Source organism: Lepisosteus platostomus, chromosome 4 (assembly GCF_059453375.1).
Source record: "Lepisosteus platostomus isolate fLepPlt1 chromosome 4, fLepPlt1.hap1, whole genome shotgun sequence".
In the NCBI taxonomy this organism is placed as follows: Eukaryota; Metazoa; Chordata; class Actinopteri; order Semionotiformes; family Lepisosteidae; genus Lepisosteus; species Lepisosteus platostomus.
This window is the reverse complement of record NC_142614.1, coordinates 60,507,541-60,743,557: the sequence shown is the minus strand read 5'-3', so window position 1 is coordinate 60,743,557 and position 236,017 is coordinate 60,507,541. Positions and strand designations below refer to the sequence as shown.

The 236,017-nt window shown below is 35.0% G+C and overlaps 10 protein-coding genes across 17 annotated transcripts; 8 read left to right on the top strand and 2 right to left on the bottom strand.

Moving 5' to 3' along the window:
* Positions 1-45,472: 45,472 nt before the first annotated feature.
* Positions 45,473-59,758, bottom strand: ostf1 (osteoclast stimulating factor 1). Its single transcript, XM_088630132.1, has 10 exons — positions 59,574-59,758; positions 53,910-53,956; positions 50,630-50,680; positions 50,465-50,528; positions 50,254-50,307; positions 49,782-49,889; positions 48,790-48,839; positions 48,623-48,701; positions 48,067-48,165; positions 45,473-46,059 (listed from the first exon to the last, which is right to left on the bottom strand). Exons 1-10 carry the CDS (start codon positions 59,605-59,607, stop codon positions 46,001-46,003), a joined length of 645 nt encoding a protein of 214 aa, XP_088486258.1. The 5' UTR covers positions 59,608-59,758; the 3' UTR covers positions 45,473-46,000.
* Positions 59,638-72,089, top strand: nmrk1 (nicotinamide riboside kinase 1). Of its 5 annotated transcripts, none has more exons than XM_088630134.1 (10): positions 59,646-59,772; positions 60,029-60,238; positions 61,453-61,503; positions 61,768-61,858; positions 62,519-62,567; positions 63,951-64,128; positions 66,353-66,424; positions 69,045-69,151; positions 70,210-70,293; positions 70,639-72,089. In XM_088630134.1, the coding sequence occupies exons 3-10, from the start codon at positions 61,475-61,477 to the stop codon at positions 70,659-70,661; spliced, it is 633 nt and encodes a 210-aa protein (XP_088486260.1). In that variant the 5' UTR covers positions 59,646-59,772; positions 60,029-60,238; positions 61,453-61,474; the 3' UTR covers positions 70,662-72,089. The 5 variants fall into 5 exon arrangements, with proteins under 5 accessions (XP_088486262.1, XP_088486260.1, XP_088486264.1 ...); XM_088630135.1 differs by lacking the exon at positions 59,646-59,772 and adding an exon at positions 59,791-59,887; XM_088630136.1 differs by lacking the exon at positions 60,029-60,238 and having other exon boundaries at positions 59,638-59,772; positions 61,455-61,503.
* Positions 72,090-78,427: 6,338 nt separating this feature from the next.
* LOC148673544 (alpha-1-antitrypsin-like) lies at positions 78,428-83,729 on the top strand. Its single transcript, XM_088630129.1, has 5 exons — positions 78,428-78,577; positions 79,267-80,000; positions 80,437-80,704; positions 81,396-81,540; positions 83,276-83,729. The coding sequence occupies exons 2-5, from the start codon at positions 79,298-79,300 to the stop codon at positions 83,465-83,467; spliced, it is 1,308 nt and encodes a 435-aa protein (XP_088486255.1). The 5' UTR covers positions 78,428-78,577; positions 79,267-79,297; the 3' UTR covers positions 83,468-83,729.
* Positions 83,730-86,083: 2,354 nt separating this feature from the next.
* LOC148673543 (alpha-1-antitrypsin-like) lies at positions 86,084-89,339 on the top strand. The gene is made up of 3 exons (XM_088630815.1): positions 86,084-86,810; positions 88,615-88,907; positions 89,280-89,339. The coding sequence occupies exons 1-3, from the start codon at positions 86,207-86,209 to the stop codon at positions 89,337-89,339; spliced, it is 957 nt and encodes a 318-aa protein (XP_088486941.1). The 5' UTR covers positions 86,084-86,206.
* A 3,249-nt stretch (positions 89,340-92,588) lies between these two features.
* Positions 92,589-102,040, top strand: LOC148673542 (alpha-1-antitrypsin-like). Of its 2 annotated transcripts, none has more exons than XM_088630130.1 (5): positions 92,589-92,741; positions 95,942-96,639; positions 96,901-97,168; positions 99,937-100,081; positions 101,463-102,040. In XM_088630130.1, exons 2-5 carry the CDS (start codon positions 95,982-95,984, stop codon positions 101,652-101,654), a joined length of 1,263 nt encoding a protein of 420 aa, XP_088486256.1. In that variant the 5' UTR covers positions 92,589-92,741; positions 95,942-95,981; the 3' UTR covers positions 101,655-102,040. The 2 variants fall into 2 exon arrangements, with proteins under 2 accessions (XP_088486256.1, XP_088486257.1); XM_088630131.1 differs by lacking the exon at positions 92,589-92,741 and adding an exon at positions 94,633-94,712.
* A 1,389-nt stretch (positions 102,041-103,429) lies between these two features.
* Positions 103,430-110,395, top strand: LOC148673541 (alpha-1-antitrypsin-like protein CM55-MS). Its single transcript, XM_088630126.1, has 5 exons — positions 103,430-103,584; positions 105,387-106,226; positions 106,873-107,140; positions 107,907-108,051; positions 109,948-110,395. The coding sequence occupies exons 2-5, from the start codon at positions 105,413-105,415 to the stop codon at positions 110,149-110,151; spliced, it is 1,431 nt and encodes a 476-aa protein (XP_088486252.1). The 5' UTR covers positions 103,430-103,584; positions 105,387-105,412; the 3' UTR covers positions 110,152-110,395.
* A 139-nt stretch (positions 110,396-110,534) lies between these two features.
* On the top strand, positions 110,535-122,774 carry carnmt1 (carnosine N-methyltransferase 1). Its single transcript, XM_088630127.1, has 8 exons — positions 110,535-111,263; positions 113,433-113,628; positions 114,451-114,617; positions 118,232-118,372; positions 120,357-120,535; positions 121,226-121,339; positions 121,644-121,747; positions 122,173-122,774. Exons 1-8 carry the CDS (start codon positions 111,115-111,117, stop codon positions 122,359-122,361), a joined length of 1,239 nt encoding a protein of 412 aa, XP_088486253.1. The 5' UTR covers positions 110,535-111,114; the 3' UTR covers positions 122,362-122,774.
* Positions 122,775-123,295: 521 nt separating this feature from the next.
* LOC148673539 (uncharacterized) lies at positions 123,296-124,970 on the top strand. Its single transcript, XM_088630128.1, has 2 exons — positions 123,296-123,862; positions 124,539-124,970. The coding sequence occupies exons 1-2, from the start codon at positions 123,446-123,448 to the stop codon at positions 124,686-124,688; spliced, it is 567 nt and encodes a 188-aa protein (XP_088486254.1). The 5' UTR covers positions 123,296-123,445; the 3' UTR covers positions 124,689-124,970.
* A 131-nt stretch (positions 124,971-125,101) lies between these two features.
* Positions 125,102-167,762, top strand: trpm6 (transient receptor potential cation channel, subfamily M, member 6). 2 transcript variants are annotated; one of them, XM_088630124.1, is made up of 41 exons: positions 125,102-126,267; positions 127,595-127,648; positions 128,136-128,281; positions 129,054-129,133; positions 130,157-130,195; positions 132,265-132,445; positions 136,164-136,377; positions 137,213-137,337; positions 138,119-138,290; positions 139,430-139,604; positions 140,389-140,512; positions 143,475-143,547; positions 143,996-144,096; positions 144,506-144,640; positions 145,400-145,453; positions 146,352-146,492; positions 147,274-147,399; positions 147,673-147,953; positions 148,682-148,910; positions 149,804-149,956; positions 150,601-150,741; positions 150,917-151,045; positions 151,931-152,182; positions 153,492-153,666; positions 153,978-154,092; positions 154,668-154,861; positions 155,296-155,428; positions 155,642-156,684; positions 157,145-157,257; positions 159,890-160,022; positions 160,854-160,951; positions 161,145-161,203; positions 162,273-162,298; positions 162,738-162,788; positions 163,486-163,551; positions 164,172-164,458; positions 164,906-164,988; positions 165,200-165,405; positions 165,817-165,868; positions 166,430-166,536; positions 167,553-167,762. In XM_088630124.1, the coding sequence occupies exons 3-41, from the start codon at positions 128,276-128,278 to the stop codon at positions 167,633-167,635; spliced, it is 5,955 nt and encodes a 1,984-aa protein (XP_088486250.1). In that variant the 5' UTR covers positions 125,102-126,267; positions 127,595-127,648; positions 128,136-128,275; the 3' UTR covers positions 167,636-167,762. The 2 variants fall into 2 exon arrangements, with proteins under 2 accessions (XP_088486250.1, XP_088486249.1); XM_088630123.1 differs by having other exon boundaries at positions 125,102-126,726.
* A 3,063-nt stretch (positions 167,763-170,825) lies between these two features.
* On the bottom strand, positions 170,826-222,632 carry rorb (RAR-related orphan receptor B). Of its 2 annotated transcripts, none has more exons than XM_088630122.1 (10): positions 222,371-222,632; positions 186,417-186,502; positions 184,893-185,034; positions 183,719-184,129; positions 182,267-182,388; positions 181,379-181,511; positions 180,260-180,367; positions 179,595-179,705; positions 178,773-178,885; positions 170,826-177,810 (listed from the first exon to the last, which is right to left on the bottom strand). In XM_088630122.1, the coding sequence occupies exons 1-10, from the start codon at positions 222,375-222,377 to the stop codon at positions 177,655-177,657; spliced, it is 1,389 nt and encodes a 462-aa protein (XP_088486248.1). In that variant the 5' UTR covers positions 222,378-222,632; the 3' UTR covers positions 170,826-177,654. The 2 variants fall into 2 exon arrangements, with proteins under 2 accessions (XP_088486248.1, XP_088486247.1); XM_088630121.1 differs by lacking the exon at positions 222,371-222,632 and adding an exon at positions 188,723-188,807.
* Between the last annotated feature and the right edge of the window lie 13,385 nt (positions 222,633-236,017).

Below are 236,017 nucleotides of genomic sequence, written 5' to 3'. Positions count from 1 at the left end.
GTATTAAGTAGAGAAATGTAATGTTACTGGCGCGAAGTTCATTTTAACGACGTTTTTTTTATTTTAAGTATCTTTCATTAAACTCCTCCAACTTCTCCTTTCAATATACTGTTCTAAAATGAATGTTTATGCATATTTATATTCACTTAATTTAGAAACATGTTCGCCTTCTTCCCTACCTATTTTAATTACAAAATTAGCGCTTAGTTTTAAATTGTACTTTACTTTGTAAAACCAACATAGAACTACTGAAATTCATGTATACAAATAACACCTAGCCATATATTTATTTCAAAGAGCTTACCAATATTTTATAGTGTTTGTTTGCTTTGTAAAAGGAATACTGCTCTTTAAGTTCCTTACAGTCAAAATGTTTAAATCCAAGGTTTCTCGAAATAAACTTTGAGCCTTTGTGAGTTTTTTCACATTTCAGGGAAAGAACCAAAACAATGAACGAAAAAGGACTTCAATCTTGTCTCTGTCCACGATATGAATGAAAATTTTATCTATGCTTTGTTTTTAAATGTCAATAATTATAAGTATTGGCAATAATTATGATATGAATACGAACAGATTTTGCTGTCTTGTTTTTTATGAGTCTGTAACGCATGTGGGGAAAACAGAATCAGCTGTGAAGTGATAGAGTGGAAAGCTTTCATCTTCCCATACTATTAATGTGTTTCTGATAAGCTACTGCAGAAGTGTGAACTTCCTCACTTCCACCTTTTCAAAACAGAAGAGAAATACGTCATTTTTGCATTGCTTATCTTGTAACAAAAATCTGCAAATGCAGATTACGATAAGGACTTCAGAATCTGTATCACTATTCTGTATTCGGAGAATTGTGTGTGTATATACAATTTGGGTAAGCTGTAAAAAGAACTAAATGTAAAACCAAACGAATATCCCAGTTTTTTTTTAGTGAGACGTAAGTAATTAACAACCTGTGCTAGTAAGACCTAAACATATGGTAAAAACAGCCAAAAGGGCACATGTCCTAAAAGGATTAAAAAAGGTATTTGATTGTAAATTGATTAAAGTGTCGTTTATCCCTTCACAAACACCACAGAACCCACACCTCCACCTCCATTCTTTCTGGTGACAATATCCTTAATAAAGTGCCAGTTAGCATTGAACAGCTTTTGGTGTCTAGATTTTCAAACTTTTTTTTTTTTGCCAGATTGCCTTCGGACTCTTTCTGTACATATCCACTATGTGCTGTGAAACTTTAAAAGTATAATAATAATACTAATAATTTCACTCCAGTTTACGTAGATCATGTCAGTTTAGGTAACCTTCAGACCAGGCTTGAGAGAGCACACAGCAACACCCTGTTGAATCAGAAAAGAAGTGTGATCTGCATAATTGCTTTAATTGCAGCCAATTCCACAATGAATAGTCCTGCTGTCAAATTTAACAACAAGTTAGGGACAAAAATATCTCACGGTCCTTTAAAATAACATGAAAGGGAAGAGAACACCCCGTGACCATTCCTATTCATTCCAAGAACAGGCTTGTAATTTAAAGCATTGTAGAAACAGACGATGATTTCAGAATTAAATCAACTACCCAGATCACGAAGCAGGCAAGCTTCATTCACTCGGCCACTCACTGCTGGGGGGAGAAATCTTTCATGACAGTTTCCATTTGTCAAAGAATTGAATGAGCTTCTTCCTGAGACGTCTCAGTCAAAAGCTTTCCTAAAACAGTTTTCTATCACAACATGCGCTTGTTTTTCAATATAATACCAAATGTTACGTGTTACGTGGTAGCGTGTATCTGTTATTACATCCACTTTGAAACAAACACAGTAGCATGAATATCAGTATGAGTAAGTGTTTAAGATGCACGGGGTGGAATATATGTTTTGCTTTATATAAAGATCATGTTGTTCTAGAAAACTTTATTAACCTAGAAACAATAGCTAGTGTTAAATTTGGTGTGGTAGCTCTGTTTTCATTTAGAAATCTATTAGACCGATTTTAAGTTTAATTCTAAATTACAATTCAAAACGTGAATTTTGTAAAATCTAAAAAGGGGAATGCTTTAGGATAGAAAATAGGAATATTGTAAAAACCACCTATGTACTTTTGTGCCATGTTTACTGTGGAAAAGCAACACATACATTTTAAAACTGTACACATACCTGTTAGAGTAACTATACGTATACTTAATTAGAAGACAAATTAAGTCAAATTTGTCAAATTTGTGTGATCAAATCAAATTTATGTGGTGATTTAATGGAGATAATTGTGTTTTCTTTTTGGAAAATTGTTTTAGATGCATTAATTTGTTTATGTACAGTATTAAGTAATTGATTGTACTTGTCTTCAACAACAAATATTACTTTGGGGGAAAAAAGATGTTGTTTCATTTGACTATCTCAAATCTCTACAGAAATATTTTCATCCCAACACAAAGGAAAACGATATACAGTCACTGCTTCATCCATCCATTTTCAACATCAGCTTAGTCCAAGACAGGGTGGTTTTGAGTGAGAGCCAGCACACACTGGATGCAATGCAGGATACACCCTAGACAGGATGCTAGTTTTAGGCCACACCCTGGAGTACCTAGCCAGAACACACATGGACATAAAGAGAGCACACAAACTCCACTCAGAAGGTTCCTGAGGAAGGACTCCAACCCAGCACCCAAGCACTAAGAGTCTGCAGCAGTAGCCACCCTGATCACCATGTTGTCCTATATTCATGTAGTCATGCCACCATATACCACATTGCTTTTAATTCAATTAAACAATTAATTAAACATGAATAAGTATGAAGACAATGGAGTAAGTAGGACTCGATAACAAATATTAATAACTAAGTGATAATAAATATTTATAATGAAGCCACATTTGTGGCATGGAATTTCACTACCAACTACTGTACTTCACTGAACGCTCATGAACATTGTACTATGAAATGACAATGAATGTATTCCATAAAGTATCTCATCAGATGTTACCAGATTTGAAGTACATTTGTTTATGTATTCCCTCAAATCAAATTAATGAAAATTAATCTTGGAAAAATGTGTGTTCTTAGATGAAATGATAGAACAATCTCTGGAAAGCTGATGAAAAGCAGTTTGGAAGTTTTCCCTTACAATATACTGTAAGTGTGCAGAAATTATTTCAAGCTGTGTACTGTATTTCTTAAGTCCTCTTGGAATGTGTTTTGAAATAGTAAAGTAGTTGTAGTGTCCAGAAAAACACTATATAAGGTATTCTTCTTCTTATTATTATTATTACATTTGTCATGGGCAGGGCTGCCTTATGCATTACCATTATGTGTTTTACCTTTAGAACCCAATGATAGTGGGTAGTACAGCATCAAACTGAGCACCTGCCTTAGCTTAATTCCAATCCTAACCCTATCTTCAAACCAAATCTTTACTGTAACCCAAGCACACTTACAATATGGTACAATGGTTTTCCAAAAATGGCTGCTTGACCTCCAATATGGCATTTGACCAGCGTTTGTGCCATTTTATTCTGAACTTTCAAATTGATCCCTATCTAACCCTGATGTCCTGGCTAAATTCTGCTCTGTCTTGCATAAAAATGGCCTACCTTACGCTGCTTCGTAATAGGTGAAGTAGTTTCCCAAATCAAGTGAAACAATTTCTCACTTCTCAACCTGATCCTCTCTTTAGTGGAATTGTAGGTGCATAAGTGTTAAACTTGCTGTACTTGGAGAATGAAACTGGCCTCTTTCTTAGTGTAAAGCATTTTACAATCATTTCAGCTGAAAAGTAAAGTGCTATGATTTGCATGATATATATTTATTTTGTTAATTTAATATATATTATTTTGTGAATTGCTCGTGATTGATTATACTGTAAGTTATCAAGTTTGGCATTGACAGGTTTAATCAACTCAGTTGTTGACACTGTGACGATAGCCATATTTTTCCAAATATTTTAATGAACAGTAAATTGACATGTTTCCTCTCTTTTCAGCCTATGTTGCTATAAACTGTATATATAGACATCAATATATCAGGATTGAAATATAGGAATGCAGCCACCAATTTAAACAGTACTGTTAAAAACCTGTTTAAATCTTGCTATCTATCATTGTGAGTAAATATAATTAAAATTAATTAATAAAGAATGACGACCTCATTGCCTGTCTCAGTGAAAACATGGTTTATGTGGGAATTGCGTTGAAAGTGGTTCAAATGTAGCATAAACATCAAACTGCTGATGCTAAGAAAATTGTTCATCAAACTCCAAACCTGGTAAATTAACAATTCTGTAACAATGCTAATTAAATGTTGAAAAGTTGTTTCTACATTTTTAAACTTAACTGATTACAACGCTCACACAGATAGGTTAATATAATATATTGATCACTACAATTGTTTCTGTGAATCTTTTCTGCCCTCTGGTGATTATTGACATGGGTAACCAATTTACACATAACAAAACAATTTTCTTTTAAGTGCATCGACAAGCTGAATCTTATTTTTTATTCAATCTTGCTGCTTTTAGGGTAGATAAAGTAGTACTATTATAATTATACATCAGTTAAATGCTGCAGCTTATTTTTGGGAGGGCTCAGTAAGTGTCATTGGCTATAAGCAAAGACATTTCTCTTTAAAAATCTCAAATAAATTTAGCAAATTTTCAAGCTAAAGTTAATTTGATTAGAAATAAAAATAAATCAGACGTTACTTACATGTTGCTGAACACATTAATTCTATAAGAACTCAGCCACCATGTTGCTTTACTACACTATTTCATAAGAGGAGAATTTATTATTGTGCTATAATTTGTAAATTAGCAGAGACACAAATAATTATTTTACATTTTACTAATACCAATTCCAAGATAATACTAGAGCTATAGTCTCTTGCTGTATTATTTCTTGACTATGAAACATGTTTGGAAGCCAACAACAGTTAATACATTTATGGATATTTTTTATACTTTGTTCTGTATGAAAATCAATTCTCTAATAATCACAGCAATAATGTCATCTGCTAGATGAAATCCTTCCCAGGATTTTTTAATTTCGTTGGATTTGACCATGCTTTTTCCAACTTGCTGTTGCAAGTCTGTTGATTTCAACTAGTCACAGGAGATCTTGTTAGTCATTTTTAATCTTATAAGATCTAGTTCAATATTTCCTCGGTCAGAAGTGAATCTGTTCTCCTTGTTACATGTTGTGCTTGATGTTGTTTTAGTATTTTTTGCTTATATTCCCATTTCCATTTATTTTTCTGCCTCTTGCTATTCCAAGTATACAATTTGTTAGGCTTCTTCGGGTTCTTCAGTTTCCTTTTTGCATTTGGGGCCCTGATTTTCATTCATATGTTATAACAGGTGAACAGACCTTTCTTTAAAGGCATGAATTTCTCTTTGTAAAAAAATGTACGTAACCTTTCAAAAACAGAAAAGCTTATTTTTACTTTTCTTATTTTTTACATATGGTTTTCCGTGGACAATATTAACTGACCCAGACAGACATAATGGTTAAACTCATCGAATGTGTTGACATTTACTTCAATTTCCTTGAAAAGGGTTTTTTCTGTATGTTAAACATCAGTTTTCTATAAATTGATTTTCAGTCTTGCTTTGATGCTTTCTGCACGTTGTTTGACTTGTACTTGTAGTTTATCCGTAGTTTGTCATTAAGTTTGTGAATTGCAGCTGATTTATTTTTTTCCCAGTGCAGCATCTTGAAATATTTTTCCAATGTAGCTATAAAGAGCTTTGGAGACATAGCACCCCCTCAGTGGATATCTTTGTTGATTCAGATTTTCTTGCAATTTTTTTACAACCCTTCTGAAGACAATGCTTTGCAAATGATGCTGATGGTTGATGCAGGTCTTTTGAACACTCGTGTTATGATTTATAGAGTACAATGCTCTCACATAATCTATTAATCCTATTTATAATTCCATCTTTTATTCTTTAAACATTTAAATTACTTGCTATATCACTACCATATGGTCCATGGTGTTGAATCTAAATTTAAAACCTTATTGTTCATTTGGATAGACTGAATCCACCTCTGTAGCCCATTTGTAGGCTGTTTATGTACATGTAGAATTCATACTTATTCATACATACATATTCAAAATTTTAGTTATACTCTATGCGATTTTGAATATGTCGTGACAGACAGTATCTTATATCATTTACTCATTGTTTACCCAAGTGCCTCCAAACTAATAAACCAGTTTTTTTTTTCAGGTGATTGCCTCAATGGGCTTTTAGACATCTATCCACTTCCCCAGGCAATACATCAAAACACTGCACATGTATTATTCCAAATCAGTTTCAATAGTTTGTGGCAAAGATGGAAAAACACCTGAGTATAAAATGAGTGACCTTCACATTAAACCCCAGAAACCCCTAGAAACTGGAAATCCCCATGCCTGGGATCACAGCCATGTAGAAGCAGCTGCTATCATTAATAGCTCCTTGTTATGTCTGAATTCTTTGTCTTTCTCTGTGGGTTGCATGAAGCTTCTAAGTAGATTATGACGAAAGTTTCTTTATTGCAGTTTTACACTTGTAAGGCAATTTTCTATAACAGTATCAGAAAGAGATGTTCAGCAGATACCATATAAATTGAGCTGAAACTACTTTTCAATACAGCAGGCATCTTAGTGATATCTTATTTCTTCTGATGATACTGAGAGACTTATTGAAATTGCAATACCAATAGAATGGAAGCTTTGGGGTGCTTCAAATTTCTTTATAACATCTCAATAGTTTTAGCTGAGAGTCCAGCATTGTGAAACCTCAAATTCCCTTTGATTTATCATTCAGTTAAGCATTAAAAATGTTAATTTCTGATTCAATTGTTTTTTTTAAAACTATTTTTAGTTTGCTAGATTTTTTTTGGAAAGTATGAAGATTTTGCTTAAGTTGGTGAGAAAAATGATTTCCCAACAAACATAATTTTAAATAAAAATAATGTAAATTGTGTGTAGGAGCAAAATGCTTTGAAAGTTGTCTGGTACATACATGCTAGTATGAGTACAATAGCCAATCCATTTGGCACAATTCACTACAAAGTAGGTCTTTAATGATTGAAAATGCTACATATGTATATCCTTTTTTCCTAAAGTAGTTTAGAAGTTATTTATTTGAATGTTTTTAAGGTAAATGAAAACACTTTCTTCAATGTGTTGTGTCTTTATAATGTTATTCTGCATGATACAAATCATGTATAATACTGTACTATAGTAATTTTGATATAAAATATTATAACAATATTTTCCAAACAATCTTTATCTCCTTTTATTCTTGTTTTTGGCAACATTACTGATAAGTTATTATTTCAACACATTTAGTCTGGATCTACAATATTACAATAGGCTCAGCTTTATAGGACGTAGAGCATCAGAGTTTTATGGACCTCGAATGAATTTTGATTACCTAGTCTGTAGTTTTGGCCTATTATATGGAAGTTATTAACTGAAGATCTGGAGGGATAACAATGACAAGTCAATCTCACACAGCTGTTCCTAATCACCATCTTTACGGAAATTAGCTACAGTATATATATCGAACACAAACACCTCTCTTTGCATTCATCTCAAACATCCTCAATCCCATCTCCACCTTGCAGCTGCACCTTGGTCCACTCCTCTCTGAATGGGGTTTGAACCTCCTCGACGTTCGGCCAAGAGGCATTAACCCAAGTGACTTGAGCCAAACCTCAGATCACACCAAATATTTTTAAAAAGCATCTAATTCTTGGATGGTGCTGTCCCTGGTGAAATAATATCTTACCATACACTCTCAACAAATAAAAACACATATTGTCTCGTGATAACATTCCATTTTATTGGCAGAAATTGACAAATTCAAAGCCTAACTTTTACATACAGTTTATATGCATTAAAATGCCTTTAATTAAAGGAAGCACTGCTTTTGTATTATGCCCAAATACATATACCGATCTTGTTACACCAAACAAGATTTGTGCTCTAGATGAACAACGGTTCCATCTGAAATCTAGATCAATCTATTCAAAATGCTAAGAAAAGCAAAAGAGGATAAAAAAATATTGTTATGAACAACACTGGGACAAAAAGAATAGGTTACACTACATTTACTGTTTTTGTATGAGTGCATCAATTCAAAATCATAAGTATTAAAATAATCATTTTATTTGCCCATGCATAAATACTGCATATACAGCATGTTTAGTTACTTAATTGTCTGTATGTTATCTTAATGGAAGGATTTTTCTAATTAGCAGTTTCATGCCAATGCAATAAAAGCATCAGTTTATTGCTATGTGTGGTTCATTTTCATGTTATATCACTTTTAATAACAACATAAACATATGTACCTGTAAGAGTGAAAAATATTTTAACACTTGGCCCTGATATTTTAGCATAAATTTCGATGCAAGAAAATTATTTCATTAGCATAATACCATATTAGTTTTCTTAAATGCCAGTGGGTCTGATTCATCGTTATCAGTTGCATTAAATTGCTTACCTAAAGCTTCCTGAAGTAATAAATGAAAATAATAAGTGTTTTATAATTGCAAACAGAAGGAGACAAGATAGCTCACAGAATGTGTTCAGAACAGAGTGAGAGTTCTGATTATACAGAAAAAAGGGCAACTGTATTAGCATTTTTCTCGTGTAATAAAATGTTAACTGTCAAAGCATTTGGCATGTTAATGACTTCAGCAGAATAAAATTATTATATTATTATTATATAGAATAAAAGTACTTTCTTGAAATTTCCAATCAAATGTACTAGGTTGAAAATGTTTGCTCTCTCAGATAAAGTATTTAATCAAAGCATAATTTTCCTATAGTCCTAGCACGTCCTAGCCATATTATTTATGGCATGAGAATTAAAAAAAGAAAATTAGGGTTTTACAATTCCTTTTATCTTTTAAAGAGAAATGCACTAAACGAATATTTTTTAAATCAGTCTCAAGAAAGCTTATTTCCTCTCATAAAGTGTATTTTTCTTTATTGTCCAATATGACAGAGTTCTAAAAAGTTGTGTGTCTCACAGCAATATGTTTTCAGGATGTCTAATCCTCTTAATATTGATTACGAAAGGTCTGGAGTCAGATTTAAGAAGAATGAGTCAGTGAAGATAAAAGTCTTTCTATTGCTCACAGACTTCAGAAGGCTTTTTATCTTTCTTATGCACTTGTTTTTTTATTATCAACATCTGGAGACAAAAATTAACCTTCTTTATTGAGAAAAGGTTATGCTTATGCCACATTAGATCAAAATGGATAAAGAATTTGACCATTTTGAAGCATGAAGGTGTTTTGTTTTTCATCTTTTCTTTATTTGTAATTACAGGCATATTCCTATTGTTTCTGAAGTCTTTATACAGCATATAACACATATTAAACTGATCTATGGTCTACGTTTTTAAAAAATATGTACTGAAGATTCAAAATTATTTCTGGCAGAATCACAGAGTTTAATGTGAAGAGTAGAATAAAAGTGACCCATTCCTTGCCATAAGCCATGTTGTTTATGGCATGAAAATTAAAAACTGTATCTTTGAGATTTTAAAATTATATAAGTTTTAACTCAAAGTATATAGAAACCTATTAATGCAGCAGACTTGGTAATTGGTTGACATTTTGCAATTACAGTACGGCCATCCATAAAATTGCAAAGTCCACTGTGGGGAACATTACACAGAATTTGAGGCCCATTAAACATACAGTAGTAGTTTAAAAACCAGACCAAGTGTGGCAAACACTGAAACAACTGGTAAACAGGCTTGTCACCAGTGAGTCTTTTTCAAGGATTGAATTAGGGCCATTGAATTAGGTGAAGACAAATAATAATCAATTGTGCATATGGTGTTATATTATGATGAGCAACAGCATTTGTGGATTTCTATTGTGAGGGCCAAAAAGAGCCTGCACCATGTTCTACACCTGTGAATCTAATACAGTGATTGGGTGAGAACAGCACTGAAAACATTTCATGGCCTGCACAGCGTACGATAACTAACTAACCCCACAGAGCCCTCATGGTATGAGCTGGACTGTAGGAGCAGTCATAAGGTCACGTGTGGGCCAACATCCTATGAAACACATTGTGAAAAGTTAATTATTAACAAAGTTGTTAACAGGAACATGTTGATAATGAGCAGCTGTTAATATAAAGTATATAACTCTATTAAACAGCTGGATATATGTTAATTAAGAATAATAAATTCTAAACAACTGCTGTTAACTCTGTCAGGCTGAATTACACTGACAAATCAAATAATTATATTAACAGAAAAAGCCTGCCATTGAAATTATCCATCTGTCTAAAGCCATTTAGTCTTCTTAAATAATAACGTATGGTTGTATAGGCTTTTACAAATTAATAATGGCACTAAAAATGGTACCGGATTTTGTAAGGGGTCCTTTCATGGAATAGGTTATAACCTGATACTTAATGCATGAAAGTATTGCCTGCGTCTGTGTACACTAGTGTGGCACACAGTTACAGTCTTAATGTATCAGAGACACCTGCAGAATAATTTTATGCACATATAACTTGCAGGTTGTGGAAATGTATGTGTATTCTACATGTAATTCTTGCATATTCTCCCATACTTTACAATTCAGTTATCAAGTCCTGAAAATAAAAACAAATCAGGCAAAACCAGACCTATTGAGGGTTCAAAGTAATAATAATATTAGATGCATTATAAAAAACTAAATGGATTGTAGAGTAACTGTTCTGTCTTAGGCTATTGAGATTTTAAACCACTCAAATAGACACCTTCATTATTCATAATGCTACAGAACCCTTCCATGGAATTATGTTTTTATATCTCACAGGACCACATGTGTTATATTGTGGCTTACAGTGTCATTAAGTGGTGAGGACAACAAACAATGTAATGGATATTGCTCTTATTTGGGAACAGACACCTGCACAAACCAACTGTCTCAGCTTCAGTAAGCAACTAGATAGAGATAGAGCTTTCAATTCTGATACAAAAGAGCACTAGTAATTCTATCTAAATCTATTTAAAAATTCTACTAAATCTATACATTTTCTCTTTGTAAATAAAACTCATAATGTTTCATTTTAAGCTGTAAACTCTGAAAAATATATTCATATTAAGTGACCCATAGCACAAATTACAGATGTTAAAGCCCACTGGCCTTACCAATCACTTTACAGGAAATCATTCTGTTGCACAAGATTGTATTATAAGTAAATATACAGTATATAATTGCTTTTTAAGTTTAAGTGTTGTTTTGTATTTCTGAGGTGTGTTTGCATTTCATTTTAAGTGGAATTTTCCAGGAAATATTGTATGGTTTTTGTTATAAGAAAGTGAATGCAGCATTGTTGAGTTTCTGTTGAGAAATAAAATAAAACATAAAACACCCACAGATTATTTTTATTGAAGCTGTTGTAGTATTATCAGATTGCAACCCTTCACCAGTTTGTCTCTCGAGGATTCCTCCAGCTTTTGTTCATTTTACTGTTCTTTGTACTGCTTTATTGACCATTCTTTATGAATACATTTACCAGCCTTTGAGTCATCCATACATCAGTATAAGCATAATGGAAATTTCTTGTTCATATTTAAAAACTGATGTTTGCTTCACACACAGTGCTTATATTGTATATCACTGTTTGTCATATATTTGCACTTTGGTTAGAGAAGTATAAGTTAGACCAGCTGTAAAAATAGACATTACATTTCTAGCAACCTAATACTGCTTTTCTGTTTTTTTTCTGTTGTAGAGGACTTGAGTCACTAAATGTTTCAGCAGACAGACTCCTGTCTTACTTTAACTAAGCATGTACATGCCGTATGTACATACTCTTTCTATACCAATATTTTTTATCACCTGCTATTTATAACTATATGGCTAGCCACTAAACACTATAACCACTGCTGTTCTTCCATAAATCTGTTTCAGGAATGCAGGTTTTATCTGTAAAAGAAACAGTCATAAGGACAGTACGTCAGAACAGACTGTTATCTTAAAACGTAAAAAAAAAATTAGCTGAAACGTGACTCCAAATGACGGCTCATCTATGACATTTACTGTATACTATGGATATTGCACTTTATTCAACCGATTTCCAAATTTAAAGATATACTATAGCTGTGTATTGTTGTTAGATTATTTTAAATTATCAGCATATTTACCGTTAACAGTGGCTGTTAATTTCAGCATTCATTATTGTATTTATGAATTTCATTTTAGTTGAATGCTCTGAGAACACTGAGATACATATATGTGCATAAGAAATGCACTTCTTAAATCACATAGTAGTGCAATTATTATATTGTAATAAGATTACATTAAAATAAAAAAAGTTCTGGACATTTGTCATTAGCTTGCAAACAATACTTCATTAGAAGGCCTGCTCAATATTATTAAATCTGTCATCAAGTATTATGAAATTCGGCGATCTTTAATACCAGGAATAACTGTCACCATGTTATGCATTTATTGGTAATTATTCTATACACAAAAATGAAAACCGTGAGTATCTGCAGACTAAAGTAGGGCAGAGGTACCTTAGTAGGCTCTTGTATGATATTTGATATATGTATGTGGACAGAGGCTGGAGCAGTGTTTCCTGTACCATACCTGAGGGAACAATAATTTTTACTATAAATAAAATATCTGGCCAATACATCACACTTTGTTACACCTCAAATATGATCCTGTTCTGTTTTTCTTTCACTACAGATTTAATTTTTAAATGTAGAAAAAAACTGTATGTTCTATGTATTGTGCATTAATGTGTTGTGATGTGTTACAAAAATGTATCATATGAAAGTAAATCTAGTCTTATTAAAATTAGTTGCCTCATTTTAGAGATCGTAATTTAAACAAAACTGTAAGCATAATATAGACCAGACACAAACATGTAGTTCATAGATTGGCATTATTAATTAGTCAGGGCTTCACATAAATATTTGAGAGGAAGAAATACAATGGCAACTGCAAAAACTGCGACATTCTACTATTGCTAATTCCACTATTACTATACTAAGGTAAAAGGTAGCTATTTTGAAATGCAGTAAAAAAGAAAATGTGTAAAATGGGCTGTCTAATTAAAAAAATGTTTAAATTCTTCTTTCATTCACTACACCTTTTTTATTGGTTATATATATATATTTCATATTGTAATGTTTCTTGTGCTTCCTTAAGATTAAGATTGCTACAGAACATGGACTGGTACATTCACCTTGCAGTCTTTGCAATATATTTCTTCATGTGCTAGCGCTACAGAAAAGATTCTAGCTATTAAAGAAGTGAGAATGCCAAGTGTGTCATGTATTGATGGAGAGTACCTCACTGTTGATGCCTTGTGAACCTACCAATATACAATTGCTGCCAAAATCTTATCTTTTTCAGTGTGTAAGACAGGGTACCAACCAGTGGAAACTTTCTCGCCCATTTTATGATGCTTTATACAACTTTTAAGTTTAGGAATACAATTGGCTCACCCTTTTGTTGTCAAGTAACTTTCAGCATGTGCATTTCTTGTGATGTGCATCATTCACGCAATTCTACACTACCACAACAGTGGTGAAGGAAACTGGGATTTTGAAAACAGCAACATAAATACCGCTAAAGAGTGGACTGAATCTGTGAGATAATAAAAACAACACCTAAAAAAGTGACCACTTGATGTTTTTCACTGTTTAATTAAATTTTCTACTTCACATAACATTTTCGGCAATGGATCGTCATTCCATCCACCTGATGTAGTAGTGTGTTATTTCTTCTGCTTAATGTCTTGTAAAACAGAATAACTCTGGCTGGTGTGGCTCAGATATTTGAAATTTCATACTTAAAATGAAATTGATCTTTTACCCTTGTTGATGTATTATTAATACGTCAGTATTTTTAAGACCATTTGAGTACAAGCTTGATTTCTGTGGGGTGCTTTTACTTAATAAAATATAGAAAGGTATAATTGAGATGTGTTTAATATATGTATTTTTTATCAACAAAAACTTGCTAATGTCATGAAATGTGACAATTTATCCTCTTTCTAAGCATAATCGAATCCAAAGACACAAAACATTCTCCAGATTACATCACAAAATATTAAGAGCCTTTCTGGAAAAATATTACTAATGTCTTAAATTGTGGCCAGACGTTATTCATTTTAGGCTTCATTCCCTTTCATGTGTTTAAGGAGACGTAGCATTCATTCAAGATGTTCCAGATATCTACCATGAACATCACCACATTCCAGACACTGCACGTTTTTTAAAACTAACTCTAAATTCTTTTGAGAGTATAACAGAGCTCCAGGATTTTCCTTGAATATTATTACCACATTTTCTTGTTTTAAAATCAATTAGAAAAATGCTGTGCAATGCATCAACTGACAAAAAAACATTGATGGTTGTGTAGCTGTATTTTATGTAAAGTTTTCAATTTGTTTGTTTTTTAAACATTTTTTAGGAACAAAGCTAATATGATTATTTTTTTTATGCTTAAGCCATGCAGGGTGATATGCCTAGGTATATTCTTGATCTGTGTAAATTTAATTGAATTGTTACTGAGGTAACATAGAAAAAACATTCAAAACCATATAAATTAAACTTTAATTTGTTTTATTTCTGATAATTTGGCATTTTTAACTCTTCTTACTGCTGTGCTGCAGAGCATTGAAAAACATGGTATCAGATCTAGAAGGCAACATGATGGTAGGAAAGAAAAGGCTGTAGCATAATTGTATGGATTGTGTTCCAGTCTTTATGAGCAAAAAATAAGATTTTACACGTACTAACCTGCTGTTTCAGCTGTTAAAAGAGTGAGAATCAGAAAGTGTAGATTATAATCAAAACTGGAGCACCAGAACATTGATAGATATATCTATATCTTCATAAAATACAGTTTGTTTTATTCTTTTAAATTTGTATTTATACTGAGCATTCCACCCAAAATAAAATACCAAACAAATTATGTGCCTCGTTTGCCTGAAGTACAGCTCAAATTGCTCCAAGCTCCATTTAATTAAACCTCTCAAAATGTATTCCTGGCTGTTCTAATCTATACATCATGAAAAAGTGTTCTTTTGTTATTGAATGTTGTATTGTCACAAGCACTTGCTTTGAAATGTTTTTTTTTTATCTTGTTATTCAATTGGAATCCAAAATTAATTTGTGGCCACATGAAAGGCCTGTCAACTTACAAAAAGATTTAGAAATTAAATAGTAATTTTGTGAAGTCTATTATTAAATAATATCGACATATTCAACATTGGATATGTCTTTTATGTATGATATCTGTTTGCATACAACACAATTGTTGCTTATCAAAATGGGAATGACAGAGGAGACCACATGGGTGATGCAGGTGGAACGCAAAAAGCTTTCTTGCCAGAACAAGCATGTGGCAAAACAAGAGATCTCTCAGTGCTCAAAAAGAAACAATGCTTTCATCTCTGTTCTCAGAAAGGTTTTCCTCCTAGCACTGCTCTGTTCCAGCAAGAATCTCTATTATCAAAAGAAATGTTTCCACAATGTGAGGTAGACACAACAAAATAAAGGAAACAGCACAGTTGCACAGTAAATTTAAAAACAGCCCAGCAGCTCCAGGACACCACCAGCAAAACCTCCAATGATCTCAAGCCACACCTTATGTAGTTGTGGACCCAACTGGCTTGCTAGTTTTTCCAATATGTAACCCTGGGACCATTAAGCACTAAATCCCTCCACCCCATTCTACTGAACAACCCAGTGAATCGCTAACAAAGTAAAGTTGTCAATAAATCGCTATCGCAAAAAAAATCACAAGTAGAAAAGGTAAGACATTACTGTAAATGGCAGCAAAAAACTAAAGAGAAAAAAAGAAATATGTTGATTGCATAAGTATTCAGACACACAAACCCAGTTTTTGATTAAAGCACCTTTGGTAGCAGTTGCTGCCACAAATCTTTTTGGATGTCTCTACACACCAACTTTGCACACCAGCTTGTTGCAATTTATGAGACTTTTTCTTGACATGTTTGCTCAAGCTCTCTGAAATTGTTTGGGTATCGCTTATGAACAGCAGTCTTCAAGTCTATCTACAGAATCACGATAGTATTCAAATCAAAATTTTGACTGGGTTACTTAAGGACATTCGCTTTCTTCCATTTATGCCACTACAGTGTAGCTTTGGCCTTATGCTTTCGGACATTGTGCTGCAGAAAGGTGAATTTTTGTCCCAGTTTTATCTTACTGATAGGAACTTCTGTCTCTCACATATAATTGAACCACAGCAACTGTAAACAAGGGACTGTCAGACTTTCAGATTCAACAAGTCTTTAATGCAGGGCCAGTGTTTCCTGAGGTTTTGTAAATCTCTTCAATGCAATAGGACTTTAAGAGTTGGGAGATATTGTTAAATTGATCCAATTAAGCCACAAAGGGGCAAATGTAGATTATTACAAGATGATTTTAGTCCTGCAGACCCACTAACCCTTTAGGACCAGGATTGAAAAGCCATAGTCTAAATCTTGTTAATTTCAGGAGTATAAGACATGAAATGCAAACAACACATGTGTGATAGTTTTTGGTTGGCATTGCCTATATTCCTAAAATAAATGCATGGGAGCTTTGATCAATGCAAGTACTAAAGAGTTTTTCAAGTAGGTAGCTGTATCAGCATGTGTAGGCTGCAAAGGAACAAAGAAAGGTTTATTCCACGCTGAAGAAAAGAAACACAACGTTTCGGCTGTGGAGCCTTCTTCAATTTGATGAACAAGTTCAATTAGATGAACCCTTAGAAAAAGATGAGATGGCTGTTAATGTAGTTTCTTTTATGTCCTAATCACAAAAATGCGGGGACAATAACAATAATTTCTGGGCTCAAGGGATTTATCATATATGGACAAGTTAAGGGATCTAAATCTCATTGATCTAGAACAAAGGAGATCAAGAGGAGATTTGATTCAAGTGTAGAAGATCCTATGGGGTAAGAAAGGATCAACCCAGGGGATTTCAGTCTCAGTCTTGAAACAAGAACATGTTCACAATTGGAAGCTGAAATGGAATTCAGGACTACTAATAGAGAATTCTTCTATACACAAAGAGATGTATGTATTTGGAATTGACTTTTGAGCTAAAAGGTGAAGGTCCAATCTCTGGGCACTTTCAAGAAACAGCTGAACAGAATTTAGTTTCACTCTGCTCCTTATCTACCAAATGAGCAAGATCGGACAAAGGTTTTCAACTTGATTGCATCCTTATGTTTTTATATAGGGCCTGAGAAACCTGTAAGACACAGGATTTATAAAAGACACAGACATTAATCTTACATTTTCAAACAATTTGCAAATAAAGAATTCTCCCTTGATAGCTTTAAAGACAGTTTGCAGAGATATAATCTTACAAGAGAAATCATATACAGAGCTGACAGAAGAGGTGCATTTAGAAGACACATATTTACCTTTCTGATTGAAATAATGCTTTTAGATATGATCACAGTATTTTGTTCATTTTTATTTTATTCCCTTCTAACGGCTGTTCTAAATCATGTCAGTACTGAGTGTTATGATTCCTCTTGGCCTTGTCATCTCATTTTATGATCTAGCAGTGGAACAAAAGAGCAGTTGCAAAATTATTTTCCCTGAGGCAGAGAGGCTGTCATATCAACTACCAATGGGCTAAAAACATCCCAGTTCAAGGTTTTCAGAGATTGAAAGGTGAACATTTCCTTCTTGGCTTCAACAGAGGTTATGTCTAATGGATGCTTTGTGTTTTGTCTCTGACTCTGCTGGAGGAATCTACTCAGGCAATATTTGCTTAAATTTATGTGTGTTTTCAAATTTAAATCTAAATCTTAGACAAAATTATAGTATTTATTAAAGCAGCCTTTAATAAATTTAATGGGTTTAATGGGTTTCTCTTTAATGGTATGTTTTTCTCTTGGTGTGGGTGAAATACACATGGTATACATGTATTTGTGAAGGTAGAATATGGTCACACGTATTCTGGTTAAGGACATAAGAGAAGGTTATAAACAACAGAAGACCATTTGGCCTATCTGGTCCATTTGGTAAACACAGTAAAGTGAGCATTTTTGGTTTTCAGGGGGCTATGAAAATAAAATTTAATCCAACGTTCTTTAGAAATTCTTTCACTAAGAGGTGTTAAACTATGCTCTGTGATAAAGTGACTGATGTAAGTGTAAATCCTGTATTGAGGTACTGGATATAACCTAATCAGGGATGATTGAGGATTCACCTTAATTGGATGAATTGCACTTAAATTGCACTTTTTAAAAAAAAAGTGTCTCCTTCTCATGTTAGCCCAAAACATATGACTCCTCATCGGCAGAATAAGTCATCGATTTTGACGGGTTTGCCAAAATTTTGAATGAAATCAAATCTGCTCCTGTTCCACATGAAACCTGTCCAATGACATAATCCTAGTAAGACTGAATTCTTCTGCCCAGGGGGAACCATCTTTTGGAGGAGCAGAATTCTCTTCTAATTTTGATCCACTGGTGTGACTCTAAAGTCTATGTGAGTAGTGATGAAATCCCAGTGGTACAGACAGGACTCTTTTGGTGTGTGTTGAATTGAATCTCCTACAATCATGGATAATTCTAAATTCTCCTGCAGACCCAGTCTTTTGGCAGAATGGATTTGATGTCAGGGGATTGGTGGGGTGGCTGGTGTGGGATACCCCTGTGTCTGTTGGTGTTTATTTGAGAATGGGCCCTTAATCACTGATGTACTCATTCCTTGGCTAAAAAAATTTCATAGCTAAGTGTATTATTTCCAGCTCCTCAGCACTCAGACCTTCATGCAGTCTTTCGTAAGCATGATTGAAAACATTGAAGGAGTTCAGCTGGGTAGCTGCGTCAGCATGCGTAGACTGCAAAGGAACAAGTAATAGGTTTATTCCATACTGAAAAGAGAAGAAAGAAAACACAACGTTTCGGCTGTGGAGCCTTCTTCGGGTGTAAGAAAAATAGGGCAGTCAGCAAAGATAATATAGCACAGGAAAACAAAAGCCAGGAGAGAGGAGGAGGCAGGAGCAGGGCAGAGGCAGAGTGGCCAATCAAGTGGTGCGAGGTCGAGAGAGGTGAGGAGAGGTTTAAAACCAAATCTACAAATGAATAGAGAGAATTAGAAGAAAACAAGTCTGCCATTGAGAGAAGGAGTGAACCAAGTTTCAGGATAATTTTAATTTCTGATGTCTTTCTGAGTTAAGAAATTCTACTTTGAGAATGCAGATGGAGAGATCAGTGTACTCGTGACCGTCAGAGGTGAAATGAGAAACTATGGGCTTGGAGAAATATTTAATCTTCACAGCCTTAACATGTTCTCTGAAGCGGTCTCTGACTCTCCTTCCTGTTTCCCCAATATAGATGGCAGGGCATTTACTGCAAGAGATACAGTAAATAAGGTTGCTGGAGGTACAAGATGTCATCTGAGTGATCCGGAATTGTCCTGAGCCTTGAATGAGTGTGGTGTTAGATATGTACTTGCAGATGATACAGCGAGCTCTTGCAAGGGAAAGTGCCTGGTGTGGATGATTGCTGAGGGCGGCCAAGGGAGCTGTGAACAAGAAGGTTACGCAGATTAGGTGGTCAGCGCTTTCAGATGATAGAGCGGTCAGAAAAGAGGGCCTCAGTGGAGGGATCATCCTGTAAAATAGGAAAGTTGTCGTTAATGGTCCTGGGGATAGAGAGTGTGTTGGGGTGGTAGGGAAGGACCAAAAGAATGCAGTTGTTAGGCCAGGAGTTCCAGATCGAGCTGATTCTCCAGGGGCTGTTTTTAACTAGGATGAGGGCCCTGTCAGTAACACTGGTGGGGTATCCTCTGTTGATTAATTAAGAATGTATTTTGAATGCTCGGTTCCGGAAATCAATGTAATCACTGCAGCGTTCTCATAGCCGAAGGAACTGGGAAAAAGGTAGAGAGTACAGCTATCTTCTGTACAGCTCTTTTCATCCCAAACACACTAAAAACTCTCTCCCTTTTTCACAGTTCCTTCGGCTATGACGACTATTAGAGTTAAAAACCTAATTAAGCAATAATGAATTGAGCCACTTGGACCTTTTAAAGCCAGGATTGTACTTAATGGCTTATATTTCCTGAAAACAAATCTTGATTTTGATAAAAAAAAAGTGTGTTTGAATTCCTCTTTTTTAAATTCATTTTCTTTTTTAATAGTGATAGCAATAATAAAGCCAAGGTGATGTTCAGAGCGGCATGGTGGCAGAGTGGTTAGTACTGTTGAGGTCCTTGATTGAGTTCTTGGAGTGCTATCTGTATGTTCTCCCCATGTTTGAACGGGTTTCCTCTCACAGTTCAAAGACATACCGGTAGGTTAATTGACTTCTGGTAAATCTGGCCCTGGTGTGCATGTTTGTGTCTTGCACCTGTTACTTGCCAAGACTGTTGCCCCGTTATTGGATAAAGTGGTTAGAAATTGGGTGGAAGGTCATATTTCACTCTATTAGTATATATTTATTGCGCTGTCAGTAAAATAATATAAACTTAAGTTTTAATTGAAAATTGAAAAGCCCTTAACTTTTCTCACAAAATGAAAGAAATTTGACCCTACGGTTACAAATAATATTAGTTCACTTTTGTTTCCAGCAGAACAATACAATATTACTGAAAAGAGCCTCTGCTTCTGTTATCATCAGGGTGTATCACCACATTAGTGTAGTCCATTGATAGTATTTGTGATGTTTTTTAATTGTGTATGCCATAAACAGAATGTAATAGCTATATTTTTATATGTACCTAAGGGAAGGGAGAAATGGGGTGTAGCTATAAATATCCCTTTAACTCACATTTTTCAATTCATGTGAAGTTGGCCAGTTGTGCTGTCACACCAATGATATTGCCAAATGTGCATTCCAATAACTCTTCTTTTCCACAAACTTCTCTATTAGACTAACCTATCAAGTAGCAAATTCCAACTTTCTTCACCTTTATTTCTGACATATTGATTTTTATTTCACAAGCCATTACTTCAGCACAGTTTACCACACAGTCTCTTATTTTTGAATGACTATTTCATTTGTTACTCGCCTGTTAGACACAACCTTCACATTATTTATCCTGCTGTGTGTTTTTATAAATGAAGTCTCAGCGTTTTAACCTTGGCAATATGGACATACCATCTATTTTATTAACAGCCTCAAATTTCCCAAAAAACATAAGCACCCTGGTGGGTTAACACACACACAAACCTAACCAGATCACACAGCACAAATCTGAAAATAAAAACTTACATGAACCCAGGAGCACTTTACAGTGCAGGAAGCAGAATAATAATGTAAAGCAGAACCAGACAGCAAAAATATACCTCCCTCTCTCAGATCCTCATGTTACTCAATTGAAATCTATTAAGCTTGTCTTAGGGAATGAAAATACAACTAACATAAATGTCTGCTTCCAGGCCTGCAAAGGCTCTACAAGAAAATCTCTGTCTCTTTTCTCTGTGGCTGCTCCTTCTGTTTAGGAGCTCTAGACTCCTTATTTTATTAGTTCAAAGCTGTTGTCACAAGTGCAGCTGTAGTGCTCATGAATTCCCCCCAAATCAGGGATGATGTGTCAGTGTGAACCTGGAAACTCAATTAGGACAACACAGTAATCTTTGTACTTTTTTTAGGCACCCATCAGTTAACACAGTTAGGGTTTGACAATTCTGCGGTGTGGACCAGGCCTAGGAACGAGAGACAGGATGAAAACAAAGACAACACACCCTATACTTGCCAATCAACAATACTAGCCCTCTAAGTCATTATGTAATCCTCAGACAGCTGTAGACATAGGCCGTTTTGGAAATGAAAGATAAACAATAGAGGAAAATAAACAAAACAACTTCATACTTTCCAATTATCATATGATATTGCCCCTCAGCTGTAACCTACAAAGGCTTATTAAGTCAACAGGGCTTTGGATTTATTAGACGTTTAAAATTTATTGAGATCTACTAAGATGTCTTGAGAAAATTGTCTCATTCCATTGTGGGACTGTTGGTATTATTTCACCTTGATTTTTGCTTTAACCGAAATTATTTTCATTTTCAAACTAGAAAGGAAATGTTCATGCCTAAAAATCCCAGATGTAAACGTTCATTATCACACTGATTATGCCTGGCAATTCTGTAAGTCAGACGTAAGATAAATGTTACTCAGGTGAAACCCTAAGAAAAAGACAAGCTTCTCCATTACATGGACCTTTGAATCATTCAGTAAGTAATTAAGAACAAACTATCTTTTATCATTTATCAAAACAGCTGAAAACAAAAACGTATTTACAGTGATGAGCAACAGAGTAAGATTTTATACAGCAGGGCATTTTACTGGAGCAATCTGAGTAATTCAGGTGGGTAGCTGCGTCAGCATGCGTAGGCTGCAAAGGAACAAGTAAATAGGTTTATTCCATGCTGAAAAGAGAAGAAAGAAAACACAATGTTTCGTTTAAATACAGTTTGAATAACATTAGTTTGTGAATGGAGGCCTGTTTATTGTATTGCAAGCCTATATTTTCCACTACTGTGGCAGTGTGTTTTCCTTTTCATAAGTCCTTATCTGATGTATTTCCTACTAACAAAACTGAATATTCCAATTTGCCCTACAAAATCATTTAAAGAAGTGCCTTTGAGAACAAAAAGGAATTGCACTGGAAAATAATAGGATTTCCCTTCACCAAATTTAGATAAGGTTAGTCTATTACAGTAATGGCAGACCAAAAAGGTGAGATTCTTTGTTTAATAAAAGTGACTTCTTGACAACAGTGTCAAGCAGGAGATAAACATACTCTCATCTATCTTTTAAAAGCCAAGGCTTGTGAATCAATGAGGACAATTTTTAGGTAGTTTACTGTTTAAACAACTGGCTACAGGCAACAGCTCAGGTAATAAATCCTGTTTCATCTTCCAAGACATCTGTCACCAGGAGGTCTTTAGAGGTGATATGGAACATGCATCAGTGTTTCAGAAGAAAGCGAGCTGGTTCATCACTGAAGACAAAAGAGAATTGGTCCTGTACCAAATAAAATACTGTATATATATAAAAAGCACAAGGGCTTAAACCCAGAAAATCAAAGGCAAAACGAAAAACACAATATTAACTGAATCTCTAGTGATACTTGTTTTTTTTTTACACAGTGTTAATTCAGTTTTGGTGGTCAGTGTTCTTCCTGTCAGATGTTAGCACAGCAGGAGACTAATGAGGGTAGATAGACAGGCTTTTAATATGCTGGTGACTTCATGTTAACACATTCCTGCCAGCCACATTCCCAGTGTTCACTTATCTGTAGCCGTGGCCCATTATGCACGCTTGCAGTCTTGGCGCCCTTCATATGCGAGTTCTCACTCAAGTCTGCAAGGGATTAGGGTGTCCCAGTTCTAAATTTGTGTGTCACAAGGGTGCTCACGAGTGCCCCCAATGTGTCCTTTATGACTCTGAATTCTCTGAATGATGTCCGCTCCAATATGGACATCTCTGAACGAAATTACCTCCAATGCTTTGCGGAATGGTGACATTTCACGTTGTAGCCTATCAAAGCAGAGAGAAGTTGCCATGGAGAATACAATATTTACATAATAGTCAAATTGAATTTTTTACAGTTTTAAAATTCATAATATGTTATGTAAAAACTAAATTTCATTAGGCTACTTTAGATTCATACTGTATAAACTCTAGGGATGATGTTTTGACATAAGTATCATGGGTGTCGAAGAGGACGAAAAAGTGGAATGGCAGGAGAGTGAAAATAGACCCTATACGTAGTGGCGAGACAGGGGTTAGCCCGGGCTCAGCTGTTCAGGAAATGCAGTATAGAAACTTATGCCCTCAGGCCATGGACAGGAGCGACCTGGTGCAAGGTGGGTCTCAGGACATCCGAACCTCAATGCTGAGCGAGGGGCAGAGCAGAAGCAGGAAGTAAATAGCTTACACAACAAGACACACCAGAAAGACATGAATAATTACAGGGAACTAGGAACAGGAGAGAAGTAGAGCGCCCTCTAGGTGTACTGGGCATGACAATAAGCTTTTATTTCATCACCCCATTTCGGCTGATGAATATTCATTTACCTGCAGTGTATTTTGGAATATTTAATAGTATGCATTTTTAATAGTACAAAGCTTTGAGGTATTGTCAAGTTGACCTTATTTAGTTTATTTGGAATGAAAGTGAATGAACGTGTTAGGTTTCTCGTACTGACAACCGAAGAAGGCTCCACAGCCTACCTGTTGTGTTTCTTTTCTTCTCTTTTCAGCATGAAATAAACCTTTACTTGTTCCTTGTCATTTTTGTACTGAGGCAGACGATATGCAATGCTTTCAGTAATACCATGCAAAGATAATGCATTTAGTAAAACAAAGACCGCAAGTGTGCATATTGGGAGACAACCAATGATTTACCTTCTGACACTTCCTCAGGATAATGTGGAGTGTACAAAGGATATGAGAGCTCTAACAGTTTGTACTTGTAGTAAAACCTCTCATAAATCCATACTCAAGTCATTTTGATTAGTTGGATAATAAATTAGAATAAAAATATGTATTGGATGTCTTTAGCATTTTAGTATGTTTTCTGTTTAGGATTTACACTTATTTATACAAATGTAAGCTAAACATAAATTATACATTTAGACATTTTAACAAGTTTCAAAACCAACTGAACCTTGACATATGGTGACTACAGATATTTACTAAAATAACTTTTGGACAATAACATGTTGTAGCATCTTTTCAAAAGCTGGGGAAAAAGAAATCCCAGATTCTGGCACAATTGGAATACAGCAATAAGTGGAATTAAAATATTTCTGTGCCTCAAAACTTAAAAATAGGAGGTGAAATGTAACTCCTCACAAACAAAAAATGAAAAAAAAATTAAAAAAGGAAGGGGATAAGAGGAGAAAATACAATCTGCCAGCAAGTTGTAAATTGACTAACCATTTTAAAATCATTTCAGTAAAGGAGAGTAAAACAGAAGGCAGACAAAAAATAGATGATTGATCCTTGGCTTAAAGTTATTTGAATGTCTGTTCATTAGACTACTGCATCTACAAGACATAAAGCTGACTTTCCACTCCAGATGTTCCAACTTTTTGACCATCTGTTTTCCACAGAGTTGTATTCAAGCCAAGCAGCCAATGTTCATGGCCTTAAAATTGATGTAGGCCATGCAAACTCTCCCTAACCTCAGTTCTGATTGGACAAACTACTGCTACTCCCCACCCTGCTTTCAATGAAATCTAATGTTTCATTACATTTTAAACATAAGATTAACATGTTCTTTTTGGCTGTTGTCCTAAACCTTTAATTAAGCAATAATTTAAGGGAGAATGTTAAAGTCAACATAGGTTCACGGGACTTTCAGATACAATTTTAGAATCAATTATTTTTAAATTACTTTTGGGATTTGTGAAATGGTTTGCATATTTTAAGTTTGTAACCAATACAATTGTTCCTCTAATATTGGAAATGTAGCAAGATTTTTTTAGCTGAAGTTTTTACGGTAGTATTATACTTCCCAAATACATTATTATATGCATGATTTAAAATATACATTAAAAATGTATGTCTGCACTGTCTACAGCACATGAGAGAGATTCTAAAGAGAAACTTGAAATGTTTTATCCTAGGCGTCATCATTTATATAGTGAAACACTTTTATCTGTGGCACAGGGATCACAGACATTATTTATTTATATTTTTTACATTGCAGCTGCATTGTTATGGTGAATGCAAATAAAATCTCAATTTCAATGAGGTTAGTGCTTGAATGCAATAAATATTTTAAAAAGCACTCATGTGGGACAGGTTGGACTTCTAGAGTTCAGTACTCAAACATTAAATTAATATATGTAACTGAATGTATGCCTCTATTTCCTAACTACTTTATACAATATGGGGTCACTTGGAAGCCAGAACCTATCTTGGCCAGCAGTGGGAGCAAGACAGAATATACCCTGGATGAGATGCCAGTCTATCACCAGTCTGTTGAATTATTAGTTGACCTACAGCTGGATTTGTTTTTTTCCTCTACAGTATTGGGGCTTTACTGCACTTGGGAGATTCAGTCTCTTTTGATTGTGGCATGACAAGCTTCTACTAAACTTTATGGTGAAGACCAAATTCACAATATTTCTGACCATAATACAGGATAGGGTTGCCCAAACTCTGTTCTCATTTATGTTATTTAATCACTAAATTCTAATTACACCTTAAAAGTGTTAAGTAAACTAGGGGGTTTACTTATAATTTAATTTAAGATTATTATTTTTCCACTTCATATACAATTGCATCAAAGCAGAAGATTGAATTAGTAAGTACAAACTTTTTAGTTATTTAAGAAAAGATAGGTCTCAAACAACAGTATCAGGGTAAGAACCAATAGTTCATTGTCATAGTTAAGTCAGTCAGTAGTTTCTTTGTTCCTTCCATGTATGTTACTTGGTAACAAATATGATCAAATGCACGTTTTCAACAAATTGGAGGATTTATTTCAAGATGAAATTTTCATATTTCTGGGTAGGAAAGAATCAGCATTGATAAGCACATTTCAAACTGCAATAACAGTAAAATGTACACAATAATTTGTAACATCTCCAATTTACATCACAAAATAGATTAAATTTGCTGATATGCGCAGTGCCATGTTCTGCGATTCAGAATGGGGCAACAAAACCTCCCTGTGACATTGTAAACAAGCAGGCTTGTGAATACATCTCTTTTAATCCAATAGAAATATTGCTTTAGATTTTGAGACAGTTTTGCTGTCAAGTACTTCTTACTTGTTAACCCATGCAGATCACGTTGGAACATTTCTGCAGTGAAATATTTGCTGCACAATCTGTATTTATACGCTCATACATCCCGTTACTTTATTTATTATGGAGACTAGGGAGCAGGAAGGGCCAAATCACAAGGCAATTCATAGGAATTTGATTGTGAGTTGCATTAACATGACAACTTACAATACTTTCACAAAGTTCACAGTTTTATGCCTAATTCAGAATGTATCATTTTTATCTATAATGTCAAGTAATTTATTTTGTTACCAAGATTTAATTACTGGTCTGAAAAATTGGGACTGCAGTTCCCCTTTAATTTTAGTTCTTCTTTAGTTAGACAAAAGTAAATGAAACTGTTTACTACCGTCTTTAATTATTTGTGATTTCAAATGTGTGCCAATGTGTGTGCCAGTTCCAGACAGGAGATATAATGCATAAGACGATTCAAGCAAAAATAAAACTCCTTTCTTTCTATATATGAATATACATTTGCTTGAAATGTGGTGAGTGGCAACATGATCAATATCCAACTTCCAGCTTTGCTGCTTTTTATACTTCATGTAGGATTTTCACTTTGGGCCACAAAACATTCTGAATCAATACACAGTTTAAAATGTTTAAAATGATGCATTAACTTCTTTTAATATTTTTTCATGGCATGCTTTTTAGCTTAAAGAGGACAAACATGAATTGTGGTGTCGGGTTATTTCAGATTACAAAGCAAATATATTTCTCGTCCAACCTCAAATTGAACACCACAGCTCAAAAGGTGCTGTCATATATTTCTGCAAGACTCATTCTACCATTTCTGTCAGGCTGGCATGATTAGTAAGCTCATTTTAGGGCATATGTGAGAGCCTTCTCATCTTTTTTTGTGGCCCTGTCAGAATTTCCCTGTTAGGCACTTATTCATTGGTAACAGAATTCCTGACACAGGTTAGATTCTGCAAGATGGTTGTCTCCTGAGGCTTTCCCTTTAGTTTAAATAAACAGGTCTTATAGAAGGTCTCCTCAGTGCTGACAGTTCAAGTTCCGGCCTTAGAAATATATTGTTTTTCTTTCATCTTCACAATCATATCACAGCCTCTAGCAGCATACTAGAACACAAGGGAGATCATAAAAAACTTTTTCTTGACTGTTGTATATATTCCCCATTTTGGCTTTTGATTACAAGGAATTGTTAAGCATTTTATCTTGTTCATTCACTAGAAATTACAACCATGACTAGAGAAGCCTTGTGAGTTATATCTGTGATAGTGAGCATCTATTTTATTCTTAATTTGCTTTAGGCGATATAATAAAATAGCTAATTAAAACTCAGGGGAATGTCTTATTGAGATAAAATATTTTTTTCAGTCTTGACAGAAAATTGTTTAACTATTGATTGATTCAGAATAAACAAACTGATGTTTTTTTCTGACATGTTATCTATTTTCTAGATTAATTAATGTAGAGTGTACTTATTTTAAACCAACCCCTTAAAGCCTTTCATTGTGCAAGTTCACAGATGACTATTTTGAATCCATCATTTCCTGTACATCTAGATCATTAACATGGGGAGTGTAGAGATGGAATAAGTCACAGCGCAGTTCAGTAGCTCCCACAGTGCCCTCTCTTCAAGTAGTTTTATTGTATGAATACAGCTATGGCTACCCTAATGAGTGTTTATGAGTATTTGTATCTTCCCCCGCCATTTATTTCTGAAATGCCACATACAACGGGTGTCTGTTTTAAATGCACTCAAGCCAGGTCAGAGGAATGACACAAGGAAAGGGTCAGATTTCTACAGGAGCCCAACAGAAACAGTGTCTTTGCTTTTCACACATTTTATCGAGTAATTTACAGACTCACAGGATCTATGTAAACTACAGAAATTCCTTGTATTTACTGTAAGGGTTCATTTTAGAACCAATATTAATTAATGTGACAATCCTCATTTTGCTGGTTCTACACCCTGACATACGGTACAGTAGCTGCACTGAGGTGTATCTGATCTGGTTTGAATAAAAAATCATAAATACAAGTCTAGACTTGATTTTTCTTGACCGCAAAACGTACTGTATTTACCAGATGAAAAAGATGGCAAGTCATAAAGGTGTGTGCTTAATGATTTTATCAGTTATGCCCCTTTCTTTCATTGCATCTCTAATTGACAGCTATAATAAGCAGCACCGGGGCAAAAGAACATGTTACTGTTCTTAAATGTCTCCTTTGGCTGCCAGGCTTTTCCATCTTGATTGTAAGCTCATACAAGACTTAACAACTCTTCTTGTAAATCAATAGGAACTAAAGGTTGTGTTTGGAACTTAAAACACATCCCAATCTCATTTGGATTCACATTTGTATTTTTCTCATATAGGACATTTGCAGTCTTAAAAGAATGAATGCTTTATATTATTTTGAGTTGAATCTCCTCTGACAGCAGCTATTCATATAAATAAATAAAATATTGTGGTGGAGGTGACAACAATATCCAGTCTAATTGAATCTATGTGTTTAAGTCCTCACACAAGCAGCTGTTGCAGTTAGCAATATAGCCAGCACACACCTCACAGATTCAATACTGCTGAGACAAGGTGTTTGCCGTCTTGTCTAGCATCAGGCCATCCAGGGGAAGTTTACTTGAGAAGTTCTTAGTTACAGCATGCTAGTATGTACCATTATAAAATAAAAATGTATAATTACAGAAGTTACAAAGGTCATAAATTGTACCCGTGAACGCAGCACAGTAGTCTCTTCGGTCCTGAACCTTGGGTCTTTAGTGATTGTACATGGACATAATAGATGTAAACAGAGGTAATGCAAAAGCCTTCAAGTAGAACCTGACACCAATTATTTCTGTAGGGAATGATTGGAATAAGAACTTATTGGTTCAAGGTTTCTTGGTTTGCCAGACTTCCCTTTGATTTTTAAAATGATCTGGAAAAAAAATCTTTGAAATTTATATGAACACTTCATGATCACAGTCCTTGTGTCAACATTGAGCCTACAGTAACTTGAAATGAAAGTGCCCTGCTGCTGTGAGGGAAACAGCACACAATGTTTTCAATTGTTTGATCTTTCTATGATGTACAGTCATAGGGACATTGAATCTGACTGTGCCATTCACCTGTGTAATTCTTAGTTATTGTGCACCTCTAAATTCGTGACCTAAATAGGTAGTAAACTGACAGCATAACTTAAAACAGTATTTCTGCCTGTTTTAGATTTAAGACACCATGTAGTTGGTTTGAAAAAAAAACATTCACATGGTTAGGATGTCCCCACATGATCTATTTTTCAAGATTACTATTTTTGTGGAAAGCAATACACACAAATATACTCCAGCAATACACACAAAGACACATGAGGCACTTGTTTCTCTAAAGCAGGTTTCTTAGTTCCTGGAGGTCTTTGTGTCATCTGTTTTTATTTTAACCTGATTAGTCCAGTAAACAATTATCTTAATTATTTTATAAATTAGACATATAAAGGATTTTTCTAAAGGTCTTTTACTGTTGATTATATAATACATTAATTTAATTAAAGATTGAGTTACCTGATAGATTCCCTTAGTGTCCACTTAGAAGTGTTGCAGTTATGCAGCTCATTAACTAATTAGACCAACTGAATGTGGTTGGAACAAACACCAAAAGATACTGTAAAAATACTGGCCCCTCCATCAACTGAGTTTGAGACCCCTGGTTTAAAAGGGAAGAAATAAGAAACTGTTTTAAGAATATATTTTTGCACAGCATGAATACATTTTATTTCTTTTGCTAGACACAGGTGACAAACCTACAGTTCACAGAAATTGGATGTTGACTTGTGGACCTGATGTGGGATCTCTACATGAAACGATTGATATAATCATGTGAATATATCATATGATTATAAATGAAACATTATTCACTCCAATATGTTTATTGAAGAGTTTCTTTTAGTGTAGGTCTTTGGGATGAAATATATTGTAGGTTTGTAGATAATTTTGATTATAAATGTATACCACCATTTGACAAAAAAAAACCTTGATATTTTTCTTTGTTCTTTAACTCTTTTTGTTTTTAATGGGCAATCAAAGGTGCCAGATTTGTGGGGGTTCCTGAGATAAAGTCCCACTATTTTGCATAATCAAACAGTTTCTAGTTTTCATTGATCAATAAGATTTTAGTGTATATTTTACATAATGTGTATAAGATTCAAATGTATATTCATTAGCAACATTTAAATATCATGAATCTAATGCAAACCATAAGAAGATGAAAAGCAAATGTTCCACGTGAAAGACAGTAGTTTTTGTCTCAGATATTTTCTGGAAAACAGGGATAAACAAAGAACTTTAAGCACTTTGAAAGTTGTTTAGGTAAGATTCCCAAGTCCCACTTCACTACTACCTTTAAGAGTTCAAAAACACTTTCTTTGCTTACTCAAAGAGAAACAAAATATTTGGAAAACTAGAGGCTTGCCTCATGACAGGATATTGCAGCCTGCCATTACTTTGTAAATCATTTGTGCTCGTGTTGCCAGTTTCTTGAGGTGGTCTGAAAGTCATTCAAACATTCTGCCTATTTTGTCTGCTTTTTGGGGACAATGTATTTCATTGTTCTCACCATGGCATCACTTTTTTCTTGTTTCTTCTGAGATATTGAGCCAATTGTACAGAATAAACCCAAAGACTAAAGATTAAAACACAAAACACACAAATCTTTGGTGTATTGTAACACAAGCCGGACCAAGTTATTTCAGGACGGTAAATTTTGAAATACCTTCTGCATGCTGAAAATTGTAAATGTGTAAAAAACACATGCTACTGTAGGCATTAAACATCTGATGAAAGTGGACTTTGGGTGGCCCCTGGTTAAGATGCTTAAGACATTTACACCCAGTACGTGTTCCCTTTTTGTAGTTAAATAAAATTTCATTTTAGGGCAGTTTTTACAGCTGTACCCCATTATGTAAAGACCCAAGAAAGGTTGACCTGGAGGATAGAGCTGTCCATCTAGCTTACATATTGTTGGCCTGCTAGAGGGCACCTAGAATTTATGAAGTTTCCTGTTAATGGATGGACAGACCTCATCTTTTTTAAGTGTTTCACTATACTGACTGATAGTTCATTATTGGCATGATAGAGATTTCACTCCAATTCGTCCTGAATTATTCTGCCAGTACCATACAGTACAGAAACTCTTTGACCCAAATGCAGAACGCCTTGCAAAAAAGTAATAAAAATGACTTTACCTGCTCAAGTTGAGTATTTGTATAGCATATTTTTTTCTCTGTACTTTCATTTGAGGATGTTCCTGTTATAACAAAGATATCGTCTTATTTGTTTGCGAATTAGATGATTTGATTTAATGATAATACATGTCTTGTTCTGGTATTTGATTTGGGGTGATTAGTTATTACTTTTTATTGCTGTTTTTTAATAGCTGAGCTACATACAGTATAAGCAGTGCAACCAGTGAAGTACAATGCATTGTGATTCAAAATGTGTGTGCTTTAGATACAGCTATTATCATAATATATTTACCAGGTTTCAGTATTAGTGGTATACATGTGAATGGCTCAGTCAGGGGAATTTCAAACTATTTTCATCATTTTAACTTTATTTATTTTTTGCTTAATTAAAGTTAGAAGGATTACATGATAAACCATACAGATTTTTCTGGAAAATATATTGGTTTTATATGCTAATTACAAAATAAAATGTTAACGGGAAAAAAAGAACAAAAACAGAAATCAGTTTTCAAAATTAGCCATGGATCATCACTCCCTAGAGTCATACATGCTCTCAAAAGAAAGATCAAAAAAGAGCAGTTTGAGACAGAAGCCAAACTGACTCAAACAGAGGAACAAGTAAAAGGTTCATTCCATGCTAAAAAGAGAAGAAAGGAAACACGACATTTCAGCTGTGGACTCTTCTTCGGGTGTCATGGAATAAACCTTTTGCTTGTTCCTTTGCAGCCTATGCATGCTGATGCAGGTACCTACTTGAACTACTTCTGACTAAAATAGAGAAGGTTTTCTTCAGGCTGTATCGAACAGAGATACAGATACAGTAGTGTCAGATAGGGTTCCCTTTCCTGCGAATTAACAATGCCAGAAAAATGGACATCACAGATTTTCTAGATGACATTGCAGAGAGTAAGGAAGAGGAATTTCAAGGGTTACTTCATTTTATTACTGCTAGTCTGTGATGAGGAGAGGAAAGGGAGGCCAAAATATTTGCACGGTGGCCCACAATAGTCAGGTTCATCCACTGCTATTATTTAATTCAATAGTAGAACACCACTGCTGTGGAATTGCCCATCTAATGTTTTACAATTTTTATCAAAACCACAACAGCCTTTTGGTTTGACAGTGAGGTTATGACAGAAATGAGACCGCCTCAGCTAGGGTGTACAGTTCGGTGTTTCTTCCTATTTCTTAGGTTATGTTTCTACTCAGTGTTTCTTAATGGGGAAGCAATTAGGAAGGCAAATAAAATGTTGAGACGTATAGTTAAAAGGATAGAAGTTACATTATGGGATGTTATGTTAAAATTGCACCGTATAATGCATTAGTAAAGTTACATACTGTGTACAATTTTGGTCACCACGTGATAAAAAAATTATTGCTCCTCTGTAATCAACTGTTAAAACTCCAAGATCTGGTCGCTGAAAAGAGAGGAGACAGAATGAAGTTGATAATTACATGATTTCCCCTTCTTTCTTAAGCAGAATATTCTGGATATTTTTAATCTCCTGAAGAATATTTAATTTTTTATGTCAAGCAGAATTACTCAAATGGTACTGTGTTTCATTTAATGCAAAAGAGATGAAAATGGGGTTCTAAAACTCACTTAAAATTTAAGACAGATAACCTCAATGCCAGATTTACCCTTTGTCATATCCTGAACTATCTCATTTCCTTAAGCTGTGGATATTGGTAACACTTTTATTGACTGGGTAAAGAGACCTAAATGAAGACCTGGACCAAAATGTAGAGATTAGAGAAACAATTTTCCAGATCACTTCAATACTCAAACTAAACATTAGAATATAATGTGGTGTTTATAGACATAGGAACATGACCATATTCCTCCTGGGTTAATGTAATGACAGGAAACCGCAAGCTGTTCGTTGTTGTCTCAAAGCTAGTAAATGGCTGAGTGGACTGCCATTAATTATTTTGGCTTGATCTACAGTACATACTGTATAAAAAACGTAACATAGTATCTAAGCAGCTGATTTTTTTTCTCACAATATTGATTTCCATTGCAGCAGCCTCAGAAAAATTAAGCTGTTGAATGCAACAGTTGCACAGGGCAGAAACCATGCCGGTAAAAGGGCAATGCAGAACGTGGAGAGTGTTTTACTGGGACTGGTCCTCTTTTCCGGAGGTTCTTGATCATTCCAGCAGGGCATTCCACTGTCCCATTTGATTTAGGGTAAGGTGAACTTGTTTCAATTTTGAACTTTTAAATGTTTGTGGTGAAAATGATGTTCCATCCATTCATTTTCTAACCTCTTCATCCGATGCATGGGTCACAGGGGAGCTGGAGCCTATCATGGCAAGCATCGGATGCAAGGCAGAATGCATCCTGGTTGGGATGCAAGTCAAGTTATAAACCATATCTCAAAATTATCACCTCTAGAACCCTTTCTCTTGCAAGGCCTTGTCTGATTGTTTCAATGATGATTGCCGATGTTTTACTCAAAAGGCCGATTACTTTGATGTAGTGGGGGAAGTAATCTTTAAGCAGCAGAAAATTGCTTCCAGGGGAACAAGTAAGTGCCCTCTACTTAGGACGACCTGGTATAGATATTCATGTATGGCTCACATGCGCTTCATGTGGTGAACTTTCTTATAGACATTGCTTTTTAACCTGAAGGGCATCCATCTTATTCTTGACTGAGCATAACACATAGCCTCTTTTTCTTGCTTAGCTGTGAAGGGCTTCTCGAGCTTCCACAATTCATTAAACACCAAAAGTCACTGTACACTGTAATTGATAATCTGGCACAAGAGAAGTGTGTAAAAAAAACATTTGCTAGACATTTAAGTCAGAAACCGACAATAACAATTTCCTGCCTTCGACTTTGTTGGTGAAGTGGTGTGGAAACACGATTGGGATATTAGCTATTATTGAGGGAAAAAAAGGCATAAGATGTCACAATTACAGCAGTCACACAACTATTATGAGCGCTGCTTTAATTTATAAAAAAACACTGAAGGAGAAGACATTCGTAATTGAGCATCCTGGTGTGAGTGTACAATAGCACGAAATACAGATTTTCAGTAGACTGGAACTAAGACAACAGAACCCATTTCATACTTGAACTGTTCCTAGATTTTGATTTTTAATAAACAAAGCTCAGCAGAAAACAAATTCGAGTACTGAATTTTCCAGCAGACTTGACTTTCCATTTTGCTGGTTTTAGTAATCTTCTTTGCCATGAGATCTTTGAAGTCAGATATACTGTATGAATGTTAGTGCCCTCCATCTCCTAAATTTATATTGCAATACTTTCTCTAGTTTCTTTGGCAATAATTTCTCTAGTTTTTTCACTCTTGCTTTAGCAGGAGGGTTGACAGTTCTAGTTAACTATATAAGTTAATTGCAGGGTAGTATGAATACTTATTTCTAGAATTTAGAATAAGTAAGCACAATATGCATCTGTAAAGAAATGAGTTACAAATAAGAATGTGCAAAGATAATGACTACATAAAGCATTACTTTATCTGTTAAATAAAGTATCGGCCACAGCTGTTCCAGACCTTCACAGTGGGAAGGAAAGTGTCATTGCTCTCAGGTCATCGTGCTACCACTACCATTTAATGCATTTTTCAGAAATCAGAACAGCAAAATAATGCAAAGTAAATATGGTGTATAATTCAAAAAGAAAAATGTCAGAAGAGATTAGTAAGAAGCATACAGTTATGTTGCTGTCTACCCATCTTTGTAAAGCTGACAAATTCAATGAATAAATGAACTGCAACACTTTTGCCACCCATGCACTGTACAGTATGTCTCATCTATTTCCCACTCATCAAGTGCCCCAGATAGAGGCTCTGTTTTAACCCATACTTTACCCTAAGAGAAATAATGGAAGAAAAAAGTATTTGGGACATGAGACCATATTCCAATGCACCAGTGTAGGTGCACGCCCTGTAAACATCTTATTTTTATCATGTATTGTGTGATAGGAAGGCAGGTTCAGAGATGATGGCAGCTCCTGTTTGAACTACATTTATTGCATAAAGCCAAAGGAGAATGACATTCCACCCTTGGAACAACACAATTCTTCAGGAGGCTTCTGGAATTCCACAACTGTGGTGTAGTACATGGCAACCATGAAAGTAGCTTAAAGGATGACATATTAATGGATGCTGTGGTCATCCAATTGTTTGAGAAGATGTTCTGGAGAGAAATATTTGAATTGCAAGTACCTTTAGAAGAGTTTCAGGGATTTCAGTTTGAGGGCTTTTAAAAGTCTCATAGAAAATGTTTTGAAAACCGGTAAGCCACTTATCATTCAAGATTGACATAATGAATCTGGGATCTGAAGAAGGCATCAACCTGAAGAAGGCTTCACAGCCGAAACGTTGTGTTTTCTCTCTTTTCAGCACGGAATAAACCTATTACTTTTTTCTTTAAAATCTAGAGATGGCTCCTTAATGCCTTAATCACCTACCATTCCATCACTGTTACCAACAGCACTCTATGAATTGCTTAAAATGAAGATTAAACAGTTTTGTTGGGTAGAATTTAATGATAAAAAATAATAATTTGGAATATAAATACTGTATGTGTTCTATTTCTGAGTCTTTCATTATTCATGGGTGTCCCTCTAGTGGTAGACAGGTAGAGTTTTAGTGATTTAGTGAGTTTTAGTTTTAGTGACAAAAATATGTATGACTACTTAAGATGGTTTGGTTTACTGAATTAGTGTAATTAAAGAACTTGTTCAAAATTCCTGCCAAGAGCTGCAAGACCCTTAAAAAAAACGTTAAAAAAACCTTAAGAGCACTGGCTCTCACAAAGCCACATGTCACACAGTCACAAAGTGGTAGTCATAACTGAACATACAATACATTATATATACTGATGCATTTAAATATCCAGCATGCACGAAAAAGCAATAATTATGCTCATTAACTTCTAGTCTCACTGCATGTGGCTCACCTCAGAGATCATGCAGGATGGGCAGATGGTAATAACCACAGGAGAGGCATAAACAAAGGAAATGGACCATATTCTGTTCTTTTTTTGCGTCAAGTTTTAACATAGGCACTGTTTTAGTTACAAATTAAATAATGTCAATGCAATTCTGCATGTCGGATGTCTGTAGGTCTCACATCTGAATCCCAGGTGTTTATGCTGGAAGGCTGCAGTATTGGCTCTCAAATTTCTGTGATGTCTCTCAGATTTCCTGGATGTGGGATGTCAAAATCCACATCATTCAATGTGTGCCAACACATGTACTAATAACCACCCTGACACTTTCTTATTCAGCATCACGATACAGTTAAATTAACACGCGATTGGAGAACTGAGTCAGTTAGCAGGCTTTCAGGAACTAAGAGAGGTTAACTCCACACTGAAAAGTATAAAGAATATAAGATATTTTTGCTATTGTAGAGCCTTCAAGCTGGAAGACTTAAAAGCCCAATAACTCAACAACAAAATTATGTACATTTTGTTTTTCAGCATGGAATTAACCTCTGTTTGTTCCTATATTATTTATTTTCCTCAAAAGTACAGGTAGAGTTTTAGAAATATTGAAAGTTTAACTTAAAAATATTCAGTAGGTTTTCATATTACACTCCTTGTTAAGACATTGCAAAATGTGTGATTAAATGTGTTACTAAATTGTTTTTATGGCAGAAAATGTTCATGTTAAAGTATTTCAGAAGTTTCCTGTCCATTGAGTATGTTTGACTTTTCTAACGCATCAATCTAAAATTAGTAAAACATGCACTGTGACTAGCGATTGCTGACTGTAAGCATTTTTGTCTAATGGCCCTTGGATGATGAGTTCAATTCTGATCTGGAACATCAGTATGGAGCTTATGTTTACACCAGATGAATGTGGATTTCTTCTTCAGCTGATTCATTTTCTTTCCACCAACCACAGTTGGTGTTTCTAAATTGTTCCTGTGTGAGTGTCCTGTGACGAACAAATAACCCATCCAACAGGAATTCAGTACGTACTTTTCTAATGATGAGTAAAGCAATCAGTACTGTTAATTTCATACAGAAAATGTAGGATAAAGTACTTACAAACAGTGCCTGGGACCCCCATGTAGAGTAAGGAGTGACCAAAGGGCAACAGCACAGGTAGAAATGGTGAGGAGGAGGAATGCAGATGAACAGTATGAGAGGGAGAGAAGGAATTATGTATAGTATTTATATCTTTTTTTGTGTGGAAATTATATCAGGAGTGATTACAAATTACTGACAGCTCTTTTAATTGCTCAGAAAGCCTGCCCAATTGAATTGCAGTATTTTGTGTCTGAATAATTACAGCTTTCCATTATGAAACTTTTAACATCCTTAGACAATTCTACCTAATTGAATCAGACAAAGTTTTGTTGCACTTACTACCCTGTTTTGAGTAAGGCTTTTGATTAATGACTGACAGGTTATAGGTTCAAGCCCCTTTGCCATTGTACCCTAAAGTGAGGCACTTCACCACAGTCCACTTGTGTATTGTGATCAACATTGCTGGGGAGTGGGAATCTTTGTGTTACCAGAGTCCCATTTAGAGAGAGGGGAGTCACTTGTACTCTAGGTCACGTATCGCTACAGAAACCAGAATAAACTCTGGTATGGACTTGGACTTTAACTATTCAAAGTCCAATCTAGTCACAGATCCCAATGTTATCTCTTTCATTTTACATGGCGTAATGGTAATATGTAACGGACTAATTCAGTATGTCCTGCCTTTGCCGCAGTTATTTGCTACTAAAAACATATTTATTTGATCTCTAACAGAAGTGTCAGTACCCTCCTTATAATGTATTATAGAGATCTCCCTTTATTCCTTTATAGTGTGTCAGCGAATGGAGAAGTAAGCAGCCAGCACAACAGGTTGCAAGCTTACAGGGGTTTATTGTCTTTAATCTTTAACAGGTGTGTGCTAGTCACTGACAGAAAGCATAACATTCGCCAACACTTCATGTAGAAAAGTAAAATACCTACCCCTTTTTATAGGGGAAGGACGGAATTAAGTGAGCACGCATGGGGTAGAGGGGAACAGGTCAAGGAGATAGTCCTGGTGCTACAGGATTGTAATTCTTGAAAATCTACACATTATATGTATCCCCTTTTCTTGGACAGCCACAATCCTCTCATTCCAGTAATTTTTTTAGCTTTCTTAGCATGTTTCTTAAGCCAATACTATGTTATAATAATCCTAATTTTTAAACATATAAAATGTTTATTGGCTTTATTCGGCTTGTTAACATATTTGAGTGTCATTGTACCTATGTTTAAAAAAATCTAATCTAATCTACCTACTTTATGCGGCTTTGATTTAAATACAGCAAACCAGATTCTCCTTCTTAAGGATTCTCCTTAAGATGTCAATTGGCAGATGTCCCGCTTTCTCCAAAAGGAAGATGTCTGTTCTTTAGACTTAGAATCCTCTACACCTTTAAAATGATATATTTTGTCTTCACTCCGTGTGTTTACTGGTCCATAATGCTGGTAGTGCTTTAGAGAACACTGAAACAAAAATAATGTTGATCAATAATTTTACTCATTAACATTCATAAACTCCTAAAATGCCATGAATTATACATCGAATAATTTTGGAAACTTATGTTTTATAATAATTGATTTTACACTATAATTTAACTTCTCGTTTTAATAGTGTTGTAACATCTGGGCCTTACATTTTTTTTTCTTGCAGAATTTAAAATCTAATATGATAAATGACAGCAAGGCAGATGCTTGTTTTCATGGGTGGCATGGTTGACTACTAAGCCCTTTTGTCCTTTGTCCCCACAACAGGTTCTTTATATCTTCCAGAACCACTAGGGCACCCACAGATCAGACGACACGATAATCTCACATAACTGTAGTTTTTATTCCACTAACAGCCACAATCCGTCATCTCTATTTACTATCCTTGGAACGAGTTAAAAAAGAGGTATGCCTAAGAACAGCCATATCACCCGGCAACTCACAACTGGCTAACTATTGAAGCTAAGTGGGTGTGAGTCTGGTCAGTACCTGGATGGAAGACCTTGTGGGAAAAAACTAAGGTTGCGACTGAAAGAGGTGTTACTGGGGCCAGCAGGGGGTGCTCACCCTTTGGTCTATGTGAGTTCTAATGCCCCAGTATAGTCACAGGGACACTATACTGTAAAAAGGTGCTGTCCTTCGGATGAGACGTTAAACCGAGGTCCTGACTCTCTGTGGTCATTAAAAATCCCAGGGTGTTTCTCGAGAAGAATAGGGGTGTTACCCCGGGCACCCTGGCCAGAGACACTTGCAGAAGCACATGAACACTCCATGGACCCCAGATATGCAAAACCAAATGTTCCAAAAGAAAGGCCCTGCATCACTAAAGTCCTTTGGTTCCACCAAAGCTTTCTCTCTAGCCACAGCTGTCCTGAACAATATGGTCCCTTATGTCCCTCCCAATCCTGGTTTCTCTGAGGACAATAGTGGATGGTGGGGGAGGAAGATGATACTTGACCCTTCCTCTGCTGCTCCGCTCTGTAGTGTTCTCCTCTGGTGTCTTAGTCCTCACTGGTATCCAGTGGTGCAGTCCGTATTCCCCTAAATTCTTGATTGAGGCTTATAAAGTCCCCTCCTGGCCAAAGCTCTAGGACTGAAAAGAAGTGTGGGGTGTCATGGTGACTTCTTTGGTATAATTAGAGATAATGACTCAGGGTTAATTAATTAACTGGCTGTATGCAGATTGATAGTCATAACAATAGATTGTCTATTCTTCCCTTGCTCTAGAGCCCCTTCCTAGTCTCAGCCATAGTTAAACCCACCCTACAGTCCAACAGGTCACTTACGAATTTTATTAATTGTCAGGCGCCTTCACAAATGGTGTGTTGGTGAATTTTGTTAATTGGCATCTGCCGCCGTGCTTGTGCTAGGAAGACCTTTAATTGAGGGGAAGCTTAAATAACGAAGAAGCAAAATAACATGCTGTATCAACCCTGACAGCACCACTGGCCATTATATGCAAACGTAAAGTCAATATAGTCTCCAAGCTGCTGGTTTGCCTCCAATATTTGTCATTCTGTGACAATAAGCCACTAATATTAACCACAAATATAACCTCCATTTTATTTGGAGAAGTATACATTCAATCTCAAAGTACAGCCTGCATCCAATTAAAATCCTGTAAGGCCTGGAAATAGATAGATACGTCAATTTCAATGATGAGATTGCCCTTTTCTGCAGCCTTGGTCAACTGGGACTCAGCCTCTCTCTGTGACTGTAATGTTTGAGATCTCCTTTCTCTTTGTTCTTGAAGTGTATGCCACTTCACTGAAGGGCTGTTCAGCCAGCTCTTTTAATTCTTCCAATTCACTCATACTGCAAAGGCCAACAAGCTGTTTCTCCAAGTGCTTTGATCCAGCTGCTTTGATCTCGAGGTACTTAGCTAGCACTGCTCACAGATGAAGTTCCCCTAGATGGTGTAATTCGGAAAATGTTCTTTAAGTTGTGCATGGGATTGGTCTTATTTCTTCATATAAATGAGCTTTCTATTTGTTGTCATCATTTATTATAAAAAATGATATTGACTTAATCTCTGAAATCTTTTTTCTCCTTTGCCATTGCAAGTGTTTTTTAAGCACCAAAAGGTGGAATGAGTGCACATGTTTTGAAAGATTTCTATGATATGTTTTCAAAACAGTCTTCAAGAAAAAAGGTGGTAATTATTTGTGTAAAAATTAAACAATTATGATACAAGTAGGGAAACATAGAGGTGCAGGGGTTAGGTGATACCTTCAATGCTGAGGCCTGGGGTTCAATTCCTAAAGTGCTATTTGTGTAGAGTCTGAACTGTATGTTCCCTTTGTGTTTGTGTGGTTTTCCTCCTGGTGCTATGGTTTCCTCTCAAAGAACAAAGACATGCTGGTGGGTGCTGTATATTGGCTTCTGGGAACATTGGCCTTGGTGTAAATGTGTGCGAGTATGTGCTTATTTGTGTCTCTGTGTGCCCAGAGATGGACTGACGTCTGGGGTCTATCCTGCCTTGTGCTTGTTTCTGGATAGGCTCTGGCTTCCTCGTGACCCTCTATTGGATAAAGTGGTAAGAAAATGAATACAAGGAGCAAAAGAAAGAAAATGTTTGGCAATTTGTAAAACAATCATTTATTCTGAAAAGTGGACAAAGCAAACTTTTCTCAGGAAAAAAAAGTGAAGACTTTGAACAAGCTTAGGATGTCAGCTCAGGTACGTAATGTATTCTAATGCTGTAGTTTCATCTAAAAAATAATAGAATATTGAAAATATATTAATAAATGTCATTGCTTTCATGTGTGTGTTAGACATGTAAGATCCAGTCCCCACATCACGATACAGACTATCACAATTTTTTTCCTCTCTTCCAAAGGGCAGTCATGGTTCGGATAAAGTACATAAACAACCAAACATTAATTAGAATCCGAAGCTGAAAGATTAACCTTCAAGAAACCCCACTGTTTCTCCCTCAGCGTTTCCGGCTTCTTTATTGCTGAACCATATGGTGTTTGGAATTACAAAGTGTTCATTGTGAGGGCATGCACATTGATTTACATGATGCTAGCAGGGGCAGAAAATATTACTGAACTACCTGAAAACTTTGTAACACAGAAACCCCATGTCTTTCCAGACAGCACTTAAACTGTGCTGTGAATTTTGATAGAGTAGCTGCATGTATTTTTTCTTATGCATACTGTGCAGCAAAAAAATTAAATTGCAACCAACAAAGCAAAATGCAGTACAATTCAAATTTATTACAACACCAAAGTAAAAAACTCTTATTTAGCTATATAACTAAGCAAGCTGTAATCACGAGACGTGATCACAAGAATAATGTGAATGAAAATATTTCAGTTTTGGATAATTTCCATGTGTTTGAACAGAAACAGAATAATTAGAACAATACGTTCTTTGTGTGTAAGTAAATGTCAGAGTGTAAGGTACAGTAGCATGTGGTTGCGTATCTCTTCAAGACTTAGTCAGTCTATCATTTTTCACTTTGTTATCTCCCAATGAAATTCTTGGTTGCATTATCTGTATGGTTTGGTCGCAGAAGCATTTTCTATTACAGAAGCAGACAAAATGCTTCTGTATAATTCAGAATTGATTCTGCAGCTGCCATCATTACTTACATCATCAGTAAAGCCAAATAGCTGGGCAAGCATGGTCAAGCCATGACATTACCTCCACCATCTGCAGTTCCTTTCATTCTCCACACTTTTAACTTTTCATTACTTTTGTAAAAGTTCACCTGCTTCTCATCTCTCATTTATGGAACTTTGTTCTAAAACCCCTGGTTCACCTTTATACTACTCAAGCAGATTCGATTCTAGCTTTTCTGTTCTTGGTGCTGATGTTATGCTTTGTAATTCTGGTATCTCAATGTTCTGATCAATGTGGTTTGTGATACTTTAACCTCTGCACTCTGGATATTATTGGTGATTTCATAGATAGTTGTTTTAGAGTTTCCCTTTACAGCTCTTAGAATTTTTCTTTCATCAAGTGCAAATGTTTTTTTTTTTGACCGACCCAATCTTGGGTGATTGGTAGTTATATGTGCTGATTGGGCTGCTAGTGCATGATGACTGCTATGCTTTGTTACCCAGGCAGGTGCTGCACATCAGCAGTGGATGAAGTGAGTCTCCTGCTTTATGCAAACTAACTCGGAACCCTTCAGGATGAATAGTATTGCACAAACATAATTATAATGAACTTCTAAAACATCTTTCACTTCTACACTGTTAAGATAATGGTGAGGATTATCTTGCACATTTTTCTTGCTACATGTCACAAGAATGCAGTAAGAAAGGTAATGGAATAGGAAGGGCATTTTTTGTGCAATGTGTGGACAAGATAGAAATGGTACTGTATAGTGACGCTCGCTGGCTTGTGTCTGAAATAGCTGGGGAGTATTGAGCACACATTAATGTCAGATAAATATTATGGATACAACATTTGAACTTCTCAAGTTAATTGGGTGTTGGCGAATTTGGATATTGGAAGTACTGTAGGAGTGTGGCAAGCCTTATATTGTATGGGAATACTGCTAAAGATACTACATTTAGGGGTAGATTTAATGAATTAAACAGATGTAAGATCTGAGTTTATGATTGAGGACATGGTCACCAATGTTTTCATTTTTACTTTGGTTATAAAAAAAACTTCAGAACTTTCCCTTCTGGATGAGCTATTTTCTTTCATGTACAGTTCACTACGAAACAAAGAAGCATTTTAATCTAATGTATGAATTTTGAAAAATTTCTGATTCTGAAATATTGCCCATACAGTACATATGTTGTTTCAAATATTTTTTTAAATTTTTTATTTTTGTAAGCAATACTTAGAAAACGACTAAATAAAATGCAACACTATGAATGGAAGTTATTTAAAGTAAAATGTCATCAAGCACATTGATTGGCTGGCATAAGAAGCCATAAAAATAAGTAACTTTTTATTCATGTGGTGACTTTTAGGTACAGTGTCCTGGCAGAATACCAAGACCAATGAAAGTATAAAAGTTTCATTAAATAAAAGTAAATCCACATTTAATGCACAATCAATACATCCGTACTATTATTTAGTTGCATTACCAAGGGCATTGAATAATTTTCTTTTTCCCTCAGCAGCAAGTCTAGATTGTGCCATGTGTTCTCTGGGTGTTTATAGTAGGGCTCTGTCAAACTCTGTGCCTTTTGCTCTCTTCTACACTTTTCTTTTGGCTGGATGGCACTGTATCCTGAAATGCTTCGATATGAAACACATAACAAGGCTCATTTTCCCAGCACACCAAATGGTAAATCACACTGTGACACAGACACCATCATCTTTGACAATCGTGTGCAAAAACCACCACTTACCACTCTCCACATCCTGTACACATCTGTTGGAACTGAACTGCTGAGATCAGGATTTTTTCAAAACTTTCCATGGGATTTTAGTAGCCCAGGGAAACTGGCATTTTATGTGCTGTAGTCAGCAAAGGCTTCATTTTAGATACACACTTTTGGTAGCCATGTCTGTGCATCTTTGCTCCTGCAAAATCTGAGGAGTATATTTTCTAATGTGCTATATCAGTGCCTTTTTCTTGTATGGTGCCATTTCTGACAGGCAGCTGAGGTGGATCTTAGCAGCTTCAATGCCTCCAGCATTAAATTTGGTGAAACATACATTCATGCGACAGGCCGCAAGTGTGTTACAAGCCTCATGGGTCATATTCAAAGTAACCTTACTTATTTTGATCTATGGAAAAAGGCAAACATATCACAGGTACCAGTTATTCATGACATTCTGATTACAGCTCTGATACATGTACAACACAGTCTTCATGTACTGTATATCCTTGCACACGCTGCAGTATGGGTTAAGTTACAGTGTGATTATTTTTAGGGTAATCTATTCTGCAAGGGTAATACAAAATGTAAAACAAAAAGATGCTTCTGGTATTTTGAAATAAATGTAAAGGGCTGTGAAGTTAACTCATTAAGGCATTCAAACATTACAAACGGATGTTGTAAACTAATAACTGGTCATTATTTGTATTTGTAAGCAAAACAAAACTTACAAAGCAGATACATGAAGTTAAATATTTATTTTTAGTAGCCCAAGATTTAAATACAATTTCAAACCATTCAGAAAGTTTTAATGCAGTACGGAATTTCTAAAACTTAAACAGCAAAATGTATTTTTAAGGATATATACAAACATGATAAATGGATAAATTTCTTACTAATGTCACATTAACAACACATTGAATTGTGTGGTCAAACTGAGGTCAAGAGGAAGGTGAATGCACAAATTTGACTTCACTAATATGATCAATAATCAAGAAATTTAAGGGATCCAGGTTATTAAAACAGTTTCAAAAGAACGGCAAACTCAATAACCTTTATTTGTTTGAACCATGATGCAAACAAGATTTAAAATTTAAATCTTGCTGATCAAAAAGTTCATTAATTAATTTAAGTAAATTAATTTTACAATAAGCTTTTAAGCATGTGTAATCTTCCTAGAAGCAAAGAAAGTGTGAAATATCCAAATGTGTATCCAAATTTAGTTTCTTCCTTTTCATACAAGAGAGCTTAAGAAGAAGGCTGGAACTCAATCAGAGTCTTCATCATCAAGGTATTCCTCTGCATTGCTGAGAGTCCGGATTACATCTATTTTTAAAAAGGAATAAAAAACAAAATTACACACAGAAAATTAACTTTTGAACAACATAATTAAAAAAAAAACATTTGGTATTATGGATAATGGTATTACTCATGCCATTCTTTTAGAAATATAAAGAGTATTCTATGGTATGACCTCTGACAAATATTTGAAAAGATTTGTCTGCACTTGAGGAAATATGTACTTCTCAGACATACATATTAGCAATTTCTAGCAAGCTAGGATCACACATTCTCCCTTCCCTTAACGACAGACTACTGTTCTTTTAAATTTTCTCCATTCATTGGAAGTTTCATTTCACACCTCTCTGCACCCATTCTGACTTCACACCTCTTGATTGGCCTCCCTTTCTGTCCCCTGCTCCCGCCTCTCACTCCTCCTCCCTCCCAGCCTTTGTTCTCCCGCTACTTTACCTTTGCCTACTGCCCTGTCTCTCTCACACCTGAAGAAGGCTCCACGGCCGAAACGTTGTGTTCTCTTTCTTCTTTTTTTCAGCATGGAATAAACCTATTACTTGTTCCTTTGCAGCCTACGCATGCTGACGCAGCTACCCACCTGATATATTAGCAATTTGACGTGAAACAAGGGTGTTCTACATATAAGAATTATTTTTGATTTGCAAAATTCTACAAAGAACAATAAGAAAAAAACATTTTTATTTTTTAGAATTTATTTCAAATAATTTTTTTCTTTTCACAGAAAAGTCTTGGCATTTTAAATGAACATTAAAGAACTGAAACAGTGCACAAGACCACCATCTGGTGGTGAGTCACTGAAGCAAAGAACTGTATTATATTCTTTAACATAACTTTATTAACCCTTTACAATTTCTTGCCTTAGGAATTCATCTTTTCGCATACCCCAGCTTGCTCTCCATGAGACACACAGACAAACGGACAGGGAGAGAGCCTGGGGTCAGAGTGTGGGGTCAGCCATTGTACGGCGCCCCTGGAGCAGTTGGGGTTAAGGGCCTTGCTCAGGAGCCCAATGGAGTAGGATTTCTCTGCCGGCTGCGGGATCTGCAGCCACAGGCACAGATCCATAGCCACAGAGCCACCGCTCCGCTCCATTGAAATGGTTACCTCACCATTTTATGACATTTCAATTATTTTTAAGTGGAATAAGAAAGGCATTAATAAAACACTGTTTACAAACATTTACTTTAAAGTTAATAAGCCACTTGACTTCAGATTGTTTTAAATCTGTATCATATTTCTAAACACAACAGAGTTGCACGTTCTAGAATTCTGTTAAGTATAAGTACAGTATGTGAGGCTGTACTTCTAAATGTAAACCTGCCTTCATGTCTCTAAAATGATGCATTACATACCAAGTTAGTTTAATGACACTAAGCAAGAACATTCAATTGCACAAAAGCATTCTGGGATTTGAGCCAGCAGCCATATCACCCTGCAGCTCTCAGCTGGCTACCCACTGAAGCTAAGCAGGGTTGAGCCTGGTCAGTACCTGGATGTGAGACCTCCTGGGAAGCTATGGTTGCTGCTGGAAGTGGTGTTAGTGGGACCAGTGGGGGATTCGCATCCTGGGGTCTGTGTGGTTCCTAATGCCCTGGTATAGTGGTGGGGACACTATACTGTAGTGGGCTTCGTCTTTTGCATAAGACGTTAAACCGAGGTCTTGACTCTCTGTGGTCATTAAAGATCTCTGGGCATTTCTCAATAAGAGTAGGGAGTTATCCTGGCCAAATTTCACCCCTCGGCCTTTACCGTGGCCTCCAAATTGTCCCCATGTATGACTGGCTTGCTCTTGAAGTTGTACCCTGCCTTGTGCTCGTTGCTTGACGGGTAGGCTCTGGCTTCCCGCAACACCGTATGATATAAAGCAGTTTGGCAAATGACATGACATTCTGGGATCCATCAAAGGCAGAGATACTGCTCTTAATAAAAGGACATTTCAGTGTAAAATAAAGAAGTTCAAAATCCATATCTTACATGAAACAAATGTCAGTTAGCTGTTTAAAACACTGCACTTACTGGTTACTTGTTTCTTTTTCAGCAGTGATGCACACTGTGCATTTGTTGCCATATCCAAGGCCAGTTTCTTCTCATTGTTTAAAATATCCGTTCTTGCATCTAAAAACAATAAAGGACATACCGGTAACATTTTCAATGCAGACAGTAACTCATAATGCATCAATAAGAGTTTTTATATTTCAGATTGATGTTGGCTGTAATCTACAATATTAGTATTTTCAAATTGAACTATGTATATTTAGCACGTACATTTAAGGACTGTTACATTTCACTGTGGATAGATACTATAGCAGTTGTCTTTCCATTTGCATTTGATCTGTCCTTCCACATAAAAAACTCTATAAAGCAGGGAATGGTGAAATAAATCTATTTTTGCAGTAAAGTCTGAAGAAACACAATAATTGTTCATATGAAGGTTATCATAGAAACACGAGAAACATTTTTAATGAACATTACAGAAATTTGAAAAATTACGTTGTACTCTTTCTGCAACTACAAATCATTGTAGGACACAATGTGGACTTTATATATTTCTATATTTTACAGCAATTATTACTTCTGTTCAGCAGCATCTCCACAATGTCTGAGTATCCCTTCCAAGCTGCGGCGTGCAGAGAGGTGTCTCCAAGTTTATTCTGTTAGAAAGAAAAATTGATCATGTATTTAAGAAAAAAAATACAAAACATGCTTTTGACTTAAAAACGGTTAGCTTTAATTTTTTACCTGCTGGTTAAGTTCCACATTAGGCTGTGCAAGCAAGAGCTCCACAACATCTGTTAAAGCAAAGGTACAAAGCTTTAAATTTATATTACAACATATAAGAATAAAATAATGACATTTGGAAGTAATATGACTGCACTAGATCATATTCTGATGTGTTGTTTTAGTTGTGCAACAAGCTGTTGTTTTCGAACACATCATTTTGGTGAATTTTAACACACAACCTTTAACAGTCTACTTCTGCTTTAGAAGAGAGGTCAATCAGGCAAAGTCAGTAACAGCTGACCACTGTTATAAATAATGTGCAGAAGACAACAGTGAGCTGGTGTACAGCAGTTATTTCTACCCCAGGCATATTTTTTAGTTTTAAAAAGAATTCCCCTTCATATACAAAATAATGAGACTCACTATAAAGAAAAGCAATACTAACCCTGAAAATAAACTTTCTGAATCTTTACAGAAGACTCAAAAACAGGAGAAGTCTTTCCAGTATAGCACAAACTCAGACAAATGCAGACACTGTGCTAAGATTATTAAACATCTTTTGCACAGGTGAAAATTATGAATGTAACTGAACTTTGTAAATGAGCATTAAAACAGTCTTTGTAGCAAACAGTTTGAACCAAAACCCATCTACATGTTAGAACAGCTAGACATGTAATGCTACACAAAATGTACAAAACAATGGATGTGTCCACATGCAACAAAAGTAACAATGGACAAAGTACATGCACTGTAAGAAGGCAAACCTTTTTTTTTCCAGTAATGAAACAGAAAGCTTAGAAATAGACTGCAAACAGAAAAAAAGTTCATACAGATTAGGTTTTAAAATTAGATCCAGGGCTCTTGGTAAAAACTGGATAGCAAAGAAACAACACAAACTACAAACTGCTTTAAGAAACACCCTTTAATTAGGTTTTTAAGAAGATAAGCAGATTTTATTACATTAAATTGCATTGTTTACAGCAACTGAACAGTAATTATTCCCAAAATACCTTTGTGTCCTCCATGACATCCCCAGTAGAGGGCAGTATTGCCTGCTTTGTCAAGACCATTTATACCAACTTTGTTATCCAGACATTCTCGTAGCCAGCTCAAGTTGCCTGCAATACAAGTACATTTAATAAACATGTCTTTTCATACATGACAATGTCAGCTTCATCGTGTGTGCTTATAATGATTTATGTTTCAGTTCAGACAGCTCATATGAAACAACCAGCACAACAACAGTCTAAAAACCTACATAACAAAGAACTACACACCTGACAATCTTGTCTAAAATAAAATTGCATTAAAAGCAAAAAATCACAGTAGCAAAACATATTTAACAATTTGTCAAATCTCTCTGCTTCTTACAGGGTACCAAACTATGTTCTGCACAGTAACACAAAACTACATTCTGTGATTAAAGATTCACTAGATAGTCTGAATTTTTTTTTAAAAAAGGCAATTTGTTATCTCCCCCACCTCTTTTAGCAGCCTCGTGCATTGGATTGTCTATAGATTCTGCCTGCTCAGCAACTACAAAGGAAATTGTAGATATTATTTATCATGGAAGATACAGGCAAAACAATCAGGATTAGCTAGCATAGAATTGCGTAAAATATGTCTTTCTTGTGACAGATCTGGAGCGGTTCATGTCCTTTGTACCCCAGACTCTAATGCCCACAGTACTTACCATAGTTGCTGGGAATCAGCCCCGTCCTGCCCCTGCAGGTCCCCTTCCACCAGTTAGTATCACTCTGAGGATGAAAAAAAAACTTAGTAAGTACAGTATTTATATTGCATGGTAGCTCAGACAATGTTTCATTATCACACTGAACAGAGGAGGAACAGAGCTCACCGTGTCTGAAATGTACAAAATATCTCCTTCTTCAAAATACAGCTCATCTGGCTGGAAATGAAAACACAAAAGATTAAATTATTTTCATATAATCCCATACACCCAAGACATTCACACTGTCCCTGACAGTCACTAATTCTAATCTTTGACGGATAACTAAAACGGAACTATTTCCATCACGCAACAGAGCTCAATAGTGCGTTTTAATTTCTCAGAATTTACAGTTTAAAAGGAAGATGCTTTTGGAACACTGATGCAGTAGAAAGAGTTAGCTTGATTTAGCAGATATTCTCTGAATCTCCTCATTTTAATCATGTCATCCTAGGTTTATTCAGTTTTCAGGGTTTCCAACAGGCCAACCCCCCCCCAACAGTTAGCTGTAATATAGCTAATAGCTAATCTTATAATTGGAAATAAACAATATTATCCTGAACAGATTTTATTTGACCCCAAGAACTGTTTATACAGGATTCAATAATCAATTATATTTGATTACATAGGACTGGTCAAAAATGTTGGCTACCCCGTTGGCTTCAGCTTTGCGCTTGAAATACACAGCCATTTGCTGTTTTCTGTATGCATCAAACCATCATTGTGTTCCCTTTGCTAGAGACACTGTTTATTATTTCATGCTCATTGAGGCAATAATTTCTATTTCATTTTGAAAATTAAGTGGCATTATTTAGTTCTTCATTATTCTTTAGAAATGATGTTTTTGACTAACGTTCGCAAGCAATTAAGGGACACAGTACTGGTCCGTGACCTGTTGATTCAGTTGCAAGGAAACCCTGCATTTTTTTCTACGTTATTGATTATTTTCTTCAATTACGTTAATTTCTATGTTATCGATTACTAACATAGCTATCAAAGGACCAAATCCTAATGTATGAGTTCTTATGCTGAAAATTGCGATTGCATACTCTTTGTATTGACGGTTTATTTTATTCACCTGCAAAATAACACATTGGTAAATTAATGGAATTGAAGTCTTTTCAGCAACTTCAAAATTCTGCATTCATTACTTCAGTTTTTAATCAACCTAGACTTGATAGAAATGTGAGAGATTTTCAGACCAGGGTGTGAGACTGTGAGATTTGCTCCCGATGGGTGAGAGCTGTATGGTTATATACCATCGCTGTTGCTGGCTGGCAAATGATCTTGCAGTGTATTAGTATGAAACAGTATTTCAATATGGACTCTTTTGTACATTTTGTCCATATTCAGTATTTAGTCTAGACAAGTGGCTGATTATTGGCTAGATGGCCCATCTGCCTCATATACAATAGTGGGAAACAATAGATTTGGATATGTGAATACTATTATTTGTTTCCTGAAATTAGCAGACAGAAGCAGTTTTTTTGCAGACATGGAAATTAGTCTTTACAAATGTTATTTCCTGAGAAATACAAAAGAACTAATTGTTAAAAATAAACCATACATATAGCTGTGTATATGTAATATGCAGGTAAAAACTGAAGGGCAAAATCTGTCCTATATTTTTTTAAGTTTCATAATATAACAGTGAAATTACTAAATTTATTTCAATAAATCCAGTAAATGTACTTTTGTGATAACCCTGTTCCACTTATTTTTTGTTAACTTACGACTTATCCATTATCAGCACATGAAAGTTATTATGAAAGGATGGTAGTGCATTTGAAACTGAGAACAGGAGGCACACTGTTATACAGAGTTATACACCGTTATATGCCCCTTTTTCCTTGACTATATTAAGACAGATTTAAGACAGATTTAGAATTAAATCTGAGGTAGCACAGATTTTGTTAAATATGAGGTATTTCCTTAGTTGACTGATGTCTGTATACTAATATAAATTAGGATTGTAAGATACTACCTCTTATTTTTCCTTTTGAGGAAAAATACCTTATAATAAGCATGTGCTACATTAGAGTATAGCCAAAGTGCGTGTATTTTCCATTTTTAAGTTCCTATCCACTTTAGAGAACTTGGTGTTTGACTGGAGATTATAATGGTTTTGTCCAAGCAGTACATATCGGACAAATGTCAAGCTTTGTGATATTTTGTGATACTTTTCTCAGCTTACTGTTAACGTCCATCTGACATCCACTTTATTAAGTCTTAAGTTGAAGAGTGACAGTGGAGCACCCCTCCCACTGCACTCTCTACTCCGCAGCGCATGGGAATGTGCAGCTTCCACACCGGAGGCTAATCGGGCCCGCTATTTAAGATCCCCACACGTCCGCAGACTGGGTTCCCCCTTAGAATTAGGATTATTCTTCTCGTTCGTATTAGATTTTCTCATATACCAGAGAACAGACGCCTTCCCAGACGGCTACACACCGGCACACCGCTCCAGGATAAGAAGCGCTTATCGCCGTTGAGGTCTGTGTATCATACATCTAAAGTGTTTCACTCTACCTGCCAGTGTCAATTGCTTTAATTTTGTAAAAAGAGGAAAACAATCAGACTTATTTCCTAAAATGGTTGAGGTGAAATAGCCTGCAGAGTACAGTGTTTGGCAACAAACACTGCTTTGGATCCTCAAACAGTAAACATCATACTGCTTTTAAATCAAACCTCACCCAGTGTACTTTAGTAAACAGGTGCACACACAGAGAGAGGAGAGGGAGGGAGCTCTACCATAAATGCCTGTAACTAAGAAGGAAACCAGACTTGCTTAAGTGAAGATCCCATCACCTACTATTCAGTATCTATTCAGGGATTGTAAACTCTCCATCAGAAGACTTTACTCCTCCTGAGCAAACTACTGACAGGCAATGTAATAAGTAATATGTAATTAGTAAATAAGAAACTAGTAATAGATATTATATTACTCCTCTACCTAAACAGGGAATTCTGTTGTCTCATTAATTAGATTAAGGGCAACAAAAGTCATTAGTCTGCAACATCTGCATGGTTACTGAAGGTTTTATAAATTAAGACACAGGGCACAGGGCACTACCTTAAGAACACATTTTTTCTAATAAGTTATCAAAATATAATTGTTTTTTTTTTTCTTTGTTGTTCTGTGATTTAGGCCCAGATTAGATTGAAACACTCACCCATATACTAAATGAGAACAGTAATATCTTTTCCACTGTGCTGAAACGTACTGAGGGAAACAAGTCCAGTTCTGTATTGGTTGTAAATCTGCAACTGACAGGCCAAATTGACTTAATTAAATTCATGCCCTAATAACAAGATAATAATGCTCTTTCATCATTAAAATACTTCAGACATTTTTCATTTAATCCAGTTTGAACTTTTTAAAACACAAAAAGGTGTGCCATATACTTACAGTTCTTGGATCAAATGTGAACAGAGCTCTGAAGACTTTCACCTGTCCTGAAAAGTAGGAATAAACATTATCTTCCATCCATTCCTTTTACAAAAATACATAGTCCAATACATGATCGTGCTGAGCCAGAGCCTTACCTGGCAGACACTGGGGTCATGACATAATAAACCCTGGAACAGAATTCCAGCCCATACTAGGGCAGACGCACACAAGTGAGACAATTTACAGATGTCAAGTCACTTACACAGCATGTCTTTGGACTGTGGGAAGGAAACTGGACTAGCTGGCACAGACCCACACTGCCACAGGAACAACATGCAACCTCCACACAGAAGGTGCCCTTGTCCAGAATCAAACCCAGTATTCAAGAGCTGTGAGGGAGCAGTGTTAAAAGCCATGACACTGTGCCTCTGCATTTTATATCTCACGCTTGAACATTGTACAAAATGAAAGCTTTAATTATGGTCAGAAAAAGGATGAAATATATGGGTTCCAGGAGTCCAAAGAGAGCTCTTTGTCTGTTAGTGAAAACATATTTGTCTGTTACTATTTGTATTGGTCCATAAGTAGAAATCATACTTACATTTCGTAAGAGTTTTTATATAGGTATGCTGTTCATTTTAGAAGTACCATAATTTCAAAGACTCATAGAGTGGTTTCTTTTATAGCACATTAATATCACATAATACAAAAAAAAGACACCCACAGCAAGCAAATATGATGATTAACCCTGCCAATAAAATTAAGAGTTTAAAAAAAGACTCAGTCGCGCACTGTGTGCTTACCTTAAATATACCCTCTGCTATCCATACATATTTCCAGAATTCTCTTATACCTCACATCAAATATAAATTGTAATCCAAATGACATTTTGCGTTTACATATTACTCTTCCATATTTCAGATACCATGAGGGAAAGAATCTTGCAGTAGTAAGAAGTTTTATTTTAAACCATCGTTGCCTCAGTGATGAGCTCTTGTGGAAATAACCCTTTTCATCTCTACTCTGCAAACCACAACTTACAACTGAACATCAACCTCATTTTCATTCTCTGCCACTTTAAACAAAACTTTCTATATACAGTTGTGAAGAGGTTCTCTAAGGTCTCCACAACAATGGAGTTTACACAAAGCGCAAACTGCAGCATGAATGAACTTCTGATGGATTTGTTTTACTGTAAATATTATTCAGAATAGAAAGACCCAGTATTTGGGGAGATACAGTTCATACAAGTGTTTTCTCAAAATAAATACTGAGCTCCATCATAGAAAACAGACATTGTCAAATTTCTATTTCAAAACGTCTTAAAATTCATTCTTTTCTACTGCTATTGACACTTTTCATGTGTTAAAAGTCCAGCCCTTTTCTGTTATAGGGATCTATAAACCTACATCGAAGAGGGAGAGAGTTACAAAATACTATTTTTTCCACTTCCCTTGAAAAATACCGGTCTGTTTAATATTTTTGTACAACCAGAAATCCTAACCTTAAAATGCCCAAAAAAAGTAATAATGAAACTGAGGAACCTTTGTTTCGAACATGTTCTTCTTACACTGTTAGAAATATTTTCCATTAAAGGAATAAAGAGAAAGTACACCTAATCATTTACTATGTAGTAGAAAAGTGATGTATCAAGCACAATTAAACTCCTACATTTTATAAATATAGTGGCGTACATGTTACTCTAACCAACCAAGCTGACTGTATGACATCTGACTTGTCTTTAACCAAATGAGAGAAAATGTTGATGGCAGTCCAGCCCAAAAAACGAACAAATTAAACTGCAGTTAAGACTTAAAGACTGAAAGCAAATTTAAGAACTAATTAAAACCGATTTATTTCCAAACAAATACATGGTTCAATTAAGTACTATACACACAGTAACATAAAACAATTTCATTGTTTAAGCACTACGGGTTCACTTTAGACATTGTAATGTTTTACTTTAATAACTGCTTTGAATATTTTAAACATTCCTACACAACATCTTTCTATATGAAGTTTATTCCATGTTGAAAAGAGAAGAAAAGAAACTCAACATTTTGACAGCCGAAACTGTTCTATTCTGTATAGAATAAACCTTTACTTGTTCCTTTGCAGCCTATGCATGCTGAAGCAGCTCCCTACTTGAAGGAACTTTTCTGTATGGTTCAAACTAGCTTGTAGTATTCTGGAAATGTTTTCCATTCAATTAGTCTTGAAACAGATTAAAATGTTGTATTGTATTTTTCATTTAGGACTGCAACTATGCTTTGAAAACATTTGTCCTGCACTGTAAATAGTGAAAGTGTTGATTATTGAAATGCCCACATATTGTGATTCATTTTAAAAGCATAGGTGTAAGCTGATGCTTTTAAAAAAACATCAAAGGTGACCATATGGCGTTTGACTTAAACCAAACCAGGCAAAATGTTGATTTGCAGCTTCTTAATAGTTACTTATTTTCTAGTTGTTTTCATCAATAACAATAACAAGAAAAATATTTTTAGAGAATGTAATGATAACTGATCCTCCTTAGTGCACAATAAAGCATTCATCTGCTGATTTTGATGGATTTGTAAATAATATTGTCTGAATCCTGGAGATTCTGACAAATCTTGGAAATAAAGAGAGGTATTTACCTCCTTTTACAGTAATACCTTTTACAGTATCAGTTTTGTCAAATGCAGAAGTTGATGACATCTCTTACACAAACATGTTTGAAACACTTAAGTCATTCATTTTTTAATCAAGTGAAACAAAACACAATGAACTCAATCTGTTACAAAAGAGCACACTGTGCAGGCCTAAAATGTATTTAGCATATAATACTGAGTAATTAAATAGAACCTTAGTTAAATGTTTAAGTTCAATGACATTTAATTCCAACAAACCAACCTTTTAAAGTCAGGTTAAAACTTGATGCAAGGTAGCTCACAATATAATTTGTGTGCTTATGAGAATTCAAAAATACAATTATACAAATTATATTTAGCATGCATTATTTTTTATTTTGTGCTGAGAAAATGTATAGCCTAAATCTAAATTGAAAAAATAAAACAAAATTGTACTGCCTCCACATGTCTTTGCTTGTAGTTATTTGGCAGGCATTAGTGTCTTAACGTTTTATTTCAAATACTATAACACTCTATGATTCTTAACTGCATCTTTTTAAAAATTAAGTACTGCAGAAATCTCTTCATCTATACATGTTTTGTATCATTTGATACTATATCTAACATGATGCACCGATATTTTTATACATTATTTTAAGCAGGAAAATTTTTTCTGGGCACAAAGCATCCTTGCTAGTGTCAAATGTGAATTGATAACTCTCCACATATTATAACTAAATCGTTCACGTTCCTGCAGGCATAAATTGGTATAAATCACTATTTTAATCATGAGTTGGTGACAATGAACAACATTTTAAAGCTCTACATGCAGTGATATGCTCTTTTTTACATTTCATAACATTATTTGATTAATTCTACCAGCTTTAATCAAAACTTACATACACATGGATAAAATCTGATATTTCATCCCACTAAACACATTATGCATTAAGAACTTTACAAAAAATATTAATATTAATAATAATAATAATAATTATTATTATTATTATTATTACATCACTTTATTAACCCTTTACAATTTCTTGCATTAGGAATTTGTCTTTTTGCATACCCCAGCTTGCTCTCCATAATTTAAGGATGGTCATATAATCATATTTTAGGATGATTATAAAGCAGCAGTCCATTTTCTTTATACAGATTTCTGTTTATCTGCAGATATGCTGAATTAGGAAATCGGGGAAGGTTCTGAAATTTTCACTTCCCATTTCCAACAAAAGAGCTACACAGAGTAGAGTCAGCAAAGCAGACACAAAAGGGTTACTCTTTACATGTCTTGCAGTGATTTTGGTGCATTATGCAACAGTTTGATCATGATCAGATAGAAAAACACTCACAAGGCAGTTAAAACAGAGATTCCTGTCATTGATAATGCAATGAAATCCAATCATAAAACCTTGCTTACAGATTTAATATAGCCCATTAAAGAAGAGCGCTAGCAAAGCCATGGAGAGCAATAGCAAGCACATATATAGATCACGTACCCAGAAACAATATATATTTAATATTTACTGTGTTGGAAAGGTATTTCAAGATATTTACAGGAAGCTCCTTCCTGTGTTAAAGTTTCCATCACATAGAATAGCCTGTGCATCACAACAGGGGCATGGGAGAAGTAAAACTGGTTTCTTTGTGTAGTCATAAACCTGAAGAAGAATTTTAAGGTTGGACTCAATCACTGAATGATTCTGAGCCTAGGTAATCCAGCAAGCACTGACTTGTATTGTGCTGCATCCCTGAAGGTATGCATGCTTAGATTAAGTATTTCTTCTCACATCACACCACTAAGAAGAAAAAAAGGAAGTATGGAAACGTGGATATCCTGAGCAAACAGTATGCCTTTTGAGACATTACTGTGGCATTTTAAAAATAACTGTGCATTACGGTACAACTACTGGCACACTGCTTAAGAGCAGGGCAGTCCAGTCCCAGTCCTAGAGGGTTGGTTTTTCTGCAAGTTTTCTAAAGCAGCAGCACCTTAAGAGCTGGGGGAAGTTGAAATAATGGTGCAAAAAAGAAACTAACAAGCAGATATAATTGCTAAGCGATGAGGGAGACTGAAAACTTCTATGTATAACTTACACACATATATTTTATGACCTGTAGAGACACATCTTGAAATCTTAAATACTGTTTTAGAAAGCGGTGACAGATTAGAAGGAACCCAGAGCAGTCTTCACACACTGCAAACTAAACCGGCACATTTGTTACCAGTATATTAATGTATATGGACAAATGATGAAGTATTCAAAATTAGATTAATCTGACCATCACGACCATAAAAACAGAAATAATACAATACGAAATGTTGTTCATTCAGTGGTTTTTATTTACGCCTTTGCCAGACGCCTTCCTGCTTTTAACCTCAGTCAGAGAAGAAAAAAGACACGACGCAGTTTATCAGATACACTACATGTGAGAAAACGTTGCTAGAACCATCTTTGTCAAATCTCATTATTTAAATACCTTATGAAATAAATGAATTCCGATTCAATATTGAATATTGACTAGGGCGAAGAAAACAGAAACACGAACAGCAAGGAAATGCATTTGTACACTTTTATTCGCGGCCAATATTTGAATGTACGCAAATGTCAAACGGCGCGACGGCACGTCAAATCACTGGTTTTTAGTACTTCGCAGCTTTGGATCCTTCAGTTTTCTCAAACTAGATTAACGATATTATTTATAAATCCTGGCTACGGCTCGTTCACTGTACCCCACCCACCCAAACACAGAACATGATTGTGCAGCTCACAGCAGTACGGCCAGAAAGTCATGAGGAAACGGGGAAGCCTAAACACTTAAAGTAAACAATTACATAAATACATTCGATCTGAGCAGGTTTTTAATGGCAAAATTAGCGTGATAAATCTCATTTAGATGTTTGCAGCAGCAAACGTCGTTTCAAAGTAGCCCCTCTCGTGTACAGCACGGGTAACGAGCAACAGGAACTTTCAGACCTGGTGGCAGCTACGTGAAACACTACTGTTTCTGTATTGGACAGCTGAGAGGAAAGACCACAACAATATCATACTTATTTAACACTTACCTGGCTTCGCAGGTTTAGGTGGAGGCTTTGACATTTCGAGTCTTAAAATAAAATCGTCAAAAGAGAGAGAAACGAGTAGATATTTTTTTTCTATTTGAGAAATTCAATGGGATAAACTAACTAGAGAAACCAATGAGGAAGTAGGACTCCCAACGGCGAAGCGCACCCTTGATGCGGAAGAGATGAGCTGCGCATGATGGTAGGAAACTGCTCACATCCGCGAAACTGTTCCCTTGAACTAGCCATTAAGGCTCAAATAATTCTTAGTACTGCATGCTGAGAAGAAAACAGAAACAGCAGCTGGAAATGCAAACGTGTGTCCAGGATCTATGTAATACATTTTAGACAAATTACTAGTGGGTATTAGTGACTACATGGGTCATGTACAATACTGGCACATTGTTAAAGACAGACACTCTTGTGCACTCTCTCTCAACTTTTCTGTATTTCTACAGAAATGTTGCACCAAAATGGAGCCTGTTTAACGGGCGACTGATTATATTGAGAAGAGAGTGCTGAGCAATTTCACGAAAGGTTACTACGTGTAGAAGGAACACTAGTTACAGTATTTCAATTTGTGGTACTTTTGTCTACAACTTACCTGCTGAAGACCTTTGAGGATTCTGTATGGCATACTGAATTAACGCATTGAAAGGGACGGAAAAGGTAGCTGCCTTTGTATTCTTCACCTTTTCATTTTAAAACGTTGTTTAATATTAAAATTAGGCGAGAAAAATGCATTCAGAATTTCTTCAAAATCAGTAGGGTTTGACCTACTGTAGTAAACATTGGTGGTTTGGTAATGCATTTTAAAGTATGGACGCTTTTAGAAAAATTCAACTTCAAAACTATGGCAATAGCAAAGAAAAAAATATGCTTACGCAGTAAATCCTTAGATTAAAGTTAATTGTTCGGTGCTTTAAACGTAGATATGAGAACCTTAAAGGTCACTCAAATTCAAAGGGAGCCAAAGCAATTTAGAGAGAACAAAAACTTTGTGCTGTCATAGAGTTCTTTTAGTTAATACAGGAGCTCCTAATAATCCCCATCTATGAAATGGCTTCATTACTCTGCTCTCCTCCCCACTGATAGCTGATGTGTGGTGAGTGTTCTGGCGCACTATGGCTGCCGTCACATCATCCAGGTGGGGCTGCACATTGGTGGTGGTGGAGGGGAGTCCCCATTATCTGTAGAGTGTCCAAAAAAGCGCTATATAAGTATAAGCAATTATTATTAATTATTATTATCACACCATATGAGTATCAAATAAAGGTCCCAGCATAGGACCTTGTGGGACTCCTTGAAAACAGGACAATATCAGATTAACAAAGTGACCTCATTACCAAACTGGAGCCAAACCAGTAAAGCAATACACAGTACCTGTGATCTTTTCCATGCAAACCAGTAAGTTGTTGTAATTGACAGTATCTGGCAATTCGACCCTTTATTCCAGAAGCACCAGAATATGAACTTACTCAGACTCAGAAAAACATGAGCAAATCTTTACCTTACTCAGAACAGTTTTGTTATTGTGTCAGTCTGAACCCTGGCTGAAGAAGATCAAAGAGCTGATAGAGAGATGGTATTGTAACTGAGAAACACTGTCTGTTAGGGGGTTTTGTGAGAAAGGGCCAGTTCATTTTAGCTTGGGTGTGTAAACAACAGGTTTAAGTCTGAGGGAACACAAACACATTTCTGGGACTTATTTAGTGAAGCAGAGGGATAAAGTCCAGGAGGGACTTCACAAGTGGCTCTCTCGATAAAGGCACTGACCAGAACCGGTTACAGAGACTCAGTAATGAAGTTGGTTAGTCCCGATGCAGAAACAACTGTCTGTTTTAAGTTACAAAAGTTTTTAAAATGGTCAAATTTCATTTGCAGGATATTTTCAACCAAAAATCATGAGACAAATAATTATTGGAATTGGGGGGTAAGTATAAGCAGATATTATTTCCTTTGTTTATCATCACATAATTTATTGTCAATTTATATTTTCAAATAACCAACACAGTATGTGCAGTCTGCTTCTTTGCACTAGAGCCCTGCAGATGGGCTCCAGTACCACAGTACCACAGTACTATATATTTTGACAGTTTGTAATGTATGTATTTCTGGACACAGCCTTCCATATGTTCTTACTGTACTTTTCTTACTGATTGGAAGGTTTACAGATTCTCTTCTTTCTGTATCACAGAGTCACAAATGGTGGAAAAACAACATTGGCAAACAAAGTTCATGAACATATTCCCAACACTTTCATCATATCGCAGGATAAATATTTCAAGGTAAGATTCAAATTGATTCAGTTCTTTTCATTGTAGTTAATATTTTATTAATAGTGATGTGTATGAACTGTCTAGAAAAGAATGTGCATGGAAAGATATGCATTATGAAGGAAACAAATGGGTCTTCTTTGCTGAAAACCAGGTGTTAAGCTCTTAACATTTTTGTTTGCATCCCAAAGCACAATCAACATGTAACTTGCCCTCCAATGGTTTTAGGAGAGTGACCCAAAACTTACTTTTGCTTTACAGTCAAGCACAGTGTTATTTTAATTTTGGGTTATTCTGTGTATACATTTGGTCATATTAAAAGAAGAACAGATTTTGTGTTTAATCCAGTGTCATCGGCAATATTTAGAGACATTCACTTTAAATATAAAAGTAAATGTGTGGTTACATACTGTATATCTTTGAAGTAAAGACTACATGAAATCTGTGGCCCCTTGAGCTCACCTAACTTTTTTGTGTAATTTTTGTGTAATTGTAATTGAGATTCTTTTAAAAACAAAAGTCACATTTGACTTTGAAAAGCTTTGCAGTTGAGAAGTGAATAAAGCCTTGGATTAACAAAGGGTGTGGCTTTCTCTTGCTGCTTCTTAGACACATACACATATGTCTGTTGTGTAGCTTGCATAATTATTTATTCACTTATTTATTTTACAGGATGATTCTCTGGTAGCAGTGGACAGCAGGGGTTTCAAACAGTATGATGGTAAAACAAATACTCTGGAAATAGTATTAAAATCTCATGGTGTTCCATTTAATGGGGGAATTGTTTTACATCTAAGGGTAAAAACTATTTTAAAATAATTGATTTATTTATAGGCATACCTTTGGTGACATTTGGTGATACTAACAGATTACAATATCATAGAATCATACATATACCCAAAGGCAGGAAGCCACAACATAACCTTTGAATAGGCAGGTCTCGGTAAAAGAGCTATCTTCATTTATGGTGCGAGGAAATAAACTCAAAATACAAAACCCTAGCTCTGTTAAACGTCTACCAAACTTTCAAAGTTCCCTACATAAAAATAAAGTTGGGCAGCTAAACTACCAAAAAACCCTCGTTAAAAAAAAAAACAAGGTTTCTCTCCAGGACTTGCACTTCATACAGTGGGTCTTTCGATTGGCTGCTTCCTTGCTCATTTCTCCCTCAGAAACAACAGCAGCCAGGTTCCATGCCTCCAAATACTTGTTCAATCTGTCACATAACTAATTGTTTCCATCATTTGGTCAGGTGACTGAAGATGGTATGTCACTTCCCAGTGCTTTCTGAGGAATATAGGAATCGAGAAATCGCCATCTTGTCTTCACCTGACACTTTCTTAAGATTCTGTGTACGTTCTGTAAAATTGAATTGACTGATAATGGTGTGGCATTATTAATGTGCTGGCCCAGTGTTTTTAGCAGGGAAGTAACATTTGATTCTTCAGGGTAACACTTTTACAGCTGTACCTGAGGAGTCCAGTGACACTTTTTTAAAAAAAATGCTGTCCAGTGACATGCATGCCCAAAATAAAGTGTGACTATTCCTCCTTTGGAGAAGGTGATTAAAGTTGTGTGTAAAAAAAGCCTAAACATTGTTATCTTGTAAAATGGAACTGGATAATTTGAATATTTTAATAATTTTCCCTTGGTATTGACATGTGCAACTACAACACAACACTGAAAAATGCAGAGGTCTACACCCTTATAGTTTATTTGGCTACACTGCTGACCACTTACCTTACATATATCAGTGAAACCTATGGGTTTGCATATTAGTTTTGCCAAATTAACTTTTTACTCTGTCTGAAAATAATTGCAGCAAAAATATCACACAGTGCTTGCTTTACACTGCAAAATACATTGTTAAACTTTCATTTAGATGATGGAAGTTCAGTTTCTTATGCTACAGGGTGTACAATAAAGTTACAAATACTGTAAGTGGCTTTTGAAAAAAAACTGTTGTAACACAGGGAATGTTGGGGCTTTTAGTGAATTTACACAAAGGTTTCATCATAATAATTAATTTGAGAGTATAGACTCAAGCTTGTTATGCATCTATATGGCATAAAAAACTCACTTATGTCTTGGTTTGTGATTTTAGTTATTGATGCCCTTGACATGGATAGTATGATGCTTGACATTGAATCCTGGAGAAAGGACCCAAGGTCATTTTTAAAAATTCATGAATTAAAAAATCCTCCAAACTTTGAAGATTCAACTGAAGTGCGAGATGATGTGTACATACTCATAATAGAGGGCTTCCTACTCTATAACTACAAGTAAGTACCTAACAGGAGTAAAATTCTTTTTTAGCCTCACGTGTTGTACTAAACAGTTTTTATGTCCGTTATAGATTTTCAGAGATTAAAAAATACTCAAAATATTAAAATGAAAATCCACTGCGTGTACAAAGTAATGCACAATTTATGGGGCCCCCAGATCTCTGCAAATCTCTGTGACATCTTCTAATTTGGCAATAATAAGCATGATAAATACTCCATACTGTTTTATAATCAGTAACTGCAGGTATGTGGATTGCTCTTAAAGACCATTTTCTTAAACTATAAATGTCTATAATGTCTGTCCATACACAACAATAAGGCAGTTTCTATACATTCTTCAACTGTGTACTACTGTAGATGTCGATATTGTAAAAGATAAATGCTTACTTAATTCTTACCATCAAAAATTACATAAAGTGTCAGTTACTGTAAACATCCTAGTTAGAATTTGTTGGTGCTGCAGCATCGGATGGCGACTTTTTTTCTCATTAACCAGGGTTCAACTAAGTGGTGCTTAATTGATTTATAGCTTTCCAAATAGACGTCAGTGCTGCCACTGATAGAAAACAGTGCTTTGATTTTAATATAATTCTAGATCCTGCTAGGACATATAGTCCCCCCCTTCCACATAATACTTAACAATAATTGCTTACACTTATGTAGTGCTGTTCTGGACACTTCGCTCAAAGCGCTTTCTCCTCCACCACCACCAATGTGCAGCTCCACCTGAATGATGCGACAGGAGCCATATTGCTAACAGTGGGAAGGAGAACAGAGTGATGAAACCAATTCATAGATGGGGATTATAAGGAGGCCATGTTTTATAAAGGCCAATGGGAAATTTGGCCAGGACACCAGGATGACACCCCTACTCTTTTCAAGAAACGCCCCGGGATTTGTAATGCCCACGTTAGAAGAATTATATGTCATTACTTTCTAACAAAGCATTGTATGAAAAGTATACAAAAAATAAAATTCCATATTAATAATATTATGCAATGTAAAAATGATAAATAGCATAATTCAATGAGGTTATTATTCTATTAAGGCAGCATAGTGGTGCAGTGGTTAGCATGGCTGCCTCGCAGCGCTGGGGCCCTGGATTCAATTCTGGACCTAGGTTGCTATCTGTGAGGTGTTAGTTCCCCTTGCGTTTGTGTGGATATCCCCTGGGCACTCTGGTTTCCTCCCAGAGTCCAAAAGCATACTGCTAGATTAACTATCCTCTGGGAAAATTGGTCCTGGGGTGAGTGTGCATGTCTGTGCTTGTGTCTGTTTGCCCTGTGGTGGACTGTCACTTTCAGGGTGTACCCTGTCTTGCTCCTGTTGCTTGCTTACTTTATATAGAACTTGTAAAGCCACTTACCCCCTTGGTTTGTCACTGGTGTCAAGTACTTGCTGTTGGCCGATTGCACCCTTGCAGTCGCATGCCTTGCATGTGCCCAATGCCAGAACTGCACGCAGCACAGTTCCAAGTAATAGTAAGGAAATGAAAATAAAAAAAAAATGTCCAAAGATTTCGGTAAAGATCAGGAATTTCATCAATTACGTACGAACCAAAACATCCACACAGTACTGATTCTAGAAGCTCCTGATATTTGTCGGCTGTAAGAAAGCAATTTTGTCGAGGTTGTCCGCAGAAGCCAAAACAATAGTGACAGCATGAATCGGGAATACTTTTCTTGTTCATAGCTCTTATTCAAAACACTAGTGTGGTGTTTCTTGACCTTCTCAATGCCACCTGTATCACAACAGTCTTGTGTTGTGCATGACCTACTGTAACTGACGCCCTCAGACAATCCAGAATCCTTGGTTTGGTTCTGTTGGCACTGGCCTTCCTAAGCATTTATTGGGCAGATTTGTTTAAGCTTCTTTCCTTAAATGTTCTTACATTCAGTCCTTATTTTTTAAACCTTTAAGTGAAGGTTTTGTTCTTTCAAAATGGAAAGGCATTGGTCAGGAGGTTACATTTTAACCTATGTTCTAAAAGTTATGGGGCTCACAGATTCTGGAAGTGCAAGTAGCCTCAGGGAGACTAATAGATATCATCATTACTTTTATATATAGGGAAATATAGTCCAGTGACATAAATGAGCACATCAGTTCTGAAAATAAAAAGACAAATATTTTTACTATATATTTTATTATCAGAGCACAGTGATATTTGTTTTGTAAATGTTGTCTGCCAATTTTAAAATTGAAAACAAAATTATTTTTTCAGACCCTTGAATGATTTATTTGATAGAAGATATTACTTACAAGTTCCATATGAAGTATGCAAAAAACGAAGATGGTAAGTTTTGTAGTTGTTGATTTGGTCTTCCCCATTATTTCTCAATGATATGCATAGATACTGTATATGGAAAAATCATGCGAGCTTGAAGCAATCCAAATTCACACTCTTAAAAGGAAAAATGTTCCAGACAGGCACATTTGTTACTTTTGTTTGGTTTTTAAAAGAACAGGATATGCAGTTTTTAGATTTTGTTTGAAACCTTTAATTGTCTTATTAACTGTTTTCACAAGTCATTTTGTCTAATAACATGCTGGAGCTCTAAAGCATCAATTTCTAATATTGCAAGTTAGAATTTGCCTAAAATTAAAAAAATTGTGGCTACAAGTACTTATTGTAATATAAAGAGTAAATGCAGCTTTATTCAGCCTTGGAATCTTAAATATATCCAACGGTTTTATCAGTTTATATGATGCAGTTAATTTCCTGTAAGTTAACTTTCTTCTTTAAATGACTGTGCATATGGTGGCTTAGACATTTATAAAAAAGTTGTGATAATTTATGTACACAGGGAAAACAGCATTACCCTCTCTTATAAAAGGGCAGGGTACTGCACAAAATAATCAAGAGGTTGGTATAGTTAGAAGCACATTAGATCTTTGTTCTCTTGCACGACTGTAATGAAAAGAGCAATAATTCAGGCACACTGGGTTAAACAAATATTAAGTGACAATACACACACTAATGTACATACAACACATGTCACCTTATGTCGTAACCAACCAGAAAACGCCAGACTGTTACCGAGTATTTGGCTCTTAAATAAAGCCTACAAAGGCCAAAAGAAGAGAAAGCTGCCTTCTAAACTAAATTGAATAAAACCTGTGGTTAAATCTCTCTCTCTGTAAACCCAAATGCCAGCAAATTATTGGGAACCTATCTTCATATTCTAAATATGCACCCACAATCCAGGAGAGGCTGTTTTTAGTGGAGGGATTCTTTAAACAGGAAATCAAAGTTGAAAACTGCAGAATAGTGGGCAATCTTAACAAAGTTCAAACACTTACTGTAGTTCCAATCTGGCCTTTTTGGGTGATCTGGAACAAAGTGAAGCTCTCGCCCTCCCTCTCTTGTCTCTTGTCTGTTCTTTATTTGTACATTATCCCCTTCACCATCCTCTTATATGCTGTTTTTCTGGACTGTTCATTGACACTTAATCATTTACCCAGAACTTAATTAAGGTTAATTAAACCAAGGTAAAATTTACTGTACAATTGCTTTGAACCTTAACCATCTCTGTCAAACATCCCTTTGCTTTGAAGCTGGAATTATTGACACAAGCCAGGTGTTGCCCATTATATCTAGATTCTTCTGTAGTCACCCACTGTATAGCTGTAAAAATATCAAAGAATTAAATAATTTTTAAAATTTTAATTTTATTAAACGTTTTATACACTTTTATACACAAGCTATACCTGTGTTCTTGTTTTTCTTTATATTGTCCTGAATGCAACATGAGAATCCAAAGAAATACATTTACTGTAGATGTTAGATTTTTACTGCATTCATGGTTTTTAACGTTTTTAATGTTGTAAAGTGTAATGCTTTTCAAGTAATAAAACATGATTTTTGAGAAGAACAGAGCCCTCTTCACATATAGTTATTTTTTTAAGTTTCCAAACTCATTTGACTTGGAATTAAAAATAGAAAGGAAAATAAAAATAGGTAATAGGTTCCTTTTGTATTCATATTTAAAACTTAAACCCTCTTCACTTTTGTTAAAATGTGTGTAACTACAAACTTCTTTTGGACTTCCAAAATAGCATAATGTTGATAGCATAATGGCTTCAGGGACTATTCTGGCATTTTGATTTCCAAACTTAATACAGTTGCTGATGCTTTGCAAATGGGCTTGCGGTAAATTCTGTTTAGTCATTTCCCCAGAAGAGAATTTTGAAATTGACATTAGTAACGTAGATCAGTTCTCCATTTAGATTAATGCATGAATACAAATTGTTCAGGTTGATATTTTGTTTTTCCAGGAATGTTCCTTACCACTTTTATAGTTAATTGTGAAAATGATTTTGTGCCACATGGAGTTTAAGGTTTGTTACAGGCAAGAAAACAAGAATTATATTCACTATACTGTACAGTAGGTTTCTAGCCTGTGATTTGTAAACATTATAATAAACCTTTCACAGAAGAATGGTTTGTGAATTTTGCTTTTTATCTTATTCTTCTTTTGCTGATCTTGGTTGTCTTTGCTGATCACATGAACCAGCATTAAGTGACAGTTTAAAAGATAGTTAAAAATATTATGGATTACTTTAACTCTAGAAACCAGTCTGTACTTTTATTCCATGTGCATTTGCACTTGAGTGGCTGAGTGTCCCGATTTGACACCCACGAATATGATTTGATTGTCTTGGTTCCTTCCCTAGTCTGAAACTACTTTTTCTTTTTCAGTAAATTTTCAAACATTTGTATTTTATTTTAAAAGTTTAAAATGTTACTAAAATGGCTCCTGGGTGGTCCTTGTTCAAACAGAACATCAGTATTGTTTTTATAACATTTGTATACACATATTGTATCATGTTTCATTCTTCTGTGTGTGTTCTTAGCCATACAATTTCCCCAAATACAATTGCCTGATTTAGGTGTATGGCTGTTTGATTTGCAGTACTAGAGTATATGTACCCCCTGATCCCCCTGGATACTTTGATGGACACGTCTGGCCCATGTATGTGAAAAACAGAAAGGAAATGGAAGCAACTGTTTCTGCACTGAGTATGTTTCACTTTTTTAAATGAAAAAAGAGCTGATGCTTAGTCCTGTGATAAGAGATTGTTACTCGTGGTTTTAGAATGTTTTCGTTATGTTAATGGTAAAATGTGGCTTTTTCAGAAACAATTCACCAGTGATGGAGCTCTTCTGTTTTCTTTATGCTGAGGACAGTAAAATGTTTATTAATGAGAGTAGAAGAATAGTTATATTCAGCCTTTCGAAGCCTGCTTTGAAGGATCTGATCCAATTATTTCTTGGTGGAAGCTAGCATACTGTGGGAGTTTAAACAACATGGCTGAGCAGCTTGCTTCATACACAGCCCTTTGAGTAAAGAACTACCTCCTGTTAACACATTTGTTCTCATTTTCCCCGTTAATCTTGTGTGATTAAAGCACTTTCATCATTGGTGTACATCTAGTTTGTTGCCAGAATGTTGTTGCCTCATCATCTATGTTGGATTTATTACCCCCTGAGAAACAGTGGTCAGTCACATATTGCCAGGGACAAGTGGCTTTAGGGACTCATGTTATAAAGACCCAGACTGATTGAGGAAAGGAAATTAACGGTCAAATAATCAAATTTTAAAGAAAAATTAACCTAATTGATTTCTTCTGCCATAGCATTTTTTATACCGGAAGAATAAAGCTGTCATGTGGGTCTCAAGAAAAGAAAGGCAATGTTTACAGTCTTCAAATAATACAGTCTTCCTTGATGAACACCTGATACATCAAAAGCCAAAATACTTGAAAAAGAAAAAAAATCTACCAATTGGCAAAAATTCTGCTTACCATCACTTAATAATGAGAATGCAAAGGAGAGAACATTTTCAGTATCCAGTTACTCTTCCTTTTGTACTACACTTAATCATTCAGTAACAGGTACTGCTGAAACCTCATGCACTAATGCATTAAAAAAGCGAAAAGCATGATAGACATTTTCCTGTCTACTGCAGTGTTATCTGAAAATCTATTTAATTGTTGCATTTTGAATGCCACGTTGTGGACTTAATTATAAAAGCCTTGAAAGTCCTTGAAATTTCTTTCTTTTCTTTTTTTTTTCAGTTTATTTGGATGGGACCAAGATGAGAGATGAATTGTTTTCCATTGTACATGAAGAAATAATGATAGAAATACAAAATCTAGCAGGTAAATCTCTGTGCGTGGTACATAAATAAACATAGGAACCGTTTTATGGCTTTTTCCATATATTTTTCAATATAGAAGCAGAAATTAAAATACTTTAGATTCTTGGAATTCTAATAAACACAATTTTTTTTCATTGCTTCTTTACAGTAGTTGTAACTGTAGAATAGTTTACATAGTGAAGAGATCAGTGTTAAATGGAATTTCCTGAACAGTACTGAGTAATATTTATTTAAAATAAATATGTCAAAAGTAGTTTGATTTTGAAATCATACTTTATTTTAATAAACTTGATTAATGTATCTCATAACTTCTTTTTTCTTCTTATAACTTTATTTTTGTACATAGGGAAAACCCTTGAAAATGATTGAATATTCATATAATAGTGAAGACATCAGTATGCCGTATGTGGAAACATAGTGCCAAGATGTGGGCTGTGAAGATTTGGGATTTCTGAATGAAGTTTTCAGACTTTGATTTTAGTTGCCATAATTTACCTCTGTGCCTTATTAGTAGTGTTTTGTATTAAACTAACGGTTTAAGCTAAAGTAATTCATATAACTTACAATACGTGTTCTTCTGAATCCATGGGAAGATGCCTAAACATTGCAATACAAACAGGGGAGAGGTTAGGAGACTGGAAAGGAACTTTTATATGTATTGTTGAGATTGCACAAAGCAGGTATTCTATGTAAAATAATTAAACATCTGTGCATAAACAGTTTACTACCAGAACTAAATAGTGCTAAGAATGAAGCAATGATTGTTATGTGTTATGGATGGAGGAATGGATAATTAATTAGCAAAATACGTAGACTATTTTAATATGTTTACAGTAATCAGTACCTAATACAAAATTACAAAATAAGGGCAGAGACACTCGAAAAGAGTTTTTGTTTGTCTTCAGTACAGTGCTCTGTTCCTTAACCATAGATACGGTTGAGCCGTTGTCAGTCACTGTCTTTTGTAATATGTGAGACAGACCCAGAGAGCAGAGATGTACAGTAGGTCCTGCGTAGGCCTTACCATGTAAGATAAGCTAGATCTGATGTCAGCCGAAACGTTTCGGCCCTGTAGCCTTCTTCAGGTCCACATAGTGTTTATGCTATATATAGCATAAATACTATGTGGATTTTTTAAAGTAGTAATTTAGCATTTTTTCTCTAAACTCATACATGGATAAAATAAAATTTAAACATTAAAAGCATTTAAGTTCCCCCTCTATGATAATACAGCAGTAGTAATACTCTGTCAAAGATAATGCATTTCTTTGTGCTATCATGAAACATAAAAAGGCTGTAGAAGATGTTCTTCTTTAGGACAATGCATTGGTATCCAGTGTGATGTTTTGTTTTTCACATTCAGATGCTCTACAAACTATGTGAGATTTTCTAATCAGCATTTTTAAGTTTTTGAAGAACTAGTAAGACATAAATATCCCAAATGAATCAATAATTCCAAGTTGTTTAATGTTATTAGCTAAATCTACAAGCTTGTGAAATAAAAATAACACTAGAGATATCTTGCATAAAATGACAAGAATCGAGTGTATTTTTGGATGTAAATTCAAACCAACAAAAATGGATTTTAAAAATACTTCGGGGCAGTGGTCCTGTGAAGTCTTAAGAACTACCAAAACGCACCAGGAGTATCTCTTTAAAATTTGTTTTGGAAATTGAGTTGTAATTGATGTGACTTACAGTATATGATGTTGCTGTTGAGATATTTACTATTAAATTGTGTTGTTTTTTGTTTTTGTTTTGGAAAATAAAGAAATGTTCAATAATGTACAAACCTGACTTGTTGCCAGATCTTAATTTGAGAACATTCATAACTTTGACCTTGTTGAATATTTTTATTTTTCAAAATGTTATCAGTTGGGTGCTGGAAAACCAAATGAGCTAGGTGGACCAAATGGCTTCTCCTCACTTGTAACTGTTTTGTATGTTCTTAGATGTTTATTCCTTTTAAACTGATATCAAATTATATTTTTGTTGTCCTTTAATGATTTTATTTGGACGCTTGATATTAATTGCAATGCTGACTTTGCCAAATTGACAGTTTTAAATGCTCATTTTTTGCTTTCTTTTGCATTCTTCACCACTTCAGATAGTTACATTTTGACCAAAACATCTGCACTTTGTGCTGTTTTAAGCACTATAGTTTATATTTAACTTTTGGAGTAAGCAAAATGTATTTCCTTTTATCTGTCTATTTGCCAGTTCTTGTGTTTTTACTGTGATCATTATATTTTGTTACTATGTTAAACCATTTAATTTTTCATTTTCTGAGATTGTTAGCTTTCCTCCAAATGTCCAGTATTGGCTTAGGACTGTGTACAGCTTTTATAGCCTAGGCTTAATTTTGTCTCCTGCTTTACCTGTTCTTAGTTGGGTTTACAAGTCCTTTTTCAGTTCCATAACCTCTTAATGATAGGTCATCTTGATTAAATTCACTCATCACTAGAATCCCTGCACCAGAACAGGAGAAATGAGAAATAAGCACTCTCATTCTCTTATCCGATCATTTCTTATGCTAAAAGTTATGCAGTGCCTTACAGGAGAGTTAACTGGAGGAATAGCTTGTCTCTCATGACAACAGTTCCACCTCACTGGTACCTATTGTGTTACTTTTGCACAAACCAAGAACAATATGGTCCACTAAAGACCATCCAAACCCAGTGGTTCTCTGGCAATTGTACTCCATCACTCGGACAGTCCCTTTTACATTCACCTAATCGCCTAGCCCTGACCTGACACTGATAATGTGGGGATTTCCAGGCTCATCAAATTGGTTGAGTCTTTCAGGATCGCCCAGTCTCCAATTTTTACCTCCATACAGTCAAATTATTTCTTTAAGGGAAAAAAAACTTTCTAAAGTTGATTTACAGAGACCTCTCTGTGGTCCCTAGATCTTTTCCATATAATGCAGAGGTATTTGGTGTTGGCACACTCTTAACCCCACCCTCTTCTGTTCCCAACACATTTCTTCCGAAATTCTTTCTCCCTGTCACGTTTTCATGAGCCAAATCACAAACTCCAGACTCTTTAAACCACAGTATAATTTGCTGTTAAAACATAGCAGTGAATGAATAGATATTGCTATTTGTATTTAACATTGTTACATTTCAGCTTATTTCCTGGAACTTGGTTACAGTATGGTAAGGGTTTAAAGGCGTCAGCAAATCAAGTTTTGAACAAATGTTCTTTGACATTTTCTGAGCAACAACACAAAAACATTATTTGAGATTTGGTAACATAAAACTTGAGAACATAAACCTCAATCTTACAGGAGCAGTAACATTGTAAGTATTAGATGTACTAGAATTTCATGGATCTGCTGTGAGAGTGGGATTGATTAGACATCTTTTTCTAATTTCAAAGAAAATGGTTGTTCACTTCTCAGAGACTTAAACTACAAATCATTTGATAGAGAAAGCATTTTATTCTTTACTCTTAAACAGCATAAATCCGAATGTAATATTGAAATGATGTTTTTATTTAAAACATAATTTCATGGCACATGTTCAACATATTGGTAAAACATGATCAATTACTCTGTTTATGAAAGTAATGGTTCTTCCTATAATCACTTTCATCTATCATCTTTGTGAACATTTAAGATCTTCCTGTAAACACTGTACCTATCTTTTATTATCTTTTTGTCTTGAGAACTTGAAATTCTAAGCCACTTGGTTACACTATTATTTTTCTATGGAATTCCTCTTAATTACATATGGTATGAAAGCACTTTGTTGTATGTTTAATTGCAAGAGATCCAGTGTGCTTCACATGTAACTCATGCAGTAAAATACACAGAACATCCTGCGTAGTTGAGAAAATATTTTTCTCAGAAAAGATTCATTTATCAGGTTCAGATTTTGTACAGTGTTGCAGAAGCAATATGTACTGCTAGTGAAAGGTCAACATTAGTCTTCATTAAACCTAAAGTTTGCTTTACTGGCAGTTCAAGTTCAAGTTCAAGTTTGCGTTTATTTGTCATTCCAGCCATATACAAGTATGCAGTGGAACAAAATATCGTTCCTCCTCATCCACGGTGCAAATACAGGCAGGACAGACAGGACACTGACACAGATATTGTAGACAGGATACACATAGTAAAAAAGTGCAGATAGTGCAAATTTCAAGGCAAATACATAACACAATAAACACAACACACTGGGGAGGATTTAAACCCTGTTTCTGGAATTGGGGTGGGTGCAAGTAGATTCCAGGGTGTTGAGGAGCCTGAGAGCCTGCAGGAAGAAGCTGTTCCAGAGTCTGGTGGAGCTGGCCCTTACACTGTGGAGGGTGAAGAGTTTTTGGGAGGGATGGGAGGAGTCATCTACTATACTGGAGGCCCTGTGTAAGCAGGGTTTGTCATAGGTGACAGAAATGGAAAGGAGGGAGGCTCCAATGATCTTTTCAGCTATTTCCACAATTCGTATTTGCATAAATAGTAACATTACCGGGCTAAATGTTATCTGTTAGTAAAGGGTTTAGAGGTTGATGACTGGTTAAAGTAAACAAGGTGTTGTTTCATAACTCCTGAGAAATGTATAAATTCCGATAAAGTCCTGAGATAAAAATAGGACCACAAAGCAGATGAAAACGGTAAGTGCTGAATTCTACTGCATAAGCTCTTTCTGTGTGCAAGTCCAATCTAAATCAACATACTGTAAAGATATTATTGAACTGGTGTATGGTTTGCCCATTAACAAGGAACTCTTAAATGAAAAGGTTATATTTTAAAGAACTGGAGTCCCTTCAGTACCTAAAATCTATATAGATTTCATATAATGTCTTTGAAAACTGAAAGTTCTTGGATTTGTAAGTTGTAACATCTAGGACTTGGAAGTATTTGACAATTGTTTGTAAAAGGTTTTTGACTGAGATGTGCCATGTTTTTTTAAACATTCTGTGAACCCTTGATTCTTTCCTTTCACTAAATGTTCCTTGTTAGTATACTGTACACTGAACTGAATGAATGTTATGGCTTGCCAGCAGCAGTCACAATCCCATTGCTACTGTATAAAATTTAATTAAAAAAACAATAATGAGATTAAAGTTATTTTTCTCATCGGAGGCCATCAAAGAGTGATACCAAAAAAGTTTCAGAGCATAGTTTTGAAATATGTCGAAAAGACTGGACATCTTTTTTTTCCAACTGGAGCATTGATGAGATGCATTTTAGGGATTTATGCAGAAAAGTGGTTTATTCTTTATTGAAAAAGAAGAAGAAACACTTAGAAATTGGTGTTGTTCCTGACAGAGAGGAATTTAAGTGGGATAACAGCTAGAGCCTAAATGACTGGCAGAGGTGAGAGCAATTGCTATATACTGTATATATAGTATCATATACTGTACTGGATTAAATTATTATGAAAAATAAGTTTTAAAATGATTTTAGTTAGGCCAGATTTCTGGCTGGTACCCTGGTTTCAATTCCTAGTGTGCTGTCAGCAAGGAGTTTGTACAGTATTCTCACCCTGTGTTCATGTGGGTCTCCTCCCAGAGTCCAAAGACATACTGGTTAATTGTGGGTGCTCTACGATGGACTGGCATCCCATCCATGGTGTATACTGCCTTGTGCCTGTTGGTTGCCAGGATAGCCTCTGTCTATCCTGAAAACCTGAACTAGATAAAGTGGTCTAAAAAATGGATAGATGAATAATGCTAATATCCTTTCATGTCACATGATTCCTTTCTATTGGCCAGGATTTCACCTGTCAGGTCAAGATCATGGAAAAACCTGTGGCTTTCAATGTGGCTACACTGAAAGCAGAGTTGCATCGGGCTAAAAAAAGGTGTTGGTCACGGTTTTCAAATAGTTGACAACATTTCAAGATTAGCCGAGGAACCTGGAGGACAGAGAATGCTGCTGCAATATTCACCCGTTCAACTTAACCGAAGGACGAAAAGGTGACAATCCTCCCTTTTATGTGTAGCAAACACGTCTTTGCTGGATCCTTGGGTTCTGTTTTTCCTCAGTGGCTTCAATTGAAAGTGACAGATGTCACCACATTAAGTCTAGTTCTCTGGCTGTATATAATCAATCCCACACACTGATGCCTTCTATATGCATCAATGGGCACATTACAAGGTGCTCAGAGATCCGAATGATTGAAGCTGGTGGTGACCACATACGTTGCCTTGTCATTTACCAGCAGCGACTATTCCCACCTTATCCTTATCCTCCACTTATCCCCACCTAGCCAATTGTGTGCCTCTGCCTGGGGAATCCTGGTCACTGCTGGCTAATGACATGACCCAGATTCGAAATGGAGTTCTAATGAAGGTTTGGAATAATTGTTTTAATTTAAGATGCATTCATGAGCTGATCATTTGATGAAACCTAAACAATCTCTGTGCTATATATACAGCAAAACACTGACTGAAACTGAGATGTATCATTACCATTAAGAAGTAGTAATAATATGTGAAGTATTATATGTAATATTTAAAAAGAATGGCATATGCTTGTAATTAAATTATTAATACTAAAGGGGTGTTAAAAAGTGAAGCAAATCTTAGTTTAAGAAATAATTTAGGATCACTTTAAAATACACAACTTTAGCCAACAAAAATAATGTTCTACGTTGCTGTTGTGACATCATTTGTAACCATTTTTATGTTATGTAAATTCCTTTTTGTGGAAGTTTTTCAGTATTGCCTGTATTCTCCCTATTTTTTCCAAGCGATGTTTATTTCTGTCCATTCTTTCTAAAGGTTCTTACTTTTCCATTCAAGCTATCTAAAATTAACATAATTGCATTTTTGTTGAAAACACATGGGCTTGAAGACAAACAATTATTTTAGGCCTAGAAACTGAATACAGATTGAAATGCAAATGAAAAACACCTACTGCTGTTTTAAATGTATTTAACACATTTTGTAATGAGAACACATTTTTGTAATATAAAGAGTAAGTTAATTAATAATCACATGAACAAAGGACACGTATGTTAAAAAGTAGAGCATTACAGGTTTTCTGCAGCCTGGGTCCCCAGTCTTTGAGGGCCAGTGTCTGCAGGTTTTCACTCTCTTGAGAACAGCAGCATCTGAAGAACTGAGAGGAGCTGTTAAAATGGTCCAACTAAGTCAATAATAAGCAGATTTATGTCTTGTTCATGTTTAATTAATATTGGTGGACAAACAACATGAAGCCCTCCAAGCCCTCTAGGACCAGGGATACAGTATCTAGCACTATAAACTTTTATCCTACCTAGTTCAACAGTGCTTTTGTTATATCACCTACTGTATATACATTTACAGTATGTAAGGTAAGCAACATTGCTTTTAAGCAAGGTCACTGTAATATTCACCTTTTCTCTTAAATGCTCAGGGGCTACAGCACTACATCAAAGTACTACATTAGAACAATGAGAACACTGCCATTTAAATCTCAGCGAAATGAAAAAAAATAATCCTTTAATTGTAGGCTTTATTGCATAGTATCTCTGTTTGTACTTATTTGTTAATTCCTAAAAGGCATATGTTCAATTTGTCCCTTCAATGTAAATGGGAGAAATGAACTTTTGATCTCTCACATCAGGATCATAGAAAGCTTAAGTGCAAATAAGAAATGAGTTTCAATCTCATAAGTGATTGCTTGACCAGTTAAAAAGGTGAAATCACGAATAGACTTTACCACTGCAGAAAGATGTGGTGACAGTTTGTCAATGTAATAATGTAACCTGTACCGTTTTTAAATAGCAGAGTTATTGAAAATAAAGGACAAAATGTAAAATTTGGAAAAATACTAGAAATGCTTGAATTTCAAATTAAAGTGCACTGAATCCTTTGTATTCTAATTTATAGAAACCTTAAAGCTGCAGTACTTTATAACATCCTATAAATTATATATGAAAGAGCTTTTTTATCTCAAAAGATTGATTATTTCTTTAATAGTATTTACAATATGGAACTTGTTGGGTTTTTTTTTCCGATTTGATAGAACCTTTGAAAAAAGCACATATGATTCTATTTTTCTTCTAGGGAAAAGAATCAATTTCAGCTTTTATAAAAAATGTGAAAAGTCAATACATACTACTGTTTTAAAAAGTCAGCATTTTTGCAAGCACTATACCTTATGTTTGCTCTCTGTCAATAGTAAAACAGGTTGCTTAAGTACTTATCAAACTGGACTATTGGTTGTCTGACAGTAAAATATTTAGAGGTTGTTGACTGGTAAACGTAAACGAGGGGTTGTTTCATAACTCCTGAGAGAAGTATATATTCTGATGAAATCCAGAGAACAAAACAGCAACACAAGGCAGAGAAAAAACGTAAGTGCTGAATTCTTCTGAATTTCCTTTCCATTTAAATCTGGGTTGAGATCTGTGATATATGTAACCGTCACATGTGAATTTGTTATTTTTTAAATAATTTCAGGGCTTTTAAAACTCCTGGCCAGTGATAGAGAAATACATTGATTTTAATAATTATAAATGATTATTATCATTATTATTATTATTTCAGATTATATTATTAATTACATGACCTGATGCAAACTTGATCAGCACTGAAACATGAAATATAATGAAATTGCATGAATCCTTAGAGTTGAAAATCCTTGAATGAATGAAAATGCAAAGTATTTTCAGAATTTCAAAGTGTTCATGTTCAGTAAAACAAAATTAAAAAAGGAGTACTGAAGTAGAGCCTAAGGACTAGTTTGGTATCACCAAATACACCTTTTTAAATATTAATATTAATATTTTTAAAACATTTAATTTATAAATCAGAAAAATACCTTGTTGCAATTCTGTTACAGTTGCTGTTTAAAGTACAGTAGATTTGCATGATTTCATTCATGAAAGAGATCCTTTCCTAGTTAGATTATAAAACATTAAAGCTTATTAGCAGACCAAATAAGTTTTTTTAATTAAATGAGGATTTCTTAATATTTGTTATTCTCTCACTGTATATACTGTGTGTATTTTTATTGATTTGTGTTTGTTGTTTTTATTAACAGTGCCTACTGTTGTAAAAAAATACCTATCAGGATGGGGAAGGGAATTTATTTCTTCATCACAGCAGCTCTAGTTTGCTCTGCTGTCCAGGGTAACCACCATCATCACAGTGATGATGATCATGCTCACGGTAAAGGGCATCACCATGATCACGGGCATCACCACGATCATGGGCATCACAAAGGTCACGGGCATCACCATGGCCACAAGCATCATCACAATTACAGTTTAGAGGTACAATCTGCAAATGCTAAGTTTGCCTTCAGCTTGTATAAACACATTGCTGCACAGCCAGATGCACAAACTAAAAACATCATCTTCTCTCCCCTGAGCATCTCCACTGCCCTTGCCATGCTGTCATTGGGTGCAATGGGCAAGACGCATGATGAGCTGTTCCAAGGTCTCGGTTTCAATAAAACTGACACCACTGAAGCAGAAGTGAATGAAGCCTTTGAACAAATCCTCCAAAGTCTGAATCAGAAGAAAGAACTGGACCTGTCTGTTGGAAATGCAATGTTCATCCGTGAGAGTTTCAAACCTCTTTCAAAATTTCTGGAGGACATTAAACACTATTTCCACTCAGAAGGTTTCACTGTTGACTTCACCAACACCACTGCAGCGCTGCATTTGATTAACAAGTATGTTGAGGACAAAACTCATGGCAAAGTCCCACATTTCTTAGATGACCTGAATGCGGATACTCTAATGTTCCTTGTCAGCTACATATATTTCAGAGGTAAGATGTCTAGTATAAGTATATAGTTCATTTCACAGCTTAATTTATTTTATCCTCAAGATAATCTTCAATACTTAATAATGCAAGTATGAAACTGACAACAAATAGAAAATATAAAAAATATAATATAGATATTGTGACACATTTGACCTTAATATGTTATAGTCTAATGAAACTTGAATTTTCCATTGCTTACTTTTCTTTTCTACACTGTCGAAGATGAGATTGTGTCTGAGATGTCCAATAAAAAGTATCCAATAACTACTGTTCAAAACAACATTCATTGATGACTTATTTTGAACAAAATTCACATCTGTTTTATGTTGTTGAGAAAATGTTCTATATTTCTTTTTATATGTCTTGATTTGATATCAGGCATTTTTCCTATAATATTTATTTTACTATAATAACTATTAACCTTAATCTATCTTTATAGGTAAATGGGAAATTCCCTTTGATCCAAGGGACACACGTGAAGATGTCTTCCATGTAGATGAAAAGACAACTGTTCCAGTCCAGATGATGCATAATGATGACTCATTTGATGTTTATTATGACAAAGAGGCTTCCACTCATGTTCTGAGGCTTGGCTACAAAGGAGGAGCCTCAATGATGCTCCTTCTGCCTGAAAAAGGAATTAAGGATTTGGAGGAGACTTGGTGCAGAGAGCATCTGGGGAAATGGCACAGATCAGTGAAAAAACGGTAGGTGATATTTCCATGAAAATGGGGTCATTTTTCTGGTGAATAAATAGAAAAAAGAGAGTTTTGACCAGTTATGAACATGCTAAATCATTCAGTGTCAGCAGGATGATGACAGGTTAGCAGGGTTGTCATTCAGCATGAAAATGGCCTGAAGACGTAACCAGAATAATTCTAAATCAGGAACAAGTAGTAGGTTTATTCCATGCTGAAAAGAGAAAACACAACGTTTCATCTGTAATTCTAAATAACGTTTCCTAACGAAGTAAAACAATAACTAAAAAGTACAACTACTACTAGATTGATATAATAAGTACTATATACATGGTGTTGATAATATGAATGTTATCTTCTTAGTGCACGTTCAGGAGATTTGTCATTTATGTTCAATTGCGTACAACACAAAAGCTTTCTTTTTTTATTTCCAGTCTTGGTAAGTACATTTCATATTTCATTCACAGTGCTATGGAAAAGTATTCACTCCCTTCCAAAGATACCCTAATATATTGAATTGCAATTTTTTATATAAAAATGTTTAAATGTCAACAAACACATGTGGACATTGAATAACTGAAGTATTAGTTTGTTGTTTTATTATATAGTGTAGGAGAATCTTAAGCATTAAATATTGTGGGTTTTGAACATGGTGTACTGTATAGTAAATATTAACATGAACTCTTCTTTACTTTTGTAGACGATATTTATTGAGTGTGCCAAAATTTTCAGTTTCAACATCTTATTCACTGAAGGACGTCCTGTCTGAAATGGGAATGAGGGATATGTTTGATCAAAGTGCAAACTTTTCGGGAATAGCAAACGAAAATTTGGCTGTTTCAAAGGTAAAGTCTTGTTTTGAAAATCACTTGTTCAGTATTACATGAAGTGGAAATTGGAATTAAAAGCATTTGATACATGCCTTTTTACCACAATGATAAAAGTGTTGTGTGGAACTGGCAAAATTCCATTGTTTCAGGATGCACATTTTAACCTTGCATACCAGCTTGATCACGCATACAGTAACACTAGGAAGGTGTTAGAAATTGTTGATAAAAACTAGAACCTATAGTGGGAAAATTCTGCCTTCATTTACAGTATCACTACTGATATCACAATTTAGAATTTGTTTCTGAATTGTGTGCCACTCAGAAGGTTCTACAGCAGAGAAAAATAATAGGTTTTTTAAAGGTACTTAGGATTTTGTTACTGTTTGTGTATGTGACCATTTGAATCAAAAACTGTTCAAATGTATTGCTCACTTTAAGCTTGTCAGGGCTCTCTTAAAGGTACAGTGGCCACAGAAAAGCCACTGTGGTACATTCAACACATCCTAACTGGCCTTTGTCAGAGTATTGCTGAACAGCTTGGTTTTCCCCTGTTTGCACAAAAGCTGTTCTTCTGTTAAAGCAAATTCCCTACACTATCATCACCCTTCACCTCTACATATGTTGTCTTGTATAATACAACAATCAGTATGAGTCTTACCACAACATTTCCCAACATATTGTTTTATGTCAGGTCTGTGACGTGCAAAGTGGTCTTATTCAGTGAGTAAAACTCCACTCCAGGTCTACGTGCTATGCTGCCAACTTAGATGTTCTTAAGTCCAAAAGAAATTGGAACTTCATCCCTCAGCTCTAGGCATTACCCTGAAAACACCTTCAATCATGCCGATTATTTACATGCAGATCTTCAGACATTTTCCTGATGTTCAGGTTATTTCTTCCCAAGATGTCTCACACTATAGCCATGGTACTCTGATAACAGTTACACAGACTGATGTGATCATTCCTAGGCCAGTCTTTAACACTTTAGGACAAGATAATTAGGCAGTTATACAGATTATTCATTAACATGTTCAGGGAATTTTAACCCAGCTCAAATACAAGATATTGAGCACCAGGTGTTTGTTTATTCAAATAAGTTGAGCTCAATGCATTGTTATTTCAAATATATTAGTATATATTTATTATGCATATAATAGATATACTCATTCAGCTATTGATGCAAATTAAGTTGTGTTTCATTTTGCATAAGTATACATTTGTATTTTGTTTCCAATTAACACATTTTGCAATACTGTATATTACAGTTCTAAATACTGATGGTGGTAGTAAACAAATCTTCTAAGAAGCAAATTGGTTTCTTTCTAGATAATTGTATCTAAAATACAGAGTATTCATTCATCTGAGTTGTTCTATTGCTACAATTTTGTCTTAGTCTTAATGTAAAAAGATATTTATTAGGAAATTATTGCCATCTCAGTCAGTCAATCAAAAGTAAATAGTATCTTTCAATACAATGTAATCTCAAGGGAATTAAAGAATTCTGTGAACAGAAAATACAATGAACCAGATATAACTGAGAAACTGAAAGAAAGATGTGTCGCTAATAGAACACTTAACTTTAATATAACAATACAGTTTAGAATAAGCATATTGTATAAGCTATAGCATATAATATTATGTCTATTACACTGTTTTAATGTTAAGGATATTTTTAACCATTTTAGAAATATACTGTATTAATGTCAGCTCAGAATGTAATATGACATGCCTGTTGTTTGATATTTTTCAGGTTGTCCACAAAGCAACACTAGATGTGGATGAAATAGGAACTACAGCAACTGGAGTCACTGGTGTAGAAATCATACTTACTAGTTTGCCTCCAAGCTTGACTTTCAATCGTCCTTTCCTTTTCATAATTGGTAATCATGAAACTAGGAGTGTACTTTTCATGGGAAAAATAGTCAATCCTACAGAAAAATAGAGGACAAGATGTACACCAAAAATATTCACAATCATGGTAAAGAAAAACAAATTAAGGAATATTTGTCACTGTTGGACATCTGGAGTCAATTCCTTATTAGGCACATTTTTCATATCCAGCTTCTCTAGTTCCCTCACAATATCTATTAATCTTGACGTTTTTTGTAACAGTACATTGGTAATCACTTAAAAATGAATGGCTATGTCAGGCTAACTATCAGCCTATCTTGTCCTTTTCTGAATAAAGCTAAACTTACATCACAGTAAGTAACTGTTATCCTTTTGGAGGCCCATAACAAGAAGTATACCAAAATCTAAATAATTTATGGAATCAGTCTACAACAGAGCCTTTTTTGTAAAAAACATAACCTCTAAATACCACTGTAATCAAAGAGTACTGTTGTAAACCCATGCTCACACTTTACCTCAGATTTCTAGAGATTTTAAACAAGAACTTAACATTTATAATTCCATAGTGACTGTGTCTGCTGCTCTTTATTACCATGTATGAACAGTTGAAAATTAGAGGGTGTTATTTGGCTCACCTAGCCTGTTGGGTAAATAAATAGGTATGTGGTTTTATAGGGAGAATTCAGATGTGAAGTAGAAACATCTTGATCATCAATCAAATGCTCTATTTTGAGCTATGCCCTAATTACTGCCTTCTGACCTATGAATTTAAGATGTTATTAGAACAAAAATATATATATATATTTTTAAATTATAATTTGAAAACATCTCGTTTGAGTAAATGCTGCTCCCTGAGTACCCCATTCAAACACAGTGTGATGCTACAACATGAAGAGAAATAAAATTGTTTTCCTAAAACATAAATAATAGTAAATATCTCCAAATCTTTAACTTGGTACAGCTACACATTTTCCCTTTGTTTCCATCTACTATGAATAGATACTATTTTTATTTTCCTTGAAGCAAGATAGCGCTCATTTGCTTTTCACTAGGTCTTCCTTCCGAAATCATGACATGTTGACACAAGATTTACCTTAATATTAAATTTGCCTTAAGTTAGGTAAAAACTGCCGAGGAGCCAATTCAATTGTAAAAAAAAGTTTCTGCAATAAAACTGGCTACATGTACAGTAGTGTGAAGTCCATTGTGAGTTCTGTCACGTCTTTGATTTCATGAGTGATCTGAAAGCAATCAAAAGAATACAATGAGACTGTAAACACTTGAAACATAATTGGGGCATAGTGTATACAGCATATGTTGTAATTAATCCAAATTTAAAGAGACTTTTAAGTTTTCTCCATCTACTGTATCAAACAAATTCTCTGAATAAGGGTGAAGAGAGTAATCCTTTCTGCAGTAAAATACGCAAAAATCTGACTTCTGTTAACAGAAACTGGATTCATGTTTATTTCTACTAATCCCATTTATCCAATTCACCTCAGAGACTCTGATTTATACTAGGCACAGTGGATTTGTTCCTGCTCAGATACTGACTGTACAGTACAGTATGTACGTTATTACAGTAAATAAAGAAAACCAGGCTATATTTCAGGTGACAGACACCACATCTGAAAATATTAGGAATTGAATGTTTTTGTAAAGAAGGATTTCTAAAACACTGCACTGAATCCTTTGGTTTCTATTTAACTTTTAATATAAACATTTATTAAACATTTATTATATTACTTATAACATACTTATAAATTAAATAATATGCAAAAGGTCTGTTTTATCTAAAGTGAACTGCTTTTCTTCAGCAGTGTTGTAATATTTAGGATTTTCTCTAAAAACTCGGAAAACCTTTTGAAAAAAGCAAATACAGTACTAATGATTCTATTAATCTTTTTTTTTTAAAAACCCATAAATTTCAACTTGTAAAAAATGTGGAAATATAATGCTAAATATCTAAAAAACTTTAGCCTTCGTTATACCCAAAGTTTACTCTGTCAACAATCAAATATCTTGCTTAACTACATATGAAATGGGACTGGAGATTGATAGTAAAGGGTCTAGAGGTTGATGACTGGTACAAGTAAACAAGTCATTTCATAACTCCTGAGAGACCTAGCAACTGGGATGAAGACCAGAGAAACACTCAGCAACACAAGGTAGACAAAAGCGGTACAGTAGGTGCTGAATTCTACTTATGTGCCAGTGAAATCTAGGATGAGATCTGTGACACCTCTGTCTATTGGAAAACACTTGTATTTAAATACATTTCAGGAATTTTACAATAACTGATCAGAATTTTATTTATTTCAACACACGTTGATGCAGATTTTGCCAGCATTCCAGCTCTATGGAATGTAATAGAAGTGCCGTGTTGGATCGTTACTAGTGCATTGATGCGCTCATTAAAACTAAATTCAAAAGGAAGTGCTGAAATATAACATAACGACTGATTTAGGATTACCATGTTTTTTCTCATATTTAATTAAAGGGTAAAAAAAATAACCCATTCTTAACCTGTGGCTGTGCAAAGCAGATTTGCCTGATTTCATTAGCTTTAGAGAAAATATTCAAGCAAAATGATAAATATTAAAATTTCTTAGCAGACTGATGAACTTGTTTTCCAAATAATTATATTTGTATTATTTGTAAATATATTTGTATTATTAGTGATTTATGTATGTTATGTTATTGACAGAGCCCACAGTTAGTCCATAAAAAACAATAATGATCAAGATGGGAAAGGTGATTTATTTGTGCATCACAGTAGCTGCACTCTGTTTTGCTGTCCATACTAAAAACCATAAGGGTCATCATAGTGATGATATTCATTCTCATGGCAAAGGACATCACCAAGCTTATGGACATTCAAAAGGTCATGGACATCACCATGGTCACAGGCACCACCATAATTAGTTTAGAGCTACAATCTGCGAATTCTGAATTTGCTTTCAGTTTGTATAAACACATTGCTGCACAGACAGTTTCAAAATCTAAAACCCTCATCTTCTCTCCCCTGAGCATCTCCACTGCCCTTGCCATGCTGTCATTGGGTACAATGGGCAAGACGCATGATGAGCTGTTTCAAGGTCTCGGTTTCAATAAAACTGACACCACTGAAGCAGAAGTGAATGAAGCCTTTGAACAAATCCTCCAAAGTCTGAATCAGAAGAAAGAACTGGACCTGTCTGTTGGAAATGCAATGTTCATCAGTGAGAATTTCAAACCTCTTTCAAAATTTCTGGAGGACATTAAACACTATTTCCACTCAGAAGGTTTCACTGTTGACTTCACCAACACCACTGCAGCGCTGCATTTGATAAACAAGTATGTTGAGGACAAAACTCATGGCATAGTCCCCAATTTTTTAGATGACTTGGATACAAACACAATGATGTTCCTTGTCAGCTACATATATTTCAGAGGTAAGATGTGTAGTATTAGTATATAGTGAAATTCACAGCTCAATTAATTTTATGAATAATAGCCATTTCTTATTGCTCAAGGCATGTATAATACTTATTAATGCAAGTATGAAACTCTGACCAATTGTTTACTCTGTGTAGTGTAGTGTGCTCTCTGAAGGCACCTGTTCTGTAGGGTTTGGGCATTTACTGGGACAATTATTAATTGTAGCAGTAAATCACAAAATTTATTCTTTTGATGGCTTTAGAATCCAACCATGCGACATAACTCAAACAACGCACACACACAGGTACTAATACACGAGGATACATTTATTAAGACATAGAATATGCATGTAAACCTAACAGATCTTATCGAGAGGGTTATCAGAATACAAAAGTTATATATTCAGTCAGTTACAAAGTGTTACACATATCAAGAGGACATACGTTCAGTATATCATTCATTTAGACCGTTTCATAAATTAACTTGGTTATAACTTCTACATTAGATACTCAAAACAAGTACATAACTCTTAGGAATTAAATTGATATAAACTGGTTGGGATAACAATTGAATTCTCGAGCTGTAATGCATTGAAGTTGAAAACTCATCCAATCTCTGGGGATTCAGATCTCCTGCGGGCACAAAGAAACAGTTGCAGGCTGTTGCTGTCCAATCCGCACGCTCTGGCTCGGTGCTGTGCGGCTTGCGACGGTGCGCTGCTGATGTTCACTGACCGGCTAGTTAGTGTTGGCTTTAACTAGCAAAGTTTGTGCACAGGAGAAAAGATGACTGTGGGTCCCAGCAAGTCAGGAAGAGGACCGGTTCGTTCCTGATGAAGAGCTAGTTCTGAATAGTGATTCAGCTGTCCACAGTTCTGACCTGTTCACGAGGCCTGCTGCTGGTGCTAACCTCGGGTGGATCCTCTGGTTACTCTCTGGCAACCTCCGCTCTAGACTCTTAGAACAGAGGAAAGTTCTGGCACTCGGACACACTGGCCATTCCGTGGTTGTCCGGGCTGAGTCTCAGGATGGTCAGGAGGCGCGCTGCAAGAATGTCCTGCCCTTGGGAGCCTTCTGCTCCTGGGCCGTCCTGCCCTGGAATTCTCCTTTAAATTCCCTTTAGAAAAGTCCAAGAATTCTCTACTGAATCTCTCAGGCTCTCTGTGTTGCCTGTTTTTACCTGGAGGAACTTCAGCTCGTTGATTGGCTGAAAGTTCCATGGGCATCAGAGTCCCACGTGGGTTACTCGGCCCTACCAGTCCCTGATTGGTTGATCAAGGTGAGATATGAGTCACTTACTCCTGACACTTAGGAATGCAGTCCAGATGTCCATCTGGCATTCCCTAGACAGATAGGCGCCAATGGATGACCATTGATCATGATAGCCAGGCTTAGCTAAGTGCATCCCCCTTTGGGAGCTGTCCTAGGAAACCTTATCAAAGGAAACCTTAAATCAGCCTGCATGAATAGTTTCTCTGTTGCTGCACCACAGAGATGAACAGAGATATGGGACCATTTGGGAAAGCTCAGAACACTTAATTCTTTCTTATTAATAAGCCTCGCCGCTACATCTGCATATTGTGACATGTTTGTCAATAATATTTACAGTATTAGTCTAACTGCTTAGTTTTATAATCCACTTTCACTGAATTAATGATCGCGTGTTATGAAGAAAATTCACAACTACTGTATTTTTTAATATGTTTTTGAGAATATGTGCTCTATGTGTTGTATGAGCCTTGATTTGACCTCAAACATTTTACATTAATTTTACTATAATTACTGTATCTAAATCTAAACCTTTACTTGTATTTTGTAGGAAAATGGGAAATTCCCTTTGATCCAAGGGACACACGTGAAGATGTCTTACATGTAGATGATAAGACAACTGTTCCAGTTCAGATGATGTATAACGATGACTCATTTGATGTTTATCATGACAAAGAGTCTTCCACTCATGTCCTGAGACTTGGCTACAAAGGAGGAGTCTCAATGATTCTCCTCTTGCCTGAGAGAGAAGTTAAGGACTTGGAGGAGCTGGATCTTAACAAAATGAAAGGACTTGGAGGAGTCTTAGCATCTGAGGAAATGGCACAGACCAGTGAAAAAATGGTAGGTGATATTTACATGAAAATGGGGTCATTCTTCTGGTGAAGAAATAGAAAAAGGGAGAGTTTCGACCAGTTATGAACATGTTAAATCATTCCATTCTTCTTCATAACCCAATGTTAGCAGGATGATGACATGGTAGCAAGGTTGTTATTCAGCATAACAATGACCCTGAATTCTAAATAACATGTCTCATAATGATGACAATAACTTAAAAGTACAACTACTACTAGATTGATACAATAAGTACTATATACATGGTGTTGATAATAAGTCTCAATGATGCTCCTCCTGCCTGAGAGAGGAGTTAAGGACTTGGAGGAGCTGGATCTTAACAAAATGAAAGGTGCATTGTATGACCCTTTCACTTCCTAGTTCAGGATGTCCTTCAAAGCTGAGCCAGGTCTGCAGCAGACAAACAATGTCTTAGAGTAAACCCTACTTTATTCTGCTAAAGAATTAAAATCAGGACAAAGATTCAATGTGAATGTCCTTGAGTGCACGACATAACATCCTGATTGAAATTTGACAGAAAATCTGTAGGATTTGAAAATTGCTGTCCATCAGTGATTCTCAATCAAGTTTGAGAAAGTTTGCAAAGGAGACTAGGCAAAAAATGCACTATTCCAATCTGCAGAATTTGTAGAGATTTTCCAAAAAGACTCACAATTTACTGGTTTTGGTACCATACAGTATGTGCTGCCACCAAGTGTGACCTTTGGGGGGGGGGGGGTAGATATGGAGTAAACATTTCATTTTCATTGACAGGTTTTACTAATACTTAACTCCGCAGCCTTGAAAGTGCTCAGTGTGAATATTCACTTTAAAAAATGCATATACATTCAGAAACATGGAAAAACATTTTGCAAGGTATTATTGAAGAATTTTGTAAATTTACAATAATATAATTTTCATTAAAGTATAATGCACACACACTCGTCCAGTTCATAATATAAAAAATAGCTCATGAGTTCATCGTCTTGTCCAGCACAAGAAAATATTTTTTGTCAATAAAGCAAAGTATATAAGAAGTTAAATAAACATAGTTTTCATCAGAATAACTACCCACAATGTGTTAAATCCTGCCTTTTGAGTTAAATTTTAGGACTAATAAGCATTAAATCTATAGAAACACCCATTTGGTACAAACGTCGTACCTCCAGGTAAACATTTGACTGTCAAAATTCACCAGAAGAATACTGAAGAAGTTATATAGAATATTAATAAATATTTCTATGTAGGCATGTATATTATTAATAAATGAAGTATTGTGTTGGTCCTTTTGTTATAAACAAGAATCTCGCATCAATTCATAGAAATACAATAAATAGTTGTGGGTTGGTGAACATAATCTGTAATTACTATTAACTAATTATTCTTTATTTTTGTTGATGGTATTTAGTGAGTGTGCCCAAGTTTTCAGTTTCAACATCCTATTCATTGGAGGATGTCCTGTCTGAAATGGGAATGAAGGACATGTTTAGTCGAATGCAAACTTTTCTGGAATAGTAACGGAAAATATTGCTGTTTCTAAGGTAAAGTCCCGTTGTGAAAGTTACCTGCTCATGATTTTATGATGTGTAAAACAGAATTAAAAGCTTGCAGTGGGAATTGATGCATTAATTTATATCACAAGCACAAATGTTTTCTGTGGAACATGCAAAATTCCACTGTTCAGGGACACTTGTTTTAAAGAAGCTTTAAATGAAAATTGTGGAGGAGGTCAAACCCTAATTTATGATACTTGTGCTTAAATGCATAAGTAGGTATGTTTCTAGAACCACTGCACTTTTTGCTTTGGGATATTCAATGCATACCCACATGATCAGACGTACAGTAACATGTCTTCATTTAAACATTGGTTCTTTGGAAATTAGATAAAAAAATCAGTTTCTTCCTTTGTTATTCACTTTTGATGTAATTACTGAAGAAAATATTTTTTCAGATTAGTTTGTTACCAAAGGTACTCAGATTTTTCTTGCGCACAGCTTGTTAGTACTGTAGAACACAGATACTGTATAAAATGTGTCTCTGATATTGCAATTATTTGTGATAATTTGTGCTTAATCTGTCCAAAATAAAATAATGTTCATTGTGCCATTTTATCTAAAATTAATGCAGAATATTTTCCACCTATCTCAGAAATAGTTAAATGTACAGTAAGCAATGTTGGATATTTTCTATGCTGCATCTCTGTGAAATAACATGCCTGTTGTGTGATATTTTTCAGGTTGTCCACAAGGCAACACTAGATGTGGATGAAATAGGAACTGCAGCAACAGGAGTCACTGGTATAGAAAGTGTTCCATACAGCATGCCTCGATCCTTGAAATTCAATCGTCCTTTCCTTCTTGTAATCAGTAATCATGAAACAGCGAGCATACATTTCATGGGAAAAATTGTTGATCCTACAGTAAAATAGAAAAACTGGTGAAAAACAATTCGGAAATAGATTTAAATATTTGTTCATTTGGATTTGACTGGTTAAAGCAAACAATGCTTTCTGTTTGAATTAAAATATAAAGGTCTATACCTCACTTTAAGCTAGTAAGCCCTTGACTCCACAGTGGAGGAGCCCAGGAGAAGCACTGAGACTGGAAACCAGGAATAGTAAGGGGTCTGCTGGGATACTGTAAGTTGGCTCAGGAGTAAAGTCATGTCTATGTCAATGCCAGATCACTGAGAAGGGACCAAGCAGGGCTGAAATATTCCAGAGCACCTGGTACTGAGTGATGTTTCACTGAAGCCTGGTGCTTTGTGTATTCTGTCTCCCCGGCGATGAAGGTAGAGTATTGCTGTGGTCGTCAGCCATTGTGGCTGCAACACATCTTGCTATAGTTTGTAATGTCTTGATAAATACCCATCCATTTTCAAACCACAAAGCATACAATCATGTCTGCTGGAGCTGGGCTATAAAGTCAGTCTGGTTGCTAAGGATACTGTGACTTGATGTACAAGCGCTACAGTTGCTGTTTCACCAGACATTTCCTGCCAATCGTTTTCTGCCCTTGAGTGTCCATTTCCATGCAAGTCTAATTCACAACTATGTTTTGTGTGTTCTAACCTCAAAAATAAACAATATACAATATCAATATTTTTTCCTTTTTTTCTATCAGTTTCTTCCTTTAAGGATACTTTGATTGAATGTTTTAGTGAATACTACTATACAGAGAACACTGTCAAGGAACTAGGTTTAAGCATTTTCTGGGCATGGTGCAAACAGAAATGAAAATGTAAATCAGATTTAAAGGTCACTGAATTCTGAAAACAGGATCAGAGAATAAAAAAAGAAGAGTCAGAGTGACCTGATAATTATTGTTTAACCACATGAATTTATAGCAAAGATCAAGATTGAACTTCAACATGGCCATGAAGACACTGAATCCCTTCTACATAATGTAAATATTACATTTTAGAATTAATTAAGGCAGTGGAAATGGCTGTTTTACTTGAAGACATTAATTCTTTTCTTTAGCAGTAGCTAACATTAGGGATTTATTTTAAAAACTCAGCAGAACAATATGAAAATACAAATACTTCTACTTCTTTTTCCTCTTTAGAGAAGCCTCAATTTCAGCTTTAATACAAATGAGAAAAATCAATACTTACAAAAAGTCCACATTTTAACCTTTCATTTTAAGTTTGTTCTGTTGGTAGTCAAATATTTTGATTAAGTACATGGACAACTCAATTGGAGATTGTTTGATACTAGAGAGTTTAGAGGTTGATGACTGGTACAAGTAAACAAGGATTTGTTTCATAACTCCTGTGAGACGTACTGCATAAATTCAGATAAGGTCCATTGACATACACAGCAACAGAAGGCAGACAAGAACGGTAAGTGTTGAATTCCACTGCATTTGCATGCACATCTTATTCCGTATTTACCAATCAAATCTTGTGTGTAAATTTTTAAACGGTAATGTTTGTATTATTATTATTATTATTATTATTATTATTATTAAGGCCTGCAGCCATATCACCCTGCAGCTCTCAACTGGCTACCCATGGTAGCCTAAACAGGTTAAGCCTGGTCAGTACCTCAGTACCTGGATGGGAGACCTCCTGGGAAGCTATGGTTGCTGCTGGAAGTGGTGTTAGTGGGACCAGCGGGGGATTCGCATCCTGGGGTCTGTGTGGTTCCTAATGCCCTGGTATAGTGGTGGGGACACTATACTGTAGTGGGCTTCGTCTTTCGCATAAGACGTTAAACCGAGGTCTTGACTCTCTGTGGTCATTAAAGATCTCTGGGCATTTATCGATAAGTGTAGGGAGTTATCCCGGTGTCCAGGCCAAATTTCCCCCCTCGGCCTTTACCGTGGCCTCCAAACTGTCCCCATGTATGACTGGCTTGCACTTGCCCTGCGATGGACTGGCGCCCGTCCCTGCCGTCCCTGCCTTGCGCTCGTTGCTTGACGGGTAGGCTCCGGCTTCCTTGGACACCGTATGGTATAAAGCGGTTTGGCAAATGACATTATTATTATTATTATTATTATTATTATTATTATTATTATTGTTGTTGTTGTTGTTGTTGTTGTTGTTGTTGTTGTTGTTGTTGTTGTTGTTGCCATTATTGCTATTGGTGTTGTTGCTGATAATAATAATATAGCGCTTTTCTGTACACTCCACTCAAAGCACTTTACAGGTAATGGGGACTGTAACTGTTTTAAGTAAACTCCTAGAATTAAAATAATTTGAGGGATTTTACAAGTCCTGCTCATTGATGCTGTTTCTATAATTTATGTAATTTATTTTCAACATGGTCTGATGCAAATTTGACCAACAGTCCACATATACAGTATGAGATTTGCCATTTTAGAAATGTAAGCAGTGTGTTGAAAATCTGCAAATGAATGAGCATAAAAAGTATCCTCTGTTCTATTTTACATGTATCAATTATAAATTGTTGATTTAAAAGGATGTGCTGAAGCAGACAGTAAGGGTTAGTTTGGTATCACTAAATAAACTATTTATGATATTTAATGTACTATAAGGAAAAATATTGTCATAGATCCATGAATATCCCTACAATAGGATTCAAGCTCAATCATCAAGAAATGGGATGATGTTTCGCAGACGCTGCTTTGATCAGGCTGCCTTCCATTCTGAGCAGCAGGACAAGAAGTTAACTGGTGAGGGATGTCATCAAAGCTATAGAGTTCAATGGTGAGATGGGAGGAATCGTATTTGAGTCAACAATATCCCAGTTACTTCAAAAGGTAACTTGTATGATAAAATTTAAAACCAATGAGATATTCTTTGCAACAAAGCAACTGAGTGATTTTACAAAAAATGTCTCAAAAGATGTTGTGATCAGCTGAAAACAAGTTGGAACCTTTTTGGTCTTTTGGTCAGACCCAGCACAGAATATCTCCCAGTCGACACCATTGTGAAGCTTGTTGGTGGCAGCATCATGTCATGAGGAAGCTTCTTTTCAACAGGGGCTGGAACGTTTGATGCCACTAAAAGAAAAATATACTGTACAGAGCAAAGTAAAGACAAACCTCTTTCAAACAGCTTGAATCCTATTGTAGAGAGACTTTTGTGGAAAGTGATCTGCCAGGAAGATTGGGTAAATTGCACCAAGCCATTGCACCATTGTTCAAAATTACTAGACTTATCTAAAATGACCTGCGTCTCTAATTGTTCCCAAAGGTGCTTCCAACTATTAGAGTTCACAGATCTAAGTATTTGTACAATTAACATATTTCAGTTTTTTTCTCTTTAGGTTTTGCTGGCATTTACTGTAATTTATCCACAGAAATCTTCATTTTGAGCATTCTGGCTTTGAACAAAATACAGTACTAGGTAAACTCAGTAAAAAGAGTGCTAAACTATACCCAAAGGGCATGATGTGGCATCACCAAAAACAAATTATATTATTTAAAATCAGCAAAAGAAACCTATTAAATGAATAAGTTGTAAAGTAGCTATTTAAAGTAGCAGATTTGATAGATAGATACTTTATTGATCCCGTGAGGGAAATTGCAGTGCAACAGCAGCTTTACACAGACAACACAGCCACAGTGTAACGAATGATACAATAATAATAATAGTACAATACATACAAAACAATCAGTACAGTGAGGGGTGCACTAAAATAGTTACTCACAGTCCGGGCACACAAAGAACAAACTAGAACAGATCGGTACGCAAAAAAATCGTATCACACATATGACTATAAATAAAGATGTAAATATAGATATAGATATACATATAAATGTATTGCACGGGTCCCTGGCATATATTGCACACAAAAAGGTTGTAAACGGGAAAGGAAAGAGAACAGATGTAGCAGTAGATGTGTAGATGCGTTCAGTCCAGAAACAGGTCACTGTCAATGTTTCCTCGGCCCAGACGCAAGGTGGATGCGTTGTACAGTCTTATGGCAGAAGGCAAGAATGACCTCCTGTAGCGCTCCCTGTCGCACCGTAGAATAATCAGTCTATTGCTGAACGTGCTCTTCATTTCTACAAGCCTGTCATAGAGGGGAATGGAGATGTTGTCCATGATGGCCTCTAGTTTAGACACCATTCTCCTCTCAGCCACTACCTCCAAGGGGTCCAGGTCAGACCCAATGACAGAGCTTGCTCTCCTGATGAGCTTGTTCAGCCTTTTAGAATCCACTGCTCTAATCCCAGGGCCCCAGCATACCACTGTGTAGAAAATGGCGCTCGCTACCACCGACAGATAGAACATATGTAGCATCTTACTACATACATTGAGGGACCTGTGCCTCCTCAAGAAGTAAAGTCGGCTCTGTCCCTTCTTATAGATGGCCTCGATGTTCTTAGACCATTCCAGTCTATCGTTGGTGTGCACTCCCAGGTACTTGTACGAGTCCACCTTGTACGAGAGTACAAATCTCGTACAAGGTACTTGTTCGAGATTTGTGGCAAGTGGCAAGGAAAATGATAAAACACTAAAGTATCTAAATAGAATAATCAACTTATATTCAGAATGAAATGATACTGTCTCTAAACTTATCAAGCTCTAAACATATTTTTAGAAATGTATTTATGTGTTTTTATTGGCAGATTCTGGTATTGGTCCTTTATAAAAACAATACCTTTCAGGATGGGGAAGATAGTGATTTATTTATGCATCATAGCAACTCTGCTCTGCTCCGCTATCCAGGGTAAAAAACGGAAGGTTCAGCATGATACGAAGGACGTTCATCAAGAACATGGGCATCACCATGACCACAAGCATCAACACAATTACAGCTTAGAGATACAATCTGCAAAAACAGATTTTGCTTTCAGTTTGTATAAACGCATTGCTGCACAGACCAATTCAAATCCTAAAAACATAATCTTCTCTCCCCTGAGCATCTCCACTGCCCTTGCTATGCTGTCGTTGGGTGCAAAGGGCAAGACGCATGATGAGTTGTTCCAAGGTCTCGGTTTCAATAAAACTCACCTCACTGAAGCAGAAGTGAATGAAGCCTTTGAGCAAATCCTCCAAAGTCTCAATCAGAAGACAGAACTGGACCTGTCTGTTGGAAATGCAGTGTTCATACGTAATAATTTTAAACCTCTTCATAAATTTCTGGAGGACGTTAAACAATATTACCACTCGGAAGGTTTTACTGTTGACTTCACCAACACCACTGCAGCGCTGCATTTGATTAATAAGTATGTTGAGGAAAAAACTCATGGCAAAGTCCCACATTTCATAGATGACTTGAGTCGGGATACACTAATGTTTCTTGTCAGCTACATATACTTCAGAGGTAAGATGTCTAGTGATAAGATATATTATAATATAATATAATTCAACTTATTTTATGAATTATAGACTGTCTTGTTTAACTATACTTACTGCAATCAATAACCAACTCCCTCTCACTGAATCTGGCTTATTCTCAACAACAATATTTATAGCTATATTCTTATTGCTATGTCAGCCTTGATTTTCTTTCTTTCATATTGTAATGATTTATAATACCAGTATTGTGCTAATCTAAATCTAAAATGATACATATATTTTACAGGTAAATGGGTAATTCCTTTTGATCCCATGATCACGCGACAAAATGACTTCCGTATAGATGAAAAAACAACTGTTCCAGTTCAGATGATGATTAACGATGACTCATTTGATGTTTATCACGACAAAGAATCTTCCACTGATGTTTTGAGACTTAATTACAAAGGAGGAATCTCACTGATGCTCCTCCTGCCTGAGAAAGGAATTGAGGACCTGGAGGAGTCTTGGTGCAGAAGGAATTTGAGGAAATGGCACAGATCAGTGAAAAAACAGTAAGCGGTATTTACAGTATATACACTTGATCAGATGAAGGTAAGGGGTTATTTTGCTAGTGAACAGAAAGAAGTGAAAAGAGAAGTGGTGAAGTTTTAAACATATAATATCAGCTCACTCGTCAGCTTTATTCAGTGTTGTCAGGTTGGTGATATAGTTTCAGGGTTTATTATGAACATAATAATGACACTAAAGACTCAGACTAAATCTAAATATTATTGTTCAGAATGAAGAACACCAAGTAATGAAAAGCATAACAATTACTAGATCTAAATATTTAGTACTATACATTATATTGGAACTGATCACATGAAGGTTATCTTGTTGGTTTCTTTATCAGCATTGGAATATAGATTTCAAATTTAATATACTATACAATGCCATGGAAGAGTATTTTCCCTTTTCTATGGATGAACTCAAACTGAACACTTCTTAGGACAGATCTGTCAGTGAAATGTCAAATGTCAGTGAAAACTGCAAAGGAAAATCAAAGACTATGTTGATTGCATACTGTAGCTGTTACACCAGCGGGAGCCACGGTAACAGGCCATCAAACACGTCTCAGAGCTATGAGAACACGATCGGTGGGAGTGTCTGTGCCACCAGCCCCTCATTCATGGGTAATTCCCTCATCAGCGCTGGATACTTAACCCCTCTCCTGTCCACAGCCAGACGCTCTCTCATTGAGCTTAATACGAGGCTATAGAGGTGCATCTTGCATAAACCAGCCTGCCAGTTCCATGTCCTGTACTCTGCCTGAATACATCTGACTCCTCGATCCTGATTCGGAGAGAGAACCTGATGACCAGCCATCTGCCTCCTCCCTGCTACATGACTGCAGATGGCGTCCTTTGAAACCTGCCTGATCTGGCTGTGCAGCTTCCCTGTTCTCTTCTGCCTGGCTGTGCTGTGAAGCTTCCCTGTTCTGTTTGCCTGCCCAGCTCATCTCTTTTTCTGCCAGTCAGTCCAGCTCACCCCCATCTTGTCCACTTGCCTTCACCCAGACCTCTGAGCCTAGGTTCTCAGGTCCTCAACCCATCTTACAGAAGTGGCATTCTCCAAGTTAGTGCCATGTCTTAACAGCAACTATTCACACCATCGCCTATTGCAATATAGTTCAGGTGCACAAGTATCGTTTTTACAAATTATACAATTAATTGCACAGCCTCTGTTTGTATGCATTTTTTATTCTCATGATTTCGGAATAAAAAAAATCTGTCTCTGCCTCAGTGAGGCAATGCATTTTAAGCACTGTTGCAACCAGAAAGATCCAGTAAGTTACAAAACAACTCACAGACAAAAGTTTAAAAGGGTACAGATGATACAGATACAGAAACACATACATTTAAAGACAAAAACATTTCCATTCAGCACAGTTACATTTATCATCAAGAAAAGAAAGGTGAACTGTACCCTCCTAACACTACCCACTCCGTCTAATCTGAGCAGCCAGGCAAGGAATAAATTGGTCAGAGATGCCATCTTGAGGTCAATAACGACTTGGAAATAGTCAGAGAGTTCAATGCCTGAACTAGGAGAAAAAGCCCAAGCCCATTACATCCTCTCTTATCCTAGCGTTAATCCCACATCAGCATCCATTTGGTGGTTTGAACCAAATCTTTGAACTGAAGTTGCCGTTAAATGCAACTGAGAAATACTCCAACCAGCACGTCGCTCTGCCTGCCATCGGACGGGGGTGGGGGGAGGAGAACAAAGTAATGTAGCCAATTCATAGAGGGGGATTATTAGGAGGCATGGGAAATTTGGCCAGGACGCCAGGGTTACACCCCTACTCTTCTTGAGAAACGCCCTGGAATGTTTAATGACCACAGAGAATCAGGACCTTGGTTTTACATCTCATCAGAAAGACCGCGCTTGTTTACAGTATAGTGTCCCCGTCACAATACTGGGGCATTAGGACCCACATGTACTGCAGGGTGAATGCCCTCTGCTGGCCTCACTAACACCTCTTCCAGCAGCAACCTTAGTTTTTCCCAGGAGGTCTCTCCCATCCAGGTACTGACCAGGTTCACACCTGCTTAGCTTCAGTGGGTTGTCAGTTGTGAGTTGCAGGGTGACATGGCTGCTGGCACGCTGCAATTACATCCTAGATATTTTAAAAAGCTGGATGCCAAAATTGCTTTAATGAAGTCCGGACTTAGAGATCTGAATTGGGATGGAGTCAAAATACAGTATATTACTTTTCATTTTTGTTTACCCTTTTTACTGACATTTAACATTCTCAGTCTTGAAAGTGTTCACTTTGAACATTCATATTTTGATTAAAATAGTCACAGATAGACTCATTCCCCAAAAAAAAAAACAGGCATAAAGTGTAGGTTGGTGGTCTGGTCCAGCACAAGACAATAGTTACATTTTTGTCTCTAAAGTAAGACATATGTTGTTAAATAAAATCGTTTTTATGAAAATAATTACCTACTGTACAATGTGTTAAAATCCTACCTTTTGAGTTAAACCATCGAATTAATAACATTACAGCTGGGAAAAATTTTGTTTTGATGAAACGATATGTAGGCCTAAGTACACCCAATTTTCTCAAAATCTCAAAATTCAGAAACAAAAGTTATAAGTTTACAAATATTTTACAGTATGTAGGCACTGAGAATAAGTTAATACTTTTGTTATTAAATCTTTAGTATTTTCTCATAGGTATAAGTAATAAATAAAGCAAATATTATGATTCGTTGTTGGGGGGTGAACAAGGCGTACAGTGATCATTAACACTAACACTTCTTTACTTTTGTAGACGATATATAGTGAGAGTGCCCAAGTTTTCAGTTAAAACGTCCTATTCGCTGCAGGAAGTCCTGTCAGAAATGGGAATGAAGGACATGTTTGGTCAAACTGCAAACTTTTCAGGATTAACAAAGGAAAATGTGTATGTCTCAAAGGTAAAGCATGGGAAATATAATTGAGAACACACAAAGTGCATCTGTTGCATTCATCAATAGCACAAACTAAAATGTGTAGAACAGGCAGCATTCCACTGTTTCAGTATGCTCTTTTTAAATGAAACTTTAAATACAAATTTGGGATGAAATCAAACCCTGACTATCCACACTTAAAGTTACTATAGCTAAATATAGCTAAATACAAGTATTATGATTATAGAATTCCTGCACTCATTGTTTCAGGATACTCATTTTAACCAGGCATACTCGCATGATCAGATATGAAATCTCTTTGTTTTACTACTGGCAGGTTTGACATTTTATTGAAAAAAATCAAATTCTGCCTTCTTTATTCTTTTTAATGTAATAACTACAGACTAATTTGAACAAAAATAGGTTTTATGAAAGTCAGACGTTTGTTACAGTATATAAGCAAAATCTGTTTATATACTGTACTGTACAGTATATACTGTATATCACACTAACGTGATTTAACATACATGAGAATAGTTTTCTGTACAAACTGATTCATTTTGTCCCATTGGGTTGAACTTTTTTTCACGCATTCAATGGGCTGGTGGGGTAACTGATTTTATGGCCAGTCCCTCACAGAATATGTTTTCTGGTTTCTCTGGGCTAGTCTCCTGTTTGTTAAAGCAGAAAGTGTCCTTTTCCACTGCCTACAAAGGTTGCCCTTGCTTTGACAGCACGGGAGGGGGACTTTATTTATCACGCAGGGCACAATCCTATCTTTTGCTGCTCTTGCAGAAATTAAACATCAGACATAACATCATGTAATTTTAACTGAATATTAATATTCAATATTATTCACCACATTCAGGTATTTTTAACTAGTCTAATATACCAAATACTGAGCACCTAGTGTTTTTTAAAATTAATTAACATGTGCTGTTCCAAGTAACAATATTTCTCAACAAAGCTACCTACTCACTAGGTGAATAATATTATTAATAGACCAAATTAGTTATCAATGTACACTTTGGGCTGTTGTGTTTCATTCTTAATGAGTACACATGAATGTTTTTGGTTATCAACATTTCTGCAATATTGTAAAGGGCCATTCAGTTATTTTGATTAATGATTCCAACACGTTAGTGTTAGACTTGAAGTAAAAAAAAATGTTCGTAGAGTCACCATCTGTTTTGATATGAAGTATTATGTGTTTTTAATATTAAAATAATGTCAATTATTGTTTATATATACAAAATAAAATAGTGCACATTGTACTGTTTTGAAGTTTGGCATTAATGCAGCATATATTCCAGGTATTTCATTATTTTAATTTAAATTTGGAATGCAATACTGGATTTTTTCTGTTCTTAATGTTTGTGAAATAACATGCCTATTAAATATTTTTCAGGTTGTCCACAAGGCAACACTAGATGTGGATGAATTAGGAACTACAGCAACTGGAGTCACTGGTGTAAAACTTGTTCCATTCAGTTTACCTCCAAGCTTGACTTTCAATCGTCCTTTCCTTTTCATAATCAGTAATCATGAAAACAACAGTATATTTTTCATGGGAAAAATTGTCAATCCTGCTGAAAAATAGAGGATAAGAGTTGCCCAAAACTACTGATAAACCAATTTTAGTATTTGTTTTTACTAAGATGTTTAAAAGTGCAAACGACTGAATCTTAAGTTCAATGACAGTAGTTTGGACCTGACAGGTCAAAGCAAGCATGGACTGTCAGAACAAAAAGTAATGTTTGTCCCTCTAAGGTACCTGGAGTCAATTCCATATTGATTTTGAGATTTGCTTATACTGTATATAACTAACTTTCAGGCTTATTTTCATTCCCAATATCTACAATTTTGACGTTTATTTTTACTAGATATGGACTTATTCAAGCTTTTTTGTAATATGTTGATTAAAAATAACTGGATATGTATCTGCCTTTCTTGTCTTGTGCTGAATAAAAATAATACTCTTTTGCACAGTGGTGAATCCATGAACCTTTCGGTAATCTCATAGAATTATTATGACACAATCTACAGTAAATCATTTGGTGATTTTGAATGAGTGGTTTGTCCTAAATCAGATCGCCTTTGTACTCCAAATACCTTCAGTACTCAATCAGTACAGTTGTGAATCTATGCTCATAACCTTCCAGATTTCCAAAACATTGAGAATTAATATATTTTGTATCTATAATAATAATGGAAACAAAAAAAAGTTAAAATACTCTAATAATGCAACGTTTTCAGATTCGGCAAGGACTGACACTGTGATTCAGACTCTCGTTTGAATGAGAAACAGCGCTTTTATTTTTCGGACGAGTGTCCAGCCCAGCAAGCACAAACACAGCTCGCGCGCGCGCGCAGAGAGAAAAAGAGAGAGCCAGAAAACGACAGAGCGCGACACACTGTGGTCACACTGTGGTACGACACACTGTGGTCTATACGGGTACAGTTACACAGAAATAGGGTGGCAATGGAGTACGAGTACAAAAGGGGTGCGAAACCAGGGAACTATTTACTCTGTGCAACCCGTTTTACAATTGGTCAGCTGCACTGGTCAGTGGCTTTCCTAGTCCCCGCCCTGACCACTACAACTCCCGTCCTGCCCCTCGCCGTGTACCCAAGCCGGGCGCTACAATAATATTAATATAATATTTATATTAATAATAATAATTAATCAGACTTATATAGCACTTTTCTGAACACTCCATTCCAAGTTTTATAGGTAATGGGGACTCCTATCCACCACCACCAATGTGTAGTACCCAACTGGATAATGCAACAGTGGGGAACATAAAAATGAAGTCAATTCGTACATGGGGATTATTAGGTGGCCATGGTTAGTAAAACCCAGGGGAATATTTGCCCAGAATACCGGGGTTACACCCCTACTCTTTTGAGAAACACCCTGGGATTACCTCGGAGAGTCAAGACCTCGGTTTTACGTCCCCGTCACTATACTGAGGCATTAGGACCTACACAGACTGCAGAGGGAGCGCCCCCTACTGGCCCCACTAACACCTCTTACAGCAGCAAATTTTCCAAGAAGCTCTTCCATTCAGGTACTGGCCAGGCTCACATCTTTAACCTAGTTTAATGTATGAATTGTCAATATTAATTCATATTTGTTTAACACGTTGTATTGTAAACCATTGCTGTTTTCACCAAAGTTGTGCCAGAGAACAAGACACTCAAAATTACTGCTCGGGTATTTTCTTGCCAAAATCTTTACAAGTTCGGGGTTATAATGATTTATTTTATCTACTGATTAACCCGCTCGCTAATTTTTATTACTTCACTATTTTCGTAACCCCTTTTTCTAGCGATATGAACTGTTTACAGAATGCTCGCATTTTAAACTTTGTTAAAGTTCGCAAATATCGGCTGGGGATTGTTTGATAGTGAAGGGTTTAGACTAGAGGTTGATGACTGTTATAAGTAAACAATGAACTCCCGAGAGATGTATAAATTTAGATAAGACCCCCATGAAACACACATGCACCACAACGCAGGCAAACACGGTAAGTGCTAAATTTAACTGTACATCCTTTCTTGTATGCAAAATCTCATCTGGGACAAAATGTGGGTCCTACTGTTTTTATTTCGATTACGGCTATGACTCTGTTAGGTGTAGTGTAGAAATATAATTGCGATCCATAGACAGTCTGCCGGTTTGAGTAGGTTTATTTGCTCTCTTCACAAGTGCGCTCTGAATGAAGGAGGATTGTAATGCAGTAAATAAAAGAAACTGCTTCAGCTCCGCCTGCACCCACTCTGTACACCCCGAAAGCAAAAAGGGGGGAAAATTTAAATTTCCGCTTCACAGGCTTAACAATAAACCGACAACCACACATTGCATTGCATCCATATAACCCCTTATTCATGATAGAAATGTAAATCAAAACTGCACCTTGAATGTGTATACATATTCTGCCATCTTACATTACATCGTTTTTGTAACTCTTATGCTACACTTTTAACATTTTATCAATTCATGAATTGGAGGTCATGAACTTAACATACCTCTCCTCACGAATGCATACGCAAACTGAGGAGTAAAGATGAAAAACACCTTGATAACATCACCTGAGAGACCGGAAAAATACATTTAAAAATAAAAAAATACTCCAAAAACCTTTTTTCCTTTTTCTGCTATTTTAAACATGATAAAAATGAAACAAAAAAACAGAGGAGGGATTTTTTGTGAAATGAAGAAAATTAAAATGAAATTCATTACACATGCAATTCTCTCATGAAAAACTTATATTTGCCCAGCACTCCAACAATATGAAATATAATGGAATTGCCATTTTAGATTTTTAACAGTGCATTAATACAGTACTTAATATTGAAAATCAACATGGATGAGCATGTAGAGTATTCAGAGCATTTTATATGTATCAAATATATGAATATTAATTAAACGTTGATTCAAAAGAAATTACCAAAGAAAAACCGTTTGTCTGACCAATTTGAAAGAACTGCTTTGGAGACAAATACTATACATTGGCCCGCAATATCCCAGTGACTGCAGAAGGCTCGCCTCTATGGTAAAATGCAAATCCCATCTCATATTGCTCTACAAAAAAATCACGTAAGTCCTGACTTGAATCTTACTGATATCCTGTGGAAAGGCTCTTAAATACTGGAGTCCCTAAGAAATACTCAAGCAACTTTTGAGAGTCTGAGCAAATTTGAAAAAAGGGACAGTCAAAAATTCCTACCAAATCAGTCAGCAAAACTGGTTGAGATTTACTTAGAAAGACTTTACAGGTCTGAATACTGATATTATTAACATATTTCATTTTTTTCACTTTAGTTTTGGCAAACATTTACTGTAACATATATTACCTTTAAAAGTCTTTTGTTTGAGCATTGGGGCTTTGCATATTAAATTTACAAATGTGTATGTACTGTATAATTTTGTAATTTAACCAAAATGGACATCATAAGACTTTTTAAAATACTTTTCCTAATCATTGTATATCAAAAGCATTAATAGTTAGTACTAACACAGATCCAAAAATGATCTGTGTTCACAATTACAATATTCATAATACATTTATTCATAATAAATAATATAAGGTCTTCAAAATAAACCTGGTATAATAGTGTTACAGTAGCAGTTTAAAGTACCAGGTTTTCCAAGATACATTCACTTAAGAGATAGCACACAAGGACAATCAAAGTACAGTATGTTCGCAAAATAATAAACTTATTTCAGAATCAGATTGTACTGTCTCAATACTTATTCATCTTCACTATGTACAGTATGTATTTTTACCAAGTTATACAGTATATGTTGTTTTTTTTTCAATAACAGGTCATTAAAGAACAATAACTACGAAGATGGGGAAGGTGACTTGTTTCTGCATCACAGCAGCTTTGCTCTGCTTTGTTGTCCAGGGTAAAATCCATGAAGATCATTCTCACAACGATGGTGATCATTCTAATGGCCAAGGGCATCATCAAGAATGTGAGCATCACAAAGGCCATGGACATCACCAAGGTCATGGGCATCACCAAGGACGTGGGAATCGCCATGGTCATGGTCATGGTCATGGTCATCACGAGGGACGCGGGTATCACGAGGGACACGGGCATCACCATGGTCATGGGCCCCACCATGGCCACAAGCACCACCACAATTGCAGTTTAGACGTACAACCTGCAATTACCGAATTTGGCTTCAGCTTGTATAAACACATTGCTGCACAGCCAGATGCAAAATCTAAAAACATAATCTTCTCTCCCCTGAGCATCTCCACTGCCCTTGCTATGCTGTCGTTGGGTGCAAAGGGCAAGACGCATGATGAGCTGTTCCGAGGTCTCGGTTTCAATGAAACTCACATCACTGAAGAAGAAGTGAATGAAGCCTTTGAAAAAATCCTCCAAAGTCTCAGTCGGAAGAAAGAGGTGGACCTGTCTGTTGGAAATGCAGTGTTCATCCGTGAGGGTTTTAAACCACTTCAAACATTTCTGGAGGACATTAAACAATATTACCACTCAGAAGGATTCACTGTTGACTTTACCAACAAAACTGCAGCGCTGCATTTGATTAATAAATATGTTGAAGATAAAACTCATGGCAAAATCCCACATTTCATAGATGACCTGAATCAGGATATGGTAATGTTCCTTGTCAGCTCCATATTTTTCAAAGGTAAGATGTCAAGTGAAAGGATTGAGTGCAATTCAAAACTCTATTTGTTTTATGACTAATAGCCTTGTTGCTCTTTTTTTTCTCAAAGTGCTTCAACACTTCAGTGCCTCAAGGTATCTTCAATACTTAACAATACAAGAATAAAACCAAAAGAACTACTTAGTATCTGGCAAAACCTGACTTTTTTACTGCTTACTTTTCTGTCTACACAGTTGAAGACAGACTTTTGTTCTGAAATGCCCAGTAACTATTGTCCAATACAACAATTATTTTTTGTTATTTCACCAAGTTATAAAACTAATTTATCTTTTTAAATGTCCTTTTTGTACAGAGCTGTTAGCATTAATGTGAAGTGCTGTATAGATACATGGACACAATGTACTTTTGAATACTGTAAGTGTATAGAATATTGAAATATTTACTGATTTGTTGTGATGAATTTCTTAAACGCTTTTTCATGTAACCATACTTAGTGAAATCAATGGTATTAGAATGCTAATTTCCTCTGAGTTTTATTTTATTTGCTTAAAAAATGGATTGTATCAATGTGTTGTATCAACCTTTATTTTTTACCTGTATAAAAGTTTATTTCGTATTATAATGGGATCAATTCATTTAAATCTAAACTTATACTTTTATTTTATAGGTAAATGGGAAATTCCCTTTGATCCGAGGGCCACAAGTCAAGATGTCTTTCATGTTGATGATAATACAACTGTTCCAATTCAGATGATGCATAAAGATGGCTCATTTGATGTTTATCATGACAAAGAGTCTTCCACTCATGTCCTGAGACTTGGCTACAAAGGAGGAGTCTCAATGATTCTCCTCCTGCCTGAGAGAGAAGTTAAGGACTTGGAGGAGTCTTGGTGCAGAGAGCATCTGAGGAAATGGCACAGATCAGCGAAAAAGCAGTAGGTGGTATTTACATGAAATTGATCAGATGAAGATGGGGGTTATTTAGCTAGTCCACAAAGAGGAATAAAAAAAGGACTACACAGTTTTAAACATATAATATCAAAGCATGTTCTTGTAATGCAGTGTCCACAGGACGGGGACGTGATTGGTGAGTTTGTTTTCATTAAAATAATGGCCCTGAACACACCACCATAACAATTCAAAGTACAGAATGAAGAATGAAATATACTGATATTAATAAACATATTGAATGCTGTATGGAGTTCACTGAAAGTTTACCTTGCTAGGGCGTAAAACAAGAGATAAGTAGAATGCAAAACTATAGTGGAGACAGACTTACCGTATATAGTTCAGAATATAAAAAGCCAACAGGCATAAAGTTTGTGGTTTGGTCCAGTTACAGAAACCATTATAATATTCAAAGTATCACTAAATTATGACACACAAAAAGTTCCATAAAATACATATCATTTACTGAGTCCTATACTGTATGTGAGCCTTTGATACCACCAAATAAACTCCAGGCAACTCTCACATAAAAATTCAGAAATGTACAATGATTTTCCTATCAGATAAATATTTAACAGATACTGTAAATATTTGTATACAGACACAATATAATAAATAAAGGATTCTTATGGTTTATGTGTTGTAAAGGGGAACCTTCAGTATTAATACTCTATATAGATATATGGAAAAGAAGACAAATGGTTGTGGGATGAATGGATTGCATTTACACGAACATTTTCTTTACTTTTGTAGACGAGTGTCATTGAGTTTGCCCAAGTTTTCTCTTTCAACGTCCTATTCACTGAAGGATATCTTGTCTGAAATGGGAATGAAGGACATGTTTGAACGAAGTGCAGACCTTTCCGGAATTTCAAAGGAAAATGTATTTGTCTCAAAGGTAAGGTACATTAATGAATTTTAATTAAACCTCTTCATTATTTTCTTAAGTGGAAAATAGAATAAAAAGCACACAGTATCCATTTGACACACTCATCGATACCAAGAGCATAAAAGTCATACTGTATCTCCATAGCACCCTGGCTCACCAATTTGGGAGAGGGGTGTTCTGATAGCATTGTCCTTATGATCAGGTGGTTGTTCCCTTACCAAGGTGGATTAATCCAATCGAATTTGAAATGTCTTTACTCCATATTAGAGTTTGCTCATACTACAGAAAAGCATTGTAACCTGGCAGGGCTACAGGACAACACATTCATCATCTCTTCATTTTAATACAAGTTAGAATTTTTAGTGAGAAAAAAGTCTACCTTCAATACCCCATCATGTAAGGACTTGTGTACTATCGAGAATGTCTATTTATGGCAGAGTACAATAATATGTTTTGTTGAAATCCTGCCATTTTTTGTGAAGAACATTTGAAATATCAAAGATTTATTAAACATTTTATTGGGTTTACACAGGAAGGGGTTTGTATTCGACATCGATTTATCTGTTTTCTAACCACTTCTTACAATTCATGGTCACTTTGGGAGCCAAAGCCCATCCCGGCAGGCAACAGGTACAAGGTGGGGTACATATTACATAAGATGGGGGCCTATTAACCTAATCGGTATATGTTTGGAATATGGGAGGAAACCCACAGGAACATGGGAAGAACAAACAACAATCACTACAACACTTACCACAATATTTTCTCACATGTTATATTCTGTCAGGTTTGTCAAGTGCAAAGTGGTATTCAGTGAGTAAAACACCCCAACCACTCTCTCTGCTGCCACCTCAAGTGTCCTCTGGCCCACAGCAAATGGTGACTTCATCTCAAAACCTACAACCAGCTTACTCTGAACGGTTCCTGATCGTTTTCAAGTAGATGCTGAGCTACATTTTGCAAATGCTTCGGTTATTTCAAATTATAATACAATCACTGTAGCCACTGCAAACTGAAAAGAAATTCACATACTGATGTAACGGTCATAGGTTCATGATTAACTCTTTATGTAGCCAGTCCCTCACAGTGCATATTTCCTGGTTTGTCTGAACTAGTCTTTTGATTGTTAAAGTAAAATGTGTAATTCTCCACTAGCAACTTCTCTGACAAACAGGCAATCTTTGTCTTGATAGAAAGGGAAGAATCTGATTTATTTATGAAACAGGACCAGGTTTTATCTTTAACTGTTCTTGTGTCAATTAAAATCAAGTCTTTTCAACTAATACCAGATTATCAATCTGGTATTTTTAATTGAACTCAAATACTGAATACTAAACCACTTATGTTTTTATGAAATGGCATGACCTACAGTAAGCTATAGGGGCAATATGGTAATAACAACTATGAATACGGAACAGATTACAAACAAGAGAAGAAAATGCAGCTTAGCTGCTACCAGTTAGTTTAAAAGCATAAAGCACATGTATCTTTCTTAGGAAAAGTCTTCCGTTTTTATATAATATTTATCTATAGTGTTCACAGTGCTCACACCTGAAGAAGGCTCCACGGTCGAAACTTTGTGTTTTCTTCTCTTTTCAATCATGGAATAAATCTATTACTTGTTCCTATATATAGTGTGTTTTATATAAAACATAAAAGGTATATTTTTAATATTACATAATATTATGTCATGCACCTGTGATATCACAGTTATTTTAAAATCCATGCCTATGTCATCGCAAATATTAGTGTGTGCATTATAATCTTACTGCCACCAGCAATTCAGTTTCTAGAACATTTTTAACCATTTCAGAAATATTTTAATGTAAGCTGAGAATGCCATACTGGATGCTTTCTATTCCCAATCTTTGTGAAATAACATGCTTGTTGTTTGATATTTTTAAGGTTGATCACAAGGCAACACTAGATGTGGATGAAGTAGGAACGTCTGCAACTGCAGGGACTGGTATTGAAATCCTGCTTGGATCCAGCTTGTTTCCTCCACCCTTGACATTGACATTCAACCGTCCTTTCCATTTTGTAATCAGTAATCATGAAACCAGGAGCATACTTTTCATGGGGAAAATTGTCAATCCTACAGGAAAATAGAGGACAGAAGCTGCTGAAGATACCATTTAACCGAAAACTATGTGTATTAACTCACCTGTCTCTTGTAATACCATGTAAACCGTTTCTGATTGTGACAAGAGTTTCTACTTAGGTCATAAGTAAAACAAATCGGTTTTATATACTGTATGAAAAATCTTAAAACGAAACTATTACCTGCAAAAAAGTGTCACTGTATTACTAAAAGACACAGTTTAAGTCAATAAAAATCCAGATGGGAGAGCAATTGTATGTGTGTTACATTTTAGTGCTGCTGTAAAATGTTTTAAGACTTAGTCTCCTTCTGGTATATTATAAAAAATAGAAGAAAAATGCAGTTACAAATTAATGGAAATACTAGTGGAACTTTATAATTCACCAACGTACCCCAACCAACAACTTACTTATATAAAGAATCATCTAATTTGTTACATTACTTTCCTTTTACGATCACTGGTGGTTCCACACGTTGTCGCGGAGTGTACTGTAGTGTATTTTTTTAATTTGTCACTGCAGAAAAACTGTAAAGATGTCGAAGTATCCTCTGATAAGTTTGAGAGCTGACAAGATGGGGGAACAATTAAACAGTCTGTTCATCGTGTTACTTCAATCCTCTCAGTTGGTGTTTTCTTTACATCATGATGAGGAGAAACAACTGTTATTAACTGAGAGACAAATGCAATTATTTATTGCAGTATGAATATGAATAGAAAGACGCCTAAAAAGTCCAGGATTGAGCCCAAAATGCTTGGATGTAAAATGGAATCCACATTACATTACACAAACTAATTAGTATAAAGCTAATGCATTAAATACAATATTCTGATATACAAACTAAATTGCTATTGTGCAGAAATTGTTGAATTCAAAAAGGAAAATATGAGCGATTATTCTGAGATCGATTTTTGACCTGCCGTTACACGTTCATCTTCGATTGCTTGTGTCTGATACCTTCAGTGCCCAGTGATGGCCGAAGCAAAGCGGGAGTTAAACGCTGATGGGGAGCAAGAAGAAACTCATTTTTATAAAGAACGGATCAGATATACGCCAGAGGAGGAAGAGAGACTTGAAAGGCAGCACTTTTGGAAAGTTATAGATGCCTTTAGATACTATAGGTAAAAAAAATTAACAAGTCATTATGTCTAGGCAATGTTTGTGCTATATTCCAGAACGGTGGGGATGCTTTAAGCAGTTATTTTTTCGAGCAGTATATAATAAACGTTTTCCTTACATTAAAGGGAAAAACCGTAATTTAACGCTTAATGTAATTTAAAAAATGGTCAAGCTGAGTTCAAGCTGAAGCCTCTTTAGCTTCCCAGGTCTGCTACTAAGGCTTCAGCAAAATAAAGACATTGTTCTGTCTCAGTGCTGAAATAACCAGTGTTTACTTAAAAATAATACAGTAGTGAAATCTGCGAAATGCCGAGATACATCATAATCCTTTAAAAAGCGTGATCTTGTGCTTCTACTCGCTGGTATAAATTGGGGGGTTTCTGTTCTCACTTCATCACAAGCTGTTGTAGAGCAGTAGACGTCTGTTTTGCTTGAAGTTTAGACATACAGTAAACTGCTGTATGGGACCCCAGCACTAAGGTTCTGGAGCTGTATGGGTCGAATAGTATTTTCATAAGTACCTGGATCTCCGATTGTTCGGAATATGTAGGATGAAGTTAAAAAAACATGCGGACAATGAACTGATCTCTTTTTTCTTTCTCCAATTTGATTTGCTTTTCTAATACAAGTAAGAAATGGTCAGCGAGTTTACATTGCTATGAACATGACTAAGTTTGCGGTGTACTTTTCTGACGGTTCTTCTAATATAGCTGTCAAACAGTACTGTACAATACAATGTTATTGTCTAATAAAAGTTGGTGTATAGTACCTAAAATGGAATAGGAATTAATATTTTTATCCTGTCAATCCATAGAAACTTACATGTGAACTATGCTTCCCATCGGGTATTTCATTGGAAAACAATGAAACCACAGTTTGACATTATGAATAAATACATAAGATTTAAAATAAATACATTCCAATAGGCTATTGCTCTATTGCAATATTCTAGTGTTAACTATAATGATTAAATACAAATGTGTATGCAGACATTATCAGATATTTGGAAACGTATAGAGTGGGGCTGAGAAATGCAGGAATAGATCATCATCTCTGTCACTACTAGCCATGGATAAGGAACTTGTTTTATAAGGGTGACTGATGCTCAGGCAGTAAGATATTGTGCAAGCACCCTAAATTATATGTAAATTACTTTCAAAAGACTTTTTTTTTCACAAAATGTGGTGTCAGATATGACTTTTCTTCTACCTCTGCATTATTACTGGCCTAAGATTTCATTAGTGATTTGCGATTAAAGTGGTATTTTCAAAAAGCGTGTGATTACTGACCACAACTTAATCTGACAGAAAAAAACGTGTCAAGACCTATAGTAAGGGAAATGTTTTATTTCATCGGATTTTGACATTTAATATTACATGGGCAGATGACTTTAACAAGTTTAGAGATACCACCATTTTTAACATTTAAGTATTTAAAACTTGACATACCTTGATGTACACACACCCTTTTTTTGTTGTACAGCTTTCTTAGTAAAAAGAATGCCTGGCCTTACAAGCTGTGGACAGTACCCTTATGAATTTGTTGTAGATTTTTAAAGAAGAGGTAGTGTTCAGTTTAAGGATGCAAAACATAGAATGGAGTGGGGAAAAAATAACCTCATTTACTTTACTCATCCCAAATGTATCTGTCATCTTGGATTTCTGAACTATTCTACTGCATTTAAAAACAATTTCTCTCCTGTTAATATCAGAAAACGATCTTTAAGCATTTTCAGTTTCACACCCTAAGAGATTCTTGAAATATACTTCAAGTGACAAATAAACTAGAAATGAATGTGCTTTGCTCTCTAAGCTCAAACCATATGTGTTGAAAAAGATAGACGCCAGATCTGTATTATTTAGATGAGACATTTTTTTCTGTTTGGGTAGTTGGAAAGCTTTAGTTTCAAACTGTATTGTTTCAGTTATTTTTTTCAAGCTGTGTAAGTAAAATGCCCAGCCTGTTAATCAGATATGAATATATAATATTAATTCTAATATGAATGATTCATATAAATATGTAATAAACTTTAAGTGCACTTCTCAAGAAATCCTGTTGAAATAATTTAATATGCATATGAACTCTGATAGCATATTTTAAAAGTATGAAATGTTATTTTGTTCCTGCACTACCAGAAATCAAGTAAAATGTCTCGTTTTTGTCCCTTTCAGGATTCATGTTCATGAGAGGGTGAACCGTGCAGAGCGGCAGTTTCGTTTCCTTCCAGATCGTCAACAGAGGCTGCTTCCAAATTTCATCCCTCACCTCAGAAAGATCCGCAGATGTATCGATATCAACCAGGAGGTGTTGCAGGCCATTGTGCTCAACTGTGTTCACATGTTTGAAAATATGGACTATGCAGAAGATGTATGTTGCATTTTCATTTTCTGAGCAAAGGAGCCTTAAACTAACCTTAAACTATAGTGTTATTCTAGGATGTGGATTTGGTTTTTAAACCTACTTTTTGTGTTTGTCAACTCAGAGGTACCATAATGTTTTCCATGACATAATATCCATTTCGCTGCAGTTGTAATGTTAATATTTCTGTAATACGGAGCACAGTGGTTAGTACTGCTGCCTCACAGAGCTTGACACATGGGTTCATTTCCCAACCTGAGGTCTATGTAAGTAGGGTTTGTACTCTATGTTCTCACTATGTCAACATGGGTTTCCTCCAAGCGCTTTACTTTCCTCACAGAGTCCAAAGTCATACTGAAATGGCTTCTGGGAAAATTGGCATCGCAAACATGAGGAGACGGTACAAATTCCATGCAGATAGCACCCCGGGAATTGAACCCAGGACCCCAACGCTGCACAGCAATGATAAACACTGTGCCACTGTGCCTTTCAGATTTTCAAATACTATATACATTTCAAATATTCTTCCCATAATAATCTACCAATCAACATCTACCAGGATGATTGATTTTCAGAGCATTTTTTCCAAAGATAACATGCGTCCCATAAAAATACATACTATGAAAGGGGTGCAAATCTAGACAAAACAGTAGTTTAGAATACACAAACATAAACTAATGTTTTAACATTGTTATATTTACACAACTTAGAATTAGACACAACTGAAACACTTTTTGTAGTGTAGGAAAAAAAATAGCATGTACTTAATGCCTACAGAAAATGTAGTGTTATACAGTAACCTTATAATACCATTATTTGTTTTAATCTCAGGATGAACTGAGAAAGGTACGTCCATCTTCTACATTTGATATGGACAAACTGAAGTCAACTATCAAACAGTTTGTGCGGGACTGGAGTGAAGCTGGGAAAGCTGAAAGGGAAGCCTGCTATCAGCCGCTGATCCATGAGATACTGAGGATCTTCCCAAGAGATCAATGGTATTTTCCAAACTCAAGTTTATAAAAGGGTTGCTAAAGACTCCTCATAAGGCTTAGGGCACATGTAGGCTTGTTTCTAGAAATTCATGAAATGTCTTTTCTCTAAAACGATGTGCAGTTAAAATAAGGTTGCTGTTATTATTTTGAATCAAAACCATTTGTATTTGGAACTAGTTGTTGGGATTTTTGTTCAAACATGGGATATTTAATCCCAATATTCCAGCAGTTTTACCTTAAAGCATAAAACAATTGCCAGGCTTTTTAATGCTATAAGCGTTAATTGCAACCATTGGTATATGGAAATGATACATGTAAAATTTTGAAAATATTTTCCATACTTAATTTTTGTAGGTTTGGAACATTGAAATATATTTCAATTTCAAGTAGATTTCAGTGACATTTTGGTACTGAACAGGATTGCATAGTTTTCATCTTCAGCTCACCTGGTATTAATATAATGTATACCCAAAACCTGGGAAAATATTGAAATACGAAATTAGGTCTTTCCATTGCTGGACAAAACTTCCTGTAGTCATAAGTATTTGGATTTATTAGACCGTCCACTTCAGGTCAACCTATAATGCAGTTCTTTTTTATGTTTAAAAACAAATATTAACCTAAGAAATTCAATTATTTTAAAATGTGTGTTTCTGTAAAAGAACTTCATATCCAGGGCTCCTATAAAGTTAGTAGGTCTGTTTAATTAACTGTTATCATGAGAATATGCTTTATGGAGTGAAAAAAAAGGAATGTGATTCTGTTTGAGTGGGATCTCTATAAAGCACTCTGTATCTTACAAAAGTTTGAACAGGAGCTCTGTTCTTACACAGCTTGGTCCATTTGATAATTGTTAAAAAAGTGGTGTCACATAATGTACAGTCAAAAAGAAAGTACACCCTCTTTCAATTCAATTGTTTTTCATATCAGGGCATAAATAACAATCATCTAGTCCTCACCAACTTCTATAATTAGACAAATCTAGCCACAGATAACAGACAACACATAGCAGATTTCACTGTCGTTATTTATTCAACAAAAAATAAACCAAAATGCAGAAACCATGTGGGGAAAATGAAGTACACCCTTACACTTCCATAGGAATTAAGAAGGTAATTAGCAGCTAGGTGCTGCTAATCAAATATTGCTTGATTAGTTGATCATCAGGAAGTGTGACCACCTCTATAAAAGCAGAACGTTTGGCAGTTTGGTGGTCTGGAGCATTCAGGTGTGTGTTAACATGATCCCAAGGAGAAAAGACCTCAGCAATGAACTCAGAGATGCCAATGTTGCTGCTCATCAATTTGGGAAGGGTTATAAGGAAATTTCCAAAAGTTTGAAATCGCATCATTATACAGTAAGAATGATTATTTACAAATGGAGAACATTCAAAACAGTTGCCAATCTTCCCAGTAGTGGGCGTCCTAGCAAATTCACCCCAAGGTCAGACTGTATAATGCTCAGAGAAAGAGCTACATCTAGGGATCTACAGGCCACGGTTAACATGGCAGCAAGGCTTAGGCTTGCAGAGTTGCATCTGAACAAACCACAAGATTTCTAGAACAATGTTCTTTGGACAGACGAGACCAAAGTAGAGACGTTTGGTCATTATGCACAACGCCATGTTTGGTGAAAACCAAACACAGCGTATCACCACAAACGCCTCATACCAACCGTCAAGCATGGTGGTGGAGGGGTGATGATCTGGGCTTGCTTTGCAGCCACAGGACCTGGGCACCTTGCAGTCATTGAGTCGACCATGAACTCCTCTTTATACCAAAGTATTCTAGAGACAAATGTGAGGCCATCTGTCTGACAGCTAAAGCTTGGCCGAAATTGGGTCATGCAACAGGACAATGATACCAAGCACACCAGCAAATCTACAACTGAATGGCTGAAAAAGAAAAGAATCAAGGTGTTGGAATGGCCAAGTCAAAGTCCAGACCTCAACCCCATTGAAATGCTGTGGCGGGACCTTAAGAGAGCTGTGCGTAAACGAATGACCTCAGACATCAATGAACTGAAGCAGTGTTGTACTGAAGAGTGGGCCAAAAATCCTCCAAAAGCTATGTTAGAGACTGGTAAACACATACAGAAAACAATTACTTCAAGTTATTGCTGGTGGTTCTACAAGCTACTGAATCATGGGGTGTACTTGGTTTTTCACACATGGCTTCTGCATGTTGACTTATTTTTTGTTAAATAAAGACATAGTGGAATCTGTTATGTGTTGTTTGTCACCTGAGGTTAGAGTTACCTAATTTTAGGACCTGGTATGGTCCAGATGATTTTTGTTATGTCCTGATATATAAAACCATAGAATTAAAAGAGGGTGTACTTTCTTTTTCACATGACTCTAAGTACCTCCCACTCATGTCGAATTAGAGTCTGGGATAGTATTGATATGGTGTTGTCTTCCTCATTTGGTGGTTTAGTAGCTAAGTGAAGTGCCTTGAGTTTGGGCCTCAACTGCCTGGCTGAGAATCTTGTTCCAGGTACACACAACTGTTTGTGTAAAGAAGCTGTCCATCGTAAGCCATTTTAAATTATCTTTAAGTTTCCAATTTTGACGCTATGTCCTTGTATTACTAAGTGTGAAAATGTTCTCTGGATTAACACATTCCAAAAGTATTGATGTCACAAAGTGAAAACGACTTTTTTTGCTTTATAGTCAGGCAGTTTGTATTTGAGATCATTTGATTAATATCAATGTTGAGTCCCAGTTTAGTTCATGCATAATTAGATGCGTACATTTGATCATATCGGATCAAAAACATGTTTCTGTGTTCAACGTGGTTATTTCAAGTGACCGGAAGTATTGAGACCCATTCACTTTTAGAAAGCTTCAGAATGTAAAAGTCATCATTTGGTTGCACTTCATAGCTGCAAGAAGTCTGAGATCCAGTGAGCTCACCAGATTCTTTATGTAACCAGTTGAGGAGCTATGCCAAGCTTTTGCTGCAGACACGTAAAATGCATGTTTAATTAGATTGAGTCTAGAGATCGACTAGATTTTCCATTATAAAACTAAGGCTAAAACATAAGGATATTAAAGCTGTACTGTGATAAGTGAGGTAAGAGGTAAGAGAACTTCCATGGATTTTCTTTGCTTTTGTTATTGCTTCTCCACATGGTCACAATGAGGACAATCTACATGAACTCCTAATTCCCTTTTAGATGTGGCTTCCTGCAGCTCCAGATCATCCATGCAATATTTACAGTGATATATAGAAATATGTCAATTTCATTTGCCATTTGTCTGCCAACTCCACGATTTTGTTTAAATTAAGCCTTAAATCTTTGTTTAACTCTTAAGTCTTAAGTCATTTTGTAATTCTTTTATCACTAATTCAGTCTGTCGATCCCCTTATTTTTTAGATTAGTCTGATCTATGAATAGATACAGTATCTCATTCAGGTTATGTCCCCATTTTTATAAATCGGTGTTACATCTGCAGTTCTCTAATCTCTTGAATCACTCCCATTCTAAGTGAAAGTATAAATATCCTAACTAGGAGTCAGTGAAGTATTTATTCTCTGTATTTGTTTTCTGTATACTAACTTTGGTCGGTAGACAGTTTACACTCTTACCAACTATGTATATTTTTCTATTTGTAGTGACATCTCAAAGGTGAGTGTTCTTGTGCCCGGTGCAGGCCTTGGAAGACTAGCCTGGGAGATAGCCAAGCTAGGCTATGCCTGTCAGGGAAATGAGTGGAGCTTCTTTATGCTTTTCTCTTCCCATTTTGTTCTTAACAGGTATTTATTCCTCTATTATTTCAGACTTGTAAGAAACTGGTGGTTCTTTTAGTTTTTAGTAAAACCTAATCAGTACAAAACAGGTTTCAGGAAAAGGAGCCAAATTATTGAGCAAATTATCCTTAAATGTGATGAGTTAATTCCGTGTTTTAAAACATTCAGTATATCCTGCTCTGCATTCTTGCTTCTGCCATCTTGCTCTCAGATTCTGTGACATACTTTGATATATTTGGGTGAAATTGAGTAGTATTTTTCCATTAGCTTGAACACAAGTGTCAATTTATGTTGACAACTGTATCTTCTTATCTCAACCCACAGATTGTAGTGCATATCAAAACATTGGAACCACATTGTGAAGCAGAAAGTCTTATAGTGCCTTGCAAAAGTATTCAGACCCTTGCACAGTTTTCATATTGTGTTGCTTTAAAGCTTGCAGTTCTGACACTTTATAGTAGCAATTAATATTACATATATAACCTACTCTTCACAAAGGAAAAAAACAAAAATAATAGATCATTTGGAAAAATTGAAATGTCATGATTGCATAAGTATTCAAACACTTTACATTGAAGAACATAACTTAATTAAGGTGAACAAAATTACATTAATGAGTCACATAATTAGTTGTGTTGCCCGTGTGCAGCTGTATTGTTCACACGAATAAATACACCTGTCTCTTTAAGGTCCCCCACTCAAGTTTTGAATTTCTAACAAAGATTCAACCATGAAGACCAAGGAGCACGAAAAAAAAAACTCAAGGATAAAGACGTATAAAAGCACAGATCAGGAGAAAAGTACAAAAACATTTGAAAGACTCATAATACCTACAGTATTTGAGCAATGTGAAGTTGATTGTTAAGTGGAAGGCACCCAGACACTGCCTAGGTCTGTCCCTCTAAATTGAGCAGCCAGGCCAGGAGGAAACTAGTTAGGGATGCCACCCTGAGGCCAAAGGCAACTTTGCAAGACTTAGAGTTCAGTGGCAGAGATGGGAGAAAATGTCTGTGGTTCAGCAATGTACTGTACCAGTCTTTCAACGAAACATGAATGGAACTGAAAAAAAAAGTTCCACATTTGGTTTGCAACGTATCACTTAAGTGATACTGCAAACGTAGCAAAGGGGATTTGATTGCATTTAATTATTACATTTGCTGCATACCCATCAAGGTGCATTACTTTGGGAAGCCTGTCAAGACTGATGACTGATGGAAATACAGAATCAGCAAAGTCCTAGCAAATTGTAGAGGAAAACCTTCAGACCTTAAACTGGGACTACAATTCTCCTTTCAGGACAAAGTATGTCACCTAAAACATTGGAGTGCCTTAGAAATAAGTAAGAAATTTTCATTGAAAAATTAGGAAGTAGATGTCTTTGAGTGGCCCATTCAAAGTTCTGATTTGAATCCTATTGAAAATCTGTGGAAGGACTTTTAAAACTGTTGTCCAGAAACAATCCACAAAAAAACCTGTGAGAATTTCAGCAAATTTACCAAGAACAATGGGAAAAAAATGCACGAAGCGAGTGTTCAAAGGTGGTAGAGACTTACACAAAAATACTTGCTGCATTTAAAAAATGTGTCTGCATTATTTTAGAATTTCAAATGAAAATGGGACACCACAAGAAGGGTCTGAATACTTTTGCAAGGCTCTGTAAGTGCACCTAACTGTGTAGGACAACAATTATTTGGTTGAGAAAATTGTTGATGTTACTGTAACAATGATTAGATGCATGGGTCTCAAATGGTAAATGTAATAATATGTGGAGTAAAATGACCATGAACAACATGCTGACTCCTTAAGCTGATGTTAATGGCCCCCTTATAGCATCACACTGCCACCACTAACATTGGCATTCCTTCATAAAAACATTTGACCTTTTGAGATTCCCTGAAAGGAAAAAAAGAAGTCTTATTTGAAAAATAAGTTTGAAGTTTTTTTTTTCTTGAAGCATTAATTTTACATTTTGCTGCCCTTTTCTCCTTAGGTGTTGTGAGGTGAATGCAATGACGTTATATCCATGGATCCACCAGTTCAGTAATAACAAGAAGTCCTCCGATCAGACTCGCGCAGTTAAATTTCCTGATGTCAATCCACAGAGCCTGCCGCCTAATTCAGATTTTTCTATGGCAGCAGGAGATTTCCTGGAGGTTTACACAGAACCTAGTGAGTAAATCCATCATCTTTTTTTTTTTTACATTTTCACATTTTCGTTCATTGAAGTAATTATAGGTTTTTTTAGTTTCAGCTTTTAGACAGCTGCATTGATAGACAAATTTTGAATTATTTGATTTTCTTAGGTGACATCCAAGCATATGTCTGACTATAAGTATATGCTATCAAATTTGATAAAAACATGAAAGGCACGCCTCTCAGCAGCTACGTCCCACAGCCTATCATAGTATTTATCTGCTAACTGTGGAAACTAGAGAAACGTATGACAACTCAGAAGAGTTGTTTCACTATAACAGGTTTATTATACACTCAGCTATCTCACACTTGCCCCTTCGATGAATTCTGCATACACATTTTGAGTTATGTTTGAAATGCAAAAAGCTGCAGTCTGAATCATCCCAACTGGAATGTCTTATAAAGTATATTAAAATACTGTTGTACGTAAGTTGGACAATGATTCTGTCTTTGAGACATAAATTCTACAAAAGTCCAGTTTTGAATAACTGAATATTTTATTGTGTGACTTTACTTTTAGTATTTGGCGTGTATAGTTAATACTTTGGCACAGAAGTTTAGATGTTAACACCAGCACCTATAATTTATTGTTAGGATTGATTCACTTATTTGTTTTAACTTGCAAGAGTTTTTAACATTGGTGCTCATGTTTTTTTTCCAAAAAAGATACCTGGGATTGTGTAGCAACCTGTTTCTTTATAGATACAGCACATAACATAATTGATTACATTGAGACAATCTGGAATATACTCAAACCAGGTGGAGCATGGATTAATTTGGGTAAGTAGAACAAAATGTATTGAAAAGAGAAAACAAAATGTCAGCATTTGTTAAAACATTTATAACTTTTGTGTGTGGTCTACAGATGCCTGCAGAATTTTAATTTATTGCATTCAGCTTTAAATTCTGCAGTTTAAAGTTGTATTATCAAGTGCTTCTGAAGAATATAAGGAGTACATTTGATTTTGGATATTCTAAAACTGATATATTGAAAATAGCAAGCCATTGCTTTATACACAGAGAAGCATGTAACTGAAAATGGCATTTTTTACGCACTCTTATAATGTGTTTTTATATACATTAGGCCCACTGTTGTACCACTTCGAAAACATGGCAAATGAACTTTCAATTGAACTCAGCTATGAAGATGTTAAATCTGTTATTTTAAAGTATGGATTCCAGTTTGAGGTAAGACCAAGCATGCACCATATTTGCACTGTAATAACTAATTATTGTGCTACTCAAAAGGATGTAGCATGTGTTGCATTTCTAAAATAACTGTAAAGTATATATTGTTGTAATCTGAAGGAACATCTGTAGTTTTCTACATTTGTGTATTGTCCTTACATCTTTTCTGAACACATACTGTGCCTACATCTAGTTGTTTAACATACAACAAATTAAAACAGTTCTTAAAGAGCTTGTCTCCTCAAACAGCTTTTGCTTGGCCTCTGTATGTACATATTATCGATTCCTCTACCTGTTGTAATATATAGCTATACTGTATATATGGGTGACTTTGATATTTAGATTTTTTGATGAACCTTTAAAGCATTTGTCTAATATTACAAAAAAGAAGATATTCATAGGTGTGTTAAATTTATTTTCAATAGGTGGAGAGAGAATCAGTCCCAACCACATACACAGAGAACAGCCATTCCATGTTGAAATACCTCTATGACTGTGTGTTTTTTGTTGCACGAAAACCAGCTGAGCAGTTGGTCTCTAATGGGTTCCCTGCTGGAAATGGGAATGAAGTGGAGACAAATGCACAAAAGGAACAAGCTGACAGCAAGTCATGACAGCAGTGAAAAGTCTTCCCAAAAGAAGAATTATTAACTTGGATTTATTTTTCTCATCTTTGCAACTTAGCATTTACCATAAACATTTACAAAGATGTCTACAAAGGGTCAGCCTGAACTGATGAAGTGACCAGTTATTTTTGCTCTTATGTAAAGGTATAGAAATTTTGGTGCCTTTTTTATCTCCAATAAAAAACAGTACATTTTTTCTCATGTTCACTTACCAAATTGCATGTATTTTTAGAACGTAACTGTTTGTGCTATTGTGTATATTTATTTTGTAAAGTTCGAAGCAGTTATTTCATTTTAATTTGGCATGGGTCAGTCAGCCTGCTTGTTTTAAGCAGTTTCTTTGGGTTTAAGAATTAATTTTCAATAAAGAATTATATTTTTGAACAGTTTTTAAAAATTAATATGGACTGCTTAATTCATTGTCCTTAAATTGTGCTTAGACATTTTTCCACAGAAGTTTGGAATGCAGAATGTCCATACAGTACTAGTTTGAATAGTTCTCTGTTACAAAATTGAGAATTTAGAACCATGTAGATGTTTATGAATTACATCTCATTCATACCACAGAACATTTGGAATTTCCAGTTCCCCAGAAATATTTTTCTATACAATATTAGTTTGCCCTCCCAACTTGTGGGCTATTTGTCCTTATACTGACCTATACTGTAAACCTTGTATTGTAAAGATTACCACACAATCCTGAAACGCATCCCTTTACGTGAAGAAAACAGCTCTAATTCAAAGCAATGTGAGAAACGTCTACGGATAGTTTGTATGTCACATTTTGTAATGAAGACTGAAAAGTTTCAAAAACTCATTTTATTTTTTGTAAAACTAAACTAGGGCAGTAACACGTGTTTAAATGTGGGTGGAAAATAAGTTTTTGTGCTCGTCTCGGTCGTTAAGTCCACTAATTACAGAGGGCGCTATAGTTCGTAAAGCATAGCACAGTAATGTGGTCTGCTCTTTGTTAAGGGGCGGCGTTCACTCTGCAAAGCTTTGGTGAGTTCCTGTTGAGTTGTTGAGTAATATATTTTTTTAATTTAAAGAGCTTATTATATAAGTTGCATTTATGACCAAGAGAAGGGCAGAAAATATTTTGCTGTACAACGGTCCTTTGAAGAGATGCATTCGTCCACTGTACAAGATTGGAACACATGACCAAGGTATACCACGAGCAACCTGTGTTGATCCGCCGCTTTCACTAACCCACAACACCAAGAAAAGAGCGCTTATTGAGGGAGAAGAATTTGAAAAGGCGAATTCACCGTGTAAAAGACGAATCGTAAATGAGCTACAGCGTGAACGACATACGACCTTCAAAGAAAAAGACGTTTCTGTGAGGCACATTTCTGGAAGTTTCCAACAGGATGATAAACCCGAGGCGCGCGGTGCGGTGGATATTGCCAATCGTAACAACGATGCACTGAAAAGAAATACCTGTGAGGGAGACAACAGCTTCGAAGACGGATGCTTCAAACTTGAAAAGGTGATTTATATTTTTTCTCAATTCGTGGTTGGGAAATATTCTGAGCTGTAACATAAGTACTGACAACAAACGCAAGATGTCGCTGTTTTCACGTGTCAATGGCCACGCAGCTACAGCAGGGTTGAAAGTGATAATTTTGAAAAATCTGATTACCACTTCTTTTCGTGTGAATTGTAAGAGTAAAACCTCATCACTAGGAACTCATAGTTGTACATTTTAAAAGGGTCATATTTTAATGATCAGCGAGTTGTAAAAAATTGATTAGTTTTATGATCATAGCTCACTCCAGAACGGTTGTTTTCACCCATTGATTGAAAACCTCCAGGAGACCCTGATTTACCCCCAACTAAATGTGATGATAATTGTCTTGTTCATATTGCACTGTATATATAGTAGTAATTTCCCATGTGCTTGCTTTTGCATTTTGGTGCATCTACTGAAACTTATGTCCTTGATTCCAGGGAGGCTACGGACTAAGCTGTTAATTTATTTATATGTACAGTACTATCACAGGGGGGAGATGAACCTTAATTGTTACTTAAATTATATAATGAGAATATCTATATCTGGCAAATGAATTTGTAGATGTTAATAAACACTTAATAAAAGTTCTTCAGTAAGCAATGATTGCTTCATTGAAAACAAAAATTTGATATATTACCTGAATGTTTTACAGGTATCTCCAAAAGAAGAGGAACTTTGCCATTTCAACTCATTCCAGTACTGGAGAATTCCTCTTCCCGATCTTGATCTTTCAGAACTCCAGGATCCAGGTCTTGAGGAGCTCCCAGAACATTCTGCCACAGAGACTGACATGGAAACATGAGAGCATTTTTTTAGCCTGTTTATAGTCTTGAGTGAAAGGAAACATATGTTGTCTTTTTCCTATACTTATCCGTAACATTTTAAAGAAGAATGTTTAAAATGATGATGGATGTGATAAGTGTTAACACTGGAATTTTGTTCTACATAAATGCAGTTAGAATAAGAATTGAAATGTTGTTTCAGTATTCTTTTGTATTTTTTGTATTCTTATGTTAAATATTAAATGTTCAAATACATTAAAGGATAGGTCATTATTTTAATAAATTCACTTCTGCTTTCTAAACTTGTCTTACTTGTAAACTTACCCCTTTCAAAACTAATATTTAAGTTACGATGACTTGATAAATTAGGACAACGTCTTAACCTTTACCAATAAGTGGAAACTACATTGCAGTGCATTTATAAGATCACTTTGTTGGCTATATACTGTACAATTTCTTGCATTAGGAATTTGTCCTTTTAGCATACCTCAGCTTGCTCTCCATGAGACACACAGGCAGGGAGAGAGAAGCTTGGAGTCAGAGTGCAGGGTCAGCCATTTACACTGTGCCCCTGGAGCAGCTGTGGTTAAGGGCCTTGCTCAGGGGCCCAATGAAGTAGGATTCCTCTGTCGGCCACGGGATTTGAACCAGCAACCTTCCAGCCAGAGGCGCCCACAGAGCAAACCCAAGCAAAGAAGGCACATCTTTATTTAAGGGGTTGTGGGAGTATGGACCAAGCCACTATATTGTGGAAGCAGATTCCCTGGCAATTTTCAAGAAATAGCTGGATAAGATATAGCTGCTTGCTAACAAACAGGATAGACGGGCTATATGGCCAATTATCTACTCATATTTAATTGTTCTTATGTTCTTAACCCTCTCTGACTGATTTTTTTTCTCCCTTTGATTCCCATCTTCAATTTTTTTAGCTACTAATTGTTATCCCATTCTAATACTTGCCAAAGTACTTACAGTATGTGCTTTTATGGTTGCTTTGCCTGCAAATTTATTTTCTTAACAAACACCCTTATCAGTTGCACCTCTTGATTTAAGGTTGCATTGATTTCAAAGTAGTCAGTATAAAAGAAACCACATCCAGTTAGGTCCAGATGGTAAATTACATAAATCTGATTAAGATTCAGACGCCACAAATGGGTTGTTTATACCCAATTCTGAAATAACTTGACTAAAACCTAAATATAGCTAAAATTAAGTTGCTTCAACAATTGTAATTTCAAGGTAAATCATACTGTGCATTTGAAAACATTTTATTTTCACATTGTCATTCATTGTCTTACTGTAGCAGTGAGATCAATTTAAATTTGTCCTTGTGGATAGATATGTTCTGGATACAGGTGTCCAGAATGAAATGAAGGTAAATTTCAATTTTAGATTTGAAACATGATGAATGACTTTTAAATGCACTCTTCTGACACAAGGTGACACCGGTAGGTAATTAGTCTTCATGAGCTTTGAACACCTTAGGCACGAAAGTTAGTAAGAAGTTGTAGAAAAGCTCCTCCCATTAACTGCATTTCAAAGAAGTGAAACTGCTTGTGGTTCTCCAGTTTATTACAGGTTATTCTGCGAAATAGGATGGTAAGTTGAATACGTTTGCTATGAAGCTCTGACTTTTTCCTTTCTAGTTTTAGAAACTATCTGTTAATTTCTTGAAAATCGCTGTTGGAGTGAAGGGACCAACAAATCATTTCTGTTTTGCATTTAATAGATTTACGTATACAATATAGGGTATGCATTGATTTTCTTTACAAAATGATTGTTATATACATTCATTATAATTTGTGTATTCAAAACAAAGTGGTATTTTGATATGTACTGTAACTGCTTAGAATTTAGTCAAATGTGTTTAATAGCCCAAAACTATGCAAGCAAACTGCTTAAAATGTGTTTTAGATAATGAAAATAAATTACAAAGTTACGGAAACTTTAGTATCTAGAGTGGTTAGAGTTAAAATAATTTAGTGCCTTTCTGTTTTCTTTAAGAATAGGCTGTTGACATGAACAGTATTAAAAGCTGAAACTACTGTCATATGACAGGTGGTGTGCAATGATCTTTGACTTTATCAAAGTAGATTCATATAGTGTAGAATTATATATTGGTGTTGTTTATACTATCTATAGAATAAATACAATACTTACTAAAAAACATACATGCTTATTTCAGTATATTGTGCTGTGTTATTTACTAAAGGTCAAACATTAACGTGATAAATATTTTAATTTCATAGCAAGTTATCTACTAAGTAACTTAATGTTTTGGAAATACAAGCTTTAGTTGCGTGGAAGATGATTTAGATATAAATAAACTACATCCAAAAATTTCAATTTTTTATAAAGAAGTGCTCTCAAAAAATGGTGAAAAGCTGAAATACAGCAGTGAGTGAAATTACAGAAACCTGTTTTTCTTTGTTTAAATGATGCAACATTTTCTGAATACATTTAAAAGGTGTATCATCATAAACAACAGCACATTCTTAAGTTAAAAACAGATTAGCTAAAGTATCAGAGAGCAAAACTGAAAAAATGGTTGCATTTTGTAGCTGTAATTATGTTATTTGATCCTTCAGCTTTTATGAAGTGCCCTGTTATCATGTGAAGTCAACCTTTTTAAAGCCTATAAAAGATAAAAGAGTCACGATTGGATATGATGTACAGTACAGTGTAATAAATCATCTTACTACGCAATGCTCCATATACTGTACATTATTCTTGCCATGTGAATTACTGAATTACAAGGCTTCAGAATTGTCATCGCATGGAGATGCTATACAATTAAATTATTATCTTTGAACTATTTATTTGGGTATTAAGCGGGTTTCTAACATGCTGTTTATTTGTGACAAGTTTTTGTTTTACATTCTTTAGTTCCTGGTAATCACTTTGTTTTATGTAATTGCTTCAACAGCTGAAAAAGATTTCTCACATATGCGTGCCACTTCATAAATTAGCAAGAAACAAGGTAAAATGTGCTTAAACTCATTATTTCAAGGATGATCTATTTTTCATTAAGTATATTCTTGAAGTGAATCACAATGTTTCACGATGTACCGGTAACATCAGATATTGAAAGGTAGATAGGGTATAAATTATAAATGCTATGTTCAAGAATATGTATTGTATATATTGTATATACTTAAATGTTTGATTTTTCATTATCTAGAAAGTGTTTGTTTTCCACCTAATAAATATTTTGGAGTGTTTATCAAACTGAGGATATCTGGCTTTTTTTGCAGAGGCAATTGATCATTTTTTATTCCCATTTCAAGAAATGTAAATTTTGACAAAACTCTTGGTACACCTTTTTCTGTGTTAGTGGGTTTCCAGACAACAGGACTCTGTAAGTCTTGCCAATGTAATTACATTGACGCAGACAATCCAAGAGGATAGGCTTTTTTTCTGAAAAGGAAAACACTTTTTCAAGCATTTCCTTCTCCCTTTTTTTACAGTACAGGCCTGATGACCCAGACTTCAGTCTGAATGTAGTCAAGCAGTGTGAGTGCTCTTCTCAAGAATCTCTTTTAGATACATAAACGGATCTCTGACAAGTTTTTGGAGGGATAAATAAAGTCTTTCAGTGAATGTCCAAATGAAGGTAATGTATTTTATTTCTGAGAAGTTAACAGTGCATGTGCGTGATCAATTTTAGTGTTAAATAGTATTTAGAAATTAAATGTGAGATTCTAGGTTTACAGAATTACCGGTTAATCCTAAATAAACAGAATTACAGGATTTTAATAAAAACCTATTAAAAACTAATGCTCCAACAGGTAAAGTTATGTATTTTGTAATGCTGAAATAAACATAAATTCAAGGAAATGATTTGGGAAGCTTGTGAAATAGTTTACAGGAAATGATAACGGAGGAGCATTGTAATATTTTGGTGTGTCAAAGCACAGGAAATGCTGCTAGTTCTGGTGAAATATAATCTTATAAGCAATATTAATTTTTAAGTTTTACAATAAAGCATTTTGTGTAAATTTCATATTGCTGTTATTGAATCCAAATGTAATTTTAAGGTCCAAGATCCTTCACTTGGTTTCACTTTGGTTTCACATGGAAAAGTTAAACATGCTTTTCACCACAACCAACTAACACATACATGGAGTGAATTTTTTAGTGTAAATTGAATGTTATTTTTATCCTTTAATAAAAGTGAATTATCCTTTCTCAATGGAAATGCATACCCTTTTTCAAATCCTGATCACAATGATCCCCATCATTTTCAAAGTTCACAGAGGTCTACCGTGAAATTCTAAAACATATTGTAGACATAGTTGTGGCCTTTATTGAACTGTAGTATGTGTACTTTAAATATGCACTTTTCCACATTATAGAAAATGTTAACTATCACATAATATTTTTAGTCCAGAAAAACATGGATCGAAGAAACTTTCTGCAAAAGAGAATGCATGATGTTTATACCAATCTCAAGAGGGCCACACAGGTAATATTTTAATACTTAAAATTGTTTTGCTATGAGGTTTATGTTTGCAATTAGCAACTCTAAGGACACCTTTTTTTCTTGTGATGCAGGTTTCCTTTTCTGAAATCAAAACTGATATAGAAAACTTTTCTTAAAGTACAAAATAACATTTAACCTATCAATGTACAAGTATTCCTATACACAGGCTAGTAAGCACATTTCCTGAGGAGATTCTCAGAAGGCTTTATCAGATGTTCAACAGATACTTATCACAGTTGTAATTTTCATTTTAACAAAAAGATAACACATCAAAAACATGTGTTTCTCAATATTTTGAGGTAATAAAAATGATCAACAGAGAGACAGATTACAAATGCAATAACGGAAATATATATTTTTTAATCATGAAAAACATTTTGAGAAAACATTCTCAGCAGATAGATATGTATTCACCTTAAGAAATAGTTTTCACCTTAAGAAACGACAAGCACCTAATTACGTTTCTCTATGAACCCAATATTTCATTACAAAATTTCGCTTAAATTGATTCAGGCTTTCTAGTGATTTAATATTTGGCGTGAAATAAAAAGTTTAAGCTATATATCTGTACATATAATTTGTTAATTTAGCTGTACTGTATGTGTAAAGAATTTGAATATACTTACTGTATCTTCAGAAAAGTGTCCTGTCAGGATATTTCTTCTTTTTACACTGCAGAGTTAAGCAACAGACAGTTAATTATGTACAATTGTTGACTGAAACTGGGACCCAAACAATGATTTAAACAGTGCCTTTACTGACATGTCCATTCAGAAGCCCAGTTGCTAAAAGTGCTGAGAATTGTATTAAATTGATCTTTCGCCCATCAACTTGAGTAATGTCCAATATTAAAATGCTTAATAATGTAACCTAGATCCATGTTATTTCAGAAATAAAAAAAAGTTTTCATGAAGCAGCAATTATATTAATATGCTAGGTACATTTCTAGGTAAATCTGGAAATGTATTTTCTAGCTGCCTCTGTTTACCATCTTGTGTATTACAGATGTATTCCAGGATGTCAAGTGTGTCAGAACTTAATAAGGTAAGATGATGCTAAGCTGGTTCAGATAGGAAAAAATAAGAATAACTTGTTACGTTTGACTAGTGCTTTTTATCCCAAATGCACTAAAAGTGCTTCACATACTGTATACCGGGGGACCAACTTCATCCATATCTGAAGCTACAAAGGTGTTGCGTGGAAGCCATTATGCACTAACAGCCTTACTGTACAGTAGATCAGGTAGAGAAATGAGAAATTACTTCATTAATCATATTAATGGGAAAAACTAGGGAGACCAGACTGTGAAACTCCAAGATGGAATTCTTCCAGGACACTAGGGTTAACACCTCTTCTGTTTTGAACTGTGCTATGATATCTTTAATGTCCACAAGTATTAGCAATCCCAGTGTCCTCTGTCATATTAGTCCTTAGGCTTGAAAATTCTCCTTCAGATGGAAGAGTGCCAACTACTGATCTAGCAACACTACAGAAACATGAAACGTTTTTATACATATCACCTACTGTATGTCAGTACTGACCATACACAGCCACACTTAGCTTCTCAAATTTTACAAAATTTTGGATAGCGGCAGTAACTCTACTATCATAAGATGCAAGTGCATGCCATATGTGCTGCATTCAAAGGATAAAATATATAAAAATATATGCATATTACATAGTCAAATCAGGGTTTTAAGATGCATGCACCGTATTTTGTTTCAGGAACAATGAAGAGTTTTGGGGATAATAAAAACCTACTATTGTACTTACACAAGCTACACAGTTCGTACTGCTTTTTCTCTTAGTTGTTTGCCTCCAGCTTGGTCGAGTCCGTTGAAAGATTCCTCTTGTGTCCTACACTAAATGAGAATTTAGCTGTGTTTTTATATAGTATATGACAAGGAAAGGAATACCAACCTGCTCTGTTAGCTCTCTTGAGCTCTGCCTCCTCTGTCGTACAGTATAGGAAGATCTACTGCTCTCCCTTCTTCCAAACAACAAACTCTTTTTTTCTATGCCAGAAATTCCTTGTTTTACACAGTCACCCGACTAATCCTTATCACTTAGCTGGTAGGGTGGTGGCAATTGATAGTTTAACTCCATCAGATTCTGGAGAATGTAGTAAGGGCAAGATCTGCCACATTGCCAATGACTACCACTATGTTTTGTATCCCAAAACTGACCAATCTGACTGACCAATAGCCATCCCAAGGCAAATCATCCCCACCATATAGAAGCAGAAAACAGGGTAGTGTGGTGGAGACAGACTAAGAGCTTATCAGTCTCCCTTCTGAGTTGCACACCAGGCATATCTCCTGGTCCAGTCCTTCATGTGCACTCTTTTCCTAGACAGTGACCTCCCCTGATTTTTATGAATTATGAATTATCTTCATATTTTTTTCACTTGTATTGGTACTGTTTGCCAGGGTGTGCAAACACCGCTTAGCCTACCGCCTACATTCTCCACCATATGTGACACCATGCAGGGTGGCAGAGTGCTGGGTTTCCCCTTGAGCAAGTGGAACAAGAATTGGTGCAAAACAAGTGCTTTTTATTTACAGCTTTGAGTAAGAATGAAAACTAAATGGAAAACAAAAATCTATCTCTGTCTCAGTTCTATACTGACATCTCCTATATTCCTAACTTAACCCAATGGGGCTACTGTGCACCTTGCTGACTAGGAAACAACAAGATTTAAAAAATCAAAACTGTAAAATTATGTTCCACATGAAAAAGCCTTGACTACTCCTTCTCTTAGTTGCTTGCCTAACTTGAGCTTTGCCTACCATGTCATACACTAAAGGATCTGCTTCCTTCTTCCATGCAGCAGGTACTGTAACCAGGTCTCCCTTAGGAAGTCCTGGTTTTATACAATACATCTGACCAATCATTATTCTTGGACTGGACAGGCGACAGCTGGCAATAGGTCATCCCCAGAGGCTTGTGGGAAATGTAGGAGTTTGCCTATAATATTCTAAACGTTAAACGGCAATGGTGCATGTATAATTATTGTTTTAAGTTGACATTTCTTGTATCTCTTTTTTTCTGAAGCAGTGGTCACCCAGTCAAAGTAATTTCCACAGAAATTTAATTTGAATATTCCTTCTCAGGTGCTGCTGTGGCCGACTGATTGGAGAACATACAGGCTTGGACTTAAGCTCCCCACTCTACATGTCAGCCCTGGAGAGTGAGAGAGAAGAGTGGTCTGTTGAGAAACACACAAAGGCCAGTCCTACGGATGCTTTTGGCACAATTGACTTTCAAGATGGAGCTCGATCCTTTCATGCTAAGGTTTGAAAAATTTTTAATAAGAGTGGCCAAGTTTTGCAGAAACCCTTAGTCAAGAGAAATGACTACAACAGAGACTAAGAACCATATCTTAATGGTTTGGGTATTGGGACACAAGTCAGAGCTCAGATTAGAACCCTGATAGCTGTTTGCCATTGAACTAACTTCAGGGTGAGCGCCCCCTACTGGTCCCACTAACACCTCTTCTAGCAGCAACCTTTGCTTTCCCAGGAAGTCTCCCATCCAGGTATTGCTAAATCAACTTAGCTTCAGTGGATTGCCTGTTTTGAGTTGCAGGGTGATATACAGTAGCTGCTGGATGTATCATCAGAAGAAGTTATACATTCAGCACCTAGGTACAGTAAAGTTAACTACATCTGTTGAGGGTGATGAGAAAAATATTAGGAATAATCAAGAATTTTCTGGACTGTACACATCAATTGCTATCTTTCCAATCTCAGCTGCTATTGTTTATACTCAAGTCCATAATGGCAAGGAGAAAGAGAGCATCCGGGATAAGACAGAAACAGCTCTTGCTGATAATGCTACAGGCTCACAGGAGCCTAGCAACCTGTAGGAGTCAATGATGCAAGGCAAGCTAACAGCACACGGATTGATTCACGCTCAGTTAGCAGCAGTAGGACTCACATAACACATACCACACCAGTACTGATATCTAAGGCACTTTGTTCATACTCAGCTAATAACATAGCCCACAGCAAAAGCAGTAATGTCTCAAGTACAGTGCCAACAAAACATGGACCTATACTGGAGCTACAGTAATAAAGTGAATTCCTGTCTTTCAACGTTTTAGAAAAAGAGGATAAATTAGTGGATAGTTTTGTAAAAGCATATAGATTTGAATATATTTATTTACATAACAATAATAACTATCTTTATTTTTATGTCACTCCTTTCATGAGATATCTCCAGGTTGTTTACAACAATAAAGACAAAAATAAGTAAAGTAAAATTAAAATAACTAAAAACGTTAAAGAAGTGAGTTTTAAAACAGGATTTGAAAATGCTGACTGACTAAAAGGTCTGATATTGGCTGGGAGGTTTCTATTCAGGGTCTTCCAATGTTTGTAGTCTTGTTTTGGAAACTCAGAGGCCAGAGTCCAAAGATTACAATTGACGAGTAGGTGTATAGGAGGGTAACAGTTCATTTGTGTATTCAAGACACAAACAATTCAAACTTCCCCCACAATCAAGCTACACATATATATATATACATTTCCTCATATTTACACTATACCCCTCCATTTTTGCACATACTGTAACATAACCTAAACTATTTGCACTTGCCCACAAACCAATATTCCTTTGTTGTGAACTCATTTATTGAGTAGTTTGATTGAATGTGGGATAAATGATTTCCTCATTTGTTAAGTCTGCATTGAGGGACACTAAAACATCTTTTGAGGGCATTAGTTGGTATTTTTCATACTGAACATCAGGGATCAGAGGAGTTATTAACAGCTAGAGAAACTATACTGTAGGTCTATACTGTAAGCATGTAGTGAAGATATTTCTCCCTTTTTGTGGTTGGGGATTACATTAGCACATTTCTAGTCACTGGGTAGTTTCTTCCTTGAGTAGCTATGAATATGTTTTACAAATGGTCTATAAGTAACTTGTCAAGTTCTTTTAAGGACAACTGAGAGACTACAATGAGACCTTGGAATTTTAATTACTTCTAGTACATTTCCCTTTTCTGTACAAATGCCATTTAATAAAGAACTTTGCCTTTCTTTAGCTACCTGGACTGATTCCAGGACCATAAGTATTAAAACTTAGGTTGACACATTTGCATACCTGATAAGGAGAGCCAATTATTCTAACTTCAACCTGTTCAGAGTTCAGATGTAAAGAGATATGCTGCATCAATTTCTTAGCATTTAATCTAAGACAGGCAGTGTGACAAAGTAAACAGTGCCTGACCGAAATAATGTTTTTAACAAAACATAAATATATGTGTCATCGTCATACAAATTAGAACTAAAACCATGTCTACCAGAAAGGTGAGGTGTTAACTTGTAAGTATTAAACAGAGGCCAATAAAAGATTGTAGTTGCTTTCATATCCCACAGCCATGTGAAGAAACTGAAAGGCCCATCAGCACATCAAACTGTTGTCAACCTGCACAAATGAAGCTCTGTTGAATTTCTATTTCGATCAGAAGCACCTCTTTAGAAGGATGCTTAAAACATGAATATGGTCTCATATTCAACTTTTAATATCTGCATTTATTGGTGCATTTCAGAATACGTGTCCAAAGATTTGAGATAATTGGTACTGTATTCACCCAGATTGTTGCCACTTCTAAAATCTGCTGTATTTATTTTTTTCCTGAAACATCTGACAGGTTTAAAAGTACATATAAAGATTTCCGTAAATACACGTTACTACAATTGTACATGACTTTCTAAATGACTGTATTTACTTTCTAACTTACATGTGTAAATATAAAATTATGAATTCCTAAATTCTATAATTATGGTTTGTTTAGATTTGCAGTGATGTTGGAAACATTATTCGCGTGTCGTCATCCAGTTCAAAGTAGTTTTAACATTTTTCTGACAAGAAAGATCATGATTGCATCTACGTAGACAGTCCACAATGCATGCCAAAATTTTCCCAATATTCCTGTGGAGTGAAATATCCTGGTATGCTCTGTCCATCTCCTCAAGCTTTGCTTCAGACTGCCTGTGCATCAAAGCAGATGGAGCAACAAGAATATTCACATAATTAAGCTCAGATCTTGGTATGAAGATGTTCTTGATTTATAATACAATAGAAAATTACCACTGACTGGGCAATTTGATCCTCAGTGATTTTTACAAAAACCTTTCTGTTTTCAGCCCATATCAGGGACATGGTCTTTACATTGAAGAATCGATAAGACTCTCTAAGAGTGCATAGTTTGGCACAAATACATTACTGACCCTCGATCTAGACAATTGCTATAAATATGAAAAAGCAATGGTACTAATACCATTTCAATGGTATGTCTCTAATTACATCTGATTAAATCACTCCAAACTGAACATTTTGAGCAGTCATTTTCTTATCTGTGCTTTCTGTTTTTCTTGATGTTTTATTGATATTAGACCAACATCTCAAGTAATCTCTCCAGCAGTTCCAAGTTCCCTTTTGTGATGAATTTAGGTTTAGTTTAGACCATCATGATGGACACCAACAAGTGCAGAATGATAACACTTATTACCACAAACAACAGAACAATTGATGGGAAAGCTTAAGTGTTACACTCAGGACAGTTTAAGTGTTTGGTTGCTACAGAGCTCTTCTTATAGGGATTGATGGCAACCTGACTACACGTCACTACATCAATAAAGACCTGAGTCCTCATTTTCTGCTGATGTGGCAACATTCTATAAGGACGTACAGTACAACAAAGGTGGTGTAGTGAGTTAGAAATGTGACACCTACTACAAAAATATTTCCTAATTTTCCTGATAAGTTTGTGAAAAATCTAGCATTTTTCTAATTCTCTCTAAATAAACTGATTCCTTTTAGATGAACTAATAATCTAACAAAGTAATAATAATTACTTACAATTCAGGCCTTCTGTTTTGAATGCATGTCTTGTAAGGACAAATTTACAGTACGATAAGAGTCTTGCTGTCTACTTGTTGGAATTGGACAATTGTCATTACATGTACAGCACTTCAAAACCATGTTTCTTTCTCATTTTCAGTACCTCAGAGTGTCATATGATACAAAATTGGACCAACTGTTACACTTTATAGTGAAGGAGTGGCAGATGGACTTACCAAAGTTGGTCATTTCTGTCCATGGAGGCAATCATAACTTTGAGCTCCCTCCCAAGGTAAAACAGATCTTTGGAAAGGGCCTGATCAAGGCAGCAGAAACAACAGGAGCATGGATAGTGACCGAAGGCATTAATGCAGGTATTTTTTTTTCAGTTAAGCAACAAAAACAGTTACTGTACATGTCTGCAGTGGAACACCCATTGGTTCATATGATCAAATATAATTTAAAGAACTAAGAAAAGAAGGCGTTTGACTTTGCCAGACCCTTTTAAAATTTAGAATCCCGTAAGAGGAGTTTTTATTCATTTAAAACATTTTCATACTGATTAACATAATCCAAATACATATGACACACTTTCCAGGTGCATTATCATTCCAGTTGTCCATCTCAGGACTGATTTCAGTTCAATAATATATGGTCAATAGATTGACTATAGTTGTGCACTGTACAGTTTTTGCATGCTGTCCCTTGATTTGAATTCAGCAGCTTTAACAAGAGCACCTAAGCATATTTTACAGGTTATTGGTAACATTCTAAACGTCTCCTCTCTTTTTTGAGTGTAATGTAAATGCAATACATTTCTGTCTGCTAATGAGTCATTATTTCCTCAAACAATAAATTTATAAAGGTACTTAATGTTTCATCACGGAATATAAGAATACAAATGCTTACTTAGTTTATATTTAAAATATCAATTTACACAATATTTTTCAAATTGCTAACTATATTAGTACTATATCATTCAGAATCTGAAGTATTCTTGTCTGCACACAGGTAAGAATATTAATACATAAGAAAGAGAGTTTGTTGGTTAAGCTGCACACTTAAACATTTCTGTATGGATGTATAGTATGTACAAAATGAATATCCTCCTATGGTTATCGAACTAGAAAATATCTTATCTCAAGTGCATGTGACCAAAAAGTGCATAGAATGACCCCCTACACACACTTCCTTCCTTTTATCTTCCAGGCATAGCAAGACATGTTGGGGATGCTCTTAAAACTCATGGTGATCATGATTTCCGGAAGAGGTATGCAATTGGAATAGCTCCATGGGGAGTGATTGAGAACCAATCTGACCTAATAGGGAAAGATGTAAGTGTTGCTTCTATTCATTAATAATAATAATAATAATAATAATAATAATAATAATAATAATAATAATAATAATAATAATAATAATAATAATAATAATAGCAATTGCAATAGCAATCTTGGATTGATGCTTGCTTAATTCACCAACTTTAATTTGAATATTCTGTATTTCATACTGTTATGCTTCTTATACTTTTACAGAATGTTTCTTTTACACGTTAAAATGAACCATTATTAACTGTGAGATTTCTAATTGGTTTCCAAGCTAAATCTGATAGGCGTAAGTTGTTTTTCCACAATGTATTTTACTCTTATATAACCAGTATTAATTTTATATTAAAGTGTCCAGCTTTAGTTTTCTTTAAACTTGATAGGAGACACAATGAAGTAGATGCTACTTGTGTGACATTTCATTTTGTTTGAAGACTGATATATACAAACTTCATCACAGTAGATCAGATATGTATCTTTGTAAGAAAGCTGTTAATTTAATGTAACAGTTCCTTGTGTTGTCATGCAAAATTATTCTTTTTGTTTTTAAAATTATGGAATCAAATAAAAAAATATTTAATTTCACTGCTGTCTCTGCTTCATCTAAATTGAAATCTACCTTTATGTTGTGTAAAAATGAACTTACTGACAAAGCAGACAAAAAAGGAAACATTCCAGATCTCTATTTTCTTTCTTTCGAAAGTAGCACAATTGTATTTTTAACAGTCAAACAGTAAGAACTGCAGTGAAATAAGGCAGAATTGTAAAATAATTTGTTTTACCTGTTCAGGTTGTTTGTCCCTATCAAACACTGGGCAACCCCCTGAGCAAACTGATGTGCCTCAACAGTCTGCACTCTCACTTTGTCCTGGTGGACGATGGGACTGTAGGAAGGTTCGGAAGTGAGATGAACCTGAGGAGAAAGTTCGAACAAATCATCGGACTTCAGAAGATTCACTCCAGTTAGTATCATGAACAGTATAGGTGATGTCAGTATATTGTTATGGTTTTGGTACATGATATTTTTTTTCTTATCATATCTCTGCAATGAAAATTGAGACTTCTTAGGAAATAATTCATTTTTTCTTCTTCCTTTCACCAAAACATAAGAAGAAGGCTTTGAAGACTGAACACAGTGAAGGATAAGACATAATTACTAACATATAATTAATTATTATATAATTACTCAAGTTCAAATACAGATTCAGTAGATGTGTATAAGTCTTACTAGTCAAGGAATGTGACATTTAATAATGACTTTGTGTCATAATGTACAGTTATATACAGCATATGTTTTATTTTATATATCTAACAGATACCAAGCACATTTGTGGAACTTGGAATTGTTTTTATACAGACATATAACATACAGTAGGAAAGGCTAAAAACAGGAGGCCCAACTAGCTTGTTAAAATAAACCAGTTTAATATCACAGCTGGGTAGCTTATTCCAGTCTCCTAGAATCTGTTGTGAAAAAGTGCCACCTGTTCTCCACTTTAATTGTACTTCTTAGTAGTTTCAGCTTGTGTCCTCTCATTTCAGTCCAGTAGTTTGCCTTGTCAATGAGTGAGGTCTCCTCATAGTTATCTTTGTTCTTGCCTGAAAAGGTGCAGGTCTCTTATCCTGTCAGTGCTGGACATTTCTTACTAGAAGGGGAGTTGTGTTTTACCCTGAGGTTATTGGGGAAATTAGCAGTTTTTCACATGCAGTTTCCCTCTTCATCTCCCCTCTAGAAATGACGGGAGTTACCAGCCCTGGGGTTGGCCATTCCCACCTCAGGACATTTCCTTTCCAAATGTCTGGTGGGAAGATAGTAATTGCTACACTATCAACATAGATTTTAATGGGGACTGAAAATCAAAATATTAATTAGTGGATAAGAAAACACAATTTCCAGTCTTAAGCCTTGCCTTAATATCAGACGTCTAGTCGATTATTAAAAACTACACATTGAACTGGTATTGGAAGCTTTAGTCAAAAAAATTTAATACAGCCTGAAAGGGATATTTTCCAGGTCTTTTATTACACAAACACGTCCTTGGAGCTTAAACATATCCAGGAGGATGTTGCGACCAACTGTGTGGTGAACCTTCTTTTTCAGGGTTGGGTCAAGGTGTTCCCGTGGTGGCAGTGCTGGTAGAAGGTGACCCCAGTGCGGTGCCACTAGTGTGGGAGTATGTCAGGAGCACCCCCCCTGTGCCTGTGGTGGTCTTTGAAGGGACTGGGGGGGCTGCTGACCTCCTGGCTTTCGTGCACAAACAAACAGCTGAAGGCAGGTGAGAGCCAATAATGTGAACAAGTCATATGCAAAGGGACGAAAAAGAGATATTGGCGTGGAATTGCAGATACTTCACAGCGAGCAGATTTTTTTTGCATTTCTGCTCATCACTTAGTAACATATCATTAACTTTGCTATTATAAACACTAAGCAAAAAGAAGGCTAACAAGTCAACACAATGCATCATGCATTGTCAACATAACACAGCTTGTGTTGTAGATCACAAAAGTAAATGCTGAGTGAGCAACTTTTGTTTTAATAACTATTAAATGTATATGTATATGTATATCTAAACATCCAAATACATTTTTTTAATAATTTGTAGACTTGTTAGTCATAATGTGACAAAAAATTGAAGTCCAAACACCTCAAGAATAGGCAAGAACTCAAATCAACTACAATCAAGCATTTCAAATGATTATACAGAGTGCTTGGTGAGCTCAATGGTTTTCAGACTTCATGCAGTTATTGCCCAAGGAGATATGCAACCAAATGATGACTTATTCTCTCCAAGCTGTATTTAAAGTTAATCTGTTGTCATATGATCATTCATATGATCACTTGAAATCACTTTTCTAATTACCCACATATATAATCGATATTATATTGTACTTGTTATTTATATTAATCTCATGATAACAAATACAGACTACTGGACAGTAAGGCACATAAATGTTTTGAGGTTGTTATTCTGTTTTGGAGAACACTGTACACTATCAGCTGGGTTGGAAACATGTAATAACTTTGATTTAATGTGATTCTGATACTGCTGTATTTTTTAGAGGGCTTCCACCGGATATTAAAGAAGACACATTATTTATGATCCAGAACAGTTTCAGTTTTGAAAAGACACAGTGCAATCAGCTCTTTAAAACTCTAATGGAATGTATGGATCACAGAGATTCAGTAAGTACCACCAACATATTGTAGGGGTTCATGTGGGTATGCACCCTCGCCGTTGCCGCCTCAGGTTGGCCCCCCACCGTTGGGGACTCGAACCCGGGCCTCCGGCGTCACTTAACAGGTACCCAGCCAGTTGAGCTAAAGGGAAATCTCCCGTCAGCCCGACGGCTGCGGCCCCTGCTGTTCACAGAGAAGGGAGGAGATGTCACCACGCTGGTAAGCCAGCTCGCACAACCTGCAATGTCGGCCATACGCGTTACAATATCTACAAACTGCATAGTTCAAGATCAAAGTTTCTTTGCCGTTTGTAACACGTGCATTGGAACTCTTAATCACTTTTGTTGTGTAAAAGAGAGGTGAAAGCAGCAATAAGTGAAAGCGGCAGGTTAGTAGTGCAAAGACAGTATCTTCCAGTAGACAATACAATACAACATACAGCATACAGTATAGTTGCAATACACAACAGTAAACCAAGAATTTTCAAAAACTTCTAAACATTCTACAGTCGGTGGTAGTGGCTAGTCGTCAGTCAATATTGTGTATTTGATGCTGTGGTACCTGCTGCCAGACCACAGATATAAGCACAGTTTGTGTCCGGGGTGGTTAAAACCCTATATTATGGCACAGGCTTTATTTCAGCAACAGTTGATATACTGTAGATCTCTTCAGTGGACAGTAAGTCAGATCCTATGAGTTTTTTGTTTTTGCAGATGTCACAACTTTCTGTATTGCCTTCCTGTCCTGTGTTGTGTTACCATATCAAGATGTCACTGGTCGAGACACTTTCTATGGTGCAACAATAACAGCTCAAGAGTATCTGCTTATTCATCCCACATTTCCTCAGATACCTCAGGAAGTGGAGGCACACTTGTGCCCTGTTCAGAATGGCTTCAGTATTGTGGGTCCAGGCCAGGACTGGTCCAAGCTGTCCTATAGGGAACTAAAAAAAACACTTTAGTTTCCACTTGGAGATCACAACAAAACATATGGCATGTTTTGTGGTGAGGTTATACACAACTGGAACTTTTTAGTCTACATGGAAAACATTTCCTCTTGTGCAAATACAACACAATGCATCACCCAGCCAACACCATGGTGGTGGCAGCATTATGTAAACCTGTAATGGGACAGGTTTCAAACATAAACAATAAATACAAACACTGAAATGAAGAGGCTATTTACAGTAAGTTAAAAGATTTGGGTTATGTTGGCACATTGTTAATATTTTCCAGATAATGTGGCACAGCAGTTGAAAAGGCAAACATTGTTAGACAACGGAGTAAAAAGTGTAGAATTACAATCAAGGGATGTTTTTCATGTTACAATGGTACAATGCACTAGGTAGGTCTCATTTAGAATGTTGTGTACAATTTTGGTCACCACGTTTTAAAAAAATATCTATTGCTGCTCTGTAATCCATCAAGAAAATGAGCAACAAGATACATTCAAAGTCTTAAGAGAATGTCTTACACTGACAAGCTGGAAGAACAGAACCTTTAAGACTCAAACAAACAAGAAGGGAACCTGAAACAAATATTCAAATTCATACAAGGGCACTGACAATGCCAATGCAATGGATGTCTTCAGAATGAACAGTGAAACATGAACCAGTGGACACAAGGGGAAACTACAGTATATGGAAGTGCATTTAAAATAAAGAACTGGAGGCTCTTCCTTACCCCATGGATGATGGGCAGATGGAACAAGCTCCAAAAACACTTTGTTCAAGCCAATACTTTGTCTTCCTTCAAAAAGACATCTGGATATGTTTAATGAATCAATAAGCTACTATCAAAAGGGCCATATGTGACAAACTCTGTCCCAAAATTTGCTATTTTGTTTCTTATCTTTCTTAAATTTCTTGTCATTGAGGTGGACTGAAATGAGAAATGACATACTGTAAAGAATACATTATTAGGACTATCTAAGTACTGGTAACTTATAGGCCCATTCTCTGTATGTAATTCCTCAGAATTCATGTCTACTTAAACTGCATTTCAGATAAATTGCACATATTCTGAAATATGTCAGCTATCTTGTTATGCCACAAAGTTTTAATGGGGTACACTTAGCCCTTTTATACTGTAGTTTCTGGTAATTAATTCTGCTCATTCCCAAAATTCAATTCCCAATGGTGCAGCATCTTATTTAACTGCCAGAAAATTGTCTATACTGTTGTATGCTTCTTTAAAACAGCACTCGTCTGATTATGCATCAGTATCAGTGTCAGCATCAGCACTACAGTAAGCCGTAAATAATAATTGTTTTGTATCACAGTCCACTGTGGATTGCATGTGTTGACACCCTGCTTTTGAGACCTGTGATTCTCCAACTCAGCAGTGCTCTGAGGCTGGGGATCTAAGACTAGCTTAGATCTCAATCAAACAGAATTGTATAGTTAGCAGTCAGGCACAAATCAAAAGCTTTTGAATTTCTAAAACGAGAGTTAACAGAATAATTGGAATAATAAGTGCAAAATGTATTTACATATTTATAAAACTGGGGATAATAATTTGGTCCCAGGACATAGCAAGCTCTAAACAATTGGAAGTGTATCACTCAAAGATCAAGTTAAGATTGGGAATATACTGTATAAAAAGCATTTATCCTACATTCTCTTCACCATTTTATTAATCTTTAATGTGATTAACCATACTGTATGAAAAGGAACGTGAAGTATAAAAAAAAGTACAGTTAAGACACACAAAATGTCAAAAATACTTTGTTGAGATTCATGGAGAGCATCTTGCACCTTTTTTACTCCAAAAACTGTAAACTTCTGCTTTCAATGAACAATATTATTTTTTATTTTTTTAATATTATTTGATTATTAACATTATTATTTTTAATACAACTACATGTTGAAACAACACATTTATTAATGCAAATACCTTGTCTTTAAGCAAGTGAGAATTGTGTAATATCTAATGCATATATGTAACATTGTATTTCTCCCTTAAACTAGATCACTGTCTTTGATGCAGAATCAGACGATCAGCAAGATGTATGCACGGCTATGTTAACTGTTATATTAAAAGGTAATGGACTCTTCAAATAAACTTTTGTTACTCTCTACAGTCATGAAAAGTCTGATTTACTTTAACATTGAAAATGTCATTTGTGAAGCCTGAGTTTGTAAAACTACAGACCTCAGAAAGGAAATGTTCTCCATATTTCTTTCTTTTTCTTCAAAATGGGACCTGTGCATAAGGAAGCACAGTAACCTTATAATTGAGAAGTAACACAGGAGTAGTAAAGGAAGTACCTGAGGTAAAATGTCTGAGGTAAATGAAACAGATGTACTTTGAAATTTTGTTTTCAAATGACAAATATTTTTTATCTTCAAGTAAATGTCTTATATATAATTTTCCTATCAAGATTTCAATGTGATCTACAGGTATTAAAATGTCTGTTTCCTGTCTGTGCATATGAAATCTAAATTTTCACATACTGTAACACAACTTTTCTTATCCCATGTTTTACCAGGAATCCATGCATCAGCATCTGATCAGTTAAGCATTGCATTAGCATGGGATCAAGTTGATATTGCAAAAAAACATATTCTGGTCTATGGACAGCACTGGAAGGTATTTGTACTGTGATGTAATGAATTACATTGTTTGAATATGATGATTTTATTTTTATTTTGCTATGAGATGTAAATGTGACTTGGAAAATGATTTTATTCCTGCTGAGTATATGCAAAAATTAAAAATAAAATCTGTATATTTACCACTGCATTTGAAGTCTTGAGAGAACTTAGGTGAGGGTCCTAAAGTTAACTTACACAATAAAGTATATTAATAAAAAGCAAAGTATGCAGGAGCTTGAGATACATTATCCCAATGAAAATAATTCCATTTAAATATAAGAAATAAAAAATACTAAGGATATGATAAATCTGTCTAATTTAAATAAATAACAAATTAAACTAAATACAATTTTTGCTTCTTATAATGCAGATTGTTGAGTTTTTCTTGTACTATACATGTCCAGGTTGGTTCCTTGGAACAGGCTATGCTTGATGCCCTTGTGATGGACCGAGTGAATTTTGTCAAGCTCCTGATAGAAAATGGAATGTGCATGAACCGTTTTCTCACAGTCTCCCGATTGGAGGAGTTGTACAACACGGTGATGTTCTTTTTGTCTTCCAGCTGCTTATTTTCTAATTAACCTTATACTTAATGTTGGATAGGGATTATTTTGTTTGTTCCACTTCATTTCTAAAATCCAGCTATTAAGTTGGATTACTACTGTGATTAAGCAGTATTTATCCCCTTGATAGAAGGCATTCCAGTACAAGGCAGATGTTTCTAAAGCAACAGATTAACAGATTCTAAATTGATATAAGACCTTGTATAATAACATAAAATACTAATGATTGTATTCATTGCATTTCTACTGTATAGTTAACTACTTATCATATATACACTATGTGGATTGAATTATTCTATTTGTACTTATATACTTATCAATTTGTACTTATATTATCATGTAGCATATTTACTGTACAAAGCCTTTTATATTATCTAAAGAGATCAATAAGTAAGATATATTCAATGGTGATATCTTTAAAAAGCAATAGCAAACAGCTGGCACAGGAGAAGGATTAACCAAAAGGTACAGAAGTGTTGAAACATTTATTAGTTTTGTGTATAGTTAATCGTAAACCATGGTAAATTATTAACTCATATATGTCACTTTAAACCAGAGTTATTGCTTAAAACTAGTACTGTTTACTGTGCAAAGAAATCCCTAAGGTTAATGTGCTGTTACCTCCAGCTCCCCGTGACCCTGAATTGTAAGTAGCAGTTACAAAATGTATGGATGGATGCTTACCATTCAGTATGGCCCTTCTTTCTAAACTGTAAATATCTTTTTATTCCACAGTGGCAGGGCCCAACACACAGTCTCTTATATCACCTGGTAAAGGATGTGAAGCAGGTAAGGAGATACATAGCAGAAACATTTTAGGTACCTCATAAACATACTGTATATCACTAAGGTCAGGTGGCTTTGAGACAGCTAGGTCATTCTCACCTTGTCCCTCAACACCCCCCATGTGTCTGCAGTCTATGAGCTTGCTGTGTTGTTACTGAATCCTCCCAGTGGATTTATGGTCTTAACATATGATTACAGGCTGTGATATGTGAATATTCAGAAAGAAAGTCTATTTTGTGTTCTCCTCCCAACAGTGTTAACACATGTGTCAAGAGAGCTTAATAGATTAAATGAATCATAACTTGTGATTCCAAATAAAATCATAATAAATAAAGATATGAATACAATTTTTTGCTATATTGTTAAGATTTCTGCACTTTAACAGACAAAGTTCTTTTCATATTACTGGACTTTCTTTCCTTATTTTTTTCATCTATGTTAATTCTAGGAAACTTTATTTGGAAATCCCATTGTGAATTCCACAAAATGTTGACATATATTAGATACAGATATTAGAATACGGCCTTGTCTCCATTGAGCCAAGATAACAGATAAAAGTAGACTAATAGAAGAGTGACACTATGGAACTGAGTATCATTTCCAGAGAGCAAAAAGACTGCAGTGAACATGGAGAAATAGTCTGCATAAATGCACCCTGGAAGACAATACAAAGTTATCTAAAATTAATGACAATACACTGCTAACGCTGTCTGACAGAATACCTTCAGTATGTGTAGTTGTGACTGCAGCAGTCAAATGTATAAGAAGATTAAGAAGAGCACTCATTTTAATCCAGTTTACAAAGATTCTTCCAGTCATCATTGAATATATGCACACTAGATTTGAGAAAGTAATATTTATTCTGTAATTTTAAATATTTTAAATGATAACCCATCTACAGAGTCATCTTCCGCCAGACTACAAGATATCACTGATTGATGTTGGTCTGGTGATTGAATACTTAATTGGGGGAGCATATCGGAGTACCTATACACGCAAGCATTTCCGAGTTCTTTACAATAGCCTCTACAGACAGAAAAAGGTAAGCAGGAGCTGTAACAAACTGTTCAGCCACCATTTTATCCCTTCTTTCAGGAATTGAAATCACATCAATCTAAAAGCTAGAAAAAATCGTGGGGCAAAGTAGTTCAAGTAGGTGGCTGTGTCAACATGTGTAGGCTGCAAAGGAACAAGTAAAAGTTTGTTCCATGCTGAAAAGAGAAGAAAAGAAACACAACGTTTCAGGAATGGAGCCTTCTTCGGGTATGTCACATTGTGTTTCTTTTCTTCTCTCTTCAGCATGGAATAAACCTTTAGTTGTTCCTTTATATCCTGGGTCAAAAATCCTTCTCTCATTTGCAAACATTCTTATGTTCTTACATAAGAAATATTGTACTATATTCAAACAAATACTCGTGTAAATCTGAGTCCTTTTTCTTTGTTTTAAAATTGTTATAGTGTATCATCATTACACTGACTCGCTCATTACAGTGTAGAAATTCATACAACAGCAATATATTTTCATTGTGTAAAATATGTGAAAGTAATTCATTTCACTGTCATATTTTATAACTGGTGTGAAATACAAAAATAATAGGTGTTTCTTCTCCAAGAACGTCATTTTCATGCAAAAAAATGAGTGTGGACAATTGTATTCCGAAAGTAGAAGTTTTATATATTTCAAATTGGTGTCAATGTTTCCAACCTATAAATCTACATTTTGTAATACATTATGTTCATTTTATAAAAATGTTCCAAATATGTTTATGCTTAATTCTTCATGTAAATAGTGCTTCACATTTTGTATTGTTTTCCTCATTCAGAAAATCAGTCAAGGAAATTCTGTCAGCTTTAACAATGATAGCAAACAGCTCTATGGCAGGCATGGAAATGAAGACAACGTACCACAATCATATTTCTTCAGAACAGCTCAGCCTTACAAACGCAAGGTAACTATAATGATTTTTTTTATATGAACAGATTTATTATTCATGAAAATAGTCAAAATTATAAATGCAAATGACAATTTATGTAACAACCAACTACATTATTTCAGTAGTTCCAAAGTAATACTGATGGCATGAAGAGTAAATTGTTCAATTTAAATATTAAGATGTGTTTAAATCTTCTTTTACCGTGAAAAAAAATATATAATGAAAGTTAACTTGCAGTCCCTTAGTGTAGTGTGGACTCATTTCTAACATTATTTTACTCTCCTGTAGGAAAAGACACTTTTTCATCAAAAGTCGAAAAAGAAGCAAAAAGCGGACCTGATTTTTTCCCAGGAAAATGAATCTCCACTGTTCACTTACAGCTTCAATGATCTGTTTGTGTGGGCAGTGTTGATGAAGCGACAAAAGATGGCTCTGTTTCTCTGGCAACATGGGGAAGAGGCCATGGCAAAGGCTGTAGTGGCCTGCAAACTATACAGAGCTATGGCAAACGAAGCCAAGGAAAGCAACATGGGGGATAACACTTCAGAAGAACTAAAGATATTCTCACAGTATGTGCACTTTCATCCATATACAGTACAATATTGCAATAGTTTGGTCAAATTCTAATTGCAATGGAGTGCAAATACAAATAAATAAATAAAAGAATAGCATACTTAATACTTTGGTGTTAACGTACCTGGCTGAGAAAATGACAGGCCTGACAAAAGGTCAAAGTTGTCATCATCACCCCCCCTCACTTACAAGGAATGAACTAGGGAGGCTGCTGCAACAGTGAAGCTGTGGTGAAACGTGAAGGTGAAGGGTGTTTCAAAAGATATCCGTAGAGTTGTGGACTCCTGGCCAGATTTATACATAGAAGAGCAGAAGTACAAGATTAGAATTTAACCTCCCAAAAACCATTTGTTGGCACTCTTTTACAATTTTAGAGTCCTAAAAACAGCTAGGTATAAGATGCTGTTAGATATTGAACTTTATCATTAACAGTATGATTAGAGATATAATGGAATTTGCATTTTATACTTACAAATGTACAGTTGAGCAATACCTATTCAGTCCAAAATACTATTTAAAATGAAAAATGCTTTCAATAAAAAGTTAAGTTGGTCACACAAAGAAAGTAACATTATATAGTGGAATATTATCTATAGCACACAAATATTCAGTATAAATAGCAATAAAATGTAAATGCTTTACTCAAAAGAGCAGCATTATACCATACAGTTTGTATTATCTTATTATTTTTTCTTTAAAATCATGTCTCCTTCTTATTTATTAGAGAGTTTGGTCAGCTGGCAGTGGATCTCCTGGACAATGCTTTTAGACAAAATGAGAGAATGGCCATGAAGCTGCTCACCTATGAGATGAAGAACTGGAGCAACTTCACCTGCCTGAAGATGGCAGTGTCCTCTGGGCTGCGTCCCTTTGTGTCTCACACCTGTACGCAGATGTTGCTAACTGAACTATGGATGGGACGCTTAAACATGAGAAAAAATTCCTGGTATAAGGTAAAACACTAATAAATGCTCCCACCCCACCCTGGGAATAACTGAAAATCAGAACTGACAAACATTATGTGTTTGCATTTTTAACTCAAAACCGAAGCAGTAAGAAGCTGGAAAGATTAATGATAAAAATTAATATATTGGGGTTCATATTTACAGCTATTGCCTCAGCATAATTTACATAATTTATACAACTTGTATTAGCCCATTTTAAAATCCATCTGAAATAAAAGCTGATACATACAGTACAGTATATCCAAAAATATGTGTCCCTTAGTTCAAATGGATTCTTGGTTAAATAATCCCTTATGTCGCATAACAGTTATTGTACTTCATGGAGTACATTTTAAATGCAATTAAGAATTAATAACCAGTTGAGCAGAATAAACTTTAATGTTCTTACTACTAATAGTAATAATAGCACTATGTGCTGTATTTAGACATTTGTTTATATTTCAAGAAGGAAGCACTGAATATCAGGTCTTTGTTGGGTATTCTGCATTAGATAAGATAAAACAGTTGTGAACTGTTCAGCCAGATACATTACTATTAAAAAATGCTCCTAACATTTGTGAGATTTGAAGAATATATAAAATGTATTAAAAGTAATATGAATACAAAAATTGTTGTGTTGTATGTTCTTAACATTTGAATTAGAAAATGTTGGCCACCCATTGACAATAATACAAATAAAGACATGATTACAATATGCAAGTACATTATTTAAAAATCTACACACTTATAATTAGCTAGTGTCTTTGAGCTTAACACAGCTATATGTTGTTATATAAAATTGATTGGCAAAAATATTTTTGGCATAAGCAAAATGTATGCTTATTTTCATGTTTTAACTCAATCTGGAAAATGTCTCAGTGTTTGTGCTTCTGTACCTTCAGGTTATTTTGAGCATCTTGTTGCCTCCCACCATTTTGATGCTTGAGTTCAAAAGTAAGGCAGAAATGTCCCATATTCCTCAGTCTCAGGAGTCCCACCAGTTAAACTTGGAGAGTGGGAGTCATGGATCCAATGGGAAAGATCAGCCACAAGTGGTGAATACAAAATCTTGATGTTTTGTTTTTCAGAGAAGAGAGGATGAGAACACTCATTCTGTTAATTAACAAGGATTCTTTAGAAAGACATTAATTCCTGGATTTTAATTAGTTAATTCTGGCTTCTTTATTATTTCTTTGTCCTAACACTAACCTGTGCTGTATATTTATACTATCACAATTTAACTATTTACTGTATATGCACCATGATTAATTTCATGTCTCAGCTATGCATTTCATTAAAACAGAATCCCCAAACTCCTTATTTACACACATGTACTGTACAGTATATATTCAATGTGGATTAAACAAGATCTGTACCACACAATGTTGATGAGGCTTTACCCAAGTGCACTACACACACTTTTGCATTCAGAGCCCAGGTAAATGAACTGTCTTTTCCTGTTTCTTTTATTTTCAAATTAGTGAAAAAACAAGACAAAAAGGATGATGAAATTACTTAATTGTCAGTTTTTATACGGATTATGCTAATCGTATCATGTAAAATCATTTAATAGTAATAATCATGTAAAATCTTTTCAATCTACTATAACATTAAGATGCTGTTGCAGAGTATACAGTATATATATTTTCATTTTCAGTATTTATTTCAAATGCTAATTAAATACTTTTCTTCACTGTAGAATGACTGTGATCCTGAACGCGGACCTGAAAAACCAGAAGATATAGATTTCTCTCTGACTACACAGCAGAAAGGACTTTTCTGGACACGGAAAGTCTATGAATTTTACAATGCACCAATTGTAAAATTCTGGTTTCACACAGTTAGTAATCGCTCACTTATTTCTTAACTACAAGTTTAGGATTTACTGCCATTTAGATGTTATCTGAACCACTTTTCTTTTTTTTTACTATGTTATGTCAGTAGTACAAGACCAACACCTGCTGTGTTACTGTATATTAATTTTTGAAAATGTGTTGTGGTTCATATTCCTGCAGATGGCCTATATGATCTTCCTGATGCTGTTTTCGTACACAGTATTAGTAAAAATGGAGCCAAAGCCCACCATCCAGGAGTGGCTAGTGATCATTTATGTGTTTACTACAGCAGTTGAGAAGGTCAGAGAGGTGAGGAAGTGAATGCATATAGTATGTCCTGGATTTACTGTTTTTTTAATAAATTATATTCTGAAAGAGATCTATCTGCAGTCAGTATTATTTAACATTTGGTTAACATTCTGTTTTATATATAGTTTTATAACAAAATCAGAAATGCATGTGTTGACAATGTGATTTTTAAAGAATGTGTTTTGCCTTCATTGTTTGTACCAAATGTTTGTAGTTAATCACGTTGATTATATATGATTTACGATCAAACCTGGTTTTCAAAAACGTTGAACAAGAAAAAACCCGTTAACTTCCTACATCCAGTGCGGAGGGGCTGATGTGTTCTGATACAGAATAACATTTAAATGCATATTGCAACAGAAAGGAGAGCATGTATTTCACTTAAATTGTGTCAGATGATTTCTAAGAACTGCCTTGGGTTATGTATCACCTAACAATTTGTTTGCTAAGATTATTATCAGATACCTGCTGCAATTGTGGATTTAAAACTGTTACAGCAATCTTACATTTTCTGTCTGAATTTGTTATTCATGTTAAGCACTGCAAAAATTTACAGTTTAAGTTATTTTTTCAACTTTTCTTAACTTCCTACTATTGATAAAAGTAACTTGGTAATGCACAATAATTACTATATTTCCTTACTATAGTTTTCTGTTCTTTGTGCCACTTTGGTAAACAGACTAATGATCAAATACAATTTAAATTGTACTGTATGACAAAATCAGTCAACTGGTGAATATCATTTACTTTATATTAAACAACAAAAACTGTAAGGAATGGATTAAATTGGAGTAACTTTCCTGTTCTAATAACTAATAATGTTGACATCCTTGTGTGACATGGCTCTTTTTTCTTTTGCTAATTTTTATTTATGGCTTATTGAAGGTTTTCATGTCAGAGCCAGGAAAACCCATTAAGAAGATAAATGTCTGGTTTAGTGAGTACTGGAACTGCACAGATTTCTTAGCCATCCTTTTATTTGTCGTTGGCTTTGGGTTACGATGGGAAGATGTGCCCATGAGAACAGCAGGACGAATAATTTACTGCCTGGACATAATTTTTTGGTACGTGCGGCTTCTGGATTTGTTTGCAGTCAACCAGCATGCAGGCCCATATCTGATGATGATAGCTAAGATGGTGAGTTTTAGAGAAACTGTCCTTTCACCAATAATTGATTTTCTCATTAATTTGAATTTTAACCTGTAAATAAAGATGTACAGAATATAATTAAAAAGAAAACATATTTGTGACACACTGGTCAGAGTATTTGTTTAAGCCTCAGAAAGCCAACATAAGAACTTTCCAAAAAAATGGAAACAGAATAGGCTTTGTTAAACAAAAGTTCAGATCTTCTAATCTTAACAAGACTAGAGAGAGGTTAAAGAGAAAAAAGTTTTGGTTTACACTCACCTCTTCCAAGCAAGGAAGGGAGTTGCTTATTCGCCTCTTCTCAAAGAATGATAAAACATGCTAAAAAAGGCTCTCTGCATGGCACTTGGTCTTTTCTTCCTTTTCTTCTAATACCATCACCCCCCCCCCCCTTTACTGATTTCCTCACTCCATCCTTTCCTCCCCCTGTTTTTATCTACATTTCTGGTCAGCCTGTCTTTTTTTGTTTCATTTCAAGTTTCATCCTCACTGACACTCTACCTACAGGGTGCGTTAGCATGATATCAGTCTGCACTGGGTCCAGGCTTCCTCATTCATAGCTCTCTCCATCCCTGCTGCCTGTGTCTCAGTTGTGGCCCAGGCTTTTACGTCAAAAAAGGCCCCTTTACCTCCTTCTATTGATGTCCAATTGGTGCAGAAATGGCCCGCAAGTCAACTCATCCCCAAGCTTTCACCTGCAATTGTAGCTGCCATTTCTTATTTTTTTAGGAAGTTCTCTTGGAATCCATCCTCAGCCATTCAGTTCTAACAGATTTCAGCAAATGATACCTCACTTCTGGTCCCTATCCTACTTCCGTATTAGCACAGTTCACCTCAGGCTTCTCTTTTCAGGTTGTTTCAGTGCCTTCTACTGTCCGCCACAGAGTCCCAGTCTCATGTAAGCTAGGGTTTTGTGACTTTACTGTCACTTATTTGCTGATATCCTTTCCATCTCCTGCATCATGCTACTCATTTACTTCATTCCCCATCTATGTTCCAAATCAATTTATATCCAATTTTACTTGACCAATCAAAATGGTATGGTGACTTTATTTTACTTGGGATGTATAGCTATACAATCTTTTTTTTTCAGATCTGAGGGTCTGAAATGTCCTCAAAGTGATGATTAAAGAGAAATGCACTCTTAGTGTGAACGAAGAGTTGTTTCAGCATAAAATAAGCTTGGTACAAAAGACATTAATAAGCATTTCAGTCTGTGTCCATCGGCTTGATAATAAAAAGGAATATTTAAAGTATATGACATATTATGTTTAATAAATATGTTTTCTTTTTACAGACTGCCAACATGTTTTACATTGTTATAATGATGGCAATTGTACTTCTTAGCTTTGGGGTATCCAGAAAAGCTATTCTCTCACCCAATGAGCCCCCTTCCTGGACACTGGCTAAAGATATTGTGTTCCAGCCATACTGGATGATATTTGGTGAAGTCTATGCAGGGGAAATTGATGGTAGGGTACTTCTACATTTGTTAACCTTTATCCAGTGCATTACTGTATGTTCTGATCCATTTTTGCCTCTAGCACCATATGACTCCTATTCAAGGAAACCAATTTATACATTTTGTAATCTGTGGAGGTGCAGCGTTGTTGGAAATACTTCAGATGCATTCACAGAATTCTTAGTGGTTTGCTGTAATTTTGTAAATAATGTAAGGCTATTGCAAGCCTTTACGCTTCAGATATTACCTTTAGGTTATGTATGGTTGTTTGTACAGATTTCATTATACTGTTTAATGTGTTTCTTATTTGTCTTTCAACAGCTTGCGCAGAAAACAATATATGTTCTCCTGGTGCTTTCCTAACTCCATTTCTGCAAGCAGTCTACCTGTTTTTTCAATACATCATAATGGTCAACATCCTAATAGCCTTCTTCAAGTAAGTTTAATCAGAGATATGATGTACTGTATATATATAAAGTTTACAGTATATACAGTGTATACGTACATATACTGTACATACAGTATACTGTATCAGGAGAGGAAGACCATTTATCCTGTAGTTAAAAGTAGATCATTTCAAGGTACTTGCTTATTACTAAAAACGTTTCTGAAAGATCTTTTATTTTTCACCATTTATTGTGTACAATGTTATACATTTGTTATAATTACTATTTAATAAGTTATACGTTTTACAGTGATAATTGAATTGTAAACAATCATACATTACCTGAGGAAATAGGGAGAAGGTATATTGTTCCCCTTTTTTTTATAAAGTGAAAAGAAGGAAAAGGGTGAAGCTAAGAGGTATTATCAGTACAATATAGTAATAAGACAAACTCCTTTCCCAACTAAATTATATACACATGCATGGTTTATGTTGATGCTTTTATTTCAGTGGTGTCAGGAAAAAGCTTTTAGCAGACTTCACCCTTTCATTATAATTACATTATCTGTCTTTAACACTCACAAAATATTAATGTTTTTTCTTAAATGTTGTGATTGACATTACAGCAATGTGTACTTTGAAATGAAATCTATTTCCAACAAGCTATGGAAATACAATCGATACCGATACATCATGACTTACCATGAAAAGCCATGGCTCCCACCACCTTTCATCCTCCTGAGCCACTTATCTCTGTGCATCTCCACCATCTATCAACATCAGTCAAAGGAATTGGAACATGGAAAGCATGTTGGACTGAGTAAGTTCTGGGAATGGCATGAATACATGCTAGCCAGCTGTACTCACAAGTCCTGCTTATCGGAGCTTTGAAACAGTTATTGTATGTATCAGACTTCATTTTAACAACCTTTTCTAAGATGTGTCTCTTAAAAATGGATATGGATTTCAGAAATGTGATGTGAATGTATACAAGAAAAGGTTCTGGTTGTTAAAAGCCATCTGCGAGTAGATAATATTGCAGATGATGAGGACAGTGGCAAAGGTGTTCCGGTGAAAAAGCTGGCCAAGATGTTTTAAGTCTTAATTACTCTGAGTGAGCTCTAAATGATGTTAACAGGAGTTAAAGGCTGCTTTGTCCCTTGTTTTCTGCTTTATATTCTACAGTAAAGCTTTTATCTTATCACTGTAAAACTAAATGAGAAAAATCTAAACTCAGTATCTCTTCCTTTATAGAGCTTTACTTGAGCATCGAAGATTTGAAGAAGCTCCATGATTTTGAAGAAAAGTGTGTTGTGATGTACCTTTATGAAAAGAATGAGAACTTTAATTGCAATACTGTCCATAGAATAAAAACAACACTGGAAAAGTAAGATATTCACAGATCAAATCCTGATTTCTTTCTTCTTGTTTTAGCTTAATCGTTTGTTTGTTGATGCTGTCTATATTGATGACTTTTAATATTTCATTTTTATGTTCTGTATTGATCATAATCACTTTATTGGTTGCACCAAACCACTAAATTGGTTTAGGATCATGTTATACTTAAATATAAGATTTTACTTTTTGTTTCTGGTTTCAGAGTAGAAGAGATGTGTCTCCAGCTGAAGGACGTCGCTGAGAAAGTGTACTTTGTCAAGGAAACACTTCAGTCTTTGGATAATCAGCTGGGCCACCTTCAGGACCTCTCTGCCTTGACAGTAGACACTTTGTCTGTCATCTCTGCAGCAGGAAGCTTGAAAGAGGAGGAAGAACTGCTTGGCCACAAGAGGCATCACTCCTGTGAAAGGCTTCCTCACAGCTGGAGCAACTATGCCCAGTCAGTGGAAGACCTGAACAATAAAATTAAGAAGAAGTACCGCAGCACCCCACCTTCTCTGCTAAGAACCCTGGGACATGATCCACAACCTCTGCAAACTCTGGGGTGCAACAGTAATGAGGAGCAGCAAACAAATTCCAAAGTTAGAGCTCTAAATTCCATAGATAAGGAGGAAAAAGAGGGAGGCAAAATACTGATTGAGGTCCACAAAGACCATCAGTCTAAAGTGTTGTGTGTTCCATTGATGCTTTCCTGCTGTAAGAATAACTCCCTTACAAACATTAAATCTGCAGGCAACTCATTGCCAGAGTCTATCCCTGAGACTCTTCATTCTTCCATGAGACAGTCAGGTGACGTTCTAATAAAAACAGGGATCCCTGACATTCAGGTTGCACAAAATAGTGATACCTGGCAAGAAAACAAAACTTTCAGTCTAGGAACCTCCACAGAAGTCAGTGATCAAACACTCATGTCAGACTGTTATGCTGAAGAAAGTAAAGGAGGCTTTGTCAATTTGGCCTTTAGTGAGGGTAATGAGCCCGGAATATTCCAGCTTCCTCAGATGAGATATGGCAGAAAGAGCCATCTTACAATATGCAACAGAGATGAGAGTGAAAACAGCCTCCAGAAAGATCAGGTCAGGAACTCTCACTCCTTGGCCTGCAGCTCAGTCAGTATGGAGATAGCACCTCCAAGCCAGCAGAGCTGTACTTTGGTGTGTGGCAACACTGTGGAGAAAAACTGGAAAAGCCACAGCCTACGAGCAGAGCGAGGAAACATGATGCTGAACCCTAGCAAAGACAGAGGTAATGATCCTGAAAAAAATCAAAAGTTTATTAAATGTATTTTACTTAAATATTTTTCTCTAATAACATTAGAGAAGTTATAAAGGGAATTTGGACTGAATGGGCAAAAAAGTTACAAAAATTACGGTATGTGATAGAGAAGCTAGAGAAAGTGTACAAAAATAATGTTATTGTGACGACGCAAGTTTTAGTAAAATATCAGAAATATATAATCAATTAAGAAGGCAAATATATTTTAATATGAATTAATACTTTGTGCTGTTTTTTCTATTATGCCTCAGTAAACCTTTTAAATTTAAAAGTAAAATCAAAATTTCACGCTTTTGCTAGTGCATATTTCTTTGAACTATATCATTTTTTAGTGATAATTCTGTTTAAATGGTCCAGGAATGCCTTACAGTACATCTTCACACACAAAATAGAAGCAAAAGTTAATCATTATTTTTTATGTGTGTCTCAGAGACGTCTAAATCTTCGGAAATATACCCATGCGCAAAGCCTGTACCAAAAATGCAGAATCTTAAGAGAAAGACTGTGAAAATCCAAGAGACAACTCCAAACCTCCCTTTGCCAGTAAGTATGGCACAAACAGAGGTTTACTTGTGCTCATTTGAAAATAATCTTCATCTCGTCATATCAGATCATGTTAGCATTTGAGAGACATAAGTTTGTAAATTATTTTTGGTACAAAACAGAAATAAATGAACAGGTACTGTATAGCACCCTTAAAAGGGAATTTAAATTTGATTAATGCATTCTTTGTCGCTCTAAGTCTCTTTAATTGAGATTTGTACAGAATTGTGGAAGGAGTATAAATTCTAATCTCACCTATTTCCACTCACTTACAGTATGCATAAATATCTCACACCCCTTTTCACTTCTTTCTTGCAAATTTGCGCATAGTCTTGCCAGAGACAGGCCTTATCTTCCCGTCTCTATTTCTGAATTTCTTCCACCATCATTCCTATGCATTACTCTGCAGTTCCAACAGGAGGTGGCACTGCTTCCACCTTGCTCCACCTTGAAAAAGTAGTTCTTCTATTCCAGGAATCCCAGCAACCCCCATGATGTTTTGTTCTTTTCTTCCAGCTGTTTCTGATGCTGACACCCCTAGGTCCAGGTCCAGATCCGCTGAAGTTGGTTTCTCCTCCCATTCCCCACTTCCTCCTCCTCTTCTTCATTTTCATTTAATTTCTGCCCTTTTTCATGTCTGGTACATTGTCCAACAGCCCACTGATCCCTAGGCTCCAGTCTTTCTCTGGTGTTTTGTCTCTTCCTTTCTCTATTTTTTCTGTCCTGCTGTCTCTGTAGGAGCCTTTTAGGAAACTGACTCTCAAACTGTCCATTGGGTATTTCGGACAGCTCCACTGACTTTCATTTGGTGTTGTGTTTGCCCGTTGCTCTCAAGGATTGTTGGGTTAGCCACAATTTTGGGGGGGTTCCACTTCGGAGCCTTCCTCATTCATTCAGTTGTAGCAAGTGGAACAGACAGACAGTCAGTATTTCAAGTTCTCTATTAGTCCTTAAAAATAAGAGACTAAAAAGTCTCTTATTCTTATTTTCCACTTCACTTTTATTAGTCAGCAATTCAGTCCATTCACGTGCAATCATCTCTAAATGGTTTCTCTCCCAGTTACTGCACCACTTCTGCGTCTTTTCTTAAACGTCTTCGTACAAGTGTCAGTTTTCCAGAAGGACAATAGAAGACCTCACAGTGCTAGGAATACAATGGCATGACTTCTAGAAAACAATTTTCAGATCTTAGACTTGTAGACTATGTCAAGATCTTACCGTATCAAGCTTTTACTTCAGACCTGAGTTCGATTGATTAACTGTGGAACCAAGTCTCCAATGGCAGCAATAGAAAACAATTGCCATCAGCCAATCTTTGCCAGCTGTTTGTAGAAATACAAGAAGGGTGGTGTAATAGTCCACAGTCCATTCAGAGGTTGCTCAGTCCTTTGTGTCACTGCTGCTGAGGAGGTCTTACCCAATGCTAAACTTGTAATACTTTGATTTTCATTTGGAATCTCATTCTTGAGATTCTTTTAATTGTACTTTTGATATTAATCTGCTGTAAAGACAGTACATTTTTAAAATAGTTGATAAAATCCATTTGATGTAAGGTTTTTTCTTTTGTGCCTCAGTTGTATATAAATACACACTTTCTTGTGCCTCCTTTTGAGAAAATAGGTGGTTTTGTGTGGGAACACAATCGTTGAGAGAAAGGCAGTTGACATTTATTAAGTCATGGACTCAAGAAAACAACTGCCATAGTAGAAATGCACGTGGCCCCACACAAATAATAAGCAGTATCAGTACAGATCAGTATTATATGAACTTTTTGGGCCCATATTGTTCAGTGGTCTAATCCATAGTAAATGGACACATTGGTTGTCTGCTACAGGGATAATCACACATGTTGTCTTGTTTGTTTGAGCTTTTTCCCAGTTTCAATAAGATAATAATAAACTGAATTCTCATTCAGTTAAAAAAATATTATCTTAAAATGTAAACAACAGTTTGAAATTTCCTGAAAATAAACTGCCAGGTATGATATACTGTACAAATATAAAGTATGTTTATTACCAAATATTAGATTAATAAAACAGTTGTCAAAATGCTAAGTCATGTGACAAGAAATGTAGCTTAATAACAGCAATAGCCTGTCTGTTGCCAGCAGCTGTATCATCCTGCAGCTCACAACTGGCCGCCCACTGAAGCTAAGTAGATGTGAGCCTGGTCAGTATCTGGATGGGAGGCCTCCTGGGAAAGCTAAGATTGCTGCTAGAAGAGGAGTTAGAGGGGCCAGCAGGGGGCGCTCACCCTGCGGTCTGTGTGTGGGTTCTAATGCCCCAGTGTAGTGATGGGGACACTACACTGTAAAAAGGCGCCATCCTTTGGATGAGACATAAAACCGAGGTCCTGACTTTCTGTGGTCATTAAATATCCCAGGTTGTTTCTTGAAAAGAGTAGGGGTGTAACCCCGGCGTCCTGGCCAAATTTCCCATTGGCCCTTACCAATCATGGCCTCCTAATAATCCTGATCTATGAAATGGCTTCATTCCGTCTCATCATCCAGGTGGGGCTGCACACTGGTGGTAGTGAAGGGGAGTCCCCATTACCTGTAAAGTGCTTTTAAGTGGAGTGTCCAGAAAAACATTATATAAATGTAAGCAATTTATTTCATTTATTTAATCTCCAGGTGATAACAGTACATGGATGCTCACCTATCCCTTGCATGAATTCTGAATCTGCACTGCCGAAGGATGAGAATCTCCAGATAGAACAAAATCTAAAAAGAGACTGGTCAAATATAACCAGCTTCAATCAGCTGAGTATGTATTAAATGTGAAGTGATGTTTACTGGGATGATAGTACACCAGAATTTAGGAATTGTATGAAATTAATTTTGGAAGTACTGTATATATGTATAAAAAATGTGTAGCTAACCTAAATTCATAATATAGCTTGTATGTGTAAGTATGTGTAATCAAAATGGGGTGAACTAGGCAGTTTGTCTTGAATTATTAATTTATATGAAAATGTATTCACCTTCATAAGAGCAAATGCAAAAGAAACTGTTTCCTGCAGTGATTTAATTGCATACTTCTCTCATGAGGATACCATCTTGCTCAGCTCTTAGGTTTATCCTAGTACATTTATTTTAGAAAAGGTCTGTGAACCACAACTCTCACTCATTTTGGCTTCTTAAATATGTCTCCTTGGAGTTTCTTTTGAAACAATGTTGAAATGAATTCCACGGGAGGTCTATCGCTTGCATGGTAACAATCTTGGATTGTGGTTTGCATTTTGTGATGTACAAATTGTCTACTTTTATTGAATACTTCTTTTTCTGGAGTTATTTTGGCTACATGGTATTTTATATCTTTCCATTGAGTGATAACTCACTTCATGTACAGTCCTTTTTAGGCATTTAAAAGTGTAATCAACTGAGTTCTCAGTATAGGAACAACTGGACTCTTTAAACTACTGTTCTGTCAGGTTTTCACATTCTGATATTGTCATGTACAGTGAGTTAAGCCTTTTGACAGAGAGATTTTTATGCACTACATTACAAGAGATCATTGTTTTTACATAGGTTAAATGAAGTAATTACTCACTAAAGAAATTGCCTTCTTGTCAATTATTTTGGGTACCTTTTTTAGGTTTTGACCAAATGAGTTTTGTGGCGCACAGGCTTCGGCATCATGAAAGCCCGTCAAACTTAGTGCAGTCCATCGAACACTCAGGATTTCATTATCAGGTAAATTTTACAAAAGTTTCCAAAGTCACATGTGCATGGAAAATGTCCTCTTCAAATGTTTTTTTTTAACCTTTTTGTATCTATAATCAAAACCTATTGAAAAACAAGATTCTGAAGTAATAGCTGTTGAAAATATAGTCTTTAGATGACAAAGTTGATAAAAATGAATACAGTATATTGTTTTCATGTCCAGGAGCAGACCAGTACCTCTGCTTGGAACAGCAGGAAAAAAACTCCGAGCCGTAGACCTTCGTATGTATTGTCTTTCTGTATGTTTCTTATAATTAGCTCTGTATGCTCTTGATAGGAAGAGATGCAAGTACTGTACTACTGCTACCTGGGTTTGATTCTAAAGTGGGGTGAATTCTCCCCAGATTTTTTTATTCTGTCATTAATGTTGGTTGTTTGTTGAAAGTTTTAATAATGATCTACAGTAAACCAAAGTACAGGCATACTTATTTTACTTTCAAGTTTCAAGTTAAATATTTTTTGTTAATGCTTGTGAAACAGATGAGTATCAATATAGCTTATACAATTCTATTAATTTGATCAATTCTACTAGATTTCAGTACATTCTGTCAATGACCTGACCTACTGAATTAAGGATTCAGTTTTTATAAGGATAAATAAAGAATGTTGTTTTCATTATGAAAAGAGGAATTCAACCAGTACATGACCATGTGTCTGGGGATATGCAATTTGATTTAAGTTAAATTTTTAGCACATAGTACAGTATGTGCACTTTTAACAATAGTTAACCAAGAGGTGAAATCTCTGTGGTTATAAATACATTGAGTTTATTAAGTAGACAGTGTCTAATATGGGTGTCTCTTAGTATTGTTAAAAATATTATGCCAGCTTGTAAAAACACTACGACCACAGATCAGTGCTCTCATGCTACATTCTCAAACTAGTCAGAAAATACACGAATGGGATACTATAAAGAGTACAACACAACATACAATACTGTAAGGTAACCTTTCTCAGCAAAAATAAGGTGATTTACACTGTACAGAATAGATTAATACAGCAATATCACTCATACAATCTTCATTCAATAATTAATAATTGTATTATTATAAGTTTCAAGTGAACTTTATTAACTTCATATAAGTAAAACTATTTTCTTTGTTTATATAATGCAATTGTTACAGTAGCATTTAATGGTCTTTATCTCTGCTTAGGATTTACTAAAAATTGTTTTTTGTCAATTCATTAATAATTAAAGCTTAAGGAAGTGTACCTTCCCCAAAATAAAGCAATGATTAGATTATGTATACTGACTGACAATACTTAACTGAATATTTGTGTTTTTACTTAGGGAGCAGATTTTTGGTGTCACAGATGGTGAGTTCAATGTAACTTTTTTTCTCCTATTATTTTCTTCCTATTATGCCAACTCTTCTTTTTATCAGTATATTCGATAAATGCCAGTTGTGAGTATTATACAATAATTTAAAGAAAATCTGCTTTACAGGTGTAAGTAATCAAAGTATTAAATAAAGAGGAATCCTTCTAACCTCCAAGATGCTTGGTGACAAAATAAATGTTAGAATTCTTCAAGCCTTTAATTCTACTACAGAGTGGCTCAGCCATTACAGACGTTTGGTTTGTTGGATAATAATAATAATAATAATAATAATAATAATAATAATAATAATAATAATAATAATAATATAATTATTGTTTTACAACAGAGAAAACATGTGTAATGGCTGAGCCACTCTGTAATATAATAATTATCATCATTGTCATCATTACCATCATCATTTTTTGTGTGTTTCAGCAAAGAGCACCTCATTCAAAACCTCTGAAGACCTAAATCATCATTATTCAGGTAAAGTAATAAGGACCTAGAATACCTGTGGAACCACAATATTCCACAGCACTGTTTACAGAATTATACTGCATCAGCTGTGAACTTTATCAGTGCAGTGCGGACACAATACTGGGATTCTCAAAAACATGTTATTGAAAAAAATCCACCTAATGTTTTCATTGGTCAGTTTACTTCTGTTATATAAATATTAATGCCCACATTTATAACAGTTTGTAACTTCTGAAAAACCTGCAAAATATTTTTATTTAGTTTAGTAAATAAAAAATAAATCAAATGTAATTTTAATACATTTAAATTTAAAAAGTAATTTTTATTTATTTGTTAATAGGCATTTAAGGTTGAACTGTATGTGATTTTACCTTTAAACATGTAGACAGTGTGTGGCTAAAGCAGACAAATCCACTCTAATATGATGTGAATATCATTATTATATTTCCTAATATTAAATTAATAATATTTTATAATAATGGAATACCGTCTTTCGTAGCAAAATAGTAAGTTTAAAGTTTAATAATGTATATTACTTCCATTTATTAAATGATTCATATGCACAAACAATATTTATTTTTATTTAACAGCAAAATACAGATGTTCAGTAAAGCTAGAGATTTTTCCATTTTACAGTTTAGTGCCCTACTTGAGCACTTTGTAAAATGTGTTCTTCCTTTAAAAAAGGATATTCTTCTCGTTTTAGCTGTTGAGAGAAACAATTTGATGAGACTTGCACAAACAATACCATTTACTCCAGTTTCTATCATTGGTGAGTAAAAAGTCCTCTGCTGTTTAATCTGACAATTTTATGCTTGTGCACATTGTCCATACTTTGAACTGTAATCATGTGGTATTCCAGTTTTAGTAAGGACTGGACTGTATTTACAACTGACCTGTGACTAGAGGCCACTGAGGCCTCTAATAGTTATAAAAAATACTTATTTCAGATGGATTTGGAAATTATTAGCTAATAAACAAGGTAACTGATTAGAATGATTTTCTAGAATGATTAGAAAATAACAGTCTAGGTTTGATTCAGATATAAATCGTGAGAATGGTGTTGGTTGGTGTGGGGTTTTTAGAGAGCTAACTTGTGTGTATCCAGGGTGTGCTGAAGGAAAGTCTTGCACTGTCATTCTTTGCACCATTGTCAGTTTTGATGTGTTCAGGCCTCACGGTTCACCTCTTTTAGAGGGAGGCCTGTCACAGCCAACTTGCAAGACACAAGCCTGAGTAAAATAATTTCTCTGTGCATTTGTTTGTCATAATAGCACGTTAAGTATTATGACGGAAGATTAATTTGCTAACAAACCTTTCCATCTTTCAAAGGCATCTTTTCAAAGGTAATGCAACCTCTGATTTATGAACAAATTTCTCCATTTTCCATAGCTGGCGAGGAAGTGACTATATACAGACTGGAAGAGAGCTCACCGACCAGTCTGAGCAACAGTGTATCCTTCTGGTCTAAGCAAGGCCTGGTTGCTATGATTGAGCCCTTGATTTGTAAGCAGATGGATAGTGGCCTGCGCAGGGCCATGAAAGTGGTCTGCACTTGGGCAGAGGGTGACGTGCTGAAGCCAGGTGCTGTTTATATTGTGAAATCTTTCAGTCCAGAGTTGGTCAGGACATGGAAGAAAATATACCAAGACAGCACTGTCCTTCATCTGTGTCTGAGGGTAAGAACTTGGTTTACTAATATACTAGTCAAGCATTAATCTAACAAAAAAAGTATTGTTAGACTTTCTGATTACTTCATGCAGACAAGAGTTTTTTGCTAAAATACCGCTGAAGAAAAGAATCTCCCATTCCTGTGGATTTCTGAATTATTTATGTATGTTAAGATCCTCATTATCTCATGTCAGTGAAATGGCTTTTATGGCAGAAGCTAAGACACAAGTTCTTGGAATGCTGAGCAAACGTTTATAAAGATCTAGAGATACTGTAGATAATGTGCAGGAGAGGATACATTTACTACAGAATAAAAATGTAATCCACACAAAATTCTGAGTGAAAAGAGCTCCTGTTAATGTGTTTAATCTTTTACGCAATAAGCTTTTCATTATATAAATGACCACTGCACAAAGCGTTAACATTAAATAATCTTTTCATTACTCCTTTCTTAGGAAATCCAGCAGCAACGGGCTGCTCAAAAACTCATGTACATATTCAACCAAATGAAACCCCATACCATCCCTTACTCCCCAAGGTAAGACATTTAATTCCACAGGTTTATGTAATCATTTGAGACAATCTTGGTGGTTGACATTGGTACATCTATCCTGCATGCCTGACTCACTACATAATTAGCTTTTAGAAGCTTAGAAGTTTAGAACCACAAAACAGATCAGTGCATAATACACACAGTGTGAAACTAGCTCACCAGTACACAGTTAATGGCAAGAGCTTCTGTTTCATAGGGTTTTGGATGTATGTCTGCTCTACTGCCATTCCACTGAAGAATGGCTAACCATTGAGAAAAACTTGAATGGTGACTTCAAAAAGTACAACAGTACCAACGGAGAAGAGGTCACTCCTATGAGTTTTCTGGAAGAAACTATTTTGGCTTTCTCTCATTGGACGTATGAATATTCTAGAGGAGAGCTTATAGTTCTTGATCTACAAGGTTAGATTCTGTATCTACTATGTTTATTTATTATTTATGTTTAGTTTTCCGAAATGCCATTCCAAAGCTATTTCTATAATTGAATAAACATCTAAGTTAACAAGATGCCTCCAATCAATCAAACATTTTATATTGCACCTTCACAAATTGCTTTCAGGTAAAAATTAAAACACTTCAAAATGCGTTTTTATAAATGTAGAAAAGCTGAAGCAGTATATTTTTTGGAAAACCAGAAGACTAGGTCTGATTATTTTATCCTGTCTTTTTCAGTTTAATTAATTTTGCTCACTTTGTTGTTTGTATTTCAGTAACCAATTTATTTTTGCTTGCCTTTGTGAATCACTGAGTACAGTTTTTATTGTACTGCTTCATATCCCATTGCATAAAACTAAGAAAATCTCTCTTCTCTAGGTGCTGGTGAAAACTTAACAGACCCTTCAGTGATCAAAGCAGAAGACAAAGAGTAAGTGTGGACTCTTGAACCCCTTGGCTGTTCTTGATGGCTTCTTGTATAGGAAATGTAAGGCTTTACACAGGTGATCCTTATGATATACTGTATACCATGCCAATCCCCGGATGGTGATTAACCACTGTAAGCAAAAGCCACCCTCATACTGGGACACTGAATAAAAACTGCATGGCTAAAAGTTAACAATAAAATATTAAATATTTAATTATAAAAATGTTTGTTGTACATATATTTTTACTATACAAATTTCATAAAGGGTACATCTAAATAAAAGGCTACATTTATTTGCACATTACTATTACATTTCTGCTTTTTATTGAACTTGGACATCATTCATTCTGATATTTTTAAGATTAGTAATATCTTTAATTACATTTTTAACACAAGGTAATAATTGTCCTTGATTTTGCTTTGGTTTGGTCAAAGGAATAGCAGATTGATAGAATTCTTAAATTATATCCACATTGAGGAGAAGCTCATTAGTGTCAGATATATATATATACTGTACTGTATATATATACTGTATAAATAGTTTAACCAATCATATTTCCATAGGGAACAAGACATGATATTTGGTCCTGCTAACCTTGGAGATGGGACAATCCAAAATTTCATTGAAAAACATCAGTGCAACAGATGCTGCAAACAACTCAAGCTTCCAGGTGAGGTGGAGATTCTGTTGTGTCTCTCTAGTTCAGAAGTGACTCAGTAGTTTAGCACAGCACTGTTTATGCTCTCCCAAGGATCACAATATAATGTGTTTTTAAATTGCAAACAGCTTGTGATAATCTATTACAACTGGTTCTTATCTGGATTCGGAAAGTGCTTATATTTATTTTCTACTTATGAAACCGTGAATGTCCAGAAATGTTTTAGTGCATGATGGTCTATTTTGCTCTGCAGTCAAAACATCTGTAATAGAAAATCAGTGAAAGAAAAAAAGAAAAAAAACAGTGGAAAATGTGAAAGGCTGAGGTTTGGAAGAGCACCTCTTCAGTTTTCACTGTTACTGATGTAACACTTAGGCAGAACATGACAGCAAGATGCACCCACTCTTAAACAAATAAACAAGGCAAAGCATGTACTGATCTGCATTACCTGGATCAGTGTGATAAGATGCAACCAGCAACAGATAGTTAATACCTGATCTGGTAAAACTGAAACGCAAAGTTCCAAAGCATAGGCAACAGAGACACTATCCAGCAGTATTCAGTCACCTCCACTGGTGCTCTTTAAATGCAATGAAGGTTTTTGCCAACCATGAAAAGAGGCAGCTTTCAAAGAAAGAGGAGAAATTAATGAACCACAAAAAGCATTTATTAAAGAGAAAAATTAATACATCTCAAAGATAACACAAAAACAGATGTGTGGGGGCTGGCTTTCCTTTGTGCCACTGCAGTATAAAAAAAGAAGCTTTGATTACATATTAATTATCGTGAACATGAAACCTTTGGTATGTGTATGCATTGGGAACATTTGCTTAGGAAAAACAAACAAATGTTACCCAGACAGATTTTGCTATTTAACGAGTGCTTTGTTTTGGACAAACAAACAAAAAATGAAAATGCATTATTCAAGTGAAGTCAGCCTATACAATGGATTTCAGTTTCAGAAAATTATTTTAATAAAGGTTATTATCTTTACATCTGTATGATTTTCGCTGATTTTTGTTTTTTAGATTTGAGAAAAAATACTTTGACTCCGGGAAAAATCAACCCTGCCTTTGAAGATGATTGCTCAGATATTGTTACACGACTTTGAAAAGAGCTTTGAGCATTAAACTGACATTGCCAAGGAGATGCAGTGTAAAATAGATTGAACACATGGATGGTTTTGGTTTATTGTTTTACTCTGCTATCATAATAAATCTTTATAAAGAACATACAAATGAATACTCATTTTGTTTCATATTATTATAGCGAAACAATTCTATGAACATCAGGTTATAAACAAGAGAAGACCATTTGGCCCCTCTAGCCTGTTTGGTAGCTAGTAGTGAATTGCTCCAAGGATCTCATCCAGTTGTTTCTTGAAAGAAGCCAAAGTATTGGCTTCAATAACATGACTCCATACAGGTAGCTTGCTTCATATTCCCATAACCCTTTATGTAAATAAGTGTCTCTTGGTCTCAGTTTTAAGGGCATAGTTTTTATTTGTGTCCTCTTGTTTGTGTTTCATTGATCATACTGGAGATATCTGCCAGGTTTACTTTGTCTGTGTCTTTGGGGATTTTGAACACTTCTATATTAATTAAAGCCCCCCCCCCCCACGGGGACAATCCACTATAACTCAGTACTTTTAAATCTATGAGTTCTCTGTATAGAAAGTTCTGATCCTCTATGTCAATATCAACGCTTTCCATGTCTTACCACAACCCAAATTTGGTTGCATCACTTTTTCAGTCATTCCATTACACTATGAGCATCATTTTACAGTGTGCTTTTGTCTCCCATCTCTTCAATTCAGAATCCATACAACTGAAGTCTCCAGGTATTCAAACCATAGCACTGATTAATGTTTTCAGTTACAGAAATGTTGGACATTGGCTTTGGTTACAGTCCAAGCAACTACACCAAAACCTCTTTATTTGACATCCATATTTCCATTCTCTGTACTCTTACAGTAGGTCACTTTCTGGAAACATGGTTTTCCAAAGCATCACACCCTGCACTCTGCATTCTCTTAGGTCAGCATGGAGTTCTCCCATAACAATGCGAACTGTAAAACGGTGCTTTATTTTAACCCATCAACTTTTCTTCTCCATACTGTATAAAGCTCACTATGACCACTGAATTTCTTCACTTGCTGCATCGGCTTGCTAGGAAGCAGCTATGATTCCTCTCTGGTAGATTGACTCCAGAAGCACTATTTTTTCATTTCATTTGGTTTCCTGCAGTGTGCCAAATTCAGTGCTGCTAGACATGCTGTCATTCTCAGCTTTATCACATTTTTCAGATGTAATTTACTACCTTTAAACAAGGAAGACCGATCAGTTCAGTCAAGTCTTTCTCTTTCATTATTACAAACTCAATTCTGTCATCAGCCCTTAAGGAGATAAGAACTAAATTAACCACAAACAATACAAGAAATGCTAAGTACACTTTCCACCCGAGCAAGAAGAATATTATTGTTCACAATATTGGATGTGGCACTGAGCTCGATTAGAATTAAGATAAAGAGAGATGCCCTGAGTATGAAGCCATTATTATAATAAGTATGTTTTACTGCTATGAAGCAGTTTAATGCCTTAAGAGGTTCCAAACTTTTGACAGGAGTTATTTAATTGTTGTGCTGCAACAGATTCGAGAATTGAAATTATTTATATTACTAAATAAAATAATGATGAAACCAAGTTTTATAATTGATGTTTAATAGGTTTTTATAATTGATGAAACATATTTTATTTTGGTTGATTAAAAATATTTTTAATAATCAAATATTTGATTAAAGTAATGTTTAATTTTTTTTTTTTTAATTCTTAAATAATTTAGCCTGTTCTGTAATTTTATTCCTTTGGACGTCTGTTTCTCTGCCTTCCTTTATTCTACTTGGTGGGGCTAAGTAGGAAGAAAGTTACAGTAGCAATGTACTTCAGAGCAAAAACTGTATTCTTCCATTCTGTATCAGTGGGACTGTCCTTCTAGGCCAGGCCAACCCTTCTACGTCTGTTTCCTGAGAAAGGAAATCTGCTTCCAGACATGAGGTGCTATCTGTGTGGAGCTTGTATGTTCTTCCCGTGTTCACCTGGGTTTCCTTCAGGTACTCTGGTTTCCTCCCACAGTCCAAAGACATACTGGTAGGTTAATTCTCTTCTTGGAAAATTGTCCCTGGTGTGTCTGTATGTGCATGTCTGTCTTTGACATGAACTGCCATACAGGGTGTAACCCACCTTTCACCCATTGCTTGCCAAAATAGGCACCAGTTCTCCCATGAAAACTGTATTGGATGAAACAGGAAATCAGTGGTTGGAAGCTTCCTTCGACTGTGCCAATGGCGATGATGTGATGTCTGATCCCACAGTGATTCTTTAGTCTATAGAAGCTTATTTTCTATTTCTGTATTATATTACTTCACTCTGCATATTATATCACTTTCATTTTATATAACATCACTGGAAAATCAAAGATAGCACAATGCCATTTAAGAATTTCTCTCCTACTTGTTGGTTATCATATGTGCTTTAAAATGTCTGTGATAAAATGCGTTTATACCCCCACCCCAGTATTTAGATGTAGAAAAGGACATTGATAGGTTGTAATTTTGATAGTTCCATTTTTTTAAAATTTGGATTAAATATTAAATTATACAGTATGCACGGTTTATTGCCTCAGATAGCACTGGGGCCCTGAGTTTGATTTCTGGGGAGCTATATACAAGGAGTTTGTATGTTCTCCCCATGTCCTAATGGGTTTCTTCCAGGTACTCCAGTTTCCTCCCACAGTCCAAAGACATACTTGTAGGGCAGAGCTGTGGCTCTGTGGCTAAGGATGTAGGATGTGCGCCTGTGACTGGAAGGTTGCCAGTTCAAATCCCGCGACTGGCAGAGGAATCCTACTCTGTTGGGCTCCTGAGCAAGGCCCTTAACCCCAGCTGCTCCAGGGGCGCTGTACAATGGCAGACCCTGCGCTCTGACCCCAAGCTTCTCTCCCTGTCTGTGTCTCCATGGAGAAAAGCTGGAGTATGTGAAAAGACAAATTCCTAATGCAAGAAATTGTATAGGGCTAATAAAGAAACATTATTATTATTATTATTATTAAGCTTCTGGGACAATTTTCCCTGGTGTGAGCATGTGCATGTCTGTGTTGTGTCACTGTGTGCCATGTCCCACCTTGTACGATACTGTAGGTGCCAGCAGTCGTGCGACCCTGAATTGGATAAAGCAGTTAGAAAATACATGGATAGATGATATTATAGGAGAGCCAGAATTAAAATAAGTACATGACAGAAATGATTTTATATATTTTATTTTTTAGAATTAAAGAAAACAAACATTGATTGTCATTTACAGCAAACATTCAGAATTTTCTGTGCATTAGAAAATCAACTAACATTATTTACCTACGTTTTCAGAAATGAAATTAAACTTTACATTCTAAAGTAATGTAAAACATGAGATGCCTTACATAATTAAGTTTTGTATTTACAAATGAAAAAAACGAGACCAAAACTGTCACCTTGCTGGGTACATCAAAATTTGATTAAAACTTAATTGATAACAGGGTATCCAACATTAATCAGTAAAATAATATGCATGTATTATCAAAAATCCCATCTCCAAACACTGGGCCTGTAATTTTTAAGTAAAAGGAATTTACTAAATATTTTATCTGCAACACTCAAGACTATATGGATAATAAAGGCAAATGTATTTTTGTAATATTTTTTTCAAAGACATGGGAGCTATAACAAAACAGCTTTACTTAGTCCCTTTTACAAATATGAAAATATATATTTCTAATCAAGCTCAAATATTTTCTAAAAAGACTTGGCAAAGTCTTTATCAATTATATTAATTTTACACACTTCATATTTATAAAAAAGCCACCAACACCTGTGGTAACATTTACAGAATGTTCAACTGTACAGAAATATTGCTAAAATAGTATTCTTTGATTTTTGTGAATGTTTTGTATACTTCCATAGTTAACTTCTCAAGTGAATTTCAAAATTCATAGAAGAACAGCCTAAAATTATAATACCCTACTGATCGAACAGATTTTATTGCAATCTTGCAGATTTTACACTCCCTCTGTGACTTTGCTTTTGTGACATACACATATCTGCTTAATACTGTTTAGAAGGATAAAAAGGATCACTCAAAATAATTTTCCCTGGAGAAGCCACTTCTATATATGCATAAATATTCAAAGGTTGGATTACGTCAGGGTGAATCATGGAAACATAGCAGTTTACTGTAGGACCATCAATCATTAGTGCGAAAACAAAATTTCATTCAACAATAGGTTTGAAATCAACTCTTAAAATTGATTATATATTTTTTTAAATAACTTGTTCACTGGTACAGAACTTTCAGCTTGAATTGACAATCCTCTTGCATAATGATGTTATTTGTCTAGTGTTAACTGAACATTCAGTTAATGGTCTTTGGAAAGTCATAAGGAACAGAACGGGAGAAAAGATGGCATTTTCATTTGCTATTGGTGTGAATATAGTGCAGAAGAAACCACAGCTGGTTAAAGGCTCCATTACAATCAATTCACAGTAGACAAATATATATGGAATTCTAACACACTGTTGTAATTTGCCTTTTCCCTCCAACAAACAAAAAATGTATACAAAAGATTACAATACAGAATTCAACTAAATTAATCAATTCAGTATTTCTCTTCAAATGCAACAAAGGGATGAGAACACACAAAGTCTTGGTAATTAGGAAATTTAATTATGATACATTATAATTAATTGTGAAGTTCATGTTTGATAGTAAAGCAGGATTTGACAGTAAAGCATTATTCCAGTACTGTTTTTAAGACTTCTCTGCTTCAGCTATGGCACTTGATTATTTATCCTTATCCTTTTGTGGTAATTTAGGTATAGTGGGATTAAGTATTATAGTCCCTAGTGGCTGCAATTTCATTTCAAATTCACAGCTTTGCTATGCTCGTGGGACAAGAACTAAAAACAACCTCTAGGCCAGAAACAAATTCATGTCATATTATTTTGCTTTTCTTCATACAGCAGTAAGTCATGATGACAATTTTATGTTCTAGTGCTGGTATTTACCTTGAAAGATTAACACAAGCTATCCTCTTCTTATCTGACTCAGCTTTACATTTAAGGGTTGTGGTAAAAGTCCACAACACTCTTTTCAGTCAGAATGTCGTTTTAAGTATGGTGAACAGGAGAGTCATGTTCCTTCATCATATTACAGACAAACCTCTTCCACAAGTGCCAACCATATGCGCTCTTCTTTAAATACTTTGCCTCTCGTAACAAGTACTATTTTCTGTTAACGTTTTCATGGAGCATTTTCTAATTGAACACAAATCAAAGTATTATTTTAATAATGTCACATATCGTTATCATTAGTGAATTGTGAAATAATGACTGAAATACCCCCTTTACTTATCAACTCAAAATGACACCTTTTGAACTTCACTTGTTACAGAAAGAACCACTTGCTACTCTTGGATGTAACAGTAGCAGTTAAATATCTGTTTTACTGTCTTGTTACAGAAGTGGTGCAACTGTTGTCTCTCTACTCACATGTACTGTAATGCATTCAGCAGTACACTCTGAATAGAACCCCAGAACAATCAGTGAAAATCCCCAATCCACAACACAAATGACTCAAATACTTAATTTTTGTGGGACAACATGCAAAACACCCAGAACAAATAGAACATACAATGTACTGTAAAGATCATAACATCAAAATGCTTTCAGTTATTGCTACAATACCTAACAAAGTAGCATTCTTTCCCAAACCCTTTTTCACTGCCTACCTAGAAACAAAAATAATCTAGCAAGACATAATTATCTATTGTAGCTGAATTCACTGTGCTTCCTGGATTTAGTGGATTAGAGATGGTCAATCAATTAGAATACATTTAAAATGACCAGAATTCACCAATATTTTCAACTTGTGAACTATAAACTATGCAAAATTAGTACCAGTGACTCAAGTTGAATGTTCAGTCAAACCTAAAAGACATACAGTATTAGGATTTTCAATAAATAACTAAACCACATAGGAGTCTTTATGTTTTTGAAGTAAATGTTTGCAATACAGCTGTTTAAGTACTTGAAAATTTCCTTTTCTGTAATTTTCAGATTATAATAATTGAATTACAATTTTACATCTATTGGACATCTGTAATTTCATATGATTGAAAAAGCAACACTGCTATCTGTTAAAAAAAAAAAAACTACTATACATTTAAAACACAAGTTGACAGATACCTGCAGGACTTCTGTTTAGCAGTGTTTACCAGTTTACTAATCCATTAAAGTCTCGGGTGTACAATTGACTGGAGATACAATCTTGCATTTCTGACTGTGAATTCAGCTAAAAGGTGTTCATCACACTACCCTGAAAGCCTTGTCTGGGTATTTCTTCTTTAGTATTTTAAAAATTCATTATTTTCAAATGGAAAAGTTATAGATTCTTTTCTCTTTTTATGCACCAAAAACATCCCTGAGGAAGATACAGTTAAAATGCTTGTCTATACATGATTGTCTTTGACAAGTGAATGATAATGGTCAAAAGTAAGTAGAGCATTGTAAGCATGTAAAATCCTTTCTGGTTTATCCATTTAAAAATCGTGTCTTGCTTCATGGCAGTGAGATGCAGCTGGGCTACATACTGAACATTCTTCAGTACAAAAAATATAAATGAATGCATAACAATGTTAGTCTTAAAATTACTACTTTGTTCTTTATTAACGTCTCAGTAACAGTAAAGTTGAATATGAGTATATGTGGAAGCATTCCTCCATTATTTTACTTGAAGTGAAACTGTAAATAAATGCCTAAAGTATTTGCAATTGTCAGTACTGGATATTTACTGTAAAGTCTCATGTACTTACTGAAATAAATGTCCACATCCGTTTTTGTTCTAATGCTCATTCACAACAAAACAAAAAAAAAAACTTTACCACTTTCATATGGCTTTCTTGATACAAAATATAGACAACACTGCTGTTATATTTAGCATAAACACTTATTCCTTATACCTTTAAAAATCATCCATTACATACAGGCCTGTTCAAACAACTTATGGAATAGATAGTATTTAAGAAAATATTTCTGTGGCCAAAATATTTATTTTGATGCAGGTAGACGATTTTTTTTTCTTAAATATACTATTTAATCTGTTTAGGTAAAATTTGTCAGCATCTAAGGTATCTGTAGATGTTCCTGCAACATCTCATTTTTTTATATAGGATTAAGAAAGAGAAGTCAGATACTCAATTTTTAACAAAGTGCCGGCAAAAAAAAAAATGGATTGAAAAATATTTTCACTCTTTCCACTCAAAATATACATTATTCTTACAATTCTACCATGAAACTAAATCTTAATTTCCACTGCTAAATAATTTTCATAAAATTCTTTCATACATAACTTCAACTTGTGCAATAAGGAAATAAAATTTAGTAAGAAACCATGACTGTACAAAAACTTTAGGAATTACCTATAGACATAGATCATCAGTAGTGCAAAATGTCCATTCTGTAGGGTTTTAAAAAGAAAAATAAGAAAAGCGCAATGAACGTATGAAAGTACTTCCTTTTGCTGTTTAATTTCTTTTTTATTAAATTATGAAAAGCAGAACTGATTATCAAGCTGAAATTTACAATAGATGTTAAATCACAGAGGCAGTCTGAGAAATGTAATTTTAAAAGGTTCTTAAAGTGCTTCTATTTCTTGTACCAAGATACTAAACATGGGTGATTTTGTGATACTATTCATAGCCAATTTGTTTTAATAATACATGCAATAATAACATAGAAATTTTAAAGGATGGGTGAATAAATATGAAACAGGTACACACATACTTGTACAGATACACACTGTGAAACTGAAAAATACAACTTCTGAGAGCAAATAAGATGTTGGCACCCTGTTCACATTATGTGTGGATGGTTTTGGTCATTTACTTAAAAATGCCTCCACCTAGTGGAGCAAATAAGAAAAAGCAATTATCAAAAATACACTACTTTATGATCACAGCTGATTTGTACATTACAAATTTAAAAACAAAATCTACATTTGCTCAGGTTCAAATCTGAATTAAAACCAGATTTTCCTTGGCAACAGATAAAAAGGCAATGTGACTAGCTTAAAAAAAAACCCTGAGTAGTCAAAATAAATTAAACAAAAAAGACTAACCATAACCAGTAAATTAGGGCATGTTATTTACATTATGGATAAACATGCAGAAAGGCTCAGATAAATGCTACCGTACCCCATGAAAAATGATTGTCTATCACAACTTGCTAGAAAATAAAAATCAACACTGGAAACTGTTTCATTGGAATTACTTGAAAATACCCTGTAATCTAGCTTTAGAGCTGCTGATTGTTATGTGATTCAAAACCTTGAGGCTGTTTAATGCCTTTTCAATAAAATCCAAGATTGCTAAAAGATTGTGCCTTGTTAAATGAAATCTACAACACACAGTAGAAAAGACAACATGCTTTATGCTTTGTAACACATTACGTCCCCTAACCCATTAAAACCAGCTAACCAAAAGTGTACCACCCCATGAGCAAATATGTTTGATTCAAGAATTGGAAAAGAAATAAAACATTGAGTTGATCTATTCTGTATATCTGTGTATTGAGTTCTGTATATCTAATGTGGGTAATAATTTAAATGAACTGAAATATGTAGGAGATTTTTTCAAAAACACTAAAATAAATGTTGTACAGCTTCCACCTGCTCTACTTACTGTTGTGTCACAGTTGATTACGTTCTACTATGTTGTATTTCAGGTTGTTAATTGAGGAGTCTTATCTATGACCTTATAATGTTTGCCAAAATAAGGCAAAGGATAATATCTAAAAGTTGGAAATCTCTAAACATCCTGAAAAGTGCATGAAAATGCGTGAAGGAGTGAAGAGTTTTTTTGGGAAATCTGACGCCGAACCCTTTGTAATTAAAATAAGAAATGATAAAGATGGTTTTAATGAGAAAGAAACTGAACCATGCAGAAGTTAACTTTCAATATTTTTAAGCAAAATATACATTTTGCATTTTTTGCAAAATAATTGTATTGCATTTTACAATTCGCATAGCATATAGTGTTAATACAAAAATGCCCTGTTCATAGGACATTTTTTACAATTTTACAGAGAATATTGTAAAAGTAATTATTGCTGTGTTTATGAGAATCCTTCATTGTACCAGCCTTATATAGAGTTTTGTAGGAAAAATGTGCAAAATGTCTTCAATACTGCAGTCTTGATGTTTTATAAACAGAACCACCCCACACAGGATTGTAAAGCTATAGTTCTAGTGCAGTTTTAAGAAGTATTAAGAATGGCAAATCTTCAGATAAACTTTTACAACAGGTAACAATAAAATCTTCATCTTGAAAGGAGTTCAGTTATTACTGACTTTACAGCAATACAAAACATTTGAAAGAATGGTGAATCTGTCAACTCAGATTATTTACTCAAAACATACTTTCATACTGTATGTTTAAGGAGAAATTCAGTTTTAATCATCTGAAGATCCATTTTTCATGAACAGTTCTAAAACAATCCAGACAAGGCTTTACTAAAATGTAACAACCTACTGTAATTCTGCCTTTCCTGTTATATCACAAAATTTTTACACACCCAATACTTTACAAATTCTGTACGCATACAGTACAATTACTGAAAACACAAACAAATCATTAGCCCTCTAGGCTGATTTTGTCTTAAATTACAACTAAAATCTAAACAGAACAGGTATTAATACTGTAATGTTCTGCTCTGCTCTTGTGTACTGCGTATCTACTGTACAAACATTTTCAGAAACATTTTCACTCCTCCCCTTACACAGGTAAAAAAACAAAATATGAACAAAATAAACTTACCCGAAAAAAGACAACTTACAATTTTCTAAGTCTGTACATTTCTGGTCAGTTCTGAAAAGCCCCTTATAATAGGTGCATATTTACATTCTTTAAACTGTATCGGTGAATAAAACTGTAGTAAGTGCGGGACATTCCTAGTGTTGCAGTAGTGATGATTATAGTTTATTCTCCATTCACAGATTGCTTTATCTGAGAGCCACTCCAGTAGCTACAGTATGTTGGGGCCTCTAGTCACTTGGGCCCTGTTGAAGAGTCTGGATTAAAAAGCTCCTTATATAATGGAGGAAAGAGCATGTTGACAGTTTCAGGATGTAACTGCTTAAAAGCCTGTAACTCCTCTGTATGCAGGGTGCAAAGTGCTGATAATGTTGGGATCCTGGCAACCAGCTGTAAAAATAAAGGAAAATATCACTGTCAAAACTGGTATTTTCTAAATTCTGGTGTAACACTGTGAATTATTTATTTACAATATTTTCCATATATTAAATCCATTTAATACAGAATTATCCGCTGGCATTTGTTGATATTAAAATATACAAAAGAGGAATACTCCTGTTTATACAGTATTAAAATAAAACATACAAGAGTTGATAGGTCATGTTTTAAGTACATTTAGTAATGATTAACTTTCACTAAATCAAATCAATCTATGTGTGCCTTGAAAATTACATTTATGTGTAAAAAATAGTACCTACATCTTGAATGTGTCCTATCTTTCTGTGAAAAGATTGTTAAAGTGTCCAATGAAGTTATATGCTGAAGTCATTAGTCAGTATTAGGGTTCACACGATGTCTGCTATTACAGAGATTATGATAATGACTACAAGTGTTCTAAGCAGCTTAAAGTTCATTCCAAGAAAGCAGAGGCTCATTCTGCACAGTGTGATGAATACATAGTAGTACATTATTCTCAATATGGACCGAAAACAAAAAGTTTGTAGTTTCCATATCCATCTCATTGGTCCACAGATTCAAAATGTCACTCAAGTATTTTCTATATGGACACTGAATATTGTTGCATAATTACTATGAAGATTCATTAGTTCCAGTTATTCTATGACTATTCTATATTATGATAACTCAAAATATATTGGAGTTTGCAAAACTAAAATGTGTTCTCTGAAAACTTCAGAATAAGAAAAGGTGTGGCTAGGATCTTGCCTTTTAATTAAGTGAGCTCACTTGCAGTTGACATACAGTATACTGTAACAGACTAGTTATAATACTATAACATTCCCAGAAAAAAGATACGTAAGAATGTAAATGTAACAACCTACATTATTACAATGAGTGTAACATTCAGCCTTTCAGAAGTATTTAAAAAACGTCTCTTCAACTTCAAGTCGTACCTTGGCTAACGAATCCTCATCCAAGTGGTTCTTCTGCATCACATGTTGCAGCGCAAAGTATATTTTCTCCTGCAGTTTCTGTACTTTCCTAGGCTCCACCAGCCATGGACGATCTATTCCGAGAAAAAAAAAACACTTTTGTTTGCTGCAGTTCATCCTCCTCTAAAAAACATATTATACATGCAAATATGTGTAAATATTGGTTGACAACTGTTTCAGCTGGGGTTAACATTTTTGCACTTTTCAACTTGTTTGCCTTACTCAGAAGGTTTTTAACAACAAAAGGCAGACGCTAGGGGTCTCTGCACCCCCATTACAGTTGTGTGCAACTGGCATCTCTTTAGTCATGAATGAAAAACAGCACAGAATCACCCATTCTACGAGTGCTTCATCCTCTGTTATATACTTGTATTAAAAACATTAAACATCACACCAGTTGACATGACTTGGATGACCGTCATATTGCACTGTCTACTTCAGGCAAATCTAGTCAAGTTAAATTTGCCCAAATCTAGTCAAGCTACATTTGCTGATATTTCAAATACCAATAAGAATATAGATTATAGTAATTAATTGACTTTAATTTTCCATTTTTATTTTGAACTGTAAGGAGATGAATAGTTCTGATGGAAATAAATTATAAAAATTTAAATATATAAAATACACTGTATATGGGCAACCTTACTTAAGGGCCAAGAAATGAGAGCAGCAATCTGAATCCTATCATTTATATAAATTAAAATCAGGATACATTTGCTAATTACACGTCTCTTTTGGAAAGACTGCATATTCTCAGGGGCACTGGAGATCTACCAGTCTTACCAGTTGATATCAAGACTGCCGCTGAGAACAAAGCAATTTCCTCCTCTGTGAGTTGAAGGGAACACAGACTCTTAGCAAAGTCAAAAGCTGCACTGACTAGATCATCTGATCCTGTGGAAAAATACAAGAAACATTAAAGGACTGAAGTGCTGCAAAACAAAATCCACTGCTGTAAAGACATTAAAGTAAGAAAAGTTACAAATAAAACGTAGGTCTTTTGTTTGTTATTGCCCATATAAATTCCAATGATGAATTACATTTACAGCATGTTGACAGATACTGTAGTACATTATATTGCCAAGATTATTTAACACAACTATCATCAACCCATTCTATTAAGGTTATAGCCAAAAACGATTAGTTTGGGATAAAGAAAGGAAGTACAACTTAATCAGTACTAATAAGTCATTCATTGTTTTAATACTATACATGTCTAGTTAAAAATATTTTTCAAATCAGAACAGTATTTGTGCATTTAAAATGAGAAACCAGGTATTGCTTTTGAGATATACTCCTTTCATAGCCTGATGTGGTGAAAATATGTCTCAGATCATTTCAGATAGAATTTAGCGTTATTGTGTAAAAGGGTATTTAACCCCTTCTAAATTGATTATTTTTTACATATTACATGGTTAACCAAAATAACACACAATCCCAATAGTTACCTAGAGCTTTAAACATCTGCATTCCTCCATATTTTCCCTCAAAAAGCACAGTGTTGTTCAGTGGGTTGAAGGCACGACACATTCTCACCAACACAACTTCAAGACAACCTTGAAAAAACATTTAAAAAGAGATATATTTTAATTCTGGTGTGTATGCCAGCTAATAAATTAGATTATGGTATTTTCCACAGTGAAAAAAGAAACGTCTAGTTTGTTTAAAGGGGAACTGCAGTCCCAGTTTCTCAGACTAAGAACAAAATCATGAGCTTTGTGAAAATACTGTATGGTTGCCATGCTGTAGCAGGCAGACGAGAAACAGCTGGTTTCAGCATGGGTAAGAGAGAGAGTTTGCACGAATTGTGGCAGAAATGCGTCCCTTTCTGGTCTGTATATATTTTAAATGATGCCACAATGTCGAGCATTTGGATGTTTGAAACATCCAAATGCTCGACATACACAAAACAGAGGATCTGATTAGCAGAAAGTCAAACTGTTTCCTTTTCCAAGAGATATTCAACCAAGAGTTGGGTAATAAACATGGGCACTGATGTTGGTTCCATCAACAAGTTTCTCAATGAGATTCACGATACTGTGTACTTGGAAGTTTCATTGTGGTTTGAAATGCACTCCTGATCGCTGGTTCATTATAACCCAGTATAATAAATATAGCATTGCAGTTCACCTTTATGTTTTTTTTTCCTTTCAGCTACATTATCATTCCATATATTACCTGGGTAAAATGTCATAACAATATGAAATAATTGGAGAACAAAGTTGGAGAACAGTACTTGTAATTCAAACGAGTCAGATTTGCAATGTTTTTAAGCTGTAAAAATGTAATAATAAACAACTGAAGAATATGAAATATGCCTACAAAAAACAAACAAATAAAAAAAATACAAATAAAACTTCAGAAGATCCTTCTACTATCATGAGACAAAGTCAACACCAATTTGTTACTTTACACAAGAAAAAAGAGAGAATGCAGGCTCGGAGAACAGAAGTATTTGAAACGCATGTACAATGTGCATGAATAAAAGGAGATGTGCAAAAAAGAAAATTTGTCATACATTTATGTAATTTATATTGTCATAAAACGTTAAGGCTCTCAATGCTTACCTGATTTAAGGAGAAGAATCTGATCATTCTGACACAATTCCATAAAGCCTGTTATCCGTTTGGCAAATTCAACCACGTACTGAATGGCATGTGTGATCTGGATTGCACATTGCTGCCACAAGACTTCACGTGTCTGCAGAAATGAAAAATAAATAATTCAGAAATACAAGTAGCTTCAAATAATGATATTTAAGTAACAAAGATGGCACGTGATGCTTTGTTTATTAAAACATCAAACTCTGCTTTGGAAAATGAGAAAAGCACAAAAAAGTCAGGTGAAGTACCATTTATCATCTCATCAATTGGCAGTGCCCTGGACAATATTAAGAGTAATAATTGAATAAGTTACAGACTACAGTAATTTATGAGAAAATAAAAAATATAACTACACTAAATTGTGTAACAATTACAAAATACAAACCAAATTCAATCAAAGGAAGTGTAGTACTGTATCATATATTTTCATGAGGCAGAACAATACACAACTCTGTTTAATATGAGTATATACAGTATTAAACCATAATATAGACAATACCTCAATACAATATCCTGTGTTGTATTGCCTACAAATGTGCTGTATCTGTATGTTGGAAAGTAAGCTGTCATGTTGAGAAACAGTAGTGCTAACATTCTAGTACAGTCCAATGTGAGGAAGATAAGCTCTAGATCTTGCATTATACAGTATAATTTGCCTATGCTGTTCGTTAGTGTGGACAGGAATAGTGTTGAAATGCAGTATAGGGATCTTCTAGCTGTTGACAACTAAAGCACTAATCCTACGAAAATCCAGTGGCTAGAATTAGATGAACTCAAGTTCAGCAGGCTTTGAGTTTACCATATAAATTTCACAAATCACTGACAAGGTGATTTCAAACAAGAGTCTGTTACCTTATTCTGATACATTTTAATTTCTTCATAGGTGTGGGTCTGCCATGCCAATTGCTGCAATTCCTCCACAGTGTACTGACATGTCTCCAGATGGGATTTAATAATATTCTGAGCAATTCGATCTGTTTAAAAAAAGAAAACAGGGCATGTCTGAGGTGAATTACTGGGGAAATAAGAATGCAAATTATTAATAAAGATAAATTACTGGGCTCCTAAAATTGTTGGCTTTGAAAGTACTTGACAATATATAGAAGTGGCAATGCATCATGTGGAAAGACATAATTACAGTATTTAGCAGAAAAAGAATGTGAAAAATCGCTGAAAGACATCAGAATTATAGCATACAAAAGAAAGTCTGGGCCTTAGAGCTCAACCTAAATAAGAATATAAAAAAGGTTCAAATAAGAAGAGACCAGTTGGCCCAGTTAGTCCATTTGGTAGTTAGTAGTTTCTTTGGGTAAAGAAGTGTCCCTTGATCTCATTCTTTTTAATTTTTAACTTTCATGTAGTTTTCTTGTGTTTGACTTTAGTTCTGAAGAAGACTGCTGGTTTGATGTTGTCAATGTCTGTGAGGATTTTGAATATGTGTAGAAGGTCCCCACATAGTCTTCTCTGTTCCACATTAAAAGAGGTTGTTTCTTCAACCTGTGACTGGATGACACAACCTTAAGCCTTGGAATGTGAATGGATGGATTCCAGAAAAGCAATATCTTTTCCATAATGGTGACCAAAATTGTACACAATTTTCTCAATAAGGCCTTACTATTGTATTATGCAATCTTAATGCAATGCCTATTGATTTACATTCTATGCTTTTAACTACTGTATATATCCTAACAGTTTGTTTGCCTTCCTTCCCACATTATCTATATGTACTATAAATGATGTTTCCCATTTTGTATTTTATTTGTGATTTTGCTACCTACATGCACAACTCTGCACTTATATACACTATGTGCATGTCATCCACTAAACAGTTTGCCAAAATTTTGAATTTTATCAAAATCTTTTTAATGTAAATTTCAGTTTCTACAATGTTTGCTAATCCTCCTAATATGGTATCATCCACAAACGTGGATGGTTTACGGACTATACCAACCAATAAACTACATGTAAAAGAATCACAGTATTACACTGAAAATACCAGGAGTATAAGAAACAAAATATAAGAAATTGAAACAACTGCATTATTAGGCGATTATCATGTAATTGGAATAACTAACCTCACCTGATCACTAGACATGTCACGTGCCTGCTTGTTCAGCCAAATACTATGACAAATGCAGTTGCTGTATTGGTGGTGATTATATGAGAACAAGTTATTTATGTTTCAATATATTTTTCAACTTTTTTACACCCCCTTAATCTTGCCATTTAAAACTATTACTTTACATAAGAAAAAACGGAGACCTGTCAAGTGGGACAGTCCCATGTAAGTGTCCATGCACCTACCTATTTCAGTTATCGTCACACCGGGGGCTAGTTGCCCGTCTGTGAAAGAGCTGTATGTAAACAAGTTTGGTACAGGCGTCAGGTCATATATAGGCTCCTGCTTGATTGGCTTGATCCCAGCCATGTCCATCCCTGACTGATCTGGAGAGGGCTGTGTAGAATCCATGCTGTAGAAACCATTGCCCCCTTCAGTTTTTGGCAGGTCAATTATGTGTCCATTGGAGTACGTCCCCCCGATCTCATTGTTGAGGTTGCTGAGACCGTTGCTGATGCTGCTGGTGTAGACGCGGGCAAGTGCCTCGGCCTCTCCGTTCTGCTGCTGCCGCTGCTCCTGCAGCCTCTGCTGGTGCTTCTGCACCTCGGCGTACAAGCTGTCCCTCTGCTTCTTGGACATCCTCCCAAACTTCACGGCTGGACGCAAAGACAAACTCAGTTAAACACTAGATCATCCGTGCAGGAGGAAGAAAAACATCCAGTTCAGGTACTGGAATGAATCAAATCATACAAAGCACATGACACGTATTATCTGTTTGCCATTGGCAGCTGGGATTTAAATGAGGAAATCTCTATATATATTATTTCAAACTTGCTATGGATTCAAAATCAAGTATAGTATAAATATACAAGCCTTTAAATAGTAGTGTAATAAAAAATAAGCGGTCACTATCATGAAAAGTGTTGGATATTAAAGTGTTAAAATTTCATCCAACTATACACTATACAAAATCAGCTACTACAGAAACAGAATTCAGAAGTAATACAGATTAAAGACTGTAAATGCCAAATTAATTTTAAAACTAAATAGAAGCCATTTACATTTACATATACACTAAAACTAAAGGAACAGCTACAGTGTGCTGTGACACACCGACTCATCGACAAATTGAACATAGTTCTCAAGACATAATTTGGTAAAATTACTGCTAATCCTTCAATTCTTTGTTTAAGATATATCTGTAAAATATATCTGTACAATCGTGTTATAAATAACAGAACTTCCACTGTTTTCCACAGCAACAATGTCTTCAAGGATTACTATAATGTTTTGATGGTTTTCAAATCATGAATGTGTATTTTACAATCATTTATTTTAAACAGGTTGACGTATTACTTTTCCACAGATCACAGATTTGATATTGCTTGGGAAAATAAATGTATGTTGCTTAATTCTTACCATCTCGAGACATTCCAAGGGCAAGACACTTTTGCAGTCGGCAATGCTGGCATCGATTTCTGTTTGTTCTGTCAATTAAACAATTCCTCTGGCGAGGACAGGAGTAGGAGGCATTGTTCTGTTGGCTCCTTCGGAAGAATCCCTGAAAATTACGGGAAAGGGGTCCTACGTAAACAATGAGCTCCTATCATCCATGGAAAAACAAGCGTGTTTAAAGATGGATGTGTTTCAGAGGAAATTCTCCAGAGGGAATTAGCAATCGCCATGATCTTGGCTCAGTGTTTGCATCTTAAAAATCAAAATCCCTTCCTGAAAATCAACCATCAACTCTGGGATATAGATGTGGGGTGAATGAATTAAGAAAAGTATCTACTGTACTGTATCTCCTCTACACTCCATAATTTATTGTTGAATTTCAGGTAATCTAGTCAACACAGGTAATGATACGTTATGATAAAAATGAAACTAAATAATTACTAAAAGTCCACTACTTATTCTATATACATCACTGTATAGTGTACTGTATATGTATATATACACTGTTGGTGTACAGTATATTGCTCATCCAATAAAAATCTTTGTGCAGTATAAATTCAACAATCTGGGTGTTATTTCAGTTCATGACACCTACAAGCTGTTCGTTTACAGTGGTAGGATGCCAAAGAAGCCAGCTAACAAGCCACTAACACAGGCTTGGGTTAGGCTAATTGAAAAGTGTAATGATATCCAAAGGGTCCAATTGACCCTGAAGTTCTCAGTTAAAAAAGGCTTCCTATACGATGACAGGAGCACCATGGTTGTGTCTCTGTTTTTGTTAGCTCATGGCAATACCTGAAAAAATTTAAACTACCGCGGTGTTCTGTATGGGATATGTAGCACACCGTAAATCTTTTATCCTGGCAAAAGAATGACTGAAAACCGAGGTATAAAGATATAAAAATAATAAATCAAAAGAAGACAGAAACTCACATCAAGAAGACTTTTTGATTAGTACATTTTCCCACAGTAGCATATTAACAAATACTGAGGAATGCTTTTTGTTCATTTTTTTATTTTTATATTTTAAAAGTTAACTATACAAACCAGTAATTACAAATACATAAATTAAGAGACTCGCTCCTAAAAATGTTATTTACATGAGAAAAGAAAATGCCAAATATTTAACTTTTTTAACCTTAATAGTACTTCTATATGCGTTACAAACATTTAATCAGACTGGCAAACCAATATAAGCACGAGATTAGTTACATTGATTACATTGAAGAGTATGCTTTTCATAATGTATGGAAAGTAGAATATAACATAAAAGATAACACCGGTAAATTTAAAGCATAAAGCATTTTATCATTTATTTACCTTTTATTTTCATTAATTTATTTTACAAATCTTCTATTAATACTTTGTTAATGTTTCAAGTACTGTATCTTTGAATTTAATGGTTATGTTTTGTGAAGCCTATTGAATGTGATTAGGAACATTCTACAATACCACAAAATACCTAAAATACAATAAGAACTTACTCACCTTACAACCTTCACATGTTATGACGCCGTAATGAATTCCTGATGATTTATCTCCACAGATTTTACACGGTATAACTTCAATTTGTGCTGCAAAGACAACAAATATCATTACATTTAAAAATTCTTCTGATGTCTATCTGTTGTTACACAATTTTTAATGCAATGAGTTTGTGATTGAGTAGTGCTAACAGTGCACTATGGCGATCTGAAACACAGACACGGAAATTGTGTTGAAGGTATTATGTTACTAGCCAAAAATAATACAATATACTTTAAGTATCCTCAGTATCCTAATACTTTCTTGTAAATAATAACAGAAATAAAGCAACTTTGACCATATGAGTTTATTTAATTCAAATTTCATAATTGTATGTTGGCTAACTAAAATACCAAAAATACTTTAGAAATGTAAAACACTTAAATCACATATGATTTAAATCGCCACCTTTTGTTGTATAAAAGTAACCCTTAAAGTTGTGATGAAAATGTCAGGACAACAAACTTTACTATATTTAATTTTATATTAAATTTTACTGCACAATTTCTAAAAATCGAATTGATAAGAAGATAGATAATGAAGTTTAAGAGCATTATGAATGAAAGAATATAATGTTTGAAATAAAATGAAATTATGATTGACGGTACTGAGAACAACTGAAAAAGTAATCAAAACTGCGGACATTTACAAAAACACAGGTATATTTCTTTTCTATGCCTTCAAAAAATAATTCAAGACTTTCTTTCATCCATTATGAGAAAGCCATTCCTGCCAAAACTGGCAGAACGTGGAACAAATTCTAAAATCACACAAAGTACAAAGGGACGCCAGTCCATCACAGGGCACCCACACATACAGCACAAGCACATAGGAACATCTACTAACCTAGCCAGCAGGGTTTTGGAAGGTGGGAGAAAAACACAATGCCCAGATAAAACCCACACAAACATGGGCAGAAACAGCAAACTCCACATGGAAGATGCCCCAGGCTGGAACTGAACTCAAGACCCAAGATCTTTGAGGAAGCAGAGCCATGCCACTTACACAGCATGCACAGCATTTTTGCAGTATGCACAGTAATTTACTCCATATCACAAGTACAAAGCTAACATCTGTAACTAAACTTATGAATGATTTCTGCTTGTGATATACTGTCTAAAAGACCCTACTTGTCTCCATATTGTTCTGCTGATACTGCACACCTAACATAAAGAGATTACGCTTCTAATCCTAAATTATTTTCTACACATGCTTCGCTATACTTGAAAATGGCTTATCTCATCCAGCATCCTGCAATTAATCTCCCAGTGCTTTAACTTATTCATGTAAGCCTGTTAAGAATCGGACACTACATCAATTTTCTACATCTAGAACCCATATTAATACAGTATCTTAATATTGATTATTAAGGGGCTTCTTCAAATGTAATAAACAAGATATAGGGTGAACAGTATTTTACATGTGTAGTGGAAAACATTGTATTTATAGTAAAAGACAACCATGCTTTCAGAGAAAAGTAAGACATCTTTCTGTAGATTCTAGTTTTATACATTTTATAATACAGAGTAGGTATCCACTGGTTCAACAATAATTATATAACAATCTAAAAATTCTATATAGTATAACATATTTCTGAATCTAGGGGTTGAGAAGCAATACAAAACAAGACCAATATTACAATTGGTTTTACATGACAAAAGTTAAACCAGTAAAGTGATGTAAAAAATAAACAAATCCACAACGGTGTCCCTTTACAATGTATTTACTAAACCTTCAATGTAATACAATTAAAAGTCAGAATATAATTCTTGGTTCAAAGTAATTTTGGTTACATTACAGTAATGTAATGCATACAGTATGTGGGCAGACATGTATTTTCTGTATGAATGGTTTATCTGCCAAATGCATATGTTGTATTGCTCTTTGGGAGACGTGAATGATCTGTTTGAACTGGTATCACATGAAGAAATGAAAAAATGTAACTTTTATAATTGCAAATGGTTTAGCACATACTGTATCATGTTGCAAGCCCATCAACCAAGTATGATAAAAAACACCAAATACTTCAATGTAATACATGTATTAATTGTTAGAAAAACTAGACACTTAAATATAATGGGAAAAAAAACATTTATCTTACCCAGACCTAGAGTAAATTAATTTATTGAAAACTACAACAGAGAAGATGCCAAAATACAATTAGATTTCACATTTCTAGAGTATGTAGTCAAATAGTAACACTTCATACAGTACAGAGTAAATAGCATTTGCATTACGTATTAGAGACAAGAAAATAGCACCATGCTTACCTACAACATCTGTTTTCATTTTGAACTGATTCTCACACATATGCAGAGAACTACAAAGGGCCACAGAGTACTGACTTAATGTGCAGACAGCCTCCCCACTGCACACCGATATGGTTTCATAGGATAAGCAGCAGAGCACCATAATGAGATTAAACAAGAAGAAGTGTCGAATATGGAATGTTCCATCTTACTAAGCAGAGGATTGGACTACTAAGGATAATGAAAGTTGTTTCTAAACTTTTGAGTGCTTCTCTCCAGTGAAGTTCTAGTCCCTTTAAAGATTTTCTGTGCCCAACAACCCAACAGCCCAACAGCGTAGAATTTGAATTTTCCATGAAACCTATTTGTGGATATAAAAAAGTAGAGCACATTTTGCTCTAGTGCAGAGCAAATATGTCTGAAAGTCATCATATCAAATTCGAAAACTTGAGATAACGCAGAAGTGCATTTTAAAGCCTACATTTAAATAAAACTGTTCGGGGCTATTTCAGAGTGTAAAAGAGTTTCATGCATTGGTATACAACCATTCAGTTACCCAGAAATTCTGGACTGAAGTCTATTAATTTTGGAATAATATGTATTTGAAATCATATGATTCCAGAGTTATCACATGCCAATTCCATCAACACTGGCTTTGTCTTACAAAGACTCCCACATTTCCTCTTACCCGCACCTAAAAAACAGATTTTTTTGTTTATATTTCAGTTTCAGAGAGCTTTAGAATAACTTCACACTATGGCTAAAACTATACAGTAAATTAAATTACTTCAGAACATACTGTACAGTATGTGTGTCACTACTCAATGGATTTAATTTTGAATAAAACATCATTGAAAAATCAGATAATTTGGTATCATAGCATGATACACACAAATTATATTTTGGTACAAGCAAGCTAGTTTGAATGTATTCTTTACCATGATCTACTGTAACTATGACACATTACAAACTAGACAAGCCAAAAATGTAAATGCTGAAGAAATAAAGAAAACAGGGAGTCATTCAGATTTCTTTAATCACAAGGCAGGAAGTGGCAGCACTTTGAATGCCAGGTTTGCTGGCACTCTATCGAACTCACACATTCCAATGAAGGCTGTACCACAAAGAGCAGGAAATTAACACAAGGTTCTGAAATAACTAGTAGAGGAAAGCTCAGATAAAAGCATTTTACCTCACTTCAAGGGTGCTGTCATCAGCCATCAAAGGCAACAGGCACACATAATGGCAAAAACAATTTGGAAAAGTCTCTTATCATCTAAACATGTTTATCGAGCTACTGGCAGTTATTAATTCAACCATATTATGGATCCCAGCCTAAGCCTTTTGAAAATCAGCACTGAATGCACTATTTTCTCTTTGTACAGTAGGTTCGCCAATTTAGTAGATGTAATACACACTTTGAACCAGATTCTCATGTGCTAATGCATATAATTCTCAGACATCAAAATAGGTGTCATTTAGTGATAGGGATAACATTAACAAAACAATATTGTTTGTCCCCTTGTATTATCTCTATACTCTATATCTGTAAATCAGGCCTGCAGTAATGTATGCTGCTACAGCACTCTGAAGACAATCTCACAATAACCTAGAGTAACACATCTGTACTTACACATACTGTATGAACAATTCCCATGGAAAACTAGGTTCTTGGTAACATGAAATTGTTTCCTTTATGAAAGCAAAAACAAACTGATATTTCGGTACATAACAGTAAAATACAGAAGGTCCTCGTCTAGCTTTGTGATTAGGGACCAGAAAGCTAAACAAAACGACAGTAACAAAACGACAGTAACCTGGGGCTTTTCTACCAAAAGAAAAGAAAGGGACCATAAGGATGTAAATCATGCTAATGACAACCGAAACGGGGATGATTTTTCAACTAGATGTGATGGAATATAGCAGTTTCACTCCTAAACTTAAACATGTACTGTACAGTTACTGTACATACTGTAAAGTGCATCAATACTTTTGCAACCATCGCTTAAATTAACATACTGTATCATGGAAATGTATTAAAAATCATAAGTATTAAAGTGTTTTGACAAACATTGTCATGTACCCATCGAACAGCATTAAAAAAATCTAAATATCTTTTAAAACAATCACAAATACTTTATCATTGAAATATCCATATTAAACATAAGACATGCAGTACATAATACCAATCCTGAGACACTTTCTCTTGTCATCAGCACCAATACTCTCACTTAACACTTCTCCTTTCAATAATGATTTTATGGATTACATAGCTATTTCAAGATAAACATGTACAAGACTAAGAAATAAGAAAGAGCAACTCAAATGCTATGGTTATGACATAGTTAAGATGACAACGCAAAATCCACTTACTTCCCATGGTTCTGGGTTAGAAGTAATTATTTTTTGTTAATTGGGGGACTTTTAATGTTTAACGTTGCTAATTGGGGAGTAACTCAATTAATAACAATTTCAAACAATGTTGAACATTGAGATATTAAACTGGGACACCTTATAGCCAGATTTGTTCTTCATTTTCTACTAGGCATTAAATTGTGTTCTTGTCTTCCCAACTTATACTACATACAGTATCAGCTTTTTGTAACAAAAAAGATAAAATTATGCTGCAATCAAAACATTACTAAATACTCAGAAATACCGAATTTCCATATTATTGTATTATGGGTTAAATGGCTACTCCCATACTTCTATATCACCCAACCTATTGTATGTCTGTTTTGATTAAAATTAAACATGATACCAACTGAAAAAAGCAATGAAAAGATGTAGATAATCACAAATTTGTGGAACTGCAGAAAGATCAGAAAGGTCTGCTACACTGAACGCCCCTACTGTTTGAAAGGTATTAATAAATCCAATGGATGTCAGTTTCAAAGGGGCCTCTGCACAAAGTTTTCATGGCATAGCTTGCACCCAGACTAGTTATTCCATCCAAAACAGACACCGGAGAAACAAAAAAATGGATTCTATATCAAATACCAAACCTCTGTCCACAATACAGTTACAGTTATTGTGAAAAAGTAAATTGCTCATCTGTGATGGGAATTAAATAATTGAACATTGGAACTATGAAATGTGTCCTGACACAGGCATTGAGCAGTCTCTGTAACATGTAACATGTAATTTCTCATCCTCTTTCCTGAAAGCAATGTTGCTATCAATACCATAAATCCTGTATGTAATGTGACACAATGGCATACATAAAGGAACGTGAGGGACCTAAAGATACAACAATAATGAAATACAGTTCCATACCCTTCATGTTATAAAACTGGCAGGGAACACTTTATTTATTTATGTTATTATTGAAAAAAATGATTCTCCAATGAGGCAATTGAGACATAAAGACATACAGTATTTCAGGAACTTGATCTCTTCAGTTTTGAACAGATAAGTCTACAAGGGTGCTTGATTCAACGACAGTAGGGTTTCAACATTCACAAATAGCCAAATTCACATACAGTATAAGCAAGTGCAGGCCTTTAGTGTCACATAATGTACCACACTATATAGTACGTAAGATTAAAAGACACAGGTAACCATCCCTGATATGATAAATAAAGTACTAATGCATTTGTTTTAATTTAACTAAAATAACATTGATCAACTAAAACAAACTACAGTAATCACAAACCTATAAAATAAACAACATGGATGCCAGCAATTTCTCTCTCTGACTTCTCAGCTATTCCCCTACTTTGTAAGTATCACACCCTAGTATAATGAAAAGGTCAGTTAAACTCAGCAAGCCTGTAAGTCGTCTCCAGTGTGATCATTTCCTTCATCACTGACACATATACTGTACAGCAGCTTTCTTTACAATACAAAAACAAGGACACATTGAGATGCTGTGTAGTGGGTACTTGCGCAGGGGGCAGGGCTCATGAGCTAAATTCATCTTACAACCTCGTCTCTTGCATAGTGAATCTGAAAGTTGCACCTAATCACCTTGAGCTCGGTTTCATCCCACTCTTCTCTTCTTCCATCCGATATCCCACTGGCCAGACCGAATTGCGAATAAGTGAATTCACACATGTCAAATTTGCAGATGTCGAGACCCTACTGTATTTAATATTCTGCAATGCAATGAAAAAGTCAATGGACAGGACTACTTCAGGAAAGGGTCTTACAAAAGGACGCAAGGATATCTTGAAAATCAGAGGCTGTGCATTTAGATCTGAAACCTAAATCCATTTACTTACACAAAGTTGGGAATGAGCTATCCATCCATACTATCACTGGAGATTCCCTTATCTCTCTAAGGTCCTTCAGGAACAGATCTGAACTGAGATCTCAGATGAGAAAAGCTACTTTTTCTAAGACCAATTAGCAACTACCAATCCAAAAAGTAAGATGGCCCACACTACTTAATTTAAGTTCATTCCCTCTACTATGTTGTTTGTAAATGGCTGTTATGTCAATTCGTAAGATAAGTTATCCAAAACTGGACTTCCAATAGCTTGTTCAAATTTTTCAAATTAAACCAAGGCTAACGAAGTAAAGAAATAGTCATCATTCATTGCTGTTAGTTTATTAGGAGAAAAACAGCACACACCTTATGATGACAAGGGTTAAATTCCATTTTTGATTTGTGCTGGAGCTGGTGTGAGCTCTTCTCTGGCATTTCTTAATTTGAGACCTTTATGCACTTTAATTTGGACCTTTAAGCACAGTACTGGCATCTCCTAGAGACATGAAAAATTCTACACGGTCATTCACAATACAGTATATAACAATTTTAAAGATGGTCACTGTTTCATCTTGGTGACTCCTTGATTACATTTGCACAAAAAAATCATCTTATGTCCACTACTGTATGTGTGAATACCTCATAATTTAACTTGAAGCGAAAAAAGAAATTGGAAAGAGACACTGAGCATTTTGCTGTGCTGTGAAGAACTGAATGCAACTAATATTGAACAGATCTTGTAACACTCCTTCCTCAGAAATGAGGAAAAAATGAAAATAATGAAAAAAGCAGTTTGTCCTTAAAATAAAATACTTTATTTTTGCGATATGGCTACCCATGGGCTATAAGTAGCATGTGTAGCACCATTCTGCCACTGCCAGAATCTGAACACTGTTGCTTGCGGGATAAGAACACACACAGTACCACTTCCTGCACAGTGACAAGCTCCTCTGTGCCAGAGACCAGGTGATACACTATTGTTGTGATACACTTCTATACTGTCTAGGTTTCAAGGGGGTGGTACATTACTTCTTCAACATGCCCACTACATAGAGCCCTATCTCATATATAGTATGGGGTAGTGGACAATCATACAGTCAGATTCATTTGTATGTAATTATAGTAGGTGTTTTTTAGGTTTTTTATGCTTCATTGCCTTGAAAATGAAGGCACATTGCCTTGTGTTGAGGGCGTAAATGTTGTGCGCATGTCACAGGTAAGTTTTCCGATACCTTATGTTGCCCCACATACTGTACATCTAATCTGTCCTACTGAGCTCTTTAACCCTGTGATTTAGAAAATAAAGCAGTGGTTAAATATATTCTTGATTGAATTCAAGAGTTTAATAAATGCAATTTTAAAACACTCAGTTAAATCAGTGACACTTTATTTTCCTTTTAAAAAGTCTGATTTCTCCCCTTCATTATTAACTTACAACTGCTAAATACCTGCACACCATTTAAGAGATGAAAACAGACTTGTGCTTTGGGTTTTTACATTTTTAAGCTTGCAGTAGATTGGATCTTCTTCTCCTCAGTTTGTGACAACTGCACAAAAAGTGTTTCACAAACTTTCACAGTGCTTGTGTTATAATTTACCATAGTTTACAAATGTTCAACTGAAATGGTTTAACAAGCCATTCGAAAGAATTGTACACTAAGTCTTGAAAAGGTTTAGGTTTTAAATTAATGAATGGCTTTCTCTCTTAAACTTTTTAACTGTTAATAAATATTGGAAAACAAAAGTTGATCCCGGAAGTCTTATGAAGACATTTACAGTATAAACCTATTCCATTCTGACAGTGTTGAGGAATATAAAATAATAATTTAAAACAACGTCAATTAGTAATAGTGCACTGATGCCTCCTTCTTTGCAAAAACCTGAAATATATCTGGTTCAGACCTGACCTGCTATTTTCTCACAATACAACATGCCCCTAACTACCAAATTTATATAACAATAAACAAATGTACACCTGTTCTTACTACAACATCATTATTGTCATTTCGGTCAAGATAGTAGGGCCAAGTGTGTATAACTACAGTAGCTCACATTCCACACTAACTGTACTGTACATGTTAAACATGTCAATTGTTTCAGGCTGTTATACTGTATATTGCATCGTTAAAAATATCTATAACATGCAAACATACAGTATATGTAATACACACATCAAATGGTGGATGTTATATATACAAAAATGGATGTGAAATCCAAAAAAGCAACTTCGTAATGAATCAGGGAAAGCATGATAATAATATAATATGATATACAGTACTATAACAATCTCAACACAAATAGAAACACCTGTAGAAGGCTCCACAGCCGAAACATTGTGTTTCTTTTCTTCTCTTTTCAGCATTGGAATAAACTTTTACTTGTTCCTTTCCAAACTGTAAATAATTTCCTAGAGATTAAAATACCTTTGGCTAAAACCACTGTTTTACATGCAAGTTAAAGTAATGTAAGAGTTATTTTGTTAAAATAAAGAGGTGCTGGCTAAGCAAAACCTCTAGTGTCAGTTGTTCTCCTGCACAGAATTTACTGTAATACTGTAACAATATTATAATATATGGTGCTGTTACAGGTTACTTGAAAAAAAGTTTCATAGTGTAACCTTACTAACCTTACAATTCAAAACACAGGATCACTTGCTTGCTTAAGCCTATACAATACCTACAAGTGTTCTCAGATAAATTACATGCTCCAAAAAGTGATCAAAATTAGGATTCTAAGAAAACAAAATGCTTAACATTCCTATATACAGTGTTAGTACAATGAAGAGTATTTTCCTCAAGTTAAAAATGCTATTTTGTAGGTAAAAGCCTGACAATTACACATAAAGTATGGCTCGTATCCATATAGAAAGCAGAGCTCATTCCATAACTACTGTATACTGTATATAAACTTTTACACAGGCTTGAATACTTCCTTTAGAATTAAGTGAAATCATCTATGAATTAGATAAAGGATGAGTTACAGGTGTATCCTTTTCTGAAGTCTTTCCCAGTGTTGTAAAGTGTATGGTAATAATTAGGATTCTTAAATTTGTAATAGAAACTTAACTAATTCTTCTAACTCTTATGCTATTTATACCGCAGGTTTGTCTACATCACTTTTGTGTGTTGATCTACAACATAATTATATACAAATGCAACTCATAAAGATACTGTACCAAATGTGTAGTCTCCGCAATAAAAATTCTGCTTCTTATTGACATATAACAGAGTGAGTTATCAGAGGCAAGAAAGTTGCCAGGATACTAGAGACATACATTAATTAGTAAAAATGAATTAGTGTAAACCTAATTTTAGTTAAGAGGTCTCAGGTTGTATACTGTATATTCAGATTCTGAGCAAAGCAAAAAAGTAATAATTCTGAGAAAAGGCTGGAAGTCACCATAACATCGAGGCCAGGCAAGGCAGTGGGCAGATTACCAATAAAACAGTCACAAATACACATTAAATATGTATTTGACCCATCAAAATAACTCTGGTAGCAAATGCATGTTTTAGTGTTAGATTTCCCATTAAGTATTTCTCACAAAATAATGATGTGTACCATTTCCTTCCTCATTGGTGTTGATTTTAATTTCATATGCTTGGAGCCGAGATTAACAGTAACTAAGACTAGGTACTGTAGCAGTGTAGAGTAGCTTTTGGGGCTTTGGTCTGGACTAATTGCAAGGTTGTTCATTCAAAATGTGAGCTAAGCACTATTACAGTACCCTTGAGAAAGGTGCTCCACTTAGATAGTTTCAGTAATTTGGAGCAAATCTGTATACAGTATAGATACAATTATTAATTCACATGTAGAGTGTGGATAGTGATTACTGCTGTAAGAGTATAATAACAAAGTCAAAAGGTTTAGTTTAACAACAGTATCAGTTTTTATAGGACAATAAAATGCTCTAACAAGACTGAAGAGCATTCCTCAGTAAAGATAAAAAACAATGTCTTAAAGACATTATAACAACAAAAGCATTTGCATGTCACTGAACAATAGTGTTCTACAAAATATTAAATAAATACAGTACATATTCTGTAGCCAGAAAGTAACACTGAACATTAAAAAACATCAAACTGTGAAACTTGATACTGTAAGATTGAGCTTTCTGTAGTAGAATTCTAACATTTTCCTACAGAGAGAGTTAATCAGTTCAGATAAATTAAAAATATTTTGAATAAGAAAGAATTAGTGGGGTACTGATTTTCTGACAACTCACTTACTCTGCACCCTGCTTAACAGGGCTAATAAAAGACTATGCTTTTATTTCAAATTTAATCATAATACAAAATTACTATACAGCAATTTGTATAATCATTTTAAATTAGTGGTAAAATTCATTTTGAATTCAAAATTCAAATTTTGAACGGGCTGTCATTTTGAGCCATTCCCTGTTCGATGACTTAATTCAAGAGTCAGCATTGCAAGACCTTAAAAACTCAAGATGATCAAAAATATAAGTAAGCCCAATGAACATGATATGTAAAATCAAGTAACACAACACAGCATGAAACTTGGACAAAGAATCGAAGCCTAGTTACTTAAATATATATTCATTTAGGTTAGGATATTGTCTAATTTGCTCTCACATTCAACCTACAGTATTCTTCAGTTATTCCAAACTGAATGCTGGACTATCACAATTAGTTTTCAGATGATCACTTTGATTGGTTTATTTTGTAAATCACTGTGGCACCTGTTAACACGTTACTGCTATTATTCCTAGCACATCTATCCAAAATTTCTAACCTAAAATAGTAACAAAAGAATGTAATAGAAGACACAAATCAGAAGGAACCATTTATAATTTTCTCAGATCAACTGAATTTTATCGAGGCAAATTTTGAAGCATTTCACTGAAACAGCAGGTGAAACATGGGAGAAACATGACTGACTTAAATTTATCTGGTCAAAGCAAATGTTTACTTTTGGTCTTTACTAAATTCAAACCTGTATTCACAAGGCAGCAAGAGAGTATGGCAGAGTTTGTGAAGGCTTCACAGCGTATATACAGTAACTCAATGGCAGTTACCAATGAAGGACACCACTTTTTGGGGCAGTTCTGTGAATACTTTATTCAGCCATTAAAAAGTGAAATTACTTAATTACTATACAAACTACACAAAGTATCCAATTAACTTTTTACGGTACATGCATGCATAGATTTATTATTTACTTGTTCAGCTAGTAAATCAACTCCAATATTTGGTTTTGGAGCTCAAACAATAATGGTATTTTCACACAATTTTAATTTAATGCCTTTATCTAACAGGGTTTTTCAGGAAGATGATGTTCATTTATTGTGCTGAATAGGTTCTATTCTGATGCAAATCTGCTCTTATTCAAGCTTTCATGGGGAGGCTATCAAAGCTTACTATGCATAGTGTAAGCGATATGAAGCCAAGAAACTGAACTAGTTGATTTCAAATTGTCTGAAGTACTCTTGAATACCAGAAGGCCTTTTGTCCTTGAAATACTTGCTTAATTAGGGAAGAAAAATAAATACAGTTGAATTTGTTGTGTGAAAGATGCACACATTCTGTTTTTAGAAATAAATCTAACTAGACAAACTTCCTGTGAGGGGTCAAAAAAGCTTTTCATTCTGCTTGTGTTAACGAGACTACATATGGGCTTTGCAGACAGTGGCCTAATCCACAAATACTTTTTCATCACTTCTATGTCACAATGATAAGATGTCAGATTATGATTACCGTAAGACAACAAGCCCTTCTGTTAGGTGCAGGATACATGTGCAAATGGATTCCTGCACCACTCTACCAGCAGGTAAGCCATGTGCTGTAAATTCCCATACGTAACTTTCCATGACTTGCACAAGACACAGTAGACACTTACTGTACACACACGGCACACATGCACATTGACTTCATCAAGGAAAGTGACCAAATACCAAATGTGACAACTAAAACACAATTCTGAAAATTCAAACTTTAGGGAATGCGCACATTGGGTAAGTATGGGTAAATGAAAAATATCAGACTTACTAGGCATCACTACTGTTTTGGCAATGAGATTGGTCCCTTCACTCAAAACAAAAAGCAAAACACAAAACAAGCCTTCTGAAAAGCAGCGATATTTCTCAATTTCCTTTCGGGATCAATAAAGTCTTATCTTACCTTATTTTTAAAACAAAGTCTGACACTCACATTAAAAGATAATTTTAAGGATCGCCCTGCATTCTTGTTCCACTTCATTTATGGCAGACACTGAGAATGACCACAGTACAGTATATCTTCAGGGAACAAAATAAAGATGTGCCTGATTGTTTGGATTCTTAAAGTAGGTTTCAATTAGGAAAATGATTTAAAATGCATTCCAACATGTATACTGTAACACATTCAGTATGATTCTCAATCATGTACAGTTATTACCTTAACTTTCTTTCTTTATTCTACCTGTTCTTTACCGTAGGATAAAAACACAGAAATCCTGAAATATTGATATTACCAAAGCCAACAAATATTGCAAGGAATTTATCTGAAATTTAAAATTAAAACAGATTAAATTAAAACTTTTTATTGGAACGTTTTCTTTGCAGAAGGAAACAGATGCAACTATAAAACAAAACAGCTTATTCTATAGATAAAGATACACTGTAAACTTTCAAAAGACTACAGAGTTATATAAAGTAGAGGGAAGCACTCATCTTCAGCTTGAACTTTAGTGAAGAAGCCAAAATAATAAAAGCACAGTAAAAGGGACAATAGTGTTTTTGTATGTCCAAGTCTTACAGCTGCCAGGTGGCTAAAAGAGTTTTTTTTATAGCTCTGGAGTTCCCAGTCCTGACCAATAACAGCTTCCCAACTAGACAGCATCCTTAACTCAGCCATTCAAGGCAAAGGAAACTTGAAATGTTATTCGAAAATTCAGCCACATCTCTGAAATGGAGCACTTTCTTTCGAATGGTACCGAGCTAATTACAATGACTTTTATAAACCAGTTCCATTAATTCTCACAAATCATCATAAGGATTATAATAAATAAAAGGCTGTCCTATTTGAAATATACTGTATTTGAGGTTACACAGTTTAAATGGCCTTCAGCTCTTTTGTTAACTTCATCAATAAAAGCCACTAGATGTCACTAGATGCTTCACATCCAAAGGTCTTTAAGAACATAAAATAATTTCAGTGTATTTAAGTATTTTGAATATGAGTGCAAGAGTAAATAAATGTAATATTTAAAATGTTTATTTACATACATTGCCAAGGGATTCTGAAATGTTATGTTTCACTGAACCCTTGCAGGCAGGTTCAGGCATTTTGTGTCAAATGTAATGTCCCAGGGACACTTATATATAAATTCATGAATAAAGCAAAGGTTACAAAAGAGAGAAACTACTGAGAACTACAGTACCTAAATCTTCATCTTCAGCAGTGAAGTTTGAGGGTTTTTTCCATTCATAACTTTTAAAGGCACTACAACAAATGTATTAATCTTGAGCGCTTCTAGTACCCAAAACACTTCTCCCACTTCCATGCTAATCTCTCAAATACCGGATTTAGTACTTCCACTGTCTGCGGCATGTGGTTGACTTTTTTATACCTGAGTGAAATACAGTAAAACCTCAGTATTTGGGAAGGTTAGGTACTATGAAGTCTCCGGTGAATATGCAAATGGAGAATATGCGAATATAGAACTTAACACCTTGTATTTTTTAATTAAATACAGTACTGGAAGATTCAACTTATTGTACGTGCAGACAAATAAAACAGATCAGTATTAAGGTATTATAGCTTACCCTGTATTAGGGTTTGTTTTTGCCGTTCTTTTTTTTACAGTGCATTTTCTTTACTTTTCACATCGTGTTTTTTTTAACTATTACAAATGCAGCACCACTGTACTGTAATACAGTTCATTGCAGCACAGTAATAACAAACGAGAAAATAAAATAATTATTCTCACTCTATTTGTCTAATTCTGCTACTTACTACAGCAGCTTCTTTTCTAATCCTCTTCTGCGAGAGAACTGAGACTGTGATAACTTTAGGGACCACAGAGTTTTATTTAACGTTTCCTTTATTTGCAGCACAACACTGAGTCATAGGGCACATCAAAGACTTTCTTCATGGAAACTGCATAACTAAAAGCATAACCCACAATGCACTGTTACATAAACATTTTAACTGTTAACCTTTTACTACAGACTGGGTGAAGAATGAGGATTCTGCACTAGTGGGGTGCCTGCCAGAAAGCTTCTACTGTGCAGCCTACAAATACAGTATGTGCATTTGGAAATTAGTGGTCACAGACAATTTTGTGTGAATAGGTGAAATCTCAAATATTGAACTCATGAATATCAAGGTTTTACTGGATAAGGTAAGGATACTTCTAAACTATTATGCTACTGACCAAATTAAATGTATTCATTTCTGATAAGTTCTTTATTATAACTACAGTGAACCGTTTACCTTTCAGACTTTGCAATTTAACTCAAGTAAAACGTGCCAAGCAATTCACCCTAGTATAGAACACTGCTAAATAAACATCAACTTTAACATCATCTTGTCTTTTAAAAAACTAATGTTCCTTTAATGCTGAGAAACACTGAATCTAAGAGAGCTCAGTGACACTGCATTTGATTATTACATTATTCAAATATGATGAAATCATTTATTGCATAATTATACATTTTAAGTAATTTTGCAAGTGTGTTTTATTCAAGACATTTTAAATGACCTATAATGTAAATGGTGTAATTTAAAAAACATATTTCAGAAAAAGTAAACAACTATGGTGATTTTGTAAGTAGCCATGTGTTTCTTGACACATTTTTTTAAATGAAGGAGAAAATAAATATATTTCAGTTATATTAACCTTAGTATTGGTTGTAAATGTACACTATAATCAGTCTTATTCAAGGAGCTTAAATAATGAATGTCCATGTAAATTAAAATCACATGCAGTGCTGAAGCATTTTGTTAGGAGAGGTTATTATCACCATGTTTAACAGCTGGGATTGTTCAGATTGGTATGATGCACACTGGATATTTATCAGACTGAGACTACTTTTATTCTCCATGTGTGCATGTGGTGCATAGCATCTCCCTGTTGGCTTGGGTTCAGCTGTCCTGGGCAGAGAAAAAGCTGTTCTCATCACTGATTGGAAGACCTGACAAGGGCACAGAAGGGGGCCACTGGCCATAGTCCAACACATCAATGAAGTGCCTGAGCAGCATGAGGAAACCCTTTACAAACTGCCAATTGAAAATTTCACACAGTGAAAACACACATCACCTGTAGGCTGTTTTCTGCTGTAGACTCTCAGAATCCCTTAACACACAGACACTGTATATGTGCATGATTACTGTGTGCAACTGTACTGTATACTGCGTAGAAGTAGGATCATACTAAAACTCTATACACTGCAAATACTCTGAAGTGTGAATTTCTACCATGAGGAAGAAATAATGCTTCCGTTCATATTTGAAGTAAAAGTAAAAAGTAAAAAATGGAAACTAAAAGAAGTAATATAAGCATAAAGTATTCTAGCTTTATGCTTTAGCTTTATAATTAGATTTGTATCTAATCAGAACCTAATTAGATAATGTTCCTCCCCTGGACTCTACAAATCATCAGTATTCAGGACCAAACATTGGTGAAGAAGTTTGACAGAGGTAAAGCTTATATAGACCATTTTTAGGCATGCATCTGAGTTGATGGTTTCAGTGCTGGGTCTGACAATATACAGTATACTTTATTCATCCACCTGTCAAAAACCTCCTGCTATGCGAAAAATGGAAGCAAGTCACAACAGTGTACGCCTGTAACTATCAAGTGACATACTATAAATGCATGAAAATCTAATTATCTTCAAACATTTTTGTCACACTTTTGATTAAGAATCTTTTTTTTTACACAGCATTTACTAAAAAGCAATCCAGTTCAGATTACGCATCCTGACAAACTAGTAGAAATAATGTTTTTGTTTTTTAAAACCACAAAATTACTAGTTAATGTATTAAGATTACAACCTGGTATACAGTACTGTATGTACCTTAGAAACCACAAGTTGGGTGATATGCTACAATAAGAAAGGCTTAAAAAGATCAAGAATAAAGGGACTATACTTTTGTTGCAACCAAAGACATGTAGGACACTGAAGCTCTGGTGAGAGCAGTATTGGAAGCCAGCAAGTTAGGCAAAGAAAACATCTGACTTAGCTTGTGATTTAAACATTACTCTGATTTTAAAGAAACTAGCACAAAAGTGAACATTTAATGAGCCCAAGCTTGTGATTTTTTTAGTGTTCCTGTACAACAAACAGGTATTGAATTCCTAAAACTGCAATGTTCAACCACTGTTGGAGCACTATAATTATAGTGCAGTCACTGATGAATCTGGCCTCTGGGGTACATTAAAACCACTCAGTCCTGCCTAGTTATATTCATTGTAATTTCCTACGAAGTACTGACAAACAGTACCCAAACAGAACAAAAATTCAAATGCTACCAGCTTGTAATTGGGTGTCTACTCCCAGGGCTATCCTCAGATCAGGTATTATCTCATAAACATTTTATTGATTTATTAAGGTCAATGGCTGTTCATGTGTTTAATATTAATTTTCAGATATTCATAAAATTATTATTTTCATACAAACATATCATAGTGTGACTATCTTTAACATATTAATAATCTACTACAGCAGTTCAATGCTGCATTCAAAATACATTTGGCTTCATTATTAGTTTTGCTACATATTATCTTCTGAATTATTTAACTGCAAAGGACCTTTTGGGACACATAACTCTGTAAAGACCCCAAATGCCTTTTTATATGTGAAAAGGCCTCTTGTCTTACAGAATGACTATAATTATTGTGTATTACATGTGCATGCTGAAAAGCATGTAAGAAACGGAAACTAAATAAAATGTTTTGGCTGCATCTGATGAAAGTGCAATTTATTCAGGATAAAAACAAAGAGGTATTTTGTGAAGACTACTTAAAAACATTATTATTGTTATTTTGGAAGACTAACAAGAATACAGTATGTACTATAGTGCAATCAGTGCTACTGTATGATTGTTTTTTTAAATATTATATATAGGTCATATTATATATGCATATGAATTGATTGAGAACTATTATTATTAATTCAAGTATTATATTTTAATATAGTTCAAGTGGGGTGCTACAGTATGTCAGCATGAGTTGGCTGCAAACTAAGTTTGTTTAAACACAAACAGAAACCCTGAAAAGTCGAAGATGCTGAAAAGCAGAAAAAAGAAATGTGTTTCAGCTGTTGAGCCATCTACAGGCATCACACACCTGAAACAATGTATTTCTTCTGCTTTTCAGTGTGGAATTTACCTTCACTTGTTAGCTCCTTATCTTGCAAGATAATAATAATAGTGATTTTAGAGGCTCCTTGGGTTATTAAAAAGTACAAATTCCACTGTTTATAACAGTGTCGATGACTGTTATAAATGTAATGTAATGATGGGAAATTCTCAAACAAATAAGCAACATATTTCATGTGATACAGAACACCAAGCTATATTATATTAATGAACATAGTATAGAGCAGCACAGAACCTTTGATCTATTCCAGATTAATAATAGTTAAATAAAATGTACACATTAGCCATTGTGGTAATTGAAAGATGTGCTGAATTAATTTTGTTCATTTCTCAATCTGAAAGTATAAGTGTGGAAGCAAGTCACGAATGACAGTAGCACATTTTAAAAAATACATATTAATGTAGCTACTTTACATTTTCAAAATACTCAACAGAACATACTGTACAGTGCCTTGTAAAAGACCTTTGCATGGTTTTCACATTTTGTTGCTTTAAAGCTTGCAGCCAGGACATTCTGAAATTGCAATTAATATTTGTTATATGGACACACTACTCCACATAATAAAAGCAAAAAAGACTTAAATAATATTTTTTAAAAATAATTAAAAAGTGGAAAGTCATGTCTTCATAAACATTCAAATCTTTTTCTGTCACACAAATAATTTAAGTGCAGAAAACAACTTTAATGTTACAATTAGAATTAAATGAGGGACCTCTGTTTGTGAACAGGAATAATAATAACCTTTATTAATAGAGCACCTTTCATACAGATAGCAGTTCAAAGTGCTTTACAAACCAAGCATAAAAATAAAATCTTAAAATTAAGAGATACTGTATACTGCACTTTCAGTTGTAAAGGAAAACACAGTAATACAGTAAAGCATCATAAATGTTAATTTATGCTTGGAAAAGAAATAAATAGAAATGAGGAAAGTCATAATAAAATAAGAACAATAAAAGATCAATAAAAAAGAAAGATAAATACATAAAGAAAATAATAGTGGTTCACTTGATTACAGATTAAATACACTTCACTCTGTAAGGTCTCTCAGTCAGGTAGTGAATTTCAATCCAAGAGTCAACCATGAAGACCAAGGAGTTTTCAAAACAATTCAGTGATAAATCTGTATAAAGGCACAGATCAAGAGAAGGACAAAATTGGAACACCTTGATCAAATGCAAAGCATTACACCTGATGCAAACCCAACACAGAGCATCAGTCAACACCATTCTTACTGGTGGCAGCATTATGTCACACTGTAGTTCTTCTTCTCATCAGTACGGATTTAGAAGACCAAAACTGGTGGGAACAAAGACGAAGCAAAGCACTAGCCAATCTTAGAGGAAAACCTAAATCAGACCTAATAATTGAACGCCTTATAGCAAGACAACGATCCAAAACACAAGGTCTAACTGACAATGGGGGTGGTTAAGAATAAGAAAGCTAATGTCCATGAGTGGGCCAATTAAAGACCTGACTTGAATCTTCCTGAGTATCTATGGAAAGACATGAAAACTGCTGTCTGTAAGCAATCGGCAAGCAACTTGCAACCTGAGCAAATCTGCCAAGAAGAATGTGCACTAAACTGATGTGTAAAGTTAGAATAGGCATGCCCAACAGACACTAGGTCTTGCACAGTTATTCTCCTCCCTGCGAAGTATTCACTTTTGGTTGTCTTAGCTGCAATCATGACACTTTGAAGTAGAACCTTTGACATTTTTTCCACAACATGAATCAATAACAAAGTAATGCAGCAGAAATATGCTGAAAGCACATAAAAAATAGATTTTAAATACAACCAGAAAATTATCAGTTCCATTAGTATTCAAATCCTTTGCTACAACAACTCTAAATCAGTTGAGCTGTAAACCCTTTGAAAGCTCAAAAATTAGTGTAATGATCCCTTTCTATGTGTAATCAAAGTGGTTTAGCTCATTTCAGAGTAAATGCATCTGTCTCTGTAAGCTACCACAGATATTACAGATAGTGTATAAAGTTCAACGTCTGAAATGTGATTCACTGCTCACATATCATTCGTTTCCCAGCCCATACAGAAAACTGGCCTGTATGGGTGAGTGGCAAAAAAAAGCCATTTCTGAAAAAGGCTCATCTTACTTAATTCTCATATGAGATGTACTGCTGAAATGTGACAGAAAGCTTTACACACAGACAAGGCAAAATAGGTCTTTTTGTCTAAATGTAAAGTATTATGTCTGGTACAAGCCCAAAACAGCAAATCACCCAGTTAGCACCATCTACTGTATGTGTATGGCAGCAGCATCATGATAAGGAGATGCTTATCAGCAGTATACTGAATATGAGCTATGAAAGTCATATGGAGAAGCAATCCAAAGTACAAGGCCAAATTCTCACTGGAATAAGAACTAACTTGAATCTAACAGAAAATGCAGTCCACCAAACAATCTTTAGAAGCTTTTAATAAATATATATGTATTTTTTCACATTGTAAGTGAAGTTTCCTACAGTAACTTGTCATAAGATTCTGTATTCATTGTTTATACTGTGTTATGTGTGTTAAGAAATAAAGGATGCCAACCCATCACATGGCACACTCACAGGCACAACTTGAAGATACTGATTAACCTAGCCAACACGTGTGTTCAGGAGACAAAACTGGAGGAGAGGAGAAAAACCTTGCAGACACATGGAGAAAATGCAAACTGCACACAGAAGGTGTGAAAAACCAGAATCGAACCCAAAATCCAAGAGCTGAGTGGCTGCAGCACTGACCACCACAACTCTGGGCCACCCCACCCCCCCCCCAAAAAAAATGATACCTATAATAGAGAAATGTATGTGTGAGAAAATAGCCAAAACATTCCCAGCCAAGTTACAAGAATACAGCTGGGATAAACAAGGCTTGCTTTATTTTGAAAATGATGCCTAGTGACAAGCAAGCCAAGTTTATCCCAGTTGTTTCTTCTAACCTGGCATCTGTTTCCCACATCCTCACTTTCACTGGCTTTCTTTGTAAAATGGGCATTTTTTTATGCTCACAGTGTTTTGGTTGTTTTTTTGTGCAGATTATGGACACAAATCTAAGCATAGCATAAAGAATCTGTAGCTTAGCATAAAGTCATGGCCCTCAAAAAAAAAAAACTGCAACTATAAGTTAAATAAAACAAAATACTGGAGTTTGCATAGAAACCCAATTAATGTGACTATAAAAAACAAAATGCAGTGGTTTTATGGCAGGATAATATTTCATATACTGTATACTGTACATACATATTCTCATTTCCTAAATTTGTAGCCATCACATATACTGGGTTAGACATATTGTAGTTTACAGTGAACAAACATGTACTACATTTAATAAACATTTGCTTTAGAATAAGATTTTTGCCAGCAGCAATCGCTTAAATTAGGTATATGCAACATTTACACAATGACCTTAACAAGACATCCTGCCTCAGGAGACAAAAAGCTACAAACAAATTATCCTGCCAGAAGATGCCCATTTTTAGCTATGCCAAATGTTTTGCCAGCAGAACATTTGATAATCAGGTTAGAACCAACAGTATGTTTATAATATCAGAGGATTCCTTTATTTAGACTTGGCGCACTAAAAACAGCATACCGCCATGCTGTCTGAGCTGCAATCCGGCTTCATTCAAGAAACTCCTGAATGAGGTCTTCTGATCATTTATCTGGTAGAAAACTAAACAAGCTTACCTTGTAAAATTTGTAACCTTTCTTATGTTTTTTAAAATAAATTCCATCTATATGTACTGTATTTATTTGCAAGTCCTTAACACTATCAGATTTTGTAGAACCTTTAATATTGTACAGCAGAAGCACCTTCAATGTTAGTTATCTGTGATAAAACTAATAATAGTCTACAGTAACAATTCAATTCCACTGGAATCCTTGAGATGCCCCTTATGGGTACCTTTAAAGGAGCAAATCAACATTAAGAATTATAATTTTCTTGATCAAACAGAAAACAAAATGAAAAAATATGGAGGTGTATTGAAAATAGTTGCCCATGATATGAAAGAAACAAGGGTAGCAGTTGTTTACTATAGCCTACTGTACAGTGACATTTCATAAAACACTTGGTAAACAAGAAATTGACTCTTAAGCCGTCACAGTACGTAAGATAAAATAGAACCATCATTTTAACCAAATGAAAAAGTAGCCAAAAGCAGAATAAATTAGTGGTAAGAGACAGTTAGAAATAACAGTGATTTCCCCCAATTTATTTTTATTTACTGGTACAAATAAAATTAATTTCTCCCCCATTTTTACCCAAACTTTTTTTCTGTATCTGTTTCCTTACTAATTATTTCTCAAGTCACAAAAATAAGCACAAGTCACAAAAATAAGACACAGATTTTAAAAGCAGGGGCTTAGGGAATGTTCAAAGCCTGGAAACAAGACAGCAATCAGCAGATGGGCCACCTCCGTCCTGCAGTTCACTCATACGAAGGGATTTTACAGATGACACTCATCATGCTCAATGCTAACAAGCTTTAACAGCTGCAAAAATTTGCATTATATGCATTCTAACAATTAGCTAACACAACATCTACTGTACATTTCAGTTGCATTTATTATCACTTGAATAAGTACAAGTTGTCTCTATGGATAAATGTTGGCTTGCTAGGATTAATACAGTAATCATCAAAAGACACTTATCACTCTACATACTGTATATACGGAGCTGTATGTTATGTTTTTAGGAACATTCTGATATGTTAAACACTGATTGTGGACACTGATTGTTTTTGGCTTCATTGTCATTGACCATTCATGATTGATTCTGACACACTTACAGTAAGTGTCCTTGGCAGTTACAGCACATGAACACTAAATCAGCTCCTTAGTGAGAGAGTTGATTGGACACTGGCAATGATAGTGATTTAACGTTTTGAATGTCATGCTTTGTGAAAAAACACAGAAAAGAACCACTAGACACCACTTATCAAGACAACAGCACCTTGTCCCATTTATAGGTTGGAGGCTAAGCTAAATGAGATCATTGTTGTTTGTCATCTGGGGCGCAGACTTGAGCCCCAGTGATCTTTTGCGGGATGAGCAGGGATGACACATGCCATCTAGGGCTCAAATACCAGTGAAAAGGGACATGCTTGTTCAGGCTCTATGAGGAGAACAGAACAGAATCCAATAAGCAACTTTGTGCAAAGTATGTTTCAGATGTGTAGTGGCACAGTGGTCACTTAACCCTATTTATGACAAATATTAATCGGTATAATGAATTTGCCTGTGCTGTTCAATAGAACGTCAATGCACTGAAGACAAAAATGGGATTGTTTTGTTTTCCTGATAACCACTTTCTGAATTTGCTGCCGTTATAACTGATATGATTCTTTCTATGTTCAGTATGCATTAACCACATTCTGTATTTTAATGTTCTTGCAACTCAGGTTTCTTCTTATCGTTATCGCCCATGTGGTCAATGTTTTATTTGATTTTTGCTGTTAAATTTCACGTGTAAAATACATATTATTTAAACACTGTTTTATCTCTGTTTTCCTATCTTTATTAACATGTAGACATGTTAATACATACAGTAGACATATATTGTGCTTTGAGAAAGAAGTAAAGCATTTCTATTCAAAATGCTGCAAACATAAAAGGTGCACTGTATGTACTGTATACTCATCAGAAACATTTACTGTATATAACAACACCTAAGATATTTTGCTTTATTACACTGTGTAGGAGAAATGCTTAAAGTGTAATTGTTTTATTTTCTAAGTATAGCACACATGTACAAAATATCATCTGTATTTGGTGTCAAGTCATAGGAAAACTATTAACATACAGTAAATCAATAAAAATAACCATTCATATGTAATCTATGAGTTTCTGTAGCCTTTCTTCAAAACCCACAATTCTTATATAATGCAGTCAAGCGTAAAGACTCATTTCCTAAGTGGCTGAAGGCACACAACAATTGAAATTCAAGAAACTTTTCTTTTGCTAAAATGCTTGACTACTGTGATCTGATGCTCAACTTACAAAAATTACCTGAGAACTCTTGTACATTGATCTCTTTTGAATTCAAGCTTTACATACATTTTGGATTAAGAAAAACAAAACAATCATGAAACTAAACCGAAAAAAAAAATCAAGGCAATATAAATGTTATACACAATACTGCTGTGCTCTTTTGTTTTAAAAAAGAAAAAAAAACATTAATGACCAAGCACACAAATGCTCTAGATTTTTGGGAGGATAAAAATGTTACCCAAGTGAACTAAAGCAATCTCTGAGATGGCAGCGTCAGTTACAGTACAAAGAACCACAGTGTATGCTAAGAAAAAGCAAACAGTAGATTTACAGTCATAAGCTCAAGTGAACAGTCTCAGCCAGAAACATATACTGCAACTACACAACAAACCAGAATGAACAGCTCTCAAGATCGGATTTCAGCATTATGTAAGAGCAGATAGTGTTTAGAAGCACTCTCACGCTTGTGGGAGACAAGGAGAGATTATTCCTATTTATACTAACCCATAGAATTTTCTACAGCAAGCACATACAGTAACTAATGCTACACTTAATCTGAATACTGTTATGACTTTTATTTCATTGTCTTAACATATACAGGTATGTGTTTCTGTAAACACTGCTTTAAAAACACATCTGAAAAGAAAAGTTCAAGAGATCATGAGGAAATGTATTATTTCTGGCTGCATCTACTCCACGCTGGCCCTTCCCCCATCTCATACCAAAACCTTCTTGTTTAACCAGGAACCACAAAAAGCAGGAACCTGGCTCTGTATGTGTGATGAAAAAATAAGCCTGCATCTTTATTAAACGCATTCTACATATTGCCAATGGTACACAAGACCAACATAGTTCTGAAGGTGGTTTGCATAATTTTCCACAGCATCCAGCTAATTACAGGAGACAGGTTTTCAGAGTGTGTTTATCAGCTTTACAATGTTAAACATATACACTGTCCATCTTTTTAGTTGCAACCAACAAGCAAATACAGAAGCAGAAGGGCTTGAAATGAAACAGCTTGTTCAAAAATTATGAAGCTGAGCCTTTAGGGTTTTTGCAGCTGCTGCATACAGCATATCCAGCTCCTACTGTATATCTGGGGTCAGAATGAGGCTTATTTGGAAACAAAGAAATTGATCACAACTTTGGTCAACAGGCAATGAAGACTGAAGGATGTGTCAAAATACTTTACATACACTGTATATTATAAATGGCTAACTATTGATGAATGCTTCTGATACAATACAGGATAGGTCCATAAAAATGACAGCATATTTCTTGGATTGCTTCAAAGGGCAGTAATGTGATTGGGTTGTGTATACTGTATATTTAAATAAGCACTGCAATCTAAAAACATGTATGCTACAATAATATACAGTCTCAATGAATGTACAATGAATGACAAGGTACTCTGTCAAAATTATTATTATGAGACACAGAAATGTTATTTCATGTCTTCACAAATCTGAACCAGCCAATTCAAAGGAATTAAGGAAAATTCACCATTAAATTGGATTACTGCACACTGTAGCAGGACTTTCCTTCTACTGATAAAACGTAAATGACTGAGATGCTATCTACTCTCATACAGTACATCCATTTTTGTAATACACATACACAGGGCAATGTTTTGTCATTTGTATACAGATCAGTGGTGCTTGAACTGGAACATATGAATTGCTATTTTTAATTTAATCCCCACAGAAACAAAACAATGCCAAATAATCCTGCATCAGGAGCTGGGTGTTACAGCATTGCTAAGCATCTATTTTTTACATGTAACTGTTATAGATGACATTTAGAAGAGACAGGAAACAAAACTAGTATTTTAAAAATTGGGAACACATTACAACATGTACAGTACTTCAAATCTGATACAGGCACATTTCTTATGAAAATAGTGCATTTATAAAAAATAAACTTTCCAGTCTCCAAGTCTCCAGTTTCCAGTTCTCCAAGCTTCATTCTACACCATCCTCAGTTCCCAAATTTGTGTCATCAATCATACACAAAAGATTGCATTAATCTTGACAAATTTAAAAAATGTATATACAACATTTGTAAATCAACTCAACAGGGCATTGAAAGGGGTTGAACAATAATTAATATTTATTAATGTATGTCTACAGTACACTCAATAATATAACATTTTTATATTGTTAATATAACATTTAACACGTTTTTGTTTTGTATTTAAAAAAACCTTTGTTTTAACAGTATTTATTGTGTTTTTAAGCCTTTTCTATTAGAAGGACAAATTAATTATGAATTCTAGACTGCAGTGCAACATGTTGAAAATATCCAGTGACATTTAAAGGCAAGCATGATGATGGAATATTCATTCCATAATAAGGTTAGATATATTAAATTGTAATATGCAAAGTCCAGATATGCAAATTTAAAGAGAATCTTTTAGTCCCAAAAGGATTTTCAAAAAAAATTTTTTTATTTTTACCAAGTGCAAAAGTGACAATAAAGTGACTCTGCTGTTTAAAGCAATGTACCAAATAGAATTGACTTTCCAGTTTTTCTCAAGAACTTTAAAAACTGTAAATTATTCTCTAATTTGTGAAATGCTGAACTGCTTGTTTCTGAACTAATAAGAGTTTATTTCATATACTGTATCTGCAAAACATATCTTTGGCACAAGATCCAAGGAAGACATAAGACTTAATGTATCCTTTTTATCTTAGAATTCTAGTCACAATTTTCACTTCTTGTTGCCTTTTCTGAATGACATACAAGAAGCTGAACCAAAGGTTCAGTTCAGAATACCAAACAGAACTAAAAGGCAGTAATTTCCCCCACATTTTGTATTCTGTACTTTTGTTAGTAAATAGTTACCGTCTGTCACACTAATATAAAAGACAAAGTTATTAGTAAATGTCTCAGTTTTCAAAATAAGGACACATTTTGACATGGTAAGCATCTGTATAGACTGTTTCAATCACTGCATTTTTTAAAAAAAAATTGAGGACGGGGATCCATATCATTTCACCATCTCCATGTTTTTGTAACCATTGTTTGAAAAAATTTTTTTGAAAGATTTCCGTTATGGATTTGAGTATGTAGAAGAAAATCAAGTTGTGGGAAATTTGGGACATTTCCATGAATGATCCCATAAGCACTGTCTTGTACTACAACTTAAAATCATAAATAAAAGCATAAAATAAATTGAGAAAAATATCAAATGGTATGGATACCTACTCCATAACAGCTTGTCGGGTGGTGCTTTTCTGATTATGCCTACTTTTATTATTTTTAAAGTTAGAAGTCCATGTTCATTATTTTAGAAAAACTTATTCAGAAAGTTACGAGTTGATGCAGCAACATAAATGCAGGATATTTTTTCATTTTTATGTGACACAATATATACAGTAACTGTAATGTGTTATGATGACAGGGAAAAGCAAATTGCTTTAATTAAAATAGCTTTTGCTGCTGTACATGAATTATAGACCGTTGTTTGTTTCATACTGTAAGTAAATTCTACTGTACTGTATTTCATATTCTAAAATGTGTCATTTGTGACTGCTTAAGGTAATTTTAAATCAGATAAAGCTGTCAATTTGTGCAACTACAGTATTAGGTCACTAGTTTTTGTTTTGTTTTATAATGAGTAAAAGAAATACAAGACTATGTACTAGAACACATATGTTTTATATATACCAAAGGTTATTTATTATCATTAATAAAATATACAGTACATTTGATGAAAACAGAGAGGAAACCTTGATAGAACTGATTACTCTAATGGGTGTTATGTTCTGTATGTAATGTGTCATGTACTTAAATGTATTAACCACCCAAGGAGTATATACTGTAGCAATATATAACAGATTACTCTTCATGTATTATTAAAGTCAGGACAATAAACTTACATACATAATTACATACAAAAATTTTGAACATAATGAATCACTCAATTTGCAAAATGCCTGCAGCCATGAAAAGTGGAGACACAGAAAAGAATGTCAAGTTAAATAAAAACAACTGGGGTAAACTTTTACACTATAAATAGTGCCTAGGTGCTTAGAGGCTAAGTTACCTCAGCTTGTATCTTGACAGCCCGTACTGTATCTCCACTTTCACTGGATGGAATCTTTTTTTAGAAACTATCCATTATTTCAGAGTTCACATATTTTTATTGTAAACAACTAATACATCTTAGAAACACAACCTCAAGTTCGAGATAAAATTGCACGGATGAAGATGAAGTTAATTTTATTACATATGGCAGCAAAATCATTTTACACATTTCTGATAAGTGTAACAGTCACCAAACCGACATGGAATATGGATCAAATGGCGCATCAATCAAGAGCACGTGTTACAAAACAGATCAATAACTACTGTACCTTTAAATTAGCTTACATGCATGCATGCAAACGGATTGGAATATTAACCATCTACTAGGCCAACAGTGACGTCAGATTGAAGTAGGACATCTTTAATGACCACTGTCATACGGAGAAAAGCATTATTGTATTGGAAGATTAAGGGGATACATTGAAATGTTTGTTTCTGCAACAAAAAGTGAAGCATACTGTAATTCTTAAAATGTTGTAAGGATAACTGTGTAGTAAGGGTGCTCTTTACAACAACAAGTAATCTCTTAAAAGTTTGTATTGCTGGTCATTACACCGTCTTACTACAGTATATCCACCAAAATATATTTCCTTCTTTCACACAGACCTCATGGAAACTTTTATGGTTTCTCTTGCATGCAAACACACACTAACATAACCAAATGGATACTGAACAAGGAATGCCAGAAAACACTGTCCTTTCCTAATACCTAGATGTTTGTCTTTTTTCAATATATAGGTGTTTGTCTTCCAGGTTCACAAGCAAACTGCTTTCATTCAGTTCCATGATGCTGAATCTTGACATTTCCATTGTAGCAGTCTCTGTATACATATAACCAGTTCTGACTTATCCAGTGACTATGATCACATTTAATAATCTTTTATTTTGCCCAGTTTTGTCAGTAATTGCAGGTGTTTCTCGGGTAACCCAAGTCCCTTCTGGATTAGTGCACATTTTTCACTGGGCCTGGGTTATTCATGGGTGTTCTCCGTATGTTTGTAAACCTGTAGTTTAGTGATTATGGACTGAAGGACTCTGAATGTCCTACTGACATCCTGTTGTCATGCGCCAGACCACAAAATTCCCAGAGCACGCTCTTTCAGTTAAAGCTGTTATCAATGCAGTGCGAGTAAAATTTGCTAGCCTGTGACCCCACCTATGTGACCCCACCTATGAATGCACACATCATCTACTGACACACATTTGGCTTTCATATTCACTAATGACCACAAAAAGAGAAAATGCCATTTTCCAACAGGTTAATCAGTTAGCACTGGATAATTAATAGTTGTAGAAATATGTGCTGTTTTTTGAATATGTTTCATTATATTATCAATACAATCCAATTGAGAAAGCTCATGAACTACTGCGTTCAAGTTAGTTTTCCATCCCTTTCAAAATCTTGTGCTAAGCATCAGCAGCACAGTTCTGGTGGCTGCTATTTTTTTTTAACCGTCTACACTGCCAGCATCTGTTCTAGCCAGGGGTACAGTATGCTCAAGTACAGTATCTTGCACAGGCCACTAGCTCACTCGTAGGTTTAGCAAACCTTGCAGCGTCAATGTATCTGCAAAAAATTAAAATAAAATGATAAGACTGATAAGCCTGTGGATGTTGGGGTGGAGGGTCGGTTTGGGTGGGTTGATTGCAGACCCTAAGATGAAACATGGAATCTCACATTAAAGTGTTTTATCAGACCTCTGCAAATGTAAAGAGAAATCTTTACTTTCAACATAACTAAAAGATCAAGCAGTAAGTACAATATTAACCATTGCTAGAATAAATATTCATGTAATATAATAAAGGAGCAATATTAATAATTAATAATTATTTGTATCAATAGAGTACTAAGGAAACCAAAGTTCTTTAAATATACTGTAGGAGGGCACCTCCTGGATGACAGTGCCATACATTACGTGCCACCAGTTCTACCACACAGCAGATCAGGTGGAGAAGTGGAAAACTGGTTCACCAGTTGAATTAAGGGAGAACTTTATGGAGGCCAGACTGTGTAAGCCCATTGAGGAATTTAGCCAGGGCACAGGGTCAACACCCCTACTCTTCAAGGAGTGTAAACTGATCTTTAATGTCCAGGCAGTTAGGAAAGCAGTTTAGTGCCTCAACTGTGTGGTATACAGTTTGTTTTTTATACAGTATATATAAGCATTGTGACAGCATGGCAAATCTCTTCAAAACTAGCAGAGCCTTCAGACAACCAAATATTCTGCCACCAGGGCTGGTTATAATTTTTATATATTACGTTTGTGAGTACAAAACCAGTAATTTTCCTACAATTATTATAATTATACAATTATTATTGATCAATACTTCAAATTATTTCAATCTAAATGCTGATTAAATGTCTCCAGAAAGCTGGAAACTTAGGCAACAAAGATCTCAAAGTCCCACACTGGGCAGTTGCAATGCCTGTTGCACTATATCTTTCCATAGTCCTTAACTTTTTAGCCCACTGACCTTTTGGCCTGCTTGAAGCTGGAGTAACTGTTGCTTGAATTTTATGGACACTGTTGCATGAAATGATGGTTTCCAGTAATCAGTTCTGAAAAGCTTTCAATGTCCCACATATTTAACGCAAAGCACAATACAATGGGTTCCATGACAGTCAGTTGAGCTTGAAGTCAATGGACTGAACACTGATTATGCTGCTAGTCTTGGCTGAAGATCCACAGAAAGCGTTCATTAGTAGAAGAAAAAGGCATGAATTGGTTTATTTTACCGTATCACTCATTATTGCATCTATAGTTGCTAATCATATTGTACTATTAAAGATCAACAGATGTACTTTGATTTCCCCAGGAAATTATTGTATGTGGAGAAGCAGTAAGGAAGCTGCTCCATCCTGTCCAGGTAATCTTTGGTTTCTTTCTTCTTCAAAAAAGAAAGCAAACTTATTTTAAAAAAGCACCAAAGCCCAATATTTAAAAAAACCTTAATTTGCATGCCCTAAATTGGTACAGTTATACAGTTATATAAACCAACATTTATTGTGTTATAATTCAGCACAGAAAATAATTTTATAAAATTATGTCTGGTAATTCTGACAACTAATGCAAAACTGTACAGCTCAACAAACTAAAGGTAACCCTTTAAATGGTATTTACACATAAATGTAATACTTAATATTTTTTTAATGCAACAATAAAAAATGTCATTTACATTCAATAATACTATGATAATCATCAGCACATGTTTTGATTTACTGTGATAAATGCGGAAAAAAACTAAATATAAGTTAACTCATACATTTTTGTACTATAACTTAATATTGTTTGTGTGCTGTGAGAAGTATTTGAGACATTGTCTGCTTTTGAATTTAGCCATAGTGTTTGTCCTACTGTATGTACAGGATATTGAAAAATATTAAAGTTATACAATCTGATATATGATGAAAATCATAACAGTTTTGTTATATATACTTATATTACAAAGCACTTGAAACAACATCCATTAAGAGATGGGAAAATTACTTTAAAAAAATAATCCATTACAGTTACATTCACTCTATTTGGATAACGGATTACTTCTAAAAATTAATTTTAGGAGGTGATTATTTTACATAGTAACTATACACTAAGTGTAAAACGCACCTGATGACATTTTTAAATTATTTTCCCGCAATGTCTTAATTAAAAAAAAATCTTTGGTCACATTAATTTGTAACTTGTAACAATCAACTGGCTCTTTTGGTATAACAGTAAGATTGAGAAAGTCCATAATGATCTCATAATAATGAATCATCAGCCATATATTAAAAGGAGAAAAATACAGCTGTCAGAGGGTAGTTCTTTAAAGTGCTGGTTCAGTACAGTACAGTTCAATGCAAGAACAACCAGGGAAATATATACCTTCATCATTTCCTATATGGTACTCAGGCAGCAATGTAATGTATTATAAAGTATGTATCATTGATGACAAAATTACCCTCCTACCCTACAGCTCTGCCTGCAATACATTGAACATTTAAGAACACATTCATGTTTAAGATATAAAACACTGTCTTGTATAATGAAGTAAATTAAATATGAAAGACCACGAATAGTATAAAGCTATACAAACGGAAAACACCCGTTCCAGCACTAATGAAGCTAAGCATCTACTATTGCTCAAGAGAATAATGCCAATTAACACTATGAGTAGATGTTAACATGGGTCGTAGTTTGGTGCAACTGGCTTGTGCTATATGAAGGTAAAACATAGACATTCGAAATGAAACAGCAATCTATGTCATAAATCTGAACTCCTTCTAGGAATGAAAGTGTGTGGAGGGAATGGGGGAACTGCAGTAACGTAGACGAGTGATGGTGACTTTGTCCTTGTATTTTAATACTGTACATGCAATGCCAACATCTGACTCTTCACTCACTAGTTCTTAACCACAACGGCAGGATAAAGATATTGTACCGCCAAAATGCAACTGATATCATGTTGTATAAAGTCTGATGGGACAATTAAACAAAAACACCACTTTCATTCTCTTTTTACATATACAGAACCTGCAGTTGATTTGTTCAGAGCCTGCAGCTCTGTTTCTAACACTGAACACAACAGCTAAGAGTCTGTGAAGAGTTATATACACATTTTTTCAACCACACAGACATTTTAGAGACATGCAGAGAAAAAAATGTTTCTCGGAACATTTTCTATATACTCTATTGCCCCTGACACAACAATATTTTCGTAAATGTTCCATAGCACATCCATGGAAAAGTGGTTTTAAGGCATCATGAAAGACAATAGTATACTATTTTTTCTCCAAAATGAGTTAGTATTCTTTCATTGTTATCTTATGTTGTATATAAGAAACAAGAAATGTTAAAAAAGCTGATTATATTTTGGATGACTGTTGCATTATCATTAACTTTGTAGCTAAACTAGTGTTCACTGCATAACCCTCATAATATTGGTAGAATCACAGAGTATTTTTATTTTTTATACGTTGTTAAACATTTCATTTTTAGGTTCACACATTCGATGTACACTAGATAAAAAAATGCAATGATATTTAATTTTTGCTTTCCATAATGATTAATATTACCTAAGATTATTGTAGGCTGTACAGATATGCTAGAATTATGTTGAATTTAATATTAGATTTTAAAAGATTGTATGCTCAGATATTATAATTCTATACTCAGATATTATTAATAACAGTTAAATAAGGCAGGAAACTGCCCTTCAATTCAATAATTTATAAAGCAACTGCTTCACTTACAGTATATCCAACCACTTTTCTTAGATCATACCAGTGTAACTGTGTAGCTGAGTTCATGATTACTTTATAACTCTACTCATAACATTGGAACTGAATCTGTAAACATAAAAACAAAACTATACCAACTTAATCTTAATCTATACCACCTTAAAATACAAATAAATTAATTAGCCTATTCTGGGCTCCCCATTAATGCTAAACAAAAACTTGGCTGAATACAAGGATTAGCAAACACTGCAGAGGCAGTGAAGAAAATTCAAAGAAGATTTAGACAAGGACTAGGCAAACGTCTTGCATGTAACATGTAAAAGAAAATGCAGACAAGTACAGATTTTTTAAACCATAACCATAAATTATAAATATAATATGGGAAATACCAAGCTTGATTATAACAATGACAAAGCAAACACAGTTTGGATAGTTAGTAGTGTTAATTAAGGACTTCTATCACAAAATCATACAAAGCACTTAGAATTCATTTAGAAAGTTGTATACACGTTTGGTCATCACATTATAAAAACATTTTGCAGCTCCCAAATCAGTCTAGAAAAGAGTGAATAGATAAATTCACAGGCTTAAAATAACGCTTTGAACTGAAAGGCTAAAAGAACTTAATCTTTTTAGTTATGAAAAGAGAAGATTACAATGGGACTCCATTCATATATTTACAATTCTCCAATCCAAGAAGTCACACCAGTGGACTTCTTTAGAATCAACAATGAGCCAGAAACCAGAGAGACAAGCAGAAACTACCCTGAAAAGTTAAGAACAGTAGTATTTTTTTTTTTACACAAGTATTGTTGGTGTCTGGAACAAGCTGCCCAGACATGTTGTCAATATCAACTAAAACAGATAGATCGGCCAAATGTCCTCTACTGGTTTGTAACCCTTATTTTCTTAAATAACAAAGCCAAATCATGCAACAATATATTGTTGCCAGTTCTTTAATATGTAGTTTCTCTTCTGGCATAGGTTTGTAACACATGATAACATTGGTAAAGCATCGTCCAACCAATACTCTGTTATGACCGGTAAAATGATTTTATTAAGTTCTAAAACCGCTTTCTCTCTGGGATATTAATTAAAAAGTAATAATACAGTATATTGATGTCGGCTGCTATGTTTTTTTGCTTGTTTCGTACTTGTATAGTTTTATAATTAAGTGACGAACGTTTACAGCTTTTAGTCGCCTTAACGATGCCTATATTATGTTATACACAAATGTATCTTTAAATACGTTATAAATAATTTACGCAATTATATGAAAAAAATAAGATAACATTCAGCATTTAAAACTCCCAAACCGAAATTCTTAATATTATACATTAAAGTACTTCTTGGTGAAAAGGACCTGTTTCTACAAAAACATCTACTGTAGGTCATCTATTGTTTATCTGAGAAATGGTACAGATAATAATAAACATGGTTTTGCGGTGATGTCTGTAACGTCTGTGTAGAGAATAGGTTTAACAATTAAACTACTTCATTGTGTTGTGGCTGATAATAACCCACATATTCTATGCAACGGTTTATAAAATAAGTTGTACAGTATATTCGGGCTAGTTTCCAGAGTCTTACAGCCGACTTTTTTGCAAATATGTCCAAACTGACCTACTGTAAAACAGAAAGGGTTCAATACCTTAAAGTCTAAATATTTCCATATTTATAGATCAAACATGCTTTATATAATTTAAAAACTGGTGAATTACAATAATGACTTATATATGTCATCTGCATTCACTTATTAAAATGGAAAAAAAGCAAGATTCAAAATACCCTATTTAAAAATGAAACCATGCATGTATCCAGAGCATGGTCAGAAATAATTGTACATTTATTAAAGTAGTTTTGTAAACCGTTTAATCTATTCAATGCTGGTCAATTATAAATCGGCACCAACAACGTTTACTTCTATTCATTAAAGGATTTTATAGCTTGCTTTTCCTAAGACTTTAAGCAAAGCGCATTCATCATAGTTAAAAGCATTTGATCCAACCCACATGACTGGGCGCAAAAGAGAAAGCCGGGAGTCTGCTATGTGCGTGAACTTGTGTCTGGACCTCAAGCGCTGATGCTGCATTTCGGTGTTTCAGCGCAGAGTGGCGCTTGACTGATATAAGTAGGTCAGTAGAACTCATATAATTCTGAGAGAACACTGTGAATGTATCTTTTGTCAGACAAAATAGTGGAATATTCGTGAATTAATAACAAAACAACCGATGCGTCATTTGAAAGTTGTCTTTCTTATTATATCTTCTGGGTTCATCTTTTTGTATTATTTTCCTCCAAATTATTATCAAAATGCAGAATAAATGTGAGGTCTCACAAGGATGCTTCACCTTTTCTTCATATTTACAAGTTTAAAAAAAATCAGATTTGCACAATATCGAAGTACGAGCAATACCAATCATTAATAATGCATTAATTCTGTAATTTTAGGCAATGAATATAGCATGTCTCCAGTCTGCACGATTTTTTTTTCAGCATTGCAAAATGTTTGCAAATTCTAATTCTGTTGCGCAGTGTAATCATAATCCACTGATCTAAACATGAATTCAATACAGAAACACAACAGTAGCCTCCTATACTGTATGTGGTTTAGTATACACCAAAGAGGGCTACTTAAAAGCGTTGATTTAGAAGTATAAACTTTCCCAGCAACTGCGTCTCCAATTATAACTTGAAGTTATTCATGCATTTAATTTAAATGCATTTTACATTTAAGGGCAAGAAAGACAGAAATCTGGAAAAAAGAATGACACGTTAAATTCGATGTACTTGCATCAGCTGTCACAAACAGTTGTGCTCTTACCTCGCATGGTGGCGAATCTCTTCTGAATGCAGTCATGAAGATACAAACATAAACATTTATTTAAAACACAAGATCCTCAGCAAAAGTTTAGCTGCGCCATCAACGGTGTGTAAAAGCATTCCAGAAGACGACGTGTACAGCACGCTTGTTTTTATTAACCGAGGTCGGCAGTTCTGCAAGAAGAGCATGCGAGTTCACACATGACATCTGCGTCCGCAGATCCAAGTGCAATTTTCACTGTTTCCAGGAGAGAGGAAGAGAGCTGCGGAGAGGCTTATAGGAGACAGGATTGGACTAACACTTTCCGCTCCTCCTACTTTCCATACCGTCTCCAATCATGGACCTCTGGTCACCAGACACTACTGTCTGGAGCAAGTACTGGGCTGATTTTATGTTATACTCCAAATATCATTAAATGTTTTTGCACGCGTACCAGTTTTTGTGTTTGAATAGACATTTTCCCTGTAACACAATGTAAAACGGGGCCGTGCTTGTTTTTGCGATGACGGCAAAATTCTCTTTTGAAGACGTCCATGGAAAATGATCTGTGGACATACTGTTTTACTTGACCGACAGCAGATTAAGTGGACATTATAACTAATACCAATCATGTGGTCATTGATTTAAGGCTGAAAACAGAATTCGAATTAGCAGTAGTTTATTTAAAGATTTCTTTCACGGTGCAATTGCTAGTATGTACAGTACATATTCTGCATTTACAGTATGTACTTTTTACAATAGGATGTACTGTATTAATTTTAACATAATATGCCGTAATGGTGATCGTTTAGTCAGACTATACACCATCATATGCAGTAGTATATTGCTGAAATCGTACTACTTTAATAATTATAACGAGTAATATACAGCGTCTGTAAAATTAGAGTTCTTAATTATAAATGAGATTCATAATGTTATTTAATCACACATTTACTTTGTTAAAAACTTTTTATGGTTGCTTTCAGGGATATTCTATATTTCATGGAAAAGATTAGTAAATAGTTTCTAATTTCTGATTTGTTGAATGAAGCGCAAAAGGACAAACAGCTTACACCATTTTACCGTAAAACTTTAGAAATGCTAGAATTAATTTGGTAAGCGTTCTGTTTTGCCCTAATACATATTAATTCAATTAAATATTAAACTTTGACTTTGATATTAATGGTTACTTTCAGTGATTTCTTGTCTTCGTTGCAAGACTGGTCTATTTTTCTATCCAAATAAATTATACAGGTTTACATTTTAATATTTAAATGGAAGGAAAGATTTTTGCTCACGCATACTGTCTCTCCTTAGTATTGCACCTTAATGCATACATTTGCTGTCAAGAAATTCGTCTGAATTTGAAAAGCTTGGACCAGGTAAAGTATTGTTAAAAGGCAATATTTTTACCTACAAATCTAATGAAACGCATGTGGGATTTCAGGCACTGCACAGGTAATCAACACATTGTGATGAATTAGGACAATAATTCATTTGTATGCAGAGAGAATTGAGTGCAATTTTTAACTTAACTAAAACTCACAAAATTAAAATCTAGACTTTAATCTTTTAAAATGTAAAAGTCTTCTACAAATCCTGACTAAAATCTAAACTGTATTCTTCAACCCAGAAATCAAAATGAAAATCTAATTATTATATGTTTGCATGTCTATAATATGCAGTTAACCACAAAACACAGAATTTGCCCACAGCAGTTGTTGTGTTACTGTATGTAGTTTCACATTAAAATGTCTATATTTTTTTATTTTTATGCTCAGAAAGACAATTTTACAAGTGTTTTAGAAAATAAGAAGAACCATTCAAGTATGCAAAAATAATCATAATGTTTTATTCAACCAGAATATACTGTAAACAGATATTGTCAGTGGTAATATTAAAATGAAATTAAAAGTCTTACATGGTGCTATGGAACACCCCAATCAGTATTTCTGAATAGGATACTGAAATCATGTAAACAGCTGCAACCTGTAAGAACCCTTGCTATGATTTGGAATCATATGTTTATGCATAATGCAAATTATAGTATAAAACGGTGGCAGAAACCCATGTTATAATGTCATCGAACTAGAGAAATATTTTTATAAACGTTTTTTTTTTTACCAGCAAGCCCACAAAAACAACGTTTTTCTATCACAATATAACAGTTGGAGACCCCAAGACCCAAGTCCCTATCGACATCGTTCTCACCCAGGACTGTAGCTCAGCTCACAACCAGCCATCCATCATCAAGAGTCAGACCAAACATGTATGAGGAAGGGGCAAGGCCAAAAAAAGATCAATTAAAAGTGCTACAGAGGAGTCTTAGTCATTCCTATTGCAGGACCTGAGGACTGAACAGCCTTGCCTTCTGCCCCAAGCATAAATGCAATGAAAAGATCCGGAATAGAAACGGTCTTATTAAAGCAAAATAAGATGATTACAGTAGATGCACACATAGCCTAAGACTCTAGAATAGTGAATAGACAGTATATATTTTCAGTGTACATCTTTCTTGGTTCATTTATTTAAAGTTCCTACTATGATATGTCAAAACCAGTATCTGTGCATTATTGTGTGTATTCGCTGCCATGGTTATTTTTTAACTACAATTAACACCACTAATTGTGGGAACATAATGATGATGTATAATCAGTCATGTTGAAGATAACTGGGTGATTGATGAGCAACATTCTTAATGTTGTTAGATATTTTAGAGATGCATACACACAGTGTATCTGTCTGTATATACAGTGAAACCCCCTGCAATTTTTTAACAACTGGTCACCAATATCCTAAGAAATTACTTGCTTCTTAATAGTCCTGTCTTTTATATTGTACACACATAATACCAAGCTCTTAATAATCAAGATGGTGTTACTTTTGGGATATGCATGTCTTCTCCCCCTAATATTCAGTCAGAATTCAGGTGAATCTTCAGTAGTTATTTTTAAATCTTATTATATGAGACACCTAAGGCTTTATATTATTATTTCACTATATACAATTTACCAGGAGGCCTCACCTGGAAACAATAAAGAAAAGAGTACACAAAATAAGAAAAGTAAGCAAAGCCATTTAATGACCCTATTTTAAAATGTGTATCACTATGTCTTGTGACTCTATCCCTCTCACTACCAAGAACAAGGTTTCCTCCGTCTCCTAAACTCCACAGATGTACTGCTGTGACTGACATGCTCCTGTGACAACCTGATCATCTTACCTTCTAGCTAAGCTCTCCCAGGTAGCGTGCCTGCAACATCGCCTTGCCGTCTCACATTCATCCAAAACTGATGCTCACTTAGTGCTTTTCTTGCTTCGCTATAGTCCCTTTACTCTTCACTGATTCTCTGTGCCTCTCATCATACTGCCCTCTCTTATCTGTAATCCCACTCTTTTCCTACTAACGTCTTTTTGTCCTCCCTGCTTTTCTGCTGTTGGAGTCTTAGTTGTTCCTTCTTCTCATTCTTCAGAAACTGGTGTGTGTTCATTCTCTACTCTCTACCTGGAGTGAAACCTGATAACTAGAAACACCAGGACTTCATTGTTTCTAACCACCCTCTGCAGCCTTCAGATCATCCTACAGTATTAAACTGCTCGGCTAATTCATCCCAGAATCTCTTTAACTTCCCCCTCATCTTTTGCTGTTTCACCTTTAATATTTGAATTATTTTTGTTTGAATCACTTGATGTTCTACAACTTTTGCACAGTTCACAATTTCAACTTCAAACACAAACTGCATTGCATAAAAGTTGCAGCTAAGAATATAAAGCACTTTCTGGATCGGTTTGTTGGTACTCTTCTTCTGCTGCTTGAAAAATGAGCACTACGTCCTATTTATGTCTGATAATCTGAAAATTAAAAGTTGTCAGAATCTGCGAAATGAAGCCAAAAAATGCAAAGCTCGAGAAACACAAAAAAGGAAAAATAGCTGAAAACTCAATATGATCAAGTTCATGTTCCTGATCCAACTAAAGCCCAAACTCAAGTTCATGAAGGTGTTCACTCTTGTGAGTTTGAGTGACAGGAGGCAGCCTCTGCCTGGCGCAAGTCAGTTTCAAGAAAACCAGTGGCTTCGGTGGCAAGAACAGCACAGCAGTCAATGGTCAAAGATATGTTTGTGTGCAGTGACCACACAATTGTAATGTTTTCAATGTTATTCAATACCTCTCTTGTAGTTTGTCATAGTGCAGTTAGTGATACTAACATTTTTTCCATTCACCATTTGAAACTTCGTTTTTTGCTTAAACAATAAGTATCTGTTTTTATTATTTATACTGAGAATGCTTTGCATCAGTTTATACTTTTGTTTAAAATAGAAACATTATTGCTTATAGTGGAGGTGTGTTACTTACCCCCTTTATATAATGCAAGGTGTTTATACATTTTCTCCACAAAGATTTAATATCGCTGCCTTACATCAAAGGGCTAACAAGTAGATTACTCATACACAATCCAAATTGCCACTTCAGGTTAGAGGCAAAATAAGACAGTATCTCAAGACAACTAACATACAATACAATATATGTGATTCATTATAATTATTATTTAATTCACAGAAATTATCATCAGTTGAGTACTGTATTTTTCTGTTCAAAATTCCTATTAACTCAAAATTTTCAAATAAAAATAAAGTGTTTGGGTTATACATTAAATCAGGTTTAATCTTTTATGAAAACTTTCATGAAGGTCTATTTACAGTATGTTGTATGTGTATACAAATATATGAGACCAACTAAGGGTGTTCAAAAACTTTTTCTTGTCTCTGTATAAGCTGTTTATTCCATCACTCCTCACAGCTCTACTTATTTTGTCTTGATCTGCCTTTTAGTACTTTGATCAGAGAAATAAACATATTTTTGTTTTTGCTCTCCTGAAATGTCTTGCTGTGCCAAGGAATTTTACTTTAGCAAGGTACTTCAGCTAGAATTCTGACCATTCTAGATTAATTATTATAAACAGAAAAACTAAAATGATTTTAAAAAGCAAGACATTCCTAACAGTGTTATTTTTTTACATACACAGTACATATACCTGCATTTTCTGCTAAAAGTTTTAGCTGCTGGTTCTGATTTAATCTTCACACCCTGTTAAATAATTCAAGTGCCAGCTGACTATTGAGAATCACATCTGGAGTGTTTATGACTAATACAGAATAAGGATGGTTTCTGTTTGTATTATTTGCAACATGTTTCATTGGTAATAGACTGCAATTTGCTGTAATTTAAATCAAATTTACTGGATCATGGAAATGGTGGTTTCTTATTCAAAGGGAATCATTATCAATGAAGAGGACTAAGATTTTGTTTTTTTGAATGAGTTAATTGAAATACTTGTTTTAAAATGTATTTGGCTTTGCATTTTTATCAGTGTACTGAGTTTATAATTTATTTTGCATACATGTTAAACTTATCCATACTTAAAAACACTAACAGATATGAGGATATGGAAAAATACATATGTGTCATACTGTACATGTACCAAACTGTATGTCAGGAGTCAAAATTATCACTACAACAAATTCACAAAGTTATGAAAATGGCAAATCTTTTCTGTTGCAGGTGCACCGACAAAGGTACATTCATTATGCAGATTAACATTTATCATCAACAGAGTTCATCTACAGGGGGTCTCCTGTAAAGGTCACAGACTCATAGCATGTGTTAGAAATGGTGGAGGTAATACAATGTACACATGAAATATATGCTTTGTATGTGGTTGCAAATTCTATCCTTTGGTCTCCTGTCACATTCCTCTTTTATAACTTGGATAAGCATGCTTCAGATCACTGTTCTCCAAACACTTGATGGCTCATCACCTAGACTCCTCCTACAAATGTTCAATGGCTCTCAAGTCTGGGAAGTTGGGCTTCAAAGACAGAAGTGTCACATTCTCACTTTGCTAGAATGTTGTCACATCAGAATGAGCACACAGGAAGAACAGCAATTGAAGTCCTAGGGTTTGATCAATGTTGAGCCATGCAGCCAGGCTGGTATCATTCCTTACCAATAGAGTTTTGAGAGACTAGACACTAGTGCCCAGATCATCACACTTGGACCCCCTCATCAATCAATCTGTTGTTCATTTAGTATACAATGAGCATATAACATCACACTTGCTGATGTCCATCTGGGTGGTGTACATATAAACCACCCAGATTTATCACTAAACAGGCTCCACTGACTTAGACATGCTTAACTTGGCAGGTTAAGTCACTTATGGATGATCAATTAATTAAAAAGGATGCCAAAAACATTTTCCAAATTCATATACTTTATTTTCCTAAGACTCTTCATGCATATAGAGAAGCTTTTGTTTTAATGCTCAGTAAAATTTTAATTATGTATATCCTTATCTGAGCCACATTGGCTCATTGGGCCAGAGCTTAACTTGGTTTCCATGGTTTTAAGTGGACAGAAGAGCATGCGTACTCACCCTGACAAGACACCAGCCCATCACAGTAATCACCTCCAGCATTACTGGTCCCCATTTACACAGCTGGCTGGGTTGAAAGCGTTGGGGTTAAGTAGATAGCTAAAGGTACTGTACAGCCAGTTCCAAAGCAGAGACCAGAGACATACACACTATACTGTGCCACCCCCATATACTGTGTATACTATGGATTTATTAATACAATAAGTATTAATAATAAATGCATTAAAATACATCAATACCTGTTGATTTTAAATATAATTTGTTCTTTTTATTGCCTCTTAGTACTGTATATACTGTAATCGAATTTAGAAGCAGAATGTTTTTAAAAATTCAAATTTCATCTAATAAAACAACATACACATTTTATAATATGTTGATACCAGTTAATAGAGGAACTACTAATATCAATATCTTCTTAGCATCAACAAATTGTAGATATTATTTAAGATTTTCATATACATCCACACATTAGAGTAGCCAATCAGGCGATCAACAACAAACGAAGTGCCAGTCATTATTCAGAAACTTGTTTCATGTGTATTGTCAGTCACTGCTCTGTCGTATTTACTATAAACCATCATAGGCAGTATGAAACCTTATTAATTTTGTTTAGCTTTCATCACTGAAAAAGATAGCAGAATCAACGCATTTGATGATATTGTAGAAAACATAACACTATTATCGACGTGATGTTATTAATATCTGTTTGCTACATCTTTCTTTCCTAGTATGTGGACTTGAACCCAAACAGTCCTTTCAGCAGCAGTCCCCATCAAGAATGATTAATGGAACTCCATACACTACTGTAGCTTTTCTTTTATCATTTTGCTGCACCTTTTCCCTACACATTGGATTAGACATGCAAATATTTCTGCCTTTTTTTTTAAACACCCCATCCTCTCAAAATTGAATTCTGAAACCAGAGTTGAAAGTCATTTCTTCAACATTTTCTCACTGGCGCATCTACAATTTGTGAAATCTCATGGTTTGGATTGACCAGAATCTGCTCCTTTCAGCCATCTATAAAATGACATTATGTCACATTTTAGGCCATTTTCACCTCACTTAATAAGGCAGTTTTCTACTAAAAACAAGACATAAAAATAAACATAACATTAACTCTAGGTATTTTGATCAATCCTTTTTTTTGAATTTTCTGTATTTTATTTCTATAAACAATGATTTTAAGAAAAAGAGGTTTGCATTTACTGTAACTCTCTTCCATTTTAAAGTCTTGTTTTTCTATGCACGTTACATTAAGAGTGACTTACTGTCAATTGTGAAGTATGTGTTGATATTAATCCTCGGAGTCATGCCCTCTCACCTGTTATGGTAACCCTCATGTGCCTTCTGCTCTCTTTGCAGAACTGCTACAGCTACAGTATCTCTGAATGTAAGCTCTGCAAAATTTATGCTTTCCACAGCTGAGCAATTAATGACAGCGATTCAAACACACACCACAGAACTGAAGAAAAATCTCTAAGCAGACTTTTAGCTTCAGGAATAGCTGCTAGGGGATATTCAGCAGGGAATTACTCCAGAAATAGGTCACATACATTGTTATATCCCTTATGTAAAATTCTGTCAATTGGATAACAAAATCTGATAAAAAAAGACCATTTTGAGTGTATTGCAGTAATTTATTACATAAAGAGTTGTTCCCTTCCCCAAAGGTTAAGTGAAATCCCAAGAACAGTAAAAACAAGTAATATGGAATAACAGTAGCCAGGGTTCAAAGTTAATGATCTAGACTGGCTTCAATGATTACTTCCACATTTCCACTTCTTATAACATAGTCTGAATCACATTGTATTTTAATTATATTAAAATTGAAAATTTTAATTATATTAAAACTGCAAACTTTTCAATGTGTACACGGTATGTACTGTATATAGATGTTGATGCTTTCATGTTTGCTCTGAAGTAAAAGGTTGATTTTGTGAATCATTTTGGTACTAAGGAGCTGATAGAGCCTGAAATTTAGACTACAGTAAGTAAAAGTTCACTAACAGTTCTGTCAGTAAGAATAAGATGTGTTTTAGGTGGGAAAATCACAGAGAATATACAATAAGAGTTTTGGAAAATCTGTGATGAAGACTTGAGTGTTGTCTCAATATAAATTATGATTTGGGTGTTTTATTTTGCAATCTGATCACAGAGGCAGATTTGATGGTTTGGCATTACAGCTGCTAAGAGAACGATTGCTCAGTGCCGTCAGTCTCTCCATTCCTTTCTTGATGATAACTGTATGCACAGAGCAGCTGAGGAGTATTTAAGCTAAGGAACAGCAGGGCACAGAGCTCACAACAAGCCAATTCTGGTGAGAACAGAAAGCCTTGAGCAAAACTATGCATAAAACAATAACACACTCATTCCTAAATGCTTGTACCTCAATGCTAGAAACATTAGAAATAAAAAGCAAAAACATAAGGCTAATGCATTAACAGCAAACTATGACATTATATAGCTAACTAAGGATTTGATAGGCTAAGGGAAGGATGAGGGACAAGTCTAAAATGAATGGATACATATTTTGTCATGCAGACAGGCAGAAATGAAGTGGTCCTGGTGTGTGACTACATATCAAACATAACCTGCAAGGTAGAGAACTGAAGTGGGTATATATAGTAAAAACTTTGGAAAATACAAATTCAAAGTACAGTATAGTACATAAGACTAGATGCAAGTTATAGGTCACTTCATGTAGACCAGGGTACAAGTATATTACTGTATGACCAAAATCAGACAAGATCAAGTTTACTACAAATAAACTGAGATTGGGAATATAGAAACTGAAATTTACCTGGTTGAATTGTTTAATGATTGCTTCTTAATCCAATTTGTGAAGATGCTCTAATTGATCTAATCTTTACAAACAACCACAGTATAATTAATGGATGTGATAAAACCAATTGTAATTGTGATCACAATATGGGATATTTTAATGTATATTTTAAATCTCTAAAACATGAGTCTAAAATTAGGAATTATAATTATAATGAAGGTACAAAACAGATCTTACTAGCAGTGACTGTCAATGGATGAAGAATGGTCCTACTGCAAAAATGAATATTAAATGCTTAAAGCAAATTCATCACTAAAACAATTAACTCCAAGTCTAGGGAAAAAAGAGCCTTAATAGAAAAATTCAGGAAAAAAAAATCAGAACAAAGCTGGAGTAATACCAAGCTATAGGTGCAGACATAATTAAATTATAATTATGTCAATTATTTCAAAAAAGACATTATAATTATAATTTCAATTGTAAAGTTGGAAATGGAAAATAATATTGCAACAGAGGCAAAGATTAATGCCAAGGATTTTTAGACTACAATAGTAATAGAACTATAAAAGCAGGTATAAACAATTTATTAATTAATAAACATACTAAATTAATATTTTAAGGTTTGGGTATAAAATGCCCCATGATATAAAATGAGCTCTAGGAGTTTTAGATAATTTTAACATAACTGGTAATAAGGGCCTACAAGGTCAAAGACGGCTAAAAACTAATATATGGCCAGGGCCTGCTGGAATTTAACCACCTGTTCTTAAGATAATGAGTGATGTTATTCATAGACCCATAATATTTCAACTCTTATCAAAAATGGTAGTCTTAGCAACAAATCGAAGAATTGTAAATGTAAATCTGATTAATAAAGAAAGAAACAATACAGAATCAGGAACCTACTGCATTAATCAATCTTACTTCTGAAAGTTATGGGAAGCGTAAAACTGGAAGAATGCTTTCAAAACAGAGCTATCTTAAGAGGCGGTCAACATGGACTTAGAAAAAGAACTCATTAGAGTTCTTTGCGACAAGGACGGTTGATAACACTAATGCACTAAAGCATACAACGTAAGACATTTCAACTCCCAGAAAGCTTTGACAAGGTCTTCAATCCTGAGATTACTTTAATTCTTAGATTACAATACACAGGAATCCATGAAATTTTGTGCTCAGGGTTCAAGAACTGGAAAGGAAACAGCTTATCATCTTATCACTGTACGACGTGGCATTCTGCAGGGATCCTTTTAAGGACTGCTGTCATTTCTGATTAATATCAATAATTTACAGTAGACTCTGATATAGTTAGAAACTAGTTAGATTTGCAGATGATACAAAAAAGGGATAGTGAAAAGCACAGAAGCAATGGCAAGGGAATTACACAAAGGCTTAGACAAAATCATAAAATAGACACTCACAAATGGAATTTAACATTGGTAGTGCAAAGTGATCCACATATGAAGTAGGGACATACTGCTATCCATACTGTAGTAGGAATATACACTTAATAGACTGCACTGGTGATTCAGATATTTGGGAAACTGAGCATGAAGTGGATCTGGGTGTTTATGTAGTTTCTTCTTCTGTACTGTATGTCCTCATCTAAACAATGTGGTTCAAACACTGTTCAAATGAACCAGGAATATGTCACTTACAGCAGAATCATATGTTCAGTTTTGGTAATCATAGTCCTAAAATGATATCATGACTTAAGGAAGAGTTCACAATAGCAACAATAATGATTTCTGATATCAGGGGATTGTCATATACTGATAGGTTAAAGGAACAAAATATCATTAGTCTACAAGGAAGATTGAGAAGAGATTTGGTCTAATACTTTACAGAATATAAAAAGTAGTGCAGATCGGTTCAGCCCCTGAAATTTCATACAAAGATGTGAGTTAAGGATATACAGTAGGGTCACAAACTGGAAGCTAAAAGGATTTCATTTCAGTGCGAATCGGAAAGGCATGTTTATTATAGAAAGAGCTGTGTGGATCTGGAACAGGTGACTCAGGCCACAATTCTCGTTTTTCATAAGAAACGGCAGGCTGAAATGTTGTGCATGTTCACACCACCAGGGTGAGGCTTGTCCAAGCCTGTGGGGTGGCAGTGGTTGCCAGCAAAGACCTGTTGACTCCAGTCTCAAGTCCTGTTATCTGATGGGGTCATGTTATCTTTTTCCGTCACTTTTCAATCGCCGTTATAGTTGAGGAAGGGGAGGCTTGCCACTTGCAGTGGGTTGATGGAATAGAGTGAGGTGAGAAGGAAGAGGAATGAGTTAACATCTGCAGAGAACCTCGAATGGGTATAGTAGAAAACTGAATTGTTTTGTTACAGTTTTGTATTATTTTCCCCAAAAAATGAATCCCAAAAACATCATATGCCTTGCTATATGCGTCATATAGCATTATCATGAGCAGACTATAGTGCAGCGCAATATCACAGACAGAATAATGTTAGATAATTAATTGCATACATTATGCATTTCAAGACCAATCTGCCTCATCACTTAAGTCAGCTAAATATTTATTGTGAGTTGCTGTCAAGTTTGAATTGTGAATTCTAAAAAGCACCAGTGAATGTCCTTCAGTAGGGCACTGTATGGCCAGCTAACACAGCAGCTCAAGCTCTTTGTGCAAATTCACTGCAGATAAAAAGGAAGAAAAGGTCTGATTTAATCATTAGGAGACAGTTTTGTAAGATCAGATGCATCACTGAGAGATACAAAAGGATGAGAAACTGCATTCAAGACTATTTCAAGGACAAGCATCAGACCTTATTATTGATATAATGGTGGCAGACCTATTGATGGTCAGTTTTAATGAAAATATGCTGGGGTTTATTTTGGCTAATGAGCATTAAAGTCACCTACACTCAGAGCTTACCAAAATTGTTTTTCAATCTCACATTTTACATAAATTGGATTGGCAAACACTATGGCAAATAGGTAAACTACTGTGCCTATGTGACACGTTCAGCTCTTCCTGCTGGGATCTGATGCCCAGTCTCTCACAGGCTCCCAGTACGCACAGCGCCAGACAGCAAACTCCATTATGCCAAATAGAGTCGGTCCCCTACTGCAACAGTTTTACACTCTAGATTTTTGTTTGAAGACACAGATAGCTGCTCCAAAAAACCCAGGAACCAGTTCATTAGTCCAGTCCACACCTTAGTAGGTAGATTTTAATAATAACTATAATTGATAATCGAATTTATATAGCACTTTCTTTCCCAAAGTATTCAAACGCACCTTACACTGTACTTAGGGGATGCTGTTGTCAACACACCAGATTTCTTATCTGATTTGTTTCGATTCAAGTCGTTGACTTGTGTCCGTTTTCAGACTACAAAGGCAAAAATAGTGACTACAGCAAAATATATTCAGTAAAAAGAAATCACATGTGCACAATCCAAATGACTGCAGCGTGTCCACAATGAAGATGATCTTCAAGACTGCAAGTCATTTAAGATTACTGTTTATATCTCAGAGGTAAAATCACCATCTTCTGTACACCAGAGAGCATCTGAAGGGGTGGTAAAAAGAGTGGTGAGGTGTTTTCTTCAAAATTACAGTTTGCTCGAGATAGTTCACAGCTTGTGTTTAGATGTGATAGAGAAAATTATACTGAGTTGTGCTTTGCTTTAAGGCAGCTGATGGGCAGAAGAAATGTGATGATATGAGGAGGGATCTTCTTTTACACAAGAATGTCTTTGATGCAGATTGAGATCAGACTTACTGCTCAGCATTTCTGTGACAAAGTCTTTTGATCCAACAGATTTTCAGTTTGTGCAGGCCAATCTGGGAGTGTCAATTTTCCAGGAAGATAATGCAAAACCTCACACTGCTATGATCACAATGGCAAAATTTCAAGAAAACAACAGCATGATCTTGCTGTCGCTCACTTTTGCTCCTTATTTACTCAATGGAACATCTGTGAGACTGACTCATTAATACCATCAAAGAGTGGAGGAACATCCAACAGGAGTGTATGCACTACTTATGCATTACTGCTACTAGGACTTTGCTCAAGGGCGTCATGCCTGACAATAACTTTGTATTTTTTATTTAAAAAATATTATTAATTATTATTTAAAATATTAAGAACATTAATAGTGTGTCATGTTAATAAATCATTATTGTTCCAACTGTTTTTCAATGAATATTTTCTGTCATTTTATATATTTATAATGCCTGATTACATACTGTATCATTAGATCTGAGGTTGTTTTTCTGTTGTGCATCAGTACATTTATGCAAAGCTCACTGTCCTATATTAGCACTACTTTGGTGAGTTCTGAAGAAAAAGATAAGCAATTTAAGGTGTGCAATAATAAAAGCTGATTGCATTTGCATTTTCAAAACTAGCATTCCAAGTTCTCTGCATATAGGAATGCTAGTTTTCTTCAAGAAACAGCTAGATTAAATATTTGGATCAAGTGT

What these genes read in the sequence shown, in the direction of transcription:
- ostf1 (XM_088630132.1), bottom strand. Translation starts at nt 59,607, where the DNA reads ATGTCAAAGCCTCCACCTAAACCTGCGAAGCCAG. An exon ending in TTTTGTACATTTCAGACACG is followed by an intron (nt 50,529 to 50,629) that starts GTGAGCTCTGTT and finishes TTTCATCCTCAG; the next exon opens with AGTGATACTAACTGGTGGAA. An exon ending in ATGTCATGGAGGACACAAAG is followed by an intron (nt 48,840 to 49,781) that starts GTATTTTGGGAA and finishes TTGCTTTAACAG; the next exon opens with ATGTTGTGGAGCTCTTGCTT.
- trpm6 (XM_088630124.1), top strand. An exon ending in CTATGCAGGGGAAATTGATG is followed by an intron (nt 153,667 to 153,977) that starts GTAGGGTACTTC and finishes GTCTTTCAACAG; the next exon opens with CTTGCGCAGAAAACAATATA. An exon ending in ACTCAGGATTTCATTATCAG is followed by an intron (nt 160,952 to 161,144) that starts GTAAATTTTACA and finishes TTTCATGTCCAG; the next exon opens with GAGCAGACCAGTACCTCTGC.
- LOC148673543 (XM_088630815.1), top strand. Translation starts at nt 86,207, where the DNA reads ATGATATTCATTCTCATGGCAAAGGACATCACCAAGCTTATGGACATT. An exon ending in CAGCTACATATATTTCAGAG is followed by an intron (nt 86,811 to 88,614) that starts GTAAGATGTGTA and finishes TGTATTTTGTAG; the next exon opens with GAAAATGGGAAATTCCCTTT. An exon ending in CACAGACCAGTGAAAAAATG is followed by an intron (nt 88,908 to 89,279) that starts GTAGGTGATATT and finishes TTCACTTCCTAG; the next exon opens with TTCAGGATGTCCTTCAAAGC.
- rorb (XM_088630121.1), bottom strand. Translation starts at nt 188,762, where the DNA reads ATGTGTGAGAATCAGTTCAAAATGAAAACAGATGTTGTAG. An exon ending in TAACATGTGAAGGTTGTAAG is followed by an intron (nt 185,035 to 186,416) that starts GTGAGTAAGTTC and finishes CGTAATTTTCAG; the next exon opens with GGATTCTTCCGAAGGAGCCA. An exon ending in ATGAGGATTCGTTAGCCAAG is followed by an intron (nt 177,811 to 178,772) that starts GTACGACTTGAA and finishes TTATTTTTACAG; the next exon opens with CTGGTTGCCAGGATCCCAAC.
- carnmt1 (XM_088630127.1), top strand. Translation starts at nt 111,115, where the DNA reads ATGGCCGAAGCAAAGCGGGAGTTAAACGCTGATGGGGAGCAAGAAGAA. An exon ending in ATCTTCCCAAGAGATCAATG is followed by an intron (nt 114,618 to 118,231) that starts GTATTTTCCAAA and finishes TTCTATTTGTAG; the next exon opens with TGACATCTCAAAGGTGAGTG. An exon ending in GGAGGTTTACACAGAACCTA is followed by an intron (nt 120,536 to 121,225) that starts GTGAGTAAATCC and finishes TTTCCAAAAAAG; the next exon opens with ATACCTGGGATTGTGTAGCA.
- LOC148673539 (XM_088630128.1), top strand. Translation starts at nt 123,446, where the DNA reads ATGACCAAGAGAAGGGCAGAAAATATTTTGCTGTACAACGGTCCTTTG. An exon ending in GATGCTTCAAACTTGAAAAG is followed by an intron (nt 123,863 to 124,538) that starts GTGATTTATATT and finishes AATGTTTTACAG; the next exon opens with GTATCTCCAAAAGAAGAGGA.
- nmrk1 (XM_088630136.1), top strand. Translation starts at nt 61,475, where the DNA reads ATGAGACAAATAATTATTGGAATTGGGGG. An exon ending in TTCCTACTCTATAACTACAA is followed by an intron (nt 64,129 to 66,352) that starts GTAAGTACCTAA and finishes TTATTTTTTCAG; the next exon opens with ACCCTTGAATGATTTATTTG. An exon ending in AGAAATACAAAATCTAGCAG is followed by an intron (nt 70,294 to 70,638) that starts GTAAATCTCTGT and finishes TTTTGTACATAG; the next exon opens with GGAAAACCCTTGAAAATGAT.
- LOC148673542 (XM_088630130.1), top strand. Translation starts at nt 95,982, where the DNA reads ATGGGGAAGATAGTGATTTATTTATGCATCATAGCAACTCTGCTCTGC. An exon ending in CAGCTACATATACTTCAGAG is followed by an intron (nt 96,640 to 96,900) that starts GTAAGATGTCTA and finishes TATATTTTACAG; the next exon opens with GTAAATGGGTAATTCCTTTT. An exon ending in CACAGATCAGTGAAAAAACA is followed by an intron (nt 97,169 to 99,936) that starts GTAAGCGGTATT and finishes TTACTTTTGTAG; the next exon opens with ACGATATATAGTGAGAGTGC.
- LOC148673541 (XM_088630126.1), top strand. Translation starts at nt 105,413, where the DNA reads ATGGGGAAGGTGACTTGTTTCTGCATCACAGCAGCTTTGCTCTGCTTT. An exon ending in CAGCTCCATATTTTTCAAAG is followed by an intron (nt 106,227 to 106,872) that starts GTAAGATGTCAA and finishes TTTATTTTATAG; the next exon opens with GTAAATGGGAAATTCCCTTT. An exon ending in AAAATGTATTTGTCTCAAAG is followed by an intron (nt 108,052 to 109,947) that starts GTAAGGTACATT and finishes GATATTTTTAAG; the next exon opens with GTTGATCACAAGGCAACACT.
- LOC148673544 (XM_088630129.1), top strand. Translation starts at nt 79,298, where the DNA reads ATGGGGAAGGGAATTTATTTCTTCATCACAGCAGCTCTAGTTTGCTCT. An exon ending in CACAGATCAGTGAAAAAACG is followed by an intron (nt 80,705 to 81,395) that starts GTAGGTGATATT and finishes TTACTTTTGTAG; the next exon opens with ACGATATTTATTGAGTGTGC. An exon ending in AAAATTTGGCTGTTTCAAAG is followed by an intron (nt 81,541 to 83,275) that starts GTAAAGTCTTGT and finishes GATATTTTTCAG; the next exon opens with GTTGTCCACAAAGCAACACT.